Raw genomic sequence first — 223,663 nt, 5'->3', positions numbered from 1 at the left:
GTGGCCCTAAGTGATGAGACGAGATTGTTAACGGTGGCACTAAACCTTCTGTTGTGAGATTTGGATCTCTGATATAATTCAATTTAATAAGTGTAATTTAGCTTGGGACTATTTGAAAGCTTTCTTTGCCTCCTTTCTGCCAGGCCTTGATGGCTCTGCTTGCTGTACATTTACTATGCAGACCAGTTGCAATGGTTCTGTTTATTTCCCTGTGACTTGCAAGAGGTTTTGCATCTGTATGGGATCCACTCTGGGCTCCAACTTAAATCTACATAGCATATGCAAAGGTTGCGATAATCAGTTTAACTGCTTCCCCCATCCCAACGGACAAAACTGAACTCAAGAGAAAATTACACTACAGGCTGAAGCAATTTACATCCTGGTTAGAAAATATAAACCTTGAGACAAACAAAGACTACACAGTAGTTTCCAGCAGACTGCCCAGCCAACCCTACTCTTTAATAAATCTTCCTTCTGTATTTCTGCCTGCCTCATGAATGCTCTCACAATCCGCCCGCGAGCAGCCACAGCACTAAGCACGTACCAGTCTCGAGCATTTACTGAGCCACCACTGGGTGTTCCCGCCGTGCTGAGGGCCCAACCTTCACTACATCTTTAGCATGGGGCAGGCCCACCAACGAGACCAGAAGGACCCTGACTTTGGAGCAGGCACTAGCTCTGTGACTGTGGGCACATTTCAGTTTTTCAAAAGTAAAAGGGAAATACCAAACGGGACTGGAACTGTCCACGCAGTGCAGTGGGAAGTGCTTAAATGACCACTAAGACTGGATACACAATAGCTGCTAACGGCTGGTTTGTCTACTGAGCACAGTTACAAGGGTCAAGAGCTGCCCTCCTCTGTGCCCAGGCGGGGCCTGCTGGAACCAGAGCCAATTCTGGGGATCCTGCCAGTGGGGAGGGCTCCGAGTGAGCATTCCTCTGCCCCCCATTTCATGTCTACTTCACGGAAGCCTCAGCTTTCTGCTGACCAACCTGACTGCTTCTGTGGTTTTATTAAAACAGGAAAATGAGTTGTTGGGTGTTTGGTGTATCTGGGAACAGAGAAGGTAAACCTCAGAGGTCACACCAGAGCTAAGCAACTAGGGGAATCCACTCCTCTACCCCAACCCACCCCCTGCAACTCTCCCTCTGTGAATAGGAAACACCCAGACGTACAGAAGCCATACAGAAGACTACAGCTTCAAATCTGACTGGGATTATTCGTATTAAAATCTTCCTGCAGGGGCGGCCCGGTGGCTCAGGAGGTTGGAGTTCCATGCTCCTAACGCAGAAGGCTGCCGGTTTGATTCCCACATGGACCAGTACTAGATGACTCAGTTGGTTAGAGCGCAGGCTTTCAACCACAAGGTTGCTGGTTTGACTCATTGACTCCCACAAGGGATGGTGGGCAGTGCCCACTGCAACTAGCAACGGCAACTGGACCTGGAGCTGAGCTGCGCCCTCCACAACTAAGACTGAAAGGACAACAACTTGACTTGGAAAAGTCCCGGAAGTACACACTGTTCCCCAAAAAAGTCCTGTTCCTCTTCCACGATAAAAAATCTTAAAAATAGTAATAATAATTTTTTTAAAATCCTCCTGTGGAAGGTATTTTGGGGGCAATAGTCTTTGCCTGATGCTTTAAAAACTCCAAGGTCTGAGGGCGTGCAGGGAAATCATCCAGGCCAATCTCTCTCACTACAATATTCTTTTTTGTGTCTCTGGCAAATAGAAAAGTCACTTCTGCTTACATGCCTCAAGTGATGGGAGGTTTACCACCTCTGGAGGTAGCCTGCTGCACTATTGGACGAGGTTCATTCAAGGTGCAGACTCAAAGTCACCCTTCCCGAAGCTCTAACATATAGAGCTGCTTTCTAACCCTCAGGGTTATCTCTCTTTGCTTCCTGATAGCTCTTCAAATATGGAGCCATTTATCATCTCCCAGTTAGCTCCAGGGCAAACATCTCCAGATGACCTCTCTGGCCAGGGGTTTGACCCTTGCTATGTATAAGGAGATCAAAACTAAAAACCATTTCTGCATTTCCTTGCTCCTCCTCTTGATGTAGGTGATGTTGGATCTGCCGGCAGTTTCTGGGTGTGGCTGGGATCGTGTCTCGTGAGGCCGAAGAATGGACACATGGACCAGGGAGAGGCAAAAAGTTTTAAAAAGAGGATAGTTTATTAGAGGCAGGAGAAGAGGTTACAGCCCCCGAGCAGGAGGGGGTCCTGAATGGGGGTGCCCAGTGACTGAGGCAAAAGCTCTTACTTTTATACCTTCCCCTGCCTGCTTGGGGAAGGGGGCTGGAGTCTTCTAATTGAATTCATCTATCAGGTTTGTCCTGTTTGCTCATCCTGAAGGGATTAAGGAACCAACCCATTCCTATCTATCAGATCTGCTCCTTTGTGGGAAGGAGCAGAAGGGATTTGAGATTATCTATTAACCTTAAGGCGTATTCCCATGTCTCTGCCCTGGAGTGAAGGAGACATTCCAGGGCCTGGAGTTGCAGGATATGGCTGCTTTTTGTTTATTCCACCAGGGACGCCCCCTGTCGGCCTAGCAACCATACTAACTAACCTGTCTCACTATCCCTCCCCCTCCAATGGCACTGCTGGCTTCCTGGCTCCCAGCAATCGCTAAAATGGGCTCTTATTACTAAAATCAACATTTGCTTATTGGGTGGCTTTGGGTAAAACCTAAACCTTTCCCTACTCTGAATGTATTTTCTGCTCATAAAATAGGTATAACAATATCTCTTGAGCATGGCTGTGATAGGGATTAGAATAATATGCACAAAAGTGCCCAGCACACAGTGGGTTCTCAATAAATTGTCTCCTTTCTTTCTGTATAATTGAGACTCAGCTGTTAGGATCACACTCACGACACTCACGGACATTCTGGGGTTTAGGACCAGGCCAGCACGAGGGCCCAGGATAGCCGGGTGGTGGCTCAGGGGCCTGCCAAGTTCCCAGGAGAACACAGGGTGAGGAGCCAGGACAGGCAGCCAGAGCCGCTCTGCAGACAGCCTCACCTGCATCAGTTCTTTAAAACCAAGAGGGTGGCCATGCTGTCTAGCTCCCCCTTCCTAGATTCAGGCCCGACTGTGGAAGGTCCGGGAACCCGAGAGTGGCAGGTTCCGCAAGAGCCTGGGTAGGAGCCGGGGCAGGGCAGCGCTGCTGTGACGGGTCAACCCTCCCTTTGGCCCGGGGCTTAGGAAGGAGCCCCAGTGACCTATTGCTGGGAAGAAGGCTCAGGAATGGACTTCCCTGGATCCAGTAGTCCAAGGCCCAGGAAACACCAGCAGGGATGTTGGTGCTGGCAGAGCCTCCAGCCCCCTCAGCATCCACAGTGCAGACAACCTCTGTCTTCCTCCCGGCCTCTTTGCTGTTCCTGAAACACCTTAGGCACAGCCTCACCTCAGGGCCTTTGCACAAGCTGTGCCCTCTGCTTAGAATGCTGTACCCTCACATGTCCTCACAGCTCCCTCTCTCACCTCCTTCAGATCAAGCATCATCTTTCCATTCTATTGAACATGTCGACTTTCCCCTACACTCTCCATCCCCTTCCCAACTGTACTTCTCTCCACAGCCCAAATTGCCATCTAACAAATTTATTTAGTTTACTTACTTATTTTGTATACTGTCAGTCTCCCCCCGTAGAATGGGAGCTTCATGAAGGTAGGGATTTTTATCTGTTTATACACAACTCTCTCCTGACACCTGGATCCTGCTTGGTACAAAGCAGGCACGAATGAATGAATGAAAGTTTTGCCACTCCCAAATTTTGAGAGGTCTTCAGCACAGCACTTCTCTGGGCCTCAGTGATCCCATCTGTGGAATGAGGAGGAGGATGGGTCTGTGAAAAGGAAATCAAATCAATTATATGAGATAATTCCCTCGCTAATTCTTGGCTGTGTGGCCTGTGGCAAACAACTCACCCTCTATGACTCAGTAGAAGAGAAAATACCAGCCACAAGAACAATAGCTAGGATGTTTGAGCTCATAATGCGGCAGGCTCTGTGCTCAATACAGTTTCCTTTAAGCCTCCTCACAGCCCTGTGAGGTAAGGTATGTTATTCTGGCTTTCCAGATCAGAGAACTTACTCCTGTGGAAGGGACTGGCCCCCAGTTGCACAGCTGAGCAAGTGACAGCCAGCTCAGAGCCAAGCGTAGCCTTTTACACCACTCAGTCCTGCCTCCCTAAGATGGAGGACATGACATAAAAAGCCCAGCACAAGATCCAATGCAGGATCCAGCACTTACTCAAATATTCAGTGCTCAAAACCTATCATGTTGGAGTGGCCGGAGTGTGGTGCTGGTAACACCAAGGTTGCTGGTTCGATCCCCACATGGGCCACTGTGAGCTGCGCCCTCCTAAAAAACAAACAAAAAAAACCACACATGCAGAAAAATCTTATCATGTTTCTGCCCCCCTCTCTGCTTCATTTCCTCACATCAACCCTTTGAGGTCCAGTTAAAGTTTCCTCTTCTCTGAGAAGCCTGACGGCTCCTGTAAGGTCAGAGGCAAAGCATTCACCCTCCCATGGCCCGAGGTCCTGGGTCGGCCTCCTCTCCGGTTCTCCCTGCTCTCTGTGCGCCAGTACTGAATTTCAGTCCGGTGAAATTATCCCTCAGAAACTGAGACAAAGCAAAGATGTGTTCAGACAAACAAAGGCTGAGAAAATTCATCCCCGGCCGCAAGGGAAGCCCAGCCAGAAGCCCAGGACCTCAAGAAGGGGTGAAGGGGACGAAGACAGGTAGATCTAAATGAAGGTTAGACGTTTGTGACCTTACAGGTATCTGTGGGAGTTAAAATATTCATCTCGGTAACTGAAAGTCAGTAAAACCCCACAAGTCTACAGATTTGAACAGTAAGATGCACCAGCTCCGTCATTGATCTCCACAGAACTGTCCTCCCAGCTACTGCAGAACCTACATTCTTTTCAAGGTCACACAGAACATTTGCCTAAATCGACCAGATGCTGAGGCATGAAGCAAATCTCAGTCGATATTAAGCGATTGAGTTCCCATAGTTTGTTCTGCGGCACACAGTGGGATAAGTAAGCTAGAAAACATCGCCTAACAATACATTTTTGTTCAAACCCCGGAGACAAGGTCCTGTTGGTTCCACCTGGGCCAGGTGTCCATTCATGGACCAAAAAGGGTGGCTGAGAGTGTGGGAGATAGACCTGGCCAGAGTAGGTCAGGTGACCAATTCTAGTCAAGCAACAGTGGTCAGGGGAGGGGTGAGCGACCCTAGGAGAAGACGGCATTTCCCATTTCATGGTTCCAGGCGTGGAGCACCGAGTGCTACAGGGACTAAGAAGGCTGTGCGAGTGGACAGTTACAAGCAGGTCTTGCCCCACAGCTCAAAGAGTATAAGCAGCTCTTATAATAGCATGAAGACTGCTCAGCAGGGGGTATGCACAGGCTGGGAAGGAGAGCTGGAAGCAATCATGACTGGAGCTAAGCATGGGGTGGGACCTCAGCAAAGACACTTCTTCTTATGTCACATGGGTCAGATTAATGTGTGGAGTAGTTTAGGATTATTTCCTCAGGATTGACCCCAGAAGTACAGAGGATACAGACAGCCAAACTGCTTTTTAAAGGTTGTGTGCCTTGCAGAAGAATGAAGTTCCCATTTCCCCGCATACCCACCGGCATAGAGTATCATTGTTTCAAACATATTTACATTAATAGTTGAATAATTATACCTTATTTAATTGGCTTTCTTCCCCATTATTTGTGATGTTGGACATTTTCCCATGTGCTTTTCTTTTTTATTATTAGAATAGTGTTTTATTTGCACTATTTACCAATGCACCTCCTGTGCCTTCTTTCAGAAAGACCTAAGAGCCGTACTTTTAGCAACCTCTTGAACTTATTAATTAAATAAATCAGGCTATTGTAACATTTAAGCGATTAACAAATTTTTACTTTGAAAAATTTCCAACCCACCCCAAAATTGCAAGATTATACAATAGACACCCATATATCTTTTTTAAAAATAGATTTACCTATTATTATTTCCCAGCCTTTGCTTTATCTGCGTATATGAAGTTATTTTTTATGAACCATTTGAGAGTAAGTTGCGGACTCTTCCCCCCTAAAGACTTCAGTGGGTATCTCCTAAAAACAACGACTGTCTCCTGTGAGCCCTCAATACCACAATGAAAATCGGAAAGTTCGTCACTAATACAAGAGCATATCTAACACACAGGCCACGTTGGGATTTCACCGGCCGCTGGAAACGGCCTTCCCGGTGTGGTTTTTCTCAGATCCAGGCTCCAGCGCAGAATCATGTGTTCCCTTTAACTGGCTTTGATCTGGACTGTTCCTTGGTCTGCCTTTGGCTTTCACAACGCGGACATCTCTGGAGACGACAGGCCAGGCACTTTGCAGACTTCCCCTTGGGTGGGTTTCGTCTGATACCGCCTCACGATTCCTGCAGGCTGCGCGTCTCAGGATGTAATATCACCCAAGCTGCTGCGTCATCAGCGCATGACGTCATGGCGCCCATCCCCGGGCATGAACCGACTTCGCTGTGAGCCTCAGGTCTCTGGCAGATACGCAGTGGAGTTCAGTTGCTTCTTTCCTCTGAATTACCTGGTCTGTCTTCACCCACTGGCGTGTTGTTCTGATTGATTCATAAAACTCCTGGGGTTTTATAGCCCAGCTCAGGAGGGCAGCTCAGACACAGCCAGGTTTCATGTGTCCGGGCCAACAGCGGGGTGAGCTGCCACCCCAGGCCCTGGCCAGCAGCCCCTGCTGCTTGGTCAGCGTGTGCTTGCTTGTTCATGCTGACGTCCCCGCCTGCCTTGTGAAGCCGGGCAGGACAGAAGCCGGTGCTGCAGATCCCAGGGGAAAGTCGCCCACGGACGAGCAAGCATCCCAGCAGCAGACTCACTGGATTTTTGGAAGACCCCAGGGCCACCTCCAGGTCTAGCCTCTGCTCCTCCCCAGGCCTCAGTTTCTCCATCTGTAACAGGAAATGCCAGTGTTAGAACCTTTCAGTTTTCTTGTTAAGGGCAATCAGCATTTGAATGGGACAGTTCTTTGTGGAGTGAGCTGGTTTTGCAAATGTTAAGCATCCCTGGCCCTCACCCTTGAAATACATCCCTAACCTGAAACACCCTACAAACGTTTCCAGATGGTTCTGAGGAGGGGGTTGCGATTCCCAGTTGAGAACAAATAGATAACAATAATAGCTATTATGTATTGAAGATTCTCTATGTGCTGGCCTTGTGCCAAGCACTTGATATACATTACACCATTTATACCTCATAACAATCCATTTTACAGATGAGAAAAGTGAGGCCCAGAAAGGTTATGCAACAGCCAGGAAGTGTAGGAGCCAGGACCTCAGTCCCAATGGGCCTGGCTCTTATGTCCCTTCCTGTTCACTGCTATGCACTAATGCTGGCATGTCACATATTGGTTGTGACCTTGGGTTTCTGAGTTAAACCTAAGTGAGAGAGTGGATTATTATTGCTCAGCAAACACTCACCCTCAGTCTTCCCCTCTCGCTGTGGGCAGAGCAGACCTCCCTGTGCCAATGACTTTGGGCTTGACTACTACGTGGCTGGCTTTGGCTAATGGAATGAGAATGGGCATGAGAAAGGCAGAGACCTCAGACGTGCCTGTGGGCTCGCTGTGGCTTCTTGGGCTCCGGCAACTCCCAGGAGGAGCGCATGGCCTTGGTGACGGCTGCCCCTTTAGCCTGGGCCCCAGAAAGCTTACGAGCGGAGAAGACCTGGACTCAGTCCTGTCCAGCTGACCTGCGGACTGGAACGGAGCCGCCTAGCCGAGCCCAGACCCACCGGCCCACCTGCAGTCACCCTGCAGACCCATCGCATGAGCATAAATACTTGCTGCTCCAATCCCTCGAGTTTGGGTGGTTTGTTAGCAGCGTCATTGCAGCGATAGCTGACTGATACACCCTGGGATCTGGGCCCAGCTTGCGCAGGCTGTTTGGCCTCTGCAGATCTTTCTTTCCCCATCTGTACAATGGTACAATAATAGTACTGGCCCTACAGGCTTGTTCTGAGGGTAGGTGGTAAAGCTCTCAGCACAGTGCCTGGTGCATAGAAAATATTTAGTAAATGTTCCTTATTCATTACTATTATCACTGCTATGACTAGTACCATTGGCTGTGACCTGCAAGGCCCAAGAAGGAGCCCTAGCCTCCCTCTACTCTCAAAGGCTCCAACAGTCCAATGTTAATGAATTGGAGAGAATTAGCCGTAGGTGAAGGGGGTAGCCCCAGGAGCACCGGCCCTGGTCCCAGAGCTGCCCAATCCCCCTGACCCATTCTCAGGTGCCCGCCAGCATCTAGAGCAGGCTGCCTGATGGCCCAGCACCTGGTGGGAGGCCCTGCCCGATCCAAGTGCCAAGGAAACTCTGAGCCAGCCAAGCCTCTCCCCCACGGGCTTCCCCTCCTTCCTCCCAGGACTTAGGTAACCAGCACTTTTAGCTACAGGCTGGAGCTCAGCCCCTAGTGTGAGTGTGAGTGTGTCTGGGTCTGTAGTTCTGTGTGTGTCTGTCTGTGTGAATTGTATGTATCTGTGTTTCACTGTATGTGTATATACGTCTGTTTCTGTGTGTGTATGTGTGTGAGAGAGAGAGAGAGACAGAGAGACAGAGACACTGGCTGCGACTGCTTCAGTGAGAGGGTGTGTGTGGTGTGAGCGTGTTTGCTAGTGGGTGGGTGTATGTGGGATCTGTGTATGGGGAGTGTGCGTCCATGTTTCAGTGTGTGTGAACGTGCGCCTGTGTTTCTGGGGCAGTGACTGTATGTGTCCAGTCTCAGAGCTGTTGTCCAGAGGCTGCCCCGGAACACAGCCTACAGCAATGTCCCTCTCTGGCCCACACTGGGGCCAGACACATCTGAGGTCCCTTCCCAACTCTGCCTCTTACACACTGACTGATCTTGGGTGAATGTCCTGACCTCCCTGAGCCCCCTGGAGGGATGAGGAGGGCACCAGCAGGAGTCCAAACCACCAGCTGCCTGCAGGTGGCACCAAGGGACCCAAGGCCACAGACTTCATACTCCTCATGGTCAGTTCATGTTTTGTTTATGAATAGACTTTATCTCTGAGAGTACTTTTAGGTTAACAGAAAGTGTGAGCAGAAAGTACAGAGAGTTTCCCTATACATAAAATTTTTTTGTGTATTGAGATAAAATTCATCAGTACAGTCATTTTAAAGTGCATACAGTGCAGTGGTTCCTAGCATATTCACAATTTTGTGTGACCATCATCACGATCTAATTCCAGAACGTTTCCATCGGCCCACATAGGACCCCACGCCCATTAGCTATCCCTCTCTACCCTCTTCCCCAGCCCCTGGCAACCACTAATGTACTTTCAGTCTGTATGGATTTGTGCTTCATATAAACAGAAGCACACAATACGTGACCCTTTGCATCTGTCTTCTTTCACCTAACATGATATTTTCAAGGTTCATCCTCACTGTAGCACGTGTCACTACTTCCTTTTTTTTTGTGACTGAAGGGTATTGCATTATACGGTCACACCACACTTTGTTTACCCATGCGTCTGTCGATGGGCAGTTGGGTTGTTTCCATCTTTTGGCAATTGTGAATAATGCGGCTGTGAACATTTCATGTACAGGTTTCTTTTGTTTTAATGGACGCACTTTCATTTCTCTGGGTATTCTCCAGCAGTGACAGTGCTGAGTCATATGGTAACTGTGTATTTAGTCTTTTGAGGAACTTACGGACTGGTTTCCTCAGTGGCTGCACCGTTTTATATTCCCACCAGCAATGACACGAGGGTTCCAATTTCTCCACACCCTCATCAACACTTGTATTTTCTGTCTTTGAGTTTAGCCGTTCTCATAAATGTGGAGTGGCATCTCACTGTGGTTCGATTTACATTTCCCGGGTGGCGCTGCTACTGAGCATGTTTTGCTGTGCCGTTGGACGTCTGTATATCTGCTTTGGAGAAATGTCTGTTCAGAGCCTTTGCCTATTTTTAATTGGGTTACTTGCCTTCTTGTTATTTAGTTCTAAGATAAAGGGCAATTACACATCAGGGGCCATTTAAAATGGAACGCTGGACAGTTTCTCACGGCTGTCAGCCTTTTCACCCTAAGGAATCCCCTGTTGTGTGGACCTGCTCCAGCCCTCCAGCATTTGCACCCAACCCCACCGCTCCTCTCCAGGGAAAAAAGAGCATTCCTTCCTCTGTGAGGTTGCTTCCAGGCAGAACAAAGGCTTTTCAACTATTCAAGGGCTCTTAAAAGTATTTTTCCAGACAAGAGCTGCTCTGTAAGTACAGTGCTGCTGTTGCCTTATATGTGGGCAGAAATAGCTACAGCCAGCCTCCTCGTCGTCTTCTTTTTTTTTTTTTACAGCCAGCTTCTTAAAAATAGCATTACGTGGTTTTTTCCCGTCACTACACATGAATGACTCCTTATTTTCCATTTCTGGGTTGACTTCTCTTTCAGACTTCAGATTCCTGCCACCTGCCGGACTCCTCCCCGTTGGGGGTCTTCAGGCACCTTGTCCCCGCCCCTTCCACTCCCTCGTTCAGGACCCTAGACCAAGCCCCCACCCCTTCCCATGCACCCTGACTCCTCCCCCCTCCCCACCACGCCCAATCCTCATCAACTCCTATAACTGTTGCTTTGAGATAGCTTGGCTCAGGCCTCCTCCGCTCCCACCGCCCCATTCTAACAACTGGTCTCCCCGCTTCCACCCTTTCTAAAGCTTCCTCCACCCAACAGCAGGTGACTTCTCTGCTCAAAGCCATGCAATGGCTCCCCATTGCCCAGAATGGAATCCAACCCACTCAAGCTGGCATAGGAGGTCCTACACGAATCAGTTTCTGCATTTATGGATTCATTCATTCAATTGCCTGAGCACCTACTACGTGTGAGGCACTGGGATATAGCAGGACAAAAGGCAAGGCTTTGAAGTGAAGCAAGCCATTCCAAGGTGATCAGTGGCACAATGGGCCTATAGGGGGACAGTGGGGATGGAGAGGAGGGGACCAAACCCAGCTTGAATGGGGACTCCTGGAAGAGGTGGCTACTCAGTGCTTACACTCCAGCCACATCAAATCACCTGCAGCTCCCACAGTGCACCACACTGTCTTTGCAAACCCGCTGAAGACCCCTGCCTCCCCAACTCCTCCAGCCTTCACGACCTGGTTGAAGTGTCTCTTCTTTCGTGAAGCAACAGCCCCCACTGGCAGAGCTGACCCATTGGTCCTACCTTTGAGATACCCTTGCCCCGCAGAAACCTCATACAATGTTGATCTCATCCCGCTATTATTTGAACTATGATTTTCTGGGAAATGAATTGCCAACTGGGTTTTATTTTCTTCTGCCATAGACACACCAGGAACCATGAGTGCCTCTCCCTCCCTGCGCCTCAGACCTCCGCAAAGAGAAGGCAGACTTTCCTATCTAAAGTTCTGGCATCTGCTAATCCAGTGTTCTCAACCAGGGATGATTTTGCCACATACCACCGCCCCTCACTCCCCAGGGATATTGGGCAATGTCTGTTGGCATTTTTGATTGTCATAGCTGGGAGGAGCCATGTACATCTAGTGGGTAGAGGCCAGGATGGCGCTCCACATCCTCCAATGTGCAAGACAGCCCCACAAGCGAGAATATCCAGCCCCAAATATAATAGTGCCGAGGTTGAGAAAGCCTGCTGTAACGCAAGGTGGAAATACAGGTGTGTGTGTGTGTGTGTGTGTGTGTGTGTGTGTGTGTGTGTGTGTGTTTCAGGGCAAGGGGGCATGCCTGGGTCAGGTGGACTTCCTGGAGATGGCCCATGCTCAGGTTTTTGTGTTGGGAAGTTCCAGGTGCTTTGCGGCCATTGGCTGGCTGGTCTGTAAAAAGGGGCAGCTGGGGACACGAGGAAGGGAGCGTGTTCCCCACCACTTCTGAGGGCCAACTGGTGTCCACAATATCTATGCTCGCTCTTTCTGGGCACACGAGACTCCATCGCCATCCCCCACTTGGAGTTAGGTGTGGCCATAGGTGGAGTTCCAGCCAATGGAACGTGAGAGGAGTGATGTTATCACTTCCGAGCCTGGCCCGCAAGACCTTCCTTCTCTCTCCCCATCGCCCCACTGAATGAGAGGGCCCTGAAGACCTAGAGAAAGGCAGCCCCACAAGATGGAAGGGGCCTCGGTCCTTGAATGACTATGCAAAGCAGACCTCAGCTGCTTCCTGGCGCCCTCTAACCCACATCAGACTGTGACGTGAACAAGAAATAAATCTTCATGGTGCTGCACCCTGAGATGTGGGGGTTTACTTGTCATCACAGCTAATCTTATTCAACTAAAACCAGACTGCGTCAGCAGGATCATCAAAGGTCCCCTTCAATTTTTCAGGGCTGACCAAGCCCTGAGATCCCGGTTCATCCTGAGCAATTCCACCCTTCCCCCGTTGCACTTTTTTCACAGTTTTTGCCACCCTTAGCACGTGGTCCCTCAAGTAGGGTTTAATCCAATTTTTTAAAGTAAAGGGATTTCTTGCTCTCTGAGAGTTGTGCAATAGTTCCTGTCCATTACGCAATTTGTGTCATCTGTTTTAGTGGACTGTGACCCCCGTGAGGGAAGAGTCTGGGCCTGATTTGCTGGGTGTCACCAAGGCCCAGCAGAGGCCTCAGCACATTGCTGAGGAGCTGTTCGTAAACATCAATGAGCGTGCAATGTCTCTGACTGGCCTGGACCAATCTCTGCCTTCATGTCTGTGTTGCTAGGAACACATTTACCTGCAAAACACAACATCCTACCAGCAGAGGCCTAAACAAATAGATAGGAGTTTCTTTTTTTCACATACCACAACTAGAGGCAGGCAATAGCTAGCATTAGGGACCCTGACTCCACCATTTCTAATATAATTGACCTTTTATCCTCATGCTTTGGCCTCTGAGTCACAAGGTGGCTGCCATAGCTCTAGTCACCACACTTGGGTTCAAGAAAGGCCAAAGGTAAGGCAAAGGTCAAGGGCCACACTAGCTTCACCTGTGTCTTCTCATCAGGAGAGCAAAAGCTTTCCCAGAAATGCCCCAGCAGATTTCCACATGAGGATGGAATGGCCAGAACTGGGTCACATGACTAGCATGAGAGGCTGAGAAATTTGATAACGATATGGTCATCATGACTGGCTTAGAATATTGATTCAAACACTAATCGATGTTTTGTTAGCACAAAGCAAATAGGTATTAGAAAGTAGGCCAGTGGTGTCTGCCTCCATTTCCAGTCCTCATTTCCGGGGCTATTGCTAAGAAGTACCCTTCTCCTAGGCCCAAGCGGGCCGTCAGGCGTGGTATTCCTCAGGCCTGAGGCTCTGTGAAGGTAACATGGCAGGACAGTTTGTGGCTGCTTTGCCTACCTTCCCGCACTCACCCACTGCTCTCTCCCCGGGCTTCTTCTCAGGAAGTCTTCAGCATAGCCCCACACCCAGTCCAAATGGCCTCTCCCACGAGAGACCATCCCGGTCACTCTGGGAATGCTGGACTCTGTCTCCAGGAGATGGCAGGAGAGTCCATGAGTCATCTCCCAGAAAAGGCATTTCTGCAGAATAAACACAACATTCCCAGTTACTCCCATCTGGGAAGATGGCACATCTCCCCAGAGCTCTGGTCTTCTCATGTGAGCTGCAAATAACCACTGAGGCTCACGTATAGAAACCAGAATTCCAAGGAAATGGAACTGAAACTAACCAGAAGATGGAGGACGTGCTCCCAGGTAGACAACATTTAGCCAAATGTGGGAAACAAAGGGAGGCATTGAGGGCACTAGGAGCAGGGCCATAACAGCCAACATGTGCCAAGCACCTCTATGCACCAGGTACTGAACGGAGCACATCACAGGCATCAGTGTCTCATTGGACCTTCAAGTCAGCCCAAGGAAGTACTGTAACCACCCCCAGTCTACAGATAGTGAAACTGAGGCTCACAGAAGTAATACCTAAGGTAGTGTCCAGAATGTGAGCTCTGGGATCAGATCAGATTTCTTTCTTTTTTTTAAAAGATTTTATTGGGGAAGGGGAACAGGACTTTATTGGGGAACAGTGTGTACTTCCAGGCCTTTTTTTCCAAGTCAAGTTGTCCTTTCAATCTTAGTTGTGGAGGATGCCGTTCAGCTTCAAGTTGTCCTTTCAATCTTAGTTGTGGAGGGCGCAGCTCAGCTCCAGGTCCTGTTGCTGTTTTCTAGTTGCAGGGGGCACAGCCCACCATCCCTTGTGGGAGTCAGGAATCGAACTGGCAACCTTGTGGTTGAGAGGACAGGCTCCAACCAACTGAACCATCTGAGAGCTCAGCAGCAGCTCAGCTCAAGGTGCCGTGTTCAATCTTAGTTGCAGGGGGCGCTGCCCACCATCCCTTGCGGGACTCGAGGAATTGAACTGACAACCTTGTGGTTGAGAGCCCACAGGCCCATGTGGGAATCGAACCGGCAGCCTTCGGAGTTAGGAGCATGGAGCTCTAACCACCTGAGCCATCGGGCCAGCCCCAGATCAGATTTCTTTCCCATCTTTTTCATTCCTTAGCTGTACTTAAACTCCTTGTGCCTCAGTTTCTTCACCTGTAAAATAGGAATGATAGTAGTACCTCCCACATAGGCTCATTGGGAAAACTCAGTGTAGTAGTGTGTATAAAATATTCAGAACAGAGCTGGCACAAAATAAGCCCTCAATGTGTACAAGTATTATGATGCCCATTTTATAGACAAGGGGATAAACATTCACAAATAACTATGCATTGGCCCGTGGTCATGCAACCAGTAAAAGATGGCTCAAAGCCAGGTCTCTCCAATCTCAGCCCCCACACTCTAAACCACTGACCAGTCAGCCTGATGCCAATGAGCACAAGCCACTGGCAAAGTTGGCAGGTCATACACATACCAGGCAGTGCAGTGGGTGCCCTTAGGAGACCACAGGCAAAGCCAATGATGGCTGGTGGGACCATAAAAGCTAATGTTGCAGCACACACTCCACGGTGTGGCTCTGAGCCTGTGTCCTCCAGCATAGCAATCCGAAAGAGAGTGACTGAGTGACTTTCAAAGCCTCAAGTTACTCCCGTCATGGCCCTGTAACATAATCCTCCTCTTTCTCACCCCTAGAGTTCTGGTCTTTCTTTGCACAGCAACATGTGCAACGAAAGGACTGCATTGTTCAGCCTCCTTGGTAGGTGGGGTGGCCAATGATCTGGAAGCTGGAAGTCTTTGAGTGCGACTAATAGACCCTTTTTAAAGAGGCAACTAAACCAAGAGTGAGGTCTTTTTGCTCCTTCTTCTTTCTCCTTCTTCTTGCCTATAAAACAGATGAGATGGCTGGAGCTCCAGCAGCCCTCTTGGCCCATGAGTGACTTTGAGGATGGAAGCCTTAATTGGAGGATGGTGGATCCTGGGTCTCTGATGACTTTGTAGAGCTGCCATGTGTAGTCACACAACAGCCTAGCCAACTGTCCCCCCGTGTCTTTCCTTAAGGAAAGAAGAGTCTGTGAGACTGTGCCTTTCTGGGACTCTGTTCCATCCTTGTGTTTACACCTTATGTCTCTCTGTCTGGTCCCCAAAAGATGGTTTGCAGCCAAAGACAGGTAAGATATCTCACGGGAGATACAACCTAAGCCAGGCGGAACCGAGTGGGGACCCCCAATGAGCTGCCTTAGAAAAATATGGGAAGGAGCCTTGCCTCCCCTTCCCCCTGCCTGGGAAAAGCTGTTGCCGGCTCTGCCTTTTCCCTGGCACCTGTTTGTGAGAGAAGTTACAAAAACAATACAGATCAGTTCTCTCCACTTAGCTCAACGGAACTTACAAAATAAGAGACTTGACCCTTCTGACCCTGAGAAGGTACATACCTTAATTAGGACATTGTGGGACCTTGTGCTTCAGCTGTTGACTGACAAAGGGTGATTGAGATAAATATTTTTCTGTTATGATGTGTGAGTTTCAGAGACGTGTAAGAAACAATGTTGCTTTCTCTTGTTTTTGCATACCTATTCAATAAAACCCCCCAGTCGGCCTTATTCTGGGCTCCAGTCCTCTGAGACTGAGAGACCCCTGGCCTTCGGAGAGATTTAACTGCATTAAGTCTCTGTTTCTTTCTTAAAAACTTAACCCAAACCGCCCCTTCTCGCACCCTCACTGCCTGTGTTGCGCTGGACGCGACAGCCATGCCAGCCCTAGACCGGACCTCCAGTCATCTTTCATGTGAAAATAAATTCCTAATTTGTTTGAGGAACAACAGTCAAATATCTCTTACTAACTGCCAGTTATAATTTCTGTCTTATGAGTATCACCTTTAGAATCACCCAGAACTGGTTCTGAATTATGCCTCTACTACTTATGAACGACGTGACTAGAGCAAATCACATGATCACTCTACGCCTGTTTCCTCATATGTGAAATGGTGATGCCACTTCCATCCCCACAGGGTGGTTGTGATAAGACAATTAGCAGAACCCCCGTAATTGCTGTTAGGAGCCTCACTTGCTAGTTCCACCCACCACCGTTCCTTTGTGTAGGTGTTACCCACGCACACAGTGGCCTTGCTCTTTCCTTTGACGCCTCCGAACCACTCCCATATGTTAAGACCGACCTCCTTGGAGGGCACAGCTCTATTGCTGGCCCCAGTGCCATGGGCCACATGTCCCCAGGAGGGTTGTCTGCGAGGCCCTGCCTGATGAGCGGGCCCAGCAGAGCACTCGCCTCTTCTCTGGCCTCACAGCTTGATCAGCCTTACGTTCGAGGACTCTCCCGCCACAGCAGGGAGCTCACACTCAAACGCCTTTCGGTGTCTTGATATGGCTCCACATCCAGTGAGAACACGCAGGTATTTGCCTTCAAAAACCACAGCACAACCACCAGCCAGACAAAATACACTAGATGGTGAGGTTAAGACCCCTACGCTATAGATTGTGATAAACCCTTGGAGGCGGAGATTCGTTTTTCAAATCTATGTGTTTTCAGAGTTGCCTCAATACCTGCAAGTTTAACTGAAAGGAGGTCAATTTTTGCAGGGCTGTTCCTCCTGAGTCCACCACATTCTGGTGCCATTTCTCCTGCCCCCAGCACCCCTTCTCTCACCTTTATCTGTCAAACCAGCACCCCACTTTGAGGGCTGGAGGAGAAGTCCTCACCTCTGACTTCTGGGAGACAGAGTCCAGGCTACAGAGCCTTCTGTGGTCCACAACACACGCTGTGCTCTCCAGTCTCAGGCACCCACAATGCTGGGGAGAGCAAGCATAATCTTTGAGAAGCCAGCCTCACCCCACCCCAGAGCCCCAAGAAACATCTCACAGACAAGCAGTGTCCTGCAACAAGCCAGGGGCAGGCTGAAGCAGGCACAAGGTCGCCAGGATGGAGACGGCCAGGAATTAAGGCAGGTGCAGCTAACATCCCAGACAGGAAAACCAGACACTGTGTGCCTCTGATGGAAGAATACAGCACTGCCTCTGAACCATTCTCGCCAAAAACGATTGAACCCGAATCTGTACAAGCACTTGACCCCACCACCAAATTTCAGGAAGTACAGGAGACAGAGGAACATATGAAACACTACCACAGGCATGCAATCAGGAAAAATTCCAGACTGTGGGAGACTCTACGGGATCAACAGCTGGTTTCTCCAACAAAAAAATTGCAGTGGATCAAAGAGAGGTAAACAAGGAGTCCACAGGTTTGAAAACACCTACCAATATCAACTGGTTACAATGCTGGGCCTTATTTGGACCCCAATTCAAGTAAACTATAAGCAAAACAACATGTGTGTACTCACGATTGCAGGCACCAGTTGGAGAAACGTGCTCCCCAGGGGGCTCTCTGATAATTTTAATGAATTGTCGTTACTTTTTTTTTAGGTATTACAATGGTGGTGTAGTTATTTTGATTAAAAAAAAAAAGAATCTGTGTCTTTTGGAGATAAATGTTGAAATATTTACAGATGAAATGATATCTGGCACCAGGGTTCCCCCGCTATCCACTGGGGACCATAGCTGGGATTTGCTTCAAAGTAATAAGTGAGAGGGGGTGGGAAGACAGAGATGAAACAGGGTTGATAACTGGCAGCTGGAAGACAGGTCTTCTTGGGTTTCTTTCCAGGGTTCCCTCTTACTTGTATTCGCTTGGAATTATCCGTAAGAGAAAAATCGATGAGGATGTGAGCTGATGGTCTCACTCATTCACTGACTCATTCAGCAAACCCACACTGACTTCTTCTGGGTGTCCGGCACCAGGGTTCCCCCACTATCTGCTGGGGTCCATAAATGCATCAGTGAATTCAACGTTCTCATGGGGGACCCCCCGGACAACTGTCAGAGGACTGAGGAGGACCCTTAATCCAGCCTGGGGTCAGGGATGTCTCTGGAGGTGGTGACAGCCACAGACAGGGAGATACTGGTAAGACAAGCTGGGAAGGGGAAGGCGGAAAGCTGTTATGGGAGGAGGGAACAGCCTGTGCAGAGGCAGTTGGGACTGAGGAAACCTGAGTCCTGTGAGAGCCTGAAAGCAGCTCTGCCTGGGTGAGGATAGTCGGGATGGGGCCAGACTATGAAGGTGCCACTTCAGCACAGCACGCCTCCCAGGGGATGGTTGGCAACACCTGGAGACAGTTTCAGCTGTCATAACCATGGATGCCACTGGCATCTCGGGGTTGAGGACAGGGAGGCTGAACATCCTACAGTAAAGGATTCTCCACCCCAATTGTCGGTGGTGCGGGGGCTGAGAAGCCACCTGTCAGCGTTAAGCTGGGGAGTGGGTGCAATCAGCTTTACATGTGGGCAGCCCCCACTAGGGAGGTCTGGAGGGAGGAAGCCAGAGCAAGGAGTGGGCAAGGGGCCGGGGAGGGTCCTGGAGAAGGAGGGCCGAGGAGGACTGCCCTCCGGATGGGATTGAATGAACAGCTCCAGGTCCGCGGCTGTGGGGACACAAACTCCCTGCCTTCTCAAGGCTAATACACACTAAAGGGATGAATAGTTACAATATTGGGAGCATCAGATGGCAGAAAAATAAGGCAGGGAGGAGGCAGGGTGGGAAGCGATTTCAAGTAGGCAGGTCCCCACGCTGAGAAGGTGACTTTTGGGTAAAGTCTTGAGGGCATATAGAGACAGCCACAGCAGCTGACAAGGTACAGATGCTCTTGACCTTCAACCTAGGAACCGTCACAGGTGTGCACAAAAGTACATTCCAGAATAAGTCCAGTGTTACCCATCCTAACTCATGGCATTCGTGGTCAGCTGTGGTCATTCCATTCTCAAACTTCCAGCCTGTGGCGTGTGCCAGATCCAGGTCTGGTTCTGGTTCTGGTTCTCTGAACAACCTCTCCCCAAAGCCAGAAGACATCGGAAGGGCTTCAGGGCCTAACCACAGACAGGGAGTGACACAGAACCCAGAGGATCTTCAGAAGCAAAAAGCAGTGAGGCAGACGTCGAGACTGCTTATACCGAAGGAGTGAAACTTTCAAGAGGAGAAAGGTTTCTGAAGGACAGAGAGGAAGCCGGGGTCCTGGCGGGCCATGCTCAGGCTCAGCAACGGCAGGCCCCCAGGAGGATGAGGGGTGACCGGCTGCAGGACACTGAGCCGCTGGAAGCTGCATCTGCGGGAGAAGCCCTCTCAGCTGGCACGTTCTATTCACCCAGCACGCAAGGCCCCCACTGTGTCCCGGGCACTCGGGAATGGGCAGCAAAGGTGGCGGAGAAAGCCCCTGCAGCAGGAAGGGAATCGGTAAGTCAAATTATAAATAAACATCATCATTTCAAGTAGTGAGGCCCAGAATAAAACTGGGCCCAGGAATGGGCTGTGGGAGAGGGGGCCGGTGCGCTAGGAGGTTGAGGTTCTCTCCAGGGGGAGACAGAGGTGCACTCTCAAGGGGGGGGAAGCAGCCCCAGAAGGGGGGCGAAGGGAGGAGCAGCCCTGGGAAGGGAGATGAAGACAGAACCCGCTGGGGAAGCTGGAGTGTGTGGGCCCCACTCAGGAAATTGGGATCGTCATGAAGGCATTTGGAGAGCCAGTGGAGGATTTTAATCAGATGTGATCTGATTTAATTTTGTTTGTTTTTATTGTGGTAAAATAGACATAACATAAAATTCACCATTGTGACCATTTAAAAGTATACAAATTCATGTATACAATGTACTTAATCCATTGACTGTGTTACGCAACCATCACCACTACTTCATTCCAGAACATTTCATCACCCCAATGGAAACCCGAACCCATGAAGTAATCATTCTCCAACCCCCACTCACCCCCAAACCCTGGTAACCGGCTATCTGCTTTCTGTCCCACTGGATTTGCCCACTGTGGACATTTCACTTACACGGAACCTACAGTAGGTGGCCTTGTGTGGCTTCTTTTGATCTAGTGTCGTAAAGGCCACTCTGGCTACTGCAGGGAGAAGGTCCACAGTGGGGGCTGGTTGAGGCAGGGAGGCCAGAGGAAGCTGGCGCCAGCATCGGGGAGGGACGCTGGTGGCTAGGACAGGCAGGAGGTGGGTGGTAAGAATGCAGCGTCCAGGCGTATCTTGAAGGTAGTGCCACCAGGACTTGCAGTGCCTGGGCTGTGATGGGTGAGGAAGAATAAGGAGTCAGGGAGGACACCAGGACCGGGACCTGAGCGACTGATGGCAGCATGAGGTGGTGGGGACTGGGACAGGGCAAGGCCGCCACCGCGGTGGGTGAGTCAAAAGTCCGTTCGAGAATTGAAGAGCCAAGCGCAGGGGAAGGGCTGCCGCAGAAGCTTTTAGCTCAAGCCAAGCCTGGGCCCACTGGCATGTGAGCAGCAGAGTTGGGGGCGGGATGGGGGCAGGCCGTCCACCTCCAGGTCCTTTCTGTGGGAACAGCTGGTCAATCTCTCCTGCTCAGTGGAGTGTGTATGAACAAGAAAGTAAGTACATCTGCCCACTCAAAGCTTCAGGGGACCCACTCATCTGTCTACATAGTGAATGTTTCTGGGGGCTCAGGACCACCATGCACAGTTGCACAGGTTGGGTATTGTGCAACCCAACAGGGGTGCATTTACACAGACTTGGACGTGACTGGCGTCCTCCCTAGAGTTGAGCAGGGCACGACCTGCACAGTGATACCTGTTTGTCATGGTCACTGTGGAACTGCTGTGTTTGTAAGTAAAGGGGCTCCCTGGAAATGTTGTGAGAAGCATGACAGTTTCCTCTGCTTCTAGAGGTCAAATAAACTCTCCGGTTTTTAAACATCGCTGCTGGAGTCACCCTACATCCTGGGTTTTCTTTCTAAGAAGAAAAGCTTGGCCAGGAAAGTATCAACTGCAAGGTACACCCAGCTGGCTCACGCACCCCAGCCCCTGATGAGTTGTGCTATATTGCCAGATTCTCTGGGAGGCCCCCCTATTCTTGCAAGGAGCACCTGACTTCTCTCAGGTCAGGTGGGCCGTCTGCCTCCCTTGGCCTTGGGGCCAGAGGACAGAACCTCCCAGGGCTGCTGCATTGGGCCATGCAGGCTGCGCACCGCACATCAGGGACCTGAGGTGGGCACAACTCCCTCAGGCATTGTACAAACACAACCTGCCCTCCAGCAGCTTCACGGTGCAGGTTGGGAGAGCCCCAGACTTGGGTTCAAATCCCAGTCCTACCGCTGGCTGGCTGTGGGACTTTGGGCAAATCATTTCACTTCCCTGAGCCTCAGTTTCTTCCTCTGCAAAGCGGGAACTAAGAGACAGACCTGTTGGGGCTGCTGGCCGGAAAGAGGGCTATGTGGATGATCTCTGGCTGACCTTAGGGGCTGATCTTCAGGAGACAAGGAGAGACACGTATACACACTCACACACTCACATGTTCACACACACAATCCTAGCCAGGTTTCACAGTGTCTCTCTAAGTAACCATCCTAAGCCAGCAAGTCTTGGCGACTCTTAGGTTTTCCTTTTTAAGAAGGTCTAAAATCCAGAGAAATGGAAAGCACAGTAAAATGGGGCAGTTGTTGCAGGCAGCTTCTGAGTGGTCCCTCCAGCCCCAACTGCGAAGGCTCTTCTTGGCCAGTCTGAAGTTTGGACCTGGCTTGGCACCAAGGAGCCAGGAGGGCAGGGGAAAGTTCTGGGGCCAATGTCACTCAAGAGGACAGAATCTTATTGGTTTCTGCCCCCCTTCCCTGGCTGTGGGAACTGCCTGGCACCCCCAAAACCAATAGGGAGGCCAGGACACCCCAACTTGTCACAAATATCCGCCACCTCCACCAAGCCAGGCACATGGTCTTTTATATATTGTTGCCCAGGAAAATATTTTCTACCCGTCTCTCACTTGTTCATTTTTGCGTGTGATATCTCTCACGAAGCAGACATCCTTCATGTTTATGTAGTCAAACCTAGTGGTGTCTCCTTTGCATGCATCTCTCTCTCCATGTATATATATATATATAATGGCACCAAGGCGCAAATTGCCTCTAAGAAATCACACCAGGAGATCTTTTTTATAGCCCAGGAAGGACTATTTCATGGATATTGAAATTGAGGCCAGAGAAAGGGGAGCCTCAGCCCCACTTCAGCCTGGGGTCTTTTCCTGCAGACTGCCACAGTCCTGCCCCCATGCAGCCAGCTCCAGCCCTGAAGCTGAGACCTGGCCCCCGTGATTCCCTCTGGCCTCTCTGGCCCAATGCCCAGGCTCAGCCCTGGCTCCAAGATGGGCCAAGTGATGAAACAGCTGCCCCTTGCCTTCCTGAGCATCTGTGAGTAGTTCCAGAGCTTTGGTCTGACATTCTCCCTGCAGGAGGCATGGGCCGCACACTCCGCTGCCCCTGCTTTTCCATATTTCTTGGGTATGCAGGTAGGCAGCCTTCTCTCCATTCTCTCCCCACTCGATGTGTAACCGTCCTCTCTCTAACTCTCACTCTCTCTCACTCAGTCCTCTCTTCTTTCCACACACATTGTTTGAGCACCAACTTTGTGCCCAGTGCTGGGCATTCACCATGGACGGGGAACTCAGGTCCACATGTGAAGCTGCTCTCACTCAGTCAAAACCACATCGAGAGCAATGAGCACTGATGTGCTGGAAAGGGACTAGATGGCAACGTTGGGTAGGGTGGCAGGGAAGGCCTGTCTAAGGAGGTGACAGCAGACAAGAAAACCAGCTTTGCAAAGATGTCGGGCAGAAATGTCCAACCGGCGGAAAGAGCAGGTGCAAAGCCCTGGAGGCAGGAACAAAGATTCTCTGAGGAATACGGAGGAACCCAGAGTGGTGCGAGACAGTGAGAGAGGAACAGTGTCAGGATGGGAGGGGGGAGTCAGCAAATCCAGTGGTCTCTCCTTTGCATGCATGGAGAGAGAGAGAGAGAGAGAGAGAGAGAGAGAGAGAGAGAGAGAAACACCAGACTGAGGCCAGACGCAGAGGGAAGGCAGAGTTAGGAGGCAGGGAGAGGGCCAGGCTGCTCAATGACCACTGACCTGCCTACCTGCACCAAGGCCTAACCCAGAGCTCAGCGGCGTCTACTTTCTGGGGTGAGCAGGCTCTGGGAGTCATTTCCATGAGTTACTCACTCCTCATGGACCCAACAGCCCTCAGACAGTAGGGCCTCAAAATTGCAGAGGCTGGAGGGGGCTTTCAGGGTGGAGGCCCACCCTTGCCACCTTACTGCCCCCCAGACTTGGGCAATGAAGAAGTGGAGGCCCCACTGCAGAGCAGGGTGGCTGAGAGGGACAGGGGTCCTGGCTGAGGACTGTCATGGTTCAGTCCCTCTGGGTTAGGAGGTACTATTATCCCCGTTCTATAGACAAGAACACAGACTCAGATGTCCTGCAGCTTGCGCAAGGACACCCAGCAGAGCTGGGATTCTAACCACAGTTTCTCAAGGAGGAACCCTAGCATGTCGGCTGGGGCCTGGGAGACCTCGCAGCCAGCCCCCAGCCAGCCCCCAGCCAGCCCCCAGCCAGGACCCAGCCAGCCCCTAGCCAGCCCCCAGCCAGCATCCAGCCAGCCCCCACCCAGCCCCCAGCCAGCCCCCAGCCAGGACCCAGCCAGCCCCTAGCCAGCCCCCAACCAGCATCCAGCCAGGACCCAGCCAGCCCCCAGCTAGGACCCAGCCAGCCCCCAGCCAGCCCCCAGCCAGTCCCCAGCCAGCACCCAGCCAGCCCCCAGCCAGCACCCAGCCAGCTCCCAGCCAGGACCCAGCCAGCTCCCAACCAGGACCCAGCCAGGACCCAGCCAGCCCCCAACCAGGACCCAGCCAGGACCCAGCCAGCACCCAGCCAGGACCCAGCCAGCACCCAGCCAGCACCCAGCCAGGACCCAGCCAGGACCCAGCCAGCTCCCAGCCAGGACCCAGCCAGCCCCCAGCCAGCCCCCAGCCAGCACCCAGCTAGGACCCAGCCAGCACCCAGCCAGGACCCAGCCAGGACCCAGCCAGCACCCAGCCAGCCCCCAGCCAGGACACAGCCAGGACACAGCCAGGACCCAGCCAGCTCCCAGCCAGGACCCAGCCAGGACCCAGCCAGCACCCAGCCAGCACCCAGCCAGCACCCAGCCAGGACCCAGCCAGCACCCAGCCAGGACCCAGCCAGCACCCAGCCAGCACCCAGCCAGCACCCAGCCAGCACCCAGTGTTCTCTCTAACTGGGAACTGGGATGTTCTATATTCAAATGTTAGCTGGAGCTTGGCTAACAGGGCTACAAGCTTCCCAACTTTCTCACCTCCACCTGGGGCTCTGTGAAGTTCCCAGGCCTGGGGTGGGAGGCCTGGCCCAAATCCTGGCTCTGCTCTGACTCATTAGAGGTCCTAGGGCAGGTACAGGCCCCACCTGTATCCACCCCTCTGACAGTGCCGTTTGGGTTGTTTCTAGCTGTGCTGCTGAGAGCACTAGAGAGTACGTGCATAGTCTACAGGCTGCTCAGAAAGGTGGGCTCTCTGGGCGCGCCCGGACCTCCTGAGGCTGAATCTGTCTTCTAACAAGATTCCCCAAGTGATTCGTGAGCACATGAGATGCTCTGGAGCCCATACCTAGAAGCAGAAATGCACGTCTTCAACTTCGCTGAGTAAGGCCAAGGGGTCTCCCTGGTGGCTGCACCAGTTTGCACTCTCCTGGGAGAATGAGCGTCCCCGTGGCTTGGCATCCCTGCCCACACGTGGCATCATCAGATGTCTTAGTTGTTTCCATCCTACTACGTAGAAAATGGTCCCATGCTATCAGTCATTTAATATTTTTCTTTCATTTGATTCACTTCCTAAAATGTGGCCTCCTCTTAAGCAATAACATCCATGCAATCACGTTTGATGTTAGATACATATTTTTTCTAATACATACATATAAAAAGAAGTGTCTAACTATGCAGCGTTTCTCCTTGCATCACTTAAAATAACAACCCCACACCCACAGAACCAGTGGTTTCCCCAGTGGGTGGTGTTGGCTCTCCCTCTCTGCAGCCCACCCCCCATCCTCCAGGAGCTCTGACTGCCAGGGTCACACAGGCGGGCAGCTTGCACAGTGGGAGAGGGTAGGCGCCACACCAGAGGGGTCTGGCCTTGCAGCTTTGCCAGGAGTGGCTGAGCAGGCAGGGGGTGCCCCAAGGACAGAATTTTTCAGCGCTACGCCAGCTGAGCCAAGAGGCCAGTGCTGTCAGAATGCCGGAGTATTGTTTGGCAGGGAGAGGCACAGTGGGTTTCAGGGGGCCCTTGAGAGGGGCCTCTGGGGTGGGGGACACGGGCCCCTCAGAACAGGCAGGGATGCCTTGGCTGCCAGATAGTGACAAGTAGAACCACTTCTGGGAAGAGAGTGGGCCACGGGCTCCCAGGCTGGCACAGCTGGTGGCTCCCTCTCCCCTCAGTGCCCTGGGGTGCCTCGCCCCGCCAGGCCTGGCCCTCCGGAAGGGCCTCGGTCACTGTACACCCCAGCCCAGCCCACTCAGAGCACTTGTCATGCTGAGCACATACATCCTGGGAAATCCAGCCCAAGACCTGTCTGAGCAGCCAGGGGACAGCACAAGCTGCCCAGTTAGGTCTGAAGGTCGTTGAGGCCCCGCCCTACAGCCTGTAGCCCCTGGGATGGACCCCCAGCAAGCCAGCTCGGGCAGCCGATTAGGAAGGGGCCGTTGAGGAGTAAATGAGACCACATGTGCGAATGGCCAGCACTGCATCTGGCCTGCGGTGGTGTCTCAGGCCGAGTCCCCTCAGAAGCAGACCTAAGACAAGGACGCCAGGGAAGAAACCGCCGGCCTCCCAGGAGCACTGGGGAAAAGTGAGGCAGGGAAGGGAAGAGCCAATGAAGGGAGGGCTGACCAAGCCTGTTGGCACTGGGACCAGCCAACACAGGCCCCCAGCCCTCCACTCCCCAGGACTGTTCCCCAACGTCGTGAACCCCGCTCCTGAGCCTGCCCCTCTCACTGGCTGACAGCCCCAGAGAATGTGAGGGGCAGCTGGGGCATGCACAGCGTGCAGACAGCTCTGAACCCAGGCAGGCCCAGCCCAATTCCTGACTCTGATGCTTCCTGGCAAGTGACCATGGTGGGTTATCGAACCTCTCAGTATTTCTGCCCCTTGAAGATGAGCTCATGCCAGGTAGAGCAGCTATGAGGGCGTAATGAGGGAATCAGGCAAAGTGCCTGGGACGCCACAGGCCCAGGGGAAGTGCTCAGGGAATGTTACTTATTAGCAATAAGCCTGGTTGGTATGATTCCCTGGAAAACCCTGGCGGGAGTCAGCTGTTGTCCCAGGAGCCCAGACCTGCCAGGCCGGGCTGGAGGGTGGCAGGGAAATGCATCTTAAACGCAGAACTGCTGAGGTCCAATCCTGGAGGCCTTTTAGCACCAGACTCGGGGGAAAAGGGCCAGCAGTCACCGGAGAGAGGCTGGCCTGGTCCGGCTGCCCCTGCTGTGCACGTCCCAGCATGGCCCCACGCCAGCCCCTGCCTGCACCCAGAAAGCAGGCAGCCTTGTGGAGCAGTGGGCCCAGTGAAGCATCAGGGCTGCAGGGAGGCCGGGTCGCACACCAGAGAGAGAACGGCTCCCTCATGGAGCCATTGAGACCCTGGCTGGGAAGTAGTCAGCACTCAGTGACGAGAAGGGAAAGGGCTTCACTGTGCCACGCAGCGAGGACAGAAGCCAGGCCCTGCCAGCATCAGGGTCCCTTGCTTGCCCTGGCCACCACACCCTCATGCACTGGTAACCTTGTAGGATTCATGCTGGGGGTGCCGAGAGCCGTGGGGAGCAGCCGTGGGACACACCAGTGTCTGCCTGAGCTGGGATGGTCCCATTCACACTTAGCTTCTGCCAGGACAATACAAGCCACGGCCAGTCCTTGCTGTGGGGACGTTAGCCAGTATTCAGTCACTAGTTGTGGCAGAGTCTATGTTCTCGGAGACAGACCTGTCAGCAGCCTGTTCACTCGCTTATTGATTGAACAACGAGCTGGTCAATTGTGCTGACCCACCGCACGTCAGGCTGAGGCCTGCGAGAGGCATTCGGGCCTCTGCTTCTCATCCCAGAACTGAAACAGCGCCTCACCCTCCCGGACACTTCCCATGGCCAGCTGGAAAACGGACCCCACAGATGTCACATGTCCTAATCCCTGGAACCTGTGAATGTTCTTTTATGGCAAAAAAAGAGGGGGAGGGGACTAAGTAAAGGATCGTGAGATGGGGGGATTGTCCTGGATTTTCGGGGTGGGCCCTAAGGGCAGTCACATGCATCCTTGTGAGAGGGAACAGAGGGAGATGTGGAGATGCTGGCCTTGCAGCTGGAGCCGAGGAAGGCCGCAGCCACCAGAAGCTGGGCCGGGTGTCTCCTGGAATGGATTCTCCCCTACAGCCCCCAGAGGGAGTGCTGCCCTGCCAGTACTTTGATTTTGGCCCAACAATAATAAGTTCAGTCTTCTGGCGTGCAGAGCTGGGAGAGGAGAAATTTCTGTTGTTTGTGGCAACGTGTTACAGCAGAAACAAATACACTCTCAAACCTCTTATTCTGCTTTACCAGCTGGCATCACATGTTAGTAGCTATTTATCGTATCTCATTCCCCACCAGAACGTAAGCTCCTGGAGGGCAAGAATTTTAAGTGCCTTGTTTTTCACTGTACCTGAGGGCTAGCGGTGCCCAGCTGAGTGAATGTGTGAATGAATGCACCAGTATGTTTTCACTTTTCAAAAGTAATGATAATCTTTATATAAACATGGGCTTAAGTACTTGCTTAGAAATAATTCCCAAGGGAGTCCACACCCAACTCCTAACAGAGTTTACTACTGGGATGCAACTACGGAAGGCTTTGCAGTCTACGTACAGTAAACACTTTGGAGGAATATAAGCACCTCTATTTATTTTATCAACAAAACAAATAAGAAAAGCAAACCATGAGAGGAAAGGAGCACCATTTTTCCCCAAAGGCCGACTTCCTATGGAGCCGGGGCAGGCGACTGCCCGGGCGGATTCAGCTGCTGAAAGGAAGAACCTGGCTTTGCAGGAGCGTGGCTGGCCTGGGAGATCTGCCGGGACCTCCCGAGGGAATGGAAGGTCCCACCGTGGGAGTAAGGGACTCAGATAAGAGAGGGGCCACAGCCATTCAGACGTTGAGAACTTGGCTCTGGTGAACTTGGAAGTGCTGTAGCGAGGATTCCCTCCCACTGAGCAGATCTCACATGTGTCCGAGGGCTGCCGTCTGTCATTGACAACCTGCTATGCTCCAGGCACTGTGGATCAATTCTAATCCTCTCAGCAGAATTACAAGACAGGACCAGTTCCTGATTTATGGAGGGAGGAAACCGAGGTTCTGAGGGACGACACGCTCAATGTCACACAGCCAGTAGGTGGCAGGGCTGAGGCTGGCCTTCCGGTCTGCTCAGAAGGCCACACAATGCCCACTCACGTCTGAGCTCATGGCTGCTGCTCTGCAAGGGTTTTCCACACTCCGGCTATGCTTCATCTGGCCATCTTTTTGTTAGCTGACATACAATATTATATTAGTTTTAGGTGTATATACCATAGTTATTCAACACTTGTATACTTTAAGAAGTGAGCACCATAAGCGCAGCAGCCATCTGACACTGTCACACTATCACAGTGTTGTTGACTATATTCCCCACGCTGTACATTACATCCCCACGACTTGTTTGTTTTATACCTGGACATTTGGACCACTTATTTCCCTGTACCTTTCCCCCCTTTTTAAAATGTTCAATTACAGTTGACATTCAATATTATTTTATATCAATTTCAGGTGTATACATAATGGTTAGACATTTACATAATTTAGAAATGACCCACCTGGCACTATACATAGTTACCACCATATCATTGACTATATTCCCTACGCTTTACTTTACATCCCCGTGACTGTGTTGTAACTATCAGTTTGTACTTCTTACTCCCGTCACCTTTTTCATCTTGCCTCCAAATCCCCCTCCCATCTATCACCCAATAAGTCTAATACCCATCTGACACCATACAGTTATTATAATTGTATTGACGATATTCCTCATGCTATTCCCTACATCCCTATGACTACTGACTACTGTGTTCTTTTTGTGGCCTGATGCTTTTTAAAAATGTGTAAGACATTTCAATTTTGCCCCAACACCAGGCGAACAGTGTCACCTGGTGGAAGATAGGGACACTACAGGTACGACATGCACCTTGGGAAATGGTCCCAAGTGTCCATGAGATTCAAGGACAAAGGCAGAGTTGTTCTCTTGAATTCATATGCGGGACAGGAGTATCCCTCTTACCACAGCTGAAAAATCAGAGGGCTGGTCCAGACTGCGAGCTTCTAACAGTGAACCCGGACTTTTCTGGGTGTCCAAGCATCCAATGTAATACTTGAGTTCCCTCCACAGTATTCTGCCAAGAGATGGGCTTGAATACTTCCAGGGATGGGGAGCTCACTCTCTGAATGGCTTCTTTGCAAAGTTCTTTCACGTCTCTCCTTGTAACATCCACTCTGTGCTCCTCTTCCAATCTCCATAAGGAGCTCTTCTAACCCCTTTCCTCTCTGACAGCCCCTCAGAAGTTCAAAAGAAGCAGTGCTTTTTCTCCCCCAAGCTCAGCTTCCTCCCTCATTGCTCCTGGGACCTGAGTTTGGCTCTTCTCCCCAAGGTTGTTCCCCTTGGTTTAAGTGCTTGTGGCTCGGGGGCAGGAAGTGAAGGGCAGGAACACCACCATTTTGTTTCCTTTTACTGGCATGCTCTTTGTCCAACACCAGCCATGGCTGAAATCTTCTCAGATGTCACCTTCCCAGGGAGGCCCTCCCTGACCACCTCAGGCTTTTTCGACACACCCTCTGCCATCTCCCTGCTTAACATTTTTCACAGACCCCCTGCTATCTGAAATTTCATTGCGTGTTTACAGTCCGTCTCTATCTCGGACCATGAGCTCCATAAGGTCGGGGATTTTGTCTGCTGTGTTGGGTGCTGAGTCCAGGACCCAGGGCCTTGGGCACAGGAGCCAGCCGACTGAAGCTGGTCCATAAACCCTGTGTTTGCTCACCTGATCCTCACCAAGACTGGGAGTGAAGCAGGGCTCCAGTGGTTTCCCCAAGAAGCAGACCCTGAGGCAAGGATCTGGGGACAAGTGGTTAATTAGGGAGTTTATTATGGGTTAAATTGTGTCCCCCAAAATTCATACGTTGAAGTCCTAACCCCCATCACTTCAGAATGTGATCTTATTTGGAGACAGGGTCTTTTCAGAGGTGATCAAAATAAGTCATTAATTGTAATTTCATTAAGTCATAATGAGACCATTAGGGTGGGCCCTAACCCAGTGTCACTGTTATCCTTACAAATCGGCGAAACGGGGACACAGAGACAGACACACACAGAGGGCAGACAATGTAAAAAGGCACAGGGAGAATACAGTCATCTGCAAGCCAAGAACAGAGGCCTGGAGCAGACCCTCCCCTCGCAGCCCTCAGAAGGAACCAGCCCTGCCAACACCCTGATTTGGACTTCCGGCCTCCACAACCGTAAGACATGTTTCTGTCATTTAACCCACCGAGTGTGTGCTTGTGGCCCTTGTCACGGCAGGCCTAGGAAGCGAATACAGGCACCTACAGGACGTGCCATAGGCAGGTGTTTGGACCCGCCCAGGTGAGAAAGCCATGCCTGGAGGTAGGAGTGACACATCCTGACCCCATGGAGCCAGGCCACAGACCCACGTCTCTGAGCTCAAGACCAGAGGAAGAAACCCCCACTCCCACTCCCCCCACCACACACCAGTGCCTGAATCGTAGCTTTACCAGATGACTCAGCAATTCTATTCCTAGGTATATACTCCAGAGAACTGCAAGTGTACTCGTATGTTCACACAAACACTTGTGCACGAGTGTGCATAACGGCAATATTCACACTCACCAAAAGGTGGAAACAGCCCAGTGCCCACTGACGGGTGAATGGATGCACGAAATGTTAATCCATATAGTGGACTGTTGTTCGGCCGTTAAGAGGAATAGAGCACTGACACGCACCACAATGTGGATAAACCTTAAAAATGTTCTCCTAAGCAGAAGAAGCAGACACAAAAAGGTGACATACTGTATGCTTTTATTGACATGAAATGTCTGGGAAAGGCAAATCCAGAGGGACAGAAAGTGGGTTAGAGGTTGCCAGACATGGAGGGAAGGGGGAATGAAGAGGTACGGGCTGTCTTTTTGGGGTGATGAAATGTTCTGGATCTAGATAGCAGTGGTTGCACAACATTGTGAATGTACTAAAAACCACTTGGTACACTTTTAAATGGTTTGAATAAGTTTAATGCTTATCTCAATTTTTAATTCAGTAAGTTGAATTTTATCTCAATTTTTAATTTTTTTAAAAAAGAAAAACAGAAAAGGCAAACGTGGCAGTGGAAACAGCAAAATGAAAGGCCTTGAGACCCGAAGCTTCATGCTGTCTTCCAGGAACTGCAAACTACCTACAGCAGTTGGCAAGAGAGAAGACTGGCATGTGTGTGGTCCTGAGAGCCAGGAAAGGGATTTAAAATTTAGTTTGATGCCAATGGGCAGTCGAGATGGCTCCTAAGCAGGGGAGCGGCTGGGTTTGGAGGTTGGCAAAGGTTCCAGGACTGTGAGGGTGAAGAGAAAGTGAGTCCGGGGAGGGGTGGGGCGGCAGGGCTAGGCAGAAGAGGTGAGGCTGACAAAGGCCAGAGCCAGCACAGCAGAGGTGGGGGTGAGGGAGAGAAAGGACTCGGGCTGCCAGCCAGGTTTTAAGGTGGGTGATTCAGTAGCTGAGGGCTCCAAGAGCAGAAAGCACTGGGCAGCAGCCCTCTGGGAGGAAGAGGCAGAGTAGGTCCAGAATTTGTTAGCTTGGAGGTACCTAAGAGCCAGGTGGGGACAGCCCTTAGGCACCTGCACACGTGTGTTGACAGCCTAGAGGGAAGGTCTGGGCAGGTGACAGAGACCTGAGAGAGCCCGCCTAGAGAAAAAAGCCTCTAGATGGATGAGAGAGTACCTGGGACAGTGCCTCTGGAATCATGGTGACAACCTATAGGGGTGGTTTGACTGCTGGGCTCTGAAACCAGATGGTCTGGGCTCAAATCTGAGCATTGCCATTTATGAGCTATATGCCCTTGGGGGAGTTACTTAATCTCTCTGAGCCTCCTTCCCCATTTGTAAGGTGGAAACAGTCATAGTTCCTAGCTCATAGGGTTGCGAGGAGGATTTAGTGAGTTCGTATTTGCAGGGTGCTTAGATGGGTGCCTGGTGATTGCTAAGGAAATGCTGGCTACTTGGTAGCATGCAAGAGAATAATTTAGGAAGATTCCTGGGCTCCACCTCACATCTTCTGGCTTAGACAGCTTCAGATGAGGCCTGGCAATCTGACTTTTTACTCAGTATCCCACCCACCTGCCCAGTGTCACCCTGGTGCAGGAGATCACTGGACACCGCAGCCCTGGCAGAGCTAAAGGGAGAGACGAAAGGGCCGTGGGGATTCCCACGTGAGGGACAAGCTCAGCGTGAGAAGCCTGGGCCCGAGGACAGAGCAGGCAGACGTGTAGGAGGCAAGTTGGAGAGAAGGAGACGAAACGTGAAGGGAGGGTGGAAGTTCAGGGCATATCAAACGAGCCATAGGGTCACATGCTGTGAAAGGCCCAGCCAGACGAGGGCAGACAGCCTCTCTGCAGTGGACAGACAAGAGGATGGGTGGTGACTTTGGTAGAGCTGTTTCCATGAAGTGGTGGTAACGGAGCTAGAGCGATGGGGGTTCAGGAGCAGGGAGGTGTCATGGGCTGAGCTGTGCCCCCAAATCCATACGTTGAAGTCCTAACACCCAGTAGTTCAGCATGTGACTGCATTTGGAGGTAAGATCATTAAAGAGTGATTAAGGTAAAATGAAGTGGTTAGAGACCATTCTAATCCAATCTGACTGGTGTTCTTATAAGAGGAGATTAGGACACACACATGTGCGGAGGGAAGACCATGTGAAGACACAGGGAGAAGATGACCATCCAAGGAGAGAGGCCTCAGAAGGAACCAACCCTGCCAAGCCCTGGTCTAAGACTTCCAGCCTCCAGAACTGTGAGGCAATTAATTTCTGTTGTGTAAGCCTCCCAGTTTGTGGTACTTTTTAATGACAGTCGTAGCAAACTAATGCAACAGGTGATTCAGCAATATTCTCAAAGATTTCAGACGTCATTTGAAATCTGGGGAAAGCCTCTGAGGAGAAAGAAAGAGACCAAAATCAACAAACATGAAAAAGCAATTTAGAAAAAACAGAGACTCTACAGGAAGAAGAAAACTTCAAAAATCAGTAAAAACCTCATTAATATCTTCAGAGAGATAAGAGAACTACAACGATAAAGCAAGAATAGGATGCAATTGGGTGGCCAGATGGCTCAGTTGGTTAGAGTGCGAGCTCTCAACAACAAGGTTCCTGGCTGTGCCCCCTGCAACTAAAGATTGAAAACGGCAGTCTGGATGTGGAGCTGAGTGGCGCCCTCCACAACTAGATTGAAGGACAATGACTTGGAGCTGATGGGCCCTGGAGAAACACACTGTTTCCCAATATTCCTCAATTTAAAAAAAAGAATAGGATACAATAAAAAAGAATATTCACAGAACAGAAAAGAGCCCATGAAAATTATATCTACATCGATATATTATATTAATATACATTATATTATTGATGTAACATATTTGTAATGTATATTATATAACATATTACATGTTATATTTATTGACATATATATCGGGGGTGCCAAAAAATGTATACACATGACTTGCATTCATATTTTGTTATCAGTATATATTATTACAACTTTAATACAGTTTTTTCCTTTCTTAAAATGTGTATACATTTTTTTGGCACCCTCTGTGTATGTGTGTGTGTGTCTATACACACACATACATACAAGGTCTGACAATTAAGTTCATGAACTTGTTACAATGATGTTGCTAACCTTCTTTATTCATTATGAATTTGTACCAACTGGACAAACAGTTAACCAAGTTTACTGTTTGGAAGTGCTGCAAAGGTACGTGAAAAAGTTAGACAACCTGAACTTTTCACTAACAATTCATGGCTCTTGTATCACGACAATGCACCCATTCACACAGTACTGTCTGTGAGGGAGTTTTTAGCCAGTAAACAAATAATTGTATTGGAACACCCTCCCGAATGACTTCTTTCTTTACCCAAAGATAAAGGAAATATTGAAAGGAAGACATTTTGATGGCAGTCAGGTCATCAAGGGGTAATACGATGACAGCTCTGATGGCCATTCCAGAAAAAGAGTTCCAAAACTGCTTTGAAAAGTGGACTAGGTGCTAGCGTCGGTGTATAGCTTCCCAAGGGGAGTACTTGGAAGGTGACCATAGTGATATCCAGCAATGAGGGATGTAGTACTTTTTCTAGGATGAGTTCGTGAACTTAATTGTCTGACCTTGTACTTACAGAAATCAAAACCTCAACGTAAGGGTTAGAAAATAAAATTGATATCTCTAAGAGCAGTGAGATAATGAGATGGAAATAGAAAATATAAGAAAATGTAGTATATCCACACAGGAGGGTAACATCCAAGCTGCAGGAATTCCAGAAAGTGAAAACAGAAAAAAATGGAGAGAAAAAAATCATCAATAACACAATTTAATAAAGTGTCACAGAACTGAAAGATTAAAAGACTGCAGATCAAAAGGGCTTGCCAGGAACCCAGACAATGGATGAAAATAGAATCACACCACAGCACATCATTGTGCAGATTAGGGACTAAGAGAAGCTCCTACAACTTTCAAAGAGAAGAAAAGGGGGGTGGGGGACCTCACAAAAAGGATCAGAAATCGGACTGACTTTAGACTTCTCAACAACACTGGAAGCCAGAGAGCAATGAAACAGTGCCCTTGAAGTAGTTGACGATAAATTTCCAACCTTCAATTTTATACCCAGCTAAACTAAAAACCAAGTAGGAAGATACATTAAAGGTATTTTCAGACATGAAAAGTCTCAATAAATTTAATTCCCACATACTCTTTCTTAGGAAGGGTAGAAGATGTGCTCTACCAAAATAAGAAAGAAAACCAAGAAAGAAGAACTCATGGACAGAGGAAACAGGGAATCCATATTGGGAGAGATAAAGAGTAACTCAAAGGTGACCCAAGCTGTGCACCAGGCAGAAAGGCAGCCAGACCAAATGGTGATAGTCGTGGGGTGGGAGACAGTGACAGGTTAGTGACCTGTTTGCAGGTAGAGTTGGTAGACCTTGAAGGACTGAACATGGCACCAAGGGGGCTGCGATAGACATCACAGACACCATAGCCCCAGGACCCCTGCCTCACCAAGGCCTGGATCCAGGCCCTGCTTACTCAAGCGCACAGATGACAGTGGGCTCTGTCTTATCTTCCCCTTCCTCCCTGGGGCTCTCCCCAGATGTGGCTGCCTTCCAGATCCCCAGGCCTCTGTTCCAGCCCAAACAGGCCTGGTGGTCCCCGTGGTGCCTTTGCCACGTGGTGCTAGCTGCCATGCCTAGCTCAGTGCTGACAACCAGAGCCACAAATGTCACTGATGGAGAGATGGAGGCCAAAGTGCCCAGAGCAACCACACACCTTGTCCTTCCTGGGACGGCCCAGTTTATACTCAATGTCCCAACCTCCTTTCACTTCAGGAGTGTCCCCACCTGGATGGTCATTATACCAGGGGTTGGCACACTTCTGTAAAAAGCCAGAGCACAAATATTTCAGGCTCTGGCTACACGGAGCCTGCTGTGACTGCTGGACTCACCATCAAGGCACTAAGGCCGCCATAGATGGTATGTAAATGAGTGGGCGTGGCTAGTGCCAATAAAACTGTATTCAAAAAACAAGTGTCAGGTTGAATTTGGATATGGGCCAGAGTTTGCTGATCCCTGAATTAAATGGTCACCCTACTCTACTCTACCAAGTGGGGTTCATCCCAGGGACACAAGGATGGTTCAATATACACAAATTGATCAATGTGATACACCACATAAACAAAATAAAGGACAAAAAGCAGGGGCAGCTGGATGGCTCAGTTGGTTGGACAGTGAACTCTGAACAACAGGGTTGCCGGTTGGATTCCCACGTGGGCCAGTGAGCTGCGCCCTCCACAACTAGGTTGAACATAACGAGCTGCTGCTGAGCTTCCGGAGGGGCGGCCAGATGGCTCAGTTTGTTGGAGCGCGAGCTCTCAACAGCAAGGTTGCCGATTCAATTCCTACATGGGATGGTGGGCTAAGCCCCCTGCAACTAAGATTGAAAACGGTGACGGGACTTGGAGCTGAGCTGCGCCCTCCACAACTAGAATGAAGGACAACGACTTGGAGCTGATGGGCCCTGTTCCCTAGTATGCCCCAATAAGAAATTAACAAAAAAAGAACAAAAATCATATGACTATATCAATAGAAGCAGAAATTGACAAGATACAACATCCATTTATGATTAAAAAATAATCATAAGATAGAAAAATACCTTAACATAAGAAAGGCCATATGTGACAAACCCTCAGCTAATATCATAACGGTGAAAAACTGAAGACCTTTGCTCTACGTTCAGGAACACGACAGGGCTGTCCCCTATCACCTCTGCTCTTCAACATAGTGTTGGAAGTCCTTGCCAGAGCAATCAAGCAAGAGAAAGAAATAAAAGGCATCTGAATTGGGAATGAAGAAGTTAAATTGTCACCTTTTGCAAATGACATGATGCTATATATAGAAAACCCTAAAGACTCCACCAAGAAGCTATTAGAAATCACAAACAAATATAGTAAATTTGCCGACTACAAAATCAACATACAAAAATCCATTGCATTCTTACATACTAATAATGAAATCTCACAGAAAGAAATAATTTTTTTTCCAATTGCAACAAAAAGAATAAAATACCTAGGAATAAACTTAACCAAGGATGTGAAGGACATATACACTGAAAACTATGAGACATTTCAAAAAGAAATTGAAGAAGACACAGAGAAATGGAAAGACATTCTGTGCTCATGGATTGGAAGAATCAACATAGTTAAAATGGCCATATTACCCAAAGCAATATAGAGATTTAATACAATCCCCATCAAAATCCCAATGGCATTTTTAAAAGAAATAGAACAAAAAAACATCAGATTTGTATGGAACCACAATAGACCTCGAATAGCCAAACCAATCCTAAGAAAAAAGAATAATGCTGGAGGTATCACACTCCCTGACTTCAGCTTGTACTATAGGGAAACAATAATCTAAACAGCATGGCATTGGCAGAAAAACAGACACATAGACCAATGAAATAGAATTGAGAACCCAGAAATAAACCCGCATAAATATGGACAGATAATTTTTGACAAAGGAGCCAAAAACATACAATGGAGAGAAGACAGCCTCTTCAATAAATGGTGCTGGGAGAATTTGAAAGCCATGTGCAAAAGAATGAAACTAGACTGCTATCTGTCACTGTGTACCAAAATTAACTCAAAATGGATCAAAGACCTAAACATAAGATGTGAAACAACAAACTGCATAGAAGAAAACATAGGTACTAAACTTATGGACCTTGGTTTCAAAGGCAAGGGAAGCTGAAGCTAAAATAAATGAATGGGACTATATCAAACTTAAAAGCTTCTGCATAGCAAAAGAAAGCATCAATAAAATAAAGAAGCAACCAACTGAATGGGAGAAGATTTTTACAAATAATGCCTCCGATAAAGGGCTAATATCCAAAATATATGAGGAACTCATACAACTTAACAACATAAAACAAACAATCCAGTTAAAAAATGGGCAGAGGACCTGAATACACATTTCTTCAAAGAGGACATACAAATGGCCAGTAGACACATGAAAAAATGTTCAACATCACTAATCATCAGAGAAATGCAAATAAAAACCACAATGAGATATCACCTCACCCCAGTCAGAATGGCTATCATCAACAAGACAAATAGTAACAAGTGTTGGAGAGGCTGTGGAGACAAAGGAACCCTCATACACTGTTGGTGGGAATGCAGACTGGTGCAGCCACTATGGAAGGCAGCGTGGAGGTTCCTCAAAAAATTAAGAATAGAATTACCATATGACCCAGCAATCCCTGTCCTGGGTATCTATCAAAAAATTCTGAAAACATTTATCCATCAAGATTTATGTGCTCCAGTGTTCATAGCAGTTTTATATACAGTGGCCAAGACATGGAAACAAAAGTGTCCTTCGATAGATCACTGCACTGTACACCTGAAGCTGAAGCTGAACAATAATGAATGCCAACTATAATTTTATATATATATATATATATATGTATATACTTACAAGAAGCGGAGTACAACATTAGGAATAGAGACAGTGGAAATATAATGGCTCTGTGCGATGTCAGAGGGGTAGTGGATGGGGGAGTGAGGTTCACACAGTGTGAGGGATATAAATGATAAACATCTAAGTATTGCTTTGTCTTGTGCACCTGAAACTAATAAAAAAATATAAAAAAGAAAAAAAGAAGAAAATCTAAGCTGATAAAAAAGTGTCCTTCGATAGATGATTGGATAAAGAAGATGTGGTATATATACACAATGGAACACTATTCTGCCATAAGAAAAGATGAAATAGTACCATTTATGACAACCTGGATGGAATTTGAGATTATAATGCTAAGCGAAATAAGTCAGAAAAAGCCAAGAACCATATGATTTCACTGATATGTAGTATGTAAAACTGAAAGCAACAAAGGAACAAGACAAACAAATGAAGAAACAAAAACTCATAGAGGGCCGGCCCGGTGGCTCAGGCCGTTAGAGCTCCATGCTCTTAACTCCGAAGGCTGCCGGTTCGATTCCCACATGGGCCAGTGGGCTCTCAACCACAAGGTTGCCGGTTCAATTCCTCGACTCCCACAACGGATGGTGGGCAGTGCCCCCTGCAACTAAAATTGAACATGGGCACCTTGAGCTGAGCTGCCTCCCAGATGGCTCAGTTGGTTGGAGCGCGTCCTCTCAACCACAAGGTTGCCAGTTCGACAACTTGAAGCTGAACGGCACCCTCCACAACTAAGATTGAAAGAACAACTTGACTTGGAAAAAAAAGTCCTGGAAGTACACACTGTTCCCGAATAAAGTCCTGTTCCCCTTCCCCAATAAAATCTAAAAAAACAAAAACAAAAACTCATAGACACAGACAATAGTTTGGTAGTTACCAGAGGGTAAGGGGGGAGGAGGGCGGTAGATGAGGGTGAAAGGGGTCAAATATATGGTGATGGAAGGAGAACTGACTCTGGGTGGTGAACACACAATGGGATTTATAGATGATGTATTACAGAATTGTACACCTGAAACCTATGTAACTTTACTAACCATTGTCACCCCAATAAACTTTAATCATTAATTAATTTTAAAAAATGGTCACCCTACTTAACTCTCAATTGGGACAGGGAAAGGGAATGTTCTGCTCTCTTACAAGAATTCCCAGGTCTTGGAAGCCAGGGTTCTGGATGAATTCCTGTTTCCCCTAAATTCTGACATGCGGCAGGTGGTCCCTGCTCACCTGAGTCACTGACCCAGCTGTGTTCCCCAGCCCTCCCCCAAGAATGATGATGCCCACAGTCTTTTGGCCTTGCCATGCCCTGAAGATTTCTAACGGCCTGTCTGGCCTCATCTTACTGGGTCCTCCCAGCAGCCTGAGGGGGCCGTGACTTGTCTGCCAACACACAGCAAGTAGAGAAAAGCTAACAGGTGCTGAGAGGTAGAGTCCCAGGGAGGGGCTAATGCTGGAGGCCCAGAGAACAGCCTCTGCCTCTCCTTCCAGCTGCCCTCCTGCCACCAGCAGCAAGATGACCCAGCCCCACACTCAAAACCAGTTGCCCCCACCGAGGGTTCTGAGATCCTGGCTTTGTTAGCGCTCTCTGCCCCAGGGGCTAACAAGACTCTCCTGGGCTCTGATGAACCACACAACGTCCCCCGGGGTGCCCTCCACATCCTTCTTTGTCCCCCAAGACTTCCTGCCCCTCTCTACCATGATCTCCCGTTACACCAGACTCGGGTAAGGAAGCAGTTGCTGGGCCAGTATATTCGTTTCCTGTGTTTCTGTAACTGGGTGGCTTAAGACAACAGATACATACTCTTTCACAGTTCTAGAGGACAGAAGTCCGAAGTCAAGGTTCTGGGAGGGCTGCATTCCCCTCCTCCCAACCCCGAGACTCTAGGGCAGGATACCTTATTGCCTCTTTCAACTCCTGGAGGCCGTTGGCATTTCTTGGCCTGGGGACAATCCCTCCAATTTCTGCCTGTGTTTACATGGCCTTCTTCCATGTGTCTCTGTCCTCTCCTCTTTTTATAAGGACACCAGGCATTGGATTTAGGGCTCACACTCAATCCAAAGTGATTTTACCTCGAGATCCTTAATTATGGCTGGAAAGACCCTATTTCCAAATAAGGTCATATACTGAGGGGCCAGGTGGACATGAATTTTGGGAAACACTATGCAACCCCTACAGCAGGATCAAACTATAATGTATCTCCCCCTTTCTCTTGCCCCATCCCCCAACTTTTCTTCCTGTCCAGTACCAGCATTCACCTTGACCCTCAGTACCGGTTTCCTTTTGCCCCTCTGCCACTCTGAGCCCCCTGCCAGTCTTCCCCAGCCGCATTCTCTGCCTCTTCTTGTTCGGCAGTCATGCCCCTTCTTCCACCCCCATTGCATTGACCGTGGTTGAGGGGCCCTCAGCACCTATCCCACCTCCTTCTCCTATGCCTCCCTGGAGGGTGAGGCTGGAAAGCTGAAATCATATTACTGGATCCCCTGCAATTAGGTTCTGCACGGGAAACGGGCGCTGGCCTTTCGTTGGACTGGCCGGGGAGACCAAGAAGAAGGAAATAAGGGGCTCCTCCTGCTGGAAAGGCGCTTGCGGAGCCTCCAGACACCAGCTTTGCGAGTGTTAAGAGGTTGCTATGGTGGCAATGGCATCCAGATCCAGCTACAGGGGGAATTCCTGACTCCCACTGTTGGTACTGCAGCAGAGTTAGCAGCTTTCTCAGACAGTCAGTACTGGGGCCTGATTACACAGGCCAAGAGAATCTGCTACATTAGTCAGGACAGGCAAGGTTATGCTGTGGTAGAAAGCAGCCCCCAAATCTCTTAGCTTATAAAAGCCTTAAAAGAACAAAGGTTGATTGGTCACTTTTTAGATATAGCACCAAAGGCACAATCCATCAGAGAAAGAATAGATAAGTTGGACTTCATTAAAATTTAAAACTTCTGCTCTACAAAAGACACTGTCGAGAGACTGAGAAGACAAGCCACAGGTTGGGAGAAAATATTTGCAACAGAAATATCTGATAAAGGACTATTATCAAAGAATGCAAAGAACTCTTAAAACTCAATAATAAGAAAATGACCTGATTAAAAAATAGACAAAAGATCTGCACAGACACCTCACCAAAGATATACAGATGGAAAATAAGCATATGAAAAGATGCTCGGCATCGTGCATTATTAGGGAATTGCAAACTAAAACAGCAGTGAGCTCCCACTGCCCACCCATTAGCAGGCTAAACCCAAGGCACTGACGACACCAAACGCTGGAGAGGAGGAACTCTCAGTCATCACTTGGGAAAGCAAAATGGTACAGTCACTCTGGAAACCAGTTTGGCGGTGTTACGGATTGGATATCTGTGTTCCCCCCAAATTCATGTTGAAGCCTCAACCCCCAATGTGACTCTATTTGGAGAGAGGACCTTTATGGAGATAATTAAGGTTAAACAAGGTCTTAAGTGTGGGGTCCTGATCTGATAGGTTTATATTCTTTTTTTTTTTTTTTTTTTTAAAGATTTTATTGGGGAAGGGGAACAGGTCTTTATTGGGGAACAGTGTGTACTTCCAGGACTTTTTTCCTAGTCAAGTTGTTGTCCTTTCAATCTTAGTTGTGGAGGGTGCCATTCAGCTTCAAGTGGTTGTCCTTTCAGTCTTAGTTGTGGAGGGTGCAGCTCAGCTCCAGGTCCAGTTGCCGTTGCTAGTTGCAGGGGGCGCAGCCCACCATCCCTTGAGGGAATTGAACTGGCAACCTTGTGGTTGAGAGGATGTGCTCCAACCAACTGAGCCATCCAGGAGGCAGCTCAGCTCAAGGTGCCGTGTTCAATCTTAGTTGCAAGGGGCACTGCCCACCGTCCCTTGCGGGACTCGAGGAATCAAACAGGCAACCTTGTGGTTGAGAGCCCACTGGCCCATGTGGGAATCGAACTAGCAGCCTTCGGAGTTAGGAGCACGAAGCTCCAACCGCCTGAGCCACCGGGCTGGCCCAGGTTCATAGTCTTATAAGAAGAGACACCAGAGCTCGCTCGCTCGCTCGCCCTCTCTCCCCCCATTCACATCTCTGCTCCTCTTCTCTCTCCCCATCTTTCCCCTTGTCTCCCCCCCCCCAACATCTCCCCTCTCTCCCTCCACTACGTCATAGCGTGAAGTTGTGCTTCCAGAACTGTGAAAAATAAATGTCTGTTGTTTAAGCCACCGGTCTGTGGTGGTATTTTGTTATGGCAGCCCTAACTGATTAAAACAGGCAGTTTCTTACAAAACTAAACGTAATCTTAACATATAAGCCAGTAATCACGCTCCTTGGTATTTACCCAAATAAGCCGAAAACTTATGTCCACACAAAACCTGCACGTGGATGTGTATAGCAGCTTTGTTCATAATCGCCAAAATGTGGAAGCAACCAAGACGTCCTTCAGTAGGTGATGGGTAAGTAAACGGGAACATGCAGACACTGCAATATGATTCAGCACTAAAAAGAAATGAGTTATCAAGCCATGAAAACACATGGAGGAAACTTAAATACGTGTTGCTAACTGAACTGCAAGAAGCCAATCTCAAAAGGCTGCATACTGAATGAGTCCACCCACGTGACATTCTGGAAAAGGCAAAACTATGGAGACAGTAAAAAGATCAGTGGTTGCCGGGGTTTTGAGGGGAGAGAGGGATGAACAGGCAGAGCACAGAGGATTTTTAGGGCAGTAAAAACCCTCTGTATGAGACCACAAGGATGGATACGTGTCATTATACATTGTCCAAACCCACAGAATGTGCAACAGTAGCATGAACAGTAACATACACGGCATCCTCCCCCATTTGTTAGTGCTGGGGGAGGCGGGGGGAGGGTGATGGGAAATCTGTTCTTTCCACTCAGTTTTGCTGTGACTCTCAGATAGCTCTAAAAAATCGTCTCTCCGTCCCTGACAACCACTGACCAGTTTTTTTTGCCCCTATAATTTTGACACTCCCAGAATGTCCCATCAGCCTCTTCACTCAGTATAATGCATTTGAGATTGATGTTTTTGCGTATACCACTAGTTCATTCCTTTTTATTGCTGAATAATATTTCATTGTGTGGACGTATCGTGTTTTGCTTATCCTTTCATCAGTTGAGGAACGTTTGGGTTGTTTCCAGTTGGTGGCAACTATGAATAAAGCTGCCACGAGCATGTGTGGACATACGTTTCATTTCTTTTGGGTAAACACCTAGGAGTAGGAAGACTGGGTCTTACGGTAAGAGTATATTTAACTGTATAAGAAGCTGCCAGACAGCTTTTCCAAAGTGACTGCACCATTTTTCATTCTCACAGCAATGTATGAACCCCTGCTGTCTGTGTCCTCACCGGTATTTGATGTTACCCACTTTTTACACTGCAGCCATCCTAGTGGGGTGCAGTGGTCTCTCGGGTGATTTTGACTTGCTTCTCCCTGATGACTAATGACATTGGGCATCTTTTCTGTGTTTACTGCCCTTCTGTACATCTTCTTTGGAGAAGTGTCTATTCAGATCTTTTGTTCGTTTTGATTGCGTTTTGTCTTCTTATCATCAAGTTGTGAGAGTTCCAGGTTTGCTTTGCCAAATAGCGTACAAGGAGGACCACAGCAGAACCACACAGAACAAGAGGGGAGGGGCGTGGGCTGCCACCAACACCGTTTGTCACTCACCTCTCGGGTCCCTCGTGTATCTTCCACACCAGCCCCCAGGCTCATTGGGTCTTTCCAATGTGAACAGCTGTCCAGGCTTCCTTGACCTTAATTAAACCCCTTCCCTTTCTCATCACCCCCTGCCTGGCACCTGTGGACAGCTCTAGTCTTTCTTCCCCACCCCCTTCTCTTTCCCATCACCACTTGTTACCTGACAGCCTTCTCACTGTCCCATAGACGCCCAAACTTCGGCCCTGCCTCAGGACCTTTGCACTTGACATTCCCTCTGCTTCCAATGCTCTTCCCATGACGTCTCTCCTTCTTTCAGGCCTCTGCTCAGAGGTCACCCCCCTAACCACTGCATGTTCAGTATTCACTTCCATTGCTCAGTGCCCTCATCTTGTTGCTCTTTTTCACATCACATACCTGGCATTGCTGTGCTTTTATTTGCTTACTTGCATGTTGTCCATCTCCCACTAGAATGAAGATGCCCGAGGAAGGAACTTAGGTCATGCTGTATCCCCAGGGCCTGGCACACACTCAGCCCTCGGGAAATGTGTGCTGAATGGATACCTTTGCTGCCACGGGTCTCATAGGAAGACTATAGGAAAAGCGAGCGGGATTGCCTTTTGCAACCTGCTGTGTTTACAGATGAGGGAACTGACGATCAGAAAGGTGCAGTGACCCACCTAGGGCCACATGGTCAAAGCAATGGACACCTGAGCCTGCAGCCTTCTCCCTGAGGCACCTTCCTCCACACCTGCCTCAGGGCCAGCGTCATTGTCACCTTATACACACTCCTGACAAACACACAGACCAAACAGAATGCAAATGCTGCCTACACGGACACACTCAGCCTCACACATGCAGGAATTCTGTTCACACACCCAGAGATAGGCCCACAGCCTTGCACACTCAGGAATTCCTTGCACAACCCATGCACACCCTGCATCCCATACCCACATCCCAATGCACCCACAGCAGCAGGCCTGTGTGACTGACAGGCCGGGACTCCAATGGGCCTCCATCACCATGACAACAGACAGTTTCCGCATCTCAGGCTGTGCACAGCAGCCGGGGAAGGATTTGCACTGGGGTGTGCACCACAGCTGTGGAGGATGCTTCCCAGAGCAGGAGCAGCCCAGGTCCCCTCACAGACCCCCAGTGCCCTCCCCTCATAGGCACCGAGCAGACCCGTTAAGACGTGGGGAACATGTACTGTCATCATCCACATACGGGACATGGCTCCCACTCTTGAGCATCCCCTGCTTGTCAGGTGTGGGCGTGCACCCAGCACTTACACACATTTTCTCCCCTAATCCTTACAAAGTCCTCACCAGGTGGGTGCTGCCAGGGAACCTGTTTTGCAGTTGGTAAAGCTGAGACTCAGAAAGAGTCAGTCATTGCTCAGGGTCATGCAGCAAGCCACCAGCAGGGCTTAAATTTGAGCCTAGGTCTGCTGGACCACAAAGGGTCTTCTTTCCACTGCTCTGTGCTGTATCTGAACCAGGAGGGCTTCTTCAGGACAGCCTGGCCATCCCCTCATCTTGCCTCTCTGTGCAATCAATTATCAGATCTCACTAGTGCCAGCATTGCTTCTGTGCTTGTGAAGCTCACTTATGAGGTAGTGAGGTCCCCATCACGAGTGGCATTCAAGCAGAGACTATCAGAGCTGCTATAGAGAAGGATCATCAGGGTATCAGGGGGAAAGGGGATGGATGACATGGCCTCACATTAGTCTTTGAGTTGCAAATGACAAAATTATTGGGGAACATATCACAGAATAACCACCTTCAGGAAGAGCTAGATCCAGCTCTCAGATATCATCAAGAAACTTTCTCTGGGCTTCCCTTTCCTCTGTGTTCACTTTATTCTCAGATCAGTTTTACCTGGACTGGGGTGGACCCCATAGCTCCAAAGTAACTCAGAAATCACGCTGTAGCCCTTTGAGGCTGCTATAATCTCCGTCTCATGAATGAGGAGACTGAGTCGCATAGAAGTGAGGTATTGAGCCCAAGGCAGGGCTGGAGCCTATACAGCCCCTTGACAAGCCTAACCCGGGAGGCTCCACCTGTGAAGGAGGGCAGTACTGTTTTCCCCCAAGGAGGCAGAGAATGGCACAGGTGCCTCACTCACGAGCCACCAGTGCCAGCGCCCACTCTGGCAGGCAGCCCTGGGGTTACTATGGCAACTGAGCCAGACACAGCCACTGCCTTGTGGAACTGAAGGCTCCAGCTGCTCTGAATGGCCCTGGGCAAGTCAGTCTCTATGTCTGGTCCCACCTGTAAAATGAGCAGATTACTCCACTCAAAAGTGTAGCACTCGTGTCAGTGGTAGAACTTCTGTGATGTTCCACACATGGCTGTTGAAAACTTGAAATGTGGCTGAGGAACTACATTAAAACACTTTTATTTCATTTTAATTTGGAATTCAAATAGCCACATGTGGCTAATGACGCCTACATTGAGCAGCAGAACTCTAGGGTTCGAGATGAATACCAGCTATTCATTTTGGTTTTGTTCTCTTTTTCACCTGCCCCTACCCCACACTCCAATTCCAGATAGGCCAACCCCTTGCTTTTCTTTTTCAAGAGAGGTTTTCTGGTCTTGTCCCAGCTGGGAAGAGGTGATCACCTTTCTTGACCCACAGCCCTGCCAGACTCCAAGGTGCCCCAGGATCTTTTCATCACTCGGAGGGGAAAGGGGGCCCTTTGGCTGAGATCCAATTTCCCACCAGCCAGCAGGATGTGTACTTAGAATAGGATTTAAGTTGGTTTAAGAAAATAGGAAGCAGGCTGTTTCTGGCCCTCCTGGGTTTTCAGTGAGACCTATGCCGGTACATACACACTTGCTCCCCACCAGCATGGGAATGCCACCATCTACAATCCCACACCGACCACATGTACCTGCACCAACCCCCCCCCCACACACACACACACACACACAGGGGTGTGGAGACACACAGGCAGCTGCCTCCTGCACTGTGGGCCTTCTCGTCCTAGCTCCCAGCTCACTTCAGCAGGTAATGACTTCCTGTGTGTGCCCTCAGGTCTGAGGTCTGAAACGACCCTGAGGCTTTCTCCAGGGAAGATTTCAGCTCCTCTTTGACCCAGAGGGATGCTGTGGGAAGACTAGACAGAAGCAGGCCAGGGCAGTTTAGCTCAGCCACCACTCCTGGCATCCCCGGGGAGCCCTGGTCTGTGCAGAGGCTGCAGCAGCTCAGAGAACTCCAACATGCTCCGGCCCCTGGTCCCCGGCCACTTTCCTCCCCTCTACTTGCCTCATTGCCCACTATCCCCAGGGACCCTGCTGGCAGGAGGGTCCCTCACATCCCAGCTCTAGGTGAGCAATGGGCGGGGGGGGGGGGGGCAGGGAAGTAGCTGAAGGATCCTAAAATGTAAGTATATTCATTTCCTGTGGCCACTGTAACAAATTGCCACAAATTTGGTGGCTTGAAACAATGGACATTTATTCCCTCACAGCTCTGGAGGCCAGAAGTCCAAAATGAGTATCACTGGGCTGAAATGAAGGTGCCAGCGGGGCAGCATTCCTGCCAGAGGCTCCAGGGGAGAAGCCGTCCCTGCCTGGTCCAGCTGCTGCTGGCCGTGGCCTGCTGTGGCGCAGGGCTGCATGACTCCCGCTCTGTCTCTGAGGTCACAGGGCCTCCCCTGTGTGTGCCAAATCACACTTGGGATGGCATGTAGGCCCCACCTGGACAATCCATGACACTCTCCCCATCTAAAGATCCTGAACTCAATCACGCTTGCAAAGGCTGCATTTTGCCATATGAGGGACATTCACAAGTTCCAGGAGCAGATATCTTCTGGGGGCCATTTTCAGCCTGCCAGTGAGTCACGTGGGATCTGAGCTGGAGCCCCCAGCACTCTGCAGCCCGCTCCTAAAGCCAGACCTGGCTCTGACTAGCTGGGTGATGGAGTAGGGCTGTGCATAGAGAAAGACCTTGGGCATCCTGTTCGATACTGATGTTGTGCGTCTCCTGGGCCTGTGATCATGGCCTAGTGAGCCCTCCCCAGAATGGGACAAAGACTCTCAGACAAGCAGAATGCGGAGATGAGGCTGGGTTCCCAGGGAGGAGAAAGGAATGACAGTGGGGAAAGGTGTACCATGGCCCAGGCGCCCAGTGGCGGCCTGCACAGACAGCGCCTCATTTCACCTTCCCATAGCCCCACTTGAAGACTAGGAAACTGAGGCTCGCAAAGAACAGCTGAACATCCCCACAGAACAGGTGCTACCAGCTGCAAGTTTACAGAGGGAGGAAGTGTCTGCTCAGAGAGGTAAAGTGACTTGCCCCAGATCACACAGCAACAGGTGGCAGAAGTGGGCCCCTCTGGCTGTCTGAAGTGCTCACCAGTAAAGCCAAGGTTTGAACTGGTCTCAGAGGATGGAAGGATTTGGGGAAGTGGAGAAACGAAGAGCTAAATGAACAGTTGGGATTCTTTCTGACTTCTGGAAGGAGGGAAAATGGGGCATGCAGGTCAATAGTTCTGCTGTTGGACAGGTTCCTCCTCTCAGGGGTTCCAGAATGAACCTCAACAACAGGTGGTCACCAGGGAGGTGTTAGTTTTAAAGTGCCCATATCCAACCCATCAATGTTTCCCAAAGGCCTGTCACTGCCCTTTCTTCCTTCTTTTCCTCTCTCTTTTGCCTGCTTCCAGCCCTCGGGGCCTGAAGGGCAGCTGGCATGAGACAAGCAAGGATTCGCTTGCACCTGGGACAGCAGGAGGCCCAAGGAAGCCCCAGGGAGCGAATGGCTGGGAGCTGGGCACTGCGAGAAAGGGGAGGGCTCCAGCCTGCAGACCAGAGACCCTGGCCTTGCACTCTGAGGGCACACACAAAGATACACATGCCACACTCATGTGTGCAGACACACATACCTGCCGTCCTATACCTGGGCCTGGGAATGACAGACACACACAGAGAGCCATGTGCTGCTTGCCTCAGGCAAGCGTGTTGCCAGTTGCTCAGGCCCAAGACCCTGGAGTGTTCTGGGCTCCTCTCTTCCTCACCCCACATCAGCAAGTCCTGTTAATTTTACTTCCAAGTATATTTGGGATTGGAAACTTTTCATACCTCACCTGGCCTCATACAGTGGCCGCCTTACTAGCCTTCTGTTTCGACCCTGCCCATGTTTGTTCTCTTCACAGCACCCGGGGACGGGGGGGGGAGGGGGCATGTCCCTCCCCATGCTCCCCTTCACTCAGAGTCAGAGCCCCAGGTCTGGCTGTAGACACCCAAGGCCCTCCTGACCCTTTCTGCCCAGTGCACCCATCGCAGCCCCACGTGCTTCCTCACCGTCTGGGCACACTCCTGCACTAGCTGTTCCCTCGTCAAGCCCCTGTTCTCGAGCGCTCCACGACTTCCTCACGTCACTAAGAAGCCGCAGCCCTGCTCTCCTCTCCCCTGTCACACTTCCCCACGACAGCACCTCCCATACCCTGTGTATGTGCTTATCTGTTTTGTCTGTCTCTCTCCACCCCCAGATGTCGGTTCCCTGAGAAGGAAGACTTGTGCCTGCTTTGGTCACCTTTGCAGCCCTGCCCAGCCCAGCACGTTGCAAGCTCTAATACCTGTGGCGTGAAGGAAGCACATAGATGAAGACACAGGTGGACACTCACGGAGACTGACAGGGACAGGTGACCCACGTACATGTGTACACAGGGGACAGTGGGACCTGGGGCCCGGGGCCCACATGCACAGCTGCACACAGGCACCCACTCACGCACGCACATGGGCCCTGGGCTGAAGCTGCCCTTGTCCAATGAGGCATATGTGTCCCCACCCAAAGTTGTCAAGCCCTTCCCCACCCTCCCGTGGCTGCCGATGTCCCAGGTGGCTAATCTCACCCAGTCCCTGGAAGAGAAAGGACAAGCCTCCTGCGGACAAACCCCCAGGTGCAGAGAACAGCGTCACAATCTCCAACACGCAGCTGATCCCAACCGCTCTCCTCCCACCCCCTCACTGCCCCAGTGGTGAGGGGGGCAGCCCAGGTGTAACTGCCCCACTGAGCAGAAAAGTCTGAGGCAGGAGGCCAAAGCCTGCCCATGTGGCTGCCTGCCCAGCCCCTCCCTGGCTGGGGCAGTCACCTCCCAACCTAAGCCCAGCCCCCGCGGGCACCCTGGGTACAGAGCACACAGGCGTGTGCAGCCGCCATGCACATTCCCACCAGCTGAGCCCTCCAACCTTCTCTCGCTGAAGGAGCTTATCATCAATGACTTTCCCGACAGAGATCAATAGAAAACATTTTATCTCCTTCCCCAGGGGCAGCTCAGCCTCAGAGCAGAGCAGGCTCCCGTTACCATGGCAACACTCCTGGACCTCCCTGACTCCCTCCCCCTCCCTCCCCACCTCCTGTTCCCCCCACCGCCGTTGCCCACACCCACTCGCTCCACATCCACCCAGCCTGTCCCTATGCTCCGCTTGCTCCTGTCCCATAGCCCAGCAGCAGCATTCCCTCCCACCCTTGCTGTCTGCTGCTGGACACAGCCTTGCTGGCCCTCAACTTCCACGCCAACCCATAGCTCTGGAGCCCAGCTCAGCCTTGTCCCCCGCACCCAGCACGTCCTCAGTATCCCAGGACTGTTCACTGGATGTTAAGCTCAGTTTCCCCTTGACAGTCAGAGGGTAACAGTCTTCTCTACAGCGCAGCTGGGAATGCTCCGTGAGCGTGAATCTGTGAAGTATGGAGCACAGGGCTCGGCTGCGGTCAATAGCCTCACTCTGTACATCCAGAGAATGTGTACATGAGGGATTACGGTCGTAAAGACTAAGTGAGAGATGGGAACAGTTTGGCTCACTGCCTGGCACATTCGGGAAGGACCATTGTCCAGACCCTGCTGGCCACTAGGGAGCGTGGGGATGGGAGGAGGTGGGAGGCACAGTGTGCCCACCCTATTCGAGGTTCTCTGGCCACCACCTCTAGCGTGATAGGTGGTGGACAGAGACGCGTCACCAAGGTCCAAGTAACCTGTGCCCTCCTCCCACAGAGCTGTGTGGACTTTCCTCCCTGCCCACAGGCCAGGCCACCTTCTTCCTTTTGCCTGGAACACTTTGCTCCAGGCACTCAACCAGTCGACAAACCTCCTGGACAGGAAGCACTGAGCTGTGGAACCAGACCTCCTGGGTCGGTGTCTCAGCTCTACCATCCGGATAGTTGTGTCAGCTGAACAGTGGCACCCGAAGATCCCCATGTCCCAATCCTCAGAACCTATGCATGTGAGCTTAGTTGGCAAAAGGGACTTTGCTGATGTGCTTAAGGTCAGATCATGAGATGGGGAGACTCTCCTGGCTTACCCTGGTGGGCCCCAAATGTAATGGCAAGTGTCCTTACGAGAGAGAAGCAAAGGGGGATTGGACACAGAAGAGAGGCAGATGCAATGACAGAAGCAAGAGGCTGCAGTGATGTGAGGAAGGGGCCATGAGCCAAGGGATGTAGGCGGCCCCTGGAATCGGGAAAAGGCAACGATTCAGATTCTCCCCGGAGCCTCCAGATGGGACCAGCCCTGCCGGCTCCCTGGCTTTAGCCCAGTGAAACTGAGTTTGAATTCCTGACCTCTAGAAACATAAGAGAATAAAAATGTGTTGTTTTAAGCCGCTAGGTTAGCAGTAATTTGTTATAGCAGTCACAGGAAATATATACACGCTCCCTGGGCCTCGCCTCCTTGTCTGTAAAATGGGCTGATTGAGTTCTTCCCTTCCTGGGCTCTCGTGAGGCTTAAATGAGTTGATAGGTGCAAAGAGCTTAGAGAAGTAAATGGTACTGTTTTTAAAAATTGTTATGCAAAAACTATCTGTCAAACTCTGAAGAGGACAGCACTCTTGACCTCAAAAAACTCGCAAAAAAAAAGAAAGGAAGGAAAGAAAGAAAGAAAGAGGAAGGAAAGAAGGAAGGAAGGAAGGAAGGAAGGAAGGAAGGAAGGAAGGAAGGAAGGAAGAAAAACTCGCCACCCGGAGCAAGAGAGACTTGTAAAGAATAGTGATCACATAGAATGTCACAGGATAGTGGTGCCCGAGTGCACAGCCGAGGGAGTGAGGGCCAGATTTTTGACCCGAGGAGGTCTGGGATAGCATCCTCAGCCCACTGTTGAGCTGAGCCTAGAAGGGTGTGGAGGGAGCAGCCAGACAGAGCAAAAGTGGAAGGGTGTCTCAGGCAGAGGGAGCAGCATGTGGGGATGTTCAGAGTAAGGGATGGGACAATTGAGGGGTCTGCAAGTCACTCGGCAGAGATGAAGCAGGGAAGCTTTGTATGAGCTAGGCCAGCCTTGGGTGCGTGTCGTGGGGGGGGTGGGGGGGGTGGCAAGCCAGGCAAGAAACAATTGCTTGGGCCCCTGAAAGGTGGGTGGATGTGCGCATGTGTGTGTGTGTGTGTGTGTGTGTGTGTGTGTGTGTGTGTAGTGGGGGGGGAGGGTTTGAGACTGAAGGCAAGGAGACCAGTTACACAGACTGTGATCAGAGTAAACGGTAAAACTGATGGAATTTCACAGACAAGGTGTGGAAGCAGAGGGAGGAGGGGTTGTGTGGTGGGGCAATTCCCCGAAGGAGCAGAATAATAACAACTAGTCCTATAATTGAGTACTTACTACATGCCAGGGAATGTGCAAACTGCCTTATCTCAGCCTCAGTCCTCACAGCTCTGAAATTGTGATTCTCTGCATGGTGCAGAGGGGGAGACCAGGCTCAGAAACCTGAACAGGAAAGGCAGAGGAGGCTGGGGCACTGGAGGTGGGGAGGGGAGGCGAAGCGGAGGGGTTGCTTTTATAGAAACAAGATGAAAAACTGTTCGGGGACTGCTTTTATAATACTTTTCTATTATTAAAAAATGAAAGAAAGAAAATACGTGTTTTATTCGTAGCCGAGTGTTTTTATTTTCACCACTGGTAATAACGAAAAAATCTGTAGGGTCTGAAAGTGCGGCAATTCTCACCTGTCGAAGAAAGACGTGTGGACTGCACATGCCTGAGAATGGTGCGCAGGTAGTAAAAGCTTAAAGCCCAGCAAGGGGACAGGGCGGGCGGGGAGAGGTCTGGGGTCAGGCACTCCATTATACTGGTGAGGGTTTACTTCTTGAGCTGACAATGGTGAATTATTTTTTGTACCTTCTTGAAAATCTTGAATAGTTTACAATTACAAATTGAGTGACTGGTGTTCCCCAGCTCTCCGCTAAAACTGGTCTGAGGTATGAAGTCATAAACACTCAATTACAGGCTTGCTCTCCGAGCCAGCCTGAGTCCCCTTCGTCACAGCCTGTTTTTGTTCGCATAGCCCCAGAGATAAGAAGTTTACTCTCTCTTTCAAGGTGGCGCATAGCTCTCCTTAAACAGTTCTCATTGTGGGAAAGTTTTTCTGCATAAAGAGTCAAAATCCTGCTCCAGGACCTTTTACCCACTGGAACCACACAATCTGTTAGTTACTGCACAAGACCAGGGCAGCCCTTCAGATCTGGGAAGACAGTGGTCTTATTCCTGCTCTCCCCACCCTAATTTTAATTCTCCAGGTAAAGCAACCTGGGTTCTCTTTGAGACAAGGGACAGAAAACCAACTCAAACTGGTTTATGCAAATAGGTGAATTTACTAATTTGTGTCACTGAGAATCCAGGGGTTTCTTAAGTTCAGGGGTAGCTGGAGCCAGGTGCCCAGATGATGTCTATGTGTGCCTCTACACGGCCTTTCCGTACTGCCTGATTCCCAGGCCCACACCTGGTCGGTTTAACAACCCCTAGAGGCTCCAGCAAAGCTCAGTGCTTCCAGCAAAACTGTCAGCAAGCCTGGACCATGTGGTCAGCCCTGAAGGGATCACGGTGGCCAGGCAAATGGGGTACTTTGTTGGCTAAGCCTGAGTCACATGACCATTTCAGAGGTAGGATGAGCCCAGGCTGAACCACAAGGGCTGAAAGTGGGAAGGACTGTTCCCCAGATTCCTTCCACGTGTTATTAGCACCAGAAAACCAGGTGTATTGGGTAGGGCAAGGTTCTGTAATAAAGATCCATACTGGCCGAAGCCAGGTGGAATCTCATACCTCCCTAATATAACTCCAGACGCAGTTACTACGGGTCTGATCCAGCTTGTCCTGAGGTGGGGGTCCCTGGCAGGTTCACTTATGCAAGTTGATGGTAAAGGAAATCTTCAAATCTTGCCAGTTTTAGAATTTCATGAAGTTGATGAGAGTGGTGTTGGAGAAATCCTGAGGTTTGGCCCAGTGGCTGGCAAATGGAGGCTCTGTCTGGTTGGGTCGGCCCCGTCTAAATAGTGCAAAATTATGACATAGTGCTTCAGAAGAAAGCCATTTGAATGTCATAGCACCCAGTGGCCCGAAAAACACAGGGGTGCATGCGTGTGAAGCCTCTGAGTAGTTACTGCTGAGAAGAGCCTAGTAAAGACCATCGGGCAATTCTGTGCAAAAAAAACATGCCTCCTCAAATGAACTTTTTTGCATTCTAAGTATTAGCAAATTAATCTAAGAATTAGCACATTATCCTAAATTTTGTTGCATGGAACATAAAATACAGGTATTTTCATAGCTATAACTTTTTTAAAAAAGACAATTCCAATTAAACATTTTTTTCTCCAATTACTAAGAAATGTTGATTCCCAGTTGCAAGAATATCTGTTGTCAAAGTGGTCTTTTTCTTGGGGTAATGAAGCCTCCAGACTGGGTCCAATCTCTGTCTGGCTCCCCAGGCCCATGGGTACTGTGTGGATGGGGTACTGTGTGCTCTTAGTCCTGAGATGGAGTCTGGGACAGGGCTTGGCTCAATGACTGGGTAGTGAATGAATGAACGAGTGAATGAGTGAATGAATGAATGAGTGAATGAGTGAATGGAGGAGCCTGTGATGGCTGGCTGGGCCTGAGCCAGCTGGTCTGGGACCCCTGAAGGGGCACTCCTGGCACTGGACAGAAGCCCCCTGACCCTCCCATGCTCAAACTTGCCTGGAGCTAAGCAGGGCATATTAGATCACCTTTTCTCTGCTGGAAACCAGAGGACTTGCAGGAAGCCCAAGGGCTTCTCACTGCTCTGCCCCGCCCATCACTGACCCCCACACTGAATGGGCTGCCCCACCCCTTTTCCCTGGCCAGCCTTTTTGCAGCAGGGCTCTGAGCACCGGCAAGACCTTTGTGAGAAATGGCTCGTTCCCATTCACCTTCTGGGTAGGGGCCCAATTCACAGAAGCCTGGCGAGGGAGAGCAGCCTCAGCCACAGAGCTCCTAAGCACTGAAGGGTTTTAATTCATCATTATGAGCCTGTGAGGTGGGCAACCTCCGCTCCCCCTGTAGAAATGCAAATGTCATGCAGGGTGTCAGGCAGGGTGTCGTGCGGGAGGCCTGCAGGGTCTCTGGTCCCGCTCCCCACATAAGAATACAGAATATGGTGAGGCCAAAAAGGAACGGCCACGGAGCCATAGATAAGGGAGTCACACCACTATATCCTCGCTGGCCGCATCCGCCTCTCTGCAATCCGCAATCTACAATCCGCCCTTGCTAGCCCCCATTTTCTCCTAGCGTAGCCACGGCAGTTATATCTGTGGCCAATGGCTCACTGGTTACAGCTGACGGCCAACTAGCCACAGCTGATGGCCATCCAATCACAGCTGATGGCCATTTACTACCTGAGCCAGCACCTTTCCACATGAGGCTGAGAGCCTGGAAACTGCACTCCTGGCTCTGTCCCCACACAAAGCTCAGAGTAGGCATGGAGCTGCCCATGGCCACGCTGTTGCCACGGGGCAGAGCTAGGAAGAGCGGTCCCCTCTGCTTTTCCATCTCGCTCCTCTGGGTACTGACTAAACATGACCCCCCTTCTCTGGGCCCCTAATTTTCTCCTCTGCAAATAGATAAGAGTCTCTACCTCACAGACCCAAATGCATAGGGTCTGACACATAGTAAGTGTTCAATAAATGCTGGCTGTGTACTCGCTAATGGGAGGCCTGCTGCACAGTCCACACTCTGCTGGGCTCAGAAGATGTTGTGTAGGAACCCCGGGACCTTTATCCTCAGGGAGGCAGAACGGTAGCCGGGATGAGCTCAGGCTGAGCGCGCAGGTGAGCACTCGGACACACCTGAACCCCACGCTGCACTTCCCTGCTCTAGGTCCTTCACCCCTGTGCCTTAGTTTCCCGGCATGAGTAAAGGGGTTATTATTGAAATGGGGATGTCTACCTAATGAGGTGGACAGCTTGGGGAAATGCTCCCTTGTGTTGCATTGAGTGAGCCAATGATACGCCTATTCCCGGAGGGTACAGGACTCAATCTTGGGATAGATCCCTCCCTTTTCCCAGTCTTCCAATCCACAGGGGTCTCTCTTTCTCCCTAGGCAGGAGTCATTGGATCATTTTGGCCTTTGAGAGGGCTCAAGGCCACACAGATGCAAAACTGAGTCTTAAGACTCCTGGGGAGGGGAAGAATATCCGAAATTCAAATGCCTTTGATGGTCAGTTGGGTGATTTAAATGTGGGAATAGAGCAATAGGTAGTGGTAGGGCCCCATGAATTTAGATTCCTTCAAGGTATTTCAACTCCAAAGGTTTCCAACACTTTGTTATTTTAAACCCAGCAGCCTGGATTCCACCTCCAAGCTGCAAGTTTGAGACCTCTGTACTAACACTGTGTTTACTGGGCATGTGTGTTGCACAGCGGGCCAACGCCCTCTTTGCCCTCTTACCTGCATCTGGGTAAGGATGACAAGCAGGTTCTCAGCAGTATCTGCTGGATGCTGGCTCTGCTGGCAGTGACCACTGGTCAGTTCCTGGTTCTCCCCTGAGAAACCCCATGCTCTCCCAGCCAGCACCACTCAGAGCCATCTCAGGATGCTTAAATCCACAGACAGGGTGGCTCTTGCTCATAAGCTTGCCTGCTTTAGTCAGGGGAAAATCACTATTCAGAGCTTAGGTCACAGGCCACTTCCTCCAGGAAGCCTTCTCCGAATTCCTCGACAGAACCAGGCCATTATACTTCGTGCCTATGCTTCACAGCTTCTTTCATAGGTAACTTTTACATAGTAACCCAGAGTCTAACCTGATGTCTGACCCACAGTGGGCACTCAATAAGTAGGCATGGAATAGGTGAATAAACTCACCTGCTGTGTGACCTTGGACAGTGACTTCACCTCTCTGAGCCTGGATTCTCTTGTCTGTAAAATAAGTTATGATGAAGGAGCATTCAGAGAATGCATGGAGTGTGGGGCTTAATAATGGCTCACAAAGCTATCCAGGTCGCACGCCCTGGAACCTGTGAATATTCCCTTGTATGGCAAAAGGAGGGGGGAATCCTTGCAGATGCGATTGAGGGATGGGCAGATTATCCTGGATTATCCATGTGGCCCCAACATAACCACAAGGTTTCTATGAGAGGAGCCAAGATGGTCAAAAGAGATGTGACAACAAAAACAATCGTTTTCTTGTCGTTTGTAGCTTCTGGAAGTCAACAAGGCATCGCGAGCCACAAAATGCAAGTGGCCTCCAGAACCAACAAAAGGCAAGGCACAGATTCTCCCCCTAGAACCTCTAGAAGGAGCCAGCCCTGCCAACACCTTGACCTTAGCCCAGGTGAGACTGATTTTGGACTTCTGATCTCCAGACTGTAAAGAGTTCATTTGTCTTATTTTAAGTCACTAGATTTGTGGTCAATTATTACAGCAGCCCTGGAAAACTACTACATGGAAGGCACCTGACGCACAATAGGTGCTCGGAAATGGCAGTCACTAGTATTTGGACCTCACAGGTCTCCTTCCTCTATGGGGGCCCCCTTCTCTTGCCACCCACCGACGTTCCTGGCGCTGGGCCTCCGCCTCGGTTCTCCCCAGGAGCAGGTTAAGGCAGGTAGGGCAGGAGACAGGACCATGCTAGGAGCTAGGCATCAAAGCTCCCGGGTGACTTGGGGACTAGTGAGTTCCTGTATCAAACCTCAGTTTCAACTTGGACGGATGAGAGGGACCATTTGCACGCATCTAGCATTTGACCTAAAATGCTAACAGCATTCGTTGCATGCCAGGCTCTGGGCTAAATGCTTCACACACCCTACCTCATTTAATCTTGTCAGTAACCCCAGGAAATAAGAATTATTACTTTCCCATTTTACAGATAGCGAAACTGAGCCTCAGCAAGTTACATGGTTTGCCCAAAGCCACCCAGCTGGGCAAAAAGGAGCCAAATTTAGAAACCAAGTCTGTCTCTCCCAGAACCTGTGCTTAAAGCAAGATGAAAACACAACAGGTCGCATCTCGAACCGTCTTCTGTCTTGCTCATATTGTTCACCCTGGGAGATGCGTGGCTGAATTTGGTAGGAAGGGCTCTGTCCCTTTAGCCTGAGAACCAAGATTGGTGACTTCACCACTCTGCACCTCAGTTTCCTCATGAGCCTGCTTACCGAGGGGCTACAGGATCAAATGAGACAATGTATAGAAAGGGGTACAGTCATCTGGTACCTACCAAGATATAAGTGCACGGTACCTACCAACCCTGGTGCCTTATTTTACAGATGAGGAAACTGAGGTTTGATATAGGAACTCCTGAATCACCTGGGAAGTCTGACCCCCCCTCCCCCTACACAGGACCAACAGACCCCAGAGGTTCAGTGAGGGTGGGAGGCTTCCCAGGCAGGTAGCTGCAGGCTTTTTGCCTGAGCTGTGGTGAGTAGAAACTTTGGAGTGGCAGTTGTCAGGGACTCTGTAAGATAACAGTTTCATTCATTCACTCATTCATCCAACATTTCTTGGCTTAAAATCTGTCAGTGGCTTTCTTCCCATAGCAGCACTAGAACTGCATCGAAATTCCTTCCCAGGCCCTGGGGACCCTGAAGACCCTGGTCCTCCAGTATATCATGGCTTTGCCTTCAGCGTGCCCTCTACTTGTCCCCTTGCTCATTGTGCACCAACCTCTTTCCTGCCTCAGGGCCTTTGCACTTGCTCTTCCCGCTACCGGGGATGCTCTGCCCACAGCACGTTCCTTCCTGCTATTCAGTTCTCTGCTCCAATAGGCCTCCTTCTCACACTCCCAGCTAAGTAGCTGCTACCCTGTCACTTCACTATCTTATTCCTAGAACTATCACTCCCTGCAATTATCTTCTTTCCATATGTAAGCATTTGTTTGCTGTCTGTCTCTTGCCACCAGGGCACCAACTCCAAGACAGCAGGAACCACTTATTTCTGCTGATTCCCCAGCGCTTAGCAAGGGGCCAGGTGCCCAGTAAGTGAAGACATTTATGTCTGGCCTGTTGAGTTTAGAAGCCGAAATGTTTCAAAAGAAGGTCACAGTGAGTGAGGACTAACGGCGGGGTGAGGGTGGGAGCCCGGCCTAGCTACCAGACCCTCCAGAGACTGGAAGCATCTGAGAGCAGGATGCCGGTCCAAATCCTCTGACCGAGGTACCAGCGGTCACCCCAACCCTCGTCCCGCGGCTTTCCCAAACCCGAGGCGGAGAGTGAGAATCCTTGAGGGCTCCACCGGGACCCCACCGCCAAGTTTCCCTCCCCCAAGGCTGCCGGGCGGGCGGGGGGACGCGCTGTGGGGCGCGCGGACCGCCAGAGGGTGCTGTCGGGGCGCTCACGGCCCACCTGGCGCCCGGGGCCGCGAGCGAGCGCAGCCAGGCCGCCCGGGAACTTTTTTCCTCCTGCTCTCGCTCTCCTTCTCCCCCCGCGCGTCGCCCGCCCGCTCGCTCTTCCTGTGCCGAAGGGATCGCGTTTACCCGCGGCACCAGCGGACACCAGGCAGACCCGGCCGGGTGCGCGGCCAGGGCACGGTCCCAGCGCCGCCGACTCCGCGCCTCGGGGCGCCGCCCCCGCCGGTGGCTGGGCTGGGTGAAGCGAGTTGGAGAGCGAGGCGGCGGCGAGGGCTAGAGGCGAGCCGAGCAGGCCGCCCTGCCCGCGGCCCGAGCGCCAGCGCGAGGAGGGGGCTGCCGCGGCCCACCTTCCTTCCTGCCTGGCTGCTGGCCGGTCGGGCCGCGGCGCCCTGACCCCCAATGGCCTACGGGGCCTCCAGGCCGCGAAGTCACAGCACCAGACACAGAGCCCCCGAGTGAGCGGCGAGGTGAGCAGCGAGTGCCAGGGCGCGGGTCGGGGAGGTGGGGTGGGGGGGCGCGAGGCGTCGGGATTCCAGGCCGGGTGAGGAATGGAGGCGGGTTCCGGGGCGAGCGCGCGTTGGGTCGGCAAGTAGGGGTCCGCGGGGCCATTGCTTTGTGTGGCGTGGGGGGTGCGCGAGGTCATCAGATGGCCGTCTGGGGAGCTGCAGGGTGGGGGCGCCCTGCGCCGCGGAAGAGGGTCTTCCGGAAGATTTGTGTGCCTGGCTGGGGTCGGTTCGTGGCGTGGGGGCGCCAGAAGCGCGGATCGAGCGTGGCCGGGGGCTCTGCGCGCGCCGGAGCGCGGAGTGTTTGCCGAGCGTGGGGTGGGGACATGGGCATTCGCCTGGCGCTGAGAGCAAAGCTTTGTGAGTGCGTTGGGTGGTTGGGGGGCGGGGAGCCGACGTCTCCATGTGGGACTTGGGGCCTGGCGTGGGCCATGGCGTGGGAGCCAGGGCCGCGAGGGGCAGGGAGGGCCTGCGTGGGGAGATGGGGCGCAAAGCGACTCAACTAGGTCCCCTCGTGCGTGCCGCGGTTCCCGGGCCTGTGTGCAGGCCCCGCGACCTGGCAGGAAGCGGCCCCAGAGGCCCGGGGAGCTCCGACGCAGGCCCAGGGCGCGCGGGCCCTACGGAGGGTGACATTACGGTCGGGGGCGCCGGACATGCGACCCCCGTGTCCCCGGACAGTGACGCGCCGGCCAGTTCATGGACCCTGCGCCTTGGAGGCAGGAGACCGAGGAGACGGACTTGGGGGCTGAGCGCCAGGCGTCGTCGTTGAGTGTGGCAGGGGTGAGGGAGTGGCAGGACACGGGGGTGACATTTGGAGCTTTGGTCGCGTCGGGGGCCGCGGAGGAGGGGCGGAGGGGAAGCGAAACATCAGCTAGGCCTGACGCCGTTGAGGCCCCAGCTTCCTGGGGCGTCCGTTTTCTCAGTGAGGGGTTTCCTTCTTGGGGCTCTTGGTCCTCAAATCCACGCCAGGGACGGGAGTGGTGCGCTCCTCTTGGGAGCCCTGGGTGGAGGGAGCGCTGGGGTTTGGACTCTGAATCGATAAACCCAGTGTAACAATGCGCTATCGGGGTGGGGGGGCGGCTGGGGGAGGGGAGGCAGCGCGCCTGAATGGCGGACCCGAGCTCAGAGCTTCCCGGCTCGAAACACTCCCTCCCTAGCGCCTGCCCAGTGGTTTCGGCAGGCTCTGATTCAAAGACCCACGCGGGACCGCACGCTTCCCTCCCACCCAAAGTGTCCGCCCCCTGCCTTATTTGTCTTCCAACGCAGCAGTGTGTTGAGGATTCAAGGGCATTACATCTGGTTGCAATCCAGTTTCATGCCGCTGCTGGGCTGTTAAGACCTTGCGCTGACGTCAGAGCAGGGAAACTACTTCTTTTTATTTTATCTTTTTTTTAGTTGTCTGCTGCCCTGGGTGGGGTGGGGGGCGCCGGGCGGGTTAGGGGAGCTGTGATGTGGAGGCACCAGTGCCAGAGGAGCCCCAAGCTGGGGGCTTGCTTCTCTCCCCCCACCCCATCCTGCATACGGACCTGACTCTGCCTGGGGTCAGGCTCAGCCTAGGTGGGGGTGGCCCTCTGTGCAGACTGAGTGGAGGCCTCTTCCAACTGAGCACACAACTGCGTTTCCAGAGGCTTCCCTAGGACATGGCCCTCTCCATCTGGAAGCTGGAAAGGAACCTTCTAGTTTTCCACCCCTCTCCCTTGACACAAGGGGGTGTACGGGTCCCAGGAGTATCCAGGAGGCAATTCTTAGGAGCAAGAAGAAGTGGCCTTTTGGGTGACACAGAGGAGTAGACATAGACATTCTGTTCCGGCGGAGGCTCAACCCCAAAATTCTGGCAAAGGCTCTCACAGGCAAAAGCCTTGGAGGGAAGGAGAGTGTATCAACGAGTGATCCAGGCCCCAGAAACCAGCTGTGGAGTGGGCTAAATAGAACCTTTCCCAACACCCAGGCACCCCTCTGGCTTTCTAAACAGAGGGAACTCAACCCTGTCCAAAGCCATCTTTCTCTCTCCCTGGACCAAGGTGCTCTTGCAGGCAGGGCCCTTGTCTTATTCCTCGTTCAACTTCCAAGTCCGGATCAATGGCTTTCAAACTCTTGATGGTGACCTGTGGTAAGAAATACATTTTAGGTCACAGTTCCACTCACTCCCAACTGTATATAACTGAAATAAAAGTTTATTGAAATAACTCTTTCTTCTACTTTGTGAGTTGATCTGATATTTTCTGTTCTCGTCTATTTGATTTTTTTTTTAAATTGCTGGTTGCAGCTCACAAAATTGATTTCATAATCCACTAATAGGTCATATCCAGAGTTTGAAAAAACAGGCCTAGAAAATGAATGTGGCTTCTGTGCATTCAACAAACATTAAGAGGCCCTAACAAATTGTCTTTTTTTTTAATTACTCATGTAACACATGGATTTTTCTCATTGTGAAAAATGCAGAAAACCCAGAAGTATGTAGAGTTAAAAGTGCCCTTTGCACTCTCCACCCTCTTCACAAGTAACCTCGGTTAACAGAATCCTCCCAGACATTTTGCTTCTCACTTACATGTGCATCGATCATAAAAATACTTAGTTTTCTTTTTTCCAAAATGAGGACATACCTCGGGCTCTTGTTCTTCAACTTCCTTTTCCATTTGTACCTGCGAGGTCACAGGGTGAAGGTGCTTCAGGACAAGGCTGAGGGTTGACTTCTGGTTCCACCACTCACTGAATGAGTCATTTACCTCTCTGTGCCTCAGTGTCCCTACCTGTACAATGGGAATAATAACTGTCCCAGCTTCACAGGACTGTAGTGAAGATTTAATAAGTTAATCCATGTAAACATATATGGAACCCTACTTGTCCCTAGAAATGCCAGTTGCCACCACTGTCATTATTATTATTACTGTTCTGTTTCCATGGCAGCCCATGTATGCACCTCGTTGCTTTTAATAGCTGCCTGTGGCTGTGGCATGGATATTTCTCCGCCCCTCCGATGTGTAGCTCTGCAGGGAGGGAGGAGGTGGAGGCGTGTGCACAGCAGTGTGCACTGGGCAGTTTCTGTGAGAGAGGCCCCTGGGCTCACTGGTCCCAAGGGAGCAAATATTTTCCAGGGACCCACTGTTTTTGAAGTCCTGTGCTTAACGCAGCTGCCTCCAAGAGGTAACAGCCCAGTAAGTGAATGAGACCCAGATAATACCCGAGGGGACCAGCATTGTCGTGGGAGCTTGTGCCAGGGCACAGGCAGGAAACAGTTCCCCCTGTGAAAGCACCGGTCAGGTGTTATTGGGGATGATGAGGGAAAACACAGGGGGCAGCATCTTTGGTAAGACTTGCCCAAGTGAAGAAGAGCAGAGGGAGATGCTGTGTGATTCAGTTCCAAGATGGGTGGAACAGACAACCTGAGCTTTAGGATTCAGGGGCAAGAGTGCCCAGTCTTGGCCAGAGTTGGGCCTTTGTGGAGGTGGGGGCTTCATTTAAGAGGGGGCTTGCACCAGGGGCTTCCAGCACAGGTAGGTAAGAATGAGAGGGGCGTTCCTGGCAGAGAGAACACACCGGCATGTCTTTGGAGGCTGAAATGGACGTGGCCTGTCTACCATGGCCAAGAAGGGTGGCGTTGGATCAGAAGGAATGGTAGCGGAAGAAGCTGGGCTGTTGCTGGGGCCTCCTCACCTCCATCCTGTCCCCTCCGAGCGAGCCACACCACCAGACCGACCTTTCTCAACCACAGCAGAAACTTCCAAGGGCTTAGGCTGCCTTCAGGATAAAGGTGCCGCCCGCCCTAGTCCTTCCCGTGCTGCAGCCGCCCTTTCTGGCATCCTGCGTGTGCCCTGCCCCCTTCAACCCCTTTGCCCTCCTGCCATAGCGCAGCCCTGCTTCCCAGGGTCAGCCATGGATATCCCTGCCTCTGTGCATTTGCTTGGCCTGTTCCTTCCACCCAGGATGCCCTTCCCCTTCTTCCCTGCCTCCCAAGACCAACACAGACGTCCCGTCTCCCCCTGCTCTGCTTTCCCAGGCAGGATGAGTCATCTCCCTTTGTCTGTACCCACGGCACAGTGTTTATCACGGAATTATCAGTAATTCTGTTAGTGTCTGTCCTCCCCATGAAGCTGGAGCATCTAGGCCTGAAAGCACCCCCGACCCCCCACCCCACCCCAGCTTCCCAGCCCCAGTGCCAAGGGCGAGGCCTGAGACATGAAGACGCTCAGAAGTGCTCCCTGACAGTAAGGGCCAGGTGAGGTGGGCAGGTGAGAGCCCGAATCGCGTCTGTGGGCCCTGTGAGCCTTAGCAGCAGCATGCGGGGTCTGCTGCTCAGGGGACTGTTCTGTCTGACTTAAGAGGAAACAAGGGAGGCCAGAGCAGGGGTCTGGCCCCCCAGGCTGCTCCCTGTGGCGGGCTGAGGAGAAACTGGCTTATCCTGTTTCCCCTGGGATTGAGGAGATGGTGGAGCCAGAGCTGTGCCCTGTGCCTGGGTGGGCCACTGGGGAGCTGAGACTGGAATGTGACACCAGGGAGGGGGGCGGGAGGGGGGGCCACGGGCTAGAAGCAGACTGGGGCTTAGCTGGCAAAGGAGAGGTTTTGTTCTGTTGGTTCTTGTGAAGTGTGTGGTGGCTATAGAGAGACAGGTTGGGGGTGGGGAGAAGGAGATGAGGTGGGAAAAGGGAAAAGAAGGCAGAGGGAGGAAAGGGAGACGGGGAGAGAGGGAGACAGGGAGGGGATGAGAAAGACATGAGAAAGAGGGAGGGAAATGTCCTTGTTGCTGAGTAGTACGCTTAGAATTGGGAAAGAAATGTCCAAGAGCACTAGCGTTCCCGTGACACTGGACACTCATTCATTCGTCCAACCGTCCCTCCATTCAGCAAAAATTCCCTCAGTGTTTTCTCCCCTCAGCCCTGGGCGCACTCTGGCCCCAGAGGTGAGCGTGCTTGTGGTCTGGCCTTCCAGGCCCTTCCAGTGTGTCTGGGCCAGGCAGACACGCAACATCTAGTTTTTGCACAAAGTGATCAGGCTCAGGAGAGAAAGCACCCAGGATGCTGTGGAGGGGGGCAGGGGTGAGTCCTGTGGGGGAGGGACAGACGCAGCAGGGCCATGTGTGTGTGTGTGTGTGGATGGGGAGGGACTAGGGAGCCGACTGTAAGGGTGTAGAGCCCGGGCTAGTTGGGGGCATCTCCCCTCTCCTCTTGGGCCTCAGTCTCACCTGTAAATTGAGAAGGGTCAACTGCTTGGGCTGAGAAAATAGGGGACGCAGTAGAGAGGGCTGACAGGACAGGGGCAGGGGGCTTGCTCAGAGTGTGGACAGGCCCCAGGCTGGGTGTCTCCAGGGAGGATGGGCAGACTCCAGGGCAGCTCCCTCCTGGGCGATGGCACCGATCCACAGGGCAGGATGGTGGGAGAGACACTGGATTTGGAATCAGGAAGAGGTTTAGTTCCAGCTGCTGCTTAAGGCAAGTCACTTCCCTCCCCGAGCATCAGTTTCCTCTCCTGTCAACATGAGAACATTAAGTGCTGTAAGCATTAAATGTGACGATGCTGTTGGCATGGAAAGCATGGAGGCCCTGAGCTTGGGGTCATAAACACAGGCTCTGGGGTTAGGCCAGCCTGGGTTCAAATCCAGGTACCTGCTGTCCTCTCTGAAGCTCATTTCCCCACTTTAAAATGGGCATAATCACAGGCCCCTCCTAGTTACGCTTAGCATATGTGGCTGTTACTCTTATTGCTAAAGGACTTTGTATGAGGAGGAGACCGCTGTTCTTCCTCCTTTCCCCTTCACGCCAGGTTGCCTCTCAATCTTTCCTGAGGTAACACTGGCGAAAGCAAGGTTTCTTTTCCGCCCAGGTTGAGGCAGATGGACTGATTGGGTCTTTGTTCCACAGTGGGGCAAGTAAGAATTATAGTTTTCTGGCCAGTTTCTGTTTCCAAAGGGGGCTTTGCCCCAGCGGTGTGCATGTACCCGGAGAAAGCATCCAGGAACTTAGGACTTTGGCGGCAGTATCACCACAGTCATTCATTTGTTCACTCATTCATTCATAAATCACATTGCACAGCAGGGTGCTGGGAACACAGCCATCAGTGTGATGCACTTCTAATACAGCATAGTGAACAGGCACGTGCGTTTTGTAGTTCAACTGCCTGGGTTCAGATCCCGGCTCTGCCCCTCACTAACCTGGGCAAGCTACTTATTTCTTTTACTCAGTTTCCTCATCTGTAAAATGGGGGAAATGATAGCACCTACCTCATTAGGGTTGTCGGGAGAATTAGTGAGTTAATGCAGATGAAATATTTAAACAGTGCCTGCTACGTGGAAAGTGCTAGAGAATGGTTCCTTCCCCTATCATTATTTTTGTTCCTGCCTTGAAGAATCTCACAGACCAGCTTGGTGCTGAGGGAGGTCAGTCCCAGCCAGGGCTTTCCTAAGAGGGATGACACCTGGGAAGGGGGTGGCAGCGCTCCAAGCCAAGCGCCTGCCCAGGCAGGCCAACTTCTTGAATCAGCACTCCTAGCTGCTTCCTGGCCTTGTCGGACCTTTCCATGGGGACCTGAGCCCGTTCTCTGTAATGGGAACTCAGTGGGTGAGGGTCAGGCCTGACAGTGGGGAGGTCCTGCGAGGACCTTACTCACCCAGAAAGGTCTAACTGCCTGGCATCAAGCAGGCTTCAGACTTTAAGATTTTTAGTATCAAGTATTGAAGCTGTTTTTTTTTGTTTGTTTTTTTTTATTAACATCCTCAACTGCCAGACGCCACCAGACCATGTCTGGGTGTCTTTAGGCAGGTCCCTCCATCTCTCTGAGCCTCTATTTCTTCATTGATCGAATAGTAGAAATAATAGTACCTACTTCATACTTTTGTTTATAAGAGGATTAAATGAGATGATGCACTTAGCTGTACTTGGCACATAGCAAAGTGCTTAATAAATGTTGCCTATGAGTAATAATAATACTCAGAAAATGTAAATGTAAATTAAAAATCACCTAAAAGATTTCTTCTTGGGGCTACACCTCCTTAGAGATGTGAAGTTGTAAACCTTCACCAACCCCATAGGACAAAGAATTACTACAAGGACTGGAAAGACACTGAGGCCCAGAGAAGTTTAGCTACTATGGCAAAGTCACACAGTAATCGAGGGCAGAGTAGGGAAGGGGAACCACACTGGGTTTTAGTGCTGTGCTCTCCGATGCTTTGATAGTTATTCTTTCAGCAAATAGTTATGTGCAATCAGCACACATATATAGCTGAGGTCACATGGGTCTGTCTTCTGGAAGCTTCTGGTCTGATAGAGAAAATGAAATATATACATGATTATAATAAGCCAATAGGTAAAGTAAAAATCGCTGGGGGAGGACGGGGAAGAGCCATGCATTCATTCATTTGGGGTAGGGGACACTGGGTCAGGCCTTAGAGCAGTGGTTCTCGTGGTCCAAAAGTCCCGAGGGACAAAATCCTCAGGGGACATTTGGACCATGTCTGGAGACGTTTTGGTTGTCTAAACTGGGGAAGTGTTGGCATCTAGTAGGTGGAGGCCAGGGGTACTGCTGACACCTACGATGCACAGGACAGCCTCCACAACAAGTTGTCTGGCCCAAAATGCCAACAGTTCTGGGGGTGTTGAGAAACCTTGCCCTGGAGAAATGGTAGTGACCAAGTGGATGCCACCCCTGCCCTTTTGAAACTTACAGTCTGGTAGGTGAGCAAACATTAAAGAAATAATTGCATATATGTGGATTTAATTGTAATTATGTTGCCAGCTAAGGAGATAAGGTGCGAAGTGCGGGAAGAGGCTTTCTACTTCATGGAGGGGAGGCCATGGGCTAGGTCTTACCAGGCGGAGGGCACAGCCAAGCAAAGGCTCGGAGGCAGGAAGTTAAAAGGTGTATTGTGGGAAGGGCAGACACCTGGTGTGTCTGAGGAGAGCAGAAAATGAGCCAGCCTCAGGAGCTTCTAGAGGCGGGGAGAAGATAAAGGCTGGAGGTCCTCTCACCTTTGCCTTCTTTGAGGGAACTACAACTCCCAAGCATGCTGTGTGCTGGGGCACTGAGCTGAGGGGGCTGCAGAGGCCTGGTGGGTGGGACAGAGTGCTGCCCTCCTTGTGGGGGCCCAGCCCCTGCCCTTTCTCTCCATTGCATCCCTCTGATAGGTGGAGAGGCAGGAGAGAGAAGAGGAAGAACAATATTTTCATTTCAAACACAGATAGGGGTGGGGGAGGTGGGAAGGAATCCAGTTTAGGATACCTTTGAGACAAGCACAGAAAATCCCCACTGTGGCCCTAAATAGAACTAAAAACAGACGTTTTGCCAAATCAGACTTAATTGAGTGGCTTTCTCTTCTTGAGTCCGGCAGGATGTGGATGGAGCTGGCTTTCTTCCCTTGGGGTGACATTGTCCTCTGGGGCCCCGCCCTGGCTAATTAAACATAGAGGCTCTGGTCTCCTGGGTGGGAGCGGAGCTTGGGGAACTCAGATTGGCAGCCCTTGACCTCAGCCTGAGCATTCCAGAGGGCCAGAGATGGTGACTGGGGGATGCCTGGCAGCAGGGCCCGATGGGGGAAAGGAAGTGGGAGAGGCCTGGTTCCTCTAATAAGTGAATGCCTGTCTTCGGATGCTGAAAGGGATCATGGAGAAAAGCTATCATTTAATGAGTGCCTGCTATTATGCTGGGCATTGAGTGGTCCTCTCTAAGCCTTATTGACTGCCCTATACAGATTGTCAAGGAAACTGAACCTCAGAGAGGTTAAGTGACCTGCTTGAGGTCACACAGCAATCAAGTGGCAGAGCTGAGATTGGAGACCACATCTGCTGGGCTTAAAAGCCAAATCCTGCCTGCTGCTCACTCACCTCCTCATGGGGTCACTCATCCATTCAGCAGATAATCACTGACTCTAAATTTCTGGAGCTTGGAATCAGAAGTGAGCTTGAATTCTGACTGAGGCAGTTTTAGTCTCTGTGGCTTTCTCTCTTGGAGCCTCCTGTCAGTTGTCAAGTGGGCATAATCATTCTTTTATCCTAAAGTTGCTGTAAGGGTTAAACTCTGTACCGAAGGGGACTGGAAGGGGAAGAGGGAGGCCCAGGGAGGGTGAGGGAGGTTAGGACCTGCCCCAGGCCACCCAATGTGGTAGGGCACACGGTAAAAGTGCTCTGGGTAGAGGGAGCTGGTGAGATTGTGGTATCTTTGTGCAGTATCAGTATTGGGTTTCTTTATTTGAACAGGGAGAGGGCAACCCCCCTCTGCAGGTAGAGAAGGTGGTGTGGAATGCGGGTGTTTATTTTTCTTTGCCTGTGAAAGCCCTGTTTCACCTCAGGCTGATAGGGCTTCCCAAGACACTGCAGAGAGAGATCTGCTGGGGTGGGCACTGACAGGGTACCCCCCAATGCAGCCTGTAAGCCCTCATCCCAGAGCCTGGGATACCTAGGAACCCCCATAAAGAGTGAGGGGTTGGGTAAAGGCCATGAAACCAGGGCATCCCTCCGCCTCCTTCAATTCAGCCATCCTGGTCCCATTCATTTCCTTATCTCCTGGCAGCCAGTGGGTTGCTGGGAAGTCAGGGGCAGCCTTCCTAATGGACAAACAAAACAAGCCGTGCTCACAACAGGAGAGGGGAGGTTGGCTGGGCCTCTCTGGCTCCCCTCCCCCTGCCCCAGCCCCTGGCTGAAGCATCTCTCTGGCTCCACCCAGCTGGCACCCTACATTCTGAGAGAAAGTGGGGGGACTGCAGAGCCATTCTGGTCATGCCACCTTGGCTGGGCATCCCTTGCACTGGGGAGGTGGATTCGAGGAATGATAGAAGGATGGGGCGGCTGAGTCAGGGCTTGCTGGAATGGCTGCTCCCTCCTTCCCTCCAGCTGGCGGGGAAGGCAGCTTGGAGAGGAAGCCAGGCCGGCAGGTAGCAGAGAAAGACATCGGATCCAGAGGGAACAGCAGAGAAAGCAAACAAACAGGGCTTTGTGTGGCTGCAGATTGGCGGCTCAGAAGGGAAGCCAGGCCCGTGGTAGTGGGGAGGGGGAGGGGAGGGAGGCCCGGCCATTGCTCTGGGCCTGAGATAAGCAGCTGGAGCAGCCCAGGCTGCGCCGCCCGCGAGTAGGGAGTGCCACCCTATGTGGACAGGCGTCTGGAGTCACAGCCTGGCTGAGTCCCAGCTCTGCCACTTCACTCCCTGACAGATCTGGGCTTGTTTGCCCACCGCCCCTGGGCAGTCACTCGCGTCAAGGACTCGGGAAGATTGTCATCTAGCCCAGCAGTGTGAGCTCCCATCCTACCCTTGTCCCCATTGTTGCGGGGAGGACACAGGGCAAGGGGATCAGGGTCTGCAGGGGAGCTGCCAGCTTAGCTGTGCCTCCTGGAAAGGCAGGGATGGCTGCTCAGCGCTGGGGCTCTGATGGCAGCCATCCTGAGGGGGAAACAGGTCCACGCCGTCCAGTCACACACACCTGAGATGTAGGTGCGCAGAGCCTGGCAGCTCAGGCCCCTGGGCCTGGGAAACAAAACGTCCTCACTGCACTGAGGGTGGAGGCGCACGGGGTCGGGGCAGGGACAGAGCCGGGAAGGCAGGGCCTTCTTGCAGAGGGGGTGAGGAGCCATCTTGGGGGGGTGTCAAATTCTGGCTCGAGCGAGGGCAGCCCTGCTGAGGCAGGATAACTGTCAGGCCAGACGCGCAGGCAGCTCGATTGCGGCCTCCGGGGCCATTTCCGCTCCGCTCCCCGACCTCGAGAGGGAGCGGTGAGAGGGCGAGCTCCGGAGCTTCCTGCCCGCCCCTCCGCTCCCCGCCCGCGGCGCCCACCATCTTGGTCACGCCGGGGCCTCCTCCGCGCTGTTGGATCAGACAAGCCCCGGCCGGTAGGCCCGCCCGCGACGCCGAGAGGGGCGGGGCGGGGCGCGGCGCACCCGTCGCCATGGCAGCGGCCCGTCCCGGCGTGCTCCGCGGGGCTGCGGACCGGGCTGCCGAGGCCCCGCCCCTTCGCCGAACCAGGGTCTTTCCCGGAACCCAGGGCTGTGGGCGGCGGCTCTTCCGGCGCTGGGGTCCTGGGCGGGCGGCCTGGGTGCGCGCTCTGCTCGCGGAGCCCGGCAGCCCCACGCCAGGGGCAGCGGAAAGACGGCCAGGGTAACGGGGAGGCTGCACGCCACCTCACTCCCGCCGTCGGGGGGCCGCTGAAAGTGGGGGCGGCCTCCGGCCCACACTGCCCCGGAGCTGCCGCCTCTAGGGCTCCAGTCGGCCCTTCCCCGGGGCTGCCCACGGGCCTGGCGTGCCTACCCCAGCCCCAGAGCCGGGGAAAGGAGGCTGTGGCTGCGGGGACGGCATCTCCATCACACACCATGTCCATGTCCGGGCCCGGACCCTGCCGCCCAGCCGGCCCCTGCAGCACCGGAGCCGGAGCACCGGCCTCTGGTTGGCAGCCACCGGTTGGACTGTCTGGCCGGGAGGCACATTCCTATCTCCTGAGTTCGGGTGCCCGCCTGCCCTGGGGGCAGCCTCTTCGGGAACTTTGCTGCCAGCTCAGCCCCGCCTCCACCCCACCCCCTTTCTGATGCCATTAGTCCCCAACGGGTGACTCCAGAGTCACATTCTTTCCCCAGGCTCTTCAGCGGCACCTACTCAGCTGACCTCTGTCCGTTTCTACCTGGACTGGGCAGGCAGCTAAATTGAATATCAGCCTCTGGGTCTTGGAAGGGAAGGGAGGTCATGTGCCTGTTAAGCAGCTCTCCTTCGGCCTTTCTCAAGCCTCACCCAGGGCACACGCACGAGGAGAGTGAGAAGGGGCTTCAGTTGCAGCAGGAGGGACTCGGGCTTGAAATCAAAAAGAATTTCCCAGCTCTAAGCATTTTAAAAATATTACCAGATTATTAATATGTTGATTTTAGAAAAACCTAAAAATAAAACAAGTACAAATTTCCTGTGATTCCACTCTTAGGACATAACCATTGTCAACATTTTTCTGTAGACATACAATAAACATGATAAATATAATAAATATAAAATATGGAGTCATGCTATATTTAGTTTTGTAAGGCACTTGGTGGTTTTAATAGCTTTTTTTTTCTCACTATAAAAGGAGGACAGGCTTATTATAGACTTGGAAAATATGACAAATTAAAAGAAAAACAATTCACCCATACTCTCAGTCTCCAAAGGTCGCCATATTTGACTTTTCTTCCCCTCTCCCCACCCCCTTCCCATTCATGGGGGGTTTGGTTGGTGTTTTTTAAGTATGCCATCACTCCCCCTTTATATACCATTTGATATCCTGCTTTTCTCACTTAATGTTGTATAACATGCTCCTTTTTCCTGAGTCTGTGGGAGTCTTGAGAGGACTAGAACCACATTCTTGAGAGAGCTTTGGGAAAAAGCCAGACTGGATGGTCACTTTGACTTTGTTTATCCTCTCCGCATCTGCGGACACCAGGAGCCCTTCACCATTGCCACTAACTTTGATAAGCAGCTTGGACCAGGGAGCCTGCTTGCTGGGGCCAAGGAGGCCACCCGGCCTGGACAGGGACATTGAAGACTTACGGGCCCAGTTGAGATTCAGACTCCAGCATCAAGGGGCTCTAAGCCACCCCAGATAGGCAAGGCTGCAGGGAGGGAGGTCTCAGACATCAGCCTCATCTGGGTCCTCTGCCCAGCCGTGCCCAGACTCAAAGACCCCTTCTTAGTCCTGTGACCCATCTTCTCCCTCTCTGTCCTAGGAGCCAGTTGCTGCTGCCCTGGGCTCCTCAGCCTCTCCCTGGGGGCATGTGGCCCGCCCAGCTGCCCCCGAGGCCCAGCTACAAGTTACCCTTGCCCTCGCCCATCCCTGCTGCCAGGCCTTCTCCCCCATTCCTGAACAGTTTGAGTCTAACACATCCAAGCCCTGCGTGAAACAGGCCTTGGAAAAATCACAGTTGCCAGGGATGGATTGGCATTTAAAAGGCATCCAAGGCCTGGTGGGGAGAGTAGGGCAGCCGAAGAGACGAGAATGCCGGGCCCTGTTCAGCTGAGTAGCAGCTGAATTTAGTGGATGGAAAAAGCACAGAATGCCCCTTTCCCTGGGAATAATGCCCCACCGGCCATCACCTGCCACCACCACCGTCTGCTCTCCGAAATGAAAAGATGCGGAGGGATGTTGTGAGCCTACAGCCAACGGCCCTGTAAATTATATTCTCTTAACAGGTTTATTCATTTATAAAATATTTAAGACCCGTTTCGTTTTACCTGTAGCAAGGAGGCAGCTAGGTTGGGGCTGAGATTGATGCTCTCAACGTGATTTATTTATCTGGGTTTGCTCTTCTGGACTGGGTGCTGCCTTCCCTGTAGAATGGCAAGATGGGTGTGTGTCTGTGTGTGTTCCGGGCTTCTGGCCTGTGTGTGCACAGCGTGTGTCTGTGTCCGTTTTTGTGACTGGGGGTTCTGTACATGGAAGGGGTGGTGTCCAGTAACACACACATCTCAGGTGTGTGTTACTGGACACACATGGTTCCTCCCAGTGCCCAGAGCCAGGGTTGCACGGTTGCTGCATTCAGGCACACGTAAGAGTCTGTCTGTGTTGGATTCGTGAGTATGTGCCTATGTGTGTGAAATGTGCGTATAGTGGGGGTGTCTGTGTGACTGGGACATGTGTGTGTGTAGCGGGGAAATGAGCTGAGGGGGTGGGTTTGTGTGAGCCTGTCTTGGGTGCTCGTATGTGTGGTGGTATCCACAACGCTGGGGGTCCAGTACCTGTCTGAGTGTCAGCCTGTATGGTCGTCCGTATGTCCTGTGGTATGAGGCCTGTTCCTGTGTGCATGTGGAGTGTGGTATAGGACTTATCCCTGTTCTGTATCAGTGTCAGAGGCAGTGGCCATTGGCTGGGTTGCCCGGCATCTGCTTTCCCCCCGGCTTTGGGCACTGGGAGGAACTCGATGTCAGGCAAAGCTGTTCTGTTCTGCTGTGTGGCTCTGGGCTTCAGGCTCTAGGAAGGACTGGCTTTGGGACCTGAAGGGACACTGACAATCCCTGACCCTCTTCCAGCAGAACTGGGCCTTCTCTGCCCTGTGGCCCAGAGACCAGAGGGAACTCCGGGGTCAAAGTGGTCCAGGCCCACATTTCACAGATGGAGAAACTGAGGTCCAGAGGGCATACAGCCTGTTAGTGCCCAAGCCAGGACCCTAAGGCAGAGCACAGCTCGTGCTCCATTACTCTGCTTTGGGGGAGCCCCTCCCTGGGCCTCAGTTTCCTCTTGTGTTCCCAGGTCCCTGTGCTCTTCTCACCCAGAGCATCAGGACTGGAATAACCAAGACACAGAGGAGGCAGGGGTTTGCCGAGGATCACTCAGCAAGTTGAATCCAGCCAGGAGGCAGGCAGCAAGAGCGAGGAATGATGGGAGATCCCTGCTCTGTGCCTGGAGTCCCGGGAGCAAGTCCTAGCTCTGGGAGCGACTCTGCACTTGGGGCGTTGTCTCTGACCCTTCCCCAGCTGCAGCCCCTGGCCCAGATGGGGCCTAGTGGCAGGCATTTGGTTTTCCTCAACCTTTTGACAGCCCTCAGCTCCCCCACCCCCACCTTAGCAGCTAATGGGCCTGTCACTACTTTCCTAATGAGGCTGCCTAGGGCCCCCCTGGGACAGATACCTTTGCAGGCCAGCCAGCAGCTGAGGGGGTGGGCCAGTCTCAGGGTCAGGCTGGGAAGAGTGGGGCCGAGCCCTTCTCCTGCCTTTGCTGCCCTCCAGCCAGCTCAACTGTTGGGGCAAAAGCCCATGCAGGCCTCTGAGCCAGCCGAGCGGGGGTCGGTGGTGCCGGAGGACTCCGGGACACAGGCACGCCCATACCAGCACTCGTTTTTCTTTAGCACTGTAACTGTAGTAATAATACTTCATCTAGTGGACAGATATGTTTGCAGGCCTACTGTGTGCCAGGACTGACATCAGCCATGATCTGGTGTTCATAATCCCTGCCCTTGGGGAGGTTTGGCCAAGGGGCGAAAGACAGTTAATCAAATAAGTTATTTGTGTCATTACACGCTCCTGTATGAGAATACATGTTTATCACAAGCCAAGACAGAGGCACGCAGAACACATGCAGAGCTTCTCGCGGCTGAGGGGTGCTCTCGGGCACCCGAAAGGCTCAGCTAGGACTTGAATGAGTCAGGAGACTCAGATTCTTGCTGTGTGGCCCCAGGCCCCTGCCCACCTTCTCTGGGCTCCTCAGGGGCTGGAAGTTTCCTTCTAGCTTCATCTCTGAGTGGAACTCAGGCAGCCTGTGTCTCCTCTTCCAGTGCTCTTTGCCCTCCCTGCCAGGGCCCTCAAGACATCTGCCAGCAACAACCTTGACTTTGGAATGCCTTAGGCACTGCCCCAGGGGATGCCGGGAGCCACAGCACAGCACAGCTCCTGCCTCAGGCTCCACCTGCCATTTCATCTTAGCCCTTTTGCTCTCACAGAGCTACCCTCTGGGCCAAAGGATGCCTGGAAGAGATGAAATGAGAAAAGTCCCTGTTCCCCCACGACGCTAGAGGAAGGCATTTATTTATGCACTCATTTGTTCACGTGCTGGACAAGTGTTTCTTGAACAGCTATTAATTGCCAGGCACTGTGCTATGTGTTAGGCCGAGGTGGCAAACTATTGTCCTCCTGCCCTGTCCTGCCCACAGAACCATTTTGAAGGCCCACCCAGTGTTTGGGAGGGACAAAAATAAAATGAGTTGGTAGTGAGCAGTCTTTGGGTGATTTCACCCCAATTTTCAGTTTACAGCTCATTTGGATTATTACAGCCTGCTTCCCTCAGGGCTTTGATTGGTGGCACTGGCTACAGTCTGATGGGTCGCAGAGGGTTGGCACAGCCACCACCTAGCCACAGCACCCCCCCCCCCCCACCAGGGAATAGGAATGCATCCCTCCCAGCCAATACGCAGTGTGGTTATGAGCCCAGCCTCAGGAGCGAGGGTGCCCAGGTTCAAATTCTCCCCTGGGCTTTCCACCAGCCAGGAGGCCTCAGGTAACTCTAAATCCCTCTCCGAGCCTCAGTTTCAGCCTCTGGAAATGGGAATAGCAATAGTAAGTACCCACTAGCTCCAGGACCTGCTGGGGGATCACTAAGAGAGAATTTTTAAGTGCTTAACACTGGCTTAAGTGTTGGCTGCTACTCCTGGTATGTTGAATGAGAACCATTTGCAGGCTGAGACCTGGTTTGAGCTCCCTTGTTGGGGGACTCTGTGTGAGTCACGTGGCACTTCCAGCTCCGTTGGACCTCCTCCCTCGCCCTCCAAAGACCTATTCTTGGGACCTGGTTAGGGCCCCCGAGGTCGGGTCCAGGCCCACACACCCCTCCCAGGCAGGCCTGCCCCAGCGGGCCTGTGGCGCGAGCTAGAGACCCGGGCCCGGCTCGGGCAGCCGCCCCTCAGGCGCTCGCCCGCTGCCCCTCAGGGCTGCCGCCAACCAAGCGTCTTCTCGTTCTTATGCTAATGAGCTGCATTAATGCTTAACGGCGGCGAACGCGCGGATTTAATTGCACCTGCCCGGGCCGCAGGCGGGGCCGGACACGGGAGCAGCTGTGCGCCCGCCCCACGGCCTTAATTACCTGGAAAACGGCGCCTGGCGGGGCGCAAGGGGCGGCGGGGCCTTGGCGGGCTGAGCCTCCCTCCCGGCCGCGACCCAGCCCTGCTCATCCCCGGAGCGCCGCGCTGAGTGGGAGTAAGGATGTTTCTTTAATTTATCGCCTCCCTCAGTGGAGACCTGCTCTGCCGGCGGCGGGGTTCAGTCGCACTGCGGCCCCTGCCCGCCTGCCTCCCGGCGCTGGCCAGTCTGGCGTGGCATTCAAGGCCCTTCAGGACCTGCTGCTGCCCGCTGACCAGGTGCCAGCCTGCTCTGCCCCAGCAGTACTCGTGGTGGTTGCTCAGTATGTCCCAGGCGCCTTGGAGGGCTTCCCATGTGACCTCTCAGAGGCCCCCGAATTCTCTCTCTGCCTCTGCCTTACCTCCCTTGCCTTTCAGAAGCTGTTCCTGTTGCGGGGAACAAAGGCCCCTCTCCCTCTCTCACCCTTGAAATCCATCCCCTCCAAAGTGAGCCTCTGTTGGAGGGCGGAGCAGCCCAGGGTAAGCGGTGTCTGGGTGTGTCCTGCCCCCTTAAAACCACAATTCCTTGAGGACAGGCTGGTCTGACTGCCCCCTCTCTGGGTTCCAGCTGGGGATGGCACAGGGGTTGGGGGCTGCAATGCTGCCCTGAGCCCTCTACCCAGACTGGGGACCCTGGGAGCTGTAGGCAATGGTGGGGCCTCAGGGAAGCCTTGAGAATTAAGGTGTTCTCTGTGGGACCTGCCTATGCTCCTCCCCACCCCCACCAGGTCAGCCACTGGGTGGGGCCTCAGGCCAGGAGACCTGCATCCCCTTCTCTCTCCCTCAGTCTCCCCCTCCCCCCCCTTTGTGCACAGGGAAAGTTAAAGGGAAGAGGCAGTAGGTGACCCTGTGATGGGGTTTCTCTAAGATGGCCCCCTTCGCCGTCCCCTCCCTTCTCCACTCCTGTGTGCCCCCTGCAGTCCCTCTTGCCCTCTGGTCTGTACTGAGTGCGCTCCTGTATGGTCTCTCTGTGCCATCGCAGAGAGCGAATGGTAAAGCAAAACGCAGTGTTCACCTGGAGACCACTGGCCCTGGCCCTACCCTGAGTTAGGAAATGCTGGAGCACAGAGGGCGTCAGATTGGGGCTCTGCCCTCCAAGGAATCCTGTCTGGGCGAGGTGGCCTCAGAAAGGAAGACTTGTTCTCTGATGTAAAAAGGACCAATTCAGAGTCAGCAGAGGACTGTCTTTGAGTCTAGATTGGGAAGGTTGGCAGAGGCTTCTGAGCTTGGCCTGGAAGAAAGGTAAGCGCGAACTAATCAGAGGGGCTGGGAACAGCATTCCAGGTAGGGGACGCTGGAGCAAAGGCCTGTGGCACAGCATTGCCTGATACAGTAAGGGAGAACCACAAAAAGCTGGAGCTCACTAGAGGGTGGTGAGGCATGAAGCCGGAGAGGTGGGCAGAGGTCCCTTTAACACCCAACACCCTTCAGCGGCTATTTCCAAGAGGGCCAAATTCAGGCCCTCTGATGGGACGCAGGCCTGTGCCACCCTCCTCTCCTTAGGGCGCAGCCTAGCCTCAGTGTTTCCTCCCCACCCGTCCAGCCCTCAGATGTTTACTGTGGGCTGACTGTGCGCACAGTTGGGGGGTTGGCAATAACCTGTGTGAGCTTATGGCACTGGGGCCTGCTGGGTGGGCCTCTTCTGGTTTGTTGGGGTCCCAGCGTGCCTGGCCTTCAGCCAGAACTGGGCACACTCCATCTCCGTCCGCAGATGTCCTTGCAGACAAGATGGAGGTGAACGGGCAGGCTGCCAGGGGCGTCAGGTGGCATCACAGCCGGGCAGACAGTCCTCCCTGATTAATGAGGTGGTGGAAACCTGGAGGGAGGTCTCTACTGGCATGCCTCAGGGCTCTGCCCTTGCCCGGTCAAGGCAAAGAATGAGGCCTACATGGGTCGAGCAGCCTATGTGCCAGGCTCTGCAGGAAGCTCAGTACTTGGTAGCTTGTCAGCACCCATCAGGTGGATTCTGGTACTATCTCATTCTGCAGATGGAGACATTGAGGCTAGTAGGGGTGATGTAGTGTACCCAAAGTCCCTCAGCTGGGAAGTAGCAGAATTGGGCCTTGAATGCAGGTCTGTACAACTTCAAAGCCTGTGTTTGTAACTAATGGGCTGTGCTGCATCAATAACGCCCGTTATGTTTCTGCTGGACTGGTGGGCTCATGGGATGGTGGGGCCATGCCCCTTCATTTCTTTCTCATCGTGGTTGGCACAGTGCTTTGCATATAATAGGTGCTCAGTAAGTGCTTGCAGCCTGGGTGATCGGGACAGTGAGCTATGCATAGGGTTCCTCACTCCGGCTTTCTGCCTCTACCCCCAGGAGCTGTGAGGCAGGGAGCTGACGGGGTAAGGCTCCAGGCTTTCAGCAGAGGGTGGGCTCAGCGGAGGCTGGCAAGGACGGCTGCCCTTGGAGACTGGGCTGATGAGCCAGCCACAGTGTGAGCCAGGGGCACTGCTTGGGGCATGGATGCTGACGGGGGGTTCGGATACAGGTGGGAGCCCTTTCTGACCAAGCTCCTAGGCATTGAACCTTTGGGAGGGACCATGTGAGAGAAGCATTCTTCGGCAGCCAGAGCCAGGGTCCTTTCTGGTGTGGGTGCCCCCCTGTAGCTCTGGAAAGATGTTAATCATGATCTGGGGCTCAGGTGGATGGGGGGGAGTTGGTGGACAAAAAAAAAAATGAGTCACAGTCATAACGGCCACAACATTTGTTGAGCACCTACTATGTGTCAGGTATTGGGTACCTCATCTGTTGATGATAACCCCATTTTACAGATGAGAAAACCAAGTCTCAGAGAGGTTAAGGTCACAGAGCAAAGCTGGGGTCTGACTCCAGGTGGGTCTGTTTTCAGCTCCACTGATATTTTTTCTTTTGTTCCATGTCACTCTCCACAGACCCCCATGTGGCTTCTCTGAAGACCCCAAGGCCTGTTTTCAGAAATCCTAGATGTATAACCTTGGAGTAGAGATGAACTTCCCTCTGTTCCTCTGGCCTCCCTGGTGGGGCTGGTCTTGGGAGCTCAGCCCAACTCGTCAGAGAGTGGCCCAGGCAGTCGGGACCACAGGTTTGCTGGGCCAGGAGCTGGGGACCTGACCTTGGTGGACCCGCCTGCCAGGAAGGTGCAGTGCTCATGACCACCTTCCCTCCTAGCGGCCCTGGCTGAGGCTGAGTGTGCCCCAGACACCCACTGCTGATGGGGCAGTTGAGGACACTCAGGCCACAGTCGATAGATTTGTGATCCTGTCTCGGCCCTGCAGAGCCCCACCATGTGACCTTGGCCAAGCCGCTGCTCCCTCGGAGCCTCAGTTTCCCTCTTAGTAACACTTAGGACTGCCTCATCACCTCCAAAGATTCTAGCATTGAGAATGGGATGTGGCAGAATGAGGAGGCTGTTTTGGGGGCGCAGTCAGTATGGCACTCTGCGTGGTGACTCCTCGTCTGTCCAGGCGGTCGGTCCTTAACCCCCAGCCCGTCTGGTGGAAGAAGCTGAGAGCCTGTTCTGGGCAGTGGGCTGCGCGAGGACTGGACTCACACAACCAGGAGTTCTGGCCTCGGCTTCACCACTGACAAGCTGTGTCACCTTGGCGAGGGCTTCCCTGGGCTTGTTATCGCATCTGGAAAATGGGCATATTCATGGTATTGGTCTCAGAATAAGGCCAACAGTATTAAGTGAAACTCCACTTCAAGTCCTCAGACTCCTCAGAGTCCAGGCACAGGTAATAGTTGATAAGTGGCCTCTGCTGCTTGTATTGTTGTTGGTGTTATTAGAGGTGTTGTTAGAGCTTTGGCTACAATTTCCGCTTCTTCATCCTCCCAAGCCCACGGGAGGACCTTGCTTCCTGGACATTCTGTGGCCCCTGGGGTCATGTGAACAGTGCTGGCCAGTGAGATGCGTGTCTCTCCCAGGCCGAGCGTTTCTCTGCTACGTTGAGATGCCAGAACTCTCTCCTCAGGCAGCCCAAGGTGTGACTGCTCAGTGAGCAGAGGCCTTCCTGCCACCCTGCTGGATGTGTGGTGTGAGCAAGAAACAAACCTTAGTTGTTTTAAGCCCTTGAGATTTGAGGGTTTTGTTATTCAAGGCCGACACCCACCCAGGGCCCATACAGGAGAACCCTGAGCTGTAGTGGAGACCTGGCAAAAAAATAGAACTTTATTGTTGACCTACTGTGTTTCCCCGAAAATAAGACCTAGCCGGACCATCAGCTCTAATGCGTCTTTTGGAGCAAAAATTAATATAAGATGTGGTCTTATTTTACTGTAATATAAGACTAGGTATAATATAATATAATATAATATAATATAATATAATATAATATAATATAATATAATATAATATAATATAATATAATAATAATATAATAAAATGTAATACTGGGTCTTATATTAATTTTTGCTCCAAAAGACACATTAGAGCGGATTGTCCGGCTGGGTCTTATTTTTGGAGAAACACGGTATTTCTAGAATTATTCCACTCAGAGTCTCACTCATTTATTTACTTTCTCTAATTTGTTTACATCATTCATTCATTCAGCTAATGTCTCTTGGGCATCTGTTTCATAGGCCCAAGGGAACCCACAGAGTCGCATGGCATGGCCCAGAGGGGATAGAGCTGGCCTCCCTTGTGGGGCTCAGAGGTAGGGGTTGCTGAAAGGGCAGGGTGCCCGTCAGACTTGCAGACTCAGGAAGAGGGAAGGCATTCAGGGCAGTGGGTCCTGCTTGACAAAGGCTGAGAAGTGGCAAAAGGCCTGGGCAGTTGGGTCTGGCCAGCAGGGAAGGGGCCAGGTAACGGCCAGGCTGGAGGGAGACTCTGGCCTTTGGCCCAGCTCTGGGCTGAAAGATGAGCATGAATCATGTATAAATGCAAGGCCAGTAGTCGGAGGGAGGGAGACCAGGTAGGAGGCTGGGCCAAGGGTCCGGGTGGGCAAGGACTGGACAAAGGTCTGAAGAGGAAGTGCAGTCACCCCAAGAACTCAGAGCTACGTAGCCAGTTGTCATGGGCAGCACCCGCCATCTGGGCGAGCAGTGGCTGGATGCGGGCACCCTGCACAGTGACGGGGAAGGTTTGGGGAATCAATGCAGACTCAGTGCCTGAGCACTGTCCAGGGGAGATGGCCAGGATGCAGGTTGCTTAGTGGACTGAACATTGAGGGAACATGAGAACCACCTATCTCCTGCCCAAGAGCAAACCATGGATTGCGAGGTGGGGCCTCAGCTGGGAGGGGGAGGCACATGTTTCTTCCTTATGCCATCTCAGGAGAAAAAAGAATTGAAACTCCTGTAGGGGGAACTTTTGTTTTTTTTTAAGATTTCACCATTCAAAGGGAAGTTTTCCTGTCTTGAATAACGGGGTGTTTTACTCATTCTACAAGTGTTTATTGAGTCCCTACTATGTGCCAGGCACTGTTCTAAGTGCACATCAATGAACAAAGCAGAGATCCCTGCCCTGGTGGGAGCTTTTGTTCTGGTGGGAGGATATTAGAAGGCAGTAAATGCAATGAGAAATAAAATAGAGCAGGGAAGAGACTCAGGCGTTGGGGAGGTGTTTGCAGTTTTAAATTGGGGAATTAGGAAGGCCTCACTGAGCAGGTGACCTCTGAACAAAGACCTGAAAGAAGTGTGTGAACCTTGTGGATATATGGGGGGAGGGCACTGCAGGCAGAGGGAATGGCTGTGCAAAGGCCCTGAGGCAGAAACGTGCTTTGCATGTTGCAAAAATAGCAAAGGCGCCAGTGTGGCTGGAGTGGAGTGAGGGAAGAGGGTTCCCGAGAGGCCTCCAGGCCATGGCCAGGACTTTGGCTTTTATGTTGAGTGAGGTGGAGGCCACGAGAGGCTTGCCCTGAGCTGATTTAGGAGTTCATAGGCTCTCTGGGGACTTGAGGAGGCCATGCAGAGCACGGAGAGAAGGAGAAATTTCCCGAGGTCCTCAGGCCCAACCGCCTGACATAGGCCTCGGAAGCCGCATGGGCCAAGCTGACCCTCCCCCCACCTCCCAGAAGTGGAGAAGTGGGGACCCCAGCCTCTCAGGCCTTGCCCCTGCCACCCGTGGCCCTCTTCCTCCTCCGGCAACTGCCTTTCCCTGCACCCTCCTCTCCGTTCCCTTTGCGGCCCACCTGCGTCCTCCTAATGACTCCTCAGCCTGTGGGTCCTCGCCAAGCGTACATTGCCCTAGAGGTGGCAGCAGGGCTGGGGGCTGGCCCTCTCCCCAGGGGTAGGCCCCTTGATGAACTCTGGGAAGCTTAGCAGCCCCTTGTTTCTCTAACAATACAAGTGCGCACTGGCCTAGGCTGAATGGACAAAGAATTGGTGTCCGTATCCTCGCATCCTCCCCTCCGTGCTGCCCTCTCACAGAGGCGGGGCTGGGGAGCCAGGTGGAAGCCCCTCCCCGCCTACGGAACAGGATGGTGACATCTTAGCTCCCGAGGTGGGGTCTGGACTCAGTGGTGAATGGTTCGTTGTCTCCCATACCTTGCACTGCTGCTGTGACGTCCCCAGGCAGCTTGTCACTTGTCACATTTGAGACTCAGGGACTCTCCATGTTCCTTGTGTCCCTGTCCCTTACTGATGGCCATGTCTTACTTACCCACACTCCCCTCCTAATAACCCAGGGTTCCAGACAAGCTAAGGGGTACAGAGCAATGGCCCAGAATCCGAAATCCAGGTCCCTGCTCTCAACTGCATCTTTGTGTTGTGTAAGAGGCTCTGCCTCACGCCCCCCAGGGCCCATCAGGCCCCCTCCACACACACTATGCGCTGGAGGAGGAGAGGGGTGTGACCCCCATGCCCCCTAGTACCCAGGGCAGGAGGCGCTTGGGAGGCTTTGTTGAAGGAATGAATGAATAGCACCCACCTTGAGGGCCCGGGGGAATTAAAGGATAACACGCACCTAGAAGGGCCCAACTTGGGTCATACTCAGCTCCAACACACACTTGCTAATCACCTAGGGGAGCCAGCACACAGGGACACAATGACAGGAAAGCTGGAGAAGGCCTGCAGTGGGGACATAGGTCCAGAGCAATGGCCAAGGGTCTAAAAAATCAGGTCCCTGTCCTGGACAGGGCACCAGTTAACTGACTGGGGCCCATCCTCTTTCTGCGCTCAAATGCTTAAGTCCACGTGGAAGCACCCAGAATATTACAGCTTTATAACTTCCGGGGTGTGGAGTTGAACCCTGCGCTGGAAGGCCCCTGCTGTTCTCATTGCAGGTATAAAGGGAACGCTTTATCTTAGAGTTCTCTGGGGGGCCTTTCCTACCCTGAGGTGCAGAGTGGGCGGGAGCATCCCATTTTACGGGTGGGAAGACTGAGTCCCAGTGAACAAAAGGGACTTACATCAAGAGAGGAGCCCATAGTCTCGGGTTCTTCCCACATGCTCCTGGGGTAACCTGGAACCATTACTGTAGTGACCGTGACCACTTATGGAGGCACTGCTGTGTGTGTGCCAGCTCCTTGCTCTCCTAGGAGGAGGACAGGTCCATGTTCCAGCAGAGGAGGTGGCAGAGGAGTGAGTGACAGCCTGGGTGAGAGGCAGAGCTGGGAGCTGACTGGAGTTCTCGGAGCTCGCTGCTGTATAGTTTGTTGTGCCCCATGTGGCAGTTCTGGGCAGGGTCCTCTCAGTCTCTCCTGTTTTGGTTTCTCCCACACACTCAGAAGTCCCCTTCCACGCCCCCAGGAGCCCACTGCCCTGACTTCCTTCTTACCACCCATCCCTCCGAGGCCCTGCCCACCTCCTGGCCTCAGCTCTGGTTACCACTGTTCCATGTGCCTGTAAGCTGACCCTCCCTGTGGCTGCCCCAACATGCAGGCCACTGTGGGGTGTTCCAGTCCCAGGCTGGAGCAGTTGCCAGGCACTCCCTGGCTGCCCCCCAAGGTCTCCTTTCTGCACAGCCTTTGGTCTGCCCCCCGTGCTCTTCCAGGCCTCTGGCCTCCCTCTGGCCCTGACCTCCCTCCTCTGGGCCGGCCGTGGCCTTCACGCCTGACCTGGAACCTGATGGGCCTTGGGAAGGTAGGGCCGCTACCTGGGCCCCACGCCCCCTAATACCAGGTCCAAAGTGATGTGTGTGAGGGCATTTGTCTAGGTAGAGGGCCTGTAGCTTTGCTTCAGATCTTAAGGGGCCCACAGATAAGAGTCTCGTGCCTGAGGCTTGCACCTGTGTGGGGGCAGCTACCAGGAGTGGGAAACCTGCTTGTCATGGAGCCAGAGAGAATGAGAGAGCCCAGAGCGGGCGCTTCCAAGAGCCGGTATTTCAGGAGGAAGTCCTCTTCACGCACACTCATTCCTAGATGCCAGCCCACTGTGGCGGGACAGACACACAGACACACCCACACACCCCTGCCACTTGTGGTCACATTCATAGACACACTCCCTTCTCACACCCTCCAAAACCTGTCTCTCACACACACGTGCCCTCCACAGCCAGCCGGCTCTTGGCCATGTGACCACGTACACCGTCGCTTCGGGGCTCTGAGGACACAAGTACATGCAGACACATGTTCGCAGGCACTTGGGCTTTGCATAGACCCACTGGTCAGAGGTGGTGGTCGCAGCGGGGTGACTCAGAAGCCAGCCTTTCAGGAAAAACAGCCACGGACTCCTGGGAAACCTGTCCCGTGAACACGTGCATGCATGTACGCACACGCACGCATGCACACAGCCACAGCCAGAGGTTCACTCCCCGCTGCTGCTGTGGGGATCGTTCCTCCTTTTTTCAGTGGTGTCTCATCTCCCAGCCCCAGAGATAACGTCTGTCCAGAGGCCCTTTTCACAGCCTGGACCCTGGCTCTGTGAGTCAGAGGTCCCGGGTGCTCCCCACCGTTGGGAAATGCTGTGCAGGCCGGCCTCAGTGCAGGGAATTGGGACTTCCAGGGGCAGGCCTCGCTGGCTCTCTGTCAGGGCTGGTGGCTGGCCTGGGCCTATGCCTCAGCCCCCTGCCCCCTGTCCCCTGTGCCTACCAAGGACTTGCCCCCTCCTCATTTCAAAGGTGAGGAAACTGAGACGAGGAAGTGGGCAGAGGCTGCTTCAAGGACACCTAGGGCACACCCCACCTCCCTTCCCTGCCTCATTGGAGACTCATGCATCCTGTAGGAGGGGACCTTCAGGGTTGTTTTCTCGAGGCTGACAGAGGGCAAGGGTCTTGCCCAGGGTCACATAGCAAGTCCATGGCACAGTCTGACCAGACACTTCCTCCAGAACGCTCCTGGTGAGGGGCTCACGTGTGCATGAGGGGGTGCTGAGGGGGAACAGGTGGGGGAGAGGAGGCAGGGCCAGGTTTGCCTCCAGCCTCCCCTCTCGCCTCCCCTGTTCCCTTCTCTCTCTCCCCCAGGCTTGTTTGGAGAATGACTCACAGGAATGCAGCACGATCCTGATGGCTGAGAATGAAGTACCAGAAAACCTCTCCAGGGTGGGGAGGCAGGACTGAGCCATGGGGCTAGACAGGCTGGTGATGGGGAGCCCTGTGTGCAGGTAGGGAGACTGAGGCCCTAGAACTCCAGACACTGCCCACTGTGGAGCCCTCCTTCACCAGTGTGAACACGCACGCATGCACACTCATACACACACACGCACAGGCCCAACTGCAGTGGTCGCCTGGCCTCCAGCCCTGTTGCCTTCTCCTGGCCCTATGTCCCCACTGCAGGCCTTCTCCAGTTTTCCTGTCATTGTGTCCCTGTGTGCTGGCTCCCTGTAGGTGGTTAGCAAGTGTGTGCTGGCGCTGAGCAGGACCCAAGTGGGGCTCTTCTAGGTGCACTGTTATCCTTTAATTCCCCCGGGCCCTCATTCAGTCCTTCAACAAAGCTTCCCAAGGGCCTCCTGCCCTGGGTACTATGGGGGCATGGGGGTCACACCCCTCTCCTCCCCCGGCTCATAGGTTGTGTGTAGGGGGCCTGGATGGGCTCCGGGGGACAGTGAGGCAGAGCCTCTTAGAAGACAGAAAGATGAAGTTGAGAGCAGACACAGGGCACATCTGCTGCAAGGTGTGACTGAGAGCTTGTGAGCCTGGGGAGGTGTGGGGACAGAGTCCCAGAGAGCAGTTTCCATGCTCTCGGCCTCACGTGGAGGCGTGCTGGCTCGAGTGGTGGATGGCGGTCAGCTGTGACCAGTTGGCCAATTGGCCACTGATATAACTGCCGCAGCTGCGCCGGTTGGTGAGTCGGTCGGTTGGCAGGCAGAGAAGCGGACAGCAGGTTGTAGGTCGTGTGGCTCCAGCTTCCAGGGAGAATATAGTGGTATGACTCCCCTACCTATGGCTCCATGGGTGTTCCTTTTTGGCCTCGCCATGTCCTGCGTTCTTACGTGGGCAGCTGGAGCTGAGACCCTGCATGACACCCTGCATGACAGGAGGAAAGATGGGTGGGAGATGAGGCTCAGGTCAGTCAGGGAGCAGCCAAAGGGGAGGACTCATGTCTTTCCTGCAGGGAAGCCATCCTTCCGGGGCCACTTGTGGGGCATCTCTGAGGAGTGACAAGGCATTCAGCTCTCAGGGCCTCCCAGCCTCGTGCCTATGGAGGGCCCGCCTGGCAGAGGCAGCCCCAGGTCTGGTCCCAGCACCCCCCGGGGCTAGCCGCAGTGCCTGCTGATGGCTGTCACGCCAGTGTGCAGCGCTGGGTGACCAGATCTGTGTTTTCAAGAGAAGCAGGAATTCGGATTTTTATGTGAACTCTCCTGACTCGATTAACAAAAGGCACAGTGTGGTTTAAACCTCACATGTCTATAGGCGAAGGGCCGAAGGGCCGCCAGTTCACAAGGTCTGCTCTGTGAGTGCTTGGGTTTTGCATTTGCTCCTTTTAAGTTGCTTATATTATTGGAAACAGCCCAAATAAGTAACTGAGTTGCAACTCCATGCCAGGTGCAAACAAGATATCAAGTGATGGAGCATTTTAGTGGAGGAGAAGATAGTAGACAGAAAGATATGTCAGGTGATAAGTGCTATGAAGAAAAATAAAGCAGGGCTACAGAAATAGAGTGGTGGGGAAAGCTAAGCAGACATGCAGGAGAAACGCGTTTTAGGTAGAAGGAACAGCCAGCCAGTGCAAAGGCCCTGAGGCAGGACTGTGTTTGATGTGTTTGAGGAGCCAAGAGTAGTCCAGCGTGGCTGGAGCAGAGGGAGCTTTGCAGAGAGGAGGAGGAGATCAGGCCCAAAGTAGCCGGGGTCAGATTGCATAGGGGATTGTATGCCCTGGTATAAATTTGATTTTAACTCTTGTGTGAGGTGGGAGCCACGGAGGGTTCTGAGGGAGGGAGGGATATGACCTGACCTGGGTTTTCGCAGGCTCCCTCCTGCTGCCTTAAGGACTAAAGGGGGCAAGGGTGGGCTCAGAGAGCCTGGGAATTGGCAACTGCCCTGGTCCATAAAGACAGTAGATGAGTGGCTGACGGGCTGTGGTGTGGGGAGGGGAGGGCGTGACCGCTGATAGTAGGGGTATCCTCTGCGGGGAGGCAAATGTTCTGAAATCAGACAGTGGTGATAGTTGCACAGCTCGGATTATACCCAAACCACTTTATAGGGGTGAGTTGTATCTTGATAAAAAAAATTTAGAGCACACCAGGATTTTTAAACAAAATGGATATGCACAGAAAAGATTGGAGGGAAATAGTAACTGTCACAGGGGGAGGGGACCCTGGATTCCTTTTATTATTTGTACGTTTAGATACTTTCTAACCTTCTCTCTAAAAATCAATGCTTTGTGACATGGGGAAGGGGTGGGCAGGGAACTGATTTGGAGGGGCTGCCCACTCACTCTAGCCCGTCAAGCTCTGCCTGTCTGCTGGGCTTTCGCGTGGCAGGTTTGGAGCAGCAACACTGGCTCTGGCCCCCAGCACTGACCTGCTGGAATTCCATTCCTGCTCACGTGGCCTTGGTCGAGTTACAGGGCCAGAGATCCCAGCGGTCCTCGCTTTCTGGTGTCTCAGCTGCCTGCATGACGTCCCCACCCAGAGACCACCTTTGGGCCTTCAGCCACCCGCTGCTCATCACCTCCCAGGCAGCTTGCTCATTCCATTTCTGGGCAGCTCTGTCTGTTAGCAAGCTCTTCCTTATATGGAGGTGAAATCTGTCTTCCTGTTGCTTCTACCCCTCCTCGGCTCCCTCTCTGAGCCCCAGTTTCTGGGTCTGTAGCATGGGGCTCCTGGGCCCCTGTCTGCTCCAACCCCCACTTGGCTTTGGGAGGTTGGGAAGGGACTCAGGGACTAAGAGTGCAGAGCTCGTGTCTGTGCTCATCCGGCTCTGGGGACAAAGCGTCGGTGGGCCTTTGCCCCAGCAACACAACCAAGTAGGATTTCCAAATTAAACATTCAGACCATCACCGTGAAGTTGCAATTTGATACTTATCCCAGAGATTGAAAACTCAGATCTCTCCGTCGGCCAGGAGGGAATAATAACCATGGCAGCTAACATTTATCGAGGGCTCACGATGTAGCAAAGCCCACAGTGACTTTCTCATACTAATTTCCATCGATCCTTAACACAACTCAGGCCCTGTTATTCTCCCATTTTAAAGGTGAAAAAAACTGAGACTCAGAAACGTAACGTGAAGCAGTTGAGTGTGACTCTCTTGTCAACACAGTCTGGGAGTGGTGTGGACTATATAAGAAAGCTGACACATGCAAGCTCTCCAGCACAGAATGTACGGACACAGGATCGGAAGGACATACTAACGGTGGTTGGCTGGACTTGGCTTTGGCCCTGGCAGTTTGTTGAATGAAGCACCCTTATACCTACTCTTATGGCTGCCTCGTATTAGGTGTTGGGTTTGGGAGGATTCTCCTGGTCTCAGTCTGTGAGCTTTTTGCTAAGTTTAGGGAGTGAGATATTACGTCACTTAGAGGTCTGCTGTCCAGGCCACATCACATACCATCCTCCCCTCCCCACCCTGCGTGAGGTAAGCAGAAGCATTATCCCTGTTTTCAGCTGTGGAAACTGGGCCCAGACAGGGTGTGGAGCTGGGGACACATAGTCGGGTGCCACAGAGCTGGCCTTGCACTGAGGGTGGGCAGGGGCAGCACCTTTCTTGGTTTGGGGGGTATGGGGAGGATAGGAACCATGACTTCATCCCCCAGTAACTCTCCTGGAGAACCCAGGTGGATGTCTAAAGCCAGGGGTTTGCTTCTTTCACACATGCTCTGGGCCGGACTGCTCTGAGCTGAGCCCTAGGCATAGCATAACAGGTGAGTGAGAAGAGCTCCTGGAGAAGCTCCCAAGGCAGGGCAAGGGTTCAGGCTGGCCCTGAAGTCACTCAGGCCTTGTGTCTCTCTTCTCTCTCAGCCTCAGTTTCCATATCTCTAAAATGGGCCAAGCACACTCACCTCAAAGGATTGCTGGGAGGATTCCACAGGGAGAGCTTGGTAGAGTTAGCACCATCTTTATATGCCGCCCCCATGCCTCGTGGTACAGTCACCTGGGTCCCTCCAGGGAATTTTGGGGTGAAGCCAAACCAGGAGGAGAAGTAGAAGAACAACAATCTCCTCCTCCTCCCCCGCCTCCCTTCTTCCCCTCTCCTTGCCCGCCTCCCCCTCCTCTTGCACTCAAGTGGTAAAAATTCACACAGCACAACGAATGTCCCTCCTACCCCTAACCCTCCTTTTTGACCAGCAGTTTCTTCTCCATCCTTCTAGAGGCGATCCCTGCAAATTCGGGTACCCCTGAAAAGAGCTTTCTCTTGGAATGTTCCCTGGGGGTTCGAGGACTTTCCTGCCCCAGAAGAAGCTGAGCCCCAGGTCTCTGCCATCCCAGGGACTGGGCCTCCCTTAGCAGGGAGGGAGCTGGCCAATCCAGCCCAGATCCAGCTAGGAGCTGCGGTTCTCAAGACCTCAAGGGCCCTTACCTGGCTAGGGCTGAGGGTTAGGGGCCAGGAGACGCCCTGGCCAGCATTCTTGGTGCCACCAAGCTGAGGGAGGGCAGAGGCCTGAGGAGCTCTGAGCTGAGCTGGGAAGGGGGTGGACGGGTCATTTGAGGAGTGGTTGAGCCACCCAGAGATGCCCCGGAGCTCTGCCCACCACCCTGACCCCACGGGCACCTGGGGTCAGGGAGCAAATGACGTGTGGAGGCAGGTAACTACTATCCAGGTGTGTGTGCGGGCTCGTGTGTGCACTTACCCCACGGAGCCTGTGCGTGTCCTCACGTGTGCATGTGTCACATTTACATGTGTGCACGTCCCTGTTGACATCTGTCTGTGCTATTAGTGCACGGGTGTGTCTCTGATCTTGTGAGTATGCGCACACACAGATGGTGTGCCACGCAGTTCCACCTGGGGGAGTGTGTGTGTCTACGCGTGTCCTGACGGCCCAGATCTGCTGTGACGTGGAGCCTCTCTGTAAAGCTGGGGCTTCTGCAGCCACCCTGAGTTTGGGGGAGGGAATAATGCTCTCGTGGGGTTGCCTTCCTGGGCAGACAGAGGACACCTCGAGCCCAGGGAAGGGCCTGAGGGTTCTGCAGCCTCTCAGGAGAGAAAAAGGGGGCAGGATGTCATCATTCCGGTTCTCAGGCACCTGGGGAACCGCTGGGCCTGGGTTCAAGGGACTGTGTGGCTTGGTGAGAAGGGGCAGGGTATGGACAGTCTGTTTGCTTGCGTGCGTGCCTATGTGGCCCAGGCCTCTGCATGTGTGACTGTGGGGTTTCGGGCTGGGCCTGTGGGTCTGACTATGGGTGTGGGTCTCCCTGACTTGGGGTGAACGTGTGCATCCGGCCTCCTGCTCGGGGGCACTGGACTCTTTTCAGGGAAAGTGCCAGTGGCCTGGGGCCCTCCTGGGTCACTGCATAGCTCATGTGCGGGGTTGATGGTGTTTCTTACCTTTGGGCCGGGATGGCTCTGAGCTTCCCATGTGGGCCCTGGTGGCCTGGTGGAACGTGTCCACGGGATGGTCATCATAGTGTGCTTCTGCCAGCACTGGGGTTCAGCCTCAAGCTGGGGCTCAGGCCAGATGTTTGTGTGTAGCTAGGAACTATGGCTGGCAGAGGGCAGGGGTCCATCTGCATTGGCACAGAGGTCTGGGTAGGCCTTAGCCACACCACTGCTCTGAGCCCCTGGGCGGCTTCCTGGCCAAGAGTGTGGCTTTGAGCCCTGGGCTGCACCTCAAGAGGTAGGGACACAGGCTAAGAAGGTGCCTGTGGGCCCTGCTGGGCGCCACCCAGGCTCATGGCCCCATGAACTGCTTCCCTGGCTCTGACAGGAGCCCAGCCAGGCCAGATATGCTGGAGTGGGTGACCTTGGTCACAGCCGGGACCAAGGGGTAACCTCTGGACCCAGGACCCAGCCAGAGAAAGCAGAGCAGGGGCATTTTCTCCCCACGCTGAGGCGCTCCCCGGGTGCCCCTCTCCTGGGGCCACCCCTCCCCTCTCCATGTCATTGTGCCATTCCTTTTTCCCTTTCCCCTTCATTCGTTCCTTTTCTCTCCTAGAATGTCCCCATTCTTCTCCTAGCTCTCATCCTCCTCCCTTCTCCCTCCCCTGTCCTTCCTCCCGACTTCTGTCTGTCTTCCCTTCCAGCTGTCCAACCCTCTTCTTTTCCCCATTAATCCCCACCCCCAGCGCTGCCTCCTCCAAGTTGAGGGACACAAGCTCAGCATCTTCTGGTGCACTCAAACGCTGAGAAAGAAAGGGGAATGCAGTGTGTGTGTGGGGGGGCGGGGGGACTTGGGGCTCACTAGCCTGGATAGGCCAGGACGGGAGGCTGCAGGAGTGAGGGGTGAGAGGTTACAGAGAGGCGGAGCTTCCTCCACTGGAGCCCCGCCCAGAGAAGAGGGTCCTAGGGGGTGGGTCTGCCCTGTCGGCCGGAGTCTGAAGCTGTATGACCGCATCTGCTAGTCTCTCACAGTCTAGTGAAGAAGGATGGACAGACAGATGGCAGAGAAAGCCACAGACAGCAGAGATCAAAGGTTGTGCAGATCAAAGGCAGGTGGAAAGGGAACTGGTTTCAGTCACAGGCAGAACCCAGCCCAGCCCCTTCCCAGGGCAGAGATTATGTTGTGCCCCCCAACTTCCCACCCCCTGGGCAGGAGAGGTGGATGGTGCCACGCAGCCTTTGTCCTGCCCTGACTCTGGCCAGAACCTAAATAAGAAGATCCCAGATCTTCCTCTGACCTCTACCGCCATCCCCTGGGATGTGGGGTGGGGGTGGGGGTTGGGGAGGTGGGGGGATGGGGGATACGCCAACTGTCTGAAAAATGTGAAAACTTAAGGGAACTTGGATATTTATAACCCTGACGCCTCCCCACCCCCCCAGCTAAAACGTCACGTTCTTTGCTGTCAAAGAAACATTTTCTCTAGTGTTTTGCTCTCAGTGGTGGCCCAGCTCTCAGGAAGTGCTGAGCATTAGAGGGTTTGGTGGGGGAGAAAAAGGACCAGGGCTGGGATTGCTTAGTGACCATGCCAGCCCATGAGGGCAGGTGTTGTCTGTTTTGTTCACTGTTGTCTCCCTGGTGCCCCGACGAGCCTGACACTTGATGGGTGCTCCATAAACACAGCCCAGAGGAGAGATTCGTGGAGCGAAGATTCATGGAGTGGATTCTCTTTTTGGTCTGGGAGAACAGGAGCCATGAGGGAAGGAAGGCAAGGGAAGGCAAAGAGGGCCCTCGGCCACTGACCTGGACCGACATGTTCATAGAAAGGGGAAACTGAGGCTTGCAGTGGGAAAGTGACTTGGCAGGTCACCCGGTGCTGACCCAGGCAGGGCACTGCTCCAGGTACATCCACTAAAAATGGAGCCTATTCAGCAGCTTACAGATTGGCATGAAGGTCATTACCTGTCAGAGGGGGTAGGGTGGTTCTGTCCTGAGGATTTGCCTGTTCACCAGCCCACCAACCTCACATGACTGGCTGATCCTGCAGCTCCATCCTTCCAGTTGCTCAGGCCAAATGCATCAGCTAATCCTGTTAGCCCTGCCTCCAAAATAAATCCAGAATCTGATGTGTTCTCAACTCTCCATGGCCCCCCGTACTGGCCAGGCCCTGTCATTGCCTTCCTGGACTCATGCAGGAGCCGTCTTAATGGTCTTCTTGCTCCTGCCATAGCCCCATGTCTGCTTTCTTCACAGCAGCCAGGAGGATACTCTGGGACCTCAGGGAGATCACATCGTTTCTGTGCTCAAAACACTGGAGAGATTCCCCATCTCACTCCTTATAAAAGCCAAAGACCTTACAAAGATTTGTCGTCTCTGTCCTCATCTCTTTCCACTCACCCCGCTATTCTCTGTGCTCCAGCCACACCAGCTTCTGCCATCCTTTGAAAATCCCCACCCTGCTCCTGCCTCAGGGCCTTTGCACTTGTTCTCTCTGCCTGCACAGCTTCCCCCCTGTTAGCTGCAAGCCTCACTACCTTAGTCTTTCAAGTCTGTTCTCAAATATTTTCAAGTGTGAGTTCCCTGACCACACAATATGAAAACACAGCCCTCCCCTAGGTGCTCCCAGCCCCCTTCCCTGGCTTGATTTACTTATTTTTTACAGCACTGCCCCACCTAAATGTAACATACTACATAATTTACTCATTCTATTTCTTGTCTGTATTAGGACTAGAAAGACCCAAAGCTTTGTCCCATTCCAGGCTCTGAATCCTCACACTTAGAACAGTGCCTGGGACACAGCATAGGTGCTCAGTATGTATTTGCCAAACAAATGGATGAATATTTCTGCTATACTCAAGTTGTGTGACCTTGAGCTAGGCAGTTTTCTGGACCTCAGTGACCCAGTCTCTGAAATAGAGAGGGTGACTGATCTGAGGGAAAGAGAGAGACTAGAAATCACTGGCTGACTACTCCATTAACGTGTGGAGTAGATGTTGAAATCTGCCGGGCTACCTCTGACCCCAAGCCTTCATACTTGCAGATCACGGGCCTGACGCAGTCCTCTCCCTGAAGAGACATGGCGCCCAAGGCCAGGAGGATCTGGGGGTTCACAAACCAGTGCTGGGCTTGAATGCAACTTCCGGGTCTCAGTAGCACTGAGTTGTCTCTATGTGGAGTCCAGCCCCTCCCTTTTCTGCCTTTTGTGCCCACCTGGGTGGCCTCTGGCTAACCCGTCCCTGGTGGTCTGTCAGTGAGCCCAACATCTGGCAGCCCTGCTGATCTCTTTCCCTGCACTCCTAAGTCCCTTCCTGGGGTCCCCTCCCTGGCTCCTGTTTATTATTTAACCCTGGAATGGCATTTGGACACACACACACTTTGCAGGAAAGCAGCTATGCAGATAGTGCTAGGCAAACAAAAGGGTGACCTGTGCAGGCCCAGGCTGTCCTGAGTACAGCTATACCACACCAGGAAAGATCAGGCCCCTTGAGCCCTGTGAATACCCCCAGTACCTCCCACCAGCCAAGCGAGGGGTTCCCGTCTCCCCACTTAGGCTGGGACAGGACTTATGTGGCAGGTGGTAGAGTCAGACCCCTGTCCAGAGCAGGGAGCTTGCCAACCAGGCAGCCTCTCCTGCTGGTCATTCCCTCAGTATTTGTGGAGTACCTACTGTGTGCTGCGTACTGCCATTGTGATCCCTTGAACTCTTGCTAATAGGGTCTGATAGAACGAGCAAGGATTTGGGGGCCATGCAGACCTAAGTAGGTTTGAATATTGACATCACTTCATTCATTTGCTTGCTATTCATTCACTTCCCATATCGAGCACCTGCTCTGTGCCAGACAGAAGTGAGCCAGATCTCTCTGGAAACTTATAGTCCGGTAGGGATCAGATTGTCTTGCTGTGTGTTCTTGACAGTCCTTTGATGGCTCTGAGTTTCTCCTTTCAGAGATGGGCAGGTCCCTGCTTTGGGGGCTGTCCTGATAACCCTCTGTGATAACACCTGTAGAAGGGCCCCAGCCAGGTAGGGAATTTACTTCCACCTTTGGCAGATGTGAATCTGGACCCCTTACCAAACTGCCTCCAGCGACAACAGAGACCCCTGGAACAGATGAAGGGCTCTGTCTCCTTTAGGGTAAGCCATACCACCACCATCTCACTCCTCTAAACCCCTAGGACATGTCTGGAAACCAGAATCCATGAAGAGCACCCACTGAGTGACCTCTGATGAGTCAGGTGACAGGTCCTTGCCCTGGTATTCTCCATCCCCACCCATCCCCTTGTTCTCCAAAGGGGCTATTAGTTCAAAGAAGAGAAAGCCCTGAGCTGGTTCAGGTTCACAGAAGGAGGGCTTGTGTCAGCCTCGTTCACTCACTCACTCACTCACTCATTGATTCATTCAATAAATGCTTATTGAATGTGTGCTAGGCACCATTCTAGGTACAGAGGATACACCAATAAGCAAACAGACAAAATACAAAGTACACAAGTCAGTGACTGATATAGTACATTAGAAGGTGGGGAGAGCATTCCCGGCAGTGCGGAGGTAAGAGTGTGCCTGGTAAATTCCAAGGACAGTGGTGAGTAAGGGCGGAGCATGAGCTCAGATTGGTGGGGCCTGATTGTGTGCCATCTCCTCAGCTACTGGGAGGACTTTTTCCTTCTGATCACTCTGAAACCAGGGAGGGAAGGGGAGTTTGTCCCTGTACCCCAGGGAAAGGGGGCACACACTACTATCCTCATCCCACCTTCCAGTCTTGACCTTATGGGTGGCTGCATGGAGGAGATGGTTGAGTCAGGATGTGACAGGGACAGCAGAAGCTGAGGGTCAGGTGGCACTGTGACAAGGGTTGTGGGTCAGTCTGTGGCTAGGTTGGTGGTCCCAGCAGGTATTTGGGCTTTTTTGTCTAACGGTGCACACAGTGGGCCTCTCCTGGCTCACCCAACAGCTTCAGGACGGAGGGACCCTGGTTCCCAGGCCAGATACTTGAAGGTAGAGACTAAGCAACCTGCATTTTACAAATGGAGAACTCAGATCCCAGAGAGCTGGGCTGCCGAGGGCCTGATGGCAGGGAGTGCATGCCTGTAGTTGGCCTTTATTTTTGCAGCATCCTTACCAGGTGAGTCAGGCGTGAGCCCTGAAGGCACGTTTTGGGTCTATTTCTGGGAGAGAGGCCTGATCCTCATCCCTGGGTGGCCATACTCAGGAGTCTGAATGGTCCAGGCCTGGCAGTAAGATGTTGATTCCTAGGCAGAGGGAACAGCATGTGCAAAGGCTCTGGGCACTTGGGTTGATTAGGTCTGGGCTAGATCCCAGGAATCTGTTAGTTTCCCAGGTGACAAGTACCAATGGTAGGTTTGGGACTGAGTATTCAGGCCACTGGGGGAGCCACCCGGCCCTGCACAGCCTTCAGCAGAGGACCTGGAGACACAGCAATCCTTCCATGAAACTCCTTACTTGCCCTACCCTAGTCCAGAGGGGGCTGGGCTGAGAGAGGCATCAAGCAGTGGCGTGTAGATGCAGTGCCTGTCACTTGCCTCTTTAAACAGCTACTAGGCCTCAGTGAGGGCAAGGAGCTATGGGAAAAAGGCTACTCCCCACACCCCACCTGGCTGGACGCATGGAAACCTTGGTCGGGACGGGGTGGGGAGTGGGGGATGGGGAGAAGGGGTCCGGTGATCACTGAACAGCAAAAAACCCAAGTGGGATAGAGATCGTGGGGTGCGCCTTCCCTCTTTCCCTTACCAAAACAGAGGGGTCTGAGTGGGGTAGCATAGGTTGGGGTTGAGGAGAGTGAAGCAGACTAACGAGCAGGAGAAAGTGGAGAGCACCGGGTGTGACACGTCGGTGTGGTCCCTGGCTTAATAATCGATAATCCAGTGGACCGACGATAGGTCGGACACGTGTCTGGAGAGAAAGGTGGGTGGGTTGATGGAGAGACCGACGGATGAATGAATGAATGGCTGCGTGGGCGGCGAGCAGCCTAGAGAGGGGCGGGCCAGCAGAGCGCTCAATCACAGCCCTGTGGCGTGGCGCCCGCCTGCTGCGCTCAATACCGCCCCCCCCCTGCGGCCCCGCCCGGGGCACGTAATTCCGTGCCCCCAGGGCTCTGGAGCTGCTGCTGTTTGCGGCTCGGGACTGGGGTGAGGAGGGGCCGCGCCAGCACCACGGGGCTCCACGCGCCAACCTTTAGTGCACCGGCTGAGCCACCCCTCGGCCGCGGGGGCAACCTCGAGGTGCGGATCCGCCTCGAGGCCTCGGGCCCCGCTCTTCTTTGTCTCGGCTTAGTCCTCCGCTGTTTCTCCACCACGACCTGCCCCTTCAGGCAGCCCTCGCCTCCAGCTTCCGGGCTGCTCCCGGATCTCCGAGTGTCAGTTCCCGCTGCCCCCAGCCCTTAGGCGGCTCCCCCGACCCAGCAGCGTTCTCCAAACCCAGTGCCTCTAGGACCGCGGCGCCGGCAATTGCCAGGATCTCCAAGCTGCGTCTCCGGTGCGGAGAGAGGGGACATGGGATGAAGGTCCCCCCTTCGTCTCCGCCTTCTGTCCCCCGCCCCTTCTCTGCCACTACTCGCCGCGCTGCGCCTGACCCCAGTGCAGCCTGTTCGCGCCTTAAGCGGCTCCTCTGCAGCGATGTGATCCCCGACGCCACGCGGGCCACCCCTTCACCCCGCCCGCCCGGCTTCAGACCCACACGCAGAACACAGCCCCACGCAGCCACACACAAGACCGCCCGCAGACATCATAGCCTCTCGCCGACCCACAGCCCTGCACAGGCGCAACTGCCCCCTCCACGCGCAGACCCACAGCCCCAGCAACCGCAATCCCGCTCGCAAACAAGCCCACACGGATACACAACATGCTTCATACACACTCGGGCCCACGCAGACACAATCCCCCCACAGAACCTCACAGACACAGCCTCGCACAGGCGCAGTCCCACCCACGCAGTCACACAAGCCCCCTATAAACAATCGCGCACACACACGACCCCACACAGACACCGCATCACTCAGTCCCTCGGAGACCCAGAGACACATTCACAGCTCGCAGCCATTCACAGCTCGCAGCCAGACCCGCACACCCCGTGACATTCACACGTAGGACAAACCAGAAATATACAGCCACACTGATACACACACGGACCTAAACGCGCCACCAAGAGCTCACCCATCGACTCGTAAGTCACTGGAAAAATATTAAAGCGTTCTCTCCCTCCCCTTCTATCTCCGACACACACGCGCGCGCACACACACATACACAGAAACGGAGACACTCACACACACCCCCACCGCCCCAGTCCCTAAGCGCTTCGGAGCCTCCCAGCGCGTGACCCCGAGCCCCCGCGGCGAGAGCCGCGGGAGCCTGTCCCTGGAGCCCCCTCCTCCCGCTGGCGTCCGGAGCTCAACACTCCTTCCCTCCTCTACTCCCTCCCTGCCCCCTCCTCCGCCTCCCCTCCCCTCCCCCGCGTCTGGGGCGCGGGCTGCGCGCAGTCAAGCCCCCTCGTCGCGCGCCCCTCCCCGCGCGCGCCCAGCGCCCGCATCGCGCTTGCCGAGTGGATGCGGCCACGGGGCGGTCTCTAATTACCTCCTGTCCCCCGGCGGCCGGTGAATAATGGCTACTGAGGGCGCTCGCAGGGGCTGCTGAGAAGGAAACGCGGGGCGCGAGAGGTGCGGCGCGCGCGGGAGCGCGAAGGAGAAAGGAGCGAGCCGGGGGCTGCAGCGAGTGGCGGGCGAAGAGAAAGGAATCGTGCGAGCGCTCACATTTTTTTCTCCCAAGGATCTCATCTGGCCGCCGCGTTCTGGAAGAGGCGCGCGCTCGAGGAGGAGAGAGACCGCGCGGGGAAAGGGAGACGGCAAGACGCGCGGCGCCGGCGCTGGGGAGACACAGGAGGAGCCCGCAGGTATTGTTGGTGGCAGAGCTTTGTGTCTTTGGGGGGCTGTTCGGAGCGCGAGGGCTCCTGGAGCCCCCAGCCCGCCGCCGCGCTCAGACCTGCTCCAAACCCGGGGCTGCCGGCGGGGGTCGCCGCCTACCGCCGGCACCCCTCCCGCGCGCTGCGATCTTGGCTGGAGTTGCAGATTTGCATGCTTTGGGGGTTTTCCACGCTGGTTGAGGGAATCGGTCTCAGGAGAAGGAATTTCTTTCTTTCCTTTTTTTTTTTTTTTGGCCTTAATTTGGTTGTGCTGGGGATCCCCCCCCTCCCCTTTCCTCCACGGTCTTGGCGACGGTGGTACTGGCGGAAGGCAGGGGGCTGAGATGGCGGAGCTAGCAGCCGCGGATGGGGAGGTGAGACGCCGGAGGAAGGAGTTTTGCTCAAGTTCGCAATCTGCGTCCTGGAGCGGTCAGGCGGGGGAGGGCCGTTTGCGCCCCCTGTCCTGCTCCGGCTAATCGGTGGGAAACTTCCCGAGAGCGCAGCCTCCCCGGGGACTCGGCGCCCCCGACGCCTCCGGACGCTTCCCCCGGCTGCGGCTGCCCCTCCTTGCCTCCCGCGAGCGCTTAAGGTCGCGCTCTCCCCACCCCCGCCTTCCTCCCTCCCCCGGCGGCTTCCGGATCTGGACAGAGCTGGAGGAGCAGCTTCAAACACTTCCCCTGGAGACCCTTCCCCACTCCCCGCTTCAGAGCCTGCGGGATAGCCCCGCTGCCTTGCACCCCCGCCTCACGCGCGCAAGAGTGGCCAGCCTGACAATGAAATCTCGCGCTTCTGCTGTCGGGGTGGGGGGTGGTCGTACAGCTCGTTCTCTCCTGGGGCTACTGACCCGGCGCCGGGGGAGGGGGAGGGGCTTGTTTGGGTTAGAAACGTTGACGTCGGATGGCGCCTGAGGGGAGGGGCGGGGGCGAGGTAGGATGCGCGAGGGAGGCTCGAGGATTCGGTTCTCGGCCGCGGGTGGTGGATTTTAGCCCCTCTTGGGCTTGGTGATTGGCTGGTGACTTCAGGCACGTTGGAGGGGCCCCCAACTCAGCCTCCTTCCCCAACTCGGCCTCCTCCCCTCAAGTACAATGCGGGCTTCAGAGGTGATGCCGAGGGTGGGGCGCGCGTGTGTGTGTGTGTGTGTGTGTGTGTGTGTGAGTGTGTGTGTGACGAAGTGTTTGCCTCCTGCGATCCACAGCAGACGCTGCTCTGGTGACCCGGAGATCCGGACGCCTTGCTCCCTCCCTCAAGGGCTGGGGGAAGGGAAAAAGGGGGGAGGGGAGTGGTGGGAACTTCTTTAACCACCGGGGCCATGGGAAGGGAGTGCTAGGCCAGAGAATTTCTGGGGATCGCAATCCTGAGGGGGGTTCAACTCAAAGTGGGGGCCACGAGGTCAAAGGCTTCTCCGCACTCAAAGGGCCCAGATCCTTTTGCTCCTTTGTGGGGAATGTGGAACGGGTGAAGGGTTAGTTGGAACGGGAGTGGGACTGGAGAAGAATCAATGAAAATCTGCCTTAATTGGATTGCCAGGCGAGCAGCCGAAGGGTTAAAGGGGACTCCTCCCTTTCTTTTCCTGGGGTAGGAAAAGAAAAAGCCAGGCCCAGGGACCTCACTCTGGAAACCCAGGCAGGTGAAGGAAATTCTTCCTATTTAAAGGGAGGCACCTGGGGGGGAGGGGCGGTGGCAGACAGTTTTCAAGCCGTTCTGTGACTTGGTCCGGGAATAGAAAGAGTTAACCCTCCCCAGAAATCTGTCAGCCCCCTCACTTCAGGAACTGGGAGTCGGACCCTTTGACGTGCTAACTGCCTGTGGTTGGCTGACGGGAGCTCGCAAATTCCTTGCCCTGTGCTCCTTTCGTGGTCGCCGCAGCCAGACAGGACTTGGCTAGGTGGTGCCTCGTTCAGGGACCTTAGGGGAGGCTGAAATAAGAGCCCAGAGAGAGTGTTGCAGCCAGGTAGCGGCTTTGTGGCCCTGAGGGAAAAGGGGTTATTTGCCAGAGCCGCTGGAACTGAAAGTGGAATCCCCGTGGGGGTGGGGTTCTTCAGCACTTGCCCCATTCCCCATCTTCAGTGGAGGCTTGGTGGTTAAGGGTGAGTTTCTGACCCATAAACTGGACTGATACCCCAGGAGCTGAGGGCAAACGTGGGTGAGGCCCCTCGGGGGCAGGACCCACCAACAGGATTGATTTCTTTCTCACTGGGGGGGCTCCGTTATGGCACAAACCCCTTGGTGTGGAGTTATTTGAGGGGCTGTCTTTTCCCCACCCACCCTACAGTTCCGTTTTCCTGCAGGTGAGAACCATTCCCTGCAGATCTTAAAGCACCGGGGCCAGGCACACGATGTGCCCTCAGCTTTGGCTGGACAAATGCAAGAGTGAATGAATCAGTGATGAATGAATGAATAAATGAATGAAAGGGGAAAGTTTCTCAATTGGAGGCATGTAGTCATTTAAAAAAACAGCTTTTTGATATATGTGTCTTAAAATATGGTTCATAGAAAATCTGAAAAATAAAAAAAAGGTTACTGACAGTCTTAATGAACTATGACAACATTAATATTTTGATGTCGTCCTTTGCAGTTTTTGTTGGCTTGGTGGTTGGTTGGTTTTTTAAAAGCTTTGTCGTCATTCTCTGTATTCAGTGTATATCCTGCTTTCTCTGTTGGCGCTGGCGGGAGCCTTTTCCTGTTTTGTAACCAGCTCTTCATAAACACCACGGTTAATGTCTTTAGATTTTTCCAATCTGGTGGATGTACCGTCAATTACTTCATAGACCCCTTTTGTTCAACGTTCTGTGTGCTCCTGATGAATGGGGTAGTGGATATATTTTGTGTAGAAAGCTTTTTTTTTTTTTTTTAATGTTTAAGATGATTTCCTGAAAATGATTCTGCTGATGCCAAAGGCTCCGACATGCCTGCAGTGAAAGAAATGGGCTTCTCATTTTTCTCTGAGAAGTGGTACACTGTTCTTCCTTCCAGCACAATCTAGAACCTTCTATCAGAACCAAAAAGAGCGTTAGTGATGAATCACCTGTCTGACCCCTCTCCTTTGACAGAAGAGAAAAATGGGAGCCCAGAGAAGGGAAGTGAGTCCCAAGGTCACACAGTAGTTGCTGGGACATGCAGCAGTCCAGAAAGGGCTACTGATACACCATTTTGGTTCCTGCACCTGGGAACAGTCTCTAGGGGTCCTTTAGGCTGACCTTGCCCATTTTTCAGGTGGAGGCACTGAGAGCCCAAGAGAGAAGCACCCAGCGCGCCCTGGTTTCACCAGCTGGTGTACCAGACAGGCCTCTAAATCTTTCGTGTCACACACGCTGGCTGTGTCCATGGGATCTGGGATCACCCAAGAGGACCCAAAGCAGGTGCAGTGAGAAAGGTGGTCCTGCAGATGTCAGAGGACCTAGTGGTCGTGCCCCTACCCCGTGCCTCAATTTGTTTGTCCAAAAAGCTAGCAATGGGTCTGTTCAGAAGCTGAGGGCAGGTGTTGGCACAGATATTCACCAGGAGGCCCCCTGGAGAGGAAGGGGAAAGAGAGAAGGAAAGAAGAGAGATAGAAAAGAATGGAAAGGGAGACAGTGGGAGAGAAAGGAAAGGATTAGGAAAGGGAGGGAAGGTCAGGAAGGAAGGAAATGAAGAAAAAAAAGAGAAAGTCCCTCCCCCACCACACCCCAGCCTCATTGCACCCAGAAGAGAGGTTGGGGACATCACTCTAGTGTGTGTGTTAGTGATGACTGGAAAGGCTGGAAATCTGGGGTCAGCTCTGTCAGGGCTGAGGGAGACAGCTGTTTGGAGAGCTCGGCGGTCAGAAGGATCCAGACCAGGTGGGTGGCAGGGTGGCAAGACCTTGGTGGCATCTCTGTTCATACGTTTCCCCGTGGGGCAGGTGGCAGGGCACCTCCATGTTGCTGGGCCTTGCAGCAGCGAAGAAAGGGGGCTGGGGCCAGGGTGTTTGTAGGGGGCAAGGTGACTGTGGCTCCCATCTCAGGACAGGGACCTCCCTCCCACCCCGCCAGCACACCCACTGGCCTTGGAGGTTTAGAACAGCCGTCCTGTGCGTGGGTATTTGGAATTGTGTTCCTGTAGGCGCATTCACACCTTTGTGTGCGTGTCTGTGTGTCTGATCCTGTTTGTGTGCTTTGGGGGTTGATGTGCCTGTCAGCCTGGGTGTGTATGTGTGCCCATGTTTGTGTGCCTTGGATCCCGTTTGTATGTTTCTTAAGGGGTCTGTGTGCCTTTCAGCTTTGGCACTTGTGCGTGTATGCATGCCTGTGTGTGTGTGTCCCCAGCTGTGCGTCTCTGATCCCTCTTGTGCATTTTGGGGCGGGGGGGTGGGTGGGAAGCGTACCCCTGAGCTTGGGCACATGCCTGTGAGACTGTATGTGAGCAGACACTTTCCTCCTAATGGCCCCAAGAGGAATCCCGGCAGCAGGCTTTTGTGCTGCTTTCAAGGTTGCAGCTGGGTGGGTGAAGGGGGGGGAGGCGGCCTTCCACTTGGAGGGGTGGGTGGGGGGAGGCAAAAGGAAATCTTAAAAGACTATCTTCCCTCTGGTCTCCAAGGAGATCAGCCTGTGAAATGATCCGCACGTTAATTAAAAACGATTATATCCTGATTGAGCCATTCCTACTCACATCCCACAGCCGGGGAGAGGCTGAGACCAGAAGATGCAGAATGGGGCAGGGTCCAGCTGCAGGGCACAGCCAGCCCAAGCCCCAGCCCTTGAAGGGGGCGAGGTGTTGGGGATATGTGCTGAGGCAGATTTCAGCTACTTCTTTGAATTTTAAAGACACCCTCCCCCTCCTGCAGTGGTGCTCTCTGAGGTCCCAGGAGCTGGGTGGCAGCCACCAGCCCCGTGGATCCCCATTCATAGGCTGGGCACCAGACCTGTTGTTTGCACAGATTCTGCGAGTCAGTGTTTGTGGTTTCAATTTTACAGAGAAGTGACTTGCTTGAGGTCTGTTGGGAACCCAAGGCTGGACCTAGTCATCTGACCCCAAAGCCCAGGCCCTCTTCCTAACTCCCAGCTGCCCCCAGACTCACGATGAGGGGTCCTCCCTCTGCAGGACCCCTGGCGAGCTGGGGCGTGGAGGACAAGCCCTCATCCTCCAGAGTACCCCTGAGATTGTTCCTTTCTGAGGTCCAAGCTGCACAGGGGGCAGGGCCATGAAGCCCATTCATGTGGGGAGCCTGCCAACTCTCCAGCCTGGTGCAGCTCTGGTCTGACTCATGCCACCTTCGCCAGCCTGGGTAGGGCCTGCTGCTGCATCTTCCCACTGTCCCCCAAGCTGGCTGATGATTCTACATTAGACCAGCCACAGGTGCCCCTTGGGGCCTGCTGGTCACTGCATACACACACTCCAGGGTATATGCCACCAAGACCTTTCTGGAAAAAGTCTGGGACTGGTCACGCTCTGCCTTGCCTGGTTTTCTCACCCCTAGTCAGCCCTGGAAGGACTGCAGTGGTAGAAAAAGTAGTCAAAATAATAATGTAATAATAATAATAGTAAGCCAAGTGGCCTTTAATCTGTACCCCAGAGTCAAGTGTTGTTATGGTTCTTAAGAGAGTAAGCAGTCGAGTGAGCTCTTTCCCATCGGCATTTGTGGAGACCCAGCTGCCCTACCCTTGCCACTCACACGTTCACTAACAGCCCCGCGCCCGGCCCAGCTGCTCTGAGAGGAGACCAGCTTTAGGTTAGCCCCTTCCAGAAGCACGTGAGAGCTCTGGCCATGCGCAAGGGCTTTCCCCACCTCTTTGAGCCTCAGTTTCCCCTTTGTGAATGGGGAATCATAGCTTTTTCCTGACAGGACGGTCAGGAAAGTAAGGAAAACCAGGTCAAATTTGTTCAAGTGCCTGGCGGCATCCAGACGCACAGAGGGGCTCATTAAGGGTTCATCTGTGCACCTGTCCAGGGCACTTGTGTCTTGCCATGGCGGGGGGTGGGGGGACCCTTGGGTTTGCAGGCTTCTGGGGAGGGAGACACGTCGTTGCTCCAGCACTTTCTAGGAGACAGTCTGTGGTTAAGGTGACTGTCATCTCAGTAGGAGCTAGAAGTTCATTGGTCTGCCCCCCTCCCCAAGCTGCATCAGTGAAGGTATTACATAGAATGACTGGGAAAGGGAGGGGTGTTGGTCCTGGACCAAGTCCCACATTCTTAGGGGGAATTTGACTAATGGTAGGGCTCTGGGTCCAGAAATGGTGTTATGAGGAATCAGAGGGGGCAGATGGGACAAGAAAAGTTAGCATCGCATGTTCCCAAGGGAGAATTGGGAGAGAGGCCGGCAGATGTTGGCTCATCCCTCAGAAAGCGCTTCGAGTTGAAGCAGACAGAGACCCTGCTTGCCCTTGTCATCCCTGCAAAGTACCACCCCCTGAGAGTACCTTGAGCCACATGGGATCTGCCTTCCTGCAAAATGACCCCCTTCTTGCCTTTCCGAGGCCCGAGGGTCACAGCACTGGAGACCCTGCTTAAAATGCAAACGTGTTACCTTGGAGGAGTGATCAAACTCATGTTTGCATAATGCACGGGCCACCAGCCTCTAGGCCCTGCAGGGCCAGCAGACAGTGCTAATGAGGGCTGGGGGCTTCCTGGCTCCCCTGGGGTGTGGCAGCTCAGCTCTGCCACGGTGGCATATGGGGTATCTGTCATCCACCTTCTCAGGAACCGTGATTCAGATGTTTACGTGACATTTGGTTGGTGGATGTTGTCACCTAATCCAGCATCCCACCTGTGGCCAGATTCAGACCCTGGGCCACCAGTTTGCAGCCTCCTGGCTTAATAGCTATTACCCATGTGTCACTATAACTGTCCCCTATGTCTGGCCTTGACCCTCGGTGTGCAGGCCCTGAGAACTGCATGGTGCCAACCTCACGCATGCCCCACACTGACCCCAGGCTTTCTTAGCCATCTCAGAGGTGAGGGTGTAGGAACAGGGGTGCCAGGACACGACTAGAACTGGTCAGCCTGACCCCTGCATGACGACGGAGTTCCCACAGCTGTTCCCGTTGATGGGGTGCAACAGGCAGGGGTGTCGGGGGGCATCTGATGCACACCTGTTTACAGGTCGAGTTTCGTTTCCTTCAGTAAGAGTAGTATTGAATAGTTCAGCGTTCAGCGTACGTTTGCCTCATGTCTGCCCCAGAGGAGGCATATCCAGGCCCTGCCCAGGAGTCTGCGGGCCTCCCAGAGGAGGGGCTTTGGGCCTCAAGTCTGGAAAGGGGAAACATTTGACTGCAGTAGGCAGCAGCTCACAGCGTGCCAGAAGGCCTGGAGGCATCAAAGGGCTAGGAGAGTTCCAGAAGGTCAGATGGTGGGTGGGAATGAAGGAGTCAGAGGCAGGAGGGGAGGCTGGGAGGGGTCTGGGGCCTTGAGTGCCGTGAAAGGACTTGTCCTGCAGGCAGTGGGAAAAGAAGGGCGCCCTTTGCAGGGCCACAGCTGGAGCATAGCTGTGGGGCCAAGGAGGAGCGAAGCTGGATCAGACGCGGACCTGGTGGGGTCGCATGACCTTCGGCATGCCCCTTCTCCTCGGAGGGCCTCAGTTTCCTTCCTCAGAATTCTTGATTTCTCTGATTTCAGAGCAAGTCAGAGTTCCTGACTTCAGAAGTCCTGAATCCTCTGATGCTAACTGGTGGGCCCGGGACTGGACAAGACCTTCCTCCCGTATTCCTCCCTGCGGCTCCCTCCCTGCCAAGCTGGCCAGCTGTCTTGTGGGCCTGGGGCGCTGCTCCAGAGGGAAGTAGGGGCCTGGCCCAGCCCTGCAGCCTGTCACCAAGCCCTGGGAAGAATGACTAAGTCTCGGCTATGGAAGGAGGTGGTGGTCCTCCGGGACCAGTAATTAAAGCCCTGCAGATTGTAATTCCCTCGGAGAAGGCTTGGCTCAGAGAGAGAGAAATGCACCCGAGCCCGGGAGGAGGCAGGAAGAAGAGCTTGGGGGTCAGGGCAGTCTGGGAAGGGGCGGGGGGCGGTGTGTGAAGAGAATGATGCCTGGAATCCTACTGCTCAGATCATGTTCTTGGCCAGGCCGCCTGGTGTAGGCCCTGAGCACTTGTTATTTCCAGTCTCCAACCCCACCCTGCTAGGGAAAGTTTCCTGCCATCCCCATTTTACAGGTGAAGAAAGTGAGGCTTGGAGAAGTCAAGCAACTCTGGTTTAAGATCCTATGGGCTGTTGTAAGAAACTCAGCTGGGGATGAACCCAGGGCCATGTGCCAGCGTTGCCCTCTGTGCCAGGTATTTGTGAAGGGGCAGGTACAGCTTAAGCCCAAGGGAGGTGGCGTCCCGGGCAGGGCAGACCTTCCCAAACCCCTCATGACACTCCCCGTGTTTGGTGTCTTCCTTCTGGAGAGCGGGCAGTGAAGCTGGGAGCATAGGTCACACTGGGGGTGGGGGAGAGTCGGCCACCAGCGCCTTCAGCTGATACTGTCCTTCACACACTCACCCACTGGGTGGTTCGAGGCAAGAGCCGCCCCTTTCTGTATACTTTCTCTCAGGTACAGGGCTCATTACCTTGGGGTTCCTGTAGCCCTGGCAGTGGGATTGGCCAAGGGGAGCACATCCTGACAGTGAGGGGAACTAACAGAATTCCCGCTCCTCCCTCCCTCCCTCTCTCCCTCGTTCATGTTCCTGGTACCTTCCCAGCTTATTCTCAAGGGGCTTCGTTCAGCTCCGCTTCTCTCCTCACATAACAGGTGGACTCTGTTACTGTCCCCATTTGACAGAAGAGCACACTGAGACCCAAGGAGGCCACTGCTGCCCGGCCATTTCCTTGCAAGTTAAAGCACGTTCTGCAGTTCTGCCGCCCAGGCTTTGCCCCTGCCCTCACCCCCCACCTCCCCTTCAGAGCTGCCCTTCTCTGTCCTCAGAGGAGGGCAGAGAGACTCGGGCCTGAGTCAGGCCAGAGGTTGTCTGCTGGCGACACCCTCAGATGGACACTGGCCAGCACAGGGTTTTAAAAATAACACCAGATTTCACATAAAAATCCTACATTTTGCTTTTCTTGAAGTGATTGGCAGGTCACAGTGGGCAGCCCCACGTGCCCACAGGGCACTGCAGGCAGAGCTGAGATGGGACTGCCACCTTCTGCTGGTTCTGTGCCCACTCAGTCAGGTGTGCGCCCTGCTTAGACCTGGGTTCTCATCCTGGCACCCCAGCTCGTGCTGGCCTTGGGCAGTTACAGTGCTGAAAATCATCTACAGAGTTTCAGAACTGAGAAACTGATTCCAAAGCGGGTCTTGAAGGTGTTTTTCAGAAATTCTCCAGGCAGGAAAAAGGGAGAGGCGTGCTCCAGGTGGGGGGTGACAGCCGAGGGAAAGCTGAGCAGGTGTGAGGGCTCAGGGTGCATGGGGGTGATACCCAGTTCTCCTCGCCGGTGACAACGTGCTTGGAAAAGCCTGAACATTAACACTGATTGGACTCTGCTGGTTCCATACCCGGATCCAATCCTGGTAGAGTGCCATCCTGGGGGCTTCTTTGTCACTTAGTGGATGAGGCAGTGGAGGGCAGGGAGGGGAAGCGGCGTGCTCGGGGCCCAGTGAGAGCAGGCCCCTAACGAGCAGCCCTAGCTTGACTCCCAGTCCAGTGCTCGTTCTGACCTGAGCTGCTGTAAACATTGGCTCTTAGGTGAGCTGCTTTCTCCTGTGCATTTAAGAAAATGCTCTTTTAGTTAATATGCGGGAGGGATTTCCATGTTCTCGTACATAACCTTTTGCTGAAGCGGCAACGTGCGATAAGAGGATCCCAGGAGAGCTGGTGTAATTTGGGATGTGAGGGGTGGAGAATACCAATGCAGAAGCCTCCAGAAAGCCCAGCTGCATCTGGGAGCGGGAGACCTGGGGCCCCTCGCTCCACCCCACGCGAGGCCTGGCCCCCAGCTGTCCCGTCCTGGGCCCCACGACCACATGTTCATTCAGATTCATGTGTGACTATTTGCCATTTTTCCCCCCTCACATTTTTGAGTGAAAATCTCAGTTCCTAGAGGAGAGAAATCTAGGTAGAAAGCAAAGGGGTCTCCTGGACAGAGAGGGACTAAGAGCAGGGGTGAGTGAGGGACAGGTGAGAGCCTCATTTCTAGGCAAGAGATGGCCAGTTGTGGGATGGCAAAGGGAGCCTGGCTGAGGGCAAATAGAAATGCATGTTCAAGGTCTATTCACACCTTCCCTTGTCCCCAAAGGATCATCAAAAAAGGGGGCTCAAGAGGTTCCAGTTACTTGAGGCGGGTTCTAAATTGGGAGGATTCATAAGTGGTAATTGTCCTCCCCTGGGAGCAGACGCCCCTGGGAATGGAGACGGATTTACAGCCCCTTTCCCCTCCTACCTGCCTGGAGGCTCTGAGAATTTGCATCCACCGCGGTATCAGGGCAGACCTGAGGCAAACCAGGGGCCACCTCCTCCCTCCCTGTGTGTGGGTTCAGGGCCTGGAAGGGTGTTACCTGCCTGCCTGTGTGTCTGCACCTCAGGTCCTTCTCGGACACAGAGGGCACGCGAGTGTGTGTGTGTGTAAGCCTGCGCGCACTGCTACCACCTACCCTCCACTCAGCTACTTCCAGGCCTCCTTCCTGCAGAGCAGCTGTCCCCTTTGCCTCTCCCACCTGCCAAGGGGCAAGGAGGAGAGCCTCTCCGTGTGGAATCTCAGTAAGACTGGGCTTTGTGACTTCGGAGAGCGGTGCCTGGCTGTGTGGACACAGGTTGCAAGGCTTCAGTTCCGCCCAGAGAGGAACTTTCTGTCATTTAGAAGTGACCCAGAAATGGCCTGTGCTGCTCCAGGAGGGAGAGAGCGCCCTATCTTAGTGGATGTGCAAGCAGATGCCAGATGTGCACTTTCTTCTCTTTTTTGATCCCTTCTAAGCCCCAGGTCCTGGAGCCCTGAATTTCCCGTTGACACACGGCAGTGACTGAAGCTGCCTCGCCTTGCCAACACAGACTGGTTGGGGACACTGACAGAGGGCTTCTGCCCCTGTGTCCCCAGAACTTGACCCAGAGAGCCCTAGGGAAGGTGTTGAGGACGATAGTGTGTAAGTGTGTGTGGCGTGTGTCTGCGTTGTGTGTGCCTTTGGGTATGTTCTGTGCACTTGTGTCGGTGGAGCTGCCAGTGTTGAGAGTGGATTTTCATGCTGTGGGTGTGGTTGTGAGTGGTTGTGAGGGGTGGGCGTTTCCATGCACCGCGTTAGGTCTTGACCAAACACGAGTGTGTACACTGGGGCTGGTGGATGTGTTTGTGGTGACGGGGTGTATGTGTGGTGGGGGCTGTGCTGAGGCCCCACCGAGTCCTTTCTGGCCCCTCCCTTCCCACCGCAGCCCCTCTCACTGCTCCTGCCTCCGGGTCAGGCAGGCTCCCCATTGCTAGAAACTGATCGTCCATCGTCCCCGCTTCCAGGGACCGCGGCACCTGCCAGCCCCTGACTTCATCCTCACTCCTGTGACAGGAGCGGGCCCAGCAGAGAGTCCGAAGGACCACAGATACAAGGGAGGAAGAAGAGAAGGCTGCCCGGGCGCTCCTCAGCCTCCCTGGGAGACCCTGAAGGAAGTGGCTTCTGAGTTTCTGTAGCATCCGGGCCACAGGGGGAGACCTTTCTGGAGATACCACGGGCATTTCCAGAGACGGAAAGCTTTTAGAAATAAGACATGGTATTTCTGGAGACAGGGTAAAGATGTTTCTAGAGACAAATGGAAAGCATTTCTGAAGGAGGGGTATTTCAGAAGGTGAAATAGGTCATTTTTGGAGGTGAAATAACATTTCTGGAGATAGGAGAAGGCATTTTCTGGAGTAAAGATGAGGCCTTTCTGGGTTGCAAACATTGTTAGAGAGGAAACATTTTTGGAAATGGATAATTTATAGAGATAAACTGTAGTACATCTGGAAGTCGAGTGTTTTTGAAGGTGATGTTGAAGTATTTCTGGAAACAAAATAGGACACTTCTGGATATGAGATATTTTTGGAGCTGAAATGGAGCATCTCTGGAGATGGGATGTGATGTTTCTGGAAGTGGAACACTCTTGGAGCTAAGATGGAGCCTTTACAGAGCACTGGCGTTTCTGGAGATGGATTATATTGGAAGATGAAAGAGGGATATTTCTGGAGATAAGATGGAACTTTTCTCGAGAAGCAACATTCTGGAGCTTGGACTTTCTGGATTAAAATAAAGCATTTCTAGAGAGGAAATGGATCATTCTCTGGGAAGGGACAGTTCTGGAGATGAGGGGAGCATTGCTAAAGCTGGCTGTTTGAAGACCTCTTGACTAGATGGGGGAGGGTCTCACGAGGTGGGGGTCCCAAGAATGCCCCCCCCCACCCGTGACCCTTGTTTTGCAGGAGATGGGCCTAAGGTCCAGGAAGGGAGTGGCAGAGCAGGCCTTCTGGTGACCTTCCAGAGGCACCCTCTCCCCTAGACCTGGGCTGGAATCCCCTTCAGGGAGGCCAGAGCCCTCTCGGTCCTGTTCTTGGGGTCCCCACCCCCATCCTTGTGGGGCCCTGGAAGCCTTGCGGCTCACTGCAGGAACAGGCAGTGACTGAATGGTTAAATTTAATTTAATTCAATTTCCTCCAGCCGTCTGAGGCTTACTCCCCAGCCCCTTCTGCCAGGAGCCCCCACCCTTTCTCCGGCCCACCAGCACCCCTCCTACCCTGGAACAGCACTGAGGTTGGCCTGAAGGATGGGGGCTGACCATGGGCAAGGGCCTGGGACCTGCTTGGGTCCAGGCTGACCAGAGAGGGTGCCGGGCCACCTTCCCCCACTCCAGGGAAGTGGATATTGAGTCCTGTCATCACTTGAGCCAGCCTGGAGCCCTGGAGTAATTATTTCTCTTCCTTAATTGAAATTTCAGCCTCAGTGGTCCTGCCTCAGAAGTGTGAGGCAGGCACAGGGATCCTGCCCCTGCCCAGAAGGAGGAAGGCAGTGCCAACCTTGGTGGCCCAGGGGGCAGGAGGCTTCCCATGCCCCAGACACTGGTGATGGGCATGGGGTAGAGGGCTGCAGCTCAGGGAGACGGGGTCAAGGGTAGGCTTTGGTTCGGGCCGGTTATGGCAAAGTGCAGGTAAAAGGCTGCACCTTCCACCCTTGAGAGTTTGGGGGAAGGTTGAGAGGAAGAGGAGGGCAGCCTGAGGCAGGTGTGGAAATGGGGGCAGCCGGTGTTTCAGGCTTCCAGCTGAAGGCGTAGCGTGAGGGTGTGGACTACCAGGAGAACCACTACCTCCTCCCGGAAGGGGGGGGTCTGAGGGGTGGGCTGGGGGCTGAGTCAGGCAGAGCAAGCATGGCAGGAGGCCCAGTTCCTGGTTCAGGGCTGGGTGAGGCGGCTGGGCTGGCTGGTGGGGTGGGCTGTGGCTTGGGGGGTGGGGGCAGCTGAGGAGCCTGTTTTCCCAGCTGCGGTCAGGCTGGGAGGAGCATCCGGGCTGGGCTGGGCACTGGGTCACCACACACACACTCTCTGTCTCTCTTCCTCCCTCCCTTCCTCCCCACTTGGGTGGTCCCCTCAGGGCCTTGGGCCTGTCTGCTGCTGAGGGCAGAGGACTCCAGGGCTAGTAGGAAACCATGGGCTCCAGATGGGCCGGGGGCCACCACTCCTGGCTTCTTGGGGGCTCTGAGGTACAGGGGCAAAATGTCAAGGCTACCAGCTCCTCCCCACATTTGTCCAGACTCAGTCAATCCCAGACCCTATGGCAAGAGAGCAAGTGTGGTTACCCCCTGGCCTCTGGTGATCGCAGGGGGCCAGAGACCCTGCTTGTGGGCCCAGCACGGTCTCGTCTTCTGCACCTGAGAAATGAGCTCTGTAGTCAGCTTGGTGGGCGCTTTGGGGGCTAAAATGCCTGTAACGTGCTCAGTGCTGCCAGCTTGGGCGGCCCTTCTCACTGGTATTGTTAAAAACATGCTCAGGCCTGAGTAGGCCCAGCCTAGCACCCCAAACGTTTTAGGAGTTTGAGAAATGGCAGCAGCTGTCTTCAGTATTATTACTGGGGTGGTGTTTTCCTGACGCCCAGAAATGTCTGTGGGGGGAGCTCCCTGCCCAGGGCCTCCTCCACCCCCAGGGTGGGCAGATTTTGTGACAAGGGAAACTGAGGCCATTTGGCGTGGGGAAGGGGTGTGGGGAGCGATGGGGAGGCCGCTGTTTCCTTCAGGCACACTAGCACACGCTGGGCAGTCACACACCCATTAGCTGCTCTCTGGAAAAACCATTAAGGTGAGAGCTGTGTCCAGCAAGGCCTTGGCACAGCAGCTTGCCTGGCCCCTGGCTCCTAGGCGCTCATAGGTGGTCTGTGGTAGGGGGTGGGCTGCGGCCACCCTCCAAAGGGGAGGGGGACAGAGATGGCTAAAGAAGGGACAAGTCAGCCCCAGGAACTGGGGAAGTAAAGGTGGATGCAAATGAAAATGCACCATCCCTTTTGCAGTCCGTTTGCTTACGGGGAGAGGAGGAGGGCAGAGAGGGGGAGAGGTCGGGAGGATTGAGAAGCAGAGACAATGTGGCTGCACGGGGTTGGGGCTTGTGGCCATGGAGCCTGAGCGTGACCCAGCTGGGCAATGCCTGCTACTTGCCTGGGCTGTGGCCCCTCCTACCTGCAGAGCTGGGGCAGCTCTGATCTGTCTTAGCTCCAGACACGGTCCCACACCTGCGCCTTCCCCTGACCTCCAGCCACCCCCACTGGCTTCCCCTGACCTACTGCGTGAGTATTTTGAGGCCTTAAGCTACCACCTGCCCTTGGTCCTCCCTGTAGTGGGGAGCTAGGGGTTCTGGAGCCCCAAAGGCCACCTAGCGTGGCTTCCAGCAGCCAGCCCAGCCTGTCAGTCCTACTGAGCTGACCTTGTCACCTCCAGCCCAGACAGAGGGCAGCCCCCCTACACACAGAGCTGGCTGAGCTGACATGACTCACCTCACTGGTGCAGATCACGCCTCTCCCCATGGGCAGGGGAAAGGAGGGGAGACTCCTGATGCTGTCACGCCTCGCCGCTTCCAAGGGGACAGCCAGGGGTCCAGAGCTCAGTACCTCAGGGAACACGGAGGCGCCGCACCTACATGTGCCAGGCCCCGTGCTGCAGGCTTGGGCTTGGTGTCCACTGAGAGCCTGGGAGCCCTTTCAGGACGTCCACCTTTGGGGGAAAGGAGCTGTGCAGACAGAATGCACACCTTTGTCCCGAGCCAGGGCTGCCCCGAACTGCTCCCAGGGCCTCCCTTTGGGGAGGCCCCTGACCAGGTGTCCGCAGCTCCTCCTCCATACAGAGAAACCCTAGGTCCCAGGGGCCAGTGATGTGCCCTCTTCCTCAGAAACACCTCCCAGTGGCTGAGCCCTACACAGCCACCTCAGGAGAATTGGGGTCACTGTCCCTTCTGTTTCTTCCCACTCACCCTAATGGAAAAGTACATCCCCTCTCAGCCTTGGAGATGGCCAGGTGGAGAGAGACCTGACTTTGTGCCAAGAGCTTCCTGTGGGTTGTCGTTAAGGCAGGGAGGCCGGGCTCAGAGAGTGAAAGAACGACCTCGGCCATGTGGCCAGCAGTGGCCAGGCTGGGCCGCTCTGCGGCGTCTTCATACTAGCCCTTTGGTTGTGCCGCCCTGGGCCACGGCTCCCAGGCAGCGAGGGCCTGTGAGACAATGCTAGTTTTTGTGTTTATTTCTGACACCCACCCCGTCGCCCACCCCTGCAGGCCCCGGGACAGACCCCCATCTTGGCTTTCCCCAGAACAAAGCTGTCTCTGCGAGACGTGCCAAAGCAGAGGCTTCAATGAGAGCAGGTGAAAGGGAACTCCATCTCGCCTTTTGTTACTCAAGGAGGGAGTGAAGGGAATGGATTTGCCCTTGAACAGGGAAGCAGGGAGGCAGGGAGGTGGGGTGGGGACTTGCCAGGAGAGGGCAAGGGCAGACATACCTGAGATAAGGCACCCCACCCTCATTAGAGCATCAAGAGTGTGGTCACCATTTTAGAATTCAGCACACACATGCACTCACACACGCACACACTCACACATGTCATCCCCCCGCCCCCCCAGGTCCCCTCTAAACCAGGAAGGTAGCATCTGACCAGCAGAGAAAAAAAGAAAAGGAAAGAGAAAAAGAGATTAGTGGGAAGAAAATCCGATTCTGGAGTTACCTTAGTTACCAGCGCGGCCACCTTCCTGCGCAGGAGGACCCTCCCTCCTGGGCCCCTCCATCACCCCATTAATAAGACAGGGCCCTTGTTCGTGAGTTCTGCAGCAGAAAGGGAAGAATCAAGGACTTTTCAATAAGAGAGAACTCCCTGGGTGGTTTTGAATAGTTGCTTTTTGTGTGGCAGAGGCACTGGTCCTGGCTCTGCCCTGCCCACCTCCCTCCGCTGCTCCTGCAGCCGCCTGCTCCGGGGTCTCCAGATGGATGAGCTTGTTTCTCCGGAGCCCAATCCTTTATTGTTCTGCCTCTCCCTCCTGACACCCTCAGCTCAGCAGAGGCCATGGGCAGCCTTTGCATCTCAAGAAAGCAAGAGAATCCCAGAGGTAATTCTGAAAAGGCTTGAACCCGGGGAGTGGGGCTCAGTGCAGAGGTTCCTGCCCTGTTCAGGGAAACAAAGGCACACTCCCTGCATCCGGGACACGGTGCCTGCCACCTTGTCCAAGTCACAGCCATTGCTGTGCCAGTGGAAGGGGCGTGAAAGGAGGAAAAAGGCTGGCCGAGGGGAGATGATGATGGAAAAGGGGGAGACAAGCAAATCTGTTTTATCAGACACTGCATATCTTAGGAAAGCACATTTCAGCTCTTCTGGCTGTTGGCAAGCTGGTCCTATCCTTTAATTTTCTAATAAAAAGGAATCACATTTGCTGAAAAGGCAGTAACCAGCTTCATGTCAGTGTCTCTTGTAGAGACCATAATTCCTATCTTGGGTGCCTGCCGGCTCAGGGCTGGGAGGTAGTCTCCTGTGTAGGTGACACTGTGTAGGGCGAAAGAGCATGGATGTTAGGGCACACAGCAGACACTAGATGGCCAACAGTGCCACATGGCTTTGCCCTGGGCTGTCCCCCCCCAGCCCCGCCGCAAGCTGTGGTTCCAGGCTTACTACCCAGGCCCCGAGACTCACAGCAGACAGTTAATGAATATTTGTGGCATTAATGAATGAATGAATTCTTACTGCTGAGACCTGGGGTAGCTGGAAGCTGATTAGAGGGTGGGATCTTTGTTGAATGAATGAATGCATGCATGCCTGCCTGCCCTGCAGTCTGAAGTCACCTATCTGGAATGACTTCACGAACCCTGCATCCCCAAGCCCCCTGGTACTGAATTCACTGGAAACTTTGCCAAAAATCATATCCTTTAAAAAACAACAATAAAACATGTGTTCATTGTTTTTAAAAAGAGGGAGAGGGAAAACAGAAGAGTGAAATCAGAAGTTTCCACCCCCACAGCTCCATTCCCCAGTCCCTCAGAGTCACGGGAGGACCCCATCCGTTAGCTCTTCCTCCTGTGTGTTTCTCGTCAGGTTTGGGGCTTTACTCCATAGGATCCTTCCACACACACTTCTGCAACTCCGTGGAGCTCCTCAGCCGTCCCCTGCCCACTCTCCAGCCTGGGACACAGGAAGCTTGCAGTAAGTTCTTATGTAAGGGCCCTGTCTCTGCAGGGTGGACACATGGACAGCTTTTTTGCTGTTACAAATACCTTCATTCCAGTCCCAGTTTTAAAGAAGCTCATGTGGGCAGAACACTTACTACACACAGGCACTTAATAAATGGAAGTCTCTGTGATTTGGTAGGAAATCTGTACTCGGTTCCATGCCTCACATATTTCTTGTATCCCTTCTGTGTGCCAGGGCCCCCAGGCCCAGGGGACCCCATGGTTCCAGAGGGGTGAGGAGACCCCTGAGCAGCAGCATCGGAGCCCAGCTGCCCGCCCCCTGCAGTTCATCTCTGTTGGCACCCAGGTACCATCAGACTAGTAGAAATGCCCGGGCATGTGGGGTGGCAGATCTCACAGCATTCTCTCTGGAGCTGCCTGCTGACCTCAGTGTGCAGGCAGCCCCCTGCCCCTGCTCCACTTCCAGCTCCCAAGCGCCAGGCCATTGCGTTTCAGCCGCCTGGGACTCAGCTGGTCAGGCACTAGAGAGGGCACACACAGAAATGCCCAGCTCACCACGCCTGTCCTCGGCCTGCTTGAATCACAGTCCCAGGGATGGCCCAGGAGTCAGAATTGTAACAAGCCCCTTGGGTGCTGCTCACGCCCCCCAGGACTGGGGACCTCATCGTGCGTGGTGGGATCAGGGAGGCCTTGTAGGCTGGCCAGGGCCCAGTCCTCTGCAGCCCCCAGCTGGGCACTGAGAGAGGCTATGGCTGGGGTGTGGAGGGGAGATGGAAGTGGGAAGGGCACAGGGACCAGCAGGGGGTGTTGCTTCCCAAGACTCTGGTTTGGGCAGTGAGACCGGACACCCCTGTGTCCCCTGCACAGTTCTTTGCACGTAGTAGATACTTAAGAAACTTTCCTGACAAACATGAGTGGCATTTGTATATATGCTGACATTGGGGTCCCTGTGGGACTGTCAGGGTCAGCCCCACTTTCTGACACCCAGCTTTGCTGGGGGAGACCCAGCAGCCACCTGGGGTGGCATGGAGTTCGGGTTCCCCCCAGGTTCCAATGCCAGCCCATCTGCCCTGTGCTCAGCCTCCATTGGCTGTTCCATAAAGTGGGCCAAACGGGCCCAGCACACCCAGGTGGCCGTGAGGGTTAGCACAGGGAGGCAAGGCCCCTGCAAGAACAGGGCCCATAACAGGCTATTTCCCTGGGCCCCTGGGCAGTCTTGGTTTTCATTCAAAGTCATTTTTTAATTACAAAAGGAAAGAAAGGATGGTTGTAAATAGAAAAGGAAAAAATGGAGAGACATAAAATAATAGGTCAAAGCCCTTCTCCAGGCTTCCCTGGAGGTCATTGCTGTTTCTAGTTTAATGTGGGCTTTTGGGTCTTGTTCTGGTGCATTTGTGTGCGCACACTGAAATCATTGAGCACCTGCTGTGTGTGGAGGCCTGAGGATTTGCTGGCGACTCAGACTTGGGCTTTGCCTTTAGGGGGCGCTCTCAGACCCGTTGAGGAGGCTGGTAAACTGATAACCCTTTGCTGGGGAAGCTGGCTGTGAGGTGATGAGGTAAGAGGGGTGCTCGAAGGAAGGGGATAACTGTGGGTGGCCGGGTGGGTGGGAAATCAGGAAGGGCCTGTACAGACGCTTGGAAGTTTTTAGGTAGAGAAAATGAGAAGGAAGCATGGAAGAGCATTCGAGGGAAAGGAACACGGATTTAGGGGGTCCCTTGCCTGACTGCCAAGTCAGCCCCCCCCTGTGAAGTTCCCACGTTGGTGGTGGTGGTGGTGGTGGTGGTGGTGTGGTGTGTGGGAGGGGCAGGCTGGAGGAGGCACAGGCCCTCGGAGACCTGGGCCAGAGATTATGCTTTATTCTGTAAGTGATGGGAGCCACTGTGACGGCTGTTATATGGGCAGTGACCTGGTCCGGTGTGTTTGAAAACTCTTCTCTAGCAGAGCTTTCAGGAAGGTGAAGGGGTCAGGGGGCACCCCCGAGAGGCTGGGGCGGTAGTCTGGCATTGCAGCAGCGCCCTGGACGTGGTGGGAGGGGAGTAGCGAGCTCTGAGGTGGGGTGGGAGCGCTGTGTCAGCAGCGATTGGGTGCGGGCGGGAGGGTGAGTCAGGGTCAGGATGGTGAAGGGACCGTGTGAAGCCTGACTGGGGCGGTCTGAGTGACTCCGGAGGCCCTGCCTGAGAGGCCTTCCTCCTGGGCTCCGGGAGCCCCTGCCTCTCAGGCCTCCATTCCCCGCTCCAGGGCAGAATGCTCTCCACCCGCACCTGTCAGCCCCGGAGCTGCAAACAGCAGTGGAGGGGAGGAAGGCTTTGTGCCTCCCAAGTCCTCCTCCAGGGACGAGGGTGATGACCAAGCCGGCAGCTGCCCCACTGGTGCCACTGCCCCCACCCGCCACCCTCTAACGCTCAGCTGCTCCCCAGAAAGAAAGACTTGTCACAAAGGCAGGGAGGGAGGGAGAGGACACGCTTCCTCATTGCAGCCCATCTGGGAGCCCACATTATTTTCCTGATTCAAGGAAACATCTGTTCACGCCAGGCAGTAGACCCAGGAGGAGGGGACCCGCACAGCAGTCCCTGGCGCTGGGCAGGAGACTGGAGAAACTGGACTGAGCCTGAAGCCCCTGTCCTGTGGGGTGTAAGACCAGCCACCACCGTTGTCTGCTCGATTTGCACCTACCCACTCACTACCTGCCGGCCTGCCTGCCTGCCTCTGTTCTTCTGTGGACTCCTGGTCAGGTGCTTCAGCTGCCTCCTTAAGATGCCTGTGGCTTTCACTGCCCCCACCCCCACGCCCCCACCTACAGGGCTCCAGAGTCAAAAACTGGAGCCTCCCCCAGAGTGCCAGTGTGTTTATTGAGGGACACCTTCGTTATTTCTCTCTCTCTCTCTCTCTCTCTCTCTCTCTCTCTCTCTCTCTCTCACACACACACACAGTCACACACACGAGCCAAGCCATGTTTTTGAAAGATATGGCTTCCAAACTGCATTTATTACACAATGGTTAATATATAGCCCCTATTTCTTATTAGTCAAAGACATCTATAACTGCCTCTCTGAGCTTTGGGTGAGGGGAGATAGCCAGTGGGGCCCCAAGCTGACAGCCGTCCTGCCCAGAGTAGGGGGACAGCTCGATTTGTGTCAGTGTGGCCTTGTTTGGATAAATGTACACCATCTCTGAGGTTCCTAGAGGAAACAGACAGCTTGTGGACCCCTACACACTGCCTTCCCAAGCCCTGGAGCCTCCTGGGATAAACCCCCTCCCCAGACATCTCTGAGCTCAGGCTGACCCCTTGGCACTTGGCCACTGGCTGACCAGCAGCTTGGCAGCGGATAAAGGAGATAGAGTGGGCCTGTGCCCATCCCTGGAAGCTGCCGTTAGTGGCAACCTGGGGAGGGGCCCAAGTTGGAGGGCAGCTGACAGAGGACTCTCCTGGCGAGCTGGTCCTGAGCACAGAGGCTGAGCGTTGGGTTCTGGGACGTTTGAGATGCTCATCCTTTCGCCTCCCAGGGCATGGCAGGCTTGTGTTTTCAGTTCAGCCTTTAGGACACACAAGGAGGCCAAGGTAGGACCTGCGCCATCCACCCTTTTACTCAGTCATCCAACACTGACCATGCGGCCTGGCACCCACCAGGAGTTTGTTTCCCTGCCCTCGAGCTGTTCACAGTCTAGTGGGGATGGGAGCAGATGCTCAAACAAGTCATTGCTATCTCGTGTGGTGTCATACTAGGGGTTGCCCAGGGAGCTAGAGACCAATTAGAAGGCACCTAACCCAAACTGGAGGGTGTGGTCAGAGAGCTTCTCGGAGGAGGTGATGTTATAAGAAGATTGGTTGATTTGGGGCGGGGGGGGGGGGGGTTGTCTACTTTTTAAATGAACACTTCATGCCACATGCCATTAGGTGTTTTTCACATATGTTGTCGTGTTTAATTTGCACCAACAACCCTGTGAGGCAGGAAATAGCTTCCACATGTTGTCAGTGAGTAAGCTAAGGATCAGAAGGGAGATATCCTGGCCAGATTGCTCAGCCAGGATTAGAACTCCAAGTGGTTCTTAAAAGACGACAGAAAAGATGTAGGGGACGGGAGGTGAGTTTGGCATACCTGGCGGAAGAAACAGTGAATGCAAAGCGTGGCAGTGGCAGCAGCAGGGGCCTGGAGGTCTGTGGTTGTGGAGTAAGCAGAAGGGGGCTTGCATCCTGGAGAACCAGGAATGCTGGCAGCAGACAGCCAGGGAGCCATGGCCGGTGTGTGAGTTGAGGGAGGGATGTGGTCCCACTGCACGTCACGGGGGGCTGCAGCTCTTTGGCAGACGTCCCCTGCCACGCATCCCCCTGCCTGCCCTTTGAGGTATTTGGCAGCAAGCACACCTAGGTCTGGTGTTTCTCTTCCTTCTCCTTACCTCAGGAGGCAGCATCCAGATTGGCATCGAGCATCAGGAAATGCCCCGCACATCAGCCCCTGGGGGCCTTCCAGACTTCCCCCAAATCCTGCAATGCCCATCTCAACTCTTCTTATCTGGAAAGAGGATGAATGGTGGCCAGCATCTGCCCGTCAGCAGAGAGTTCCCACTCTTAGCACCAGCTCGCTGAGGTGCCTCCAGGGACAGTCCTGCCCGCTTCCCCAGAGAGCCAACACGTCCGCTGCTGCCTAATGGCTCTCCTGGCTGGAGACATGGTTGATATTTAGTCCATGTGGCAGGAGCCCTATTAGCAGCAGCCCTCCCTCCTTGCTCTTGCCTCCTGAGCCCCAGAGACAGCCCTGCTCACCTCCTGAGCCAGTGTTACACACACACACACACACACACACACACACACACACACACCACAGGCATCAGGCCTTTCTGCCCACTCTCAGTAATAGCCGGAATGAACAAGCACCCAGGAACACTTCTCATATGGTCTTTTCTCCTGAGATGTAGAGCTGCCCTGTGAGACAGTGCTGTTAGCATTGCCTCTATTTTAAAGATGAGAAAACTGAGGCTCAGAAAGGGGATGTGAAGATAGACCGTGGGAGCTCATTGCCCCCCCCCCTTGGTTCCAGGAAGTGGACCATGTTCCCTCCCACTGCAGGACCTTTACTGTTGCTGGTCTTTCTGCCTCGAGCTCTCCTTCACCCCTTCTCTGTTCTCTCTTCTAGATCCCATCTCAGGGAGGTCTTCCTGCCCCAGTTCCCCTGCCTTTAGGATTTACTAAGGATGGCCTTTCTCGACACACTAAGCTCCGTGAGGGCAGAACTCACCCCTTCTGTATCCCTAGCACCCGGCATGAGGCATACAGAGCCCATATGCCTTCATAAATATTTATTGAAGGAGTAAAATGAGCGAGTGGGTAAGTGAACTCCTGTGCTAGTTGCAGTAACAGACAAACCCTAACATTTCTAGAAGTTTATTCTTCATGCAGGACGGTAGCAAGAGTTTCTGGTTGGTGGATGGTTTCCTCTAAGAGGTGATATGGCTCTGCCTTCCTCTGTAACCTCAGCACAGGCCTCATGCCTGGGGGGGGGGGGGGGGGGCATCATTTCCACTCACATTCCAATGGCTTGAACTCAGTCATATGACCATGTTCAATTGCAAGGGAAGCTGGGAAATATAGTCCAGCTGTGGCTGTACGGAGGCGGCACTGGTTTTGTTGACTCCAAAGCCTCCATCCAGGTTATTACATTGGTCTCCAGAGGTGACCTTTACCAAGTTCTTACCTTAGTTCTAAGCACTTTTCTCGCATTGGTTCATTTAGTTTTCACAACAATCCTGCAAGGTGGGTATGACCATCAACCCCCCTTACAAATGAGGAGGCTGAGCTGAAATGACCTGTTAAGCAGCAGAACTGACTGGAAGACCCTTGGTGTCAAGTACTGTCACGCACTGCTTCCTTAGGTTCCGCCTGTCCTAGGTCTTTCCTAGAGACACCACCAGTGTCCAGGTGAGGTTCTTGTCTCAGAGCCTCTGCACAGCACACACTGCGGGCATTTCAATAGGCAGGCCCGTGTCCAGAAGAAATGATCTGTGTGCAGGCTGAGCTACAGTAGTTGGCTTCCCTTTTTCCTGGTCTGTATGAGGGTTATGCCCTGGGTCAGGGATGCATCAGGACTCAGCGTTCTCCATTGTTTCAGCTGTGCATTTTTGGAGGGCTCCCGTTCCTTTCTGCCTCACCAGCTCTGGGCCTGTGCCAGGCACCTGTGGGTGGTGGCGTAGGCAGCACTCACTCTCCCACACAGGCTACTACCCACTGGCCCTTTCCTCCAGGTTTTGTCTTCGTGGTGCCTTATAATTGACAAGTGCTCTCCTGCCACTTAGCAGCTGCCCCTTTCCTCCTCTGGGAAAGCTGCAGGGGGTATTGGTCAGTGCTGTGACAGAGTCTGTATGGAGGGCCTCACCAAGGAATGGCACCTCACCATGCCACGTAGCCCAGGCTTCCAGAGGAGGCCACATTCTGTCCTTGCAAACTAAGGTGGGAGTTTGTCAGATTGAGAGATGGGAAGGGCACGCCAGGCCGAGGGAACAGCTTGTGCAAAGACTGAGAGAACGTGGCTTCTTGGCTCCTGTCTCTGCCTTCGCCCCGAGAGCCAGGTTGTTGCCCAGACCACGGACCAAGGTCCTTCTTACCTACACTGAAGATGGAATGTCTCCTAGTCTGTGGAGGACGAGAGGAGGCCTGGGAAGACAAGGAGGAAGAGGAGGGAAAGAGCAAAAAGGAAGGTGAGGAAGGGAAAGGAGCAGGTATGGACTGGGCTCAGCACCTGCCGAGGCCCAGAGGGGTCCCGATCTCCTGGCTGTTACCTCACAGGCCTCGTCTCCTCCTCTCCCCTTGTCCCCTTAGCCATGGACACGGTGTCTCCTGAGTCTCCTTGTGCTCACTGATGCCTCGGGTCTGCACTGGCTTTGCCCCCTCTGACTGCAGTGCTCTTAGCGCAGTAGCCACCTAACTCATTCCCTCTCCCCCCAGAGGTTACCTCCTGATGAAGCCCACCAGGTCACCCTATTTGAAACTATGAACTGTCTCCTTCCCATTCCCTGCTGTCTTCGTTCCAATCTCTGTTTTCTCCAAAGCCCTGAGTCACTTGCTCACGGCTGGTACAATGTATTTATTTATACTTTTTGCTTATTGGCTACGTCCCTTCCTACGTCCCTTCCGCACCCCCTCTCCTCCCAACATAAGTTATCCCAGGGCAGGTTTGTTTTTCACTTTCTTGCTCAGTGGTGGATCTCTAGCCCCTGAACATAGTAGGCTCTCAGTAAATGTTGAAATTAATGAGCGAATTCAGCCCTGGGCAAAATGTGACCCCATTTCACAGGCAAAGGAGTGGAGGCCCCGGGTGTCGCAGCCACGAGGTGGGGGACGCACAGCGCACCACGCGAAGGACACCGACGGGTCTCTGCAGCCTGCGCCCCCAGCCAGCGGGTCAGTGCCGGAACTGGGCGCGGGGCGGTGCAAGGGCGCAGGTAGTCATGGTTACAGCGCCGGAGATCCCTTGTATTTTCTGCCTTTTGTGTTCGCACAGGCCCCAGCCCCCAATCCGGGCCGCCGCCCTTGATTGGCCGTCACGCTCCGGAGGGGCGGAGCCGCCCCATGAACCCCGCCTGGCCCCGGAAATAGGCGGGACCAACCCTTGTGGGCCGGGCACCCGGGCGCAGCGTGTCGCACCACTGGCACGCGAGGCCTGTGATTAACACGCCCTCGCGGGCGCGGCGGCTGGAAAAGGATGGGGCTCCCGGGACAGTCCCGCCAGGGCGTGACTGGGGGCATGAGTGCACATTCATGGCGGTCCTTGAACAAAGGACGCCTCATATCCCACGCTCTGTCTCTTGTTTTTTCTGGTCCCCTGGAGTCTGAGAGAGGCCCGACTGGGCCCGCGCCCTCTGTTCCTAACGCCAGCACTCGGTGCCCTGCCAGCCTGTCCCTAGGGGCAGACCTGTCCCCAGGGGCCAACCACCATACTTACCACGCTGGCCTCTGCCACCCCTTCCTACCACAGGGCCTTTGCACATCATTCTATGTTCCTGGGAACTCTTAAGTCCCTTTTCTTGGTCCATCCCTCCTCCCTCCTCAGGAGCTTCCCACAGAAGACCACCCCACCCACTCTGCTTAGCACTTGTCGCCCTTGCAATTGTACCTTTGTTTGTGCTTCCTCCTCCCACACCAGACTGAGTGCCATCAGGGCAGGGGCCTTCCTGTGGCCTGACACACAGTAGGTGCTCAGTTTACATTGTTGAATGAATCCATTCATCTGGATGCCCTGAAGTCCTCCTTGGCAGGCCCAGTGCTGGACGCAGGGACTTGAAAGAAAGGGAGACAGATGCCCCTTCACTCCCAGACACAGAAGAGCTTGTGTCCAAGGCCAGGTCATGGAGTGAGTGTCTGGCCTGGACCCCAGGCCAGAGGAGCCTCATTTGGTGTGTGCCCTTGGTGAATAGTCCACTGTGCTATCCAGATGGGGAGCCCAGGGGCTGGCCCTAATTCAAGAGGTAAGCACGATACAGAAATGGGTTGGTGAGGGCTGCTCAGCACATGTTGGGACCAGAGACGCCTGGAAAGCCTAGCCAGCTGACTCCTTCTTTGTGGAGCACTCCCTGTGCCTTTCCTTGGCTTAATAAGGTGGGGGTGAGAAAGCCTCCCTGACACCTATCCTCACGGCACTCCTACAGCAAAAAGAGAACTAGTCATGAAGTCGGTTACACAGTTCTACATGGATACCCCTTTCGGGTTTGTTTTGTTTTGTCTTTTTAAACTTTTATTTATTTAAGTGTGTTTTTCCAGGGCCCATCAGCTCCAAGTCAAGTAGTTGTTTCAATCTAGTTGTGGAGGGGACAGTTCACAGTGGCCCATGTGGGGATTGAACCGGCAACCTTGTGGTTAAGAGCACCGCGCTCTAACCAACTGAGCTAACCGGCTGTCCCCACTTTTGGGGTTTTGATGAACTTTGGGGCATTTATATTGTTCCCCACTAACACCAAAGGAAAAAAAAATACCATACAGCAAAGCCAATAACAATGTATTAAATCAGAGCATTGGGAGCTTTGGTGCGTTTTATAAACCACCCTGAGTTTATACCAGGGGAAATTCCTGGGCTCAGGCCACTCCCAAATCACAGATTTTAAGGGATGGGGCCTGAGAATCTGTCCTTTTTCAAGCCTGCATGTTTTTTATTTTTAATTTTGTTTTTTTGAAGATTTTATTGGGGAAGGGGAACAGGACTTTATTGGGGAACAGTGTGTACTTCCAGGCCTTTTTCCAAGTCAAGTTGTTGTCCTTTCAGTCTTAGTTGTGGAGGGCGCAACTCAGCTCCAGGTCCAGTTGCCATTGTTAGTTGCAGGGGGCGCTGCCTACCATCCCTTCTGGGACTAGAGGAATTGAACTGGCAACCTTGTGGTTGAGAGCCCACTGGCTCATGTGGGAATCAAACCAGCAGCCTTCAGCGTTAGGAGCACGGAGCTCTCACCGCCTGAGCCACCGGGCCGGCCCCAAGCCTGCGTGGTTTTGATGCTCAGTATCTTAAGTCCAATTTTTGAGAAATGGAATGACAAATGTTTGTATCCCCAAACTCTTTCAAACCCCTTCCCAGCCTCTGACAAGATGCCTCTGCCGTCCTCTATCCCAGACCCTCAGCCTAGATTCAAGTCTAGATTGAGGGGACTCTGAACCCTTTGGGAATTGGGGGGAAAAAACTGAATTTTCTTCAGAAAAATGTGCTTGTGCACACACATACACACAAACTTTGCATTTGATTTCAGGAAGTTCTCACACCAGGATTGAGTAATCTGAAACTCAGGGAGACGTCTGGGGAAAGGCCTCCATGCTGACGCTCACCTGAACCTAGGACTAAAGTGTACAGTTGTGTAGGTTGTACACTGCACAAGGGTTCCTGGCAAAAATCCCGTCTACACTCTACTGGCTAAAGCTGTGCAGCCCGGCACACGGGGTATCTTTTCCTATTTTGTACAAAGACATCATTATGTCATGGCTTCAACTCCTGTCTTCACTTGCCCTCCTGACTCCCATGACAACTCAGGTTAGCAGCACTAATGAAGTTACAGAAATTAATGCCATTATCACTGACTAGCTGATCTGCCATGAACTCCATTATTAAAGCCATAACAAATGACCTGGCAGCCCTTACCCGCTAATGCTTGGTTCCTAGTGCGCCCAGAGTCCTGGGCTTTTCTTGGGCGTTGGTCCACAGGCCTCCCTTGGGATAGGAAAATGGTCAAGGCAGTTGGGCCTGTCTCTCAGCAGAGAGTGGGAGAAGAGTGGAGAGGGTAGCACCTATTATACAAGTATTTATCCAATAGACATTTATAGATCAGAAAAACTGAGTACTGGTAATTTGGAGTGGAGAGGGAGGGTCTGCCTGTCTGGGGGGACTTGAACACACGTTTTGGAGTAGGAGAGGGAGGAGACCAAGTTAGGGGAGATGTGTAGCCAACGCCATACAGCTCATGCCATGCAGCTGGTGTGAGGCCAACATAAGTGACACCAACTCTTGGAAGCCCCCCCGGCCTTCAGGCTGCTTAGAGGCCTGCTTTGGGCTCACAGCCTGGACTTCCCTGTCGCAGTGCTGTACCCTGGTTTGGCAGGCCTGGTCATGCACTGTTTCTCCCACAGCCTGGCAGCGTCCCAGTGCTGGACAGTGAGCCCTACACACCGGGTCTGGTACATAGCATAAAACACAGCTTCGTTGAATGAATGAGTGAGTAATAAATGGCTGAGTAAGTGGGCTCTGGGCTCCTAGACAACCATAGGTGAAGACCTGGCAAGTGGGGTCGGTGAGGGCAAGGAAGCCTGGGGTGGGGGGTGGGGGCTGGAGCAGAAAGGAGAGGCGCCAGCCTGGGGTTGACCAGAGGCCAAGGAAGCATGGGCGCTAGAGCCGACTTGAAGGGCGAGTTGGCATTTCCTGTTTGCCGAGGCCCCGGCGGCCACCCTCACTGGCCTCCCGTCCCAGCTCCGCCTGGCGCAAGGGCAGCGTGGCTCGGACAGTGAAGCTCTGGGAGGCAGCGGCTGCCAGGCAGTGGGGCCAGGCTCTCCACACTGGGTCTCTCTACCGGAGACCCTCAGAGCCTCCAAGGAGTAGTTCCCTTCCCACCTCTCGGCTGGGACTCCTGCCCTCTGGGGACTGAGGACCCTGGAAATGTCAGGGGTCATGGCCTCTTAAAGCCCCCTCCCCAGGCAGCACTGAGCCACTATCAGTCAGGGTCGTCACCCACAGGGGTGCTTCCCTGACTCAGAAAAGAGGGCATCCCCCAGAGCTTTTCCTGAGTAGCCATGCTGTCGCCCAGCCCCTGCACCCTCACACGTGACTGAGTCACCCCGTGGCTCTCTGAATAAAGCTGAACTCCTAAACTGGCACTGGAGCCCCACTGGACCCTCTTGTGTAGGTAGTAATCAGTGTGTCTCCTGAGGTATGTCCCCCCCCCCCAGGTGGGGACCTTGTCTGGTTCCTCAGTGTCCTCAGCATGTCCCCCATAGAGCCTGGCTCAGAGGAGGGCCTTACAGAGTATTTCAGGAATGAATGAATAAATGAGCGATGCCCATGATTCCTGCAGGGACTGACCTGGAAGGACCACCACAGGGGTGGGGTGTGGTCTGGCGGGCAGGAGGCCTTACCCCGCAGGAGAGGCCGCTGCCTGGTTGCGGAGTCCAGCGGCCCTGTCAGCACAGGCAGGGGTCTCTCCAAATCCCAGGGGAGCAAGGTGGCCATGTCTACCAGGGCGTCCTTCATGCTCCCCATCTTTGCATGGGTCCCAGCCACTCAGGAGGGCCAGAGCAGCCCTCCATCTGGGCTGTGGGTGGTATTCAAAGGTGTCTGTGTCCTGGCTCCTCTTGGGACGAGAGCTCCAGGGTTGCCATCTGAGGGTGCTCTGGAGCCTGGGACGTGCAAGTGCCCAGCAGGGGCCTGGTGTTGAGGGCGGCCGAGGATGCCTGAGCACAGCACGAGTGGATGAGTAAATGGGTGATCAGAGGTGAAGGGAGGGCAGGAAGGAGGGGAACTCATGAGTGTAACCAGACGTTCCTATGCCCACTGCTGGCCCCATGCCCACAGGTGCCCTGTTCACTAGATCGGGAGGGCTGGGTTTACACCCTCGGCACGACTCACTCATTCCTTTAACCGTTTAGCCTTCAACAAGAACCCGTTGAGCACCTACTATGTGCCAGGCTGTCTTGGGTGCTAAGGGCACGGTGGTGACCAAGACGGACAAAAATCCTTGTTTGTGAAGCTGACACTTGAGTTGGGGGACACTGAGCAAAGCAGCTCAGCCAGTTGATAATGAAACAGGGAGGGGGCTGGGGGCTGGGGAAAGGGGCTGGTGTCGAGGTGTCGAGGTGGTCAGAGCAGGCCTGTCTCTGAGCAGGCCCCGTTTCCCCGCAGGCGGCAGTCTTCTCTCCTGTTGAATGAGAGTGATGGCCTCACCTGGGGAGAGTGGTGCTCGGGTCTTAGCTGTTGTCATCGTTACTAACAGCACGCCCACAGCCCTTTCGAGTTTGTGGGCCCTCATGTGCAGCCCCAGAGGTGTCAGTGGAGGGTGGGGGCTGGGGGGTGGTCACTGTTCTCTTGCCTGTCCCGTGGCTGCTTGTGGGTCCACACTAGGCCCATGCTGAACACTGGGCACTAAAGCCCTACAGAAACTCCTATCCCTGTAGGGGAAACAGAGGCCCTGGCGGGTTCAGGTTCTCCCACCCGGGTGGAGCCATTTCGGTGAGGGCTCCTGGACGTGTTCAGGGTCTGAAGGATGAGGCAGGAGGGCCCTGAGCCCAGACGTACTCCATTTGTAAGTGGGAGATAGCGTAGCTTTTGGAGACAGCGGTTGAGGTGAGGGTTGCAGTCTGGGTGTTGGGGTGCCGGGCCCTGAGCCCAGTTTCTCTAGCCCAAAGACTGGGGTCAAGGGGTTCCAGAGAGGACAGAGTCCATCTGGCTGCCGAATCAGAAAGATTGCCTAGCCTGGACTGAGGCCATGGAGGGTTGGAAGAGGCAGGAGGAATTCCAGGTGAAAAGACCAGCATGGGTTAAGGCGAGGACTGTGGCGGTGGGTGGGAAAACCCAAGGCAAGGCCCCTACCCTCCTTCAGACCAGCTCGATTTAGAGTGGCCTCTGCAGGGAGGGGGCGGTGTGTGCCCACGAGGCATGTCCACACAGTGTCTGGTCATGCAGATGAGAGTGGGGGGCTGACCCCAAGGGAGACGCTCTCTCATTGGCCTCCTGAACCTACAACAACCCCCGCCCCCCAGCCCTCGGGCTCTGTGGCTTCTCTGGGCGGGAGCCAGGCCAACAGCCCAGCTTCCTGCCCGGCCTCGCTCCTGCTCTCCGTGGAGGACTCCACAACAGCCGCCACTTGCAGCTAAGCAGAAGGGAAGTTGGGACTTGCATTTTTGCCTCCACAGAGCCTGTAATCAGCCCCACACAGCCCCCGCCACAGGCGCCCGGCCGTGCTGCTTCCGGAGACGACTTGAGCTACACCTGCTGGCCCTCAAAGCAGAAGCAGGAATCCATCAAAACAACCGGGCGTGGGGCGGGTAGGGCCCAGACGTAGTTTCTCCTCCTCTGGACTGAGGCAGAGTTGGGCATCTGAAGTGCCCGTGGTCCCGGCATTCTGGAGTCCCAGGGCTTTGTCGCTTCTCCCCTTGGGCCTTGGTTTCCCTAGCTGTCAAAGATGGCAGGGGGCTGAGCTCCCAGCTTGTGCCTCTGAGCCTCCTCCCTCATCTCTCCCTTTCCAGAGACATTATAAATCAAACGGCTTAGAACGTAAGGCATCAAAAATTCTGAAACCTTCATCTATTATTAACGCTGACAATAAATTCCCCCTCCGAGCGTTTTACATAGCAACTGTTACCAAGACTCGCTGGTGGAGCTGCCACCCCAGCCCACCGCAGCCCACAGCTCTGGGCGGGATGGCGGCCATCACCCTGCCATCACCACACCTGTGCCGGCTGGCCACCACCTGGGCACCCACCAGGCTCTCCCCTCTGGTGGATGGGAGGGAGCTCCTGGCAGGGGAAATGGTTGGCTTCTTGCTGAAAGGGGGCCCAAGCTGCTCTTGGTAAGCCCTGCTGTGGCACATGGCAAAGAGAAGGGGCCCACCGGCCCTTTGGTCAGTGATGGGATCCGGAAGCCTCCCCTTCTCGCTGCCCCAGTGACAGGAGCCCAGTGAGATGGAGGACAGGAAAAGGCTTCATAAACTGTAAAGGGCTGTGCAGGTGTTGTTTACCGACTCTCCCACCTGTCAGCTAGACGTGCCTGAGTGCCTGTTTGTCTGCAGGCAGTATCTGGGCACCAGGGATTTAAAACAAAGACAAAAGGCCCAGTCCCTGTTGCGTCTGGTTTGGTAGGAGACAGACACATCAACCCTAATTGCATTGAGTGAGATAATCAATGTGTGTACAAAGAGCAGGCTCAGGAAGGGGAAAGGCAATTAGTGGGGTCTGGGGAAGGGGAAGGATCAGGAAGTGTTCTTCACAGGGGCGGGTGCCTGGGCAGGGTTTGGAAGGATGAATACGGGTGGTCTGCCTGTTCTGGACAGAGGGCTAGCATGTGCAAAGGCCCAGGGGCAAGCCCTGTTGGCAGGGGGGCTGTAGGCTGACCTGTTTTGGTGGAAGAGGGGACCTGAAGGAGGGAGCAGGGATCAGAGGATGCAAAACCGTGGATGCAAAACTTGGGGAGGGGCTGTTTATTTGGGGACACTGGGGAACCATGGAAGGTTTTCAACCGGGGAGAAGCAGAGTCAGGTTTCGGTTTACAGAAGAGCCATGACGTCTTCTGTTTCCAGTGTTTAGGCACCCAGGGGTGGGGGTTAGCTAACGTCTACAAGTGTCATTAGCACCCTCATGGGTCTGGAGACATGTGAATACTTGTCCAGGTGGGACACAGAGGAGGCAGCCCTCTCTGCAAGCTGTTATTATGCACTTGCTGTATGCCCATGCCCTGCCCTATGGTCCCTGCCCTGGGGACCAGCCATCGCAGTGGGGGGCCAGACAGTACAGCCCCCATGAGGGAACAGCAACATGACCAGGCTGTAAGGCCTCTGTTTCTGGGACTAGGGAGGGTCCAGGCAGTCACCTGGAGAAGCATCAGCTCTGTACCACCCACCTGTGAGGAGTGGTCTCATTCGGCCTCCCAGCTGCTCTAGAAACCAGGACGCGACTTCAGCCTGCCTCAGGGGAGGTGTCGGTTGGCAGACTTTCCCTGCTACTGACATTATATGTTCATTGTGGAAAACTTAGCAAATAGACACAAATCCCAAGAAAATTAGGTTTCCCTAGAATCTCACCCCACCAATGGCTGGGTCACTTTTTGGGCCCAGTTGCTCTGGAACCAGGTATGGTTCTACATTTTTAAAAACGGAAGTGGCATCATATTCTTTCTGCATCCCTTTGGTGACTTGCTTTTCTCACTTAATGTATTGGGAATAGTTCCTCGTGTCCTCACATATCTAAGTTTGCCAAGAGCTGAGCAACCCAAAGGGGACCCAGCGGACGTGTAGGATCCAGTGCATGTTTTGAGGGCAGAGGCCGTGGCTGTCCTGCTGCATGCAGCACCCAGCACAGAGGCTGAAGAGCTGTAGAAAGAAGTATAGCACTCCCTCCCCAAAGGTGAGTGAGCAGAGTTGGGTGGAACCCATGGGGATGCTTCAGTTTGGATCTGAGGCTAAATCTTGGGGTGAGGTCTGTACTCACTAAGGGCTCTGGATGATTGGGGTAGAGAGGTACGGTGTTCAGGGAGGGCTTCCTGGAGGAGGCAGGTCGTGGAACATTATGGAAGGGAAGTAACGCAGAATGGTCCATTGATTCATCTAGCACATCTGAGGGTTCCCTCCTGGTCAGAGCCCTGTCTGGGCAGGGCTGGGGACCCAGACAGGGTTCTGTCCCCACAGAGCCAGGTTGAGAAAGTCTCCAGGGAGAAGTGCTCATCTCCCAGTCAAAAAATTTTGGGGTCGATTTATGGGAGTAGCAGTTTGGCAACACAGTGTGGCTACAGATAGATGGTAGTGAGGCAGCTTGGGAGGGATGCCCAGCAGATACCCCTTGGGAGCTCCGGAGCCTCCTAAAACTGCATGCTTGGGTGACAGTAGCTTGTCACAGTTGAAGGGCATGTGTTTTGGAATCAAACAGACCGGGTTCAAGTCCCAGCTCCTCCACTTCCGGTTGTGTGACCTTGGGCTAGTTCCTTGTCTTCTCTCTTCAGTGTCCTCATCTCTACATTGAGGATAATAACACTGGTGTTGTCTTGAGGGTTGGAAGAGGTGATCCGTAAGTGAATGGCCTCAGCACAGTACCTGGTGCATAGGAAGCAAATGAAAGCTGCTGTTGTCATTTTTATGAGTGCCCAGGGGACGAGCGTGGCAGCTTTCTCACTGGTCACTGAGGTCTCTGGCACATTTCCAGCCACCAGTTTCGGTGTCTAGAATCACACAGCATCGGTCCATTCACCAGCCCATATCACTCACTTTCTCACACCTACTGTGTGCCAGGCACTGGGGGCACCGTGATGGAACCAGAAGCTGCAGGCTCCCTGGGAGGCAGATAGCTGACAGGCACGGACCGTAGCAGGGGGCAGGGAGGGAAGGCAGGACAGGCACCTGTTAGAAAGTCACAGTGAGAGGTGAGGTAATCCTGAGCTGAAATTAGAAGGCCTGTGAACATTTTGCCAGGTGAGTGGGAGAGAGAGACGCACCCCAGGACCCTACCTGGCATGCATGAAGGTTGGGGGCACAAAAGCACTGGTAGGCGCAGGAGCTCCTCGTGGTTTAATGTTGCGAGGGCATGAGGTTTGGGAGCTGGGAAGGTGGCAGGGGTCATGCTTGAGGGCCAGGCCTGGGAGGTGGGGACGTTTTCTCATGGGTGATGGGTCGGGGGGCCTGAGTGGGGGGCAGGATTGGGTGAGGGGATATGGTGGAACCTAAGCAGCAGGGGAAGGGCAGGAGAGGTAGAGAAAGCTCCAGAGGTGGGCCAGCAGGCCCAGGGTGAGGGCAGGGAGGATTCTTGACACCTAAAGGCCTTCGGGCTGCACCAGGAAAACCAGGTGTGTGAGGACTACCCACACCTGGGCACAGCCATGCGCCTCAGGCCAGGCCTGAGCACCACGCCTGGCAGTACCAGCACCCTATTGTCCATTCAGCAACACGCGCCTGCCATGTGCCCTGACAAGACAGGCGGACCTGCTCTCATGGACCTTACATGGGACAGACAGACAAGAAGCCAGTTCTCAAATACACGATGGAGGTATTTCAGAGGGTGGCAAGAGCTGTGGGGGTGGGGGCTCCCTTACGCAGGCAGTCAGGGAGGGCCTCTAGGAAGAGGTGGCTTTGGGGGGGCAATGAGAAGATCCAGGGAGATGGTGGCCCAGGCAGAAGGATTGGTGTGTGCAAAGGCCTGGGGGTGAGGGCTTGGCATCTACAAGGAGCTGGTGGGAGCCAGTGTGGCTGGAGCACGTGCGGGGAGAAGGGTGGAAGATAAAGCTGGAGAACAGTGCAGGCTGAGCTAAGAGGTTCAGTCTTACCCCTCACCCTCCAAGGCAGGAGAACCAGCCCCCACGCAGAGAAAGAGAGGTGCTTGCTCAGGGTCCTCTGAGCTGTGACCGATGGGGAGGGGCAGGTGCAGACAATTCAGTGGAACCCAGAGCCCCCTGGGTCCAGGGTCCAGGGTCCTGTGCTTCTGTGGCCAATTTGCTCTGTGATGCGCTCCCAGGCCTCTGCCCTCACCATCCCCATTCAGCCTTCTCCTCTCACCAGGACTGGAAGCAGGTCACAGCCAAGGCTCCCCTGGGGCTACCAGTGATTGGCCATTCTGCAACCCTGCTGCTCTGGGAGGTTCCCTGGCAACACTCATAGCTGGGACTCCAAGGCCAGTGCTGAGCTGGGGTCATTTATCACATGGCCTTTCCTTTCTGGAAAAAAATGTTCTTTCCCTGGGCTTCCAATCTGTATCATTTAAAACAGGTTAATCGGCAGCACCGTTTCCCCTGAGAACCTCCACATCCTTCCTTGCACCACCCCCCCCCAACTTTTCCCAGCCGGTAGGAGGCCCTCTGGTGGGGTGGCAGCTGTTAGAAACGTGAGGAGGGAGGACAGGTCTAAGCCTGCAGAGCTGCAGGAAGTGGTGGCATAGCCGTGGACACGACTGGAGGGGGTCTGCACATGGCTTTGTAGTTACAGGAGGAGCTGGAGGTCATGCCTGTGTGTCGTTCCTCTTCTCCTCGCTTGCTCCTGTGGGAAATGATTGCCCACTGAGTAATGCCTGCCCTCAAGGAGCTACTGATAGCAAGAGAAGGTGACACAGGCTGGGACTGTGGGTGCACCAGCTCTGCCCAAATGGCTGTCTGCTTGAGAGGCAGAGCAGGGAGAGGGGTGCCGGGCAGAGGCTTAGAGGCCCAGGACAAGAAAGAACAGGGTGCGTGGTTGGCACAGCTGAGCTCCCAGTGTGCCTAGAGCACAGTATCCATGGGGCTCACGCTCAGAGTGCGTCCATTGGCAAAGCCAGAGAGGTTGTGGAGCGCCAGGCCACAAAGAGCCTCGAATGCCTGTATACGAGTCAGGATGGGCTAGTTGTGCTACATAACAAACACCCCTAAAGATCAGCACCATAAAACAGGCTTTATCCCTCACTGGTGGTATGTGTCTGAGACTGGACAGCAGCAGGACTGCTCACTGCTGTCACTCAGGGATCCAGGCAGATGGAACAGTAGCTTTCTGGAGCGCTTGCATGTCACAGAGAGAGAGAGAGACAGACATATGGGCTCGTGGAGCTTCTTCCCTAAAGCAGCACTTGTCACTTGCACTCACTCGGGTTTCACTGACAAAGCAGGCCATACGGCCACCTGACTTTTTGGGGGGTGGGGATGTGCATGCTACCCTTGGCCGAGGAGAGTGAGGAATGCTTGGTGCTGGGCTGACATGGACCACACAGGACAAGGCGACTTCTAGGAGCCTGAGGAGGCTGCGGTCTCGTTTTACTTTTTATTTTTATTAAGTTTTTTTACTGGGGAAGGGGAACAGGACTTTATTGGGGAACAGTGTGTACTTCCAGGACTTTTTTCCAAGTCAAGTTGTTGTCCTTTCAATCTTAGCTGTGGAGGGCGCAGCTCAGCTCTAGGTCCAGTTGCCGTTGCTAGTTGCAGGGGGCACAGCCCACCATCCCTTGCGGGAGTCGAACCGGCAACCTTGCGGTTGAGAGGATGCGCTCCAACCAACTGAGCCATCTGGGAGCTCAGCGGCAGCTCAGCTCAAGGTGCCGTGTTCAATTTTAGTTGCAGGGGGCGCTGCCCACCATCCCTTGCGGGACTCGAGGAATTGAACTGGCAACCTTGTGGTTGAGAGCCCACTGGCCCATGTGGGAATCGAACCGGCAGCCTTCGGAGTTAGGAGCACGGAGCTCCAACCGCCTGAGCCACCGGGCCGGCCCTTGTTTTACTTTTCAACTGTTCATTGACTTTCATACGAAGAAGGGCATGAATCCCAAGTGAACAGCTTATGAATTGCTCCAAACCAAATGTGTGGACCCAGCACTCTAGTCAAGAGAAAGAGCATCACAGTCCCCAAGGTCCCCTGTGCCCCCACCAGGTATTACCTGGTGTGTGGCCCAGGACCCGTGTGTGGCTTTTGAATTTCTTCCACGTGCATCTTGTTGCACTCGGTGTGCTGTTTCTGAGACTCACACATGCTGTGTGCGGGGCTATTTTCCATTGCTGTATAGTATCCCATTGTGTGCGTATACTGGCGTCTCGTCATCCCTCTACTGTTGACGAACATCTGCGTAGTTTACAGTTTGAGGATCTGATGAATAAACCTGCCACGAACACTCTGGAACACGTGGTTTGGTGCAGGTACATAGCATTCCCAAATGTCTGGAACTGAAATTGTCATGGTCCCATGGTTTTAAGACAGTTTCCCTAGACAGGAAGAGGGGAGGGTGTCAGAGGGTGGGCCAGGCCCTCATCCCCTTCAGCCTCAGAATCCAGAAATGTCCTCAGTGCGGTCTCATCTTCCATGGGACTTAGAAGATGAAAATCATATGTAGTCAGTGCCCCCAAAGTCCCATAAAGTAAGGCCCAGGCACGTGGGGCTGCGAGTTCAGCTCCCAGTGGTTACATGTAGGCCTTACTGTATGAGTCATGCAGAGACATAGCACGTTCTAGTACACAGGCAGGAATAGTTACATGCATCATAATGCATACACCTCACATCTGCCAGGTGCGTGTGTGAGGAGCACCCCCAAGTCAGCCAGTCCCACCCCCTCGCCCATCTGACACACAGGAAGGCCGACCCCATCCAGTGAGTCAGCACAGGGGGACTCGGGGTGGCTGGGTAGGTTAAGCCCCACTCTGCTCCCTGCTCCTGGGCACGTTGGAGGAAGGGTCTGGGGTCATTCGCTCACGGGGTGGTGAGACGCCCTGTTACTTCTCAGAGTGACATTTCTAAGTAGAGGGGCCAAGAGAAGGTAGTTCTTTGTCCAACATGAAGCCAGGAGAACAGTGGGGTGTTAGGCTTCAGCCATCAGAAGACAGGAATGTTTGGAAGCTTCACCGGGAGCCTTCCCCAGGCCTCTGCGTGGCTTGTCCCTCCCTCACGAGAGCTGAGCAGAAGAGGCCGTGAGCCTCACTGCCGGGAAGTCCTGGCCTCCAGGCCTGGTCTGCCACGCGGGACAGGTGACTTGCTCAGTGGGGCTGTCTTACAGGTGAGCTCACACAGGTGCAGGTGAAGCCGCTGTGTGCGGCCAGCCCTGGTCCTACAGAGATGCCTTTATTCACTGGAGGCCAGAACAAGGCTCTGCTGAGATCCTTAGACCCATGTGGTCGGTACATGGCCCCACCCCCACCTGAGTCCGTGAGGGTTGGTCGGTTTGGATTCTTGTTTTAATAAAGATACGGCATGGTTATTCTTTTGGCTGGCCTCTCCCCGGCACGGGGTGGTCCCTGAGACCCCCACTCCTGGGGAAGTGAGCCAGGCGCCCATGGGGGGAATCTGGGAAAGCTAAGGAGGATGCTGGCCAGCCATGAGAAGAAATGCATTTTTGTCACAGACACATGTGGGGCTCTTTATGTAAATTGTTTCAGTGTCTAACAGGAAGAAGAAAAATGAGGCTTTGATGTGAGCCGCAGCCTCTCAGCTGGGCGCGATGTCACTGGCCCGTCTGTGGCCCGCCTGTGGCCCGCTTTTATTAAGGAGCTGTTAGCTCTTCTCAGGACAGAGACCCAGGGGGCTCTCTGGGCAGGAGGTGGCTCGGAGCTGTCTGCAAAAGGCCCAGCAGCAGCATGGGGTGTGGGACAGAGGGCACTGCTGATGGATCCCCAGAGCACTGTGCTAGGCTCTGGGGACTGGGGCTGTGGGTGAGCCCAGTGGGGTCTGCCGGGGGTCTGACAGACACCCAAGTGGGCCCGCTGGGATGTGGTTCTAATCTAATCAGCACATTATAGCCACAGCCTAGCAGGGAACCAGGGGAAAGGCTGCCTGCTCTGGGCAGGGTGGGGCGGGTGCAGAGGGTGATCCAGGCAGGGGACCACAGAGGTGTGGAGCTAGCAACCTCTGGCATTGGGGGGTGAGGCCAGAAAGGGTGGCAGGGGCCAGCTTTGGGGGTGAGGGGTAAGGGAGGGCGAGTCTGGTCTTGGGGATGTCGGCTGTGGGGGTGTGGTGGGCTGTGAGCAGGAGAGGATAGGGTGGTGCAGGTTTGAGGGAGCACCGAGGGAGGAGGGGCTTAGTGTGGGCAGCGTGCTGTCCAGGGAGGAGGACAGCACTGCCAGGGGACGAGCACACACTGGGACAGGCTTCCTAAGCAGCCCCTCCCTGCCTGGGGCCCACACCGTCCAGAGCAGAGCGCTCAGACTTCCTGGGAGAGCCAGGCAGCGCTGTCCCAGGGACGGCCCCAGACCCCTAGGTCCTGAGAAACCTGAACCCTCAACAATGAGGGAAGGGCGTTCCAGCCCAGCAGGAGCCGGAAAGGAGTCTGCTGTGCTCTGGTTCTTAGCGAGCGAGTAAATCCCTGCTTGGTATCTATGGCAACTCTATTAACCAGAACTCGGCTCCACAAACTTCCGTTCCCCATTCATTCTAAAACCTTCAGAGCTGTTGGTCTTTTTAAAAATCTTATCTCAACGGAGAAAATACAGAAAATACCAAAGAATATAAAGAAGAAAACAGAAGTCACCTCTAGCCCATCTGATGGGAAGACACCGACTTAGCATTTCTGTGTGTTTCCACCCAGTTTGCTTAACAAAGTGAGATCATGTTGGACGTCTGCTGTTGGTCCTTCCGCCTTCATTATGCATCCGATCACGAGCATTTGCCTGGGGGGCAGAAAAGCGTCCTTAGAAACAGGGCTGCTGGAGGCGGGCATTTGGGGGTCCTGTTATGTGACCTGGCAGGAATTGTCACCCTCTCTGAGCCTCTGTTTCTGCATCTCTGCAGCAAGAAGTTATGGGTGGTTTCTCAGGCCCCATTCAGAGCCAACAGCAGGGGGTCTCAGTGTTTTACCTGTAGCAGCAGGCTTGTTGTTCCAGCCTGGCTTCCAGGGGAGAGCCTGGTAATGGTTGTGGTGAGGTGGGCGCAGGGCCGGCACCGCCACCTGGTGTGCGATTCAGTTGGGAGCCAGCCCTTGGAGTCAGGGCAGCCTGGGCTCACTCCTACCTCCAGCACTTTCAGTGCCACTGTGTGATCTTGGGCAAGTTACATCGCTTCTCTGAACCCCCATCTCATAAGCCATAGACTTGGGTAGCTGTGGTGGTTTGTGGACTTGATGTGTACGAAGCACTTAGTCTTAGTCAGTGCTCAGTAAATGGAACTGTTGTTACTCTTATGATTGTCGTTATCTGTGACCTCCCGGGTGTGACTTGTGGATTATATCATGATCTCCCCAGTATTCAGCAGAGTGCCCGGGAGCTAGGGAACACGGCAGGGTGTGGCAGCTGGTCTGGTGACCTAGCTGGGGCTGGCTTTGTGCGACTCGTGCAGCCACACAGGACCTGCACTCAGCAATGCCCTGAGCTTGGTCTAAATGCCCTGTCGCTGTCTTGGGATTAATACTTTTTGAGGAGGGGCCAGCATTTTCATTTCGCACTGGGCCCCACAAATTACGAAGCTTGCTCTGCTTTTAACTATAGGATCCGGGCAACAGTCCATAGGACTGCCTGCCTTGGCACCCCACGTGTGTCTGTGCTCAAGAGCTGTTTGTGAGGTAAAGGCGGGGTCAGGACAGTCCCCGTTCAGAGAGGATACTGCCCATAAGGTCAGGAGCTGTGCCTGGGGCCAAGCAGTGCTCTGACTGTCGCTCCAGGGGCTGCCAGTGTAGTAGTGAGGCCTGCCAAGGGCAGGAAGTTGTCTGGGTGGAATGCCAGCCGGGGTGGGCAGGACAGAGTGGGGGGCTGCCGAGCTGTGGTCAGACACACTGGGGCGACACAGGGCGACTCGGGTTGGAATCTGTTGAAACCAAGCCATGTGCTTGGCCCGCCAAGTGCATGGGAAGGGGAAACAGCAGCACGGGCATTGAGTCTGCTTTCCTCGGGAGGCAGGCCTGGATGTCCCCCGGCACCCATCCATGGGGTAGAGAGGAAGGGAGCCGGGACCAGGACACATGGTGCCCAGAAGGCTCAGGGGATGGAGGAGGCCATAGCCAAGGGCAGCGGTGGGGGCCGGAGCAGCAGCCACAGGACAGGTGTACCTTGGGTCACCTGCATGTACAGGGAAGGGGCGTCTAGGATGCAGACTGAGAGGCCAGCAGGGCAGAGGACATTAAAGACGAGAAGGACTCCTGTGCTTTCATAACGTACACAGGTCTCCTGTGGAAGGAGCCAGGGTACTGGACAGAGGGGGAGCCCATGCCTCCCGAGAGGGGTGCTGGGCCCCAGAGTAGGGGTGGTGGAGGGTATCCCCAGAAAGAAGAGGGAGTTCTAGGCAAGGCCATGCCTTTAAATAGTCTGTGTCGTCCTTGTGGATGACTGAGGCAGGAAGCCAGGCATCCAGTCTAGGGGAAACGATGGGCTCCCCAGCTCTAGGAGCCACAGGAGGAGACTGTATGGATCCAGAAGAAAGGGAAGAATTGCGTCTAGCGGAGGGAATCAGCAAAGGCCCTCAGAGGCCCCTGCTACCTTGGATTAGGACCTGCAGAGATGGGGAAGAACACCCCGGGAGACACAGACAGGGCAGGAGCTGGGAGAGCCCTGTGGGGACGCTGAAGAGTGCCAGGGCAGCGGGAGCCAGCCATCAAGGTGCTGAGGCTGGAGAGGTCTGAGTACCATGCTTAAGATGGGAACTCAAGGAGGTGAAAGTAATGGGGAGCCATTGAAGGCTTTATAGCAAGGGAGTGCCCTGAGCAGAGCTTGTGAGAAGCCACATGGGGCAGAGAGTGGGAATGGGAAATCCAGGTCGAGGTAGTCATGGAATTCCCAGCAGGAGGTGAAGAGGCCAGATTCTGGGCTGTAGCTATGAGGTTAAGAAGGAGAGGTCTGAATAGGACACCTTGGGCGGGGGTGGGGGGCAAGGACTTGGGGGCCTCCTCAGAGACAAGCCACAGGAGGACTGAGGCAGAGGGCAGGTCTGTGGCGTGCGGGAGCCCCCGGGCACTGTAGATGTGTTGGATCCAGGGATCTGGAGCTGCCGAGGGCTGTCTGGGTTGGGGGGGCTTGCCCTTAGGAGGTGGCTGGGGCCCTGGGAGGGAAAAGGTCAGCTAGGGAGAAGGGCCAAAGCATGAGGCTGAGGAATAACTCCGTTGGGAAGGGACATGGGCCAGAGGGCTTTGCTGGGCCCTCCAGGAGCCAGGTGTAGACCAGCGGGACAGGACCTGTGACAGAGGAGATGGGAAGACCGGGAGTTGGTGTCAGGAGGGCCTGGCGACCGGAAGTGCCTACCCTCAGGGCCAGCCTGAGCAAGGCCTCCTGCCAAGGTCCACGTCTACCTGCTGGGGGAGGACAGCCTGTCGCCCAAAGGGTGATGGGGCTGCCTGGCCTCAAGGACAAAGGCAGGCAGGGGCAGGGGAAGGAGCTTGTGGCTGGGAGCTTAATGGCCCTGGAAAAAAAACATAAAACTGGAGAATTATGGGGAGACATAAACAGAGCTGTCAGGCATTAGCTGCGGGGAAAGTGCTCAGCCTGGGGAAGAGATGCTGGGGGCTGAGCCGGACTCCTTGTGTGTGCATAAAAAAGACAGAAGTTATAAAAGGAGGGAGATTAAGAAGATGCTGCCTCCAAGCTTGGGCTCCCCCTTGTTCTTTTCTCACGCCCCAGCTGAGGCCCTAGCCACATACTGACCCTGGGGCCGGGCCTGTGTGGCCTGACAAGGGCAGGGACAGGGACAGGGCCTGCCAGCTATGCAGGGACCAGTGTGGGGGGTGCTTCAGGGCCCAGGCTGGTGCAGGGATGAGGGGAGGGAGGGAGTAGGCCCAAGGACGAAGGCAGCGCCAGCCCTGACAATTTATGGACGCTCACACACCCTGCCATCTTCATTTTCGCCGTCGCTGCTGATGTCATTAGCCAAGCACTAATGGGCTTAAATTTCACCTTAAACCATCCCCACTGTCCTCAGCAGATGACAAACGCTCTGCTCTCTCTGGCTCTGCAAAGCTGCCTAGCGGATTCTGGCAGGCACACACCCCTCCATTCTTGCGTGTCCTGGCCTCCAACAAGAGGGATCCCAGGCCTGGGGACACTTACAGGTCATGGGAATTCCTGGGGGTCTCTGGGAGCCCCTAATGGGGCAGGCTCAGCAAAAGGGGCTTCTGGAGGAACTTTGGAGTATCTGGGATAACATGGTATGGGGCCGTGGGAGCCCAGGGTCCAGCGCTCCCTCCCCATATGGGCAACACAGGGCTGTGCCCCTCTCAGTGTCCCAGCACAGGCATGAAGAAGGGCGGCCGCAGTGGGGACCCATGGGACCCCAGGAACTACCTGCCATGTTCCTAAAAGCCTTTGGGAAATTGTATTTTGCTCCGGCCAACAAAAATGGCAGTGCTTTGCTTGGGGATGGAATTCCATTCCACCCACCCGTCTACCCATCCATCTAACCATCCACTCACTCATTCATGTGACAAACATGTGGCCCACAAACCCCTCACTTGCTCATGTCCATCAAAGGCCCCCATTAGCTCTTGGAGCCCCATGAGAGAGCACAAGTGGGTGAGCTCTAAATGCAGTTTGTTTGGGAGACAGAATCTTTCCAGTGGTGGCTTTTAGGGTGGGAGGGGAGTAGTGACCAAGGGGATCTGGGGATTGTGGGGGTGGCGTGGACCTGCTGGCCCATCTGGTCCATGAGGGTCGTGTTTGCCTGAAAGGGAGGGGGCAGGAGCAAAGACAGAGCTGTGGCAGAACACAAGGTCAGGTTACTTGGGGGTTTCCCTGCTAATGTTTGCACACGTCCACGGACACCGCTCATAGCCTTTGTTTCTCAGCGAGAGGCAAGTAGCCAGGGATCCAGCTGGGGTTTCTCCACCATCAAAGCCAGCCTGCAGGGGGCTGATGCTCAGAGCCACCCTTTCCCATGGGAATCTCACTCCTTTCCAAACTCCAGCGCCAGCCTTTCATCACTGTGCTGGAGCTGTGTCCCACCCACATCCAGACAACAGTGCCAGGGAGGCCTCAGCCAGGAGCCCACAGTGAGACAGTGAGACAGGCTGGCGTAGGTCTGTGGGTGGGAGACAGGCGGCTAGGGCTGGGGACCAGCAGAAGTGGTCTCTGAGCCACTGTGCTGTGTGGCCTCCATGCCCTCACTGGGCCTCAGGCATACACTCTGCTACCTAAGGGTGTCGGCCCGGCCCGGCTCTAGCACTCCAGGGGTGCTGAGCCAGACTTGGACCGGCTTGACATAACTGGAGGCTCGAGCGAGACAGGCCTGAAGGTAGTGGGAGAGGCAGCCCCCCCCCCGCCCCAAGAGGGCGCTGTTGCCTAGTGGCTAGAAGCCTGGGCTCTGCAGAAACATGCAGGGTCCTCGCCCCTTTGGAATTGGCTGTTGAGTCCTGAGGTACTTGGTTCCTGACGTTTCTAGACTCTCACCCCTCTCCAGCCCTCTGCCCCCACCTGGTCGGGCTCCCTTCACTGCTCTCGGGGAAACTGCCCCAGCCTCCTTCTCACTGGCCTCCTGGCCTCCATTCACCTGCTTTACCAATCCATTCTGCATCCCTGCAGCCCTGGGAACTTTATAACCCCCGTGTCTGACAGTGTCACTCACTCCCTTCTATGGCTCCCTACTGCACGCAGCACAAAGTCCCTCGTCACTGTGGCCCTTCATACCATGCGGGCCCTGCCCACTCGTTACCTCTCCCCCTCACATTCCACTTGCGAGCCACGTTTTCCCTGTCACTCTCTCCTGCCTCCCAGGGCGTGTTCCTTTTCCCTCACTAACTCCTCCACATCTCTCAGGTCTCGGGACGGCTTTCCTCTGGGAAGCCTCCTCCGACCCCATTCCCACTCAGGTGTGATTTAGGGTCCTTCCCCACGCGCCAGGAGACTAACTTCTCCAGGAGGCTGAGCCCACGGCTGTCTCCAGCTGCTCCGTCTGTAGCACTTGTGTGGCACACGGGAGACGTTTAGTAACTGTCTTGGATGGGTAGGTGGGTGTGTGGATGTGAGGGTGGGTGGCTGGGTGGGTGGTTATGCAGGAGGGTACAGGAAGAGGCCATGTGGCCTATGAGGGGTGTCCATAGGCACCAGGAAATGGAGTTGTGAGCCTTGGACAAGCCCCTGCCCCTCAGTGGCCTCGATTTCCCTGTCTGTAAAATGGTCTGCCCAGTTCCTGTGGCTCAGGGTAAGCTGGAGTAAAGGCAGAGGCCCAGAAGCAGCAGGTCAGGTGCTCCAAAGACAGTGCATGGGACACAACAACTTGTCCCCGGAGCTCCTGCAGCCCCCAAAGTTGCCACGTCTCCAGGGGGTGTACCGATAGCCACAGTTCTTGCTTGTGCCCGCATCCTTGGGCTGAGGAGCAGACTTGGAGCCACACAGTCCAAGTTCAAATCTAAATAGTACTGCTCACCAAGAAATTCCCTTTGCCTCCAGGCCTTAATTGTGCCAGCTGTAAAATGGGGATGCTCATGTGTTCTTTGCACAGTTACTCTGGGGATTAAAATGATAAGACAGGAAAGAAGACACTTCTCTTGATGCCCAGCACACAGAGGGCACCCAGGAAACATGGGACTTGGAATCCCAATGCCTGAGCGAGCAGTTGGTGCCCCAGTACCTGCCACGGGGTCACCTCCAACCACAACACAGTGCTCCCTCCCGGGCCTTCCTACCTTGGCCAAAGCTGCCCCCGAAACTAAGTTTGAAGCTTCCAAATCCTAGGCCAGACCCCACAGCCATGAATTTAATAACAACATTAGGCCGCCGTTATTCACCTTACAGTGCTTCTGCCCCTGTCAGCTGTGTGCCTCTGTTGCCTTATCTGCAGGATGAGTTACAATATGCAGACTGCTTCTTAGAGCAGGGCCCTACACACGGAAATACTGTGAGGATTGGCTGTGAGGCCGATGATGACAGAGCACTTTTGTGTCCATTTTCTCATTGGTTCTCTGGTCAACCCTATGAGGCGGGTATTTATCACGATCCCCATTAATGAGTGAGAAAATGGAGGCCCTGAGAGGTGGAGTGACTCACCTGAGGTCACCCAGCGAGTCATCAGCAGGGCTCGGGTACTGGATGTTCTTTCCAAAGACCCATGAGGCTCTGGTCTGGAAAAAGCCAGCTGTGGAACAGGGTGGAACACAGGAGCCTTTCTGAGCCCTCTTTTCATGGGCCTGGGGCTTCGGGGGCCTCCAGCCAACTGGCCAAGCCTGTTCCGCCCAACTTGCCAACTAGGGAACACAGACGGCTGGACCCTGCTCTGGCCACTGCCCACCGGGCCTCTGTGCCAAGATAGCGCATCCGCTGACCCAGGCAGGAACCAGCTGTTCCTGGGGCCAGAGGCCAGAGCCAGGTTCCTGTCACTCCAAGGAGCCCTGCCTTGCTGGCCCCACCTCCACAGCCGGCTAGGACCAGGATCCGGGATTTTCCTGACCTTTCCCTCTTTTATAAAAAATTATCTAAATATTTACCTTTTGAAAATAATAGCTCACTTATTGGGACCTCCTGCCAGGCAGTGCTCAGACGACTCTGGCCATTATCTTATTTAATTCTTATACCACCTCTTATACCACCCTAGGGACATACTAAACTCCTGTTTCACAGAGGAGGAAACTGAGGCATGGGCACTGGAGTCGCCTGCCCAGGCCCCACAGATTGAGGGTGTCCTAGGCAGGATTTGGTCCCAGATGTTCCTGGACGACTATCAGCCACGCCCTCACCGCCCAGAGTCCTAGGGCCTCATGGAAGGGCCTCTGCTTTTAAATGTTATAACGTGTTACCTTTGTTGTGATGATTAAAGGAGAGCATATTGCCGGAGGAAATAGAGTGGAGAGAACAGTACATGTAAAACCAAGAGTGGGCCCTGTGAGCACTAGGCCTATGGTTTATCGATGGCCCTGCTGGCAGTGGTTGTCCATACAGCTTCGGGCTTGAGCCAGTCCTGGCTTCTGTGTCCCCCAAGACTGTGCACCCAGAAGTGAGGACACAGCCTATACAGGGACTCAGACCTGGTCTCTCCCTAACTTGGAGCCTCAGTTTCCTCATTGTAAAATGGGTGGATGACCCCTGTCCTGCCCTTTGCCCACTCCAGGATGCAGGTGGGCTGACTCGTAGGCGGCAGGGCCCGGTCCCATCCTACCGATGAGGAACGTGAGGTCACCCCTAGACTGAAACAGCTGTAACATGGCAGCACCAGATCAGAAGCTGAAACCAGGTGTCTTCAACCATCTTACGTAGCCTGAGGGCAGATATTTATCCGTATAGGAAGTTTTAAAATCTTTACTAGGTGTCATGTGCTCATCATGTAAAAAAAAAAAAAATCAAATAAACCCTGTTTTCATGCAAATAGGGCATCTCTGCATACTTTCTACGCTGTGCCTTTCCCACCCACCCTGGAGACTGCTGCACTGATACACGAAGCCGCTCCTCACTCTGTCTACGGCTCCACTGTAAGGAGTTCCCCAAACACAGTGACCTCGTCCCTCAGATGGACACTTAGGGGCTCGCCAGTCTTTCGCTGCTGCACACGACATCACAGTTAGTTGCCCTGTGCAGAAGACTCAGCCTGGCTGGGAGCAGGACTGCCGCATGGAGGGCAGAGGGCACATGTAGTTTTTATTTGGGTCCATATTGACACAAAGCTCCCCAAAGAGATTGTACCAGCTTACCCCCCCCCCCCCCCACACACACACATTCCCAACTGGACCGGGCCCCTCTTTCCCCACGCCATCGCCAGCCAGATAGATGCGCTGTGCCAAGAAAATCAAACGTGCTGTTTCCCCAAAGGCCGGACATATTTGGGGGTCAGGCCAGAAAGACCCAGTGTCTGGCCCCTGAAGGGCCTGCACCCTAACCAGCAGTGACCTTGGCAGTGGGCTTCAGTGTCTGAACTGTGTCCTCATCAAACGTGGCTGATAATGGTACCCACCCCATGGGGCTGCTGTGAGAATGAGGTTTGTAGATGCAAAGTGCTTATTACTAGGACATAAGGCGGAACGTGAGAACTTACTGCTATGTATTTAGTCTGGGGGAGCCTTGTACCCCAAGGAGTACAGCCCCTAGGGTGGCGGCCCAGCCCCTGGGGTTGATGCTCGGGTCTCAGACTTGTACCTTTGGAACGTGTCCGGGAGGGAAAAAGGGGACAGGGAACCGTCAAGGGAAAGAGTGGGATCATCATACCCTGGCTTCCTGCTGTCCCGATGGGGACACTGAGGCCCAGGAGGCACGGATGTGAAGCGACTGCAAGCTTAGCAAAGTGAAGCTGCCAGGAAGCAGTGCCGGACACCGAGGCCGGGGGTTGCCCAGCTCGGAGACAAAGGGGTCAGGGACGCCAAGCCCGCCTCCAGGACTCGGGGCCCTACCTGGAGGGTTGTGAAGGTGGTGGTCCTCAGGCGGGCAGCAGCGGCCTTACCTGGGAGCCTGTTAGAGTGCAGGTTCCCGGGCCTGATCACCACAGCAGGACCTGCATCTTACTAAGATGTGCACACGAGTGTGTGAGAAACACTGAGACTCCAGTGGAAAGATGACCCACTTGCCATGGGGGATGGGTCATCTGTCCGAGGACAGGCCTGAACCCTCAGTCCCAGCAGCCCTCCCCTGCTCTGGGGGTGTCGTCCCTCATAAAGCCCTTCCTGAAGACCTGCTCTTCCCAGACACACACAGCAGCTCCCTGGGAGACAGAAAAAAGTACAAGACTCGGTCCCCATCCCCCATGGACAGTTACTACCCTTCACTGAGCTTCCACCAGGTACCAAGCACAGTATCTCATTCAGACTCAGGATAACCCTGTCCTGTGGTATTAATAAGAGCAGGTTTCAGCCGAGGACCATGAAGCTCAGAGGGGTTAAGTGACTTGCCCAAGGTCACACAGAAGATAGTATACAGAGCTAGGATTTGAACCCAGAGCTGTGTGGCATCAGGGCTTTAGACATTTACCATCAGGAGCAGTGGGGGTAGATGATGCCTCCCCTCACCCTAAAGCCACACAGCCAGACACCTCGGAGTCCTCAAAATTGGCTGGCCTGGCTGTTGTGTATCTGATATCTCTCCAGAGCACCCCCCCACCCCGCCACATCCCTCACCATCCCCCGTCCTGCCCCGAAGAGGCCTGCCACTCCATGCTAGCATTGAAGAACTAGCCAGGAAGGAGTCTCCTGCAACTTTCCAGAACAAGGAGTTAGCTGCGTACAGCTGAAAGAGACCCTCTCCCCAAGATGCTGAGTGACTGGAAGCCAGAGGGAGGGGGTTCTAGAAGTTCTGGTGCAGTTGGAGGTGGGCCTGGGAAGAGAGACTGGTCTTTAAAACCAGTGCATAGAATACTAGCAGAAAGTCTCGTATTCACCCTGGAAGAAAAACAACACTGTTCAAGGCGGCGGGATGCTAGGCTTATAGAGTGTGCCCTCTCGCCTTGTTTTTACTCGTAAGCACCTTCACATTTCACTGCTGTGTGGAAGAGAGGAAAATCAGTCAGCATGAGGCGGCAGCCGAAAACCAAGAGCAAATATTTTTCCTCCTGAGAAAAGGCGCCCCAGGCTACCTCCAGAGCAGTGGCTAGTGGTTTGCTTTCCCCAAAGGTCAGTGCTACTGGTCACTAACTAGGCTACGTGTCTGGGGGGCTGACCAGGATCCACCCCCACCCAGGAAAGCTGAGAACAGAGTGCCATCCGTACAAGCCATGCCCGGAAGTGGAAGCTCCCTGCCCCACAGAGGGGATGTGGGGACAAGGTGGTCCCAGCTGTTCATAGACAGGGGACACCCCACTGAACCCAGTCTTGAGATGGAGACCCCTTATCAAAATAGGAGCTGTTAGTCTGTGTTGGGGGTGCAGGATATATCCATCCAAAGCCTCTAGGCCCTAAATGGATTTGTAATTTATTCATCACAGCAATAGCTACACATTTGAAGAGCACTGGTATGGGGCTGTGAGAGTTACATTTAGGCTGCAGACGACACATGAGGCCTGTAGGGACTAGAGGCCTCACTACCGTAACTTTGCAGCCCCAGGAGCCAACTCCTCACCTGGGGACCCTCAATCGGGGGCCTGGCGCCTTGGCCAACTGGATCTGCGGAAGGAAGCAGGTGGGGGAAGTGGGTGGTGGCGGGCAGTGTGACTCCTCTCTCTAGCTCCTTGCCCTCTTTTTCTCCGAAGAAAACCAGCTTTCTGATATTTCCAAAGGATCAAACCTCATCGTCATCTATCCTTGTGTTGCACCATCAAGCCCCAGGGCACTTCCCTGACGCCCAGCTGCCAGAAAGCAAACAGCCTCGAGGTCCTAGCTACAGGGCCCAAGGCAGGGAGCCCCAGAATGGCTCGGTCTGAAATTCAGTTTCCACGTCTGTGAAATGAGAGGTGGTATCACCTCCTAGAAGGGCAGTTTGAGGGGCTAGAAGTAAAATCTATCAAGACACCTGGGCCATAGAAGGCGACCAGACAGCATGCCGTCCGATGCCGCTGCTGCTGTTATACCTGTTCCAACAGTCGGAGAGTTACTGAGAACTTCCTAGATTTGAGGGGGGGCCCAGGCCCTGTATCTAGCTGGCTGGGGGGGCTGAAGCCCCTTGAGAACCCCTACTCAGGGGTGCCAGGCCCTGCATGTGCTCAGGGCACCCTCCCTCTTGGACCTGCCCTGCTCAGGGCAGGGTGGGCCCCCACAGCCCCAGGTGCTGGCCCAAGGGTGTCATCAGGCAAACCCAGCTGCTGCTGTCCTCACATCTGTATTCCATACGCAGCTCCCCCACCCCCAGCCTGCCAGGCTTCTTACCTCTCTGGTAATCCAGGCTGCTCCCTCTGGGTGGGGGCCCAGCCCTCCCCCACCCTCCAGCTGAGCTGGGGAGAGAAATCCGGCTCAGGTTCCCAAACTGGCTATGTTCTTTCCTGCCACTGAGCTAGGCAGCTCCTCGCCGCTGGAATGCCCTTTTCCTTTCTTCTCAGCCCACACTTCCTCCACAGTTTTCCCGTTTTGCAGAGGCTGTCTTACCCCCACCTCATTCAGGAGGGAGGTGCTCAGGGGGCCCTAGCCTGTGGGGCTCCAGGATAGGGCACAAAGCCGAGTCTGGAAAATGTCAAGTGACTGATCCAGTCACAGCCTGCAGGGGGTTTCTGGGCCCGGCCAGCTCCTCTGCTGCCCCCTCCTTTGGGGAGGACAGGCTGGGGTTTGGGTGGGTGGCCTTTTGGAGAGCAGGGTAATGGGAGTGGACTTGAACTTCCTGCTGCCTCATTCCCCATAGGAAGGGGGCGGGGTCTGAGCTGGGCCTGAAGGGGAAGGGGCTGAGAGGGAGGGGCGAAGGTGGGCCTAAGGGGGAAGGGCGGGGGGGGGAGGCCCCCCAGTGCGCCTGGGCAAGGGCTCGGGCACGGGCACGGGCGGGGTCTGCCTTGAAGTTGCTGGTGTGTAAGCCCGCTGCTGTTTAAATGCTGTGTTTGTTTGGATCAGCTTGGGGAGGAGACTGGAGGTGGGGGAGGCAGCGCCCCACTTGGCGCCGCCGCTGCTGGAGGGTCTGTGTGGTAGAAGCTATAGCTTCGTCGGTGACTGAAGAAGGGTGGGCGTTGAGAGAAGGCCGAAAACCAGAGGGGTGCTCGGCGCCCCGGGCCGGCCTCCCCCTGTTTGGGGAGGGAGAGCGGCAGCCGCCTCTAGCAGCCACTCTGCGAGCTGGGAGGGAGGCGAGGGGACGACAGCGCCGGGCTCCCCGCCCCCAACCCACCCGGTTCCAATATTTCGCAGAAAGGCACGCGGCTCCTAATCGGTCCTTTCCAGGCTGAGATTTAGCTGCGCGATGCCCGCGCAGGGGCGGGGGCCGCGGGCCGGGGGAGGCACTCAGAGTCCGGAGCCGCCGAGCGAGGTGAGGAGCCCGCGGCCTCGGCTGGTGGAGCGGGCGGGCGGGCGCGCAAACCCGAGAGGCAGCTATGGAAAGGGGGGCAGGTTAAAAATAATCCTCTCCGTCTGGGAAGCTCGCGCGCACTCTCTCGCCTCGTTCGGTGCCAGAGGACTCCAGGGGAGGTGGCGTTGGGGAGGGCAGAGCGGGATTCCCCCTCCTCCGCGGGGCGGGGTGCCTGCCTACGCGCCGCGGCGGCACGTGTGCGGGGCCGCGCGCCCGAGCCCCTTGCACCCGGCCAGGGGCGCCCCCTCCCCAGGACCCGGCACAGCTGGCAGCAGCCGCCGCCCGCAGCCTCGCGCGGTTGGAGGGAAGCGCTCCATTATTTATTATTTACGAGCGTTAATAGGTTTGAGGCACGAGGGGTGGGGGCCAGGGCGCTTTGGGGACCAAGGCGCTGGGGGAAGGGGTGGAGAAGGAGGGGCTGCGGCGAGGACGAGTTCTCCTCTTGGTTTCTCCTCGCTTGGTGCTGGGGCGGTGCAGGGCGCCGGGAGGGAAGTGCGGGCCTTTGATTTTGCCTCTCTGCCTCTGTCATTTGCGTCCTCGCCCTCCCCGGGGCACGGAGAGGGGGCTGTGGACTGTACGCCTCGCGCTGCGCGCCCCTCGCGGCCGCCGCCGCGTCCCCGACGCAGCCCGGGCCTCATTTATCATCATCTTTGGTCAAGTGGAGTGTGCAAGGAACAGCTGCTTCACTCGGCTGACTTCCGAGGGCGGCTACAGCGGGAATCAGGGAGATGAATGATGGGGGCTGGGGGGGGCGAAGCCCTCCGGGGTCCCTGCGCAGGCAGGAGGGAGGCTGGGAGCGTCCAGCGGCGCCTCCGCCTCTTGGCGAATGCAGCGCCCCCTTTCTCTCCCGGCGCCTCCAATTACCGTGGATCGTGGACTGGGGGGGCGCCCCAGGAGGCAGCCAGGCGCTAACAGGCGCCCCTAGCCAGAGGAAGACGGGCGGGCGCGCTGCTAGTGGAGCCCGAGGTCGCGGTGACCTTGCTGGGGTCAGCGGGTTGGGCTGCGGAGGAGGCGGCGCGGCGTCTTTGGTGGCGCTTTCCGGATTGGAGCAGAGGCCGGGAAACAAGGAGGGGCGGACGGGGGTGTAAGGGGGTAACACAAATAGAAGGTGAAATTTTACCTGCCCCTGAGGGAGTCCTGCGGATTTTCTCCCGGCAGCAGCAGGCGCTCTGCCTTTGTCTTACATGGCTGAAACATCTGTTGCAGAGGGGTGGTGAGGCCACAAACAACCCCCACACGCCCTGCGCGGCTCCCCATCCCCAGCTTGGCCCTAGCCGGGCTCCAGGACTCGCGGCGCCGTATTAACCCTGCTCGCGCCGGGCGCACGCCCGGCAGCCCCGATGCAGCATACGCCTCGGTCGGTGTGCGGCTCCCTGCCCCCGGCCCAGAATGGGCTCTCGCGGGGGCGCCCCATGGCCCGCCCCCACTTTCAAAGGTTCCGTGGTATCGATCGGGGGCGGGGGACGGTCGCGGAAAGTGTTAATGGCCTAGTCGCAGACCCTAATTGTCAGACCTGGGCCCCGCTTCGTTTCAATTACCCTAAGTAGAGACTGAATGCGCAATTAACGAAGTCAGCTTGCCAACTGGAAAGACGTCCCGGCTTTCACATTGAACAGAATACTCCACCAGCTGACTTGGACTAAGCAATTTCCTCCTCTCTCCCTTTCTCTCTCTCCTTTCCAACCCCCTCCCTCTTTTTCTCTATCCTTAATAATAAAATTATACCAAGCAGTTTGCGGTGTGGCAGGCGGCCAGAAAAGCGTTTCTCTAAACGCCGCCGTCTCACAATTAGGCAGCAAGAGGATTTGACACGCAGTGGCGGCCTGACAGGCGGCTTCCTCCCCTAGGGGCTGCGGGGAAGGAGGGGATGCCAATTCCTCGGCTCCCCCAGTTGGAACCGGGCTGGGGGGGCTGTCGTGCTGCGCCTCCCAGGCTGTCAGGATGCTGCAAAGAGGGGGAGTCAAAGGCAGGGAAGCAGGGGGTGGTTCCCACCCAGGCTGGGGAAGGGAGGACTTTCCCTGACTCCTCCTGGAAGCTGGGGTGTCCAGGAGGAGAACCTCCCTCCCCACCTCTTTGGCCCCAGCTCTGAGTTCATTTTCTGGTTGACAAACAGGCAGTGTGGGACACAGGTATAGAGGGACCTCAGTCCTGCTGGACAGGTCACTGTCCCTCTCTAGGCTTCCATTAATCCCTCTGCTAAACGAGGGGAGGTTTGACCTGGAATATGCCCTGGGGGGTCCTGTCACCGTCTTTCCTCACTCCCACAGCTTCCTGGGTGTCACACCCAGGCAGTTGTCTGTCGCCTAAGGAGGGCAGAGGACATGCTGCTTTTTCCTCTATCTTCAGCACCCAGCTGCCCACCCCCACCCCCCACCCCCAGCAGACTGTAAGCTGAGCAGAAAATGGGCTTGACGAGCAAATGGACCAGGGCTTGGGAGGGGCTGTGACCCCAGGGATTGTGGAGGGCAGAGCATAAGCTTTGTCCTTCCTTCCGGATTGGCTAGTGCACGTGTCCTGGCCTCCAGGAGTGTCATCATCAACCCTCTCTCTGGGTGGCATTCTTTGGGCTATGGTGAGGGTTAGGTAATGCACCCACCCTGGAGCTGACCCCTCGCTCATCCCGGCTGTCCATTCATCTGGCAGTAAGCCAATATTTAATAGGCCCTACTTGGGCCAATTTCTAGGCTTAGATCTTAGGATCTAACAGATTCCTAGGACCTAACCTTCAGCAGGCTACATTCTGGTGCAGGAGGCACGTGTCAAACTGCTCATTATACCATTAATTACACAATTAGTGCTGTGATGAGTGCCACCAAGGATCTTTGCAGAGCCTCATCCAGTGCCTCTGTGGGTCTCAGGCCTCCTGCCCCCAGCCTTTGCAGCTCCCCCACCTCTCTGCACCTCCTTTCCAAGGCTGCTGAGCTCCTGCCTCCTGGAGCCTGCCACGCTCACCCTTCTCCACTCCACAATGCTGGTCTCAGGGCTTCTGCCAGAGGCCAGGGAAGGTTCTGGATGCCCTTCCTGCACTCATTCCTTCTCATTGAACGCTTACCGAGTGCTCCTGAGCACACCCGAGATGCCCAAATTCCCTGCCCGACTAGGCCCCTGCCTTTGCCCATGTGAAATTCTGTCTGTGTCAGTTACATCAGTGTGTGACACCTGGGAGTTTGTGATCAAATATAGCCTGCAGATGGCTTCTCTTGAACTCTGGAGTGTTAAACGTTTTACTTGGTTGATAACTTTTTTTAAAAAAAGAGATTTTCCTTTTTATAAAGTCCTGATTTCTGGCTTTTTAAAGGGAAAAACCTCAAACTCTGGCACCCTGGGTCCTCATTCCCATAAGGCAGCAGTTTACCAGAGCTGAGTGGGGCTCCCCCCTCACTTTATTTGTGACTAGGATGCCCAGTTTGCCTCCATCCTCACCTGCCCACTTCACATGTGCGTTGCCTGCCAGGCTGGAGGGAGGGTGTTCTTTGTCAGATGAATGAGGAGGACTTGTGGCCACAAGTCCCTGTCCCCATCCAAATGTGCTCTACCACTACCCGATTGCTCGTTCTGGAGATTTTCATAGGGTTAATAGGACATTCTACATATTCATTCAATAATATCGTTATGGGAAATGGGGATATAGCTGTGAACAAAACAGGCAAAAATCTCTGCTTTCATGGAACTTGTGTTCTGAAGACGAGGCCCGATAACGAAGCCAGCCAGCGAGCCATATGGCTTATTACAAGGAGAGAAGCACTTTGGAGGAGGAAGGAAGGAGTGCCAGGGTGCCATTTCAAACACTCATCAGGGAAAGCTCCCGCAGAAGGTGACAGGAGTCAAGAATGTGAGGAGCCTGTAGCTATCTAAGGATGGTGCCCAGCAGGAAACAGCAGGTATGCAAAGGCCCTGAGGCTCAGGGAGGTGGAAAAGCTTGCCCAAGACCACAAAGTCAGCAACCAGACAAGCCACAGGCCTGGTGCCTTGGTGCCTCCACTTCCAAAAGGAAGTCATTGTCCCTCTGGGCACATGGGGTGCCGAGGACAGGCTGGGGTGAGAGGTTGGGCCCTCCGTCTCTGCCTCCTCTCAAGGCCAGCAGACACCTGCAAGGTCAGGAACTTCTGGGGGTGTGGTGGAGGGAGGAGACTGGAGCAGACTGGGAGCCTCCGTGTGGATCCCCTCACACCCCCATGCCAGCCTCCGGGCCAGTCCCTGATCTTGCTGGCCCGGGGCTCTGAATGTGTGGGTTCTTAGCTGTCTGCATCCCAGCAGCTGGTCCCACCTCCCTTTTCTTCTCATTTTAACAGAGATGGGGGAAGGTGGGGAGGTGTTGTTGAATAAATGATCTAAAAACAATTGTTCACAAGAGACTAGTAAGTCTGGGGCTGATAACAGGTGAGCTCTCCCCCTGACACCCCACCCCAGGAGGGTCCTCGAATGCCAACAGCACAGCTGCTGCAGAATCCCTTCTTGTGACCCCCCACCCCTCACAGCAGGGAGGGGCCAGGCTGGCCATCTGCCCCTCTTCCCCAGAGTGTGAACCCTTTTGGCTTAGGTGGGCCGGGTTTACGGGCCTGTTGACCCCTGCATCCCAGAGAGGGTACTGGGGCATTGGGCGTAGGGTGGGGAGCAGGGCCCAGCTTTAGAAGTCTGCTGCCCAGACTCTGATGTGTGGGAACTCTGCAAGTTACTGACTCCTCCTGGAAATGGGGTTGTGGCTTCCTAACTGGGCAGGGTGCTTTGGGAACTACCAGGCACAGCAGGCGTGCCCAGAAGAACTAAGCTGGGTGGAGTGGGGTGTGGTCGGGTGGGTGGGGCAAGGCGGCTTCCTGGTGGGTTAGACCCTGAGGTAGGTCTCTGCTGCCTCTGCAGCTGGGTCCTTGGAGGAAGCAGCATTGGGGGGCTTTGAGGGATGGCCTTCGAAACATCTGGAGAATCCAGAAGCCTCTACTCCCCATTCACATATGCTTCGAAGAGGCCTGAGACCCCAGCCTTACCCGGGGTCCCTACTCTGGACATCTGGAGAGGGTGTTGGGGTGATCTTCCTGCTTCCTACCCTGCTCACCCCGATGCTTGTCCCTTAGTATTCAGGACCTCTAGCCCCCAGGCCCTCCCACCCAGCCTTCCTGCCCTGGCCGTACAGAGAGGGGACTGTTAGATCCTCTCATGAGCATAAATGGGTGCTGGTGAATGTGGAGGGCTGCATACCAAGTGTGTGCCATGGAGTGGTCTCAAGAAGCCATACTTTGGGGTGGGGACTGCTGTGTTCTCTGGGATTCCTTATGCCCCGAGATGGTCCCCCCCTGCCCCAAGCAGGGCTCTCCCAGCTGGCTCAGGTCCCTGCTTCTTCACTGGCCCCTGGCCCAAGGATCCTACCTGTGGGCACTGGGCTGTCTCGTGGATTCCTTGGAAGCACCTCTCTTCCTCCATTCAAGCCAGGCCCTTAGGATTCAAAATAGACCCCACAGGCAGGACAGCAGTAAGTCTGGCTAATGATCTGTAGTTTTCGTGGAGGTCTCATGTTTAGTAGTCATCATCTATCACAGATGGGGAGGCCTGAGGTGGCTACATACCCACCCCCAGCCTCCTGACTCAGGTGACTTTCCCTTTCCTGGTCCCAGGCCTTGAGTGGGTTGGGATTTTTAAAAATTTTCCCTGCAGCTACAAATCAGGAAACCGGGTCATAAAACAACCTTGGGTAAGTGGGTGGGATGGAACCAGCGGCCAGAGCAGCTGCAGGAGAGCAGAATGCTTGCTTCTCTCTCCCTCCTTCCCTCTCCCCCCTCCGGTTGTTTCCCTCTGTTCCTCTCTCTGCCTCTGTTTCTCTGTCTCCCCTCTCCATCTCCCTAGTCCCCTTCCTGTCTTCCACCACCAGCTGTCTCAGGAAAGACTTCCAGCCACAATCTCCAGGCCGGGCCCCAGAAGCACCCTTTGTGGGAGCTGCGGCAGCTACAGCTCACAATACACCCCTTTACTTCACCAGGGACTGACCCTGGGGACTGGAGAGGCTGTGGGCCCAGGGACCTCTGTGAGGCTGCCATGGTGACAGCAGGTGGCCAGTAACCACCACTGCCCATGAGTGGACCTCCCTAAGGTAGGTCAGGCTCCTTGAGTAAAAGGGGGGGCCTGACCAGGCTGTCAGGGTACCTGGGAAATGTGAGCTGCCAGCACCCCCATTGCCTCCTCATAGTACCTTTTTGCTGTCTGTCATGCCCCAAGATGCTCCCTCTAAAATGGGGATTCTTGGTGTGGGGTCCTGGTGAGTGGTGGTCCACCCTTAGTCTGGTCACTGCTCCTGCTGTAGTTGTCCAGTGAAGGGATCTTTCCTGGGAGAGGGGGAGCTCATACTCAGTGCTCTTGCCTCGCTCAATTTCACCCCTTTCTGTAAAAGGGCAGAACAGTTAGCATTCATTGAGCAAACCTGTGCAGAGTAGGTACTTAAATCCATGGGTGCCCCCTTTTGCTCCATAGCACCTCTGAGGGGAAGGGAGAGGGCTGAGGCCTTCGCCTGAAAGAATTGGTGCTCCCAGGTTCACCTGCTGGCCTTGCATTGCGGTGGGGGTTGGGTTTTCTTCATGCCTCCATTCTGCTTCCCGCGCAATTCATGGCTGTGCAAGTATGTGGGGGAGCAGGGACCCTTAGCTGTGCGAGGGGAAGTCCTGGGGCCTTGGGTGCATGGCCTGGGGCTCTGAACCAGCTCCAGGACATGTCTCTCTCCCTGAGCCTGGCCTGGGAAGACCAACTTCCAGGAATTGTCCAAGGAGTGCTAATGCATCCACTGCTTAGAGGACACTCAAGAGTCGCTTCCTCCCTCCCTCCTTCCCTCCCTCCTTCCCACTTGGACAAGAACTTGAGGTAAGGCCTTGACCAAGTGTCTGGGAGAGACAGGTGGGGAAGCAGGGATGGTGAGGCTGGGCTGGGCCAGAGGAGCCCCGGGAGGATGTTAGGGGGTGCCCTCCCCTGACCCCCACCCCTCTCCCTCCAGCTGAACCCACAGAGGCCAAGGTCTCAGATTGCCCCTCCTCCCCTCCCAAGTTCAAAGGTCACCATTGTTCTGCCAAGGGTGCCTTTCTGCCCCCCCACTGTGATGCTGCCCACCCCACCCCCTCTGCCTGCCCCTTTCCCCCTCCTTGTCCTTTCCTAGTGTTCTTGAAAAGTAATCATAATAATTAATAACAACAGAGCCCGTCGCAGGCCTGAGGCAGCTCTTAAAGACGCAGAGCCCCATTTTCTCCTGGCCGAGCTTAGTGGGACCTCGTTGGCTCTGAGAGGCGTCTTTGAGGCCATGCCTTTGTTCCTGCATCCCTCTCCTCCTCCCTTCGCCTGGGGTTGGAGGGTGGTGTTGGGGTGAGCATTTTTGCCTGCATTCTCTCCATCAGGTGCTGGGCTTTTCGTATTCTAATTGAACTGTCTTTTCTTAGAGATAGATGCTTTCACCACATCCAGCTGCTCATGTGTATTGGGAAACCCGCCTGCAATACAGCTCGGCTAAATTAAAAGACGCAGCAGCTGGACTGATTAAAGGGGGGGGCGGACACTGGTCATAGCACTCTCTCGTTTTAAATAATGTTTCTGGGTAATGCGTTTTGGAGAATGTGAAAAAAATAAAAGCTGTAGAAATGTTAATGATATCCACAGGACACTCAGCAGGAAATGAGAGCGATCTGGGACTAATAAAAGCCGAAATGTAATTTGTGCAGATATATGAGGCAAGCGCAGCCTTCAGATCGGGCCTGGGTTTGCGCATTCCAGGCTCATAAACACGACACTGGGGGCGGAGGGTAGAGCACAGGGGTGGCCTCTGCCTGCCTGGGGTAGAATGGGCCACCCGCCAGGGCAGACCTGTAGTGGTCTGGCCGGCACCCTTCTCTGTGCCTTCTCTGTGGAGGTTGGGTCAGGAGATGCAGAGCTGTCAAGCTGGCTGGGGGCCCAGAGCTGTCTCCAGCTCCTCTGGGCTGGCGTGTAGCAGCAGGCACCTCCTGTAACGTTTGATCCAAGCTGCCAGGGATGGGATTGAAGTGGGTCAGAAGGGCGGGCAATTTTCTCCTTGTTGGGGATGCCTGAGATAAACCCAAGGAGAGGCGGGCGGGAAGGCCACGGTCGGCATGGGGCCTGCTTGCTTTGACGGGGCCCCGTGAGCAGCAGCTGGCTTTGTGGGACATTGGTCCCCGCTCTGCAGCCACGGCATCTCCATCCCTGAGTCAGGGCCAGGATGGTGGGCTCCTGGGGACTGTCTGGCTGCGCTGGGCTCGCCCTGCTCAGCTAGCTGGAGCCCCTCTTTCCCCCTCCCTGCTCAGCCTTTGACACTGAGGAAGGTATCTAGGTGGGAATCTGGTGAAGAAGAGGGGTGAGTTGGACCTCTTGGGGGCAGTCCCTCCCCTCCCCCACTCCACATCATCCTGTCTCTTTCCCCTTCTCACATTGGCATGTCTCTCTCTCTTCCCTGTGCCTCCTTATAACCCTGGAATCTTGTAGCCCAAGGCAGACCACCCCTTCCTCTTTCACCGTTGGGACTGGGAACTGGGAAATCCCCTGGGGGGCTGAGACGTGCAGGCTAAGCGAGCCACCTTTCAACCCCAGCTGGTGTGGTTGTGGGTAAATCCCAAGCCCCCTGGATCTCCCCAGCCTGGGCGTACTTTGCTCCTCCTCCTCCTCTCCATGGAGGGTCTTCTGGGGTGACCGTGCCCCCAGTCAGTTGGGAGAACCTATAGCCTGGACTTGAACGGCCTGCCTGTTTTGTGAGTCCACACTCCCCACCCCTTGGTCATGCTCTGACCCAGGACCCTGCTTTGGGGTAGGTTAGACCCTGTCGGAGCCCCAGCCCCTAAAATCATAAACAGATGGGCTCTGAGCCTGATGTGCCCTGGTCCTGACCCTGCAGAGGCCAAAGGGGCCAGCCAGGCGGCCTGGGCTGCTGCACACAGGAGGGGCCTGCAGCTCTGTCCCCCATTACCACTCCCTCCCTCACTGTGGTCACGTAATCTGTTTGCGCATCTAGGATATCAAAAACAGGAGGCAGGTGCCACCGTCCTGCGTTCTGGGGAGTCAGAGAAGGGATGTTTTATGTCTCCAGTGGTTCAGAGGCCCCTAATCAGACGTCTGCTAGAAGGAACGGAGAGATTCCAGATGGCACAGCAGTGATAGAGGCGGTGTGTGTGTGTCTGCGTGCGCTGCAGGCCCTGGGACAGGAGCAAGGCTTCCTCTTTCCCCTAGTCGTTCCCCGCGGGGTCATGCTTGAACACTATCTAGCGGGGACTAGATTACAGGATCCAGTGGCCCCAGGGGACATGGGAGCGGGAATTGCTCTGCTAAATGATTTTGAGCTGTCGGGGAAGGGCTGGGAGTGGTGGGATGGGGGAGGGGGGGAGGCCAACCACGTGGAGGGTGGGATGGCAGCTCAGGGCAACCTGGCACCGGGCAACTGGTTTACACCTCCTTCCCTCTCTCCCTCCGAGGCAGCCATCCTTGGCAAGGCTCAGCTGCAGGCCATGTCGGCAGGAATTACAGAGCACACCTCCCTGACACAGAAGTTGTCAATATGTGCACAGCTGGTGGGAGGCTCAGGCAAAGGGGGGACTGTTAAGAGCTTCAGGGAGAGGGCAGGGCAGAGAGATGGGTGGGAGGCAGGCTTTCTGAGGTGAAAGGAACTGGCCCATTTGAATTTCTCTCCCTCTGCCCCCTTCCATGCCCGTCCTTCCCTCCCCTCCCCGTGCCTGCTCCTTCTCCCCTTCTGTTTTCACAGATAACCAGCCCGAGTCATGCAGTCTTTTCGAGAAAGGTGTGGTTTCCATGGCAAACAACAGAACTACCAGCAGACCTCACAGGAGACATCACGCCTGGAGAATTACAGGCAGCCAAGCCAGGCCGGGCTGAGCTGTGACCGGCAGAGGCTGCTGGCCAAGGACTATTATAACCCACAGCCGTACGCGGGCTACGAGGGCAGCGCCAGTACGCCTGCCAGCACTGGGCGTGGAAGCAAAGGGCTGCCCTCGCAGCAGGCCCTGCAGGGGAGGCCAGCGTTCTCTGGCTACAGCGTCCAGGACAGCAGCCCTTACCCAGGCCGATACTCCGGCGAGGAGAGCCTGCAATCCTGGGGGGCCCCTCAGCCACCACCACCCCAGCCACAGCCCCTGTCAGGGGGGGTGGGCAAATATGATGAGAACTTGATGAAAAAGACAGCAGTGCCCCCAGGAAGGCAGTACCCGGAGCAGGGTGCCCAGCTGCCCTTCCGGACTCACTCCCTGCACGTGCAGCCCCAGCTGCCACAGCCCCAGCAGCCCTTGGCCTACCCCAAGCTCCAGAGGCAGAAACTGCAGAATGACATTGCCTCGTCTCTGCCCTTTCCCCAGGGTGGCCACTTTCCCCAGCAGTCTCAGTCGTTCCCCACCGCCTCCACCTACTCTACCGGCCAGGGTAGCGGGCAGGCAGCCCTCTCCTATAAGAGTTGCACAGCACCGTCTGCCCAGCCCCACGACAGGCCACTGAGTGCCAGCGCCAGCCTGGCCCCGGGCCAGCGAGTCCAGAATCTGCATGCCTATCAGCCGAGCCGCCTCAGCTATGACCAGCAGAAGCAGCAGCAGCAAGCTCTTCAGAGCCGGCACCATGCCCAGGAAACCCTCCATTACCAAAACCTCGCCAAGTACCAACACTATGGGCAGCAAGGCCCAGGCTACTGCCAGCCAGACTCGGCTGTCAGGACCCCAGAGCAGTACTACCAGACCTTCAGCCCCAGCTCCAGCCACTCGCCTGCACGCTCCGTGGGCCGTTCCCCGTCCTACAGCTCTACCCCGTCGCCGCTGATGCCAAACCTGGAGAGCTTTCCCTACAGCCAGCAGCCACTCAGCACCGGGGCTTTCCCTGCAGGCATCACCGACCACAGCCACTTCATGCCCCTGCTCAACCCCTCCCCAACGGACGCCGCCAGCTCTGTGGACACCCAGGCTGGCAACTGCAAGCCGCTGCAGAAGGAGAAGCTCCCTGAGAACCTGCTGTCGGACCTCAGCCTGCAGAGCCTCACGGCCCTGACCTCGCAGGTGGAGAACATCTCCAACACGGTCCAGCAACTGCTCCTCTCCAAGGCTGCCGTGCCACAGAAGAAGGGTGTCAAGAACCTGGTATCCAGGACCCCGGAACAGCACAAAAGCCAGCACTGCAGCCCCGAGGGCAGCGGCTACTCAGCCGAGCAGGCGGGCACGCCGCTGTCAGAGCCGCTGAGCAGCACGCCGCAGTCCAGCCACGCCGAGCCGCCCGAGGCCGACTACCTGAGCGGCTCGGAGGACCCGCTAGAGCGCAGCTTCCTGTACTGCAGCCAGGCCCGCGGCAGCCCCGCCAGAGTCCACAGCACCTCCAAGGCCAAGCCTGAGTCCGTGTCCACCTGTTCCGTGACCTCTCCTGATGACATGTCCACCAAGTCTGACGACTCCTTCCAGAGCCTGCACAGCAGCCTGCCGCTCGACAGCTTCTCCAAGTTTGTGGCGGGCGAGCGGGACTGCCCGCGGCTGCTGCTCAGTGCCCTGGCGCAGGAGGACCTGGCCTCGGAAATCCTGGGACTGCAGGAGGCCATCGGTGAGAAGGCCGACAAGGCCTGGGCCGAGGCGCCCGGCCTGGCCAAGGATGCCGGCAAGCCGCCCTTCGGGCTGGAGAACCACAGCGCCTGCCTGGACTCCGTGGCCAAGAACGTGTGGCCACGGCCAGGGGAGCCAGAGGCCCTGCCCGAGTCCTTACAGCTGGACAAGGGCGGCAACACCAAGGACTTCAGCCCAGGGCTGTTTGAAGACCCTTCTGTGGGCTTCGTCACCCCTGATCCCAAGAAGACCTCTGGCCCCCTCTGCTTTGGCACCAAGCCCACCCTCGGGGCTGCCACTTCAGACCCCACCGCAGCAGCTTTTGACTGCTTCCCGGACACAACCACCGCCAGCTCAGCAGACAGTGCCAACCCCTTTGCCTGGCCCGAGGAAAACCTGGGGGATGCTTGTCCCCGCTGGGGGCTGCACCCCAGCGAGCTCACCAAGGGCCTGGAGCAGAGCGGGAAGGCCTCGGACAGCATTGGCAAGGAGAGCTCCCACGAGGCTCCAGCCTGCCTGGGATTCCAGGAGGAGGAGCCCCCTGGGGAGAAGGCCGCTGTGCCCCGGGACGCGGAGCAGGAGGAGGCAGACAGGGTGAAGGAGGAGGCAGGCGGGCTGCTGCAGTGCCCCGAGGTGGGCAAGGCTGACCGGTGGCTGGAGGACAGCCGGCACTGCTGTTCCGCCTCCGACTTTGGGGACCTCCCGCTACTGCCACCCACCAGCAGGAAGGAGGACCTGGAGGCCGAGGAGGAATACTCTTCCCTGTGCGAGCTCCTGGGCAGCCCTGAGCAGAGGCCCAGCATGCAGGACCCGCTGTCTCCGAAGGCCCCCCTGATGTGCACCAAGGAGGAGGAGGTAGAGGTGCTGGACCCCAAGGCCGGCTGGGGCTCCCCGTGCCACCTGTCCGGGGAGTCGGTCATCTTTCTGGGCCCCACTGTGGGTGCCGAGTCGAAGGTGCAGAGCTGGTTTGAGTCCTCCCTGTCCCACATGAAGCCTGGGGAAGAAGGGCCTGATGGGGCACTGGCTCCGGGGGACCCTACCACCCTGACCCCAGATGCCTCCTTGGCCCAGAAGCCAAATAAGCCTGCTGTGCCCGAGGCGCCCATTGCTAAGAAAGAGCCTGTGCCACGTGGCAAAAGTTTACGGAGCCGGCGGGTGCACCGGGGGCTTCCTGAGGCTGAGGACTCCCCTTGCAGGGCACCAGCTCTGCCCAAAGACCTCCTGCTCCCTGAATCCTGCACAGGGCCCCCGCAGGGACAGATGGAAGGGGCAGGGGCCCCAGGCCGGGGGGCCTCAGAAGGGCTCCCCAGGATGTGCACTCGCTCCTTCACGGCGTTGAGCGAGCCCCGCACACCCGGGCCCCCAGGACTGACCACCACTCCTGCCCCCCCAGACAAACTGGGGGGCAAGCAGCGAGCCGCCTTCAAGTCGGGCAAGCGGGTGGGGAAACCCTCCCCCAAAGCGGCATCAAGCCCCAGTAACCCAGCCGCCCTGCCTGTGGCCTCTGACAGCAGCCCCATGGGCTCCAAGACGAAGGAGACAGACTCGCCTGGCACCCCGGGCAGAGACCAGCGTTCCATGATCCTTCGGTCCCGCACCAAAACCCAAGAGGTCTTCCACTGCAAGCGGCGGCGGCCCTCGGAAAGCCGAGTCCCCAACTGCCGCGCCGCCAAGAAGCTCCTTGTCAACAACCATCTGCCCACCACATTCAAGGTCTCTTGCAGCCCCCAGAAGGAGGGCAGGGCCAGCCAGCGGGCAAGGGTCCCCAAGCCCAGTGCAGGCAGCAAGCTCTCTGATCGGCCCCTCCACGCACTCAAAAGGAAGTCGGCCTTCATGGCACCAGTCCCCACCAAGAAGCGGAACTTGGTTTTACGGAGCAGCAGTGCCAGCGGCAGTGGGGGGCACGTGAAGGAGGAGAGGGCCGAGGGCTCCCCAACCCTCTTCAAGAGGATGTCTTCTCCCAAGAAAGCCAAGCCCACCAAGGGCAATAGTGAACCCACCGAGAAGCCCCTGCCCCCAGAGGCCCCTGACGCCTGCCTGAAGCTGGCCTCGAGGGCGGCCTTCCAGGGGGCCATGAAGACCAAGGTGCTGCCACCCCGGAAGGGCCGGGGTCTGAAGCTGGAGGCCATCGTGCAGAAGATCACCTCACCCAGCCTGAAGAAGTTCGCGTGTAAAGCGCCAGGGACCCCTCCCGGAAACCCTCTGAGCCCGTCCCTCTCTGAGAAGGACCGTGGGCTCAAGAGTGCGGGGGGCAGCCCAGTGGGGGCAGAAGAAGGTCTTTTAAACGTGGGCACTGGGCAGAAGCTCCCAGCAGCTTCGGGGTCCGACCCGGTGTGCAGAAATACGGCCAACAGATCCTTAAAAGGCAAACTCGTGAACAGTAAGAAATTGTCCTCGACTGACTGTTTCAAAACCGAGGCCTTTGTGTCCCCGGAGGCCCTGCCGCCTGGGGGGGCTGCCCTGGCACCTAAAAAGAGAAGCCGGAAAGGCAGGGCTGGAGCCCTGGGGCTCCCCAAAGGCCCCCTGGAGAAGCGGCCCCATCTAGGCCCTGCACTGCTCCTGACTCCCCAGGACAGGGCCAATGGCACACAAGGTGGCAGTGAGGACAGCTCTGGGGGAGGAGGCAAGAAGCCAAAGATGGAGGAGCTGGGCCTGGCCTCCCAGCCCCCCGAGGGCCGGCCTTGCCAGCCCCAAATGAGGGCGCAGAAGCAGCCAGGCCACGCCAACTATAGCAGCTATTCCAAGCGAAAGCGTCTCACTCGGGGCCGGGCCAAGAGCTCCACCTCCTCGCCCTGTAAGGGGCGAGCTAAGCGGAGGCGGCAGCAGCAGCTGCTGCCCCTGGATCCCGCAGAACCTGAAATCCGCCTCAAGTACATTTCCTCGTGCAAGCGGCTGCGGGCAGACAGCCGCACCCCGGCCTTCTCGCCCTACGTGCGGGTTGAGAAGCGAGACGCGTTCACCACTGTCTGCACTGTTGTCAACTGTCCTGGGGAGGAGCCCAAGCCCCACAGAAAACCTCCGTCCTCGGCCTCCTCTTCCTCTTCCTTGTCCTCCTTAGATGCGGCCGGGGCCCCCCTGGCCACGCTGCCTGGAGGCTCCGTCCTGCAGCCGCGCCCCTCTCTGCCCCTCTCCACCACCATGCATCTGGGGCCCGTGGTTTCCAAGGCCCTAAGTACCGCTTGCCTTGTTTGCTGCCTCTGCCAAAACCCAGCCAACTTCAAGGACCTCGGGGACCTCTGTGGGCCCTACTACCCAGAACACTGCCTCCCCAAAAAGAAGCCAAAACTCAAGGAGAAGGTGCGGCCAGAGGGCACCTGTGAGGAGGCCTCACTGCCCCTGGAGAGAACATTCAAAGGCCTTGAGTGCGCAGCTGCCGCCGCCGCCATCGGAAAACCCCCCAAGCCTGACGGCCCAGCCGACCCGGCCAAGCAGGGCTCACTGCGCACCAGTGCCCGGGGCCTGTCACGGCGGCTGCAGAGCTGTTACTGCTGTGACGGTCGGGGGGACGGTGGTGAGGAGGTAGCCCCAGCCGACAAGAGCCGCAAGCATGAATGCGGCAAGGAGGCAGCAGCAGAGCCTGGTGCGGACACCCAGGAGCACTGGGTGCATGAGGCCTGTGCCGTGTGGACGGGCGGGGTCTACCTGGTGGCCGGGAAGCTCTTTGGGTTACAGGAGGCCATGAAGATGGCCGTGGACATGGTAAGAGGCCCGCCCAGCGGGGCTGGGAAGCTCAGGTCTCGCAGGACAGGCAGGCAGACGATCGGGCAGCCCCCTCACCTCTCCAGCTCTATGGTTGGAGCCACACAGGCCCACAGTGACAAATTCAGATCTGTGGAGTTTGGGGGGAGTTGAGGCACACCCCAGGCTGAGCGGGACACATTCACTCAGCCCTGTCCCAGACGGCCGTCCCACTGTGGCCCTTGGCTGCCTGCAGCCCAGAGTCCACCATACTCACCTGACATCTTCCAGCTCCACGGCCCACCTGACCCCACTGCTCGTGTAATCAGCAGAGATGCTGATGCTGAGACCCCAGAAGACGAAGGGCCTCCCAGAATCGAATGTCAGGGTGGCCTGCAAAAGCAGGCTGCCCCAGCTCAGGTACCTCTGAGTTGGAGCTGGGGGCCGACGGGACAAGCTCCTCAAACAATACAAAGTTGGAACATGTCCCCTCTGCAGGACACCCTCATTGGGCAGGGTGGTCCAGGAACCTCACAAATGATCCTAAAATGTCCCTTCAGGGGCTCTAGTCACTGAAGTCTGCGAGCAAGAACTTGGGCTGGCTTCTTGGTTCACACCCCAGCGCTGCCCCTCACTCACTGTGTGACTCTGTGCACAGACTTAACCTCTCTGTGCCTCCGTTGCCTCATCTCTGAAGTGGACTTATTAGTTCACAGCGCAGAGGGGCCGTGAGGATTAAATGAGTTAGTGCCCATGAAAGTTATTCAAGCCATGCCTGGCCTGAGTGCTGTTGACATTCCTGGGTTAGAACCAGTGACAGCGGCAGAGACCACGTCGACACCCAGTGTTACTACCGCTTGGGTTACCACGGGGCTCACTCCCTTGTGAGGGGTGCAGAGAGTGTGAGAGTAAGCAAAGAGCCAGGAGGCCATTTGGAACCCCCTTACGGCAGTAGTCAGCAGAAGATGCCTGGGACAGAGCAGTGGGGGCTCAGCATTCTCCCTGCGGCTTGTGTTCCTGCCCCCCCCCCCCCCACACACACACACTCAGGGCCACGCTCCTGTGCAGCTACGGTCCCTGACACTGCAGCACTGCCCCCGCCCCAGCTCTGGGGACCCTCGCCCTCACCTGCTGGCCCCACCTCCCCATGGCCCTTCCCCCTGCCTGCATACCTGCTCCTTTGGTTCTACCACCACCACCACCCACCCCCCACCCCCCAGCCCCTCTAACCCGCCTGAGCTGACTGTCTGCTGTGGGGCCATCGTAGCTTAGATGGCTGCAGCCATCGATGCTGCCCGTGCTTCTCTGTTTCCCCACTGACCTGCCACTACCCAGGAACACTTCATGCCCAGACAGCCTGCCCGCTGGCCTCCTGCTTGAGTAAGGAAGCCCAGCCCCTATGGGACACCTGCCGCTTCCCTGAGCCCCCTCCAGCCCCGTATCCTTCAGACAGCAGCCTGCAGTCCTTGGCGTGCTCCCTTCTCAGTCATTTTTCTCCTTCCTGCTGCTTTCCACTCTGGTCACCAGCTCCTTCCCCGCTACCCTGCAAACTAACACTAATCCTCAGACCCCCAGCCCCTCTCCCACTGTTACAGCCTGGCTCCTGAAAGCTACCACACAGTCCTTGGCTTTGTGTGCTTGCCTGGCTCTCAGTGAGCCCTTGCTCCCCTGACACACATACCCCACCCACGGCGTCTCCCTGCTGCTCCCAAGGTGACTCCGGCACAGTCTGAAGGGCCTCCCTGCCAGACGGGTGGTCCTGGGCCTTGCCCAGGTGTGTTCAGCGGGGCTTGTTAAAGCAGCCACTGGACAAGCAGGCCATGTCCACAGAACACCCGGGAGAAACGGGCAGGGTCCAGGCTTCCCAGGATCACCATTTGGCCCCCTTCCCTCCACCAGCCCAAGCCTTCTAGGGCCGTCCATCCCTGCCAAGGCCCCTCCTACCTCAGCAGCTCAGTGGCAGCACACTCCCTTGGAGTCATGCAGACCTCGCTTCAAATCCCAGTTCTGCTAAGGGTGGGTTCTGTGACCCCAGGCAAGTCACTGTCCTCTGAGCTTCCGAATGCCAAACCCCATTAGCAGAGTTTTGGGGCCATACAGATGGTCTCCTCCCCAAGCGCAGCCAAGTTCCCAGCCCCCAGCCCGAAAGGCCTGTTGGCACGTTAGCCTCACGTCTGCTCTCTAGAGGAACAGAACTACAGGCCCCCAGGGACACCCCTTTTCCTTCTATGTCCTCTCCTGGGAACCCCACACACAACCTGCTGTTCTGAGCCATGCCATGCCATCCCCACCTCCTGGGACGTGTTTCCCAGTCTGCCCAGAGCTGAGCCCTCACGCAGCACTGCTGTGGACCCCATCTCCCCTCCAAGTGAGACCTGGCCGTGGATGCAGGTGTTTGGCTGTGGCGGCCATGTTACGCTGGTAGCATCTGCCGACGCCCCAGTTTCGGCCCCTCCTAGCCTGGGATCCTTCGGAAGGTTCACAAGCCATATGCCCTCTTAGAGCAGGAGTGCTGGGATCAGAGGGCCTGAGGCGTCCGTCTCCCTGTACCTCCATTTCCTCACACCGAAAACAACTGCCACAAGGGTTGTGAGGGGACCTCAATGCAGGTGAGGCCATTCGCCAGAGGGGTCCCTCTGGCTGTGACCCTTTAACCATCCAAACACTCGGGGGCCGCTTGAGGGTGGGACGTGGGCCTGATGGAGGGCCCCCACTCCTTCCTCTCCCCTTTTTGGGCCAGGAAAGGGGACGTGGGGCTCCAGGCCCCAGTGGGGCTCAGCCCTGACCACAGGGCACCTGCCTGTCCAGAGGCATCGTGTGAAAACCTGATGTGCCAGGAAGTACCCCAGCCCTCACCGCGCACCGCCCCACTCTCGCCCCTGCTTGGTGACAGGGCACATCCCAGGCCTTTCTCAGACGAGGCCTAGGAAAGGGAGGACTTCCTCGTCCCCAGCCTGTCCCAGCTGCTGGGGTGGGTGTCCCTCAGGCCTGGGCCTCGAACAGAGCCCAACCCTGCTCTGAGCAGTATGGGGTAGTCTTTGCCAGCCTGTGCCCCAGCTGGGCTGCTGGGCTCAAAGCCGAACCCAGATACTTAGGAGCTGTCTGTCCTCAGGCAAGTCACTCAGCCTCTCTGAGCTCTCATTGAAAACCTGGGTAAAATAACTATAATACCATTGTCAGAAGGTCATTATGAGGAGGTGGCTTCCAAGCATGCCTGGCATATCATAAGCTGTTGTTAGTTGTTACGGTGGCTTAGCATCTGGGCATGGGCCTGCCACCTTCTCTACTTCCCTCCTGCACCTCACTCCCCCACCACTACAGTGAGGGCTATGGTCGAGTCTGCATGATTTGAGGCCCAACCTGTCCCTCTCCAGGCCTCAGGTTGTGCTTCCCCCTTCCAAGGGCCTTGTCAGACTGTCCTGGCCACTTCCCCCTCCAGGCAGCTGGGGCAGGCACGGGGCAGCCCCCAAGCTCAGCAGACCACAGTTTCGAGACCCAGAGTGGGCCGGCCACCATGCTGGATGGCATAAGATTTACGTTAACTCAGCATCTCAGGATTGGCTCTGTCATCTCCTTGCTGGCCCTAGGAGGGTGAATGGCCCGTCCTCAGATGGCCCAGCGGCTTCTGGGTTCGGTGCTTGTTCTGCCAGAAAGGGTAGGAAACCATGCTTACTGCCTTCACTGTTGCCTGGGGTGGGAGCCTCAGTTACACCATCTGTGAAGTGGGGTCATGAAAGTTACCTACCTTGAGGGTCATTGAGAGGAGTCAGTGGGTGAGGACACGTGCATGCAGAAGCACCACAATCCCGGCTCACGGCCATGGTCATACTGGTGACTGGCAGCAGGAGCTCTTGTCCACTGGGCACACAAAATCTCATTTACTATTCACGGCCCTCCCATAAGGCAGGCACCATCCCAGTGTGCAGCCGAGGCACAGAGTTGGAGTGGCTCTGCTGAGGTCATGCAATGCAGAGCCAGGATTTGAACCCAGGTCTGTGTGAAGCCAAGGCCCATACGTTTACCTATAAGTAGCCATCCCCCTTCAAGAGGGTCCCCTCCATCAAGGCAGCGGCCCAGGGGCTGCCACAGAATCAACCCGTGGGAATTTGCACACAAGCTGAGCCTCTTTCCAACTGATGTTTAAGGACCGTTCCATGAGAAAGAGGTGGGGACCGTGGTGGGGGTGCTATCTGTAAAGCCCACCTGCCCGGCCCCTCAGAGGCAGTCTCACCTGTCTTCCCTCTCTCCTTACCAGACTTGTTCCAGCTGCCAAGAAGCCGGGGCCACCATTGGGTGCTGCCATAAGGGATGTGTCCACACCTACCATTACCCGTGTGCCAGCGATTCGGGTAAGAGCCAACCCGAGGGGACACGAAGGCCCTCCAGGGGAATCCTGAGCGAAGCTCCTCGGACCCAGCCCCATTTGAGCCCTCTGCCATTCCTCTCCAGCCCTAGCAATTCTTTCTCTCTCTCTTTACTGGCACCTGTGCTAGGCAATACTAGGAACATGGAGATAAGTCAGTCCCCAACCACCCTCTTGAGGAATTCCCAGAGACGTAAATTACAAGATGGAGAGCTGTTTGAAAAGCTGTCATTGCCAAGGGCTGGGGAGGATTTCAGGTCTCAGAGAGGATAGGGTACTGGGGCTGGGGCTTTGAAGACTGAATAGGAGTTTACTAGGGAAAGAAAAAGGGAAAGGATGTACTTCAACAGCAAAAACCAAATGAGATGGGAGGAGATGAGGTTCTAAACAAACTGAGGCCAATTCATCTGTTGGCTGCAGGGAACAATTGTAAAAGGTTTTAACCAAGACTCAGAGACATACCTTATTTCCTCCAAAGAAAGATATCGTTAATGGTGGAATTTTAGTCTTTAGGAAGACAGTATTTTAGGGGGGCTTAGAGGCAGCTTTGGCCTAGATTCAAACTCTGCTGGCCTTCTTCATATGTGGACTTGGCAAGTCCACTGATGTCTCTGCACTTGGTTTCCCCATCTATAAAAAGGAAGATTGTAATAATCTCTCCTTTCCTGAGCTGTTCGGAGCAGGGAGTGAAATAATGAACTCTGCCCATCAAGTGCAGCCTAAGTCCTATTTTGGGGCCAGCCCCCATGACCTCTGTCTTCCCCCCTCCCTCAGCTCTCCTTACCCTCCCCACTCTGGCCTGGAACGTGGGTGAAGTTATGACCCTGCCTCATGGAAGACGCTCCCACTGCCTGGGGACCAGCTGCCCCCCTTCCCACCTGAATGCCTGCTGGCTCTGCTCAGGGCAGAGGCCCCTCCCTGTGCCCCGCTGGTCCCGCTTGGCTCCAGGCCAGCCTCAGCCCCAACCAAGCCACCCCCAGGTGTGCACACAGAGTGATGACAGTTCCTTGGCGAGGGCTGAGGCGCTAGCACCCTGCAGGGAGGGAGCTATTGGGAACAGGGACTTGGGCTTCTCACTGGCTCCACCCTCCCACGCTGAGCAGTGTGAACCAAATTTTAACATGAACTCGGCCGCTTATCCATTCACATGGCCTTACTCCCAGTAATAGCTACCACAAGTTGCATCCCTTCTACAGTGATTCATGTAGCACCCACTCCGTGCCAGGACCTGTATCAGGCCCCTGCACTATCTCCAGGTGCATCTTTATGACAGGCTGCCTTACCGATGGCCACACAACACAGCATGGACAGAACCAGGGCGTGACTCCCTGTCTTTCTTGCTCCACATCCCATGCTCTGTCTCCTACCCCAGTACTGTCCAGTCCTTTGAGGGACTCACATTTGACTGGGACCGACAGGAAAACCATGATTTTTGCCCAGTTATGGAGACCAGACACGGAGGGAATCCAGGAGGCCTTCCAGGAGGAGGCAACATTTGAGCCAGGCCTGCGAAGGTCGGGGAAGGTGGCCAGCAGCTGGTTAATGGTGGGATGTATCTACCAGGCTTGGAGCAACAGAACTTTTGTTTCAAATAAAGTCTTAAAAAGAGTCCCATATAAAAGGGATCTCTGCAGAACCTGGGGATTGTGACAGGAAGGAGGCCTGGAGGCTGGGAAGATGAGACACTGACACGATCAGAACTATATGTGACAAAGAGCTGATGGACACTGGCAGGGGGTTGCCGGGTGCAGGTAGAGTCTGGGTCCCAGAGACTTCATTGGCACAGAACGCACAGGCCTTGGTGTGATAGATGAGGGAAAGGCGGTGTCCAGCCTGATGTCCTTGTGCGGGCAGGTCTAAGGCAAGATGCTGATAGTGTGCAAAGTGTGAGCAAACAATACAGTGAATGTTCAAATTAAAAAAATTATTATAGTAAAAGACACATCACCATTAATCTCCCTCAAAATACACCCCCTTGCTTAGAACACACTTATGCCATCGTTCTTGCCACTTTCTGAAGCAGTTCTGGAAGTCCTCTTTCGTGAATGTCTTTAGTTGTGCTGCCATGGCTGCCTCGATGTCCTGACTTGATTCAAAATGTTTACCTTTCATGGTCATTTTGACTTTGGGGAAGAGCCAGGAGTCGCACAGTGCCAGGTCCTGCGATTAAATGGATGAAGACACACCGTCATGTTTTTCTTTTTTCTTTTTTAACTTGTATTTCTTTTTAAGTGTGTTTTTTCAGGATCCATCAGCTCCGAGTCAAGTAGTTGTTTCAATCTAGTTGTGGAGGGTGCAGCTCACAGTGGCCCATGTGGGGATCGAACCGGCAACCTTGTTGTTAAGAGCACTGCGCTCTAACCAACTGAGCTAACCAAACACCCCTACACCGTAATGTTTTTATTTGACAGAAATTGCTGTGCCAGAAGCGATGTGTGACATGGAGCCTTTCCGTTGTGGTCACAACATACGGTGAATGCTGCTGCCGAGTGCCATCCAACGGAAAGGCAGGGATCTTCAATACAGGAAGTGGCGCATTGAACATTAGTAACAGTGTGTGACAAGTTTCAGCTTGTTCAGTGCAGTCATTTGGATGTGAGCTACGGTTGAGAGAAGGTGTTTTAAAGTGTGCCATAAATCATCCTCCATCACAACGACGCTCCATGTCACACTTTGCTTCTAGTGCGGCAATTTCTGTCAAAAACATTACGGTGTGTCCTCACCCACCTTATCCCCCGGATGCGGCACTGTGCGACTTCTGGTTCTCCCCTAAAGTCAAAATGACCATGAAAGGTAAACATTTTTAATTGATTCAGGACATGGAAGCAGCCCTGACAGCACAACTAAAGACACTCACAAAAGAGGACTTCCAGAACTGCTTCAGGAAATGGCAAGAACGATGGCATAAGTGTGTTCGAAGTGAGGGCAAGTATTTTGAGGGGGATTAATGGCAATGTGTCTTTAACTGTAATAAGTTTTTTTTATTTAAACATTCACCATATTGTTTAATCACACCTCGTCGATTACTTGCTACTGCAGCTGAGCTACTGGCCCTCCCAGGCCCAACTTTGTTGCCTAACCACCAGCCCTTCATTATCTCTCATGTGGGCACAGGGCAGCTGGCAAGTTGTCCAATGAGCTCATGTAGATGGCCGTGGTCAGCTGTGTGGTCAGCTGAGGAAGGACGATCTCAAACCCCAGCTCGGCCAGCTCCTCTCTACTCCATGTGCCCTCATCCTCCAGCAGGCCTTGCTTGGGACGGCACAGTCCCTGTCACTGCGTTCTGCTGGCCAAAGCACGTCCATGTCCAGCCCAGAAGCACAGGGTGGGGAATGCATGGCGCCTGTCCTGGATGGGAGAAGCTGCAGAGCCACTGCAGAGGACAGGTGTAAGGAGAGGGCTTGGGGCTGTTTGGGCAACCTGTGTACCACACATGGCAGCTTCTGTGCAGGCAGTGTGCATTTGAGATCTGTGCAGACGTACAAGGAGGTAGCTGGAAGGCGAAGGAGGACAGGACTTCAGGCCGCAGGGAGAGCTGGGCATGGCCGCTCTGCTCAGGCAGCAGTGGTGGAGACTGAGAGGGAATTGAGGGAGTGAGCCAGGCAGGCAAGGGTCCCAGGCCTTTGTTAGCACCTTACACCTACCTAACTGGGTCTACCAAGTGGGGGTCAGGCTCTCAGACCGCAGGTCAGAGGCTTGCCTGCCTCTGCCCTTCCCCACTGCCCTGGCGCAATACCCCCCCCCCCCATTTAATCCTGTAAAGAAGCACCATTGGAGCTAAGCAGTGACTCCAAAGGGCTGGCAGAGGACGGCACATAGCGGCTTCCTCTCTGAACCTTTCCACATTCAGGCCACAGGTTGTCAGCTAGGTCCCAGGTTCCCCAGGGGCAGCCACCAAGAGAGTGGTCAGGAACTAATAACCCCGCTCTTCCCAATGGCTCCCCTTCTCACGTCCAGTACAGATTCTGGAGGATTGCTGAGCAAGCTGGTTTTGGAAGTGGTGACCTCCTACGCTTTGCATCTGGCAACTCAAGTTCTTGACTACAGGACCTGTAGCCGGATGGTGTGTGTGTGTGTGTGGGGGGGGGGGAGTTGTCCTGTGTGTGCTGTGGAGTAAGTCGGGGGTTTTAGCCCAGTGCACTTTGGAAAGTGGATTCAGTCCCAGAACGATGTCTGGCTTGCCTGCTCTCAGGGAAGGGGAAAAGCTGATGATGCACTTTCAGCTGCTGGCCCTAAAGTGCAAAAACTCACGGGCAGTTTTCAGGCCTGAGGTCCCCCAGCTTCTAGCAGGTAAGCAGTAAAAAGGGGAGGCAGCCTTAGAGAGGCCTGGAGCCGTCCCAGGCCTGCTGTCAAGGCTACAGATCCCTGCCTCCCCACCCTGCCTACTAGCCACCATGCTATCAGCACAGAGCTACTGCCTGCATCCCAGAGCCACCACTTGTGGTCACAGTATGGACGAGAGGACTGCCTCTTTGGCCAGCCTGAGCTTCTGGCTGTTTGTGGGTTTAGCATTTATTCAGAACAATGACAGGTGAGGCATTGGGAGGGAGGCTCACCAGGAGGTGGTGGGTGTTCTGGGGGCGGGGGAAGCCAGGGTCCCCCTGGGTGACAGGCAGGAGAGTGGGGACTCACTGAGACATCAGTGCGCCCCTGGGCAGAGGTGGGCGTCAAGGACTGGCCATGCTCAGTCATCCTCTCTGCTTCCCGAGGGTGGGCAGTGGCGCGGGCTCTCCTGAGACCTGTTTGCTGCCCCCGCCCCCACACGTAGGCCTCACAGGAACAAGTGCACACACTGGCCGTGGCTTACATATACCCTCCTCAGCAGTCCCCACAATGGACACACAGTAGTGGTATAGTGCCCATGTGACAGATGTGGAGATCAAGGCTTAGAGAAGGAGCTGACACTCAAATCCAGACCCATAACTGCAGTGTCCAGTCCATCAACGTGCATTCACTGGGTGTCAAGGCTTCTTCTAGGGGCTGGCCACGCACTCAGGGAAGAGGGCAGAGCTGGTTCTCGGGGCTTGACTTCCAATGGGGCAGAGACCTGAGCAAGTAATTGGTACATCGATCACTAGGAGGCAGTGACAAGTGTGGCCAGGCACAGTGTGGCGGGGGAGGGTGGAGAGACTGGGGAGTGAGGTCTGCTATAGCTAGGGAGTCAGGGAAGGTCTCCCCAGTGACGAGCTCCAGGCGAGGTTGGGTCAGAGGAAAGACGGGGAGAGAGCGCATATGGAGGCCGAGGGCCAGAGCAACTGCCAGAGAGTGGATTGTGGAGGAGCTCAAGCAGAGTCTGGCTTATTCTTTGCAAAGAACCCCTGCAGCCTAGGGCCTCAAGGGCAGTGGGGCCCCCTTCCCTCCTGCCCCCCCCCCCCCACAAGACAGCAGCAGCTCTCCTAACCATGCAAACTTCTCTTTGGTCACAGGTTGCATATTCATCGAAGAGAACTTTTCTTTGAAATGTCCCAAGCATAAGGTAGGTGACCACAAGCCTTCCCTGGAAGAGGTCTAGCCTGGAGAGGGGCCCCTCCCCACTTACTGCCCTGCAGACCAGACCCCCAGCAGGGCCCAGCCCCTGACGGAAGGAGTTCTCACCCACCCCGAGGGGCACCAGCCCCCACCTGCCCACTGCAGGCCACCACCTCTCCAGCCTTAATCCGCTGTTACTCAGCTGGTGTCTGGGCTGGTCAACAGGTGATAGAGACCACTTAAAGCTGGCAGGTCTCAGGTAGGAGACAGAGGGAAGGCCAGCAGGGGCATGGGACAGTGGACACAGAGGGCAGGGTGGGGGCTAGAAGAAAGGAAAAGCCTGACTTGGGGCCAGCTGCCACCCGCAGACACCAGCCCCACTATCTTGGCGCTGGGGCAAGTGCAGAGCCTCGTGTGGGCGGGGCCTGGGCGGGCGGGTCTGGGGGAGGAATTAACACCTTGCACAGGTCCACCACCGTCAATAACGGACGTTGGGGCGTGTACTCTTCTCCTGCAGAGGCTGCCATTGTAACCCACCCCAACGGCTGGAGAAGCCACCGGAGCCCGCCTGCCCGCTCGCGCCGAAGGAGAGAGGCCGCCTGTGCAGCCCCCGGGCCTTTTGAGATGCTCCCAGAGCGGGCCTAATGCCGATCCTTGATCCGGACCCCGGATCTTGGATCTGGCTGCCTAGAGCTGAGACGTGCGGTCCCGGGTTGGGGAAAAAACAGGTTCCGGAGCCGCCCGCTCCCGAAACCGGACGCCACAGGGCGTTCCTGGCCCCCTCTTCCCCCACCCCGGGCCTGGCTTGGGAAAGAGAAGCCTGTGAAGCAGCCAGGCGCCTTGGGGCACACAGGTTCTGGCGTGGGTGGGAGACGCCTTTAGCGTGGAGACACGTTTCTCCACTGCGAATTCCCAGACGACGTGGCACACATTACCCGTGGGTGCAGCGGCCACCTCACTCGGTGCAGCGGGGTGCCCTGGGGATGGGGGTCCAAAGGGCCCTGGAAGTGGCAGAGGGCGGCTCCTGGCTCCTTGAACGAGGCGGGGGCATACGGAAGGGGGGGTTGAAAGAGGGCTAGGCCGGAGCGGGGAGCGGCCGGAGAATTTGGAATAAACCATTCAGAACGCGCCGCAGCGCCCTTCCCACCCAGCATTTGCCAAAACCTTGCGGTTTGGGCAGAGCCAGGGGAGTCTAGGGCCCATGCTCGGGATGTGAGCTCTCCGGGTGTAGGTGGGACTGGGGCACTCCTTTGGCTTCTGTTTGCCCTTTTTCCAATCCACCCACCCCTGGAGCCCAGCCTCGAGAGCAAAAGGAAAGGAGCCTGAAGAACGCGCCCCCAGCGGACGGCTGGTGCGTGCGCGTCCCTGCACGACCACCCGGCTCCAGGGACCGCAGCGCCCTCAGCACCCCACTCAGCACGGGAGCAGAGACCGCTAGATTCGTGTACAAACCTGTGTACCCCTCTATGTTACATAGAATGTATATATGTTGGGAACATGCTCGCTTTTCCTTTGTGTCGCTGCCGTGCCTCTTGCGCAGCCCTCAGCACGGGGCCCTTGCCGGGAAGGGGGCCACAGCGATGTCCCCCCTTCCCCACGAAGCCACCACCGGCCCAGGCCAGTCCCTGCCAATATGTCCGCCTGTCTGTCGTCCTCAGCTCTGTCCACGCTTCGATAGGCCTGAGGCAGCCCTCAAACGGGGGCACCCTAGCAACTTCCTGTACATATGACTGTAAAATGGTAAACGTTGTGTATTATATCCGGCCTCGTTATATAGTGTATATATATGTATACATATACATATATATAATATATATGAAGACTGTAAATGTTAAGACGACTAGTGTTCTTATTAGTATATTGCTTCACACTGAAGATTGTGTGTATCGAGCTGTTTCTAAAAGATGTTTATTTTCCTTAAGAGTAAAAAACAGTCATTGCATTCAGAAAAAAAAAAAGTCAATAAAGATACAACAATTGTTTTGGAAGTCTGCAGCCCGTGGATTCTGACCAGATTCCGCTGGGAGAGGGACCAGGCTTTAGGTGGGGAGTAGAAAGGGGAGAGCTCAGGAGGCACAAATGCGGAGTTAGAGATTCTGGCAGTTTCTGCAGGAACAGGAAATGACTTCCCCAGCCATGCAGCCTCAGGTCCTGATGAGGGTAGGCTTCCCCAGGTGTGAGATAGATGACCAGGGAACAAGGGGTGGGAAAGGTGAGACTGACACCCCACACATACAGGACTATCAGGTTGTAGCCCTCTTGTCAACAGATGCTTAAGAACACTGAGTTGTCTGTCCTCCACGTCACCCTGCGAGCTGGCTGGCTGGTGAGAGAACAGGTGAGGTCATAATGACCTAAGGAGTAGCCCCCCCCCACCACAGGTCATCTGAAGGTCATACCCTGCAGATACCATAACATCAGAAGGGGGAAATCTAGTCCCTTATGGTGGACTGATGTGGGAAGTCGGCCTGGGTGCTGCAGGGAGGCCCAGAGGACCCCCTAAGGGCCCCCTCTGGTTGGCAAGTACATCATCCAAAGCACACACCCTCCCCAAAGGAGCAAAATTCAGATTATAAATAATTTTTTATTCTCTGTACAAAACTTCTCAATCTATGAAAATAAAGTTTGCAAAAGGCAAAGTAATACTTGAGCCTCAGAGGCCAGGAGACTGGCGCGCCCTGATCTACACTATGTACAGATCTCCCCAGAAGGGAAAGAGGTGCCTTGGAGCAGGGCCCCTTGCTGTCCAGGAAAGCCAAATCAGGCCCCCTCGGCTGAATGACATGTACCTGTCTTCCCTTTAGACAGGAGAAGGAAAAGCCACTGGGTGCCTGCAAAGAGGTGACACCAAATGCAGGGGCGCGGCCCTGCAATCCCCTGATCGGCCACTAGAGGTCAGCACCATCCTGGCCGCCGCTCGTCATGATGGGGAGCGGGCAGTGACGGCGGGGTCGCGCCCTTTCTGGCCTCCCATGTCAAGAAGCAAAAGCCCTCCAGGGTCTCCCAGTCTCCCGCCCCGCTCCCCCGTCCGCCAAGACAATGCAGTCCATGGGTGGACACCGGGGTCTCCGGAGCTGCCTTTTGCCATCGAGGCTCCGGCCCGGGACACAGCCAAAGGGCGCCGAGGTGGCTCAAGACGAGCGCTGGCGCCCGAGCAGCCAGCGGGGATCTAGCTGGAGGTGACCGTGGTCCCGCCGCCCAGGCGCATGAGCATCTGCTGGCAGTCGTGCAGCAGCCGGCGATCGCCGAGCTTCTCGAGCATGCGCTCCGCCTCGGCCAGCATGCCCACGCGCTGCCCCGGGGACGACAGGAAGCAGGGCGGCAGGTAGCAGGAGGCCAGCAGCAGAGCCTCGGCATGCTCCCGCCTCGTGGGCCTCGGCTCCAGCTCCACCCCCGCACCTGCGCACAAGGGCTGCGTCAGGGGGCGGGGCCACGTGGGGACGAAGCTTAGGGGCCCGGCCACACCCAGTGGACTGCAGGGCCCACCAGAGGCCCTGTCCCTGGCCTCCCCACCTGTCTTAGGAACACCCGCGGAGACTCAGACCCTTTCCAGGGCCGAGCATGGAACACACTCAGAGACACACTTGCACAGTCACGTATCCCACAAAATACAGTCACTGCATGGGATTTCTCAGGTAGATAAGCACCATGAGGTCCCCAGTCTCTGTTACACAGTAGCCCTCAGCATCCATCACACCTTCTGGGCCGTTCCCAGCTGGGCTAGGAAAGCGCCCCCACACATCCTGACAAGGGCCTCCACCTCTCTCACCTCCTTTGCTACAAGGGCCTGCCCTCCTCCTCAGACTGCGGTCCAGCAGCTGGTGTGTCCGCGTGGGACTGGCCCCTGCCATCAGCCGGGCTGTGGCCTCATGTAGAAACACCTAAGCAAAAGGGGGCCAGGAGAGTAGGGGCTCAGGCCAGGCCCCCACTCTCTCCTCACATCAGCTGCCTCGTGTCCGCACTGTGAGGTAACGGGCCTGTGGGCACTCACCCGTCGCATGGCTGGCCGGAAGCTCTGCGCCAAACGCCTCAGGCCACTCAGGTCCCGCTGGAAGCCACGCAGCTCGAGGGCAGAGGCCTGGGCTCCATTGCTCGGGCCCTGCAAGGCCTGGGCTGGTGCAGGCAGCTGTTGCCGCCGCCACAGGCTAGTGCGTGCCACAAGGAGCAGGTCACACAGGAGCAGTTGCATGGCCTGGGGGTGGAGGACAGGGGTCAAGGGGGAGCTCCAGCTCTGGGAGGGGAGGGTGGGGGCCCACGGTGCCAGGGGCCGGCTCCGGGCTGCACTGCCGAGGCACTGCACCCGCCTCACACACATGCAATGCAACAGCAATGCACCGCGGGGCCGCCCGCCTCTCCAGGCCTCCACACGCACCACCTGCCACAGGAGCAGCCTCCAAGGAGGGCCCTGCCACCACTCACCCCGCCCCTCCTCCAGGGGGTGGGGGAACTGAAGCCAGATGGGGCAACCACTCTCCCCTGGACCCAAGCCTTAGCCAAAAGCAAGGCCAGCTGGGCCCCCAGTACTGTGCTGTCAGGCTAACCCCACAGTCTTCTGCAGCCCAAGGGAGAATGACATGGGAGTAGAAACGCTGTGACCCCGTGGACCTGCCAGGGGAGAACGACATGGGAGTGGAAATGCTGTGACCCCGTGGACCTGCCCCCACCCCTCACCTTGTCAATGGAGCTGCCAACTGGTGTGGTGGCCAGGCTGTCCTGCAGGTACTCACTGGCCTTCTCACAAACGGTCAGGCTGGCCGGGCCAGACTCTGCCTTCCCGCGGCCCAGCAGGGCCCGGGCAGCCCTGAAGGAGTGCAGAGCCGCCCTGGGCAGGGGTTTCCTGTTGGGGCCAGGGCAGGAATGATGGTCAGACCACGCCACAGGCCCTCACTGAGCTCCCACAGCCCTGGCTCCAGCTTCATGGGGAAGAAAGGGTGGTGATCCCAACTCCACAGAACAGAAGTGGAGGGTGGGGGTGGCGGGGCACGGTGCTGAGGGCCAGGAGCAGCGGCCTGCACTCACTCTGACTCCTGCAGGGCGAGGGGCAGGTGTTCCACCAGTGGGTACAGCCGTTCGGCTGCCTCCTCATCCTGCCGCAGCCAGTGGGTCACCACAGCAGTCAGGGAGGCCCACCACTTGGCCACTGGGTCTGTGCCTGCAGGGAGCCGGGGGGGAAGGGGGTGCTCCCTGAAACTCGGCCACACTGCAGCTGCTATGGAGCTGGGGCTGAGCAGGGCGCCGCAGGGCAGGGGGCCTGGGGGCTCACCAGTGGTGGCGGCCATGCTGGAGCTGACGGAGAAGCCGCAGGCTGGGGCCCCGGCGGCGTCGCAGCAGCTGGTCAGTAGCTGCAGGTACCCAAGGGCATCTGAGAATTCCCTGTAGCATGAGACACTGGCTATTAGGACAGGTGGCAAGGGTCCTGCGAGCCCAGGGAGGGCACTGGTCCTCATCACCTCCCCACCGGAGCGTGGTCTGACTTCTGGGCTCTACAAAGTGCCAATGTCTCCTCCTGCCAGGCTAGTGTGAACTGAGACCCAGATTGGAGCTGAGACCTACCTGACGCCACACAGTGAGTAGACAGTTTCCTGGCTCTGATCACCCCCACAGTTCCCTGGACACAGCCACTGCCAGACCCCAGGGTAGAAGGTTCTTGTCTCCTGGGGGGTCTGGAGACACTCACCTGTCCCCGTCAGCTGATGCGGGGCTGGGGCTAGGCTGTGCTACACAGTTCAGTGCTCGTTCCAAGAGATGTTCACGGAACAGCTGAGTCACCTGGGCCAGGGGGTCCACTGTGGGGAGGAGTGGGTGAGTGGGGTGGCAGGAAAGCCCCCCCCCCCGTATTCCCCTCTCTACACCAAGGTTTCTTTCCTGGGCACACAGGTGGGCTTGGCTCTGGGACAGATGAAAGTTGGTGGATGAATACCCCTGCCTCTGCCCTTGCAGAGGATAACCCACCATCTGACAGTGCAATCTGCTCCGTACACACCCTCCCGTCAGACCTCTTCAGGACCACTTTCCAAATCAACCACCTGCCCCCAGACCCCTGTCTCCCTGTTTGCTGCTGAAGAGCCCCAATTGAGAGAGACCCAGCCCCCAAAGCAACAACAGATGGCCAGGCAATAAACAGATGTGGGCAGGGACAGCTGGAGATCTAGGGGACAAGGGATGGGGAAGAGTGAGGATGAGCAATGGGATGGGGGACTGAGGGGAGGATGGGAGCTGGGCACAGGGGTGAGAGAGCACCTGGGTTCCCAGCCGAGCTGTACAGGCTCTCCCTTGGGGGGCTGCACACGGCCCAGTCCCCATCCACGAAGAAACGGTGGCCCACAGGGTGGCAGAGCCACTGCATGGCAAGCGGCACTGAGCCACTCTGTGCCAGGCAGGCCTGGCGGGCGCTACTCAGGAAGAAGCGCTGTGGGGAAAGGGAGCTGGGCTGTCACACTGGACCCCAGCAGGGGCTCCAACCCAGACCCTGGAGCCCACCCCATGACCAAGTGCCTCACCCTGTGCAGCCCCTTACCCAGGGAGCCACTAGTCACAGTTGCAAAGACAGACAAACCCTAGCCCTGTCCCCAGCACCCACTCACTGTCAGAAAATGTAAGGCCCGCGGGAGACTGGTCTTGACCCTTAGCGCGGCAGCCACATAGATCTCAGCCAGCGTGGCCACAGACAAAGTGTCCCCTGAACATTCTGCCAGGTTCAGCGCACTCAGCGCCAGGTTGGTGGCAGCAATGTGCCCACCAGTGTACTTCCCTGGAAAAGACAGGGCGTGAGGCCAGGGTGTGGTGCGGAGGCAGCAGGAGCCCCTCGGGCCCAGCTCCTCTCCCGTCATACCCATGGTGTGAAGCTGGTGCAGCTTGTGGTAGACAAGGGCCGCGTCTCGGGCACTGGTACGGGCATCTGCCTGCAGAATGCAGTCCCTTTGCAGGCCCCCTGCCCGGCCTGCCAGCCAACGGCCCACCCAGAGACGTTGCAGCAGGTGGCGGATGAGGTTCCAGAGCAGGCTACAGGCCAGGTCCAGGTGGGAGGTGGGCAGGGGCCGGCCCAGCGCTCGCAGGGCCAGCCACAGCTGCTGGGCGGCCTGGGCAAAGTCCCCCTGCGGAGGAGGGTTTTCCAGGTGAAGCGGGGTCAGAGCATCCTGAGCACGTGATTTCCCTCTAGCTCTGAAGATCCCTCCACCTCGAGTTCCCGCCATGACCCGTGTCCTCCACTAGCGTTGGGCTGGGCCCCCAAGGCTCAGTGGGGGTCCGAAGGGTAGACAAGAGTGGAGGACAGGGCAGACTCAAGGTGAGCCCAGCACGTAGGGAAGAGCAGGTGATGCCCAGCACCTTCTTAGGTGCCACTCGCCCCTCCCTGCCCACCCTCCATCCCCGTCCCAGGGTCTGACCCCTTACCCGGGCCAAGTCCAGGTCAGCCTGCTTGCGATGCCTCCAGAAGTGCACAGCCGGGCCTGAGTGGGGCCGCGTGACCGGCTCTCCATAGACAAAGAGAAGCGCCAAGGCGACTAGCACCAGCAGCCCATTGGTCAGCCAGACCAGTGGGGACAGCAGCCACGGGGCCCAGCCAGGGCCATCTGGGGGCAGACAGAGGCCTAGGCACACAACTCCCAGGGAATGCAGAGCCCCAGCCCACAGGCCTAGGGCCTACACCCCCAAGAGTCCTCATTCCCATCTCTCCCAAAGGTACTCATGCCGGCCTGTCCTACCTCGGTCCTCAGTGCCCAGCATGTTGCGCCCGGAACCCTGGTGGATGCTGGTGGCATACGAGGGGCCAGAGAGACCCCAGCTGCCCAGCAGGGAGGCCAAAGGGTTGCAGGAGAGACAGACGAAGACAAGTGCACACAGGGCCAGGCGGGAGCGGTCCAGCATGCCCCGGCTGTGGGGGGACGGCAGCTGTTCTGGCTTTACCTGGTGGAGGCAGGCAGGGTGGTGAGGAAAGGGCGGGGGTGGCCCAGGGAGAATGGCTCGGGGAGGAGGGCTCCGCTCTGCCTAGCCTTCCTGTGGGAGCCCGCATGGCTGCAGGCCTTGGGTTTTCTGTCTATAAAATGGGAGGTGGGGTGTTAGGGGCCTCTTCCCGACCCAGTCTTGGGGCTCAGAGGATGTCACTGGGAGACAGAAAGGGACCACAGTGCAGGGCCCAACCTGGCTGTCCTCGAAGACTGGGCTGTCGGGCTCAGAGTCACTGCCACTGCCACCACTGCCACTATTCCTGCTGCCAAGGGACAAGGGGCTGCTCTGGGAGGGTGAGCCTGCATCTGAGGGTGGTGGGCTCAGTGTGTCCACCACCTCAGGCTTTATGCCCTCCATGGGCACGTCCAAGTTTCCTCCACTGCCACAAGCTGACACCAGGTCCTTCAAAGATTCTGTAGGCAGAAAAGGAGTAGGGCTGGGGGTAAAGGCTAGAGACCCCATCCCAGGCAAATCAACTTAGGGCCCTGGGAGGACAGGCAGACTGGGAGTTGGCCTAGCTTCTGAGGACCAGTTTATGGCCAAAGGAGAGGCTAAGCGCCCTCGTAGGGTCAGAGACAGGGGTGGACCAGGGCTGGAGGTGGGGCCAGAACCAGGGGCGATGGGGGGCCAGGACTCACTGCTTTTATGGGCAGCAGTGCGCAGACCCAAGTTCTCTTGCTTGAGTTTCTGGTTGCTCTGTTGTAGGAAGCGGATGTAGTCGATGGCCTTACGCAAGACAGCAGATTTATTCAGCTGCAGGGGGTGGGAGGGAGACAGCACAGGTGGCCAGTCAGGCCTGGCAAGTGGGCACCTAAGCAAGGGGGGCGGGGGTGCTTTGCAACACAGCTGCCTCAGGACCTTTGCACTTGCCCTTCCTTCTACATAGAATGTTCTTCCCTTGGAACAACCTTCCTCTCAGTAAGGGCATACAGATTAACATGTAAAAGACATACAACAGTGTCTGCCTAACTACTAGTATTATCTTCACGCCTCACTCCCTCACCTCCTTCAGGTGTTGATTTGCTGTCATATCACCTTTGTGAGACCTTCCCTGACCACCCGATTGAGGTGTGCACCTCTCTTCCTGCTTGATTTTCCTCCATAGCACTTAGCACCGTCTGCTGTGCTCTAACCCTTACTGATCTACCTTGTTTGTTGTCACCCCCCAGCTAAAACGTCTGTTTCTCGACAGCAGGACTTCTGCCTGTCTGTTCACTACTGTATCTCCAGCGCCTAGAATCGCTCCTGGTGCACAGGGGCTCCTCCGTGAAGTTTAGCTGAGTAAATGGAGCTGGCCAGGCCTGAGTAGACTGCAGCCCAAGGTGCAGTCTGTCCAGGCACAGGCCGTCCTTCTCGTCCTTCCAGCTGCCTCTGTCCCCAGGCTCGCCCCCGGCTGTGCCTGTGCGTGTCTCTGCCCATACCTTCGCCTCAGTGCCCACTACCAAGTCCTTCAGCTCGATGATCTTGTCATTGATGGAGGAGCGATAGCGCTTCTCAATGGCGTTGTGGGCTGTACGCTTTTCACCACGGCTCTGGGCGGAGCCCAAGGTCTTGCCACTGGCCACCAGCCGGTTGATGGGCAGCTTGTCAGCGTCCACTACCAGTGGCACTGTCGCCAAGATGGTTCCGCCACTCACCAGGGTCTGCAGAGCCAGGCATGGTTACCAGGAGGGCACACATGTGTGCAGACCCCATACCCTCTACCCTGCCCATGCCACCCACCTGCAAAGGTCCTGTCTGCACAGCTGTGCCAGGGGCCAGGGAGCTGACACCCGCTGCCTTCATGTCCGTTTTCATGGTTGTCAGGAGCAGAGAGTCTGCCTTGATGAAGTGGGGCTGCAGCAAGACCTGGGAGTGGGGGGACGTCTCAGCTATGAATTGTGTGTCTGGTCCAGGGGCTGCCACCTCCCCAATGCCTGGCCAAACCCCCTCACCGGGACCTGCTGGATCTGCGAGGTCACGGTGGTGGTTCCAGGGCCCACTGTGGGGGTGGCTGCGGCCGTCAACAGCTGCTGAGGGGCTGCGCTCTGGACCTGGGTGTGCAAGGAGATGGGTGGGGCCCCTGGCAGGCCAGGCAGCAGCTGTGGGGTGCTCCCTGGAGGTGTACCTGCAGAGATAAAGGCTGGGGCTTCAGGCACAAACTGCCCTTAACCCACTTTCCCCCTGCCCCTCAGGTCCCTGTCACTGTGTGACCCTGAATGAGTCACTGCCCCTGAGGAAGGGCAGCACTGCTGTGGACACCCTGGCAGAGTAGGAGGCAATGCTTCACCCAACAGTGGGGACACAAGTGCTGCTAGTAATGGGCGCGTCTCCAGCAGCAGAGAGCCATCTCTAAAGCCTGCAAATTCTCCTCCTGAGACCAGAGCAGACCCTTCTCCCTGCGCCCCTCCCTCCGCACGTCCCCTTACCTGTGGAAAAGCCTCCAGGAGGACTGGGATAGCCCAGCACAGGGGCAGAGCTGAACTGCGGTGGGGCCGGGGTTGGAAAGCTCTGGGGCAGGAGGGCCCCTGGCAGGGGCTTCGGGGCGGCGGGCTGCAGGATGGTCAGCGGCACTGGCTCCTCCTTGATACCAGGCCCAGGGGAGAAGGCAGGCACAGGTGGGTACATCTTCAGTGCAGGTGCAGGCTGGGGAGGGGACACAGGGGAGGGTGTTGCCTTAGGCCCTCCCAGGAAGGCTTCGAGTGGGGACTTCATCGCGACATGAGTTGGAGACAAGCTGCCCGGGGAGGTGGCTTCAGGACTGGGGGGGTCTGTGCCCCCTGCTTCGCCCCCAGCATAGGGGGGGTCAAACAGGCCAGGGAAGTCACTGTCTTGGTTGTTGATGAGCTGAAGCATGTCTGGGGAAAGGAGAAAGGTTGTGTGAGCAACAGTGAGGCAGGGGCTGGCCCTGTCCAGGGCACGATACATCTGCCCACACTGCTGTACATGTGCAAGCAGTGCTACCCCCGTGAGCCCATGCTCCCAGACACACAGCCATTTCTTGGGTACCTGTGACATCTGGAACAATGCCTAGTGCTTCCCATGGTATCAGATAGTCCTTGCAACAACTGGACAAGGTCAGTGCCGAGCAGGGCCAGGGCCCCACACCTAGGCTGGGGCAGAGCTGGGGCTTGGGCCCAAGGCTGCCAACTTCAGAGCTGCCATCACCTACCCATTCCTCCGTAGAACAGACCAAGGCTTGGGGCAGAGCCAGCTGCTGGCCACGTGTGTGCCAACTAGTGTGTCTCTGCATGGTCTGGACACAAGCCCAGACTCTGGACACAGCCAAGCAGCCTCGGGATCCGGCCATTCAAGGCTTCTGTTTCCCTTCTATAAAAGCAAATGTTGTCTGTCCTAACTCCTTCCTCCTCGTACAGACTGGGACACACTCCCCGCCAGAGCCCCAGCCTGGCCACAGGCCCTCTGGCCCAGCTGGCGACTAACAGCCTTGCTGGGTCAGCCTGGGGCTCTCTAACCCACTGGGTCAAAGTGCTCTGCAGGACCCAGGAGCACAACTCTGGGAGCCCCAAGTGCTCCCGAGATCCCCAGCCTGAGCCCCCAGCCCTGTCCACGCTTGAGGTGGGGCCTGGGCCAATAGCCCTCTCACTGGGTCTGTTTCCTCATCTGTACAACAAAAAAGATTAAACCCTTTTTGGCGGGGCTGCTGCGAGGCTTTGCTGGGCAGGCAGCTGGCACAGAGTGGGGACGCGTGTCTCCTGGTAGGTGCCCAGGCAGGAACGTCGCTGCAGGAGGGGACTCCCTGCAGGGGGCTTACAATAGAGTAAGATTGGGGTGCTAGGCTCAGCCTCCTGGGTCCTCAAACACAAACACTCTGTGGGCCTCCCAGGTTTATGCGGATCATAAAGTACTTTCACTTGCAGGGTCTCCCATCCCTCACCCCAGTTCTCACTGAGCTTTTTTGATAGATGGGGAAACAGAGGCCCCCAAAGAAAACTGATTGAATCCAGGGCTGGAATCCTGGATTTGGACAATCCAGAGCTCCTACTGTCTGCCTGGAGAGCCCAAGGATGCCCCCCAAAAGCGGCGTTCCTTGGGCGACAGGACAACTGGTCTTCCTCTCTGCTTCTTCCCCCTCTGGCCCAGAGGGGTAGCAGATAATGTGGGAAAGCCACCTATTTCTCACTCCAGACGCTGGGGTGCGATCTGGGAACTGGTACACCTCCCCCTAGGAAACCGGCTTTTTCCTACTCTGAGTATCACAGCCACCACTCACAGACGCCCCCCTCTACGGAACCGGGAAGAGTGACCTCGCAGCAGAGATGGAGGCTCTGTAATTGAGGGGTGGGGGTCCTCCACAAAATACCTTCGAACGTGCAATCCATGGCTCTGTGGCCGGCGCCTGCCACCCCTGCAGGGTGTCCAGGCCGCTGGCCTGCGGGTCTCGGTGCCTTCACCTGTCAGGGTTCCGCAGCGCTTTAAAGCCCGCGGAACTAGCCTCCCGCCCCGCCGGCTGGCCACGCCCCCGCCCACCCGCCACGCCCCGCCCCGCCCTCCCTGGGCCGCAGGCCGGGCATGGGGTGAGCGCGCGTGGCCAATCAGCGGCCGCGCCACAGCTTCACTAGGGCCCCGCCTCGGCCCCCCCACCCCACCCCCGACCGCGGCTCAAGCTCCGGTTTCACCCGTGGTGCTGAAGGGGCCGAGGTTACCCGCGGGCGCCGGCCTTTAACCCGCTAGGTGCCAACATCGCCGGGGTTACTGGCGGTCACTGTACCCGCCATCCCAGCTCCCACCACCTCAGTTCCCAGTGCCGCGGAGTGAGCACAGGGCGGGAAGGACCCGGCAGGGCTGCTCCAACACCCTGGAGCTATGTATGGGAAATCGCTGGCTCACTGACACCCTGAGCGCGTCTCCTCTCTAAACCTGTTTAATCCTCTAGAAAATGGGACAATCACATCTCCCTGGCAATGAGAGAAGGAGCTAGGGGTTCCTCGCTCAGTAGCCAGAAACTAATTAAAGCCAAGGGCTGCTTTGTGTTGGGTACAGGGACCTCCCCTTCCTGGGGCAGTTCCAGCATAGGGCCACCCTACCACCCCCCCACCCCCACCCCCCCACCCCCCCCCCCCCACACACACACACACACACACACACGAGCCCCTGATAACAGGTCACTGCCAAGAAACAGGCCCAGAGTGAGGAAGGGAAGCCCCTACCCCAAATACGCATCCAGGTAACCCTTGAGTCTTCCTGACTCCCAGCACAGAGGGGTCTGGGTCTGAGATGGAGGGGCAGGAGGTCAGTGACATCTTCCCTGCCCCCCAAAGTCTCACAGTCCCCCAGCAGTCACCAGGTAAAGCCTGACTCATTTATTCACCATAGGGTCCGAGAGGCCAAGAGAGGACCCAATCCCTAGGACAGAAGGTAAGGAGAGCAGGGTGTCAGTCCTAGGATAAAGGCTCTGAGGGTCTTTTGAGGAGGTACCTAGGTATCTCCCTTTCTGTGTGAGGTCAGAGTTCCACACACACACACACACACACAGAATAGCCCAGGTGGCCAGCTCCGGCTTTTGTGACCAAGCAAAGCAGCCCACCAGCAAGGCCTGACTAGGGCTCCAACCACAGCACCAGCCTTTCGCTCCTGCCGCCTAGAAGGGGCGTGCCCCCAAATCCGGGGCAGGCAGGCATGGTGACTGAGCAGATGGTGCTGGGGGGCTGGGGGTGGCGGGGGCTAGAGACCTCTTAGCCCCAGTTGCTCTCCCTCTCCAGGAGGTGACATGAGGAAACTACAGGACCCAAAATGAGGACACTCGGCCTCATCTCCCTCACATACACCCAGTTCCCCCCTTTCCCAGGTCCTTCAGTGGCTTTCTAGGGGTTGTTAAGCACAACAGAATTCTCCTCTAACAACTGCATCTCCCTCTCTCCTCCACCTGTGGGTGCTCCCATTTTCCCTCACCCCAAAAACACACAAGCAGTCATTGCTGTTGTAAAGGCCCTGACCTCACTTTGAGTAACCAAGACAGGGAAGACCCGAGTCCAGGCTCCAGTCTCAAAAGCAGACCTCATGGCTTCCTTCTTTCCTTACTGTGTTCCCCCGTTTTTCAGGCCCCTCCCCTTCCTGCCCCATCCTTCTCTTCCCTTCACCACATTTTCTTTTTTCTTTCCCCCCTTCTTCCACCTCCCCCTCACTCCGGTTCAGGCCACTGTCTCTGTCTAGTTGTGTAGGACACAGCTCCCTGGCCCCTGCTGGTATTATGAGCCTCGCGCTCCCCGCACTGAGGCAGTCGGTCGCCGGTCATTGGTCGGCCGCTCACAGCCACTCACAGCAGCTCACGCTGGCCACCAACTGCTCATGGCAGCCCAGCTCCAGGGAGAGCAGTTGTTCACAATCTTAGCTGTAAAGGACGCAGCTCACTGGCCCATGTGGGAATCGAAGGGGCGAGCTCGGCCTTAGGAGCACGGCGCTCCAACCACCTGAGCCACTGGGCCGGCTCCCTTCACCACATTTTCTTGCCTCTTTGTTTTCCATTCCTCACATCTTTGAGCTCTGCCCCAATCCCATCCAGACTGAGGAGGTAGGTGGAAGATGACAGTCACTCGCTGACCTTCTGAGGGTAGCAGGAGTCAGGCCAGGCTCCAAGAGGAGGGCTAGCCTTGGGGTGGATGACAGTTTAAGCTAGGACACAGCAAGAAAGAGGGCTTGCGTGCCACAAGGCACCTGTTGGAACATACAGGAGCCAGCCATCCCCCGAACTCATGGCCTGACCAGCCCCCATCTCACTCCCCATCTCTAGGAGAAGCTCCATGCCAGGGCTAAGTCTGGGGGGTGGAAATTCAAGAGCCAGCCCCACAGTTCCTCCAGCACCCCAGATGCAGCTAAGGAGGCAGACCCCCTCTGGGCCTCATTTGCTGTGTAATCCAGGGCAGCTCAACCCCACTCTTGAGCCTCCACCCCTGGTCTCCAGAGGGGGGATTCTAGGAGAGCAAGCGTGTGAAGCACCCACCCCTCAGCAAGATCTCAACGAAGGTTAGTCCCTCTGCAGCAACCGGAATGGTCTAGAACTAGGCAGTCAGGTGGTGAGTTGCCCGACACTTGGAATGTTCAAGCCGGAGCTTCATATCCATTTGATGGAGTTTGTTTTATGGAGAGTTAATAGGTCTGGGACTAGGGTGAGGCAGGAGAGGCACCCAGGGCGCAGTTTAAGGAAGCCCCGCTCCTGCCTTACCCTGTCCTGGCCGTGAGAGCCAGGACTTCGGGTCCAAAAGGCTAGCCATGGCTCCCCAACTGTGGACCATCCTCAAGGCAGCTTAGCCCTGGGAGTGCCGCATGAAGGCAGACTCAAAAGGCACACGGGGAGCCGGCCCGGTGGCTCAGGTGGTTAGAGCTCCATGCTCCTAACTCCGAAGGCTGCCGGTTCGATTCCAGTGGGCTCTCAACCACAAGGTTGCCGGTTCAATTCCTCAAGTCCCGCAAGGCATGGTGGGCAGTGCCCCCTGCAACTGGAGTTCAACACGGCACCTTGAGCTGAGCTGCCGCTGAGCTCCTGGATGGCTCAATTGGTTGGAGTGCGTCCTCTCAACCACAAGGTTGCCGGTTCGACTCCCGCAAGGGACAGTGGGCTGCGCCCCCTGCAACTAGCAAGGGCAACTGGACCTGGAACTGAGCTGCGCCCTCCACAACTAAGACTGAAAGGACAACAACTTGAAGCTGAAAAAAAAAAAGGCACATGGGACGCCTGCAAGCACGCCCTGAACCTAGGGAAGAGGAGGAGGCACAGATTCTGGGTCCCAGAAGGCCCATCTTCCCCCTCCCCTCCCATTTTTCACCCTGCTACTCCCTCCCCCAGCCTGGATTCCTCCTGTTTCCTCTCCTTCCCTGATTCTATCAGGACCCAACAGGAAACCTGAAACCCTCCCCTCCTCCTGGGCTCCACCTTCAAAGCTCCCTCTGAAGGCAGATGTGGGGCAGCCTCTTATTCTCCGGCCTGTGTATTCAGTGAGGCCAGGATGGAAACCCTGTGAGGGCCCCACACCATCAACTTGCAGGAGCCCAGCTTTGGCCACCACAGGAGCCTACAACCTATGTAACATGCATGAGGCCTTGAACCCCAAGCTCTGTTTACATGCTTCCCAGGACAGGGAGCTCACCACCTCCCTAACATGGCCTGGTCCATGAAGCCCAGGTCTATTTCTCTGATAATACCTATTGCCCTTTCCTAAGAGTCTACTGTGTATCAGGCCGTGCCAGGCACTGGGGGTACAGGGCACAGCACAAAGACCTTCCCTTGTGGAGCTTATGCTCCAATGAGGGAGACAAATGGTTTGCAAATACATGGAGGAATGTGGATGCAGGTGGTGATAGGCACCAAGAAGAAACTGAGGCAGGATAGAGAGTGTGAGGGGCCATTGTAGATGAGGTAGTCAGGGCTGGCCTCTCTGAGAAAAGGCCTGAATGAAATGAGGGAGTAGGCCAGGTGGGAGAAAAAATGTCCTGGGCAGAAGGAACAGCAAGTGCAAAGGCCCTGAGGTGGGTGCCAGCTTGGTATGATGTCGAGACAGTGAGGAGGCCAGTGTGGTTGTTGGGTGAGGGGGAATGGAGGTCAGAGAGGCAACCAAGGAGCTGAGATTCCAATCTAGGTTTGACTTTCGCCTGAGCCAACGACACCAATTCTCCAGGGAACGGGCAGACAAGGGATTTGCAAATGGTCCTACGTAGTGTAAAACACAATGGCTGCATGATTGTGAAGGACAGTAACCCATATAAGACAGGAGTACCACCGGGGAGGACATGGCTCATGGGACCCCGGGGTGTTCCACCTCTGCCTGCTTGATGGAGGGTGCAGGGTGGGGATGAGCTCACCGCACACCCAGGGAGCGGGCCCCTGCCTGCCATCTGCCCCTGCTGCTCCCATCCGCACCAACTGATCATCCCGAGGACTCAGGTCAGCAAGTTTGCATGTCCTCAGCTGGTCATGTATGCGACAGGGACACAGGCTGCCCTTTGTGCGCTCAGGGCTGCCCCAGGCTGTGCCGGCTCTTCCTGGAATGGGACTGGACTTCTAGATGGAGAGGAAACTAAGACTCAGAGGGTGGCCACATGCCCAGGGGCCCACAGGTGCCAAGTGGAGAATCTGGGGCTCACACAGGCCCACCAACCCAAGCCCACACTTGTTAGCCCCAGCCTGCCAGAACAGGAGCCCCAACTCCAGCCTGGTTCTGCCTGACTTGCTGTCACCACTTGTCTCAGGTCAGGAAGCCTGTGTAGAGGAGACAACACAAAGCTCTTTAAGGCTCAGCTGGGAGCCCCTCAAGGCAGAGCCGAGGTCTGAACCCACTCTGTGAGCCCAGCGCACTCAGCACAGGGCTGAGCTCAGAGGGGCGGGCGGGTTGCCAGCCACCACCCCACTGCTGCTCTCTGGCCGTGAGTCCTACTGCGTCAGCTCTCGCTGAGCCTCACTTTCCTTGTGTTTTCTGAACATATCATGCGCTTCATGCTTCCGTGCCTTTGCTCAGGCTATTCCATCTGCTAGGAATGCCCTCCCCGCTATCCTCTGTCCACCTGGCAACCTCCTATTCCGCCTCCAAAACTTGCTCTGATGTCACCTTCTCAGATCCTTCCCTCATCTGTGCCACTCCATACACCAAGCTCGGACCGAGAGACCCTGAACGTGACCTGTAAGATGGCCATTACACAAGATGCTGGTTGGCACCAATTCAGACATCTTGTCCTAGGTGTGGGCTCAAGGCACCTACCATTCTGGAAGGTGGGCCTGAAGCAGTGGCAATTTTGGGGGTAGATCTCTGCTGGTGAGCAATTGTTCCCAGTCTCAATAGTGCTGAGCATTTCTTTATATACATTATATCTATTTTTTCCTTTTGGATTGCTTCCCTGCAGCCTGTTTTAGACATGAAATGGGTGGGTGGATCCAAGGCAGCATGCTGTTCTAGAGCCATCAGCCTTCTCTCCGGAAAAGATAAACCCCTTTACAACCTCCCCTGTAATAATGTGTCCCATTTCCTCATCGCATTGCCAGCACTGGGTTTTATCGTTTTTATTTACTTTTGGTTGTTTTGTTTAGCCCCAAGAGCTGTGTGACAGGAAACTTCAAGGTGCTTCGTTTGCATTTCCAAGGCTGCCTTGAGGAATTTTGTGTAAAGAACGGACAACTGGCCTGAGACTCAGTAATACTGTGTGTGTGTGTGTGTGTGTGTGTGTGTGTGTGTGTTTAGGGAGGTCGCAGTTCACAGTGGCCCCTGTGGGGATCGAACTGGCAACCTTCGATCCCCATTAGCACCACGCTCTAACCAACTGCGTTAACCGGCCACTCCAACACTGTACTTAATAGCTTCTTTTGCTGGAGAAATACTCCCTGCAGGGCCTGGCTTCCCAGCTGCTTCTCATGGTCTCCAGCTCCTTCACCCCTCTCAGCAGGCTGGGTGGCAAGGGGACTGTGTTGAGTCTGGTTTCTTGAGGCCTGTGCACTGGGCGAGAAGGCGACAACAGCGTATCTAGGATTCTTTCTAGCTCTAGTCTCTTTATCTGTAAAGACAGTGGGCTTGCTCCTCAGGGGTGAGATGAGGGAAGGGGCAGGGGGCTCCCCGCTGGCCTGCCCAGCCCCCCTTATCTCCCACACAGACCCAGAATCACCAGATGGTGGATGCTCAGAACTTGGAACCATAGTCCAGAACATCCTAGAAACTTCCAACACAGGCTCCTTGGATAATGGCTGCTAACATTTGTTTAGCTAACATATTAGGTGCCAGGTCCTGGTTAAGTGCTCTAAATAATAATAATAGTAACTGGCACTGGTTGAGGGCCTACTATGTGTCATGTACTGCTTAATCCCTTGACCTAAATGAGTTGACCAGATGGCCACAAGTCTAAGAACTGGTTCCATTATTCCCAGTACACTGATGAGAACCTGAAGGTCAGAGCTTGAGCCACTTGTCTATAGCCACATAACAGGGGCTAAATTTGAAGACCTCTGGGCCCCCAGCCTTCCAGTTGCAGGGGGAACAGGGATCCCAGAGCCCTGAGAGGGGCAGGTCTGAGGTGTGGCTGGGAGGGTCAGACTCGCGGGAGACAGCTAGGGTGTCAGTTGGGAGGTGGGGGGCTTGAGCAGAGTTCCAGGTCAGAGTGGGCTTCTCCAAGCCACAAACTCCCCCAGGTGGGATGGACCCCCAGCCCTGCCCCACCTCCCACCAAACCCCACATCCAGCAGGGGAATCACACACTTGGAACCACCTCAAAGACTCCGCTTCCCAGGAGCCCTATGCCCGTTTCTAAGGCTCTCCCCTCCCCTGAAAACACCCCCTCATGGGACATGTGTCTCATATTGTGCAGTCCTACTCAGTTCCCGGGTCAAAGGGCACATCCACAGGGCCTGCTGCTGGCAGGAGATAAGGCCAGAGACACTTCCTCTGACCAGCACCGCTGTTCCCACCTCAGCTGCACCTCTCGGTGGGGAGAAGTCCAGATCCCAGGCTTCTGTCCAGAGGTGACTGCTGCCTGGGGCTGACCAGGTCACTCTGGATGTTTATGTGCAGCGAGGTGACCATTGGGCAGAGGTAACTCCCAGCCACCTGCCTGCCTGCCTCCTTGGACCTGCTCCCAGCATGCTTCGCTCTGTCCCCAAACCCTGTCCCCTCAGAGGCTTCAGGGGGCTCAGAGGCAGCAAATCTTACAGCCTCTACCTCCTGCTTTCCAGGGGCGGCCCCTGAAGTTCAGAGAGGGCAGGGTACTTTCCCTAGGAAAAGCATCAGTGCAAGGCCACCATGAGGGCTTCCTGCTTCCTGCTGTCCTAGGTGGGCAGGCCGGACACCGAGAGGCAGAAAGAGGGATGGGGAGGGGAACATGTCTGATAGGAGAGGTCTCTCTCAGGCTGTACCCGAGGGGCTCTGGACACAGCAGCACGGGAGAAGGGGCGTCATACTGGAGCGGAGTATGTGTCTGGGGTGGGGAGTGTTTGAGGGGTAGGCTCTGGAAGGATAGAAAATGTCCCAGGAGGGGCCGGTCTCGAATGCCACGCTGAGACAGGGAACTTTGTCTTGGGAGCACTGGGGAGCCATGGATGATTGGGGAACTGGGGAGTGATGTGCCTGGATTTTGGAGCTGGGCAGTGGGCTATGCTTTCTAAGCAGGGCCCATGCTTTGTGGGACCAGGGAGAGAACTGGGCACATGGGGAGAGGTGTGGGATGGCAGTGTAGCCACCAGGCTGTCCCCACCAGCAGGGCCGGCATGGACCCAGAAAACACTCAGACACACATGGGCTGGGACCTCAGAGGCAAGGCACCCCTGGGGTTGCCTCAGACATCTTGGGAGGGACCCCAGGGCCAAGAGAGCTCAAGAAAGCACTGCCAAGAAGAGGGTGGGGGGAGGCGAGATCCAGGAAAGCTGCCCTAGCTTGGCAGACCGCAGGGGTATGACAGATGAGAGTGAACACAGAGGTCTCCAGGCAGAAGCGAGAATGAGCAGTGCCAGCCAGAGCGCCAGGCAGCCCCTCAGCCAGGCCCTCCGGACCTCCATCTCCAGTCACCTTTTCTGCACTTAGAAGCATGTGCAAGATCTGATAAATTAATCAGCGGCGAGGTGACAACTGCCATGGGCTGAACAGTAATCCCAAACCTGTGCAACAAGACCACTCTCGATTTCCCTCTGCCCGGGGCCACTACACACCCCAAAGCACAGAACAAGAAAGGACGCGTGGGGAAGACACGGAGCTCATCGGAGGCCATTGCGCACTGTAGCCAGGGCAGTGCCTTCACTCATAGAACCTGGGACTGGTGCTGGCAGCTCCACCCCAAGACTGTTCACATGACAGACGGCTTGGCCAGGAGGGCAGGCAGGAGGGCATGCGGCAGGGCCAGCAAAGCAGGGCTCCAGGCCCGTGGCTGACTCTCTGGTGCCAGTCCTCAGTCTCATGATTCCAAGGCTGCTCTGGGCTGGGACGCGGAGGCAGCCTTCTGGCCTCTGACCCCTCTATGACCCCAGCATAGCCCCACGTGGGGCAGTCTCCTGGGTTCCCTGTTCTAGTCCCCTACTCTCACTCTTAAGAGCCCAGGGGTTAAGCACTAAGAGTATGGGCTCTGAAGCCCACAGCCTGAGTCTAGATCCTGGCTCTGCTGTGTTCTGGCTGTGTGAACTTAGGCAAGTCACTGAACCTCTCTGTGCCTCAAGACACTCAGCTGTAAGATAAACATCCTAAGTGTACCCACTTGGGGTTGTTGGGAGTACTCAGTGCTCAGCACAGTGGCTGGCATACAGTACGTGCCCAGTTAGTTCCCTATTCTTGCTGTGATCCTCCATCAGAGGAAACTTCTGACACGTAACCCAAACACGGCACTGCCCTGCTCCAACCCACTCCCCAAGACTCCCCACTGCCTCCTGGGTCCAGCCCAGCTCCACATTCTGCATCCTGGCACTGCCTGGCCCGGCTCTCAACCCGTTCCCCTCATGAGACGTGGAGACCCTTGGGCCCTGCCCTTCACACCCTCCAAGTCACCTCTCTCTAGACCTAGCGAACCTGCCCAGCTCCCCAGCCTCAAAAGTGGCGGCCTCGGACCAGCAATTCCCCTCCAAGAGCCTCCGCCTATGTAGGTAACTAAACAAGGATCCCCCGGCAAAGATCGGCCTCAGGGTGTCCACTGCAGAGCAGAACAAGACGGACCAGGTGGATAAGCCAGGAAACCTGATTGTTGTCTGGCTGTTGACATGGAACAAAGCAGGTGACAACGGACCCTATTCTAATTTTTAAAAGTACAAATTACTGGTTGCCTGGGGCTGGGGTGAACCAGGGAGCGGTTGTAAACAGGCACGAGGGACATTATCTGGGTGATGAAAATGTTCTACAACTGGTGATGCTCACCCAGTTTGGTAAATTTACTGAAACTCCCCGAATTGTACACTTAAAATGGGTAAATTTTACGGTATGTAAATTATACCTCAATAAAGTTGTTTTTAAAAAGGAGATCAACAGTGTGCAGCCATTCCAGAAAAATATGTACATACACACAGGAAATAATCCCCCACATAATTAACAGAGATTATCTGTGGGTGGGGGGTTTAAGGAAGATTTTCTTCTTTTTGCTCACCTGTGCTTTCTAATTTTTCTACAATGCAACGAGATTAGTTGTATAATTAGGGGAAAGAACTGAAAGTCTGAATAAAAACCAAGAAACCCTCTGCCGCAGGGGCAAACTTCATGTCCATCCCAGCAAGACACCCAGTTCCCTTTTTCTCACATACTAGAGCTGGGGCCTAGTCTGATCTCCAATTGCTTCCACCCCCAATGGCTGCCCAAGCCCTCTGTGTCCTGGGGGAGAATATTTCTATAAATGACTCAATGAGAAAGGTCTGTGCCAGAGCTGCATCCAGATATACCTACTCTGATTGGATGTCCCAGCTCCCCTGGGAAGGGAAGCATTCTTATCCAGAGGGGGAAATTGAGGCTTGGGGGTGAGAGGGCTTGCACAGCATGGCAAAGTAAGTGAGTGGTGTCCAGATTTGAGCCCTGACCCCGGAGCCGTGTTCATGGCGCCTTCCAGGCTCCCCTCATTGTGGAACTGTTAGTTGAGCCAGGCTCAGATCTCCCCAGGACCTGTGGTTTGGGGTTCAGAATGCAGTGATGGGAAGGCTGTTTTGGAAAAACCTCATAATCAGGGTCTCCCCACTCAAGCCCTGCCCTAGCCTGGCCCCAGAGGAGAGCAAGCTGATAAGCCCTGGCTGGCAGCCAGCTGGGCTGCTCTGCAAGGCTGAAGGAGGGCAGGAGTGGGTGGCTTAGCTGTGTCTGTCCTGCCAACCCCAGCGAGGCCACAGGCTCCATGGACATATCCATTCAGGTTGTGGGAGGTTTGAGTCCTGAGCTCTTGGCCTCAGTTTCCCCATCAACCAAGTGCAACTTAGCCAGTGTTGCTGAACCTGCACAGCAACCATAGAGGGCAATTTGCTGGAGCTTCAGCGTGCCCTGTGTACAAAGTGGGGCAACAGCCTTCTAATGGGTACCTGCACGGTGGTCCCCAAATCCCTTCTCTGTATAACAACCAGAATGTGTTGCTTTAAAAGATGTGAATAAGCCGGCACCACGCTGCCTGTCCTTCCCTGGCCAACAAGGCCAAGTGACCGTTTGGCCTACCTTCCCAATCTCACCTCCTGTGCACTCATTCCTCCACTTCCTCAAACTCAGGGCCTTTGCCCGGGCCATGCTCTCCGCTGGGAAAACATCCTCGCCAACTGGTCCCAGGGCAAGGGACTCTCAGGTCTCAGCTAAAATCTGCTTGGAGAGGTCTTGCCCCACCACTGTACCCAAAGCAGCCGCACCCCTGCTCCATCCCAAAGTGCAACTACATATCTGTTTGCGGGTTTCCTTGGGGATTTTTGCGCTCCCGAGAAGGTGAGGAGCCCAGGTCTGTCTGTTGTCTTCCAGTGCCTAGGACAGGGCCTGGTATTCAGAAGAAGCCGAAGCGATGGGTGTCTTGGACAAGGAGAGCCAGACCCTGGGGGGAGGGGCGGGAGGACGCGCCATGCGCATGCGCAAGAGCTCCCGCGCGGAGCTGAACTCTCGGGCCGGAGGGAATGACCGTGAGTAACCCCCGTGCTGACGTCACGGCTGGAGCAGGGGCGGGGCCTCGGGAACGCCCGGGTCCCAAGCTCCTGCCGCGGCTACCTAGGCGTTGACGACTTACTGGCCACGCAGCGCGGACCCCCGAACCCCGAGAGGTGCACGTCTCCCGGCCACGAGCCTCCAGGGAACCGAGCGCGGCGCGGCCTGAGACGCCAGGGCGGGCGCTGGGAGGCTCTGCACAGGCTGAAAATCGAGGCTCGCAGCGCGCAGCCCAGAGACCCAGCGAAGCCCCGCGCCCTCCACCCGGATCGGGGAGACAAAAGCCAGGCGCCGCCTGCGCGCCCCATTCGCGCGGAGCCCAACTGGCCCTGACGCACCTTCGATGTCAGTCAGCAGCGCCGCGTCCAGCTCGCACGGCTCGGCCAGTGCCTGTTTCAAGGCAGCCTCGCTGAAGGGCGCCTCGTCCATGATGCAGTCGCCTCCTCCGGGAGGCCCGCCGGGCCCGCCGGCCTCACCGACTGTCTCAGCGAGCGCTGCCGCTCCGCGCGTTTGCGCCCCGCCCTGTCCTCGGTGGCGGCCGGGTGCCCGCGAAAAGTTCCTCCGAAACTGGGTTCCCCAGCGGCGGCTCTGCAGGACAGGCAGGACGGGGCGAGGCCTTCCGTGGGAAGCCCCTCCCCTTGGTAGACTGCCCCGCCCCACCCGAGAGAGAGTTGACCCAGCTCCCCGGTCGGCCCTGCAAACCTACTTCTCTACCGCAGCCCCCTCCAGTCATTCATGTTATCCAGCCTCCTGCACAACTGCCTCTGGCCGGTTACTGCGGGAGCTCGGCGTGGCCCCTCCACGGGCCTCAGTTTCTCCAGCCCCAAAGAAAGGGGCTGAGTGGAAGCCCCAGGACTGGGCCCGTCCCAGAAGTCTCTGGACTTGGGGAGTGCCCCAACAAACTTCCTAGATTTGGCTTTTTAGAACCAGACAGACCCGTCCAAGTTATAGCTCCTAACAACCTGCCGTGTGGCCTCAGGCCGGATTACATCACTACTCTGCCTTAGTTTCCTCGGCTAATAACAGGAGCCTGACGGTGCCTCTCCACAGTTTGGCTGGATGTTAGTGATCACACGCAGGGGGCTGGGCCTGTGAGACCAGCCTGCCCTTCCTCAGTCTCCTCAGGTCAGCTTGGCCTCCGGAGGAGGGGGTGGCCCAAGAGGAGCCTTGAAAAGGCTGGAATTTCCCGTCCTAATTTAATCTGCTTTCCTTCCCAGTCTGGTTGTAGGGATGGCAGATGGGCTTGGGGGTCAGGGGACCCAGTCTGACCTCAGTACCCAGAAGGACAGGAAAACCCAGAGTTCTAAGGAGCCAACCTACCTGCCCAAGGTCACACAGCTACTCCGGGACTGCAACAGGGTTGGGTCCCAGGGCTATCTGACTTCGAATTTGGTGCTTGTCCCTGGGAGCAGCCAAGATGGGGGGGTGTCAATGCAAAACATCAGTTTAAGAGAAAGTTTATAAGAGTTTGTCTGAGCCAAACTGACGACAATTGCCGGGAAGCAAAAACTCAACGGATTAAGAAAATGCTCCGCGAAATGGCGGTTTGCAGTGTATTTTATACATAGAATCAAAGGAGGAGGGTTACATGAAGTCCACTGGTGATAGATTAAAGGGGGTGGGAGAAAGCAAAGTGGGGAAATCTCTGGGATTGGATAAAAGTAAATTGGAGAGACAGGTACTTCTTTCACATAGGTGGGTAGAGGACTATTAATAGTTCACACAGAGATGGTAATCAAGGGACAAGAATAATAATGAGGGATTCTGTACTTTCCTGCTCTGGTCCGGAAAAAGGGATTACTGACATTCTAAGGATGTCCTCTTAGGTGCAAAAAGACAATAGACAGGCTCACTTAAAGGCACTGATTAACTTTATGAAGGAAGCTAAAGATGAGACTTCCCGCCATGACCCACTTACCAGTAGTTATGAAATTTTTTATGCTCACACCATCTTATGTGGTGATTTTCAGTCTCCTGAGCTTGTCAGATTTAACATGTGGCCCCTTTTCTGTCCACATTTCCCTCTTTTGGTCGTAAATCAATCCAAAGGATGCATTGATGACCAACCTTTTGGTTGCATAGTGTGGTCCCACGGTGCTAGGAAGGCTCATTCCTAAGAAGTGTTGGCGTCGGCCTTTGTCCTGCTGAACGTTGGACCATTGGGGGCGGGGCAAGACCATAACCTTAGATGGCAGTCACGGCCGAATTATTTATATTTAAAAGAAAATGTGAACAAATGGGAGGCAGTCAGATCTTATATGTCTAAATTAAATATATCCTGGATCTTTGAGCTATCATGATCTGAGTTTTTCTTTTTTTTTTTTAATTTTATTGGGGAATATTGGGGAACTGTGTTTCTTCAGGTCCCATCAGCTCCAAGATGTCCTTCTATCTAATTGTGGAGGGCGCAGCTCAGCTCCACAAGTCCAGTAGCCGTTTTCAATCTTAGCTGCAGGGTCATAGCCCACCATCCCATGCGGGAATTGAACTGGCAACCTTGTTGAGAGCTAGTGCTCTAACCAACTGAGCCATCAGGCCGCCACCCCTCAGGCTGCCCCTCCGGCAGCTCAGTGGCAGCTCATTCTCTTCAATCTAATTGTGGAGGGTGCAGCTCACTGTCCCATGTGGGAATCGAACCAGCAACCCTGTTGTTCAGAGCTCGGGCTCTAACCAACTGAGCCATCTGGCCACCTGATGCAACTTTATTGTTTGTTTTTTTTCTCTGTCTTATGTTGCTTTTTTGCATCTAGTATAGCATGTAAAACTAGGACCAAGAGCAATAGCATCAAACCTGTAACACCGATTAAGGGCAGAAAGTGTCCAATATTAGACACGTATGCGTGTGAGGGGAGCAAACATCCCAGCCCACCAGAGAACCCGACATGCATTATCATAATTTTTATTAAGCTAATATATTTTCCTCCCTTGTCTACTGCTATTCGTATCTTATGATAAGTTTGGCTAGATGAATGAAAACGCTATTATTTCATGATCTAGAAGTTCTAATTTTTCTTTCGGCCAATTCGCTTCCATAGAAATGACTTCATGGGAGGATTAAGTTCAATTTCCCAATACACTGGATTTTCAGTATCAATATTATCATGGGTTTTATTAACCTCAGGCAAAGTTAATTTGCCTATGATTTTAGTATTACACCATAGTCCCATAGCATTTACTGTAAACTTTATGTCATTACAATAGAAATGAATTAGTATGACAGAAGAATTTTCTAACCCTTCTGAACAAAAATGTCCACTTCCCAAACACCATATATTGTTTGTTGGGGTGGATACAATAGGCCAGGATTGGGTGAATTCAGAACTCCATATAGATTGGGGACAGAAACATTCACCTTTTTTATTTAATATGGCCTATCTAGCTTATATTGGAAGCACTCAAGTGTCATTCATTAATCTGATTTCTGCTAATTAGAATTGGGAACTGTAACTTTAAGGTTTAATAGGGGCCAAGGCTGTAAGAACATAATGGTGTAACTTTCCATTACTACCTAAACATTTCTAGAGGCCAGGAGGACAGTAAGAGTTTCCTAAATAAATTTTTTGTGCCTCAGCAGCCATTACAGAAGGCAATTTATATATATCTGCAGTTCAGCTTCTCTCTTTATTAATATAGTTAATAGTCTTTGTTGAGTTAAGGGGTAAGCATAATTGTGCTCTAGTATTTATATATATAAAATTCCTTTCTCAACATTTCTTTTCCACTAACCTCCCTGCATACAACTTCACTCGTCCTTGTCAGTTTGTCTCCTGTTCCTCGTTCAGAGACAATCAACGCGCTAGGACAAACTACTTTCTTTTAACTTCTCTCGAAAATACACACACATCCCTTTTCTTCCTTCTATAATAACATTCCTTCTGCATTTCAAAACCATAAATATAATATTGATAATGAAGTTATCTTGTATACCCTCAGCAATAACTTACAGTTGGGCTATGTAAGTACAGGGTTTGAGAAAAGCCTAAAGAACAAGTACAATTATCACTATTACTAATATTATTAGCAGACAGGTAAAGATTATCAAACAAATGGTTATTTTAAATTCAATATCAATTATGTAAATATAGAGGCCTTCTCGATGTCTTGGGGTAGCTGTCTACCCCTGATGTCGGTGGCTTCTCATCCTTGGGGGCTTTGGTGCCCACTGATAGGTCCCTTCTGACAAGGTGGGAGAGTATTAATTGAGGTCTTGTCCAATGGACAACGTCTCCCGGCTGTGAGTCGTGGTCTTTGCAGTCTTCGTCTCCCGGGAGCACACTGAAGTGATTCAGTTACTAATTTAGTAATTTCTTTAAGATAATTGATAAGTCCTTGATAATAATGCAGCATGCCTCCTTCTAGTAAGGTTGGTTCACATGTCCCTTCACACAGGGTGAGCAATGACTAATGAGGAGAAAGCCTGTGTTTACCAAAAGTATATCTCAGGTTGAAAAGCACAATAAGGAGAGCTTTCGGCCAAGGGGAATTAAAAGCTTCTGAAAATTTACCTAGTCGAGTTTTCGTTTACCATTTGTACATTCCACCAATCCAGAGAACTGAGGTGATTTACGCTCACGCCATCTTATGTGGTGATTTTCAGTCTCCTGAGCTTGTCAGGTTTAATATGCGGCCACTTTTCCGTCCACAGGGGACACGAGAAAGAGGTGGCTCTGTATCTGACAGGCTGGGGAGAGGGCTGGGACTGAACCCTGGGCTCTGTGCATTGGGGACAGAGCTAGATGGCAGGGGAGAGGTCCCAAGGAGGTGTAGTGACATAAACCAGAGCTAACATTCAGGTGTCTGAAAATGGGAATACAGTGAGCTGTCTGTCCCTGGAAGTGTGCAAGCCGAGAAAGGCACGCTGGTAGACAGCAGCCAAGGAGACTCCTCAGAGCTCTGGACGCCCCATCTCTCCTAGTGCCCGGCCTCAGTGAGTCATGCCATCCTGAACATTGCCTTGCTCAGATTCCAGATATAGCCCGTCTGGCCACATCCTCTGAGGGAGTAAAATTAGTGGCATGCTTCAGAAGGGGGTGTCCGAGCCAAGAGAGGCCTTGGAGGCCCAAGTCCCCAGGGTTCAGCCTGGACGTGGAGCTCTCTTTGTTCCCCTCCTGGAATTGGCTGCTCTGGAAAACTACCCAGAACAAGGGTGGCCAGGAGCCACGGGGGTCTCCAAACCACATGTCCCCCTCCTCCCCAAGTGGCCCTGCTCAGGGATCCACCTAGGACCTGGCCCCTCCAGGTGGCCTTGGGAATCTGGTGACTTCCTGAAAATTCTAACAGCCCTTCCCAGGGAGAGGAGGGGTTGCTGAGAAAGCCTGAAGACCACTTTCTCCAGAGTCAGGAAGCTGGTCTGGTTTTCCACCTGCTTGCTGTGTGACCTGGAACCACTTACTCCACCGGAGTCTCAGGTATCAGATCTGTAAAATGAGAGTAACCCTTCCTACGATCACGGTGTGCTGGCCACTGGCCACAGACTCGCCTCACTGTTCTCTAAATGAGCTTGCCATATAAGTAAAGAGCATGGTTCAATACATTTTCACACCCTAACTGCAGGCGTTAGGGGAAAGAGGGTAAGGCAAAGTCAACAGGCGACCTGAAGCCCAGACACGAAACGCCAGTTGAAACTGAAGCCCCTTTACATACGTGGCATGGAACGGGGGTGGGCGGGCTGTGGGGCAAGGGGTTTACATCTTTGCCCCCAAGGCTGGGAGCTGCAGTTCTTCAGAAGAACATATTTCGCTTGCAGCTGTCCCCTTAAAGATCCTGAGACCCCAAACAAGCCCCTCAGGCTCCTCTTGGCTAGGGGATCTGAGCTCACATAAGAAATGTGTGCCAGGGCGCTGAGTGGTACCAGCTGTGGTAGTGGCCCATTTGTCCTGGAGTTCCTAGTGGGACAGGGGTCCCAGCCCGGGCGCCAGTGCTGCTGCCAGCTGTGTCTGCACTGCCTCCACTCATTGAGGGCTGACCCGTATTAACCCACTTAGTATTCCCAACAGTTGCAGGACGACTGGGCTGTTACCATTTCCATTTGACAAGGAAACCAAGGCAGGCGGAAGTGAAGCGACTCGCCCAGGATCTCACAGCCCTGTTGCACCTGACGTGTGAGGGTCAGGCAGCCTGAGGCGCGGGGACGGCTGGTCTCCCAGCAGGCTCAGGCAAGGCAGCCACTGGACACCCAAGGAAGCTGGGGCGCCGAGCCAGACAAGCCCTGCCTTCGCGGGCCGCGGTGCAACCAATGGGCGGCCGGCCCGAAGTGGGGTGACGCGGCGTCAGCAAGAAACTCCTGGGAGCCGGGCCCTTGGGTCACATGCTTTGCGCCTGTTCCACTGGGGGGGCGGGGGGGCGGGGCCGCGGTGCGAGCTGGCAGGGTCCGGGTCCCTGGGGCCAGTTGGGCTTGCTCTTTCGTCTGAGCCTTCAGGCTAGACACCTGGCTGGGATTGCCGCCAGGTGTGCGTCCCAGTCCCTGGGCGGGACTGACCAGGGACGGCCCCGCCCTCTGCCCCCGCGGTCCCCAGCTCTCTGGACTGTGCTCAAAAAGCCCGGCCCCTCCTGCCAGACTTTGGTTTTGCCAATTGTGAGATATAGGAGGTCACATTCCTTCCCCAAGTGTCCCCAAGTGTCTTAGTGACTGAAAGTCATCTTCTGTGGGTTCTGAGCCATTTGGGGCAGATGTCCGGCACAGGCAGGGCCTCTGCCAAGGCCACTGGTGTTGAACCAAGCCCATACAGACTGGAGGGGCTAGAAGGCTGGGCTTGGCCACCCTGGCATTGCTTAGGAGGCTCCACTCCTGGAGCCCCTGTCCCCATTTATATATACTTCATTACTGCAATAGCTAAGCTGGGGCCTGCCCAGCAGGGAGGGGGCCAGGCAGCATGGCCAGCCCCCACCCCTGGGTCACCCCTCCCCACCTTTCTCCATCTAGACATAATGGAACCAGGTGGCCACTGACACGGATGATTGTGGGTGTAAATGACCCTGTATTCTCATTCCAGATTGGCCTCTGCACTGGGCAACTTCCTTCTAGCCCTCTCTGAACCTCTCTGGGTCAGCTATGCCCAGGGAGGCTCACTCGGGGTGGCCCTCTCCAGGGTCATCATGAGTCACTCAGTAGACCCTCCACCAAGATCTGACTGAACCCTAAAGTCTTTCGCACAGTGAGGCGTGAGGCTCACAAACGTGATGAATGAGGGCGGATATCTGTCCGCTAGGAGCTAACCAGCTATTTGGGGAGATGCCAGGTGTAGACTGAGGGGCCGTCACAGAATGGGGTGGGTGGAGTTGGTGGCAAGGAGTGAAAGGGGACCCCAGGCATCTGACCCCCACAGCCCAAATCCAAATATACATGGGTGCTGATTTTTAACTAATTGTCTAATGTAGAAGATTTCACCTGAAGGCTGCATTCTGGCTTTTCTTTAAAAATGGAACCGTGGAGCAACACTGGGCTCAACAGCTGGGTTCCCCGTTAGCCACCCAGGGCTGTGAGTTTCGCCACAGTCCCCCCCAGTCAATCCCTGGGGGTCACACCTAACCCCTTCACTCAATCTAAATGAATACAAGGGCCGCTGCAGGCGCTGAATTGACCACCCTTTACAGCAGGTGAGTAAAGACCAGAGAGGGGCAGTGAGTTACTCAGGGACCTACAGTAAGCCTACAGCCCCGGGGAGAGTGCTCTTAGAGTCGGCGTGCGGCTAGAGAGAGTATGGCACCAGACAGAGGAGTCCACTTAGTTTCCAGAAACGTCCCACTGAAACCCTAGTGCTGAGGGCCTGGGATGCTGACTCCCTGGGATGCTGAGGGCCTGGGATGCTGAGGGCCAGGGATGCTGAGAGCCTGGGATGCTAACTCCCTGGGATGCTGAGGGCCTGGGATACTGAGGGCCTGGGATGCTGAGAGCCAGGGATGCTGAGGGCCAGGGATGCTGAGGGCCTGGGATGCTGAGGGCCTGGGATGCTGACTCCCTGGGATGCTGAGAGCCTGGGATGCTGAGGACATGGGATGCTGAAGGCCAGGGATGCTGAGGGCCTGGGATGCTGACTACCTGGGATGCTGAGGGCTAGGGATGCTGAGGGCTAGGGATGCTGACTCCCTGGGATGCTGAGGGTCTGGGATGCTGAGGGCTAGGGATGCTGAGAACCAGGGACGCTGAGGGCCATTGACACTGAGAGCCTGGGATGCTGAGGGCCTGGGATGATGAGGGCCAGGGATGCTGAGGGCCTGGGGGCTGAGGGCCAGGGATGCTGAGGGCATGGCATGCTGAGGGCCTGGGGTGCTGACTCCCTGGGATGTGAGGCCTGGGATGCTGAGGGCCAGGGATGCTGAGGGCCTGGGATGCTGAGGGCCAGGGATGCTGAGGGCCTGGGATGCTGAGGGCCTGGGATGCTGATTCCCTGGGATGCTTAGAGCCTGGGTTGCTGAGGGCCTAGGATCCTGACTCCCTGGGATGCTGAGGTCCAGGGATGCTGAGGGCCTGGGATGCTGAGGGCCAGGGATGCTGAAGGCCTGGTATGCTGACTCCATTGGATGCTGAGGGCCAGGGATGCTGAGGGCCAGGGATGCTGAGGGCCTATTATGCTGACTCCCTGGTATGCTGAGTGCCAGGGATGCTGAGGGCCTGGGATGCTGAGGGCCAGGTATGCAGACGGCCTGGGTTGCTGTCTCCCTGGGATGCTGAGGGCCGTGGATGCTGATGGCCTGGGATGCTGAGGGCCAGGGATGCTGAGGGCCTGGATGCTGAGGTCCTGGGATGCTGAGGGCCAGGGATGCTGAGGGCCGTGGATGCATATGGCCTGGGATGCTGAGGGCCAGGGATGCTGAGGGCCTGGGATGCTGAAGGCCTGTTATGCTGACTCCCTGGGATGCTGAGAGCCTGGGATGCTGAGGGCCTAGGATCCTGACTCCTGGGATGCCGAGGGCCAGGGATGCTGAGGGCTTGGGATGCTGACTACCTGGGATGCTGAGGGACTGGGATGCTGAGGGCCTGGGATGCTGACTCCCTGGGATGCTGACTTCCGAGGATGCTGACTCTCTGGGATGCTGAGGGCCAGGGAAGCTGAGGGCCAGGGATGCTGAGGGCCAGGGATGCCGAGGGCCTGGGATGCTGAGGGCTAGGGATGCTGAGAACCAGGGACGCTGAGGGCCATTGACACTGAGAGCCTGGGATGCTGAGGGACTGGGATGCTGAGGGCCTGGGATGCTGAGGGCCAGGGATGCTGAGGGCCTGGGGGATGAGGGCCAGGGATGCTGAGGGCCTGGGATGCTGAGGTCCAGGGATGCTGAAGGCCAGGGATGCTGAGGGTTGGGATGCTGAGGGCCAGGGATGCTGAGGGCCTGGGATGCTGAGAGCCAGGGATGCTGAGGGCCTGGGATGCTGATTCCCTGGGATGCTCAGAGCCTGGGTTGCTGTCTCCCTGGGATGCTGAGGGCCTTGGATGCTGATGGCCTGGGATGCTGACCCCCTGGGATGCTGAGAGCCTGGGAGGCTGAGGGCCAGGGATGCTGAGGGCCTGGGATGCCGACTCCCTGGTATGCTGAGGGCCTGGGTTTCTGTCTCCCTGGGATGCTGAGGGCCAGGGATGCTGAGGGCCTGGGTTTCTGTCTCTCTGGGATGCTGAGGGCCAGGGATGCTGAGGGCCAGGGATGCTGAGGGCCTGGGATGCCGACTCCCTGGTATGCTGAGGGCCTGGGTTTCTGTCTCCCTGGGATGCTGAGGGCCAGGGATGCTGAGGGCCTGGGTTTCTGTCTCCCTGGGATGCTGAGGGCCAGGGATGCTGAGGGCCTGGGTTTCTGTCTCCCTGGGATGCTGAGGGACAGGGATGCTGAGGGCAAGGGATCCTGAGGGCCTGGGATGCTGAGGGCCTGGGATGCTGAGGGCCAGGGATGCTGAGGGCCAGGGATGCTGAGGGCCTGGGATGCCGACTCCCTGGTATGCTGAGGGCCAGGGATGGTGAGGGCCTGGGTTTCTGTCTCCCTGGGATGCTGAGGGCCAGGGATGCTGAGGGCCGTGGATGCTGATGGCCTGGGATGCTGAGGGCCAGGGATGCTGAGGGCCTGGGATGCTGAAGGCCTGTTATGCTGACTCCCTGGGATGCTGAGAGCCTGGGATGCTGAGGGCCTAGGATCCTGACTCCTGGGATGCTGAGGGCCAGGGATGCTGAGGGCTTGGGATGCTGACTCCCTGGGATGCTGAGGGACTGGGATGCTGAGGGCCTGGGATGCTGACTCCCTGGGATGCTGACTTCCGAGGATGCTGACTCTCTGGGATGCTGAGGGCCAGGGATGCTGAGGGCCAGGGATGCCGAGGGCCTGGGATGCTGAGGGCTAGGGATGCTGAGAACCAGGGACGCTGAGGGCCATTGACACTGAGAGCCTGGGATGCTGAGGGCCTGGGATGCTGAGGTCCTGGGATGCTGAGGGCCAGGGATGCTGAGGGCCTGGGGGCTGAGGGCCAGGGATGCTGAGGGCCTGGGATGCTGAGGTCCAGGGATGCTGAAGGCCAGGGATGCTGAGGGTTGGGATGCTGAGGGCCAGGGATGCTGAGGGCCTGGGATGCTGAGAGCCAGGGATGCTGAGGGCCTGGGATGCTGAGGGTTTGGAATGCTGACTCCCTGGGATGCTGGGGGCTAGGGATGCTGAGGCCTGTGATGCTGAGAGCGCGGGATGCTGAGGGCCTGGGATGCTGACTCCCTGGGATGCTGAGGACCTGGGATACTGAGGGCCAGGGATGCTGACTCCCTGGGATGCTGAGGGCCTGGGATGCTGAGGGCCTGGGATGCTGAGGGCCTGGGATGCTGAGGACCTGGGATGCTGAGGGCCAGGGATGCTGAGGGCCTGGGATGCTGACTCCCTGGGATGCGGAGGGCCAGGGATGCTGAGGGCTAGGGATGCTGACTCCCTGGGATGCTGAGGGCCTCAGATGCTGAGGGCCTGGTATGCTGAGGGCCTGGGATGCTGAGGGCCAGGGATGCTGAGGGCTTGGGATGCTGACTCCCTGGGATGCTGACTTCCAAGGATGCGACTCTCTGGGATGCTGAGGGCCAGGGATGCTGAGGGCCAGGGATGCCGAGGGCCTGGGATGCTGAGGGCCTTGGATCCTGAGGGCCAGGGACGCTGAGGTCCAGGGATGCTGCGGGTCTGGGATGATGAGGGCTAGGGATGCTGAGAACCATGGACGCTGAGGGCCATTGACACTGAGAGCCTGGGATGCTGAGGGCCTGGGATGATGAGGGCCAAGGATGCTGAGGGCCTGGGTGCTGAGGGCCAGGGATGCTGAGGGCCTGGGGTGCTGAGGGTCAGGGATGCTGAGGGCCTGGGATGCTGATTCCCTGGGATGCTTAGAGCCTGGGTTGCTGAGGGCCTAGGATCCTGACTCCCTGGGATGCTGAGGGCCAGGGATGCTGAGGGCCTGGTATGCTGAGGGCCTGGGATGCTGAGGGCCACCGATGCTGAAGGCCTGGTATGGTGACTCCATTGAATGCTGAGGTCCAGGGATGCTGAGGGCCAGGGATGCCGTGGGCCTAGTATGCTGACTCCCTGGTATGCTGAGTGCCAGGGATGCTGAGGGCCTGGGATGCTGAGGGCCAGGGATGCAGAGGGCCTGGTCTGCTGTCTCCCTGGGATGCTGAGGTCCAGGGATGCTGAGGGCCTGGATGCTGAGGTCCTGGGATGCTGAGGGCCAGGGATGATGAGGGCTTGGGATGCTGAGGGCCTGGGATGCTGAAGGCCAGGGATGCTGAGGGCCTGGATGCTGAGGGCCTGGGATGCTGAAGGCCTGTTATGCTGACTCCCTGGGATGCTGAGAGCCTGGGATGCTGCGGGCCTAGTATCCTGACTCCTGGGATGCCGAGGGCCAGGGATGCTGAGGGCCTGGTATGCTGAGGGCCTGGGATGCTGAGGGCCAGGGATGCTGAGGGCTTGGGATGCTGACTTCCTGGGATGCTGAGGGTCTGGGATGCTGAGGGCCTGGGATTCTGACTCCCTGGGATGCTGACTTCCGAGGATGCTGACTCTCTGGGATGCTGAGGGTCTGGGAAGCTGAGGGCCAGGGATGCCGAGGGCCTGGGATGCTGAGGGCCTGGGATCCTGAGGGCCAGGGACGCTGAGGTCCAGGGATGCTGAGGGCCAGGGATGCCGAGGGCCTGGGATGCTGAGGGCTAGGGATGCTGAGAACCAGGGACGCTGAGGGCCATTGACACTGAGAGCCTGGGATTCTGAGGGCCAGGGATGCTGAGGGCCTGGGGGCTGAGGGCCAGGCATGCTGACTCCCTGGGATGTGAGGGCCTGGGATGCTGAGGGCCAGGGATGCTAGGGCCTGGGATGCTGAGGGCCAGGGATGCTGACTCCCTGGGATGTGAGGGTCTGGGATGCTGAGGGCCAGGGATGCTGAGGGCCAGGGATGCAGAGGGCCTGGGATGCTGATTCCCTGGGATGCTGAGGGCCAGGGATGCTGAGGGCCTGGATGCTGATTCCCTGGGATGCTTAGAGCCTGGGTTGCTGAGGGCCTAGGATCCTGTCTCCCTGGGATGCAGAGGGCCAGGGATGCTGAGGGCCTGGGATGCTGAGGGCCTGGGATGCTGAGGACCAGGGATGCTGAAGGCCTGTGATGCAGAGGGCCTAGGTTGCTGTCTCCCTGGGATGCTGAGGGCCGTGGATGCTGATGGCCTGGGATGCTGACTCCCTGGGATGCTGAGGGCCTGGGATGCTGTGAGCCTGGGGTGTTGACTCCCTGGGATGCTGAGGGCCTGGGATGCTGAGGGCCTGTGATGCTGCCTCCCTGGGATGATGAGGGACTGGGATGCTGAGGCCCTGGGATGTTGAGGACCTGGGATGCTGAGGGTCTGGGATGCTGAGGGCGAGGGATGCTTACTCGCTGGGATGCTGACTCCCTGAATTCTGAAGGCCTGGGATGCTGAGGGCCTGGGATACTGAGGGCCTAGGATTCTGACTCCTTGGGATGCCTAGGGCAAGGGATCCTGAGGGCCTGGGATGCTGAGGGCCTGGGATGCTGAGGGCCAGGGATGCTGAGGGCGTGGAATGCTGACTCCCTGGGATGCTGAGGGCCAGAGACGCTGAGGGCCAAGGACGCTGAGAGCCTAGGATGCTGAGGGCCTGGGATGCTGAGGGCCTGGGATGCTGAGGGCCAGGGATGCTGAGAGCCTGGGATGCTGACTCCCTGGGATGCTGAGAGCCTGGGATGCTGACTCCCTGGGATGCTGAGGGCCTAGGATGCTGACTCCTTGGGATGCCGAGGGCAAGAGATGCTGAGGGCCTGGGATGCTGGGGGCTTGGAATGCTGACTCCCTGGGATGCTGGGGGCTAGGGATGCTGAGGCCTTGGATGCTGAGAGCGCGGGATGCTGAGGGCCTGGGATGCTGACTCCCTGGGATGCTGAGGACCTGGGATACTGAGGGCCAGGGATGCTGACTCCCTGGGATGCTGAGGGCCTGGGATGCTGAGGGCCAGGGATGCTGAGGGCTTGGGATGCTGACTCCCTGGGATGCTGAGGGTCTGGGATGCTGAGGGCCTGGGATTCTGACTCCCTGGGATGCTGACTTCCGAGGATGCTGACTCTCTGGGATGCTGAGGGCCAGGGAAGCTGAGGGCCAGGGATGCCGAGGGCCTGGGATGCTGAGGGCCTGGGATCCTGAGGGCCAGGGACGCTGAGGTCCAGGGATGCTGAGGGCCAGGGATGCCGAGGGCCTGGGATGCTGAGGGCTAGGGATGCTGAGAACCAGGGACGCTGAGGGCCTGGGATGCTGAGGGCCTGAGGGCTGAGGGCCAGGCATGCTGACTCCCTGGGATGTGAGGGCCTGGGATGCTGAGGGCCAGGGATGCTAGGGCCTGGGATGCAGAGGGCCAGGGATGCAGAGGGCCTGGGATGCTGATTCCCTGGGATGCTGAGGGCCAGGGATGCTGAGGGCCTGGATGCTGCTTCTCTGGGATGCTTAGAGCCTGGGTTGCTGAGGGCCTAGGATCCTGTCTCCCTGGGATGCTGAGGGCCAGGGATGCTGAGGGCCTGGGATGCTGAGGGCCTGGGATGCTGAGGACCAGGGATGCTGAAGGCCTGTGATGCAGAGGGCCTAGGTTGCTGTCTCCCTGGGATGCTGAGGGCCGTGGATGCTGATGGCCTGGGATGCTGACTCCCTGGGATGCTGAGGGCCTGGGAGGCTGAGGGCCCGGGATGCTGACTCCATGGGATGCTGAGGTCCAGGGATGCTGAGGGCCAGGGATGCGGAGGGCCTAGTATGCTGACTCCCTGGTATGCTAGTGCCAGGGATGCTGAGGGCCTGGGATGCTGAAGGCCTGGGACGCAGAGGGCCTAGGTTGCTGTCTCCCTGGGATGCTGAGGGCCGTGGATGCTGATGGCCTGGGATGCTGACTCCCTGGGATGCTGCGGGCCTGGGAGGCTGAGGGCCCGGGATGCTGTCTCCCTGGGATGCTGAGGTCCAGGGTTGCTGAGGGCCTGGATGCTGAGGTCCTGGGATGCTGAGGGCCAGGGATGCTGAGGGCTTGGGATGCTGAGGGCCTGGGATGCTGAAGGCCAGGGATGCTGAGGGCCTGGATGCTGAGGGCCTGGGATGCTGAAGGCCTGTTATGCTGACTCCCTGGGATGCTGAGAGCCTGGGATGCTGAGGGCCTAGGATACTGACTCCTGGGATGCCGAGGGCCAGGGATGCTGAGGGCCTGGTATGCTGAGGGTTTGGAATGCTGACTCCCTGGGATGCTGGGGGCTAGGGATGCTGAGGCCTGTGATGCTGAGAGCGCGGGATGCTGAGGGCCTGGGATGCTGACTCCCTGGGATGCTGAGGACCTGGGATACTGAGGGCCAGGGATGCTGACTCCCTGGGATGCTGAGGGCCTGGGATGCTGAGGGCCTGGGATGCTGAGGGCCTGGGATGCTGAGGACCTGGGATGCTGAGGGCCAGGGATGCTGAGGGCCTGGGATGCTGACTCCCTGGGATGCGGAGGGCCAGGGATGCTGAGGGCTAGGGATGCTGACTCCCTGGGATGCTGAGGGCCTCAGATGCTGAGGGCCTGGTATGCTGAGGGCCTGGGATGCTGAGGGCCAGGGATGCTGAGGGCTTGGGATGCTGACTCCCTGGGATGCTGACTTCCAAGGATGCGACTCTCTGGGATGCTGAGGGCCAGGGATGCTGAGGGCCAGGGATGCCGAGGGCCTGGGATGCTGAGGGCCTTGGATCCTGAGGGCCAGGGACGCTGAGGTCCAGGGATGCTGCGGGTCTGGGATGATGAGGGCTAGGGATGCTGAGAACCATGGACGCTGAGGGCCATTGACACTGAGAGCCTGGGATGCTGAGGGCCTGGGATGATGAGGGCCAAGGATGCTGAGGGCCTGGGTGCTGAGGGCCAGGGATGCTGAGGGCCTGGGGTGCTGAGGGTCAGGGATGCTGAGGGCCTGGGATGCTGATTCCCTGGGATGCTTAGAGCCTGGGTTGCTGAGGGCCTAGGATCCTGACTCCCTGGGATGCTGAGGGCCAGGGATGCTGAGGGCCTGGTATGCTGAGGGCCTGGGATGCTGAGGGCCACCGATGCTGAAGGCCTGGTATGGTGACTCCATTGAATGCTGAGGTCCAGGGATGCTGAGGGCCAGGGATGCCGTGGGCCTAGTATGCTGACTCCCTGGTATGCTGAGTGCCAGGGATGCTGAGGGCCTGGGATGCTGAGGGCCAGGGATGCAGAGGGCCTGGTCTGCTGTCTCCCTGGGATGCTGAGGTCCAGGGATGCTGAGGGCCTGGATGCTGAGGTCCTGGGATGCTGAGGGCCAGGGATGATGAGGGCTTGGGATGCTGAGGGCCTGGGATGCTGAAGGCCAGGGATGCTGAGGGCCTGGATGCTGAGGGCCTGGGATGCTGAAGGCCTGTTATGCTGACTCCCTGGGATGCTGAGAGCCTGGGATGCTGAGGGCCTAGTATCCTGACTCCTGGGATGCCGAGGGCCAGGGATGCTGAGGGCCTGGTATGCTGAGGGCCTGGGATGCTGAGGGCCAGGGATGCTGAGGGCTTGGGATGCTGACTTCCTGGGATGCTGAGGGTCTGGGATGCTGAGGGCCTGGGATTCTGACTCCCTGGGATGCTGACTTCCGAGGATGCTGACTCTCTGGGATGCTGAGGGTCTGGGAAGCTGAGGGCCAGGGATGCCGAGGGCCTGGGATGCTGAGGGCCTGGGATCCTGAGGGCCAGGGACGCTGAGGTCCAGGGATGCTGAGGGCCAGGGATGCCGAGGGCCTGGGATGCTGAGGGCTAGGGATGCTGAGAACCAGGGACGCTGAGGGCCATTGACACTGAGAGCCTGGGATTCTGAGGGCCAGGGATGCTGAGGGCCTGGGGGCTGAGGGCCAGGCATGCTGACTCCCTGGGATGTGAGGGCCTGGGATGCTGAGGGCCAGGGATGCTAGGGCCTGGGATGCTGAGGGCCAGGGATGCTGACTCCCTGGGATGTGAGGGTCTGGGATGCTGAGGGCCAGGGATGCTGAGGGCCAGGGATGCAGAGGGCCTGGGATGCTGATTCCCTGGGATGCTGAGGGCCAGGGATGCTGAGGGCCTGGATGCTGATTCCCTGGGATGCTTAGAGCCTGGGTTGCTGAGGGCCTAGGATCCTGTCTCCCTGGGATGCAGAGGGCCAGGGATGCTGAGGGCCTGGGATGCTGAGGGCCTGGGATGCTGAGGACCAGGGATGCTGAAGGCCTGTGATGCAGAGGGCCTAGGTTGCTGTCTCCCTGGGATGCTGAGGGCCGTGGATGCTGATGGCCTGGGATGCTGACTCCCTGGGATGCTGAGGGCCTGGGATGCTGTGAGCCTGGGGTGTTGACTCCCTGGGATGCTGAGGGCCTGGGATGCTGAGGGCCTGTGATGCTGCCTCCCTGGGATGATGAGGGCCTGGGATGCTGAGGCCCTGGGATGTTGAGGACCTGGGATGCTGAGGGTCTGGGATGCTGAGGGCGAGGGATGCTTACTCGCTGGGATGCTGACTCCCTGAATTCTGAAGGCCTGGGATGCTGAGGGCCTGGGATACTGAGGGCCTAGGATTCTGACTCCTTGGGATGCCTAGGGCAAGGGATCCTGAGGGCCTGGGATGCTGAGGGCCTGGGATGCTGAGGGCCAGGGATGCTGAGGGCGTGGAATGCTGACTCCCTGGGATGCTGAGGGCCAGAGACGCTGAGGGCCAAGGACGCTGAGAGCCTAGGATGCTGAGGGCCTGGGATGCTGAGGGCCTGGGATGCTGAGGGCCAGGGATGCTGAGAGCCTGGGATGCTGACTCCCTGGGATGCTGAGAGCCTGGGATGCTGACTCCCTGGGATGCTGAGGGCCTAGGATGCTGACTCCTTGGGATGCCGAGGGCAAGAGATGCTGAGGGCCTGGGATGCTGGGGGCTTGGAATGCTGACTCCCTGGGATGCTGGGGGCTAGGGATGCTGAGGCCTTGGATGCTGAGAGCGCGGGATGCTGAGGGCCTGGGATGCTGACTCCCTGGGATGCTGAGGACCTGGGATACTGAGGGCCAGGGATGCTGACTCCCTGGGATGCTGAGGGCCTGGGATGCTGAGGGCCAGGGATGCTGAGGGCTTGGGATGCTGACTCCCTGGGATGCTGAGGGTCTGGGATGCTGAGGGCCTGGGATTCTGACTCCCTGGGATGCTGACTTCCGAGGATGCTGACTCTCTGGGATGCTGAGGGCCAGGGAAGCTGAGGGCCAGGGATGCCGAGGGCCTGGGATGCTGAGGGCCTGGGATCCTGAGGGCCAGGGACGCTGAGGTCCAGGGATGCTGAGGGCCAGGGATGCCGAGGGCCTGGGATGCTGAGGGCTAGGGATGCTGAGAACCAGGGACGCTGAGGGCCATTGACACTGAGAGCCTGGGATGCTGAGGGCCTGAGGGCTGAGGGCCAGGCATGCTGACTCCCTGGGATGTGAGGGCCTGGGATGCTGAGGGCCAGGGATGCTAGGGCCTGGGATGCAGAGGGCCAGGGATGCAGAGGGCCTGGGATGCTGATTCCCTGGGATGCTGAGGGCCAGGGATGCTGAGGGCCTGGATGCTGCTTCTCTGGGATGCTTAGAGCCTGGGTTGCTGAGGGCCTAGGATCCTGTCTCCCTGGGATGCTGAGGGCCAGGGATGCTGAGGGCCTGGGATGCTGAGGGCCTGGGATGCTGAGGACCAGAGATGCTGAAGGCCTGTGATGCAGAGGGCCTAGGTTGCTGTCTCCCTGGGATGCTGAGGGCCGTGGATGCTGATGGCCTGGGATGCTGACTCCCTGGGATGCTGAGGGCCTGGGAGGCTGAGGGCCCGGGATGCTGACTCCATGGGATGCTGAGGTCCAGGGATGCTGAGGGCCAGGGATGCGGAGGGCCTAGTATGCTGACTCCCTGGTATGCTAGTGTCAGGGATGCTGAGGGCCTGGGATGCTGAAGGCCTGGGACGCAGAGGGCCTAGGTTGCTGTCTCCCTGGGATGCTGAGGGCCGTGGATGCTGATGGCCTGGGATGCTGACTCCCTGGGATGCTGCGGGCCTGGGAGGCTGAGGGCCCGGGATGCTGTCTCCCTGGGATGCTGAGGTCCAGGGTTGCTGAGGGCCTGGATGCTGAGGTCCTGGGATGCTGAGGGCCAGGGATGCTGAGGGCTTGGGATGCTGAGGGCCTGGGATGCTGAAGGCCAGGGATGCTGAGGGCCTGGATGCTGAGGGCCTGGGATGCTGAAGGCCTGTTATGCTGACTCCCTGGGATGCTGAGAGCCTGGGATGCTGAGGGCCTAGGATACTGACTCCTGGGATGCCGAGGGCCAGGGATGCTGAGGGCCTGGTATGCTGAGGGTTTGGAATGCTGACTCCCTGGGATGCTGGGGGCTAGGGATGCTGAGGCCTGTGATGCTGAGAGCGCGGGATGCTGAGGGCCTGGGATGCTGACTCCCTGGGATGCTGAGGACCTGGGATACTGAGGGCCAGGGATGCTGACTCCCTGGGATGCTGAGGGCCTGGGATGCTGAGGGCCTGGGATGCTGAGGGCCTGGGATGCTGAGGACCTGGGATGCTGAGGGCCAGGGATGCTGAGGGCCTGGGATGCTGACTCCCTGGGATGCGGAGGGCCAGGGATGCTGAGGGCTAGGGATGCTGACTCCCTGGGATGCTGAGGGCCTCAGATGCTGAGGGCCTGGTATGCTGAGGGCCTGGGATGCTGAGGGCCAGGGATGCTGAGGGCTTGGGATGCTGACTCCCTGGGATGCTGACTTCCAAGGATGCGACTCTCTGGGATGCTGAGGGCCAGGGATGCTGAGGGCCAGGGATGCCGAGGGCCTGGGATGCTGAGGGCCTTGGATCCTGAGGGCCAGGGACGCTGAGGTCCAGGGATGCTGCGGGTCTGGGATGATGAGGGCTAGGGATGCTGAGAACCATGGATGCTGAGGGCCATTGACACTGAGAGCCTGGGATGCTGAGGGCCTGGGATGATGAGGGCCAAGGATGCTGAGGGCCTGGGTGCTGAGGGCCAGGGATGCTGAGGGCCTGGGGTGCTGAGGGTCAGGGATGCTGAGGGCCTGGGATGCTGATTCCCTGGGATGCTTAGAGCCTGGGTTCCTGAGGGCCTAGGATCCTGACTCCCTGGGATGCTGAGGGCCAGGGATGCTGAGGGCCTGGTATGCTGAGGGCCTGGGATGCTGAGGGCCACCGATGCTGAAGGCCTGGTATGGTGACTCCATTGAATGCTGAGGTCCAGGGATGCTGAGGGCCAGGGATGCCGTGGGCCTAGTATGCTGACTCCCTGGTATGCTGAGTGCCAGGGATGCTGAGGGCCTGGGATGCTGAGGGCCAGGGATGCAGAGGGCCTGGTCTGCTGTCTCCCTGGGATGCTGAGGTCCAGGGATGCTGAGGGCCTGGATGCTGAGGTCCTGGGATGCTGAGGGCCAGGGATGATGAGGGCTTGGGATGCTGAGGGCCTGGGATGCTGAAGGCCAGGGATGCTGAGGGCCTGGATGCTGAGGGCCTGGGATGCTGAAGGCCTGTTATGCTGACTCCCTGGGATGCTGAGAGCCTGGGATCCTGAGGGCCTAGTATCCTGACTCCTGGGATGCCGAGGGCCAGGGATGCTGAGGGCCTGGTATGCTGAGGGCCTGGGATGCTGAGGGCCAGGGATGCTGAGGGCTTGGGATGCTGACTTCCTGGGATGCTGAGGGTCTGGGATGCTGAGGGCCTGGGATTCTGACTCCCTGGGATGCTGACTTCCGAGGATGCTGACTCTCTGGGATGCTGAGGGTCTGGGAAGCTGAGGGCCAGGGATGCCGAGGGCCTGGGATGCTGAGGGCCTGGGATCCTGAGGGCCAGGGACGCTGAGGTCCAGGGATGCTGAGGGCCAGGGATGCCGAGGGCCTGGGATGCTGAGGGCTAGGGATGCTGAGAACCAGGGACGCTGAGGGCCATTGACACTGAGAGCCTGGGATTCTGAGGGCCAGGGATGCTGAGGGCCTGGGGGCTGAGGGCCAGGCATGCTGACTCCCTGGGATGTGAGGGCCTGGGATGCTGAGGGCCAGGGATGCTAGGGCCTGGGATGCTGAGGGCCAGGGATGCTGACTCCCTGGGATGTGAGGGTCTGGGATGCTGAGGGCCAGGGATGCTGAGGGCCAGGGATGCAGAGGGCCTGGGATGCTGATTCCCTGGGATGCTGAGGGCCAGGGATGCTGAGGGCCTGGATGCTGATTCCCTGGGATGCTTAGAGCCTGGGTTGCTGAGGGCCTAGGATCCTGTCTCCCTGGGATGCAGAGGGCCAGGGATGCTGAGGGCCTGGGATGCTGAGGGCCTGGGATGCTGAGGACCAGGGATGCTGAAGGCCTGTGATGCAGAGGGCCTAGGTTGCTGTCTCCCTGGGATGCTGAGGGCCGTGGATGCTGATGGCCTGGGATGCTGACTCCCTGGGATGCTGAGGGCCTGGGATGCTGTGAGCCTGGGGTGTTGACTCCCTGGGATGCTGAGGGCCTGGGATGCTGAGGGCCTGTGATGCTGCCTCCCTGGGATGATGAGGGCCTGGGATGCTGAGGCCCTGGGATATTGAGGACCTGGGATGCTGAGGGTCTGGGATGCTGAGGGCGAGGGATGCTTACTCGCTGGGATGCTGACTCCCTGAATTCTGAAGGCCTGGGATGCTGAGGGCCTGGGATGCTGAGGGCCAGGGATGCTGAGGGCGTGGAATGCTGACTCCCTGGGATGCTGAGGGCCAGAGACGCTGAGGGCCAAGGACGCTGAGAGCCTAGGATGCTGAGGGCCTGGGATGCTGAGGGCCTGGGATGCTGAGGGCCAGGGATGCTGAGAGCCTGGGATGCTGACTCCCTGGGATGCTGAGAGCCTGGGATGCTGACTCCCTGGGATGCTGAGGGCCTAGGATGCTGACTCCTTGGGATGCCGAGGGCAAGAGATGCTGAGGGCCTGGGATGCTGGGGGCTTGGAATGCTGACTCCCTGGGATGCTGGGGGCTAGGGATGCTGAGGCCTTGGATGCTGAGAGCGCGGGATGCTGAGGGCCTGGGATGCTGACTCCCTGGGATGCTGAGGACCTGGGATACTGAGGGCCAGGGATGCTGACTCCCTGGGATGCTGAGGGCCTGGGATGCTGAGGGCCAGGGATGCTGAGGGCTTGGGATGCTGACTCCCTGGGATGCTGAGGGTCTGGGATGCTGAGGGCCTGGGATTCTGACTCCCTGGGATGCTGACTTCCGAGGATGCTGACTCTCTGGGAAGCTGAGGGCCAGGGAAGCTGAGGGCCAGGGATGCCGAGGGCCTGGGATGCTGAGGGCCTGGGATCCTGAGGGCCAGGGACGCTGAGGTCCAGGGATGCTGAGGGCCAGGGATGCCGAGGGCCTGGGATGCTGAGGGCTAGGGATGCTGAGAACCAGGGACGCTGAGGGCCATTGACACTGAGAGCCTGGGATGCTGAGGGCCTGAGGGCTGAGGGCCAGGCATGCTGACTCCCTGGGATGTGAGGGCCTGGGATGCTGAGGGCCAGGGATGCTAGGGCCTGGGATGCAGAGGGCCAGGGATGCAGAGGGCCTGGGATGCTGATTCCCTGGGATGCTGAGGGCCAGGGATGCTGAGGGCCTGGATGCTGCTTCTCTGGGATGCTTAGAGCCTGGGTTGCTGAGGGCCTAGGATCCTGTCTCCCTGGGATGCTGAGGGCCAGGGATGCTGAGGGCCTGGGATGCTGAGGGCCTGGGATGCTGAGGACCAGAGATGCTGAAGGCCTGTGATGCAGAGGGCCTAGGTTGCTGTCTCCCTGGGATGCTGAGGGCCGTGGATGCTGATGGCCTGGGATGCTGACTCCCTGGGATGCTGAGGGCCTGGGAGGCTGAGGGCCCGGGATGCTGACTCCATGGGATGCTGAGGTCCAGGGATGCTGAGGGCCAGGGATGCGGAGGGCCTAGTATGCTGACTCCCTGGTATGCTAGTGTCAGGGATGCTGAGGGCCTGGGATGCTGAAGGCCTGGGACGCAGAGGGCCTAGGTTGCTGTCTCCCTGGGATGCTGAGGGCCGTGGATGCTGATGGCCTGGGATGCTGACTCCCTGGGATGCTGCGGGCCTGGGAGGCTGAGGGCCCGGGATGCTGTCTCCCTGGGATGCTGAGGTCCAGGGTTGCTGAGGGCCTGGATGCTGAGGTCCTGGGATGCTGAGGGCCAGGGATGCTGAGGGCTTGGGATGCTGAGGGCCTGGGATGCTGAAGGCCAGGGATGCTGAGGGCCTGGATGCTGAGGGCCTGGGATGCTGAAGGCCTGTTATGCTGACTCCCTGGGATGCTGAGAGCCTGGGATGCTGAGGGCCTAGGATACTGACTCCTGGGATGCCGAGGGCCAGGGATGCTGAGGGCCTGGTATGCTGAGGGTTTGGAATGCTGACTCCCTGGGATGCTGGGGGCTAGGGATGCTGAGGCCTGTGATGCTGAGAGCGCGGGATGCTGAGGGCCTGGGATGCTGACTCCCTGGGATGCTGAGGACCTGGGATACTGAGGGCCAGGGATGCTGACTCCCTGGGATGCTGAGGGCCTGGGATGCTGAGGGCCTGGGATGCTGAGGGCCTGGGATGCTGAGGACCTGGGATGCTGAGGGCCAGGGATGCTGAGGGCCTGGGATGCTGACTCCCTGGGATGCGGAGGGCCAGGGATGCTGAGGGCTAGGGATGCTGACTCCCTGGGATGCTGAGGGCCTCAGATGCTGAGGGCCTGGTATGCTGAGGGCCTGGGATGCTGAGGGCCAGGGATGCTGAGGGCTTGGGATGCTGACTCCCTGGGATGCTGACTTCCAAGGATGCGACTCTCTGGGATGCTGAGGGCCAGGGATGCTGAGGGCCAGGGATGCCGAGGGCCTGGGATGCTGAGGGCCTTGGATCCTGAGGGCCAGGGACGCTGAGGTCCAGGGATGCTGCGGGTCTGGGATGATGAGGGCTAGGGATGCTGAGAACCATGGACGCTGAGGGCCATTGACACTGAGAGCCTGGGATGCTGAGGGCCTGGGATGATGAGGGCCAAGGATGCTGAGGGCCTGGGTGCTGAGGGCCAGGGATGCTGAGGGCCTGGGGTGCTGAGGGTCAGGGATGCTGAGGGCCTGGGATGCTGATTCCCTGGGATGCTTAGAGCCTGGGTTCCTGAGGGCCTAGGATCCTGACTCCCTGGGATGCTGAGGGCCAGGGAT

At 55.6% G+C, this 223,663-nt stretch overlaps 2 protein-coding genes across 13 annotated transcripts; one reads left to right on the top strand and one right to left on the bottom strand.

Annotated features, from left to right (window-relative positions):
• The first annotated feature begins 59,848 nt into the window (after nt 1–59,848).
• Nucleotides 59,849–178,503, top strand: RAI1 (retinoic acid induced 1). 8 transcript variants are annotated; one of them, XM_019715716.3, is made up of 6 exons: nt 59,849–60,310; nt 99,420–99,543; nt 161,184–166,704; nt 170,939–171,032; nt 176,473–176,522; nt 177,033–178,503. In XM_019715716.3, exons 3-6 carry the CDS (start codon nt 161,200–161,202, stop codon nt 177,045–177,047), a joined length of 5,664 nt encoding a protein of 1,887 aa, XP_019571275.3. In that variant the 5' UTR covers nt 59,849–60,310; nt 99,420–99,543; nt 161,184–161,199; the 3' UTR covers nt 177,048–178,503. The 8 variants fall into 8 exon arrangements, with proteins under 8 accessions (XP_019571275.3, XP_074175894.2, XP_019571276.3 ...); XM_019715717.3 differs by lacking the exon at nt 59,849–60,310 and adding an exon at nt 98,688–98,820; XM_074319792.2 differs by lacking the exon at nt 59,849–60,310 and adding an exon at nt 99,164–99,310.
• A 576-nt stretch (nt 178,504–179,079) lies between these two features.
• On the bottom strand, nt 179,080–200,604 carry SREBF1 (sterol regulatory element binding transcription factor 1). Of its 5 annotated transcripts, none has more exons than XM_074319796.2 (19): nt 200,337–200,604; nt 186,871–187,299; nt 186,397–186,569; nt 186,185–186,310; nt 185,884–186,105; nt 185,101–185,215; nt 184,655–184,875; nt 184,219–184,420; nt 183,908–184,086; nt 183,348–183,609; nt 183,100–183,266; nt 182,756–182,924; nt 182,193–182,301; nt 181,779–181,888; nt 181,535–181,667; nt 181,187–181,352; nt 180,507–180,707; nt 180,285–180,396; nt 179,080–179,914 (listed from the first exon to the last, which is right to left on the bottom strand). In XM_074319796.2, the coding sequence occupies exons 1-19, from the start codon at nt 200,425–200,427 to the stop codon at nt 179,685–179,687; spliced, it is 3,417 nt and encodes a 1,138-aa protein (XP_074175897.2). In that variant the 5' UTR covers nt 200,428–200,604; the 3' UTR covers nt 179,080–179,684. The 5 variants fall into 5 exon arrangements, with proteins under 5 accessions (XP_074175897.2, XP_074175896.2, XP_074175898.2 ...); XM_074319795.2 differs by having other exon boundaries at nt 183,908–184,104; nt 200,337–200,599; XM_074319797.2 differs by lacking the exon at nt 200,337–200,604 and adding an exon at nt 188,766–188,911 and having other exon boundaries at nt 183,908–184,104.
• Between the last annotated feature and the right edge of the window lie 23,059 nt (nt 200,605–223,663).

Source organism: Rhinolophus sinicus, chromosome 12 (assembly GCF_057876585.1).
Source record: "Rhinolophus sinicus isolate RSI-liver-muscle chromosome 12, RSI-T2T, whole genome shotgun sequence".
NCBI lineage: Eukaryota > Metazoa > Chordata > Mammalia > Chiroptera > Rhinolophidae > Rhinolophus > Rhinolophus sinicus.
The sequence above is the reverse complement of the archived record's forward strand: the minus strand, read 5'-3'. Positions and strand labels throughout refer to the sequence as shown.

Bases quoted from the DNA above. Each gene is read 5' to 3' on its own strand.
- RAI1 (XM_074319793.2), top strand. From the start codon at position 161,200: ATGCAGTCTTTTCGAGAAAGGTGTGGTTTCCATGGCAAACAACAGAAC. The intron at 166,705-170,938 runs GTAAGAGGCCCG...TCTCCTTACCAG, and splicing joins TGAAGATGGCCGTGGACATG to ACTTGTTCCAGCTGCCAAGA. The intron at 171,033-176,472 runs GTAAGAGCCAAC...CTTTGGTCACAG, and splicing joins CCCGTGTGCCAGCGATTCGG to GTTGCATATTCATCGAAGAG.
- SREBF1 (XM_074319794.2), bottom strand. From the start codon at position 200,427: ATGGACGAGGCGCCCTTCAGCGAGGCTGCCTTGAAACAGGCACTGGCC. The intron at 184,876-185,100 runs GTGAGTCCTGGC...TTCTGCCTACAG, and splicing joins CACTGCTGCCCATAAAAGCA to AATCTTTGAAGGACCTGGTG. The intron at 183,267-183,347 runs GTATGACGGGAG...TGTCTTTTCCAG, and splicing joins GCACCAGCTTCACACCATGG to GGAAGTACACTGGTGGGCAC.